Source organism: Populus nigra, chromosome 14, assembly GCF_951802175.1.
Source record: "Populus nigra chromosome 14, ddPopNigr1.1, whole genome shotgun sequence".
NCBI classification, from domain to species: domain Eukaryota; kingdom Viridiplantae; phylum Streptophyta; class Magnoliopsida; order Malpighiales; family Salicaceae; genus Populus; species Populus nigra.
In genome coordinates, this window is record NC_084865.1 from 1351449 (window position 1) to 1575369 (window position 223921).

General features: G+C 35.1%; 34 protein-coding genes and 2 long non-coding RNA genes across 50 annotated transcripts; 19 read left to right on the forward strand and 17 right to left on the reverse strand.

Moving 5' to 3' along the window:
* The first annotated feature begins 8970 nt into the window (after positions 1-8970).
* Positions 8971-11693, forward strand: LOC133672889 (uncharacterized). 3 transcript variants are annotated; one of them, XR_009834909.1, is made up of 4 exons: positions 8971-9558; positions 10182-10510; positions 10716-10776; positions 10915-11693. XR_009834909.1 is itself a non-coding variant. In XM_062093447.1 (2 exons), exons 1-2 carry the CDS (start codon positions 9036-9038, stop codon positions 10259-10261), a joined length of 603 nt encoding a protein of 200 aa, XP_061949431.1. In that variant the 5' UTR covers positions 8971-9035; the 3' UTR covers positions 10262-11693. The 3 variants fall into 3 exon arrangements, 1 of the variants encoding a protein (XP_061949431.1); XR_009834910.1 differs by having other exon boundaries at positions 10182-10776; XM_062093447.1 differs by having other exon boundaries at positions 10182-11693.
* Positions 11694-14882: 3189 nt separating this feature from the next.
* Positions 14883-17938, reverse strand: LOC133673077 (probable glutathione peroxidase 2). The gene is made up of 7 exons (XM_062093706.1): positions 17774-17938; positions 17154-17230; positions 16357-16418; positions 16131-16249; positions 15788-15955; positions 15659-15699; positions 14883-15066 (listed from the first exon to the last, which is right to left on the reverse strand). The coding sequence occupies exons 1-6, from the start codon at positions 17924-17926 to the stop codon at positions 15667-15669; spliced, it is 612 nt and encodes a 203-aa protein (XP_061949690.1). The 5' UTR covers positions 17927-17938; the 3' UTR covers positions 14883-15066; positions 15659-15666.
* Positions 17939-20961: 3023 nt separating this feature from the next.
* Positions 20962-34247, forward strand: LOC133673076 (isoleucine--tRNA ligase, cytoplasmic-like). Of its 2 annotated transcripts, XM_062093704.1 has the most exons (27): positions 20977-21699; positions 22172-22237; positions 22319-22462; positions 22995-23203; positions 23462-23627; positions 23785-23895; positions 24205-24302; positions 24929-25007; positions 26158-26316; positions 26654-26743; positions 27360-27493; positions 27894-28053; positions 28230-28313; positions 28453-28665; positions 28906-29031; positions 29990-30127; positions 30528-30631; positions 30755-30818; positions 31024-31112; positions 31185-31326; positions 31694-31757; positions 31837-31904; positions 32243-32365; positions 32793-32858; positions 33420-33531; positions 33651-33742; positions 33850-34247. In XM_062093704.1, exons 1-27 carry the CDS (start codon positions 21166-21168, stop codon positions 33952-33954), a joined length of 3540 nt encoding a protein of 1179 aa, XP_061949688.1. In that variant the 5' UTR covers positions 20977-21165; the 3' UTR covers positions 33955-34247. The 2 variants fall into 2 exon arrangements, with proteins under 2 accessions (XP_061949689.1, XP_061949688.1); XM_062093705.1 differs by lacking the exons at positions 31694-31757; positions 31837-31904; positions 32243-32365; ... (2 more) ...; positions 33651-33742; positions 33850-34247 and adding an exon at positions 31480-31687 and having other exon boundaries at positions 20962-21699.
* Positions 34248-35228: 981 nt separating this feature from the next.
* LOC133672589 (biotin synthase, mitochondrial-like) lies at positions 35229-39333 on the reverse strand. The gene is made up of 6 exons (XM_062093036.1): positions 38921-39333; positions 38656-38835; positions 37932-38038; positions 37417-37622; positions 36832-36971; positions 35229-35809 (listed from the first exon to the last, which is right to left on the reverse strand). The coding sequence occupies exons 1-6, from the start codon at positions 39116-39118 to the stop codon at positions 35492-35494; spliced, it is 1149 nt and encodes a 382-aa protein (XP_061949020.1). The 5' UTR covers positions 39119-39333; the 3' UTR covers positions 35229-35491.
* Positions 39334-41206: 1873 nt separating this feature from the next.
* LOC133673559 (uncharacterized) lies at positions 41207-44472 on the reverse strand. Its single transcript, XM_062094430.1, has 3 exons — positions 43756-44472; positions 41840-42173; positions 41207-41641 (listed from the first exon to the last, which is right to left on the reverse strand). The coding sequence occupies exons 1-2, from the start codon at positions 44364-44366 to the stop codon at positions 41954-41956; spliced, it is 831 nt and encodes a 276-aa protein (XP_061950414.1). The 5' UTR covers positions 44367-44472; the 3' UTR covers positions 41207-41641; positions 41840-41953.
* Positions 44473-44835: 363 nt separating this feature from the next.
* Positions 44836-47454, reverse strand: LOC133673558 (rust resistance kinase Lr10-like). The gene is made up of 3 exons (XM_062094429.1): positions 46482-47454; positions 46280-46306; positions 44836-46192 (listed from the first exon to the last, which is right to left on the reverse strand). The coding sequence occupies exons 1-3, from the start codon at positions 47134-47136 to the stop codon at positions 45078-45080; spliced, it is 1797 nt and encodes a 598-aa protein (XP_061950413.1). The 5' UTR covers positions 47137-47454; the 3' UTR covers positions 44836-45077.
* Positions 47455-47943: 489 nt separating this feature from the next.
* Positions 47944-50929, forward strand: LOC133673556 (rust resistance kinase Lr10-like). 2 transcript variants are annotated; one of them, XM_062094425.1, is made up of 4 exons: positions 47944-48820; positions 49259-49288; positions 49366-49395; positions 49588-50929. In XM_062094425.1, the coding sequence occupies exons 1-4, from the start codon at positions 47998-48000 to the stop codon at positions 50700-50702; spliced, it is 1998 nt and encodes a 665-aa protein (XP_061950409.1). In that variant the 5' UTR covers positions 47944-47997; the 3' UTR covers positions 50703-50929. The 2 variants fall into 2 exon arrangements, with proteins under 2 accessions (XP_061950409.1, XP_061950410.1); XM_062094426.1 differs by lacking the exon at positions 49259-49288.
* A 6107-nt stretch (positions 50930-57036) lies between these two features.
* LOC133673557 (rust resistance kinase Lr10-like) lies at positions 57037-59564 on the reverse strand. Of its 2 annotated transcripts, XM_062094427.1 has the most exons (3): positions 58714-59556; positions 58512-58538; positions 57037-58424 (listed from the first exon to the last, which is right to left on the reverse strand). In XM_062094427.1, the coding sequence occupies exons 1-3, from the start codon at positions 59366-59368 to the stop codon at positions 57310-57312; spliced, it is 1797 nt and encodes a 598-aa protein (XP_061950411.1). In that variant the 5' UTR covers positions 59369-59556; the 3' UTR covers positions 57037-57309. The 2 variants fall into 2 exon arrangements, with proteins under 2 accessions (XP_061950411.1, XP_061950412.1); XM_062094428.1 differs by lacking the exon at positions 58512-58538 and having other exon boundaries at positions 58714-59564.
* A 2204-nt stretch (positions 59565-61768) lies between these two features.
* LOC133673560 (putative RING-H2 finger protein ATL21A) lies at positions 61769-64820 on the reverse strand. The gene is made up of 2 exons (XM_062094432.1): positions 63894-64820; positions 61769-62763 (listed from the first exon to the last, which is right to left on the reverse strand). Exons 1-2 carry the CDS (start codon positions 64546-64548, stop codon positions 62687-62689), a joined length of 732 nt encoding a protein of 243 aa, XP_061950416.1. The 5' UTR covers positions 64549-64820; the 3' UTR covers positions 61769-62686.
* LOC133673561 (uncharacterized) lies at positions 62230-63499 on the forward strand. Of its 2 annotated transcripts, none has more exons than XM_062094433.1 (3): positions 62230-62632; positions 63075-63123; positions 63218-63499. In XM_062094433.1, exons 1-3 carry the CDS (start codon positions 62230-62232, stop codon positions 63249-63251), a joined length of 486 nt encoding a protein of 161 aa, XP_061950417.1. In that variant the 3' UTR covers positions 63252-63499. The 2 variants fall into 2 exon arrangements, with proteins under 2 accessions (XP_061950417.1, XP_061950418.1); XM_062094434.1 differs by having other exon boundaries at positions 63094-63123.
* A 301-nt stretch (positions 64821-65121) lies between the features above and the next one.
* On the forward strand, positions 65122-67993 carry LOC133673555 (LEAF RUST 10 DISEASE-RESISTANCE LOCUS RECEPTOR-LIKE PROTEIN KINASE-like 2.1). The gene is made up of 3 exons (XM_062094424.1): positions 65122-66157; positions 66320-66349; positions 66693-67993. Exons 1-3 carry the CDS (start codon positions 65326-65328, stop codon positions 67826-67828), a joined length of 1998 nt encoding a protein of 665 aa, XP_061950408.1. The 5' UTR covers positions 65122-65325; the 3' UTR covers positions 67829-67993.
* Positions 67994-69830: 1837 nt separating this feature from the next.
* LOC133673035 (rust resistance kinase Lr10-like) lies at positions 69831-72925 on the forward strand. Its single transcript, XM_062093635.1, has 2 exons — positions 69831-70567; positions 71786-72925. The coding sequence occupies exons 1-2, from the start codon at positions 70560-70562 to the stop codon at positions 72615-72617; spliced, it is 840 nt and encodes a 279-aa protein (XP_061949619.1). The 5' UTR covers positions 69831-70559; the 3' UTR covers positions 72618-72925.
* A 5695-nt stretch (positions 72926-78620) lies between these two features.
* LOC133673211 (rust resistance kinase Lr10-like) lies at positions 78621-81708 on the forward strand. 3 transcript variants are annotated; one of them, XM_062093926.1, is made up of 5 exons: positions 78621-78993; positions 79099-79470; positions 79909-79938; positions 80034-80063; positions 80422-81707. In XM_062093926.1, the coding sequence occupies exons 1-5, from the start codon at positions 78654-78656 to the stop codon at positions 81519-81521; spliced, it is 1872 nt and encodes a 623-aa protein (XP_061949910.1). In that variant the 5' UTR covers positions 78621-78653; the 3' UTR covers positions 81522-81707. The 3 variants fall into 3 exon arrangements, with proteins under 3 accessions (XP_061949910.1, XP_061949909.1, XP_061949912.1); XM_062093928.1 differs by having other exon boundaries at positions 78853-78993; positions 79095-79470; positions 80422-81708; XM_062093925.1 differs by having other exon boundaries at positions 78621-79470; positions 80422-81708.
* A 1336-nt stretch (positions 81709-83044) lies between these two features.
* On the forward strand, positions 83045-84606 carry LOC133673212 (uncharacterized). Of its 2 annotated transcripts, none has more exons than XR_009834961.1 (3): positions 83045-83363; positions 83590-83881; positions 84432-84606. It is a non-coding gene; the product is annotated as an uncharacterized LOC133673212 (long non-coding RNA). The 2 variants fall into 2 exon arrangements; XR_009834962.1 differs by having other exon boundaries at positions 83047-83363; positions 83830-83881.
* A 1296-nt stretch (positions 84607-85902) lies between these two features.
* Positions 85903-88213, reverse strand: LOC133673264 (rust resistance kinase Lr10-like). Its single transcript, XM_062094007.1, has 3 exons — positions 87559-88213; positions 87263-87313; positions 85903-87177 (listed from the first exon to the last, which is right to left on the reverse strand). Exons 1-3 carry the CDS (start codon positions 88211-88213, stop codon positions 86102-86104), a joined length of 1782 nt encoding a protein of 593 aa, XP_061949991.1. The 3' UTR covers positions 85903-86101.
* A 905-nt stretch (positions 88214-89118) lies between these two features.
* On the forward strand, positions 89119-90956 carry LOC133673268 (rust resistance kinase Lr10-like). The gene is made up of 3 exons (XM_062094012.1): positions 89119-89446; positions 89863-89892; positions 90208-90956. The coding sequence occupies exons 1-3, from the start codon at positions 89119-89121 to the stop codon at positions 90954-90956; spliced, it is 1107 nt and encodes a 368-aa protein (XP_061949996.1).
* Positions 90957-98142: 7186 nt separating this feature from the next.
* Positions 98143-100041, reverse strand: LOC133673213 (uncharacterized). The gene is made up of 3 exons (XR_009834963.1): positions 99780-100041; positions 98981-99051; positions 98143-98355 (listed from the first exon to the last, which is right to left on the reverse strand). It is a non-coding gene; the product is annotated as an uncharacterized LOC133673213 (long non-coding RNA).
* Positions 100042-100056: 15 nt separating this feature from the next.
* LOC133673269 (LEAF RUST 10 DISEASE-RESISTANCE LOCUS RECEPTOR-LIKE PROTEIN KINASE-like 2.3) lies at positions 100057-100512 on the forward strand. The gene has a single exon (XM_062094013.1). The coding sequence runs from the start codon at positions 100057-100059 to the stop codon at positions 100510-100512; it is 456 nt and encodes a 151-aa protein (XP_061949997.1).
* An 857-nt stretch (positions 100513-101369) lies between these two features.
* LOC133673270 (protein GAMETE EXPRESSED 2) lies at positions 101370-108265 on the forward strand. Its single transcript, XM_062094014.1, has 18 exons — positions 101370-101448; positions 101539-101862; positions 102104-102442; positions 102611-102937; positions 103212-103412; positions 103497-103603; positions 103678-103819; positions 104064-104372; positions 104592-104716; positions 105009-105226; positions 105346-105573; positions 105680-105909; positions 106066-106304; positions 106494-106650; positions 106778-106941; positions 107054-107148; positions 107262-107387; positions 108007-108265. The coding sequence occupies exons 1-18, from the start codon at positions 101370-101372 to the stop codon at positions 108263-108265; spliced, it is 3669 nt and encodes a 1222-aa protein (XP_061949998.1).
* Positions 108266-109278: 1013 nt separating this feature from the next.
* LOC133672817 (uncharacterized) lies at positions 109279-111978 on the reverse strand. The gene has a single exon (XM_062093350.1). It carries the CDS (start codon positions 111493-111495, stop codon positions 109576-109578), a length of 1920 nt encoding a protein of 639 aa, XP_061949334.1. The 5' UTR covers positions 111496-111978; the 3' UTR covers positions 109279-109575.
* Positions 111979-113582: 1604 nt separating this feature from the next.
* On the forward strand, positions 113583-117275 carry LOC133672313 (uncharacterized). The gene is made up of 7 exons (XM_062092696.1): positions 113583-114521; positions 114718-114773; positions 115507-115616; positions 115722-115881; positions 116133-116225; positions 116799-116930; positions 117109-117275. The coding sequence occupies exons 1-7, from the start codon at positions 113762-113764 to the stop codon at positions 117139-117141; spliced, it is 1344 nt and encodes a 447-aa protein (XP_061948680.1). The 5' UTR covers positions 113583-113761; the 3' UTR covers positions 117142-117275.
* Positions 117276-119556: 2281 nt separating this feature from the next.
* LOC133672424 (vesicle transport protein GOT1-like) lies at positions 119557-122231 on the forward strand. Its single transcript, XM_062092830.1, has 8 exons — positions 119557-119709; positions 119916-119984; positions 120121-120194; positions 120951-121042; positions 121145-121225; positions 121321-121418; positions 121502-121583; positions 121884-122231. The coding sequence occupies exons 3-8, from the start codon at positions 120164-120166 to the stop codon at positions 121920-121922; spliced, it is 423 nt and encodes a 140-aa protein (XP_061948814.1). The 5' UTR covers positions 119557-119709; positions 119916-119984; positions 120121-120163; the 3' UTR covers positions 121923-122231.
* A 563-nt stretch (positions 122232-122794) lies between these two features.
* LOC133672423 (protein EMBRYO DEFECTIVE 1674-like) lies at positions 122795-124835 on the reverse strand. Its single transcript, XM_062092829.1, has 4 exons — positions 124574-124835; positions 124351-124424; positions 123979-124123; positions 122795-123742 (listed from the first exon to the last, which is right to left on the reverse strand). Exons 1-4 carry the CDS (start codon positions 124715-124717, stop codon positions 123044-123046), a joined length of 1062 nt encoding a protein of 353 aa, XP_061948813.1. The 5' UTR covers positions 124718-124835; the 3' UTR covers positions 122795-123043.
* Positions 124836-125340: 505 nt separating this feature from the next.
* Positions 125341-129690, reverse strand: LOC133672630 (uncharacterized). Of its 2 annotated transcripts, XM_062093098.1 has the most exons (3): positions 128284-129690; positions 126492-126582; positions 125341-126213 (listed from the first exon to the last, which is right to left on the reverse strand). In XM_062093098.1, the coding sequence occupies exons 1-3, from the start codon at positions 129509-129511 to the stop codon at positions 125958-125960; spliced, it is 1575 nt and encodes a 524-aa protein (XP_061949082.1). In that variant the 5' UTR covers positions 129512-129690; the 3' UTR covers positions 125341-125957. The 2 variants fall into 2 exon arrangements, with proteins under 2 accessions (XP_061949082.1, XP_061949083.1); XM_062093099.1 differs by lacking the exons at positions 125341-126213; positions 126492-126582 and adding an exon at positions 126710-127036.
* A 2715-nt stretch (positions 129691-132405) lies between these two features.
* On the forward strand, positions 132406-136421 carry LOC133673426 (PTI1-like tyrosine-protein kinase 1). Of its 2 annotated transcripts, none has more exons than XM_062094223.1 (8): positions 132406-132557; positions 133164-133344; positions 133936-134189; positions 134334-134460; positions 134567-134840; positions 135495-135627; positions 135746-135832; positions 135971-136421. In XM_062094223.1, the coding sequence occupies exons 2-8, from the start codon at positions 133251-133253 to the stop codon at positions 136100-136102; spliced, it is 1101 nt and encodes a 366-aa protein (XP_061950207.1). In that variant the 5' UTR covers positions 132406-132557; positions 133164-133250; the 3' UTR covers positions 136103-136421. The 2 variants fall into 2 exon arrangements, with proteins under 2 accessions (XP_061950207.1, XP_061950206.1); XM_062094222.1 differs by lacking the exon at positions 132406-132557 and adding an exon at positions 132649-132802.
* Positions 136422-138928: 2507 nt separating this feature from the next.
* On the forward strand, positions 138929-146046 carry LOC133673208 (pentatricopeptide repeat-containing protein At3g18110, chloroplastic-like). The gene is made up of 7 exons (XM_062093919.1): positions 138929-142611; positions 142722-142922; positions 143066-143156; positions 143574-144414; positions 145090-145207; positions 145365-145451; positions 145636-146046. The coding sequence occupies exons 1-4, from the start codon at positions 138998-139000 to the stop codon at positions 144117-144119; spliced, it is 4452 nt and encodes a 1483-aa protein (XP_061949903.1). The 5' UTR covers positions 138929-138997; the 3' UTR covers positions 144120-144414; positions 145090-145207; positions 145365-145451; positions 145636-146046.
* An 824-nt stretch (positions 146047-146870) lies between these two features.
* Positions 146871-151072, forward strand: LOC133673403 (plant UBX domain-containing protein 11-like). Of its 3 annotated transcripts, none has more exons than XM_062094182.1 (10): positions 146871-146975; positions 147069-147198; positions 147640-147692; positions 147788-147869; positions 148009-148074; positions 148179-148246; positions 148578-148796; positions 148885-149404; positions 149666-149935; positions 150633-151072. In XM_062094182.1, exons 2-10 carry the CDS (start codon positions 147099-147101, stop codon positions 150875-150877), a joined length of 1623 nt encoding a protein of 540 aa, XP_061950166.1. In that variant the 5' UTR covers positions 146871-146975; positions 147069-147098; the 3' UTR covers positions 150878-151072. The 3 variants fall into 3 exon arrangements, 2 of the variants coding, with proteins under 2 accessions (XP_061950166.1, XP_061950167.1); XR_009834978.1 differs by adding an exon at positions 150428-150521 and having other exon boundaries at positions 146902-147198; positions 150633-150772; XM_062094183.1 differs by adding an exon at positions 150428-150482 and having other exon boundaries at positions 146902-147198; positions 150633-150772.
* Positions 151073-151676: 604 nt separating this feature from the next.
* On the reverse strand, positions 151677-155080 carry LOC133672502 (isoeugenol synthase 1-like). The gene is made up of 5 exons (XM_062092940.1): positions 154857-155080; positions 154490-154624; positions 154166-154394; positions 152450-152653; positions 151677-152052 (listed from the first exon to the last, which is right to left on the reverse strand). The coding sequence occupies exons 1-5, from the start codon at positions 155043-155045 to the stop codon at positions 151853-151855; spliced, it is 957 nt and encodes a 318-aa protein (XP_061948924.1). The 5' UTR covers positions 155046-155080; the 3' UTR covers positions 151677-151852.
* A 5233-nt stretch (positions 155081-160313) lies between these two features.
* LOC133672767 (pentatricopeptide repeat-containing protein At1g06710, mitochondrial) lies at positions 160314-165307 on the reverse strand. Its single transcript, XM_062093288.1, has 4 exons — positions 162148-165307; positions 161091-161130; positions 160703-161007; positions 160314-160620 (listed from the first exon to the last, which is right to left on the reverse strand). The coding sequence occupies exons 1-3, from the start codon at positions 165148-165150 to the stop codon at positions 161003-161005; spliced, it is 3048 nt and encodes a 1015-aa protein (XP_061949272.1). The 5' UTR covers positions 165151-165307; the 3' UTR covers positions 160314-160620; positions 160703-161002.
* Positions 165308-165966: 659 nt separating this feature from the next.
* Positions 165967-170134, reverse strand: LOC133672860 (probable methyltransferase PMT19). The gene is made up of 6 exons (XM_062093405.1): positions 169382-170134; positions 168823-169033; positions 168178-168475; positions 167346-167726; positions 166820-166897; positions 165967-166268 (listed from the first exon to the last, which is right to left on the reverse strand). Exons 1-6 carry the CDS (start codon positions 170015-170017, stop codon positions 166070-166072), a joined length of 1803 nt encoding a protein of 600 aa, XP_061949389.1. The 5' UTR covers positions 170018-170134; the 3' UTR covers positions 165967-166069.
* Positions 170135-178228: 8094 nt separating this feature from the next.
* LOC133672431 (probable galactinol--sucrose galactosyltransferase 5) lies at positions 178229-182324 on the forward strand. Its single transcript, XM_062092844.1, has 4 exons — positions 178229-179729; positions 180827-181004; positions 181146-181513; positions 181619-182324. Exons 1-4 carry the CDS (start codon positions 178500-178502, stop codon positions 182183-182185), a joined length of 2343 nt encoding a protein of 780 aa, XP_061948828.1. The 5' UTR covers positions 178229-178499; the 3' UTR covers positions 182186-182324.
* Positions 182325-183623: 1299 nt separating this feature from the next.
* LOC133673110 (polyubiquitin) lies at positions 183624-185579 on the reverse strand. The gene is made up of 2 exons (XM_062093763.1): positions 185482-185579; positions 183624-184939 (listed from the first exon to the last, which is right to left on the reverse strand). The coding sequence occupies exon 2, from the start codon at positions 184937-184939 to the stop codon at positions 183794-183796; it is 1146 nt and encodes a 381-aa protein (XP_061949747.1). The 5' UTR covers positions 185482-185579; the 3' UTR covers positions 183624-183793.
* Positions 185580-187099: 1520 nt separating this feature from the next.
* On the reverse strand, positions 187100-190247 carry LOC133672738 (disease resistance protein RPM1-like). Its single transcript, XM_062093254.1, has 2 exons — positions 187414-190247; positions 187100-187280 (listed from the first exon to the last, which is right to left on the reverse strand). The coding sequence occupies exons 1-2, from the start codon at positions 190129-190131 to the stop codon at positions 187275-187277; spliced, it is 2724 nt and encodes a 907-aa protein (XP_061949238.1). The 5' UTR covers positions 190132-190247; the 3' UTR covers positions 187100-187274.
* A 414-nt stretch (positions 190248-190661) lies between these two features.
* Positions 190662-193689, forward strand: LOC133672632 (uncharacterized). 2 transcript variants are annotated; one of them, XM_062093102.1, is made up of 3 exons: positions 190662-191009; positions 191110-193067; positions 193167-193689. In XM_062093102.1, exons 2-3 carry the CDS (start codon positions 191202-191204, stop codon positions 193365-193367), a joined length of 2067 nt encoding a protein of 688 aa, XP_061949086.1. In that variant the 5' UTR covers positions 190662-191009; positions 191110-191201; the 3' UTR covers positions 193368-193689. The 2 variants fall into 2 exon arrangements, with proteins under 2 accessions (XP_061949086.1, XP_061949085.1); XM_062093101.1 differs by having other exon boundaries at positions 190662-193067.
* Positions 193690-207050: 13361 nt separating this feature from the next.
* Positions 207051-212488, forward strand: LOC133673579 (syntaxin-132-like). The gene is made up of 13 exons (XM_062094453.1): positions 207051-207217; positions 207990-208103; positions 208295-208351; positions 209140-209188; positions 209526-209614; positions 209715-209788; positions 209913-209955; positions 210029-210089; positions 210217-210242; positions 210329-210406; positions 210957-211037; positions 211120-211185; positions 212058-212488. The coding sequence occupies exons 1-13, from the start codon at positions 207200-207202 to the stop codon at positions 212220-212222; spliced, it is 921 nt and encodes a 306-aa protein (XP_061950437.1). The 5' UTR covers positions 207051-207199; the 3' UTR covers positions 212223-212488.
* A 262-nt stretch (positions 212489-212750) lies between these two features.
* LOC133672429 (isocitrate lyase) lies at positions 212751-215173 on the reverse strand. Its single transcript, XM_062092838.1, has 3 exons — positions 215059-215173; positions 213184-214786; positions 212751-213096 (listed from the first exon to the last, which is right to left on the reverse strand). The coding sequence occupies exons 1-3, from the start codon at positions 215086-215088 to the stop codon at positions 212999-213001; spliced, it is 1731 nt and encodes a 576-aa protein (XP_061948822.1). The 5' UTR covers positions 215089-215173; the 3' UTR covers positions 212751-212998.
* Between the last annotated feature and the right edge of the window lie 8748 nt (positions 215174-223921).

The following is a 223921-nucleotide window of genomic DNA, read 5'->3' on the forward strand; positions in this document are numbered from 1 at the left end:
ATTTTTTATATCAGAGAGCCCATCATCATTGCATGGATCAATAAGATATGTATCAAGTTGGTCATCAAATACCATAAGGTATATTATAGGTAATTCACTAGGATAAAAATAAGCAACGTAGATAAACTTTTATTTATTGAAAATAGAGAAAGAATCACTTAGGTTTAAACATGTCACCCAAAAAAATAACCATGTACTCACCTTAGTTAAACAATCATCTTAATTTATTAAGTTGCATATCAATGATACTATTACACATTTAATACAACTAAACAATAATTTGTTGTTAAACAAAAACCAATTAAATTACACAATAATCATTAAAACATTATATGGATTGATTTAACTATTAAACAATCTCACCTATATTTAATTATACTGTAACAAACACTTATTACACACACACATAACTATGTTGGCCTTATATATTTACCAAAGTACAACTTGTTTTATTTGATAATTAATATTTTACTACAATATTTTTACACTAGATTTCCTATTCAATAGTATTTTTTTATATAAAAAATTAGTAGAATTGGAGGCTAAAATATGTAACTAATTTTTTAGATCATTAACTATGTTTTTGAGGTTATATTTTGAAATTAGTTGCTTTCTTTTATAAATAATTGATAGAGATAATATGTAAAAAGTAGAAATTAATAAAAAATAATTTGGATCCAAGTTATTGAATTCTATTTATAAACTTGACAATTACCTTTTCAATCACTAATTAATGAATAATAAAATAACAAGTGATTAAATAATCTTTAAATTAATTGCTAACATAACATGTTGAAGTACTCTGCATCTGCATTTCAAAAATAACAATTCATCCATACAACTTTTATTTAGTACATTACTTAGTCTTGTAGTTCAAAAATATAAGCTCTAAAAACTTGATTTTTGTTAGTTACCCATTAAAACTTAGATCCAAAATTCTGAATCTTTCTTGAAAGAAAAAAACGTAAAATAACCTAGCTAAATTTGTTATTTAAAGAATTGAAAAAGAAATTGATACTAAAATTCAAGAATTATAACAATATTGAAATTCTAAAAAATTGGTATGACATATATCCCCTCGATACAAATAAATCAAGAAAAAAAAAGACAAAAGAGAGAGAGACCAACCTACATGAGATAGAAATTGTTGAGATATAAACTCACAAGTTGTGGTCTTTCTCTAACCACATCATTTTCTACTTTCTTTTCTTTTTTCTTTTTTCTTTTTCTTTTTTTGCAAGATACGTGTTGTTATATTAAAAAGTAATGCTTAATACCAAACACTATCTTGATTAGAACTTAAAGTAATGCTTAATTGTTGTTTTAGAATAGAAGAGATAAAAACAATGATGATAAACACTTATTTAATTGAAAAAAGAAAAATAAAAACATAAAATAAATAACTTTTTATGATAATTTTAAAGTATATTTTTATATTTCTAAAATAAAAAATACATGAAAACACATTTGTTTTATCTCCATCACTTATGTTTTTCCATCTCCAAATATTAACAAAACTCTACCTAAATATGAATCAAAAACCGATTTGAAAGTAAAACCAATGGCATCTCTAAGTAAAATATTCCCAAGAAATGTAAATTAACAATTAAATAATTGCTAGCCTGTGAGATTTATATGACTGATCTACACGATATCTGCATACAAGGTTGGATTATATATATATATATACATTGTTTGTTGGACCACATTTATGTTTCTTTGCAATGAAATGACTTCTTTGATTTCCCCACTGTGCTCGCTGTCTTCTCCCCACAAGAAATATCTGTGTCAATAATTGCAGAAGACTGCTAATTAAGGTCGGTGTTGCCTTTAATTTGGCTAAACACTATACAGAACCCACATTGGAGATGTAACATGCTTATACGATCATCTTTATGATTAATTACACATGCAAGAATGTGTTTAAATCATAGTTCGCAAACCCGGCTTGGCCATGACCGGTTGACTCATGGAGCCTGAAGCTTGACTAGTTCCGAGTTTCTAATAGAATCAAATGATTGAAGACATCCTTGAAGTCTTGTCTTGTTTAATATCATTAGCTCGCTCTTCATATCGAAGCACTTTATGCATAATGCACACCATCACAATCATGCGATGTTTCTATTGTTCTAGCTAGCTACTAACCATGCCAAAATCACAGTAAAAAAAGAAGAAGCAATGCTTATAGAGATCCACCCTGTCGTCTATCTCTTCAAAGGGTTTGGATCCAAGCACGATACCAAAATCTTTTATTAACGCAACTCTCCACCCTGTAGCTTCATCCTAGTTAAATAACCTGCGCGATGTTCTAGGTCAATTTTTTTGTATAAAAAATATCAAAAAACAAATTAAAATCTAAAAATATTAGATCTTTCTGCAAAGTTATATCTAAAAATCTTGAGTTTGATTATAACATCTGATCCAAAAATAATATTTATAATAATAATAATAATAATATTAAACTTGCATGATCCAGTAGGTCTAGGTCTAGCTCTAATACCAGACCCAATAGCCTTGGATATGGATCTGGCTGCAAGGTCATGTTATAAAAATATGATAATTAAATAAATTAATTAAAAAGAAAAAAACCAACAGAAAGAAAAAAACTAATGAAAAAAAAAATCTGAATTAACTGGGTTAACTCGTCAAACCTTGGATTCATGTCGTGAAAGTTTGATAACTAAATAGAAAAAAAAATTGACGGGTTAACCCAGAATTAATTGGGCTCCCGTCAAACCAGCTTACCTGTCAAACCTGGGATCCGTGTCATGAAAGTCTGATAACTAAATAGAAAAAAAATCGAACATTAACAACCTAAACTAAACAAAAAAAATTAATTAAAAATAATAAAAAACAAAAACAAACAAAAGACATAAGACATAAGCCTGTTACTAATGAGGAAAAAGAAAAAAAATCTGAATCAACTGAGTTAACCCATCAAACTTGGGATTCACGTCATGAAAGTTTGATAACTAAATAGAAAAAAAAAATCGATGGGTCAGACGAAAAAAAATTAACAAATTAAACTAGACGAAAAAAATGATTAAAAAGGAAAAAAAACAAAAAATAATAATCAGGTTAACCCGTCAAACCCAGATCCGTGTCATGAAAGTATGATAACTAAATAAATTTCTTTTTTCACATTAACAAACTAAATTAAACAAAAACAATTCATTAAAAGAAATAGAAAAAAAAGTGAACATTAACAACCTAAAATAAACGAAAAAAATTAATTAAAAATACAAAAACAAACAAAAGACATAAGTATATTACCAATGAGGAAAAAGAAAAAAAAATCTGAATCAACTGAGTTGGCCCGTTAAATCAGGTTAACTCGTCAAACCTGGAATTCGCGTCATGAAAGTTTGATAACTAAATAGAAAAAAAAATCGATGGGTCAAACAAAAAAAATTGATTAAAAAAAAAAAATTCAGGTTAACTCGTCAAACCTGAGATCCGTGTAATAAAAATATGATAACTAAATAAAAAAAATTTTCACATTAACAAACTAAATTAAACAAAAAAAATTCATTAAAGGCAAAAAAAACACAAAGAGAAAAGCAAAATAAAAAACCCATAGGCGAAACAAAAAAAAAAAGAAAAGAAAAAGAAAAAGAAAAAAGTCAACTGTTTCACTGTGTGTAAAGTGATACATTATATATAAAAAACAGAAAAAATAAAAAAAAAAATAAATAAAACTGCTGCTATAATGAAAAACTCACGTGTTTTTAGAGTATTCTATAATGAAGTCGCTATAGCTACAATGATTATATTGATAAATTCAGCTAACAAATATAATATATATTTGGTAAGGCAGCCGATCGATCTTTAGACCGAATCCACTCGTATCATATGAAGTCGCTAATAAACTCCATGCACATCAAACAAACCAATAGAAGGAGATTCATCTATCACCATGCATCAAGGCTGGCTCACCAAATATAACAACAGCAAAATTGAGTTGGTGGCTTGATTGATTCTTGACAAGATTTTGAAGCAAGTGGGAAGGGATCAATATAAATAAAAGATAGTGATTGATTTCGTTGACAAAAATACACTAATAATTTGCCACGATATATGTATAATTAATATATGGAATATAATTATTAAAAAAGAAATGTATATTATTCAAGCCATGACTGGTTGATCATGGCGTCTTTGAACAGGTTGTGCTTCGAGGGAATTATTCCCAAAGATACCGGATCAAAAGTTGCTTCACCTAGAAGCTTACAAAACGGTAAGCCAGGATTTTGGCATGCCAAGGATTCCAAATCTATGGTCTGCGTACCAGTGTGATAAAGGGTCTGAATGATATCATATGGTATGATGTAAATGATAAGGAGGCAGGATATATTTTAAATCATAAATACTAGCCACCACCTCAAGCCTTGATCAGCACGCAAGATGTTTGCCGCATCAATCCATGGCTTCCCATAGAAATATTTTTTCTTGAAATGGAAGAAGAAGAATATGATGGGATTCCAATGGTGTTTCGCTGAAGAAATCTCTATATTGAATACATAATTAGTAGATTAAGTTTGCTTGTATTTGATTTTAAATGGACTAGGAAACTGCATTTTCTTTTGAATATATAGGGTGTTTGGGATTGCGGTTAAATTGTGTTTTTAAAAAATTTTAAATTTTTTTAGTTTTGAATTAATTTTTGTGTGTGATTTTTTGATCGTTTTGATGTATTGATATTAAAAATAAATTTTAAAATATATAAAAATATATATTATTTTAATATATTTTCAAGCGAAAAATATTTTGAAAAACAATCTCGACCATGCTTCCAAACAAATACTAGTCTTAATATGTATGATTTGATTTTAACAAAACCAGGAAGAATAGAATATGTGTTTGATATTGTGGTGTAAGGTGTTTTTTAAAAGTTTTTTTTCGCTTAAAAATATATCAAAATAATTATTTTTTCATATTTGTTTTATTTTTTACATCAACACATTAAAACCATAAAAAAACTAAAAAAATTATCAATTTAATATTTTTTCAAGTAAAACACACTTTTAAAATATATTCAAAAATAAAAATTATCATACTTCCAAACATTAATAATAAGGCTCACACTAGCTAAATCAAAAAATAGAAATTAATTACCAGCAACCTGCATGGAAAAAAAATAATATGTATTATTCTGTAATCATAAACTTAAAGTTGTGTCTAGGTAGTAACAATAAAAATAAAAAAGACAAAAATATTTTTGGTTAAAAAAAAATAAAAAAATAAAAAAATATTTAAAACAAATTTAAAATGAATTTCTATACTTAAAAATCTATATCGAAACATCAACCAAAATCTAAATTATTTTTTTATAGAATAGTTAAATGAATTAATCAATGTGATCATCACATAGCAACATGCATGCACCGGAGAATACCAGTATAGTAAGTTTCTAGCAACCCAATGAGGCAGATGATATGGTCGGTCTCTTCTGACATGCATCAAGTATATATAATTTAAATTCACAATAAATCACTTTTTTTTCTGTAGATAAGGATGAGAATTACCATGGGATATGCAAATCCAATTTTATACTCTTGGGTCCAGTATATTTCGTTTTTTATTAGTTTCTTGTACATTGATTTTGTCTATCTTCATGTGCTGAAGAAAAATAAAATTAATATTTACAGGATAATTGATGAGTACAAGAAAATCCCACTTTGAATTTGGACCAAAGTTGATGTTGAAGAGTGGAAACTGCGGCAGAGGTCAAGTTTCAGAGCTTTGCCCATGTTTAGTGGGGCATTTTTGATTTGCAGATCATGGTGGTGGTCTGTGTGTTATCAGAAACATCCATGTCTTCACAGAGCAATATTGCATGATGGATTGGTGGTTTAGCATGGATGAAAATGACAGTACTGGGAATTAAGGATGGCATGATCCAAAAACATTGACGATGAATTATGGTTAAAGTGTCAGATCGAATTGTTTGAGGTTGTAATAAAATGGAAATCAAATTGCATTCTAAACACCAGAATTTAAAAAAAGAAGATCATAGCCACATAATTTTCTTAAAGCATTACGTTGGTTTCATGTGAATCTAGTTTAATACATAATTACAGCCACAAAACCATTCTAAATCTGTCTATTTTAATCCAAAAAAGCTGTGGTTTATGAACTCCCTAGCTAGCAGCGACAAATTTAGGGTTTTCATATATTTCCATGTCGATCCCTTACCAATCAGCCTGCATGGTATTTGATGCCTGAGTTGTCTCCTTTCATCCTTGGAGTGTTAGAACTCTGTTTCACCACTGGTCCTTATCCTTTACCAGACAACATGATCCTTATTCTCAATTTTGTAGTCATCCAGAAGTTTTTGTTCTCCCCTTCTCCATTGCAGAAAAAGATAGTTTTAGCCATCATTCCCTTGAGCAACCCATCAGTTTCTACATCTATAATTTTTTTTATGAAAATAGAAATGGTAAAAAAATTTGATAATTAAACTAGCAAATTAGGTCCATTGAATATTTTAGAAAATAGTGTATGTTCATGTAATGTTGGGAGAATACGATGTTCCCAACTGTCCAATCCATTATATTTTTAAAATATTTTTTTCACTGTACTGTTGGAAAAAAACATTATTCATGCTATTTTAAAAAAAAACTCCTATGTTCATATATACTGGGTTTTTTTATATGGCTTTAAAATTTGTTTGGAAATGCAATTCAAATTGTGTTTTTTAAAATTTTGATATTTTTTTATTTTTTTATATTTAGATTATTTTGATGTGCTGATATTAAAAATAATTTTTTTAAAAAATATATATATTATTTAATGTATTTTTGAATGAAAAGTACTTTAAACCGCAACACTACTGTAATTTCAAAAATACCATTGGTTACACCAGTAGGTCTTGATTGCTATGTTCCTTTAGGGTTTTTTTTTCTTTTTTCAAGGTTCAATTAACAAGTTTGATGATAGAAGTTGGACAAATTAAATGAAAAGAGGGCATAGAATTAGACAACAAAGCTAAGAGGGAAAAAAAATCCACACATGGAGTGAGCAGAGAATTTTCAGTGATCATATTTATGTTCATCGACAGATTTCAAGTTCTCAGTAGACTTGAATACAAGCTGTAATTTGTGTATAGGCTCGCAGCCTTGGAGGCTCTGATGAATACTATATATTCATATGTGCATGTTCTTCTTTGATAACATACAATTTTTTTTTAAAACCCGACTCTTTCTCGATCTTGTTCAAAGCCTGAATAACAAGGTTTGGAAGAATCATCGGTTCAACTCGTGATCCAAATCTTACATCGAGTTATAGACCTGGATTGAGTTCTAGATCATTTCATGTAACAACCAATGTATTGCTCAAAGAAAATGGTGTCCAAAATCCAACCTCATACAGTTGGAGGAAGCTGGACAAGTTATCCATTGAGATTAGGTTTATGCCAGCAAACGTTAGGTATATTGTCTCTCAAACATGACTCCCTGAAGTGATTGTGATCATGTCGAGAGGAGTAAACTGGGTAGTTGTTGCTAAGATAAAATAAAATAAAAATTATTAAAGAATAATATAAAATAAAAATTTATATAATAGTTTAAATTATTGGAATGAATTAATTTTTTTATATGGTATTAATTTTTGGCTTCCACATGCTAGCTAGCTAGCTACTATGCTACATTAATGCTTATCAAATCGGCGGTAGAGATGCCAGGTTAGATATATCGAGTAGCGTACCATTATTATTTCGATATATAAAAGAAAAAAATAATAAAAAAATATGTGAGATATCTCCTCATAATTCATGTATTAAAAATATAAAAATATTTTTGAAAATTTTCTGTGCATGCAGTGTCAAAATTAGATGTAAAAATTCACCAAAAAAAAGGAAGAAGCCAAGCCGAAAAGCAGAGGACAGCTTTTTGTAAAGCTCGGCTTTTCAAGGCACGGGAAAGCAATTCTGCAGTGTCCAAAAAGCTGCTTCCTTTCCCTGACGAACACGATCTCTTGCTTTCACATTTTCCACGTACAAACAAAAAACCCAACCGCACCATCATCACCAAGCTGCACAATGCACGTGGTAGACCCCACCTTTCTCGGCGGACCCCGCTCCCACCTCTTTCCAGTCACCACGTGTCCTCTTCTGCTGCCTGTCATCGTCACCCACCATCACCTTTCACAAGCTGTCTTAATCGCCACCTGCACACCACCATGCATACATATGCATGTACATACATACATAGCGATTGATCGTCATGACATCATACCAAAATCTAGTGACCCATCAATATTAGATCTCTTGCATGATTAATAGCATATTACATCGCTTTATTTTATATTATGATCCCACTAGTATTTTTTATTATCAAATCCATCCCTACAATCCGCAATTCTTATTATATATACATGCAATATTTGATAAGCACTCCACGTTAACAATTAACACAGGATCAGCAAATTCCAGCCTAATATTGAGTCTTTAGTTAAATAATAACTAAAATTTCATCTGGATCAACCCGATGATGATCATAAATTAAGGTTTAATTTGAATCAATTTGAAAATTTATTATTTTAGAAGGAAACTTGAAACAACATTATTTTGGTAAAAACAACCTGGTTTTTCACTAAATTTATCTAGGCTAGATCTCGAATCGACTTCTTATTAAATTAATCTATCAAATTAGGTTGGATTTTATAACTATGTTTTCATTATAATTGAATGGTACTGAATAAAATTTGATTTAATGTGTTTTTCATTTTTCTTAATTATTAACTTGTCATTGTTATTTTTTCACTGGTATATGATATATTTTTTAACAAAAGAAATAATAAAAAAAATGACATGATTATTAGTGGAAGAAGTTTTTAACCAATGAAAGAGAGTTAAATTAATAAAACAATAGTGAAGGGACCATAATAAATTTGTTGAGTAATTTAAGGATGAAATAATATGATTAACCTATCTCTCGTTAGAGGCGACAGCTTTATAAGCAGCAGCTCTCTCCCACCCTGTCAAACACCTTTGAGAGAGCGTGAGGGAGAAAGAAAGAAACGCATTTTACAAAAACATGGGAGCCATCTCTTGTGAACGAGAATCTTGGGTTTCTTCAAGAAACCTAGTAGAAGTTAAAGAAAATCAACAAAATGATCAAACCCACAACGTAGATTTACCTGCTGATGATGTTCTGTGTCAAGAGACTGAACAAGTGTGGCAATCCATGCACCAAAATAACACCTTTACCAAAAGCATCAACAAGGGTTCTCTTCAAAAGATCCAGAGAAAGAAGAGTCAAGTGTTGTTAGAAGGGTATGTGGAAGGAAGTTGTAGCAGTAGTGAAGATGAGTTGAAGAGGACAAAGAGCTTGACAGATGATGATCTTGATGAGTTAAAAGGGTGCTTGGATCTTGGGTTTGGTTTCAGTTATGATGAGATCCCTGAACTTTGCAATACTTTGCCAGCTCTTGAGCTTTGTTACTCAATGAGTCAGAAATTTCTTGATGAGCATCAGAAGTCTCCTGAGAGAAGTTCTCCTGCCGTGGCTGAGGCTGCAAATTCTAGTCCTATTGCTAATTGGAAGATCTCTAGTCCTGGTGAGATGATTTTTTCTTTTGTTTTTGGTGCTTGGTTTGTTCAAATATAGATTTTTCTTGCTTGATCTGGTTTTTGGATGTTTGGAAGTTCAAATTTTTTATAGTTCAAGTGCTTAATTTGAATTTAAACTTTTGAGCTTTTTGGCATTATGTTTGAATTTCAAATTACTGAATGTTTTAGTTCTGCAGTTCATGTATGAAATGATGAATCGGGCTCTTTGAGATTTGATCTAGGGAGTTTTTTCCTGGATCGCAGTGGTTCATGAATCTGTTTTTGATGTTTCGTGATCTTCAATTCATAAGAAAGTTTTAGTTTTGAGGTTTGATGTGAACTTTTTGATTTTTTTGTTTTGAACATTTGGTCTATCTTGATGCACATTTGAAAATTTATAATCTGCTTGGCAATCGCCTGATATAAGAAACCAATACTTGTGGTACATTTAGCTTTTGCCTTCTCTTAACACAAGTACAAAACATAGTATATGCACTCTACTATAAGAATTATATGATGTTTTCAGGGCCAGAAATTATATACAACGCTCCGATTTGTTGTCTGTCTGAACTTGATTCTATTGATCAATTATTTGATTTTAACTCTCTGCTTCTTTATTTTACCCATACAGGTGACCACCCTGAAGATGTTAAAGCAAGACTCAAATATTGGGCACAGGCTGTGGCATGTACTGTTAGGCTATGCAGCTGAAGGCCGTTTTGAATTCAAAAGGTTCATCTTCTTAAGAAAATTCGATGCGCATTTTCCTTGGCAATGGGCAATCAATATAGCCTGGACCTATATCCAGGGCTTGCACCACAGATCCTTTCCAGTGCAACTACATGCAGGAAGTTAAGCTCTTGCATTTTGTTTAGCTGGAATGGACCGGCCAGAGCATATGCAATGATGGGCCGGCTTTAAAGTAGTTGAAGAAGAAGAGGAGGAAGAGAAATGTTTCAGGTTTGAGATTAACTGCATTCTCAAATGAGTCTTACTTAATTCGAAGGCGACTAAGATATATTTCTGCGATTATTGTATTGAGAATATTGAAAATAATTTGTGATACGAATAAAGTTATCTCTCCTCCATATGGTCATATTTCTAGTAGCTTGTGTTTGATGTGGTTATAATTAGATTCGAACCTGAGGAGTTGGTTTTTATGCAGTGGTGAGAGCCTCTCCATTAGAGCCTTCACCAAATACTTTCAGACCTCTGTGATTGCTGAGGTAACTAATCTAACTGAGTTGAGTCTTTGATTAATCTTGTTTTGACTTTTGCTGATCCGGAAATGGTTGTTACGGTGTGCTACTGCTAACAACACTTGCTACTGACAACTAACTTCTGTTTATCCATCCCATGGATAGATTAACTACGCCATTTTGGCTGGTGTGGTGGAGGAGGCAAGAATGAGGTGGGGGGATAAAGAAGTGAAGAAGAACAAGCTCGCGCATGTGCTGAACTCATTTGTATTTGCTAACACAGTTTTCTTATGATTAACTCAATTGCGCTCAAACATGTGGATGAATTTACTTGTTCTTCCATTTGTTGTAAAAATGAGCATGGACTCAGAAACTGAAGGTTGAGGTTTCATTATACGTTATAGAATGCTATGATTCTTATCCATTTGGTGCCTCACTTTCAACGCCCTTGCAGTTATACCAAAACGGTGTCTTTGGTGTATGATTGATGCTTTAGGGTGTGGATCTTCACTTGTTCTGAGAAGATAACGAACTAACTATAGCACAAAGCGCTTGCGACTGCATATTTTTTTTGCCTTCTACAAGCCGTGGTTAAAACTGCCTTACGAAGGTTAGTGGCGGTTGTACTGGCGGCAGTATATCAACTGCAGCACACAAATCGCCTCATAGTGTCTCCAATGTCACTGTCTCTGCACAAAGCAGCCAGCGGTATTGATACCTGCTGGATTAGAGCTCTCTACAGCTGGAAATTTTATCCAAAAGGAATGGCTGGAAAGATTGCTATTCGATGTCAATTCGGATAAGAAGCAGAATGAAAGCACAAGAACGCAAGAGGTTCTCAACTTTGCAAGGTCCTCGAGAATCTTCTGTAATTTATTAGTGCAATCTGAATACATGTACTCGTCCTTGACAATTAGTTACGTGTAAAGAAATCATTCTTCTTACATGATGGATGCAACGAATGGGTTTTCTAGGATAAGATCGGTTACTGTTTCGGAATAGAAAACACAGGACAATGAAGACAGCCTAGACGCAATCTAGTTACAGAGCCTAAACGCAATCTAGTTTTCTGATTATTTTGCTCAACTTTGATGCTGAGGGAATCATCTGCCTCTATCAACAACAGTTTGTCATTAACAAATTTTCCACATGAATACCTCTTCTGAGAGTGGATACACCTGTCAAGAAACTTAAGCTTGTGAATTGATAAGTAGCTCCAAAGATCAGGAAAAACCCTACTCCTTAGACCCCCATATGCAACAGAGAGAACCTGGGATTTTTTGCATGGATCCCCTCTCAGGACAAAAAGGGATAACCCACAAGACAAATGAAGCCATTGTAGAATTCAATTCTGCTGTCCCCTTGCTACAAAGGTTCCTCGTTTTGGAAGCAAGCAGCAGCCTAATTTGAATCACCTCACAAGTGGTATTCCATATTCATGAAATCCAGTCATAATTTTCTTTGAATCAAGACACGCATTTATTTCTCCACTTGTTCGTGCTCTTATCATCAATTTTAATAGACTTTTCAAAGATAAACGAGCAATTAGTTTCCTCTAAATTTGATTGTTTACGCGTTTAGGTTTCTGACAAGGAAGCAAGTTGACCCTTCAACTCAACCATGAAGATAAGCACCTCGAGACTTATCAAAAACAGAGAGAACACAATAATGAGGTTGGAGATGATTGGTGCCCAATAATTGTAAATGATTAAAGAATATTTTAGATGCTTAAACAAATCTCAAAGATGTTTAGTGGTTTACGACATCATTAACTGATTGATTAACTTAGGGTTAAAAAAAGAATTTGTCATATCCACTTGTAAGAATTTTAATCATTTTTTTTTTTTGCATGGATAACATTAAAAGACAGGAAGACAGCATGCATGAACTCAATTTTTGTGTCATGTGTCATGGTTTAGACAATTATAGGCAGCAAAGAATAATGTCTTGAAATAGGGTGAGACACATTTGGCTAGCAAAGACTAGTATATTATTATATACCAAAGTAAAATTTTGGCAGCATCCATCTTTTATTATTCCTATGAAAACAAAATACAATATACAGCCTGATTTAGGAAATTCTATAATTTCCCACCTTTTAAAAAAAAATAAAAAAAATTAATGAGTTAAGGACTGAGTTTTGATCAAGTTTTATCTTAGATCGATTGAGTCATTTCTATTTTTTCCTTCAACCTAGAACAGTTTAGAACTCAGGTTGGCTAGTTACTGAGTTAATTTGTGAAGATTTTTATTTGGACTGAATTGAAAGATTAAAAAGCTATTTGGAACCGCATTCTAAACAATATTTCATTAAATTTTATTTTTTTTATTTTAATTTTTGTTTTAATATTTTTAGATCGTTTTAATATGTTGATATAAAAAATAATTTTTTTTAAAAAATAAAAATAAATTATTTTAAAGAATTTTCAAATAAAACATACTTTTGAAAAGCAATTATTCTCAAACACTACCCATTTCAAGTGCTTTATTAGATTAACGTAACCTCATGATTGGCAGTTCAAGCATAGGGATTAATATCTGAAGACTAACCAGCCATGGATCATGTCATCAGCAAATAACATGGAACAATCTTTGCTTACAATCAAATCATCCGATGTTTTGTTCTTGAACTAGACAACATGGAGTCATTAGGGTGTTTCGGATGATGAGAAAAGATGCATTCCCGATAGTGTAACATATACTGCATTGGTTCATGCTTATGGCGAGGCCAGGAATTGGGAAGTTGCTCATGTCTTATTGATAGAAATGTTAGGGTGAGGTTGGATTCCACATTTTCATGCATATACTTCGTTGGATAAACTGATGAGAGAACATGAGTGAATGGATTTGTCTAATAAATTGAAAAGAAAGTTGGAATCACAGATATTGCTTAAGCATTGTAAAGCAGGGCAGAGTCTGCTGATGAAAAACTGAGATCAAAGCTTGAAAAAGGTTTCTACCCACCGATGTACGCAAGGGATGCTTTTGAGCACGCATTGCAAAAGTATGGCAAATTCGAAATAGCTCGTTAATTGCTACAGAAGATGGACAGAGATCGCGAGCCTTCTAAGACAGAAATTAGTTCTTGATGAGCTTTGATCAACCAGTTACGTTTACTCCCCTGGTTTTTTATCAGCTATGATAAAGTATAAGCAGTAACTATGCATTCGCTTTGGATGAACTTTCCAGTCCTGTGCCAGACCAAGAATCTCTACAAGAGTCATGGTGTTCGTCTTGGTTGCACACAGAGGACTTGACACTACTTTCAAGGCTTTCTGAATGAACCAGGTGATGATGATGCTATCTGGTCAATGTAATGGCAGAGTTACCTCCTGAGAAGTCCCGCACGAACAGAAAGCTATTGCCAAGATAATGGTTGGTCCACAGGAGAGAAGACACCAGAATTTGGGATGGCAAGGAACCCATCACTTGTAAAACATATTGATACTCGAGCTACTTGTAAAGTTGTGCAGCATTGATCTCCATATTTTCGTCCCAGCATGATCTTTGCCTTAGTAATTTTCTGTATGCTGCATAAGCTATAACTTAGTTGATTTGCTCGCTTCAAAGTGTTCGTATCTCCTGGATTAGTTAATGATGGTAAAAAAATTAACTGGGGAAGGCAGAAGAGTGAAATAAGGACAGTTTAGACCCTGAGCTAACTCTGTATTAGTGCCTTCATGTACTGACAACCATTGCTGTATTGAGATGTTATTTTTCCAGTCCTCACAAGTGATTTTCTTTTCATGCTCATGATCCTCAAAACCATTAAAGCGATATCCACTAGTATTTCTCATAGTTGTTAAACCCGGCTCGGTTTAACAGGTTGACTCTAGAAACTTGTAACCCAATACCTGATCCAAACCAGGTTTCAAGTTGAACTAGAAAGGTCAGTGACTCGGTTAGGTAGTTGCATGGCCAAACCTGGTTGGTCGACTTAAAGGAATTTTTTTAAGGAGTGAAACGATGTTGTTTTGAAGAAAATGATCGACTCATGTTTACCTAATGACCCGCGAGTTAACCAAGTGACCTAGGCTCTTTGTCTGACAACATGATACTGTTTCCCACTTAGTTTCCATACAAGCACATCTTCATGAATATCAGTCAATGCCTGTCCGGCGCACGAGCACATATGAGAGAACTAAAATCATCTTTATTTTTCCAGGCAATCATCCAAGTACAAGGTCCATCTTATCCATTATGAAAATAAATATTTCAAATGCTGATCAATAATACAAATTCATAAATCAAGTCCACAAGCACATAACATTCCACATTTCATGTACTTCAACAATATTCCCAGTATATGCCAATTTCCTGCAAAATGAAGGTGAAGAAGATACAATCATATGACAGAATTTCATTAAAAAGATCAATACTTGGAACCAAAAGTAAATGAAATTCAGCCTAGGTAGCAGACTTTTCCTTAAAATATGTTTGAAAAGATGATTTCACCATGTTATCGTACATCCTAGAACTAAAATATTTCCTGTCTTAAGTGGATTTTTTCCAACTTTTACACACTGACTGACAGCATGTATTGCCCACTTTCAACTGCTAATTCAAAGGATATTAAGTGGATTTCTTCTCGAATGAGTTTTGCTACGTGAAAGAAAAGAGATCCTACAAAGGAAGTAACCTTTTTATTTCGTATCGAAAATGAAATGAAAAGAAAACAAAGAAACAGAAAATTTATCTTAAGAGGACCTGGGTTGGACTAGATTGCCATACTGCCAAAACCTACCTATTTGTGATACCTGATTCGCTAATTTAATTAACAACTCCTACATGAATCGAATTTTCATAGCATATAGGGAGCGAATTTATCGTGGATTGAAATAAGAAAAGAGAAAATCCATGTTTGTGGGCAGCTGGAACACAAGTTGACTCTCAAGTTTAACCATCAAACCTTGGTCCTTAGGAAGATCCCAGCAGATTCTGAATGTCTTTCTGCAAAATGGAATAAAGAAATGTCAGATGAAGTTCGCAGAAGTCCTTGGACCCGAAAGTTGTAATAGGGGGAAAAAAGAGATCCGACCTCAATCTTAAGAGGTGATGTAGTAGGAGCATATCTCTCAACAACCTTTCCTTCTTTGTTTACCAAAAATTTGGTAAAGTTCCACTTGATGGCATCTCCAAAATATCCTCCTTTCTCTGATTTTAAGAACTTGTAGACAGGTGCTGTGTTCTTCCCATTCACATCAATCTATAACCAGATAGAGCATATTCAAAACATCTCCATATTCTATAAAATTGAGGAACTAATAAAACCTGGGTCCCTTTATTAGGAATATTTGCATCAGGGTGGAAGTTTACAGTTGAGAAAACAGTGGCAATAATTTATCCTACTTTTTTCAAATCTTTCTTTCATTAAGCATTACCTTATCGAAGATTGGGAATTCAGCTTTGAAAATTGTGCATACAGTGTCCTGAATCTCTTCATTGCTTCCAGGTTCTTGTCCAGCAAACTGGTTGCAAGGAAATGCCAAGATCTCGAACCCTGCCATAACCGTGCCAGCCGAGAAGTGAAAAACTTGAATCTATAGAGATATTGTAAGCAAACGACTCAAAAATAGGGATGTTGCTCTATGAGAATGAGTGATCAACCTTGGTTTTTGTACTTTTCATACAAAACATTCAATTCCTTGTAGTTTGAATGTGTGAGGCCACTGCAGAATCAAAAATAAGATTCAATAACAGTCAGAAGGCTCATTTGAACAATTTAAATTCATCTGCAAAAGTAAATTTAATTCATACAAGTAATATGACTAACAAAAAGTACAAGAAGAACAGTTTTCAGTTAAAATATTGACGATCATGAAGAATTTCAAAGTTTTGACCGCAATAGGCATGCAACTTACCAATGATAAAAAGAGGCTTCAGCCTAAAAGAAAAGGCTATGCTATATGAAGACCCCAATCAGGTATACTTCAAATGTTGAAGTGAGAGTCATTTTCCAAATATTGGTCAGCAACAGCCCTCGATGCTGCAGAGCTGGGAATTTCTGAACAAGCATTTTCCCCTCATACATTTATGATAAGTTCCTATATATCTATATAATCCTAGATCATCTGCCCTTGAGACTACATACTGCTGATTATAATCATAGATGATTAGATTCTTTGCATTCAGAAAATGTTCTATCACAGATAAAAATACGATCACGATTCTAAGACCTTCAACAAGTGGAAAAATTTTACACATGCTATGAAGACAACAGGTATTTTGGTGCCAACCTTGCTGTCAGAGAAAGAATATTAGGTATCCCAACAGACATTTACATGTCAATGGTTGTTGACAAACTGGACTAGTTTGCCCAAAACTGGGGGAGATGCAGATAGAGAACTAATTCAGGAAACCAGAAAACCAGAATGCCAGACACGAAAGAGATCATGATAGATTACCATTTGGAAGCAACATTCACAATAAGGAGCACCTTCCCACTGTATTCACTTAGACTCGTATCGTTTCCATGGATATCCTGCAACACAGCAAGAAACGTTATATAAATCTCGGATTCCTCAACTTCAAGAAACATAATTGATGTTGCCATCTTAACAACCTCTAATCTGCAAATCACAATTCCACATTACCCTAACTACACCATGGCTCAGTTATCTAAAAAGAAGGAGCAATAATTAAAATAAAATACACAGAGGACTTGGAATTAGAGTATCACTATCCATTTGAATATGGTATCATCAGCCTTGCTCATAGATTAATTTTCTCCAAGAAACTCGTAGCCTGGACTGGAAATAATTCAAGTCAAATGTCCATATCTGAATCCTGGACTACAAAACTCCATTGGAAGGGCCCCATACCAATGATGTTCAGCAAGATTAAGAACCAACAAATATTCAATAAAAGTCAAAAGCTCAAGCAATGAATTAACACACAGAACATCAACAAATCCATAACAAAACAATAAGAGTTTAAAGCTTTGCCCTCTGTTCTCTACTTTTTCCCGTTTCCTCACCAACCACACAGCAAACAATGAAAAAGAAGGAAGAAAATCGAACATCACCTTGACAGTGAAGTCATAGATGGACTTGGGACTTTCTTCAGCCATTTTTCTTGAAGGAAGAAGAGAGGGGTAGCTGTAAAGGGCCAAGATTGCAAAACCAAGAAAAACAAGAGAGATGGAGTTGGTGAAATGCATCGTATAGAATGCCAACATATATATATAAAAAATAAATCCTTTTCTTGAAAGACTTGATGGTGAAATCTTGAACTGTTAAGCGTAACGTTGACATATCTTTGAAGTATTAGAGTGTGAACTGAATCTTTTTGATTTGTAGTATTTAAGAAGGATGGTGGGCATGCAGATACATAGGACTGTGGCTAGGTGGGACTATGCGACTATATTAATGTTCTAGTCGTACAGATACATGGGGCTCGATTTAGTGCTTCAACTTAATATTATAATTATAAATAAAGCTAAAATACGTGGAGTTTTTGTTGTTTACAAAAAATACCGTTCACCCTTTCATAATAATTTATTGTAAATTATAATAGTGTAATTTTAAAAAAAAATTAGTTTGATCATTGAATTTTATTTTTGTATAATTGAGTTTTTTTTAGACCAAGTTCAATTGTATATTATTTTGTTAGGGCATTTTGAATTGAAAAAGAGAGAGCCTCAAGTGCAAAAAGTCGAATAATATAGATAGTGAATTGAAGATTTTTATCAAAAATTTATTTGAGTACCCTATATTTTTGATCTACTAGGAGAACAGTTCCTTAAACTTTATAAAATTTAATTTTGACAGGTCATTGGATTTCTTTTTAAAGAAAAAAAGTGTTTGTTGGTGAATCCGGCCACTAAAATGGTTTGTATCAAATAGTTTATGTGATGATAAGAGTTATTAAATTTGTTTTTTTTTAATATTGTTTTTTTATAATACTTTTCATATGTGTAGCCTTGTATTTTTTTTATTCAATAAATTTTATGTGTGTTGATTTCTATTACAAATTTATGTGTTTTATTTTATCGTGTAGTAAAATAAAAAATGGTTTTGAAAAAAAATTATAATCCTAGTGGAGTTCATAACCTGGTTCACAAGTTTGACGTATTAGCTCAAGTTACTTGGTTCATGGATTTAACGAGTTCACTCACTAACTGAATATATTTTTTTGGTTTTTGGTATATTAGTTGTTTTTAATAGTTTTTTCTTAATTTTTTTCTTCAATGTTGAATTGATTAAGAAATAAATTGCATGATATGTTTATTTTTACTTTCTTTAGGGTTATAACTCTCTTAAATAAGTTTTATTTTTAAGTTGGTGTTCAATTTTGTGACCATATATTTTTATCATATAATTGAAAAAAATATTTTATAATTTGTTTTTATTAAACTGAATGAAGTCCATGACACAATTTACTTGAGATTTAGGACCGATCTAATCTGTCATTGTCTTAGTAGTTTTTGTGAAAAAAATTGTCATTTTAAAGTTTTGTTAAAAGTTAAGTCATTCTTTTACCGGTTATTAAGATTGCATTTTGATTCATAAAATCAATCAATTTAATTCGGGCTAGCTCCAGCGCGATATAATTTTAAACTTGAATTATATTTTGAAAAATTTATCTACCTGTGATAGAGTGCTGGCCAATAGATTGGTACTTATCCAAATTGGATCCCAAACCGAGGAATTTCATCGATTTGGTTTTAAATGTCTCGGAAAATTTTCGATTGGGTTCTAATGTTAATGTTCATGAGCTTTTTTGCCCAGATCTTTTCAAAATGATGCTGTGTTTGTTGCATGAAATATGCACACTAAACAGGAAACATCACAGGTAGATAAACTTTATATGCTTGGGACGTAGCTGAAAATGGGTATATAAGTTAGGGGTTAAATTGAGTTTTTTCCACAAAAACATTACATCATTGCATATAGGAGTTGAGAGGGGACTTTTAAGTAGGAAATAAAAATACAGTTGAAATCATATTTTTTAAAATTTTATTTTTTATTTTTTTAATATATTAATATTAAAAATAATTTTTTAAATATTTTTAACAAAAAAACACTTTAAAAAATAATTAATACTCCATTTCAAACACTTTTTTGGATGATTTCTTGTGCTTTCATGTGTTTTTGGTTATACTAATGTTAAATTTATTTAGTTTTAGGGATATGTACTTTAAAAAATAATTAATCTTTGTAATGAATTTATTTCATTTTAAATTATAAAAAACAAGAAGAAACGGAGTTTATATAGCAACTATTTTAATCTATTATGTCATTAAACATTACCTTTAAAAAATGGTTAAATTCTACAATTTGCCATGGAAGTTTCTTTTTTTCCTACTATTGTCCCTCGAAAAGGGAGTCATTAGCAGGCAGGACCTCGGGGTTGAAAATTGGATTTGATAGGTAACAAATTGAAAATGATGGATAACAAATTTGCTACCTAATGTTTTTTTACAATGTTTTTTATTTTAAAAAATATTACAATATTTTTTTATAATATTATTATATAAAAAACTTTTGAAAAACACAAAAAAATATTAATTTAATAATTTTTGTATAAAAGAATATTTTTAAAATACACCTACAAACAAATTCAAAATCAAAATCATTTTTAAACACACCACAGTTGTTTTATTGGTGGTGAGGTAAGACTACAAAGAGTATTGAAAAACAATTTTCACCGTTCTCAGTTTTCTAAATTGTACTATTTTCTAGATTAAAAATAATTTAAAAAAACATTTTAAAAAATAAATTTAACATAACAAAAAAAAAGTGTAAATAAAATCTAACTCTTGAGGTCACGCTTGTCTAACTGGCCCCTAACCTAAAATAATTAATAAGATCCTCACCATAAGCATTTATAAAGTTAGGTTTAGAATCGATTTCCCTTTAAGATATGAATGCACGTAGTAAATAGATTTATCTCTTGCTTCACCATCTTGAAGAGTTCTTTGGGAGAAATTTTTCACGAATGTAAACATATGCGATAGATAAACTTGAGAATCGAGGTGTAATTTAATTAATTAAATTTTAAATTTATTTTTTAAAAATTATCGGTTCAAATATTAAAAATTTCAAAATTAATGAAGATTTATATCATCGTTAAATTTAAAACCTGTAAAATTAGTTGAAATACATGCAAACTAGCCCGAACATCTATGTTAAAAAGAAGAAGAAGAAGAAGAAGAAGTTGGCCGGATCCCTGGCGATGAAAGTTGGGTCGAGGAACCATGGAAGAAGTTTAGGGATGAATCTGTAGTCTACATCAGACTCTGGGCACTAACTTATAGTTTCCAAAAATTCTTTATTCTCAGCATTCATTTGGCTCATGCAGAACCTAAGGTAGCTTAACAGAACTTCTGGCGTTGCTCGTGAGCCAGAGGACAAAACCCTTCTCCGCCACCATCTCCTCCTCCCTCAAAAACCCCTAATATTCTTCAATTCCGCCATGGAAGAAGTCTGTGAAGGAAAAGACTTTTCCTTTCCATCACAAGAAGAAAAGATAATATCTTTCTGGTCAGAAATCAAAGCCTTTGAAACCCAATTGGAACGCACCAAAGACCTCCCTGAATATATTTTCTATGACGGTCCACCTTTCGCCACCGGCTTACCTCACTATGGCCACATTTTAGCTGGTACAATCAAAGATATTGTGACCAGATATCAGACGATGACTGGGCATCATGTGACACGTCGTTTCGGATGGGATTGTCACGGATTACCAGTTGAAAATGAGATTGATAAGAAATTAGGGATTAAGAGAAGAGATGAGGTTTTGAAATTGGGGATTGATAAATATAATGAGGAGTGTAGAGGAATTGTTACTAGGTATGTGGAGGAATGGGAGAAAGTTGTTGTTAGAGTTGGGAGATGGATTGATTTTAAGAATGATTATAAGACTATGGACTTGAAGTTTATGGAGAGTGTTTGGTGGGTTTTTGGTAAGTTGTTTGAGAAAGGGCTTGTTTACCAGGGTTTTAAGGTGGGTTTTTGTTGCTCTGTGTTTTTGCTTTCATTTGATGGTTTCTTGCTGTGTTTTTTGGTTATTTGCTCGGTCTATATAGAGGTTTTGATGTTGGTTTTGTTTGATTATAAGATTTACTGTGGATTTTTTTATGTGGATATTGGAGATTTTGCAAATGCAGTTATCATTTGTTTATAAAGTTTTGGTTTTACGAAATTGAAAGTAGTACCAACATAGCATCATTGTGTTATAATATAATATATGTATTGGATTTTGAGATTTTTCAAATTTATTTGTTGAAATAGGATCTCTGTCAAATAGGGTTTCTTTGGTTGTGGACAGAAAAATGTGTAATTTTATCACTTGTCAAGGTTTATTAGTTTTTGGTTATGTTGGGTGAGTCCATTCCTTAACTGGGGCGTGAATGTTTTCGGTTCACTTTAGTGGTATATATTAATTACCATATGCTGTTATTATTGTTTCTTTGCAGGTCATGCCGTACAGTACAGGTTGCAAAACTGTGCTGTCAAATTTTGAAGTTCAGCAGAATTATAAGGTTCGTGATTTCTAATTTTGTGTATTGCTTTGTGAATCAACCTACTTATGTAACTGATCTGACACTCCTGGTGTGATACAGGATGTACCTGATCCTGAGATAATGGTGTCATTTCCAATTGTTGATGATCTGCACAACGCATCCTTTGTTGCTTGGACAACTACACCATGGACTCTTCCCAGTAATCTTGCCCTTTGTGTTAATGGGAATTTTGACTATATTAAGGTTGGTATCTTGAACTTCTTCTTGATGTCGATTATTGTGAAAAAAATAACAATGAACGACACTTAAAATATGCAGCGTGCCGTACAATTGAACATTGTTTTAGTCTGCAAATTAATTATTGTGCCTCGTATTCCTGTAATTCTAGATCCTTGGTTATATACTTTCTACTTAGTGGTTCATTTCTTTTCTCAATGCTCATTAACATGGTGAACCATTTAATCATGTTCTGTCATGGAAAGCTAGCTCACAAGTTCAAGAACAAGGCTTGTGAAAATGTGCTTAAGGTTCTTTCACATGCTCATGAAAATGTACTTTTATCTATTAGTTTTAAAGTGATGGCTGAAGTAGTAATTATCTTGATTGGGGCGTGCTTAAAGATTCTTAGATCTTTGTTTTGGCACTTGGGCGAAAACATCAGATGTTGCATTTGGCATCATGTTTTTTGCTGATTTCATTTATGTTGCTTTTCTGAATTGTTTGATGAACATGCTTGTACTTGATTTTCTGATATGCAATGCGAAACAAAATCCAGGTTCGTAACAAGTACACTGGAAAAGTGTATGTTGTTGCTGAATGTAGGTTGTCTGCACTTCCTATTGAGAAGCCAAAATCAACTGCATCTGGATCTGCTGGTGATTCAAAGACGTCAAATTCTAAAATTAAGTGCGGGAAGGCTGAAAACTTAATGGATTCTTATGAATTACTGGAGAAAGTCAAGGGCAATGAGTTGGTGAACAAGAAGTGAGCCATGCTTTCATATTATGTCTTATCTTTCATCCATTTTACATGTGCTTCTAGCAGTTGACACATCACTTTAAGATGGTTGCTCCTGATTTTTTTTTCTTTAATCCTGTATACGTGAAGAACTTTTCTTGGTAAATTTTTAGTGATGGGATATGGTTCTTGTCATCACTTTTGTTGTTGGAATAATGTTATACATTCTACTGGATGGTAGGTATCAGTCAGTGTTGAGATTCTGAGAGAGATTATACTTTGCAGGTATGAGCCACTATTCAATTACTTCAGGGAGTTCTTGGACACGGCATTCAGAGTTGTTGCAGATGATTATGTGACTGATGACAGTGGTACTGGTATTGTTCACTGTGCTCCTGCATTTGGTGAAGAGGATTATCGTGTTTGCATTGAAAATAAAATACTCAGTAAGGTTGTTGTCATGTGCGAAACTGATGGTTTCAGTTATCTGGTTTTGAACATCCAATAAGTTCAGCTTGCTTTGATTTTTTTTTTATGTTAAGCTGTCTAGTGCACTTATATATTTTTCTTATGCTCTCATATCATATCATTTTATTCCCATCTTGCAGGAGAATTTGATTGTAGCTGTTGATGATGATGGTTGCTTTATTGGAAAAATTACTGATTTCAGTGGGCGCTATGTCAAGGATGCGGACAAGGATATCATTGAAGCAGTGAAGGTGAGGCTTGTGTGTTTTCCCATGGATAATGATAAGGCAACTCATTTATTCTGAAAGTGATTTAATGATGTAGATGAACACGCCATACCTCTGAATGAGATTATTTGTAAAGCTACTTTGCAGTTGCTTCAATATTTTGCTAGATATTATTCAAAATGTGGTGAATTTTGTGAAATAAGTATTGTTTTTCTGATATCAAGTCAAATGCTATGACTTAGTGGTTTTTGTTTGCTGGTCCTTCCATATTCCTATTATTTATGTGCTTCTGGTTGAATTGTTTTTCTTTACCAAAATTCGTTGTTTGATCAGGCAAAAGGCAGGCTTGTTAAATCTGGGAGCTTTATGCATTCGTATCCCTTCTGTTGGAGATCTGATACGCCTCTCATTTATAGAGCTGTTCCAAGCTGGTGAGATTATTTTTACTATAATTTCATTTCATCCCAGAGCACACTGCCACTTGGTTTTTCTGTTAATTATTTGTTTTTCCAAACAATACTTGTTGATTTGTTTTGAAGTGTTAATATGTTTTTCTTCTTCCTTTTCTTTGGAAATTCTAATCTGTGCTGATGTGTATTGGACATTAGCACTCAATGGAATTTTATGAATGTTTTTGCCTGCCATCAGAAGAAGGTTGTCCATACAAATAGACAAAAAGAAACTGTAGTTAGCTGAATGTTTGCTTGTTTCATGCTGCTTCACATTTTCTCTCCCTTAATGTATTTTCCTTATTGCGCAATATTTGGTAGCATTTGCATTCTAAGATCATTGGTTATATCTTAATGCTGCTTTGGGTTTTTTAAATCTCAGTTTTCTCACCTTACTTTTTTTTTTTATTTTCTTTTGTTGCATTTTATAATCCTTTTAGTTTTGCTTCTTTTCCATATTTCACTTTGTGCTGCATTATTTCATCACTTTTGTTATGGATCTTGTGCGTAGGCAATATCCTGCTCTTGTTATTATTTTATGTGGTTTATTATCTTCCTAATTTGTGCATTTATTCTAACAGAGCTGTGCTATTGAATTTTCGGTGTAGGTTTATTAGAGTGGAAGAATTAAAAGAGCAATTATTAGAAAACAACAAGCAAACATACTGGGTTCCTGATTACGTAAAGGTTAGAACTGTATGCCTGTACCTCTTCCTGTTTTGTTGGCTGTGTTCATCTTTTCATTATGAGATTAAATTGGAAGCTGAGATGGTTTGTCTGGTCAGATGATTTATATCTAGTGTAGAATGTTTCTACTCCTTAATTATTCTGTTTTTTTCCCTTCTCATTGGAATCTAAATTCTGAGTGATGCTATATTTCTTTATATAAGCAATATTGGCCAGTACAAGTTCAAAAGAATGAAGATTAATGGACTTAAAGTTGCCAACAAAAAGGAAAAAGAGATACACTACGTAGCTGAACCTCAATCATGAGTACACATATGCTGAGTTTTAATTAGGTTGGTCTGTGTCAAGGTTGACTCATGTAACAAATTAAGCGATTGATGCATGTTCTCATTCTGGTGGGAGGACTGAAATCCCTCGAGAAGTAAAAGCAAGTGCCATGCAACCAGGGTAACAGAGATCTAATTTTGTAATATGGGTCTTGGGCACATTAAAAAAAGAGAGCTTGTAATATCCGCTGTGAGTGCAACATCTCCTGGCTGAGCCCTCATCCCAAATTCTCAGTTTTACTTGCTAAGAAGTGAACTTGAGCAAGTGAAAAGATTCTGTATACTTGAGCCTTGTAGTGGTTGAGATGTATCCTTTGTAATTGTGATCCGAGGTTTTGCATACCAATACTGGTGCGCTTTTACTTGCTCCCAACATGTGATAGTGCAATATTTGAATCTTGAAAATTGATGATTCAATTGGAAGCTCATTGCTGTATATGGTCAAAGAAGGCATGGGATGAAGGAACACAGGGAAGGAAGAGTAAGAAGGAAAAGTTAACTATCATTATTAATTTGTCTGATGTGCTTCAATGAAATCAAATTGACTTATAATGTTGAAAAAAAATGCATTTCTCTGGGAATCATTTTCTTCTTCTATGTAATGATATTCACAAATGAAACTCCAAATTGATCGACCATGAGTGTTTTCATTTCCTAATATTAATGGCTGTAACAGCATCCTACTTTGAATAAATGGTTCATGATAAGTTCTGAAATTGTCAGTCGTTAAGTTATTGTGCTCAATATATCATAATAAACTGTGGTTTCATGCAATGTTGAAGTTTTGGCTTTTTTTCTTTTATTTTTCTGGACAAATTTAACAGGAGAAACGGTTTCACAATTGGCTTGAAAATGCTAGAGACTGGGCTGTTAGCAGAAGTCGATTTTGGGGCACTCCCCTACCTGTATGGATAAGTGATGATGGTGAAGAAGTAATAGTCATGGATTCTATCTCTAAACTTGAAAAGCTTTCTGGTGTTAAGGTATGATCTCTCTCTCTCTCTCTCTCCTGTTGATGCAAGCTACTTCTTTTATTTATTTATTTATTTATTCTCCTTGGATATCTTGTGCAGTGACTTATGGTTACACGTATAAGCACACAAGACACATTCTTTTTGGTGCTAACTTATGGCTACATTTTGATCACGCAGTTAGCATGATTCCATAACCGTATTAATAGTTTTCTATCACCTAGTGGTGATCATATGGCAAACATTCCTCCCACCTGTTATCTAAACATTCATGCACGCACTGGTTCTTCTATGTCTGTTGAGCTTGTGGTTGTGCTTATCCATGCTATACATTTTTGTCATCTTGCAGGTGTTTGATCTGCATCGTCACAATATTGATCACATCACGATCCCATCCAGTCGTGGTCCTGAATTTGGTGTGCTTCGACGTGTAGAGGATGTAAGCTACTGGATCTGGGTTTTTAATGGAATGTCCTATCCCCACCCCACCCCACCCCCCCACCCCTCTTGTTTTTCTGTGTGACACCAGTTTGTGTTCTCAAATGAGGAACTCACCTTAACAACATTGCACCTTTAATGAAAGTACTTCCTTTGCTGTTTTCTACCCCATTGAATATGGCTTCATTTTAACTTCTATTCTTGGTTTCATAATTTCACTTTTTATATTCATTTGTCTTGTCTAAATAGGATTGCCTGCATACTTCACATATTTTTTTGTTCTCAAGGAAGCAAGGGGCAGGACTTGGGTTAATTCAGAATTGATTTTGAATATACTATACATGGCTTGCTTATAACTTCTATCATTTCCTTGAGAATTTTAGTCAGATTGTTCACTTGTGTCCCCTAGAAATTGGTGCATGCATGCTTGCCACACTTTTTGGTTCTTAATGAAGCAGGGCTGGACTGGAACCTTAGTCTTAACTGCTACATCCTCCAATGTTCTACTGAAGAGTTTTTCATTTGACTATACTACCAGGATGTTATTTTATGTGCAATATCAAGTTTATTTTATGCATTGTTTCAGATAATTTGATGCAATGTTTTAATTTTTGCAGGTATTTGATTGTTGGTTTGAGAGTGGGTCGATGCCTTATGCTTATATCCATTACCCGTTTGAGAATGTCGAACTTTTTGAGAAAAATTTTCCTGGGCATTTCGTGGCTGAAGGGCTAGACCAAACTCGTGGATGGTTGGTTCCATAGTTTTAAATACTTCATTGTACCTCCCATAAATGAGTCTATATTGCTGTTTTTTCAAGAAAATACATTGAGTCTGTACTGAGTACAATAGAATTGAAGTATGTAAGGAGATGCAATCTCTTCTAATTGGTGGCAATATTTCATTTATGTCAAAGAAAAGAATTTAACATGATGTTCTTTGGGTTCTTTTCTCTCCAAAGAAGAAAAAAACATCTTTGCAATGATTCCGGAACAATATTTTTCTTGAATGTTTCATTTATGTATTTATTTCCCTTCCCTAGATTGTATCCATTGGGATTGAGGTTTATGTTTCCCTGTTAGTTACTGTGCAACAGCGATTATTCAAAGAACTAAGCAAGTCTAATCATGGGTATTTGTTTTGGATTGCAGGTTCTATACTCTCATGGTGTTGTCTACAGCATTATTTGGGAAACCTGCATTTAGGAATCTCATTTGCAATGGACTTGTCCTGGCTGAGGATGGAAAGAAGATGAGTAAAAGTTTGAAAAATTATCCATCTCCAATGGATGTTATTAATGACTATGGAGCTGTAAGTTCTTTTTATAACATGTTAATCATCTTTCTCTTAAAATAAAATTGCACTACATTTGGTTATTGTTCTAGGTGTTTTCTTTTTGACCAACAAGTTGCTTGTTCATGTTTTCTGTGGTTTTTATTAGAACTTTGTTTCTTTCATATCAAGGTTTATGTATGACTTCTGTACAGGATGCATTACGATTATACCTTATAAACTCTCCAGTTGTGCGTGCAGAGACCCTGCGTTTCAAAAAGGAAGGTGTTTTTAATGTCGTGAGTATCTCCATGAACTGTTTTTGGATTTAGGAAATTTCTTCATTCTCTTATCTTACACAGGCTCAAATATTTTATTTTGTCTGTCATTTGTGCTAACTTGACTCTTTTCCTAATCTATCATTTTAATTCAATCCAGGTCAAAGACGTGTTCCTTCCTTGGTACAATGCTTATCGGTTCCTTGTACAGAATGCAAAGAGGCTCGAGGTTGAAGGGCTTGCACCATTTACTCCTATTGATTCAGCAACTCTTCAAGATTCATCCAATGTGCTTGATCAGTGGATCAACTCAGCTACTCAGAGTCTTGTTCATTTTGTTCGTCAGGAAATGAATGCATACCGCCTTTACACGGTTAGCTGTTTTTAAACCATTACTTTGCTGTTAGTATATGGAGTTTTGCTGAGTGTATATAGAAATGGAACTTGAAGATAAAGAATTAACTCATCTTATGGAATATACTATAAATCTTGAATGTACATGGATATGGAATATGCTACAAAATTGAAAAGGCTCATATGGAACGTGGAGAAAAAAAAAATTAACTCGTGTCATGAGCATTTATAAATATCTCTCCAAACATGTCTTTTGTAGGTGGTACCATATCTTTTGAAGTTTCTTGACAACCTTACAAATATTTATGTGCGATTCAACCGCAAAAGATTAAAGGGTCGTACTGGTGAAGAAGACTGCCGGACTGCTCTTTCAACTTTGTATAATGTATGATTTCACTTGACACTAATTTCTATAACGTGTTAGAATAGTGCTCTTAGATTATGTGCTATTACTTGTATCTTCAGTATCATGTTCTGATTATGGAAACCAAAATTGTTTGCATTCTTGTCTTGGTTAGCATAGGTGGTAGAGGTTTTAGTTGTTTCATTACCTGGTTGTGGTAGTGCCAGATTTGTGAGTGATGCTCTGCATGCGCAGAACAATTTTACATTTAAGCTAATTGTTGGTTGAAATTCTTTGGATCTAGATGTTCATCTGATTTGAAGTAGGTTTCCTCTTCTCGAGTGCACTCCATCCCTTCTCGAAGTTGCAGTTTCCTTTTCTACCAATATCCTCAAAGGTCATATACTTGTCTTTTCAAAGTCCACAACCTTGTTCCTGGGTACTTGGTCCATTAACTATTCTTCAATCTTGGAAACTTAAGTAGTACTCTCACTAATACTTCATGGTGAACCCTATGATAAGCTTAAAATTTTTAAACATGCTTTGTCACCATTCATACCAAGAATAAAACTCAAATAAGTATTATCATTTCTGCTTTAAAAAGTTATCAGGTGCTCTGTCTTTCCCTATCAAGGATATAATCCCTTTTTTCAAGGATTACTACTGCTTTGAAGAGGTGATTAAGCATGCTTGTCTTGTTTTTACTTTGTTTTTGCTGATGCCAAGTCATAACCATAGCTTGTTCTAAAATAAGAACATCTCCCTCATTCTCGTTTATTTTTGGATTAACTTTTTTGTCCTTGCAATAGTCCGCATAAAAATTTGAAACCCTTGTGTACTCGTCACATATGGACATCAACTCCTGGTGCTGCTTTAAAAGCATTTCTTTGGCTAATCTTTTAGCTATTACTGCTATTTACTGGTTATTGTGCTGCTTGATTGTCTTGATAAGAGGCCTTTGCTGAAAGTCTCATTTGCATTGAATGCTATTGGTTTTCAGGTGCTTTTAATATCATGTAAGGTAATGGCACCGTTCACACCTTTCTTTTCAGAAGGTCTGTATCAAAATTTGCGGAGAGTGTGTACTGGATCAGAGGAAAGTATTCACTACTGCAGTTTTCCTCATGTAGAGGGAGAGGTATTTTTAATCTCTGTTGTAGGAAGCTCATTTTGTTTAATAGATTAACATTTTTAAACTTATTTATGGTTTCTAGGCTGCCAATCTTGGGTCAGTTTGAATGTCCAGACACCATCTTACCCAAATTGTGAAATTTTGTATGAATTGGACGATCCAAGATTTATGAATTTTTAGAGAAAAAAACTCTGCCATATGATCTCACAAATATTTATTTCTGGATTTTTTTAAAAAAATTGCCACGAAACTTTGGTTAGCTTTTAAGCAGAAAGTTTGGTATATATTGACATTTAGACAATGTTCACCTTTTTTATTTATTAATTCATTGTAATCTTTCTTTTGCCTTCTATCTGCCAAATTATCATCTTTTGAAATAAGTTACATTGCATCTCTTTCATTGTAGAGGGATGAACGGATTGAACAGAGTGTTGCAAGAATGATGACCATTATTGATCTTGCACGCAATATCCGTGAACGGCACAACAAGCCTCTTAAATCACCACTAAGGTGCTCCTATAAGCTCATCCCGCACTCATTGGTCCTTTCAATTATATACTTCTTCATTTACTTTTGGTTGCCTCTTCATTCTTTACCACCTTAGTTTCGCTTTACTCTTCTTACAAACCGCAGGGAGATGATTGTTGTTCATCCTGATGTGGACTTTCTTGATGACATAGCTGGAAAACTGAAAGAGGTTTGTACTCCATTCCTAGTCATGGAAGTGAAACTTTTAATATCTCTTTATCATTACATTATATAGCTGATAAAATAAATGTTTTTCTTTAAACTTGTATTCTCCCTGCAATCCTCAATTTCTTTGATCAAGTTTACTCTCATGGTATTTGCTGTTATTTATATGCCCACTGCTTTATGAGTTGTGTATTCTGCTTGCGTGGTAGTATGTGCTAGAGGAACTCAATGTAAGATCTCTTGTTCCGTGTAACGATACTCTGAAATATGCTTCTTTGCGCGCGGAGCCTGAGTTTAGGTATGCAAATTGTTATTTCATTATTTTATACCATTCTGTGCATATGATTGATGTTTGGTTATTCTTTTCCAGCTTGTTAGGTAAGCGACTTGGAAAATCTATGGGAGTTGTTGCCAAAGAAGTTAAAGCAATGTCTCAGAAAGATATTTTGGAATTTGAGAAAGCTGGAGAAGTTACCGTTGCTACACATTGTCTGAAACTGTCTGATATTAAGGTGATTCATTTCTTATTGGATTAATTTGTATTTCTATTTTATTTTGCACCCTTTTCTTTGGCAAAGGAGTTATTGCCATGCAAATGAAATGGTAGTTGCTTTTGTGCTATGTGATTCTTTGATGGAAATAATCTGAGTGTGTTTCTGGGAAAGGCCATCGTGATGCGGAACAGTTTGTCATTCAACGTACTCCAACAATTTTTATGAGATGGAGTGGTTTTTAGTTTGGTCTTGAAATTCATCACAGCTAAGCTTCAGTCCCCAGCTGGTTGGAGTTTTTAGTTTTGACTTGGTTGATTTATTTTCTTCAGAAGGATTGTTATACTAATTTACTGATTTGCACATTCTTGTGATTATGATTTTTTAGGTGGTTCGGGAATTCAAACGTCCTGATGGCTTGTCAGATAGGGAGGTTGATGCTGCTGGAGATGGTAGGAATCAGGAATGCCATTCTTTTTAATTTCTATGGAATAGGTGTGTGGCTGAAGTTTTTGGTGTTCATTGTTTCAGGTGATGTTTTGGTAATATTAGATTTGCGCCTGGATGAGTCGTTGTATGAGGCTGGCGTTGCTCGTGAGGTATATTTCAAATTGCTCGGATTGACGTTCAATTATGTGATTACACATTTTAACCATTGTCAAGAACAGAATTGTAGAAGTTCCACATCATCTTGTATTACCACATGAAATTTATTTCATTTGGAAAGGCTACAAAATTGCTTGTTTAAGTTATTTCATCACATATACCATTTTGTATCAGTGGAATTCTTTTCCTTTTCATCATATTCTGATTTTGAAATGGAGACCCTTAAACCTCTTTATGAATCCACCTATTAAATTAAAGGAAGTTTTTCTATGGACTGATATTGGTGAAGGGATGTGTGATGCTTCATGACTTGATTGTCTGTCAATTGCAGGTTGTCAATAGAATTCAGAAATTAAGGAAAAAAGTTGGACTTGAACCTACAGATGCTGTTGAGGTTTATTTTGAATCTTTAGATGAAGATAAATCAATCTCCCAGCAGGTCTTGAATTCACAGGTAATGCTTACATATAACTTTTCTTCCTAGTTTGTTTTTCTTTTTCATATTGGCTGGAAGAATATTGTTCAATAGTTATCATTGTGTTTTGAAATTTTATTGTTTAGGGGCCCAGAATTTTTAAGCTTCTTAATATTCTCGTCCTTTTATTACTCTCAAATGGCCAGATAATAAATTGGTGATCAGATTATGAATCTCACTGAATTTTAATCGCTATGTTGATTTTCTTTGAGTGAGTGTCAAGTTCATTATGTATCCAACATATGAAAAACTAAATCCTACTAGTGGTCTTTTTATGGTAACTGATGAAAAACTATATCCTCCTGGTAGTTTATATACAAACTGAGCACTCTGTTGCATCTGTGTGATGCTCAAGTGTTTCCAATTTCAAGTTCTTCATGACTGAAGTTGCGTATTTTATGTGCAGGAACTCTATATCAGGGATGCAATTGGTTCTCCATTGCTGTTTTCTACCTTGATGCCACCACATGCAGTAAGTTCAATGGATAACAAAAATTCTTACTTTTTGTAGTTGATTTTTTTTGCCCATACTTCTAATTTGAACTTGAAATAACTTTGGAAAACATCATTACTTTGAACGTGCATTACTCCATTGTGAAATTCCATCATGGACATATGGCTTCCAAGGTTCAAAGTTCTTTCATAAACAAGTCCGAATTAAAATGGATTTTAACTGCCATAGCATGGACATATGGCTTCCAAGGTTAGCCGAGGCTGTTGACTTGGCTGTTACTTGCCTTGTTCCAGTATTTTGTTTAGTCTTGGGATTTAACATATGGTGGGTTGTTTCCCCTGACTTGTTTATTGAACAACCTGAAACCCTTTGCTTGCCGGACTTGGAGCTTCTTCAAAGAGCCATGTTTGCAAGTTACATCAAGTCTCTAAGTATGCTCGTGGAGGAGCAATAACCTAATTGTATTTTAAGAATGAAGAGTTTTCTCTCTTTTAAACAGAAAGGAATTTCAAGAGATTGCATGTTGGTGTTTGTTCAGAGTAGTTTCTCTCAGCCATGATTTGATGAATTAAATTGCAGGTAATACTTGGTGAGGAGAGTTTCCATGATATTTCGAAGTTGTCCTTCGCCATATATTTGGCAAGACCAGCCCTAGTGCTCAAATCTGATGCCATTCTTTCATTATACGGAGGTCTGTCTCTTCCTACCTCTCTGCTAGGCATCTTTTGTCCTCTTGTTCACTTCCTCTCCGTAAGCATTTATTCTCTGCTTATCCACTCCCCCATTCTTACTATTGATCAATGGTTTCAGGAAACTCAAAATCTGCCCATGGTCTAGAAACATACTTGCTATCAAGGGATCATTCTAATTTGAAATCAGAATTTCAACTTGGAGATGGAAAGGTTTGCCTCTTTAACAAGACAATTTCCCATTTCCACGAATCATGGTAAAAAAGCATAAAGACTTTAGTTAGCTCCTGTTTAATGAACTTGCACATCTTTTTCCACAGATAACTGTTGATTTCATTGAAGGCCTACCTTCTGTGAACGTGGTATTGGAAGAACATGTATTCCTAACTGTTGGTGACTCCATTTTGAGAGCAAAAAGTGGGTGATATGATTCCTTTTGATAGTTTCATGTGGGATACACAATTCTTTTTGACCGATAACAGAAATTTCAGCCCCTGGTTGTTTTAATGGGGAAATTTTTTTCATATTTCTCCGTCCTGCCAAAAGTTAGAGAGATCTGGCTAGTTAGAACTTAGACAGTCACTCATTTTTGTTGAATGTAGGATCAAAACCAACATTAGTTGGTATATTTAAACTGAATTGTAAAAATTATTTAAGATAACCTCAGACCTCAGTGAACATTTGCTTGCAATAAATTGGATATTAATGTCTGCAAAAAGTAACCAGGACTTGATTTTAGTTCCTTGCACCATATTAATCCTACTAATAATTTTTACGAGTAATTTTCTTGCACCATATTATATTTGAAAGCAGTCATTGTCTCCACATGTTGTTAGTTAGTGGGTTTTATCATTCAGCTTTTAATATTATTTCATTCCTTCATATATTTTTTGAAATCAAAATCATCAAAACTATACTTTAAGCATTTCTTTGGAAAATCCAAAACTCTTCTTTTGATTCTATGGATCTTTCAAGACAATTTATTATAACCCATGAAGATTATCGACTGATTTTTATCACATTTTTTTTTGTGTTACATACTAGTCTAAGAAAAAATCTTCGTTTTTTTCTACTGTACTTGACATTCAAAAAATTATTTCTATAATCACTTTTAGGAGATACTTGTTGCTGCATGACTTGCTGCCCTCAATTTTTTTTTTCATTAAAAAAAACTAGGCCATGGAAAACTGTTTTGGTGGCTAATGAGTGGATATCAAAACCTCTTGATCTGGTTTTTTTTTGGAATTGGAATGAAACCTTCATTCCATACATTTAACTTCCATAGCAACCGGACTATACCTTTTCTTTCTAATGTTGTGTCACACTTTTTATGTGTAAATTTAAAAGATGGTAGTTGGCATAATTAAAATGCGATGTTCATGCCGCCTTCACAGAATTTTCTTGAACAGTTTTTTTTTTCCAGAAAAGAAAATAGTAGGGCTAAAACTTGAAAAAGAAGTATTTAATTTGATGCATTCATCTCACAATTTTTTTTTTTGCATGAAACTCCCGATTCACGTGTAATCACATAAGATCAACTATTCTAAACTCTTTGCAGTGTGTGTGTGTGTGTGTGTGTGTGTCACTGAGCTTTGTACTGTTGTCCACTCCTTTTCTTCTCAACAGATTGGCAATTTTCCACTTCAATGAAAGATGTAGACACTTGAAGTTGGAAAACAAAAAAAGAAGCAAAATCGGATACTCACAACAGATCATTCTAGTCTAGATATAAACACAGCATGGCAATAATACTGCAACGAAGTAAAAAGTTGCAGCACCTTGCTATGCATTCTTGATGTTACCATAATAGATTGCTGCAAAATACTAATACCTGCACTTTTGCAAGGTTCTTTGAACCCAACTAGTGCAGTTCAAATTTGTCACACGCCATAGGCAATTTTCATTGAAGGTAAAAAGAACCTAGATGAAATTTAGATATAAACTCTGTTCGAACAAGTGATTTCAACCTGAACTACTTGAAACTGCTTCCTGACAATGCTCTGCTTCACAAGCACAAGCCTTCTCTTCCTCGGCAGAGAAGCTGGGTGCTTTTGGAATCAAACCGAGAACCTTGAACATAAGTTGATCTGCATCATAATCATTGTTGGGGGTTGTCAGTAGCTTCTCGCCAGTGAAGATGGAATTTGCACCAGCAAGAAAGCACAGAGCCTGCTCGGCCATTGAGAAACGCACTCTCCCAGCTGATAATCTGACCATTGCTTTTGGCATAACTATACGTGCAGAGCCAATCATTCGAATCATCTCCCATATTTCAACTGGCTGAATGAGGAGGTAGAAACATGAAATCTGTTAAGCTTCAAAGCAACTGATACTAAATTTGGAAGGAAAAATCTCATGATGCAAATGCGACAAGCAACTAATTTATAGCGCAATACTTGTAACATAAGTGTCATAAACAAAGAATAAGTCAGCGATGCCTCTTTATTAATATCTGGCTAAATAAATGGTAATATAATTGTCCTGTCTTCCAGTAAAATGAATTTCAGATATACTGTATTTAACAAGACACATCCCATGGCCATTACTATTTGACAGCATTTTTGGTTGAAATGCATGACATTCCCATAAACCATATGCATGGCCAAACAATCTTCCACAAAAGATTTGGCTCACTCACCATCCTTCTCTTTCCCGCAATCCAGCCACTCAAATGGCCCCACTAAACCCCGTCTTTATCCGTTATTGTAAATATGCACCTTCACTTAAAAAGTCACAGCTATGTGGGGCTACAATCACTTCTAGTGATACCATCTAGATATTTCAGGCCATAATATAAACTAAATGAATAAATAGAATATGATCAAGTAATCAGATATTAATCCATGACTCTTGTTAATACTCTATGGATATAAAAAGTGGTTGTAGGACAAGGAGAATATTGTGAGACCAAGAATTAAATCATGGCCAGCTTGAGAATGATTGGTAAAATATACCAAAATGTGTTTCAATAAGCAAAGGAGCTACAACAAAGTAAAAGAGTCTATGCTATGGCATGGTTATGAAAGCTGATGCACTATCATTATCACACTTTGCTGAATAGAGAAGACAACAGAGCAAGTGTGATTCTTACTAGAGTTTCTCAATAAGTTAAGTTAATATTATTGGTTTCACATTTTACAACTAAAGCAGCAATCAGTTCAAAACGTAACAACAGTTTTAATAGTTAACTTCATATAAGAAAAATGTTTCTACTCAGGCACAGCCACCACCACCACCACCACCATTCATCATCACCACAAAAGCAACCATACTCAACTTGTATCAGACACGAATAGAATTACCTTTTGTTCTTGTAGAGGGGTGCCTTTCACTGCAACTAATGCATTGATTGGAACACTCTCTGGGTGTGTAGGGAGGGTTGCCAATGTATGCAATAAACCAACTCGGTCTTCCTCTGCTTCTCCAAGCCCTATTATGCCCCCTATTATCAGAAAAATAGCCAGTTTCCATGATAAGAATTCAACTTTGCCATGACAAAAGAAATTAATGCTGAAATTTAAACAGAATGTGTGGCGGTTGCAATTATTGCCCAGCTCCATTGTTTAATGCAAGGATTCACTCTGAAGTCAAGAAGTTATAAAATTTCCATAAAAAAGCATCCTAAATTGGACCAAATTCCCAATTTTCCTCTAACTATATATCAAGTTAAGCTTGTATTGAGATACAGCTGAAAGACATAAGATGGCACAAATGAAGAGCAAAAAAGACCAACTAAACTATGTGCTTTATGCTCAAATTGCAATTATTGCATTATCTCCATTGTTAACTCCAAGGAAATCAATCAATTTAAAATATTCCCATTTCTTTTTCTTTGCAGTGGACTTTGTTTTTCAAAATCTACTTAAGAAGGATGCAAGAAAGTTGACCTGAGCAGACACTAATTCCTGCTTCACGGACATGTTCAAGGGTTTCCAAGCGTTTGTCATAGGATCTTGTAGTGATGATGTTTGGGTAATATTCTCTTGAGGTATCAAGATTATGGTTATAAGCTGTAAGACCAGCCTTCTTCAGTTCTACAGCCTGCTGCTTCTCTAGCATGCCCAAGGTACAGCAAACCTCCATGCCCATACCCCTGATAGGTACCAGACATTTCAATCACAGACTAAGCATTAGAGAAAAAAAAGGAGCTAATGCAGCATTTTGCATGACATGGCTACTTTAAATGCATGAGCTAGCATATAAGCCTTCATTTTAAAAAGCTCAAGGTGTAGAAATTTCTCCAGTTCTCTCTCTTGGCAGCTCACTTCAGTAGAAACACAGCTAGGGAATAACCTTTCTGCACTGTAATAGTGTGTGCAGTGTGAAAATCTGTTTTCTAACTTAAGAAAAATGCTTGTTTTCATATATATTTCTTCCGTAAAGTAAATGATGCGCTCATTACCTGATTTCTTTCACATAATCTAAAATCTGGTTAAAGTTGGTCTTCCTTCCTATCGTATCTCTCCAAGCAGCACCCATGCAAAAACGTGTGCTACCAGCCTCTTTTGCCTGCAAAAGCATACAGAAGGTTCCAAATCATACAGAAGAAGAAAAGGACACCATGCTACACTAAACATGAAACTGATCAGATAAAACTTCATTACCACCTGATACAGGCACCAAACAAGAAGTTGTACCAAGAACATGAGAATTCATTCTTGAGGTGTAATCTTCCTTTTTCAGCTACTTTGCTAAGTGAAGTTCTGGGATATTCATGAAACTTTTGCTAAACCCTAAAGCTAACTGAATAACCAACAAATTTGCTATCGAGCTATAAATGTTCCAAAGATCTAGTACATATACGTTACTGACAATTTTTCAATTCCTGTACCCAAATTAACAAAAACAAAACAATATACATGATCTAAAAACAATGTTAATCAGGATATATGCAAGTTAAATCAATCAATTAAGACATCACATTAAGAAAGCCATCTAAATGAGTGCAGATTTTCTTTGACAAAATTGGCAAGGTAACCGAACCACATGATAATTAAAATCAGAAACAAAGCATATACTTTTTTTAGCACAGATTCCATCAGCACAGAAAGTGTCTGATTGCTTAAGATTCTTGTGAACCAAAATCCCATAAATCAAAAGACTTAAAGAAGATAAAAAAGACATACCCTTTTAGCAGCCTCGATAACAGTTTCTTTAGTCATGAGCCTCTGAGCCTTGAGTCCAGTATTATACCTTGAAGATTGAGGACAATAAGAACAATCCTCACTACACCCACCAGTCTTTATAGAAAGCAAAGTACATTGCTGAACTTCTCTAAAATTATGAGCATATCTATGAACTTGAGCCTAACAAAACAAAACAACAAAAAACATTAACCCCGGCATAAAAAAACCACCCTTTTCCCTGCATTACTAAGTAAAAAGAACTAACCCCATGAAAGAGGAGATCAAGAAGAGGAGAGTCATAAACTTCCTTGATTTCTTGACGCGTCCAATCATTCCTGGGACCATCTTTGATAGTTTTTTCCGCTTGAATTGCTGCAGCTGATGACGATGAATAACATAACGAGGAGAGAGTGACAGAACTCAGTCTTAGTTGTGATCTAAAGGTTGATCTAATTGACAGCATTGTCTTTCGTTTTGTGTTATTAGGGGTTGTTTTTCCTTTCGTTAAAAACGAGGAGAAAACTGGAGTGAAGAGAAAGAGGTTTTACTTTTAGATGTTAGGAAGGAATGGACAACAGCAGTAGAAGCAGCCAGCAAGAAGAGTTAGATGGAGAGAAGGCAAACCACCTAACCCCCAACCGCTCTAGTTTGGTTTTACTTCTTCGAAGGGGACCTGTTTTGCATATGACAGCAACCAGCTTTTATATATATATATATATATATATATATATATATATATATATATATATATATATATATATATATATATAACTTATTTCCAGTTTATTTTTGCATTTAAAAATATTTTATTTTTTAAAAAATATTTTATATTTTAATATTAAAAATAAAAAATATTATTTTAATATATTTTCAAGTAAAAAATAATTTAAAAACAATATTATTATAATAAATGTTCTTTTAAGTGATAAAAATTCAATTGAAAGTTTTTTATTTTTATTTTTATTTAAATTTAAATTTAAATTCAAACTAGCATATATTTGAATAAAATTACATTATGAGACACTACTTCCGCTACAGGAAATTGACATCTAGTTCTTGCAAGTAATTTGATTGCTACATTTCATGCTAACCTAATTTATACAATCTTTTTATATAAACAATGTAATCTCATTAATAATAATGATAAACAATTTTTATATTTAAACAAAGATAAAAAAAATAAATATAATAAATATAATTCAATAAAAGTATAACTAAAATATTAAGCTATTATGTTTTTTGAGTTATATTATATTTTTTTATTGAAGATATTTTTTAATAAATTCCTTAGCATTTGATTATTGTTTCAAAATACAAAAATAAAATAAAATAGTAAGAACAAAAATAACATATCTCCCTCTACTTTCTGTTTTAAAATATGTAAATTCAACTACAAAACTATTTTAAAAACAAATTTTTTATGTCCTCGTTTTTTTATTTTCATCAAACATATAATTAAAAAAAAGAATTTATCAACTTCTAACTTTCAGCAAGTCTACTAATTCAAACCCAAGAAAAAACAAATCCAAAGCAAATTACAAACTAATGAAAAGATTGAACCACCACAAGTGCCAAACTAATACAAGTGTCCAAACAAAAGAAAATTCAATCAACTGAATTGAACCCAAGAAAAAAAAAAAAAAAAAGATGTCCACTGCAGGTTACAAACTTGAAGACCCAAGATGCAGTTGACCCCAGGTTGTGGTGAAGCCACCTTATGAACGCATTTCATCACCTTCAAATATTAAATTGAAGAAAAAATCAGCATCAATAGCAGCTAAAAAAAACCCAAATCATTAATGATATACTTGAGCATATGTTAACAGTAAATTCTGGATAGTCAGGTGTGAATTTACTATAATTAGATGAGGATCTGCTTCAGATAAATTATATGAATGATCTAATATTTATGAACTAATAAAACAAGTTTAAGTTCAAGAGAAGATCTGATTGTATTAAACTAAAATAACAACTCAAAATGACCATAATTTTTGATTCAATCATTGAATTATACTCAAACTTTTACAAGAGTTTTTAAAGTATGTTTTTTTAGAGTAGCTACGAAATCGCAACCATCAAATCTTTAGATTTTTAAAATCTCACTCCCGAGCCCCGATTTTAATAATTTTTATGACTTTCATTATTATTTTTGGATTCATACTTCTTTTCTTTATAATTTTAAATTTTTATTTTTTTAAATTAAAACATGATTTTTAATCTATTTAAAGCTTTATAAACCTCCTAAAGAATTATTAGATAAAATAAAACATATAAACTTGAGGTTTATATTTACAATTCTTATCGCTTATTAAAATACATGTGTTTTTTTTATGTTTATATTTCTGTCTTTAACTTCCTCTTACACCAATTAATTAACATTCTAAAATTCCAAGTTCCTACAAATTATTAATTAATTTTAACCTAAAAGGCCTGTAAATCACAAAATTTAAATCATCAATCAAATAAAATTTTTAAAAAACATACCAAGTATAGCAAGAGATCAAAGATGAGAAGATAGAAAGAGAGAGGAGAGAGGAGAGGTCACTGCTCATTTGGGTCCCACCGGAAACTCTCCAAAGCCCAACAGTGGTCTTCCTTGCATTATTTAGACTAGTTTCAGCAGCTGAATTTAAAATGCATGGTCATGCTTTACAGACACAGACCAATGTTTTACAATCACACTATAAAAGAAGAAGCATTCAGCCCACTGGCTGACCTTAAAATGCCCAATTCTGCCATACAATCTTCATCGTTGAAGAAAAACAAAAGGAGCACAGGTTCATGATCATATACAGGCACATACAGTCCCATCATCCACCAATTCAAGTTGAATGGCTATACAAGCTTTTATAAATAAAATAAAGGTTCAGCGCATCAGAGTTGTTACAATCGTCTAGCATCAGTACACATTTGTGTTTACCAGAGTAACTGGAACGTCCAACACCTAGTGCTGCCGCCGGAAGATAAACATCCGGAAAAAGCATATCTGTAAACAACAATTAATGGTAAGTGGTGCATTTTATTTCTTACGATGCACTGTCAATTCAGAAATTAAATGCAAATAATTCTGTCTCTAAAAAGATAAAAAATAAAATAAAGCACAACAAATTGTGTGCTTGACACTTTTAGAATACTATGATCCAAACTATGATCACCTCTCCCTTCTTCTAATCAAGAAACTTACCATGGGTTATTCTAACAATGTACACTGTCACTCATGCTTCACAAGTCATCTCTGCAATGGACAAACAGATCAGCTAGCAGTCACTTCGTTATCCATGACTTTATGCTGATTTCCTCATTTTGCAGCCTTCCGTTTGGCTTGAATTTGACGCACATATTCTGTCACGATGACGTGGAACTTAGGAGCAAGCTTACTTGATGAGGAGACATTAAGGCCTGCTTTCCTCAGAGCCTGAGTCACATGTTTCTGAGCCTTTTGGAAGTGGACAGTGCAGAGTGCAGGAGCAGTTGATCTCAGTATTGGCTTTCCACATGTTATTGGTCCTGCCTGAGCACTTGAGTACATAGCCAACCAAAAGAATCTTATGATAAGTGGAAAATCAACGGATTAGAATCAATCAGAATGCACTATTTTAAAATTCATCATACGATACAGGAGCCAATAAAATATTTCACTCAGATTCGACAACCAAATCCAACCAACTGCCCAATCAAAATAGTTTTGATTTGGTATCATGGGAAGCAAACTGGCGGCAGAAATGCTAGCTATCTTAGTTGTAAAGCAAGAAAAAAAGGTTTAAAAGCAAGCAACCTAGAACTTGGATATGAAGTTTAGTTTTAAAATTTCAGTCTTTCAGCACTTCAGCAAGAACTTAAAAGTTGTTCAGGGTTCATGCATATATCCATCAATGAATGTTTGTTTTCATTTTGGATGTTAACTAATGCCATCAATCTATCACAAGCTGCAGCTACGATGTCAATGCCCAATGGACCTTATGGCAAGACAGCTCTATATTGATTAGATATCACGCACAACAGTAATCACAAAGAACAAGAAAATGAACTTCAAAAAGGATGGGCAAAAGCTACAACAATTTAACCTAAGACACAATGCACACTAACATTTCAGTCAAATCATTTGGTATAATATCCAAGTAACATGATTTCTTGGTGAAAGTATAAACATGTTACCCATGCAATAATCCGAATTACTTCTACAACACCATTAGAGTTCTTCGTAACCATGCATGACTATCAAATAAAATCGAGCAACTAGTTAGACCATCAAATGTTGTCTCACAATTTGTTCAAGAATAGTGAGAATTCTCTCAAACATTTCTCTCCTCATTTTCTTCTTTCGTTTAGCTTATTGTCTACAGTATTGCTCTGTATTGTTATACACCATGATATGCATCTGAAGACCATTTTCACCTTGTTGGATGTTGCATAATGGATACATGAAACAAAGTTCTAATCTTTTAAGCGAGGTCTCATTACCAGAACTAGCGCAAGAGGAGATAAAAATCTAGTATGAAAAAACACAAGTTTCTAGTACTTCAAATTGTTCCATAATCGTCGCTAGAAGCTACAAGGCGAGCAAATACTTCATTTCATTTCTGCATATATCAACATTCCCAGGTCCAATTCACAAAACCTTTTCATAATTATGGATTAAACTCCCAGCTTAACATCAAAACAACATTGTTTCATTTTGAACCCTGAAATATCACGGTGACAAGAAATTCTCAGGTAATTAATTGTCATCGAATTTACAAATCCTTCATGATTCATCAGACTTCTTTCCAGATCCCTAACACTATGCATATATAAACCAATTCCTACACAATCTTAATCAAGCTCATTCAATTTACCTATCCCAAACTTCCTCAACTGGCCCTGGGAAAACTAATCTTGCACAAACATGCAACTATTAAATAAAACTGGCAACGCCAACCATTCAAGCATAAAAAACATACCAAAACCTAGCTAAAAAGAGAGTTTAACACCACCAACACAATCTTACAGCAACCAAACAATCGAACCCCCCCCCCCCCCCCCCCCTCCAAAAAAAAAACCTATAAAAGAAATAAGCTTTATGAACCAGAAATCAAAGACAAAAGTAAAGCAACATCAAACCTTTTGATAACATAACCACAAGGCTTGTAAAGCTTCTGCTTTGCATCAGAAAGTATATGAAGATGACAAAAACTTGTCAAAGCCATAGCCTTTAGCTTACACCCAACAAACAAACACCTATGATTGCTCTTCAAATCACTAACATTATTATTATTTTCACCAATAACTTCAATATTAGCCTCCCCCTCCCCATTCTCTCTCTCTAAAACACCAAACCCACCACCCTGCTTATGCTGCTCTACTTTTTGAAGGGTGTTTTGGTGGTCTTCTTTGAATGGGCTAACACCATACTTCCAATAGTACTCTCTGTACAGAACTTTGAGTTCTTCCATTAATGCCCAGTAATAATCTTTGAAGCATTTTGAGAGCTGTTTCAGCTTGTGGGATCTTCTTTTGAGTAGTTCTTGGCGCGTTATGTGGGTGGCGCGTGACAACACCTGGTCTTTGAGGGAGGGAGATAATGGTGATGGATTAGCTGCGGGGTTAGGGTTAGTAGCGGGGTTAGAGTTTTGAGTGGTGTTAGTTTGTGAGGTGGTTGCTTTGGGGGTCGAGTGGTGATTCTTGGGTGGTTTAGAGGAGGAGGGGTGGTGGTTTTTGGTGGCTGCAGTCATGGCTTGCTAGAGAGAGAAAGTTCAGAGAGAGAGTGGGATTTGTTTTGTTGTTTTTCACTGACTGGTTAGTCACGGAATGTCTGAAAAGAGAATTCGCAATCTCAGACGACATGTAGTTTGCAATATGGACGACGGTTTGCGTTGAAGAAGACGACAAGTTATTCAAGTCCCCTGAAAAGCCAGGTGCTGGTTAATTCTAGGGAAACCTCAAATTAACCCCTGAAGTATTACTAAATGCCTATTTTGTCACAAAATGTAAACGTTTAACAATTGAGTCCCTAATATTCCAAATATATCTTGATTCAATAATTTCTATCCAATTTCGTTATTATTTGATATAATTTTTTTTTTCATACCAAGCTAAAATTAATGATCTCTCACAAGACAGCTTATTGACATCTAGTGATTAACGAACAGATACACATAATAAATGCCTCCAAAATTAAATAAAATTACTAACAACTTTCACTGACTCCTTAATTATTGGTGATTTTATTTTTTGTAGTCAAAGGTTTGAGCAAGCTCAATCCTCAGATTTTGCAATCATAGACAATTGTTTACAAAGTGTAGAATTTGAGAGACTATCTCAAAATACTAATGTTGTTCTATAAGAGCTTAAGAGCCCTTAAAAAGCCACGAATTACTCGGAATCCACTGCAAGCAGCTCATAGATCACATCCTTGAATGCAATGACGACCTCAAAATACATGATTACTCTGTTTCTGAGATGGCTGCCAATTCTTGATGTAGACGTCGCCCTGCTATACTTGCAGTCTTTCTCTTTGGAGCTGTGGAGCTAAGAGGATTAGGAGGTGTACTTAACCTGTCTCCTTCACCTTCCAGCATCTGGACAACAATTTTCATGGAAGGACGGTCCACTGGGTTCCACTGGATGCACCACAGTCCCACAATGGCTAGCTTCTTCGCAATTTCAGCATCCCCTTCTTCCTCGATGTGGAACCGCAGGTCTTCTCCTTCTTCTAAGAGATTATAAATCCATTCTGGGAAGTATACTTGGTCACCATTTTCTGCTGTATCATCAACATTTTTCCTTCCACCAACCATTTCTAACACCACCATTCCGAAACTATACACATCTGACTTGTAGGAGACATTCCCGAAGTTTCTTGAGAACACTTCAGGTGCTATGTAGCCGACGGTTCCCCTAGCTGTTGTCATGGAAATAGCACTTTTATACTTGGAACACAGCTTAGCCAGACCGAAATCTGCAATCTTGGGATTGAAGTCATTGTCCAGCAGGATATTATGTGGTTTGATATCAAAGTGGAGGATTGTTTGGTCACAACCCTGGTGAAGATATTCAATCCCTTTGGCCACTCCAAGGGCAATATGATGCAGCCTTTCCCAGCCAAGGAAAACATTCTTGGCGTTTGCTGAAGATATGAACTTCTGCAGCGAATCGTTTGGCAAGTACTCGTAAACTAGAGCTCGTCTAAATCCATCAGCACAGAAGCCAATCAAGCGGACTACATTGACATGGTGAATCCTAGCCATTGTTCCCATTTCGTTGACGAATTCCTCTCCTTTTTCTGATGAATTGTTTAGAACCTTAACAGCTACCGGAATCTCACTGGATAGCTTTCCTTTGAACACAGTTCCATAAGCTCCTTGCCCCAATTCATCCCTGAATTGATTTGTCATCTTTTTGAGATCAGCATGGGAGTATCTTGTGGGGTTCATAGCTCTGTAATCATCCAAAAACCTTTCAACCTTGGCCTGATATTCTTCTTCTGATTTTCTGAAGCTATATATTTGGTAGACTGCAATCACCAAAACCCCCAAAAGGATGGATCCTGTGGTTACACCTGCATATATAAATAAGCATTTTGAGTCAAGTAACTGATCTTCTTTTTTGGAAGCAAAGAGTTGGAGTAAATTTGAGAACAACTAACCTATAGTCAGATTCCTTTTCCGTGCACCTGCAGAAGATAAGAACCATTGTTACTTGTTAGGTTCTCATTTTCAGGATGTTTCTGAAGTCACTATAATGTCATGAATTTGTAGAAACAAGAACTTAATAAAGCAAAAAATCCTAGAAAATCTAGGTGCCATAAACACAGAACAGTGAAAAAGAAGACTTGAATCTAAAAATACCTTTTTTTGGTCTGGGCAAGCCATAGCATTCAGTTTCAAGCTCAGAGCTGCTATTTACCCTCAATCTACATTGTTTTCCTGTTTCTTCACAATATCCACATTTGGGATTGGACCAAGACAGGCGGATATCACGTTGAACAGGTAGGTCGTACATCTTGGTACAAGATAATAATAACTCATTGTCATCAATAGATTGTTCCGAATCAACGGCAAGAACGTCATATTGGTGAGTGCTGAGACAAGCGATCCTAGGCCGAGATATTGCATTATTTAAAGAGCAATTGAAGATGGTAAAATTGACCTTGGACATCTTAAACTGTTTGTGAAACACAGACGAATTGAAGTTTGAGTGTTGGCTTAGAAGGCAACCTTCGGGATCACTTGCATAAATAGCTTGATTTTTGTAGTCAATCTTATCTATGTTGAGTTTCACTGCACCTGGCAGCTCAAGCACTATGTCGCCCATCTCATTACAAGACAGATCAAAACCATGATAGCCACACTGTTCTGGCTGCCTGTCCTTGATCTTGAATGGAAATCGGATGTCGATGCCAGGGTTCCCACAAGATCCTGTGCAATTTAGACTTACTCCAAGTTCTGCAATGAACATGAAATGGAACAAGCATATAGCCTTTTTTGTTGAACCTTTCATCATTGCCTCCTATGGTGATATTGCAGAAACAATAGTAAACTCAGATGGGAGCAGCAAGGGTAACTCTGATACCTTCTTTTTATGACAGCTTGATCAACTAAAAGTGCTCAAGGGTAACTCTGATACCTTCTTTTTACTTGCCTAGATTAAGCACTCAGAATTGACCTCTCTTGCGTTCAATGTAGTAGTAGTTCCGTGTCAGCAAGGATTATTGCACCCTCACTTTCTTTCTAGTTACGAAGGTAAAGAGGAGGGAAGCAGAGCTTGGACTTACCTGGAACACTTGTGTTGATCTTTGGCTTTTTTCACAAATTATTGCCAAGAAGGTGCTCTATATGTTGACGCTTGTGGTGTTGAGAGTTGATGGATTTGTGGTTTATATCGAAGTAATCTTTGCGCCATTACTGTGACTTTGATATTTTAAAGGATGACTTGGCATTTTAATACGCGGATGAAACTCTCACATTGAAAAAACTGGAAAGAATTTTCAAAGGTTTTAACTTCTTTTATATTTCTCTATCTCTTGTATAAAAACCAATTTCATTAAAAAAAAATTTAATATATAATTTATATTATTTTTTAATATATTTATTCAAGTAAAATATTTTAGATTTAAAACTTGTATAAATCCATAATATTTCATGCTTAATTTTTATTAAATAAATAAAAATAATAAAATTAGAATTCATCACTCATTAAATATCAAGACTTTAATATTATATCAAAATATAAACTTAATTTAAAAATTTAAATTATTAAATTAAATTTTAAAACATAATTTATATTATTTTAACGTTACTGCTCTAACTGTTGTCTTTAAAGACTTGATGGATTGTTTATGGACTACACCCTCTTTCTCCACCCATGGCTAGGCTCCTCTTTGCTGGCTACATAGCCTTACTCCTCCTCCTGCTAGTCTTCCAAACCAGCAACTGCAAGGATACCAATCTCTGTGCCCCTTCTTCATGTGGCTATCATACTATTAGCTACCCCTTTAGCATAAACAGTAGTGATCCATTAAACTGTGGAAATCCTCTCTATACCCTCCACTGCGAGAAAAATATCTCCACAGTTTTGTATTTAGACTCACGAAAATACTACGTGCAGGCAATCAACTACAACAACTTGACAATCCGAGTGGTTGATCCTGGTGTTAAAAAAAATGATTGCTCTTCGCTTCCTGATTTTTCTTTAGCATTTGATAGCCTAGGTAAATCCAGAAGGGCATATACTCTTTTTACTTTAATATTTACAGGCTTAGATTATATCGCAGATGATGATTATCCATATACATGGTTTCAATACAAAAAGACAGGGTGGGACTCGTTTCCCAAATACAAGCCTCTCCCGTTATCGCAGATGATGATTTTCATAAACTGCACAAATCCAGTGGATTCTCCTCTGTACGTAGACACTGGTACTTGCCTTAATGGAGAAAAATCTTCCAATGTTTCACTCTTGATGCGTTCTTATGTGAATGTTGGTGGGATGAAGGCTTCGGATCTGATGGAACTGTGCAGCTTAGAGAGGATGACGTTGTTGCCAGCCAAGGATTACAAGAATACATCCTTTAAGGAACTTCACAGTCAGCTGGCATATGGGTTTGAGCTTTCATGGCACAATAGCATGTGTGGAAGCTGTGCATATGGATGCTACATCTATGATTCGAACCAGACAGGCTGCGCAGGTGGGCAAAATTGAGTAACAAACTGTTCGTTTTTCTATCTTCAACTTCTCTTTGCATGATTTCCCCATTTCTGAAGCATATTGTAGTGCTGAGCATCGTACGGTCAGTTCAATCAAGCTATCATAGGCTGCAGATGGTCATATCATTTGTCATAATAATTCGTGGTTTTCTTTTATTCGACGATAAATGATATTTTTATACCAATTTTCAGAAAACTTAGTCAAACAAAACTAAGTTTCGCTTCTTTAATACATTCAGAAAAATTTAATAAAATCTTCTCGATATTAACCTCAAGATTTGAATTCAAAACGTAAAACCAGGATAATTTTGCTAAGTCATTCATTTGTTTCTTCTCAATTTCTTTCATCTTGTAATAACCTCCATTATATATTTTCTCAAATCACAAATCTAATCTTTGCAACTGATCTCTTGGTCCAGATGGACTTTCTTGGTTGGAATTAACCGTAGGTGAGGATTCTATCTCCCCACTTCTTCATGCTTAATTCTTACTATAATATCTCTAAATTTGTTTACCTTCTCTGCAGGCGTGCTGCAGACTGTAACCATTTTCATTGGTAAGAACTCCCCTTATTGATTTTTTTTTTGAAGTTATGATGTTGGATCATATTTTATTAGCAGATACAAAATGATAATTCCTAAATGTCTTCTTATGCCAAATCTAACCCATGTTGTGTGTTTATCTTATAATCAATAAGAAATAATCATGATTTCCGTCTTCGATTTCCCCTCTCAAATTTCACACATAGCACTACTTCAGGGGCCTAAATTTATCTTTGGGAGTCCGTTTGTGATTGCATTCTTAATCTATAAATGGCGACGAAGACATCTATCAGCATATGACACAGTTGAGGAATTCCTGCAGACTCATAACAATCTTATGCCAGTCGTAAGGTATTCTTATTCAGAGATTAAGAAGATGACCGGAGGTTTCAAGGAAAAGTTGGGAGAAGGAGGTTTTGGTTGCGTGTATAAAGGAAAGCTTCGCAGTGGACATTCTGCAGCGATAAAATTGCTGAGCAAATCCAAGGCTCATGGACAAGATTTCATCAATGAAGTCGCTACCATTGGAAGGATTCGGCACACCAATGTAGTGCAACTAGTTGGTTTTTGTGCTGAGGGATCAAAGCGCTCTCTTGTATATGATTTCATGCCCAATGGATCTCTCAATAATTTCATTTTTTCTCAAGAAAGATCTGTCTCTTTAAGCTGGGAAAAACTGCATGAGATTTCCGTTGGAGTGGCTCATGGCATCGAATATCTACATCGAGGTTGTGAGATGCAGATCCTACATTTTGACATCAAGCCTCACAACATTCTTCTCGATGAAAACTTCGCTCCAAAAGTTTCTGACTTTGGGCTTGCTAGGTTGTGCCCAGCAAATGAGACCGAGAAATCTCTCACTAAAGTGGGGGGGACGATAGGTTACATGGCGCCAGAACTGTTCTACAAGAACATCGGGCGCATCTCATATAAAGCTGATGTTTATAGCTTTGGAATGTTGCTGTTGGAAATGGCAGGCAGAAGGAAGAATCAGAACGTATTGACAGAGAATTCAAGCCAAATTTACTGGCCAGATTGGGTTCGTGACCAAGTCTCTCATGAGAAGGCTATAGATATTGGAGATGGTGGCACGGAAGAGGAAGAAAAGATAGTCAAGAAGATGATTATTGCAGGGTTATGGTGTATACAAATGAATCCTCTAAATCGCCCTGCAATGAATGAAGTTGTGGAGATGCTTGAAGGAGACATGGAAAGCCTGCAACTGCCTCCAAAACCTGTTCTATATCTAGATGAGAAGCCAATTAACACTTTTGGAGAGTCATCTTCCATGTCTGATTATTTTCGGAATCAATCAGCTTGATTGAAAATGCATATAATTAAGTGATCTTGTATGAAATACTCTGCTGCTCATGTGCGGAGGAAGGCTTGTCCCATGAATGATACTAGTTCTTTGATGGTTAATACCATTATGATAAACTGTAATCATCCACCTTATTTCTTGGTTGTGTAACTAGCTAAGAGAGTCCTAGTTGGCTTGTTAGGTTTGAACTGATCCGTGTTCTTATCAGATGAAATTTTTACATCAAATCTGCATTTGATGGATATTCTTCTTGATTCGTTTTACTATGATTTCAAAAAAGGTATGCTTTAATCCAAGTTTTATATAAAATGTCTGATCTCTCAAGAATTTGATTATGGACATTTGCATCATGACTCGAATCCTGGGTCCATAACCGGTAATGCGGGAGTGGTGTCAAAAAAACACTCCACTTACGCTAAGTCTCAGAACGGACATATCAAAAGAACAAGTTATTTTAAAAAAAATACGCAGCATTTCATAATCTTTAGAAATATTATATTATTCAAAATTAATGAAATCAAATGATATACATATACATACTAAGCATATTATCATGAAGTACATGTCCGATATCAGATAACACTCGAAGGTGACCATTGTGGGAGGATAAGTCGCCACAAGCTGATAGCTCTCTCACCAACTAGTTATACAGAATACTATGTACACATATTAAATATAATTTAATTCAATAGAATGTGAATGCAAATTCAAGAATAAATTAGTACTTAGAAAATAAAGCAACATATATAAATATTCAAGTGATTAACTAGTTGTACTCATCATATAATCAACATACATATTTATTTATATTATATGCATATTAAAGATTTATCTCAATCACTCGAAAAATATAGAACTACAAGGAATATTAGATGAAAGATCCAGAAATCGTATTGAGGATCGTTAGGAGAACCTACAATAAATATTCAAAATATACTAAAAAACAACCCAAAACAATACAAATAAAAGATTTCAATGCATAAAATAAAACCAGGTTTAGTCTCCTAAGTTTAGGGACTAAATCAACAATTTTCAAAAACAGAGACCAAAATGTAATTTTACTAAAATTGGAGGATCAAATTTTAAATACATAAACATACTGAAATTTCACCCATAAACCATTCTCAATTCTGTCCAGAACGAACCAGGGGTCGAATTGTAATTTTTATAAAATCCAGGGACTAAAATGTAAATTCCTAAAATTGAGGGACCAAAATGAAAATATTCCAAATCAATTATCAAACTGAGATTCATCATCCTTAATAACCTCATAATAACACTGACCAAAATCTCAAAATACATTTAGGGGTCAAATTATACTTTTTCCAAAGTTAAGGGACTAAACTGTAATTTTAATAAATCAAGGACCAAAATAAAATTTTATCATTTTCAACCTCAAGACCATTCTGTCCAGATTTTCTAGAAAAGTTGAAAAATAAATTTCTTAACCCATAAAAATCAATTTAAACAAATCAACTCACAAATTCTTATTTCTAACAACATACTCAAAATCAATCACTTAACCTTAAACCCTTAATAATCATGAATCAATATTAAAAACATAAACTTCAAATCCATATAAACCATAATTGAAAGTAACATGAGGGGGAACCACTTGCTACTTCTACATTTCTTGAACCTAAAAATTCAAGATCAAAAACTGAAATTCCTGGTTTGATGAGGGAAGAGTCACAACGACCACAAGAATTAGAAGAGAGAAAAACAATTCTCTTGCAACTTTTTCTTATATACCTAGGTTAACTTAGGTTGGATTTGGGCTGACTTGAGCTTGGATTTGGGACAAAAATTTGGGGTTCACAACACTTTCCTTGTTAAACAAAATTCGTTCTCAAATTTAAACTTTAAGAACCCAAGTCTTACCATCAAGTTCAAACAACTATGGATACTTGTTGAGCATTTCCTCCTCAAGCTTTCACATTGCTTCTTCACGTGAGTGTCCCTCCACACAACCTTAACCGATGTGATTTCTTTCTACCAAAGTTTTCTAACTTGTTGTTCCATCATTCCATTGGTTAAACTTCATATGACATTTCTTCCCTTAGCTCAATCAGTTAAACTTTCAGCACATGAGATGAATTAGACAAATACTCGTTTAACATCAAAACATGAAACACTAGATATATGGAGGATAGATTAGGAGGCAAAACAAGCCGATATGCCACTGCCCCTACTTTTTCCAAGATCTCAAAGGGCCTTATAAACTTGAGACTTAACTTTCCTTTTTTATCAAATCTAAATATTCTTTTAGTCGGTGAGACTTTTAGGAACACCTTGTCATCCACTAAAAATTATAGTAATGAGAACAGAGCTCTTTTGGTTTTGAAAGGGAGAACTCATGTTCGAGAGGGCTACCTTGTGTCGTGCTTTACCAAGGTACCTGGTAAAAATTATAGTAATGAGAACAGAGCTCTTTTTGTTGTTTTCAAAAAACAAAAAAAACACGCCTAAATTTGATAGGGTTCAACTCTTCTATTTTGATTCAGTCTACAGGAAACTCAAAAGTTCTGTCCAGTGCTTTTAATGTGATTTACACTCCTGAAAAGAGTGGAATCTATGAAATTAATGTGTTATGTGGAAATGTTTTGCTAAATGGTGGCCATTCATTCAGAAAGGAAGTGAGAACAGGTATTGTCAGTAATTTAACCTTTGATACGGACAAATTTCCTAAATTTTCCTTGTCATTTACTAGTTTATCAAGATGATAACTTGTGTAAAGATTTGTCAAGTTAATTGAGGTTGATTTAAGTGTTTTTTAATTTTATTTTTTAATATTAGATTGATTGAAAACTAAATTTATAATTTGTTTTGATTTGCTTCATATGAAGTTACCTTGATCTTATAATCCAAGTTGTGAAATTAATAAATTAACTTAAATTGACATGAATCGATCCAATATGTTCTCGTCTCAATACTTTTTAAAAAGGGTATCGTTTTAAATTTTTTTTGAAGTGAAACTATTTTGTTACCGGTTGTTCTTTAAATTAGTAAAGTTAATTGAATTATTTTGAATCAATTTCTATATTCTATATGTTTTATTTTTTTCTATTAAAAAAAAGATTGGCAACGTTGCAGCGTTTGAACATTTTTTTATGTTAAAAAAAATTAATCTAATAATGTCTAAAAAGAGAATCGACAGTCTCAAATAACACGTGAAAAGTTATTAAAGTTCGTTGAAAAGCCAGGTGTTGTTTATTTAAAGAGGAAACTCAAATTAACCTCTAAAGTATTACTAAATTCTTAATTTGTCACAAAATATAGAAGTTTAGCCTTACAATTGGGTCCCTAACATTTGAATATATCTTTTTGTCAAAGGAAAAAATATTAAAGTAATGGACATGAAAAGAAGAAGCCGATTGGGAAATATCCGAAACATCAAGGACCCAATCAATAACTTGATTTTGGAATGAGATTTTAACAATTCTTAACTTGCCATAAAATATGAAAGGTTAACAATTGAGTCCATATCATTTCAATTATATCGTGATTGAATCCTTTCTATCTCCAAGTTTGTTAGTATTTGCTACAATTTTTCTTTTAAATTTTTTTTTTTACCTTACAAGGAGAGGGTTGAACTCAAGAACAAGAGGAAGGGCACTTATGCTAGTTGAGTTTTAGCTAATTGACGAGAAAGGATTAGTTTTGTAGCATAAAATACGCCCATCAACCGAAAAATTAATAGTAATGGATATGAAGGAAGAAGCCAATTGGGAAATACATGAAACTTTAAGGCAGTGTTTGGCACTGTGATTGGAAAGTATTTTTAAAATTTTTTAAATTTTTAAATATTTTTATTTAAATTAATCTGTTTTTGATATTTTCAAATCATTTTGATGTGGAAATATCAAAAATAATTTTTAAAAAATAAAAAAATATTATTTTAATGTGTTTTAAAATGAAATGTATTTTGAAAAACAACCGCTACCACACTCTCAAACACATATTTTCAAGTACCTTAAAGGCCTGTTTTGAAGTACGTTAAGAATTATTTTTCTAATTTTTTTTTATGGTAAATGAATTAAAATAATATTTTTTTATTTTAAAAATTTATTTTTAACATTAATACATCAAATTAATATAAAAACAATAAAAAAAATTAAAAAAAATTAAATTTTTTTTAAAATATAACGACCACACCCCCGCACAAAAACGCGCACTAAGAGTCCTAAAATAGCATGATCATAAACTTTAAGAAATACAATTTAAAAACTAATCTTGCAAGCAAATACAGTTTCATCAAATGCATGCCAATCTTTTCTTTGTGTAATAAGCCGCGAATTACTCAGAATCCACTGTTGTCAGCAGCTCATAGATCACAGCCTTCAAAGCAATGATGAGCTCAAAATATATGATTACTCTGTTCTGAGCCTTTGATTTGGAAAGCAGTGATGAACTCATATGCTGATAGATGTCTTCGTCGCCATTTATAGATCAAGAATGCAATCATAAACGGACTCCCAAAGATAAATTTTGGCCCCTGAAGTAGTGCTGCGTGTGAAATTTGAGGGGGGAAATCAAAGACCGAAATCATGATTATTTCTTATTGATTATAAGACAAACACACAACATGGGTTAGGTTTGGTGTTAGAATTTTTTCGCCTAGTTGAAAAATCATGTAAAATATAGACCATCATGATTTGTAGAAAAGCATACTCTTAACCAAAACGTATGTCTCAGAACTTGGCTTTCCATGTCAAAGGCTCAAAATATAGATCACAGCAGGTATTGTCAGTAATTTAACCTTTGATTTGGATCGATTTCCAAATTTTCCTTGTAATTCATGATTATCATGGTCTAATAAGTTATAGATTTATAGAATGTTTGGGAATCGTGGTTTCTTTAAAAATTTAATTTTTTTTTGTTAATTTGTTTTTTATATTTTGGATAGTTTTAATTCTGATTAAAAAATAATTTTAAAAAAATAAAAAAAAATATTATTTTAATGCATTTCAGCAAGAAAAACACTTTGAAAAGCAACCGCAACTACATTCCCAAACATGTCTAATTAAACTTTTATCTATTATAAAAAAGATTGGCAACGTTGAATCGTTTGAACATTTTATTTATGTGAAAAAAAATAATCTAATAATATCTAAATAGAGAATCGGTAGTCTCAAATAACACACAGGATGACTGTTTGCATTGAAAAAAACAAGTTATTAAAGTTCGTTGTTTAATTACAGAGGAAACTCAAATTAACCTTTAAAGCTAGGTGACAGAACCTGGTCTTTGAGGGAGGGAGATAGTGGTGATGGATTAGCTGCGGGGTTAGGGTTAGTGGTGGGGTTAGAGTTTTGACTTTTGAGTGGTGTTACTTTGTGGGGTGGTTGCTTTGGGGGTCGAGTGGTGGTTCTTGGGTGGTTTAGAGGAGGAGGGGTGGTGGTTCTTGGTGGCTGCAGTCATGGCTTGCTAGAGAGAGAAAGTTTAGAGAGAGAGAGAGTGGGACTTGTTTTGTTGTTTTTTCACTGACTGATTAGTCACAGAATATCTGAAAAGAGAATTCGCAATCTCAGACGACATGTAGTTTACAAAATGGACGACGGTTTACATTGAAGAAGACGACAAGTTATTCAAGTCCCCTGAAAAGCCAGATGCTGTTTAATTCTAGGGAAACCTCAAATTAACCCCTAAAGTATTACTAAATGCTTATTTAGTCACAAAATGTACAATTTTAACAATTGAGTCCCTAATATTTCAAATATATCATGATTCAATAATTTCTATCCAAATTCGTTATTATTTGCTATAATTTTTTTTTGGTTACGAAAGAGAATTCGAACTCCTCTTGAAGGGAGAGAGAACACTAATAACAATTTAGCTACAACTTATTAACTAGAAAGTAGTGGTTTTGTTGCATAAAATATAAAAAGTAATAGCAATGGACATGAAGAGAAGAATCCAAATGAGGAATATCTGAAACATGAAGGACCTAATTAATAATTTGTTTTTGGAAAGAAATGGAGAATTAGATACTAGGTTAGGGAAAAATATTTGAGGTTTCAGCATAATTATAAGTTGTTTTTCCAATGAAATGCAATGTAATCCTTGACTCATTATCTAGATTTAAATTATAAATTTAAACAGATTAATTTAAATTAATTATAAATTTTAATATTATTTTGTATTTAAAAAAAATTAAATTGAGTTTTAATAAATCACGGATTCACTTGAAGACTTTTTTTTATTTTTATAATCATTCATCTATAATAAACAAGCTGGTTGGGTATTAAGTTGACCACCAAACCAAGCTAAAAATAATGATGTCTCGCACAACTTATTGACAACTAGTTATTAACTAAGGGATACACATAATAAATGCCTCCAAAATTAAATAAAATTACTAACAACTTTCACTGTATCCACTACTTAATTATTGGTGATTTTTTTTTTTTTTTTGTGGTCAAAGGTTTGAGCATGCTCAATCCTCAGACTTTGTAATCATAGACCAAGTGTAGAGTTTGAGAGACTATCTCAAAATACTAATGTTGTTCTATAAGAGCCCTTAAAAAAGCCACGAATTACTCGGAATCCACCGCAAGCAGCTCATAGATCACATCCTTGAATGCAATGACGACCTCAAAATGCATGATTACTCTGTTTCTGAGATGGCTGCCAATTCTTGATGTACACGTCGCCCTGCTATACTTGCAGTCTTTCTCTTCGGAGCTGTGGAGCTACGAGGATTAGGAGGTGTACTTAACCTGTCTCCTTCACCTTCCAGCATCTGGACAACAATTTTCATGGAAGGACGGTCCACTGGGTTCCACTGGATGCACCACAGTCCCACAATGGCTAGCTTCTTCGCAATTTTAGCATCCCCTTCTTCCTCGATTTGGAACCGCAGGTCTTCTCCTTCTTCTAAAAGATTATAAATCCATTCTGGGAAGTATACTTGATCACCATTTTCTGCTGTATCATCAACATTTTTCCTTCCACCAACCATTTCTAACACCATCATTCCGAAACTGTACACGTCTGACTTGTAGGAGACATTCCCAAAGTTTCTTGAGAACACTTCAGGTGCTATGTAGCCGACGGTTCCCCTAGCTGTTGTCATGGAAATAGCACTTTTATACTTGGAACACAGCTTAGCCAGACCGAAATCTGCAATCTTGGGATTGAAGTCATTGTCCAGCAGGATATTATGTGGTTTGATATCAAAGTGGAGGATTGTTTGGTCACAACCCTGGTGAAGATATTCAATCCCTTTGGCTACTCCAAGGGCAATATGATGCAGCCTTTCCCAGCCAAGGAAAACATTCGTGGCGTTTGCGGAAGATATGAACTTCTGCAGCGAATCGTTTGGCAAGTACTCGTAAACCAGAGCTCGTCTAAATCCATCAGCACAGAAGCCAATCAAGCGGACTACATTGACATGGTGAATCCTAGCCATTGTTCCCATTTCATTCACGAATTCCTCTCCTTTTTCTGATGAATTGTTTAGAACCTTAACAGCCACCGGAATCTCACTGGATAGCTTTCCTTTGAACACAGTTCCATAAGCTCCTTGCCCCAATTCATCCCTGAATTGATTTGTCATCTTTTTGAGATCAGCATGGGAGTATCTTGTGGGGTTCATAGCTCTGTAATCATCCAAAAACCTTTCAACCTTGGCCTGATATTCTTCTTCTGATTTTCTGAAGCTATAGATTTGGTAGACTGCAATGACCAAAACCCCGAAAAGGATGGATCCTGTGGTTACACCTGCATATATAAATAAGCCTTTTGAGTAAAGTAACTGATCTTCTTTTTTGGAAGCTAAGAGTTGGAGTAAATTTGAGAACAACTAACCTACAGTCAGATTCTTTTTCCGTGCACCTGCAGAAGATAAGAACCCTTGTTACTTGTTAGGTTCGCATTTTCAGGAAGTTTCTGAAGTCACTATAATGTCATGAATTTGTAGAAACAAGAACTTAATAAAGCAAAAAATCCTAGAAAATCAAGGAGCCATAAACACAGAACAGTGAAAAAGAAGACTTGAATCTAAAAATACCTTTTTTTGGTCTGGGCAAGCCATAGCATTCAGTTTCAAGCTCAGAGCTGCGATTTACCCTCAATCTACATTGTTTTCCAGTTTCTTCTTCACAATCTACACAATTGGGATTGGACCAAGACAGGCGGATATCACGTTGAACAGGTAGGTCGTACATCTTGGTACAAGATAATAATAACTCATTGTCATCAATAGATTGTTCCGAATCAACGGCAAGAACGTCATATTGGTGAGTGCTGAGACAAGCGATCCTAAGCGGAGATGTTGCATTATTTAAAGAGCAATTGAAGATGGTAGAATTGTCCTTGGACATCTTAAACTGTATGTGAAACCCGGACGAATAGAAGTTTGAGTGTTGGCTTCGAAGGCAACCTTGGGGATCTGTTGCATAAATAACTTGATTTTTGTAGTCAATCTTATCTATGTAGAGTTTCACTGCACCTGGCAGCTCCAGCACTATTTCGCCCAACTCATTACAAGACAGATCAAAACCAGGATAGCCACACTGTTCTGGCTGCCTATCCTTGATCAAGAATGGAAATCGGATGTCGAGGCCATGGTTCCCACAAGGTCCTGTGCAATTTAGACTTACTCCAAGTTCTGCAATGAACATGAAATAGAACAAGCATATTGCCTTTTTTGTTGAACCTCTCATCACTGCCTCCTATTGTGATAGAGTTTCGACCTAACAGTGTCTAGATATTGCAGAAACAATAGTAAATTCAGATGGGAGCAGCAAGGGTAACTCTGATACCCTCGTTTTACTTGCCTAGATTAAGCACTCAGAATTGACCTCTCTTGCGTTCATTGTAGTAGTAGTTCCACGTCAGTAAGGATTATTGCACCCTCACTTTCTTTCCACCTGGGTTGATCTTTGGCTTTTTTTCACAAATTATTGCCAAGAAGGTGCTCCAAGGATTATGTTGACGCTTGTGGTGTTGAGAGTTGATGGATTTGTGGTTCATATCAAAGTAATCTTTGACATTTCAAAGGATGACTTGTGAAGTTTAATACGTTGATGAAACTCTCGCATTGAAAAACTAGCTTTTGAGTGTGGTGAGATATCTAAATATGATTTATATTATTTTTTAATATATATATATATATATATATATATATATTCAATTAAAAGTCTTTTGTGCTTAAAACTTATACAAACTCGCACTACCTTATGCTTAATTTTTATCAAATAAATAAGAATGATGACATTCAAATTAATGCTAAGAAGGTTATCATATTGTCTATATGTTGACGCTTGTGGTGCCGAGAGTTGATGGATTTGTGGTTCATATCAAAGTAATCTTTGACATTTCAAAGGATGACTTGTGAAGTTTAATACGCTGATGAAACTCTCACATTGAAAAACTAGCTTTTAGGTGTGGTGAGATATCTAGATATGATTTATATTATTTTTTAATATATATATATATATATATATATATATATTCAATTAAAAGTCTTTTGTGCTTAAAACTTGTACAAACTCGCACTATCTTATGCTTAATTTTTATCAAATAAATAAGAATGATGACATTCAAATTAATGCTAAGAAGGTTATCATATTGTCTATATGTTGACGCTTGTGGTGTTGAGAGTTGATGGATTTGTGGTTTATATAAAAGTAATCTTTGACATTTCAAAGGATGACTTGGTAAGTTTAATATGCTGATGAAACTCTCGCATTGAAAAACTAGCTTTTCAGATGTGGTGAGATATTTAGATATGATTTATATTATTTTTTAATACATATGTTCAATTAAAAACCTTTTGTGCTTAAAACTTGTATAGACTCGCACTTTCTTATGCTTAATTTTTATCAAATAAATAAGGATGATGAGATTCAAATTATTGCTAAGAAGGTTATCATATTGTCTATATGTTGACGCTTGTGGTGTTGAGAGTTGATGGATTTGTGGTTTATATCAAAGTAATCTTTGACATTTCAAAGGATGACTTGGTAAGTTTAATATGCTGATGAAACTCTCGCATTGAAAAACTAGCTTTCAGGTGTGATGGAGTATTTAGATATGATTTATATTAGTTTTTTTAATATATATGTTCAATTAAAAGTCTTTTGTGCTTAAAACTTGTACAGACTCGCACTACTTTATGATTAATTTTTATCAAATAAATAAGGATGATGAGATTCGAATTATTGCTAAGAATGTTATCATATTGTATATGTTGTCGCTTGTGGTGTTGAGAGTTGATGGATTTGTGGTTTATATCAAAGTAATCTTTGACATTTCAAAGGATGACTTGGTAAGTTTAATACGCTGATGAAACTCTCACATTAAAAAACTGGCTTTCAGGTGTGGTGAAGTATTTAGATATGATTTATATTATTTTTTAATATATTTATTCAATTGAAAGTCTTTTGGGCTTAAAACTTGTATAGAATCGCACTTCCTTATGCTTAATTTTTATCAAATAAATAAGGATGATGAGATTCAAATTATTGCTAAGAAGGTTATCATATTGTCTATATGTTGACGCTTGTGGTGTTGAGAGTTGATGGATTTGTGGTTTATATCAAAGTAATCTTTGACATTTCAAAGGATGACTTGGTAAGTTTAATACGCTGATGAAACTCTCACATTAAAAAACTGGCTTTCAGGTGTGGTGAAGTATCTAGATATGATTTATATTATTTTTTAATATATTTGTTCAATTGAAAGTTTTTTGGGCTTAAAACTTGTATAAACTCACACTATCTTATGCTTACTTTTTATCAAATAAATAAAGATGATAAGATTCGAATTATTGCTAAGAAGGTTATCATATTTTCTATATGTTGACGCTTGTGGTGTTGAGAGTTGATGGATTTGTGGTTTTTATCAAAGTAGTATTTGCTTTATTATGGTGACTTTGACATTTCAAAGGATAACATGGTAATTTTAATATGATGATGAAACTTTCATTTTAAAAAACTAGCTTTTGGGTATGGGAAAATATTTAAATATGATTTATATTATTTTTTTAATATATATATTTAATTAAATATTTTTTGGGTTTAAAATTTATACAGATTCATATTAGTTTAATTTTTATAAAATAAATTAAGAAGGTAAGATTTATATTATTTAATATAACTGCTCTAACTGTTGTCTTTAAAGACTTGATGGATTGTTTATGGAATACACACTCTTTCCCCACCCATGGCTAGGCTCCTCTTTGCTGGCTACATAGCCTTACTCCTCCTGCTGCTAGTCTTCCAAAACAGTAACTGCTTTGATACTGATACCAATCTCTGTGCCCCTTCTTCATGTGGCAACCATACTATTAGGTACCCCTTTAGGCTAAACAGTGATCCATTAAACTGTGGAAACCTTTCCTATACCCTCCATTGCGAGAAAAAATACCTCCACAGTTTTGTTTTTAGACTCACGAAAACACTACGTCCAGGCAATCAACAACAACAACTTGACAATCCGAGTGGTTGATGCTGGTGTTAAATTAAATGATTGCTCTTCTCTTCCTAGCTTTTCTTTAACATATGGAAACCTGGATAGTTCCATGAATCCATATACATCGTTTCAATACAAAAGGACAGGGCCGAAATGGGATGCCGATTTCAAGCGTCTCTCATTATCGCAGAAGATTATTTTTATAAACTGTGCAAATCCAGTGAATTCTCCTCTGTACGTAGACACTGGTACTTGCCTTAATGGAGCGGAATCTTCCAATGCTTCCCTCTCAACGCATTCATATGTGAATATTGGTGGCATGAAGGCCTCGGATGTGATGGAACTGTGCAGCTTAGAGAGGATGACGTTTTTGCCAGCCAAGGATTACAAGAACATGTCCTTTAAGGAAATTCACAGTCAGCTGGCATATGGGTTTGAGCTTTCATGGCACAATAGCAGGTGTGGAAGCTGTGCATGCTACATCGATGATTCGAACCGTAAACACTGCATAGGTGGGCAATATATATTGAGTAACAAACTGTTCGTTTTTCTATCTTCAACTTCTCTTAGCATGATTTCCCCATTTCTGAAGCATGTTGTAGTGCTGAGTATCGTACGGTCAGTTCAATCAAGCTATCATAGGCTGCAGATGGTCATATCATTTGTCATAATAATTCTTGGTTTTCTTTTATTCGACGATAAATGATATTTTTATACCAATTTTCAGAAAACTTAGTCAAACAAAACTAAGTTTCGCTTCTTTAATACATTCAGAAAAATTTAATAAAATCTTCTCGATATTAACCTCAAGATTTGAATTCAAAAGGAAAACCAGGATAATTTTGCCAAGTCATTTAATTTGTTTCTTCTCAATTTCTTTCATCTTGTAATAACCTCCGTTATATATTTTCTCAAATCACAAATCTAATCTTTGTAACTCATCTCTTGGTCCAGATGGACTTTCTTGGTCCAGATGGACTTTCTTGGTTCTGGACAACCGTAGGTGAGGATTCTATTTCCCCACTTCATCATGCTTGATTCCGTAATTCCAACTAATTCTTACTATAATATCTCTAATTTGTTTACCTTCTCTGCAGCCGTCCTGCTGTCTGTATCCATGTTCATTGGTAAGAACTTCCCTTATTGATTATTTATATTTTCTTTAAGATAAGATATTGGATCATATTTTATTAGCAGATACAAAATGATAATTCCTAAATGTCTTCTTATGCCAAGTTCTTGGGCTTGGGGGGTTGCCTAATGTCTGAGACATATCTTTTGGTTAAGGGTATGCTTTTCTACAAACCCTAACACCAAACCTAACCCATGTTGTGTATTTAACTTATAATCAGTAAGAAATAATAATGATTTCCGTCTTCGATTTCCCCCCTCAAATTTCACACACAACACTATTTCAGGGGCTAAAATTTATCTTTGGAAGTCCATTTGTGATTGCATTCTTGATCTATAAATGACGACGAAGACATCTATTAGCATATGACACAGTTAAGGAATTCCTACAGACTCATAATAATCTTATGCCAGTCGTGAGGTATTCTTATTCGAAGATTAAGAAGATGACCAGAGGTTTCAAGGAAAAGTTGGGCGAAGATGACCTTGTTACTTGTTAGGTTCTCATTTTCAGGAAGTTTCTGAAGTCACTATAATGTCATGAATTTGTAGAAACAAGAACTTAATAAAGCAAAAAATCCTAGAAAATCAAGGAGCCATAAACACAGAACAGTGAAAAAGAAGACTTGAATCTAAAAATACCTTTTTTTGGTCTGGGCAAGCCATAGCATTCAGTTTCAAGCTCAGAGCTGCGATTTACCCTCAATCTACATTGTTTTCCAGTTTCTTCACAATCTACACAATTGGGATTGGACCAAGACAGGCGGATATCACGTTGAACAGGTAGGTCGTACATCTTGGTACAAGATAATAATAACTCATTGTCATCAATAGATTGTTCCGAATCAACGGCAAGAACGTCATATTGGTGAGTGCTGAGACAAGCGATCCTAAGCGGAGATGTTGCATTATTTAAAGAGCAATTGAAGATGGTAGAATTGTCCTTGGACATCTTAAACTGTATGTGAAACCCGGACGAATAGAAGTTTGAGTGTTGGCTTCGAAGGCAACCTTGGGGATCTGTTGCATAAATAACTTGATTTTTGTAGTCAATCTTATCTATGTAGAGTTTCACTGCACCTGGCAGCTCCAGCACTATTTCGCCCAACTCATTACAAGACAGATCAAAACCAGGATAGCCACTCTGTCCTGGCTGCCTGTCCTTGATCCATAATGGAAATCGGATGTCGAGGCCGTGGTTCCCACAAGATCCTGTGGAATTTAGACTAACTCCAAGTTCTGCAATGAACATGAAATAGAACAAGCATATAGCCTTTTTTGTTGAACCTCTCATCATTGCCTCCTATGGTGATAGAGTTTCGACTTAACAGTGTCTAGATATTGCAGAAACAATAGTAAATTCAGATGGGAGCAGCAAGGGTAACTCTGATACCCTCGTTTTACTTGCCTAGATTAAGCACTCAGAAGTGACCTCTCTTGCGTTCATTGTAGTAGTAGTTCCACGTCAGTAAGGATTATTGCACCCTCACTTTCTTTCCACCTGGGTTGATCTTTGGCTTTTTTCACAAATTATTGCCAAGAAGGTGCTCCAAGGATTATGTTGACGCTTGTGGTGTTGAGAGTTGATGGATTTGTGGTTCATATCAAAGTAATCTTTGCTTCATTATTGTGACTTTGACATCTCAAAGGATGACTTGGTAATTTTAATACGCTGATGGAACTCTCACATTAAAAAATTGTCCTTTAGTTTTTAACTTCTTCTATGTTTCTTTTTTTATAACCAATTTCATTTTAAAAAATATTCAATATATAATTTATATTATTTTTTAATATATTTATTCAATTAAAAATTTTTTAGTCTTAAAATTTATACAAATCCATATTATCTCATATTTAATTTTTATTAAATAAATAAAGATAATGAAATTAGAATTCATAAACTCTTAATCATCAAGAATTTTAATATTATATCAAAATATAAACTCAATTTAAAAATTTAAATTATTAAATTAAATCATAAAATATAATTTATATTATTTTAACGTTACTGCTCTAACTGTTGTCTTTAAAGACCTGATGGATTGTTTATGGACTACACACTATTTCTCCACCCATGGCTAGGCTCCTCTTTGGTGGCTACAGAGCCTTACTGCTCCTGCTGCTAGTCTTCCAAACCAGCAACTGCAAGGATACCAATCTCTGTGCCCCTTCATGTGGAAAACATCCTATTAGCTACCCTTTTAGCCTAGAAAGTGATCCATCTACCTGTGGAAATCTTAATATTAGCCACAACCCCTTTAACTATACCCTCCACTGCGAGAAAAATACCTCCGCAGTTTTGTATTTAGACTCACGAAAATACTACGTGCAGGCTATCAACTACAACAACTTGACAATCCGAGTGGTTGATGCTGGTGTTAAAAAAAATGATTGCTCTTCTCTTCCTGATTTTTCTTTAGCATTTGATAGCCTAGGTGAATCCAGAAGGGCATATACTATTTTTACTTCAACATTTGCAGGCTTTGATTATATGATCAGATTTCCATATACATGGTTTCAATACAGAAAGACAGGGACGAAATGGTTTCCCAAATACAAGCCTCTCCCGTTATCGCAGATGATGATTTTCATAAACTGTGCAAATCCAGTGAATTCTACTCTGTACGTAGACACTGGCACTTGCCTTAATGGAGCAAAATATTCCAATGTTTCTCGCTCGATGCGTTCTTATGTGAATGTTCGTGGCATGAAGGCCTCGGATGTGATGGAACTGTGCAGCTTAGAGAGGATGACGTTGTTGCCAGCCAAGGATTACAAGAACATGTCCTTTAAGGAAATTCACAGTCAGCTGGCATATGGGTTTGAGCTTTCATGGCACAATAGCATGTGTGGAAGCTGTGGATATGGATGCTACATCGATGATTCGTACCATACAAAATGCATAGGTGGGCAATATTGAGTAACAAACTGTTCGTTTTTCTATCTTCAACTTCTCTTTGCTAAGTCATTCATTTGTTTCTTCTCAATTTCTTTCATCTTGTAATGACCTCCGTTATATATTTTCTCAAATCACAAATCTAATCTTTGTAACTGATCTCTTGGTCCAGATCGACTTTCTTGGTTGGAATTAATCGCAGGTGAGGATTCTATCTCCCCACTTCTTCATCCATGTTCATTGGTAAGAACTTCCCTTATTGATTATTTATATTTTTTCAAGCTATGATATTGGATCATATTTTATAATTAGCAGATATAAAATGATAATTCCTAAATGTCTTCTTATGCCTAGTTCTGAGACATACCTTTTGGTTAAGAGTATGCTTTTCTACAAATCATGATGGTCTAGATTTTAGATGATTTTTCAACTAGGCCAAAAAATTCTAACACCAAACCTAACCCATGTTGTGTGTTTATCTTATAATCAATAAGAAATAATCATGATTTCGGTCTTTGATTTCCCCCCTCAAATTTCACACGCAGCACTACTTCAGGGGCCAAAATTTATCTTTGGGAGTCCGTTTGTGATTGCATTCTTGATCTATAAATGGCGACGAAGACATCTATCAGCATATGACACAGTTGAGGAATTCCTACAGACTCATAACAATCTTATGCCAGTCATAAGGTATTCTTATTCGGAGATTAAGAAGATGACTGGAGGTTTCAAGGAAGAGTTGGGCAAAGGAGGTTTTGGTTGCGTGTATAAAGGAAAGCTTCGCAGTGGACATTCTGCAGCGATAAAATTGCTGGGCAAATCCAAGGCTAATGGACAAGATTTCATCAATGAAGTCGCTACTATTGGAAGGATTCGCCACACCAATGTAGTGCAACTAGTTGGTTTTTGTGCTGAGGGATCAAAGTGTGCTCTTGTATATGATTTCATGCCCAATGGATCCCTCAATAATTTCATTTTTTCTCAAGAGAGACCTGTCTCTTTAAGCTGGGAAAAACTGCATGAGATTTCCCTTGGAGTGGCTCGTGGCATCGAATATCTACATCGAGGTTGTGAGATGCAGATCCTATATTTTGACATCAAGCCTCACAACATTCTTCTCGATGAAAACTTCGCTCCGAAAGTTTCTGACTTTGGGCTTGCTAGGTTGTGCCCAGCAAATGAGACCGAGAAATCTCTCACTGCAGCGGGGGGAACGATAGGTTACATGGCACCAGAACTGTTCTACAAGAACATCGGGCGTGTCTCATACAAAGCTGATGTTTATAGCTTTGGAATGTTGCTGTTGGAAATGGCAGGCAAAAGGAAGAATCCGAACGTATTGACAGAGAATTCAAGCCAGATTTACTGGCCAGATTGGGTTCATGACCAAGTCTCTAATGAGAAGGCTATAGAGATTGGAGATGGTGGCACGGAAGAGGAAGAAAAGATAGTCAAGAAGATGATTATTGTAGGGTTGTGGTGTATACAAATGAATCCTCTGAATCGGCCCGCAATGAACAAAGTTGTGGAGATGCTTGAAGGAGACATGAAAAGCCTGCAACTGCCTCCGAGACCTGTTCTAAATCTAGATGAGAAGCCAATGAACACTTGTGGAGAGTCATCTTCCATGTCTGATTATTCTTCGGAATCAGTCAACTTGATCGAAAATGCATATAATTAAGTGATCTGATATGAAATACTCTGCTCATGTGCAGGGGAAGGCTTGTCGCATGAATGATACTAGTTCTTTGATACTTAATACCATTATGATAAACTGTAATCATCCACCTTATTTCCTGGTTGTGTAACTAGCTAAGAGAGTCCTAGTTCGCTTGTTTGGTTTGAACTGATCCGTGTTCTTATCAGATGAAATTTTTACATCAAATCCATCAAAAGTCATAAACCGCTTTGCTAAGCCTTGTTTACACATCCCTTTTAAAAGCAGAGATATAAATTCACAAACTTTGAGTTTCTTTCTCAGTCATGGCACTCGAAATCCACTAACATGGAGTATAGTTATAGTTAATTTTTAAAGTGTTTTTTATTTAAAAATATATTAAAATAATTTTTTTTATTTTTTAAAAATTATTTTTGATATAAGCACATCAAAATATCTAAAAATATTAATAATATATTAATTTAAAATAAAAAAAATTTTAATTTTTTTCAAAAGCACTTTTAAAATAAAAAAAATAAACATTTTAGTTTCACTCTTTTGCATCATTTTCATTGCATCAATGGCTTCTTCTACACACACACACACACACACACACACACACACACACACACACACACACACACTTAAATTTTAAATACAAAGTATTAAATTAAAACCAGTGTAAATATAATAGATGAAGAAAGAAAAATATTATTTTTAAGAATTAAATCATTTATTTTTAAATTCAATATTTCTCTACAAAGTACTAGAAATTAACCTTTATAATAAAAAAAAAGAGAGAAAAGGAAGTTTGAAAACAATAAAAGAGAAGAAGGCAAAGGAACAATTGAAAGTTATGGAAAACACTCCATTTTCATTCCCTATTTATACTAGAATTTAGAATTAAAAGTGGTGCAAAATTAATTAATTCTTATCGTTTATAAACTTTAATTATCAATCATAAAAAATAATCTAAAACTTTCTAGACATAAAAATAAAACTTTCTAGACATAGAAAGATAGAAAGATAATTATTCACATAAATTACTCATAGGCTATCTCAAAAATAATTTTTATAGAACTACCAAGATTAGTCTTCACTATTTATTATTTTTAATTATTCATCATAAAAAATAATCTAATAATTTCTTGACATTAAAAATAAATCTCTTTAAATAAAGAAAGATAATTGCTCAGATAAATTGTTCATATGCTGCCTTAAAAATTATTTAAAGACATACCTTATCCCAACCCAAGTTAAGACAAATTGTTCTTTAAGAAAGCCAGTGTAAATTAAATACAAAGTTCATTTATCCTAAAACCTCCTCGGTAAAAGTTTTATAACCTATAAATATAATTTTAACTCTTAAACTTTTTATTATATAAACTATAAAAAAATCTCTTATTCTTTTTTTTATTATTAATATAAGTGTCCAAGTTAGCTTGCGTGCACCTTGACTATTCCTATGTGTCTTAAAGTTAACGACCATGTAAACTTCTAGTAGCTCTGAGAGGACTCGAACTCATAACAATTGAAAATTAAATTTAAAACCTGACCAATTGACACAAAATCTATTATTTTTTCTATGTAAGGTGAAGGATTCTCGTGTTTATAAAACATATTAACCATAATTTATTTTTTGTTAAAGAATAATTTTTAATAAAGTTTTAATCCTAAAAATTAAAATTAATGATGAACCATGTTTTTAAAATTATAAATTTATAACATATCTAACATGCTAAGTAAATTTATGGGTTGAATTGAATGGCTTGGATTATGTTTCATGAGAGACTAATAAAAGTTAAAAGATTACCCTATGATATTGGGACAGCCATTACCCTCCATGGCTGTCCAAAATACTAATTTAGAGGTAATTATTAAATCAATGTCTTACATCCTCAACACTTCAGTTTAAAATGTTTCTTGTCTAAATTTTTCAGTGCACGTAATTATTCCATGAAAAAAAAGTAAAAAATAGTATATATATATATATATATATATATATATATATATATATATATATATTGAAAGAAAAAAAAAGTTGTAATTTTAAATTCCAAACTAACCCATAATCTATTTGCTAGGCCATTAATCCATTATTATACAGGCGGTCTGTGGATCTAATCGATTTCAAGGTTAGATGAAATTGGGCTCCCAGGAAATTAAAGCCCATACACTTCCAATCATGGTAAAGTCTAATGTACGCCACGTTAGAGAACCAACTACTCATGTACGCCACGTTAGAGAACCAGGAAATTAAAGCCCATATACTTCCAATTATGGTTCAGTCTAATGCACGCCACGTATTGGGATTAAATATTTTGATTTTTTATAACAAAAATTATATATATATATACACACACACACACACACACACTTAATGTATTTTTATGATTTAAAAATTTTAACAAATTAAATAATTTATGAATATATATAATCAAATAAATTAAAAATTATGTACACTAATAAATAAATAAATTGTACAAGACGAAGAAGCGAGAAAAGAATCACAGGGAAGGTAGAAGAAAAAGAGGGTGAAGATGGTGCTATTGGCGATCGCCAGTTCTTCTCCTTCTCTTCTAAAACAAATCGATGTGAGAAAGAGGAGAGGAGGTATGAAACAGGCAGAAACAAAGGAGACATCATTGATTGTGGAAATTGAAGGTTACAAGGCGACTGCCCATCACATCCAGGCTTATGGGAATAGATTGTGGAGATTGGGTATTTAGTTTGGGGAGGTCCGAGAACATGATCAATGGCCAGGTGATTTTCTCTTTATATTTCCATCCTGATTATATTTGATTTTTTTGGTTTGTTGTTGATTTTAGGGTTTCACTAAAAGCTTTTGATCGCTTAATCAAATTCAAGATTCATATCGTTTGTATCAAGTGTTGAAATTAATGATTACAAGTATTTCCTTTCTTCTTGATCATTCATTAGTGACGATTAATTATAAGCTGTTGTGAATTATAGCTTCATTTTATATATATATATATATTAAATCTACGACAACATATAAATATGTTTCCTTCAAGTTCGTTCGAAAGCTAGGTGCTGTTTAATTACAGAGAAAACTCAAATTAACCTCTAAAGTATTACTAAATTCTTCATTTGTCACAAAAATAGAAGTTTAGCATAGCAATTGAATCCTTTCTATCTCCAAGTTTGTTAGTATTTGCTATCAATTCTTCTTTAAATTATTTTTTTTTATTACAAGGAGAGGTTGGAGCCCAAGACCTCTTCAGAAGAGGAAGGGCACTAATGCTAGTTAGAGTTTTAGCTATTTAACGATAAAGTATTAGTTTTTTAGCATAAAATATGCACTTCAACTGAAAACATAATAGTAATGGATACCAAGGAAGAAGTCCCTGGAACTTTAAGTATCTTAAATGCCTCTCATGGAGTGTTAAAAATTGTTTTTTATTAGAAAATATATTAAAATAATATTTTTTATTTTTTAAAAATTATTTTTAATATTAATATATTAAAATGAAATAAAAATACCAAAAAAATAATAGATACTAAGGAAAAAGTACCTAAACTTTAAGTATCTTAAGGCATGTTTTGGAGTTTTAAAAATTATTATTCAAAATATTTTAATATTAGAAAAAATATTAAAATAATATTTTTTATTTTTTAAAAATTATTTTTAATATTAATACATTAAAATAATCTAAAAATACTAAAAAAAAAAAACAACACAACCCCCAGACACACACTATAATAATACACTGCACCATCATAAAGTTCGAGAAATACAATTTAAGAACTCATCTTGCAAGCAAATACAGTTTCATCCCCATATTTTCAATCAAATGCATGCTATTCTTTTATTTGTGTAAAAACCCGCGAATTACTCAGAATCCACTGTAGGCAGCAGCTCCTAGATCACAGCCTTAGCATACTTGTATTCGTTCTCTTTGCAGCTGTGGAGCTAAGAGGATTAGGAGGTGTACTTAACCTGTCTCCTTTCCCTTCCAGCATCTGGACACCGGTTTTCATGGAAGGACGGTCCACTGGGTTCCACTGGATGCACCACAGTCCCACAATGGCCAGAGATCTCAAGGAAAAGTTAGGAGAAGGGGGTTTTGGTTGCGTGTATAAAGAAAAGCTTCGTAATGGGCATTCTGCAGCGATAAAATTGCTGGGCAAATCCAAGGCTAATGGACAAGATTTCATCAATGAAGTTGCTACCATTGGAAGGATTCGCCACACCAATGTAGTGCAACTAGTTGGTTTTTGTGCTGAGGGATCAAAGCGCGCTCTTATATATGATTTCATGCTCAATGGATCTCTCGATAATTTCATTTTTTCTCAAGAAAGATCTGTCTCTTTAAACTGGGGAAAACTGCATGAGATTTCCCTTGGAGTGGCTCATGGCATCGAATATCTACATCGAGGTTGTGAGATGCAGATCCTACATTTTGACATCAAGCCTCACAACATTCTTCTCGATAAAAACTTCGCTCCAAAAGTTTCTGACTTTGGGCTTGCTAGGTTGTGCCCAGCAAATGAGACCGAGAAATCTCTCACTGCAGCAGGGGGAACGATAGGTTACATGGCGCCAGAACTGTTCTACAAGAACATCGGGCGCATCTCATACAAAGCTGATGTTTATAGCTTTGGAATGTTGCTGTTGGAAATGGCAAGCAAAAGGAAGAATCTGAACGCATTGACAGAGAATTCAAGCCAAATTTACTGGCCAGATTGGGTTCATGACCAAGTCTCTAATGAGAAGGCTATAGAGATTAGAGATGGTGGCACGGAAGAGGAAGAAAAGATAGTCAAGAAGATGATTATTGCAGGGTTGTGAAGTATACAAATGAATCCTCTGAATCGCCCTGCAATGAACGAAGTTGTGGAGATGCTTGAAGGTGACATGGAAAGCCTGCAACTACCTCCGAAACCAATTCTATATCTAGATGAGAAGCCAATAAACACTTTCGGAGAGTCATCTTCCATTTCTGATTATTTTCAGAATCAGTCAGCTTGATTGATTGAAAATGCATATAATTAAGTGATCTTGTATGAAATACTCTGCTCATGTGCCAGGGAAGGCTTGTCCCATGAAATTCTTAGATCAAATCTGCATGTGATGGATATTCTTCTTGATTCGTTTTACTATGATTTCAAAAAAGGTATGCTTTAATCCAAGTTTTATATAAAATGTCTGATCTCTCAAGAATTTGATTATGGATATTTGCATCATGACTCAAATCCTGGGTCCATAACCAATAATGCAGGAGTGGTGTCAAAAAACACTCCACTTACACTAAGTCTCAGAACGGACATATCAAAAGAACAAGTTATTTAAAAAAAATATACATCATTTCTTAATCTTTAGAAATATTATATTATTCAAAATTAATGAAATCAAATGATATAGATATACATACTAAGCATATTATCATAAAGTAATGGAGTACATGTCAGATATCAGATGACACCTGAAGGTGACTATATGACACCCGAAGGTGACTATTATGGGAGGATCAATCGCCACAGGCTGATACTTCTCTCACCAGCTAGTTATACAAGAATATTATGTACATATAGGCTAACTACTCTCTATTAGCATGGAGTTACTGAAAAGTCTTATATCAAGACATAATAAATATTCACAGAATCGTCAAAGAAATGTATATCATGTTGAATACATTTTATTTCAACAGAATGTGAGTGTAAATTCAAAAATAAATTAGTAGTCAGAAAATAAAGCAATATATATAAATATTCAAGTGATTAACTAATTGTACTCATCATTTAATGAACATACATATTTATTTATATCATATGCATATTAAAGATTATTCCACTCACTTGGAAAATATAGAGCTAAAAGAAATAGATGAAAGATCCAGAAATCTTATTGAGGATCATTAGGAGAACCTACAACAAATATTCGAAATATACTAAAAAACAATACAAATAAAAGATTTCAATGCATAAATAAAACTAGGCTTAGTCTCCTAAGTTTAGGGACTAAATCAATAATTTTCCAAAATAGAGACCAAAATGTAATTTTACCAAAATTGAAGGACCAAATTGTAAATACATAACCATACTGAAATTTCACCCATAAACCATTCTCAATTTTGTCCAGAACGAATCAGGGACTGAACTGTAATTTTTATAAAATTCAGGGACTAAAATGTAAATTCCAAATATTGAGGGACCAAACTGGAAATATTCCAAATTAATTTTCAAACTGAGATTCATCATCCTTGTCACACCCGACATTAGAGCGTCCCTAAAAGTAACTAGTGAAAAAGAACAGATTTGTGTCATCCTATTCTTGGGGAAAGGTTTTGTTTAAGGAGTTGTCACCTAGTATTATGGTCACTAGGAACCCTAACTGGTTAACAGAGATTCTACAGTACGGGACTGGTTGTGGCTAGAGAAGGTATTAGCACCCCTAGCGCACCCTACCTTAGGTAAGCTGCATTGCTGGTTTTATCTTAAATTGCTAAAAATCTATTGGTTTATACGATGACGGTTTGCGTGTAATATTCCTGACTCTAGCGCCAATGAATATTCAACTACGAATACTTCCAACTCTGGTGTTAGTAAATATTATGTAGCTATAAAAACAAAATAAATTTAAATCAGTGTTTTTTATTCCTGACTCTAGCGTTAGTGAATAAACAAATAAAATAAATTTATTCTTACGCATATACATATAAATTTAAATTAGTATTTTTATTTTTGATTCTAGTGTCAGTGAATAATCCAATAAAATAAATTTATTATTTTTTATGAAAGCACATGTATGTTTTTTTTTTGGGCTGGGTCCAGCCCAGCCCATACAGGCTAGGCTGGACCCAGCCAGCCCAGCCCGGCTTGGTCACTGGCTCAAGCCAGTGACCCGGCTGGGCACTGTTGTAGATCGCATGCATGCGCTGCACAGTGAGAAGGTAATTAAAATTACCTTCGCACAGTGCCAAAACAAATGAAATGCAAGGCGGGGAGAGACGAGGAACGACTTACCTGGTGCAGCGAGGCGTAGCCGAAGACGATGGCACACTGTGTTGGACGAACGATGTTGCCTCCTCTGCTCTGTTTTTCTCTTTTGCTTTCTTTATTTCCTGTTTTGTTCTCTGGCTCTCTCTGTCCTCTCTCTCTCTCTCTCTCTCTCTCTCTCTACTGGTTTCGGTCCTCTGTTTTTTTTCTTCTTCGTCTGTGTTTGTTCGCCTGTCTTTCTTTTCTGACCTGTTCATGCCCTGTTTTCTTTTTTTCTCCCCCTGCTTCTCCCGCTCGTCTGTGAATTTGTGCCTTTTGTGTTCTGGTCTTCCGCTCGTCGTCCTTTTTTTTTCCGTCTTTCCCCTGTGTTTTTTTGTTCAGTCCCCCTCAACTGAGGCTTTTCTCCGGCTTTTATAAAGCCAGAGAAAGTCTTGTGTCCCTGCCTCCAGAAATGACGAGCATCGTGGAGGCGAGAGATCGTGGGCTTCAGAAACGGCATCGTGGTGTAATGGCCTTGATTTGCTGGAATTTCCCTGTTCCTGATCTGCCGGATTTTTCCCTGTTGAATCGGTCTTCAGCCAACAGACGATGAACAGTAGGATCCAAAACGGCGTCATTTGGCATGAAAAATGACAAATTGTAGTTTGGTCCCTGACGTTTTGAAATGTATCAATTGGGTCCCTTAATCAATAATTTTTTAATTTTGACCTTGGATTAATTTCAATTAAATCCCTTTATTATAGCGTCATTTATACAACAGTCCTGGGTTTCTGGATTATTCAATTTGATCTTTGGACTTTAATTTCCTGCATTTTCCCTTGAATCAGCTCCAAACTTTGATATTTCTTCAATTAAGCTCTTGATTTCATTAATTAAACTAATATAAAATTTATTTAAATTCCCAAACTTATTAATTCTTCAATTTATGACCAATGAACTTTCAGTTTTGATAATTTAAACCCTTAACTTTGAATTTGTGTTGTCTTAAACCCCATTCTCAATTATATTTAATTTTTATTATTTGTTCAAAAATTGGGTTATGACAATCCTTATAACACTGTCCAAAATCTCAAAATACATTTAGGGGTCAAATTATAATTTTTTCAAAGTTAAGGGATGAAACTGTAATTTATAAATCAAGGACAAAAATAAAATTTCATCATTTTCAACCTCAAGACCATTCTGTCTAGATTTTCCAGAAAAGTTGAAAAATAAATTTCTTAACCTATAAAAATCAATTTAAACAAATCAACTCACAAATTCTTATTTCTAATAACATACTCAAAATCAATACATAACCTTAAACTCCTAATAATCATGAATCAATATTAAAAACATAAACTTCAAATCCATATAAACCCTAATTGAAAGTCACATGAGATGGAACCATTTACTTGCTACCTCTACATTTCTTGAACCTAAAAACTCAAGATCAAAAACTGAAATTCTTGGTTTGATGATGAGAGGGTCACAATGACCACAAGAATTAGAAGAAAGAAAAACAATTCTCTTGCAACTTTTTCTTATATACCTAGGTTAACTTAGGTTGGGTTTGAGCTGACTTGAATTTGGATTTGGGATAAAAATTTGGTTCTTACAACACTCAAATTTAAACTTTAAGAACCCAAGTCTTACCATCAAATTCAAACAACTATGGATACTTGTTGAGCATTTCCTCCTCAAGCTTTCACATCGTTTCTTCACGTGAGTGTCCCCTCCACACAACTCTAACCGATGTGATTTCCTTTGACCGAAGTTTTTTAATTTGTTGATCCATCATTCTATCGGTTAAACTTCATATGACATTTCTTCTCTCAGCTCAATCAGTTGAACTTTCATCATACGAGATGAATTAGACAAATATTTTTTTAATATCAAAACATGAAACACTGGATGTATGAAGGATAAATTAGGCGGCAAAGCAAGCTGATATGCCACGGCCCTACTATTTCCAAGATTTCAAAGGACCTTGTAAACTTGAGACTTAACTTTTATTTCTTTCTAAATCTAAATATTCCTTTAGTCGGTGAGACTTTCAGGAACACCTTGTCATCCATTGAAAATTATAGTAATGAGAACAGAGCTCTTTTGGTTTTGAAAGGGAGAACTCATGTTGGAGTGGGCTACCTTGTGCCGTGCTTCACCAAGGTACTTGGTAAAAATTATAGTATTGCGAACAGAGCTCCTTTTTTGTTTTAAAAAAAAAACACGCCTTAATTTGATAGGGTTCAACTCTTCTATTTTGATTCAGTCTACAGGAAACTCAAAAGTTCTGGCCAGTGCTTTTAATGTGATTTACACTCCTGAAAAGAGTGGAATCTATGAAGTTTATGTGTTCTGTGGAAATGTTTCGCTGAATGGTGGCCATTCATTCAGAAAGGAAGCGAGAGCAGGTATTGTCAGTAATTTAACCTTTGATTTGGACCGATTTCCTAAATTTTCTTTGTCATTTACGAGATAATCATGTTTGATAAATAAATTTAATAGGTTACTCTGGGTTGATTTAAATTTTTATTTTTTTATTTTATTTTTTAATATTAGATTAATTAAAAATTAAATTTTATAATTTATTTTAATTAGCTTTACATGAATCTATCTTGGTCTCATGATTCAAGTTATGAAATTTACAAGTTAATATAAATTAATCTGAGTCGATCTAACATGTTTTCATCTCAGTAGTTTTAAAAAATAATATTATTTTAATTTTGTTTTGAAGTCAAACTATTTTATTACCAATTATTCGAGTTGTTTTTAAATTTATAAAATCAATTACATTATATTTAGTCAATTCCAATATGATCTAAATTTTTTTCTATTACAAAAAGGATTGGCAACGTTGCAGTGTTTGAACATTTTATTTACGTGAAAAAAATAATCTAATAATATCTAAAAAGAGAATCGATAGGCTCAAATAACACGCAGGATGACTGTTTGCAATGAAGAAAAGTTATAAAAGCTAGGTGTTGTTTAATTACAGAGGAAACTCAAATTAACCTCTAAAGTATTACTAAATTCTTAATTTGTCACAAATATAGAAGTTTAGCATTACAATTGAGTCCCTAACATTTTAAATATATCCTGACTCAATCATTTCTGTCAAGGGAAAAAATATAAAAGTAATGGACATGAAAATATGAAAGTTTAACAATTGAGTCCATGTAATTTCAAATATATCGTGATTGAATCCTTTCTATCTCCCAGTTTGTTAGTATTTCCTATCAATTCTTCTTTAATTTTTTCTACTTACTACAAAATATACAATTTAAAGTTTGACAAATACAATTTAAAAACTAATCTAGCAAGCAAATACAGTTTCATCCCTATATTTTCAAGCAAATACACTTCTGTGGGATTCTCTTTGACCTGTTCTTCTACAATTGCCGAGAAGGTGCGCTCTATATGTTGACGCTTGTGGTGTTCAGAGTTGATGCATTTGTGGTTTATATCAAAGTAATCTTTGCTTCATTACTGTGACTCTTACATTTCAAAGGATAACTTGGTCATTTTAATACGCTGATGAAACTCTCTCATTGAAAAACTGGCATTTAGATTTTAACTTCTTCTATGTTTTTCTTTCTCCGGTAAGAAAAACAATTTCATTTAAAAGAATTTTTAATATATAATTTATATTATTTTCTAATGTATTTATGCAAATAAAAATCTTTTAAACTTAAAATTGGTATAGTTAATTTTTATTAAATAAATAAAGATAATAAAATTAAAATTCATGACTTTTTAATTATAAAATTTTAATATCATATTACAATATCGATTCAACTTAAAAATTTATATTATTAGATTAATTCACAAAATATATTTATATTATTTTAACTGTTGTCTTTTAAAGACTTGATGGATTGATTATGGACTACACACTCTTTCTCCACCCATGGCTAGGCTCCTCTTTGGTGGCTACATAGCCTTACTCCTCCTGCTGCTAGTCTTCCAAACCAGCAACTGCAAGGATACCAATCTCTGTGCCCCTTCATGTGGAAATCATAATATTAGCTACCCCTTTAGGCTAGAAAGTGATCCATCTTCCTGTGGAAACCTTTCCTATACCCTCCACTGCGAGAAAAATAACTCCACAGTATTGTATTTAGACTCACGAAAATACTACGTGCAGGCAATCAACTACAACAACTTGACAATCCGAGTGGTGGATCCTGGTGTTAAAGAAAATGATTGCTCTTCTCGTCCTGATTTTTCTTTAACATATGCAAGATTAGGTAATTCCAGAAGGGCATATACTATTTTTAATTTAATATTTACAGGCTTAGATTATATCGCAGATGATGTTTATCCATATACATGGTTTCAATACAAGAAGACAGGGTGGGAGTCGTTTCCCAAATACAAGCCTCTCCCGTTATCGCAGATGATGATTTTCATAAACTGCACAAATCCAGTGGATTCTCCTCTGTACGTAGACACTAGTACTTGCCTTAACGGAGAAAAATCTTCCAATGTTTCACTCTTGATGCGTTCTTATGTGAATGTTGGTGGGATGAAGGCTTCGGATCTGATGAAACTGTGCAGCTTAGAGAGGATGACGTTGTTGCCAGCCAAGGATTACAAGAATACATCCTTCAAGGAAATTCACAGTCAGCTGGCATATGGGTTTGAGCTTTCATGGCACAATAGCATGTGTGGAAGCTGTGCATATGGATGCTACATCTATGATTCGAACCAGACAGGCTGCGCAGGTGGGCAAAATTGAATAACAAACTGTTCGTTTTTCTATCTTCAACTTCTCTTTGCATGATTTCCCCATTTCTGAAGCATATTGTAGTGCTGAGTATCGTACGGTCGGTCCAATCAAGCTATCATAGGCTGCAGATGGTCATATCATTTGTCATAATAATTCGTGGTTTTCTTTTATTCGACGATAAATGATATTTTTATACCAATTTTCAGACAACTTATTCTAACAAAAGTAAGTTTCGCTTCTTTAATACATTCAGAAAAATTTAATAGCATCTTCTCGACGTTAACCTCAAGATTTGAATTCAAAAGGTAAAACCAGGATAATTTTGCTAAGTCATTCATTTGTTTCTTCTCAATTTCTTTCATCTTGTAATAACCTCCGTTATATATTTTCTCAAATCACAAATCTAATCTTTGTAACTGATCTCTTGGTCCAGATGGACTTTCTTGGTTGGAATTAATCGCAGGTGAGGATTCTATCTCCCCACTTCTTCATGCTTGATTCCGTAATTCCAACTAGTCCTTACTATAATATCTCTAAATTTGTTTACCTTCTCTGCAGGCGTGCTGCAGACTGTATTCCTGTTCATTGGTAATAACTCCCCTTATTTTTTTTTTTTTGAAGTTGTGATACTGCATCATATTTTATTAGCATATACGAATGATAATTCCTAAATGTCTACTCATGCCAAGTTCTTCCTTAGCAGCACTCTTGGGGTTGCCTTATGTCTGAGACATACCTTTTGGTTAAGAGTATGCTCTTATGAAACTTGATTGAACCTGAGTCGTCTCATTTTGGTCTAGATTTTATATGATTTTTCAACTCGGAAAAATAATCCTAACGCCTAACCTAACCCATGCTGAGTATTTATCAATCTCTGATATATATTAATAAGAAAGAATAACAATTCCTCTCTTCATTTTTTTTTCCTCTCAAATTTCACACACAGCACTACTTCAGGGCACAAAATTTATGTTTGGGAGTCCGTTTGTGATTGCATTCTTGATCTATAAATGGCGACGAAGACATCTATCAGCATATGACACAGTTGAGGAATTCCTACACACTCATAACAATCTTATGCCAGTCGTGAGGTATTCTTATTCAGAGATTAAGAAGATGACCGAAGGTTTCAAGGAAAAATTGGGAGAAGGGGGTTTTGGTTGCGTGTATAAAGGAAAGCTTCGCAGTGGACATTATGCAGCGATAAAATTGCTGGGCAAATCCAAGGCTAATGGACAAGATTTCATCAATGAAGTCGCTACCATTGGAAGGATTCGCCACACCAATGTAGTGCAACTAGTTGGTTTTTGTGCTGAGGGATCAAAGCGCGCTCTTGTATATGATTTCATGCTCAATGGATTTCTCGATAATTTCATTTTTTCTCAAGAAAGATCTGTCTCTTTAACCTGGGAAAAACTGCATGAGATTTCCCTTGGAGTGGCTCATGGCATCGAATATCTACATCGAGGTTGTGAGATGCAGATCCTACATTTTGACATCAAGCCTCACAACATTCTTCTCGATGAAAACTTCGCTCCAAAAGTTTCTGACTTTGGGCTTGCTAGGTTGTGTTCGACAAATGAGAGTTTTAAATCTCTCAATGCAGTGAGGGGAACGATAGGTTACATGGCACCAGAACTTTTCTACAAGAATATCGGGCGCATCTCATACAAAGCTGATGTTTATAGCTTTGGAATGTTGCTGTTGGAAATGGCTGGCAGAAGGAAGAATCTGAACGCATTGACAGAGAATTCAAGCCGAATTTACTGGCCAGATTGGGTTCATGACCAAGTCTCTAATGAGAAGGCTATAGAGATTGGAGATGGTGGCACGGAAGAGGAAGAAAAAATAGTCAGGAAGATGATTATTACAGGGTTGTGGTGTATACAAATGAATCCTCTGAATCGGCCCGCAATGAGCGAAGTTGTGGAGATGCTTGAAGGAGACATGCAAAGCCTGCAACTGCCTCCGAGACCTGTTCTATATCCAGATGAGAAGCCAATGAACACTTGTGGAGAGTCATCTTCCATGTCTGATTATTCTTAGGAATCACTCAGCTTGATTGAAAATGCATATAATTAAATGATCTGATATGAAATACTCTGCTCGTGCAGGGGAAGGCTTGTCCCATGAATGATACTAGTTCTTCGAAAGTTACTATCATTATGATAAACTATAATCTTCCACCTTATTTCCTAGTTGTGTACCTAGCTAAGAGAGTCCTAGTTGGCTAGTTCGGTTTGAACTGATCTACATTCTTATCAGATGAAAATTTTACATCAAATTTATTAAAAGTCATAAACCGCTCTGCTAAGCACTATTTACACTGGCACAAACTTTGAGTTTTTTTCTTAGTCATGGCACTGGAAATCCACTTAGTTTCACTCTTTTGCCTCATTTTCATTGCATCATTGGCTTCTACTGTATATATTAAAACTTAAATTAAAAAAAAGTCAAGAAATATTGTGTATTGCGAGTGTTCTTACTATGAACTAGCGTATACAAAATAATGTAATATACTTAAAATATAAAGTATTAAATTAAAACCAGTGTAAATATAATAGAAAAGGAAAGAAAAATATTGTACAATAAAAAAAACTACCATTGAAAGTTATGGAAAACACTCCATTTTCATTCCCTATTTATACTAGAATTTAGAATTAAAAGTGGTGCAAAATTAATTAATTCTTATTGTTTATAAACTTTAATTATCAATCATAAAAAAATAATCTAATAATCTTTTTTCCATTAAAAATAAAACTTTCTAGATATAAAAACTAAACTTTCTAGACATAGAAAGGTAGAAAGATAATTGTTCAGATAAATTGCTCCCATGCTATCTTAAAAATAATTTTTATAGAACTACCAAGATTAATCTTTACTGTTTATCATTTTTAATTATCCATCATAAAAAATAGTTTTTTAACATAAAAAATAAAAATCTTTAAATAAAAAAAAAAGTAATTGTTCATATGCTACCTTAAAAAATTATTTTTATGGGATTAAAAAATTACTTTACAACATACCTTTTCTTAAGCCCAAGCTAAGTAAGCCCGTGTAATTTAAATACGAAGATCATTTAGCCTAAAACCTCTCATCTATACGAAAGTGCTTTATAGCCTATAAATATAATTTTAACTTTTAAACTTTTTATTATATAATTTATAAAAAACTTTTGTATTTTTTTTATAAGGGAAGGATTCTTGTGTTTATAAAACATATTAACCAAGATTTTTTTTTATTAATTTCTTATTTATCCATAATTTATTTTTAAAAAATTAATTAATTATATATATATATATATATATTTTTTTTTGTTTTGTTTTTGAAAAAAAAAAAAGTTGTAATCGATTTCAAGGTTAGATGCATTTGGGCTCCCAATAAATTAAAGCCCAAACACTTCGGTACAGTCTAATGTATGCCACCTAGGTTAGAGAACCGGTTAAATATTATGATTTTTTTTTTTTATAAACAATTATATATATATTAAAAAATTTATACACATATAATCGAATAAACTAAAAATTATAAACACTAATAAATAAATAAATTATATAATTTATTTACACACACACTCTCTCTCTCTCTCCAGACGATGAAGCAAGAGAAGAATCACAGGGAAGGTAGAAGAAAAGGAGGGTGAAGATGGTGCTATTGGCGATCGCCAGTTCTTCTCCTTCTCTTCTAAAACAAATCGATGTGAGAAAGAGGAGAGGAGGTATGAAACAGGCAGAAACAAAGGAGATATCGTTGATTGTGGAAATTGAAGGTTACAAGGCGACTGCCCATCACATCCAGGTTTATGGGAATAGATTGTGGAAATTGGGTATTTAGTTTGGGGAGAGGGTGGTTCAGTTGAAGAGGTCCGAGAACATGATCAATGGCCAGGTGATTTTTTTATATTTCCATCTTGATTATATTTGATTTTTTTTGGTTTGCTGTTGATTTTAGGGTTTCACTAAAAGCTTTTTATTGCTTAATCAAATTCAAGATTCATCAAGCGTTGAAATTAATGATTACAAGTTTTTCCTTTCTTCTTGATCATTCATTAGTGACGATTAATTATAAGCTGTCTTGAATTATAGCTTCATTTTTTTTTTAATCTTTGTCATAGGCGAATTCATCGTCTGGAGTGGTCACCAATGACAAGTGTAAGCTGAGGTTCCTGGAGTTTGAAGCCAGGAGGAGCCACCAATTTATCATGGAAGCTCTAATTTTCCATCTTACACGGAATATTTCTTAAGAAGAACCCTGTTTCTTCAGTTTTTTTGTTAGATGAAAAATAACAAGACGTGGGAATCCCGTTTTCTGGGTTACAAGATTTTGGTTTTAAATCTGCTGTTGCTGCTTGCAGAACTGAAGATGAAGAGGAAGATGGGTCAAGTATTTGGTTTCATCACTAATAGGTATGGGTTTTTTCTTTTAATTCTTATGCTGCTGCTAGAAAACCTTTTTCTTTTTTTAAGCAGTAAAAAAACCGTTGGATTTCGCTCCGCGAAAATGATAACTTCTTAGAATGGTGTTGTTGTGGTGATCGTTGCTCCAAAGATTGACCCTAAACTTTCAAATTATCGATTTAGTTTGAAAGCTCTTTTCGGAAAAATAGCAAATTTTAGCCTTCAATCGAAATGCTTTTGCAATTTTTATGAAGATTGAGTTCTCTGCCATCCTTGGAATATTTCATACTGCTTCTAGGAAAAGTTTTTCTTGCCATGTTATGCCGGATGTTGTTGGTTTCCTTGCTGAAAAAACTTAACGAACAGAAATTGATGCAGCTGAGCAACATAGGTTCTTATGATTAATGGTGATCAATGTACTGGATCTACATATTTGTTGTTCAGTTTTACAATGGCAGCCTCACTTTAGTGCACTTTGTTCTTACTCTGCTTTGTTAACCTAATTTTATTTCCCTTTCAAAGTCTAAGCTAATCAGTTTTCTTTTCTGGTTGAGTATAGGATGATCCAAGACAAGGCTCAAGTGGTGGTTCTTGGGTGGCTTATAGGAGGAGGGGTGGTGGTTCTTAGTGACTGAAACCATGGCCTGAGAGAGAGGGGGGTATTTTTCATGTTTTTCACTTTGAGGGATTGGTCACATTAACAAAAACAAAATAAAAAGTGGTTTGTTTCTACATTGTTATCCTGATCTCATATACGTGATACAAGTTTAGTGGGTTAACTTGTGTTTTTTTTTTTTCCTTTTTTTACTTTGTATTAAATTTGAATTTCATTCTTCAACATTATATTGATTAAGAATTAGATTCCGTGATTCTTTTTAGCTTACTTTCTATTAGGTTATCATAGTTTCACAACCTGGATCATGAATCTTGCGGGTTAATTTAGATTGACTTGAGTCATTTTATTTTGTTCTTTTTTTAGGTTGAATTTTAGAAAAAAAATTTTCAACAATGGGTTGATTAAGAATTATGCTTCATAATTTGTTTTGATTTGCTGTATATGTAGTTATTTTAGTTTCATGAGCTGTGACATGGGTTTCATAGTGTAACTCGGGTTTATTCCAGTCAATTTTTTTTGTTTGTTTTCTATAAGGTTATCTCGTTCTTATGACCTAGATTATGGATTTGACGGGTTTGCTTGAGTTTTTTTTGTTTTTTTTTAATTGATTTTTTTTAATTTTATCCTTCAACATTGAGTTGATTAAGAATGAAGCTTTATATTTTTTTTTATTTTTTTTATAAGTTTATTATGATTTGATGATTCATGTCACAGATTTGACAAATTAGCTTTTGTTGATTTAGGTTTTATTTTTATTTTTTTTTAAGTTTATTTTTCAATATTGGATTGATTGAAATCTAAACTTTATAATTTGTTTTGACTTACTTTACATGAGGTTATTTTTGTCTCATAATTTAAGTCATAAAATTGATAGGTTAATTTAAGTTGAACTGAATTAATCCAATATATTCTAATCTTAATATTTTTTTAAAAAAATATCATTTTGAATTTTTTTTAGAGTCGCATTTAGTTAAATAGGAACTCAAATTAACCTCTAATGTATTACTAAATTTTTAATTTGTCACAAATATAGAAGTTTAGCATAGCAATTGAGCCCCTAACATTACATGAAAAGAAGAAGCCGATTGAGAAATATCTGAAACATCAAGTTTGTTAGTATTTGCTATCAATTCTTCTTTAAATTTTTTTATTACAAGCTGGGGAGGTTGGAGCTAATGCTAAAATACGCACATCAACCGAATAAATAGTAGTAATGGATACCAAGGAAGAAGTAACTGAAACTTTATGTACCTGTTAAAAATTGTTTTTTAAAATATTTTAATATTAGAAAATATATTAAAACAATATTTTTTTATTTTTAAAAATTTATTTTTAAAAATTTATTTTTAACATCATTGCAGCAATCAAAATAATCTAAAAATATATTAAAAAATTAAATTTTTTAAAAAGTGTGGCAACAGAACCCCGGACACACACTAAGAGTCCTAAAAATACACTGCACCATCATAAAGTTTGAGAAATACAATTTAAGAACTCATCTTGCAAGCAAATACAGTTCCATCCCCATATTTTCAATCAAATGCATGCTATTCTTTTATTTGTGTAAAAACCCGCGAATTACTCAGAATCCACTGTAGGCAGCAGCTCATAGATCACAGCCTTAGCATACTTGTATTCGTTCTCTTTGGAGCTGTGGAGCTAAGAGGATTAGGAGGTATACTTAACCTGTCTCCTTTCCCTTCCAGCATCTGGACAGCGATTTTCATGGAAGGACGGTCCACTGGGTTCCACTGGATGCACCACAGTCCCACAATGGCTAGCTTCTTCGCAATTTCAGCATCCCCTTCTTCCTCGATGTGGAACCGCAGGTCTTCTCCTTCTTCTAAGAGATTATAAATCCATTCTGGGAAGTATACTTGATCACCATTTTCTGCTGTATCATCAACATTTTTCCTTCCACCAACCATTTCTAACACTAACATTCCGAAACTGTACACGTCTGACTTGTAGGAGACATTCCCGAAGTTTCTTGAGAACACTTCAGGTGCTATGTAGCCGACGGTTCCCCTAACTCTTGTCATGGAAATAGCACTTTTATACTTGGAACACAGCTTAGCCAGACCGAAATCTGCAATCTTGGGATTGAAGTCATTGTCCAGCAGGATATTATGTGGTTTGATATCAAAGTGGAGGATTGTTTGGTCACAACCCTGGTGAAGATATTCAATCCCTTTGGCTACTCCAAGGGCAATATGATGCAGCCTTTCCCAGCCAAGGAAAACATTCTTGGCATTTGCTGAAGATATGAACTTCTGCAGCGAATCGTTTGGCAGGTACTCGTAAACCGGAGCTCGTCTAAATCCATCGGCACAGAAGCCAATCAAGCGGACTACATTGACATGGTGAATCCTAGCCATTGTTCCCATTTCGTTGACGAATTCCTCTCCTTTTTCTGATGAATTGCTTAGAACCTTAACAGCCACCGGAATCTCACTGGTTAGCTTTCCTTTGAACACTGTTCCATAAGCTCCTCGCCCCAATTCATCCCTGAATTGATTTGTCATCTTTTTGAGATCAGCATGGGAGTATCTCGTGGGGTTCATAGCTCTGTAATCATCCAAAAACCTTTCAACCTTGGCCTGATATTCTTCTTCTGATTTTCTGAAGCTATAGATTTGGTAGACTGCAATGGCCAGAACCCCGAAAAGGATGGATCCTGTGGTTACTCCTGCATATATAAATAAGCCTTTTGAGTCAAGAGACATGTTCTTTTTTGGAAGCAATGTGTTGGAGCAAATTTGAGAACAACTAACCTATAGTCAGATTCCTTTTCCGTGCACCTGCAGAAGATAAGAACCCTTGTTAAGTTCTAATTTTCTGAAAGTTTCTAAAGCCATGATAGTATCCTCTATTTGTTGAATCAAGAACGCTAAATGCACAGGTAACCCACTTGTCAGTCAACTCACTAGAAGATAGGACTTAGGTGTTCAAGGACACTTGCAATACATTAATCAAAGTATATATGTAGACTTGGTGAAGCAAGGAATCATAGAAAATCAAGATGCCATGAACACAGAACAATGAAAAGAAGACTTAAAGCTAAAGATACCTTTCTCTGGTCTGGGCAAGCCATAGCATTCAGTTTCAAGCTCAGTGCTGCTATTTCCCCTCAATCCACATAGTTTTCCAGTTGCTTCACAAGATCCACAATTGGGATTGGACCAGGACAGAAGGATATCATGTGGAACAGGTAGGTCGTACATCTTGGTACAAGATAATAATAACTCATTGCCATGAATAGATAGTTCTGATTTAACGGCAAGAACATCATAGTGGAGAGTACTTAAACAAGGGACCCTCCAGTTCGGGGATCTTGCATTATTTAAAGAACAATTGAAGATGGTAAAATTGACCTTAGACATCTTAAACTGTATGTGAAACCCAGACGAATAGAAGTTTGAGTGGTGGCTTCGAAGGCAACCTTGGGGATCACTTGCATAAATAACTTGATTTTTGTAGTCAATCTTATCGATGTAGAGCTTCACTGCACCTTGCAGCTCGAGCACTATATCGCCCATCTCATTGCAAGACAGATCAAAACCACGATAGCCACACTGTTCTGGCTGCCTATCCTTGATCCAGAATGGAAATCGGATGTGAAGGCCACGGTTCCCACAAGATCCTGTGCAATTAAGGCTTGCTCCTAGTTCTGCAATGAACATGAAACAGAACAGGCATATAGCCTTTTTTGATGAACCTTTCATCATTGCCTCCTATGGTGATACAAGATTGGCCTAATAACACTTATATATTGCTGAAACAGTAGTAAACTCAGATGGGAGCAGCAAGGGTAAATCTGATACCTTGGTTTTATGACAGTCTGGTCACCTGAAACTTGTTGTAGAGTGTAGAAGCTTAATTAATTGGACTTGGTTTTGAGACGCTTGTGGTTTTGAGAGTTGGTGGATTTTTTGTTCTTGTTCAATTTTACAATCAACCATTAATCTTTTCTTTATTATTGTGACTTTGAACATTTCAAAGGATGACTTGGTAGTTTGCGGTAATTTTAAAATGCTGATAGCACTCTCACTTCGCAAAACTAGAAGATAATTGTTTCGCTGACTTTATCTGTTGTCTTCTCAAGACTAGAAGAATTGTTTATGCACTACATACTCCTTCTCCATCCATGTCTAGGTTCCTCTTTGCTTGCTACCTTGCCTTACTACTGCTACTACTAGTCTTTCAAACGAGCAACTGCAAGGATACCAATCTCTGTGCCCCTTCTTCATGTGGCAATCATACTATTAGCTACCCCTTTAGCCTAGAAAGTGATCCATCTAACTGTGGAAACCCTCTCTATACCCTCCATTGCGAGAAAAATACCTCCACAGTTTTGTATTTAGACTCACGAAAATACTACGTGCAGGCAATCAACTACAACAACTTGACAATCCGAGTGGTGGATCCTGGTGTTAAAGAAAATGATTGCTCTTCTGTTCCTGATTTTTCTTTAACATATGCAAGATTAGGTAATTCCAGAAGGGAATATACTATTTTTACTTCAACAAATACAAGATTCGATTATATCAGATTTCCATATACATGGTTTCAATACGAAAGGACAGGGCAGAAATGGTTTCCCAAATACAAGCCTCTCCCGTTATCGCAGATGATGATTTTCATAAACTGTGCAAATCCAGTGAATTCTACTCTGTACGTAGAAACCGGTACTTGCTTTAATGGAGAAAAATCTTCCAATGTTTCACTCTTGATGCGTTCTTATGTGAACGTTGGTGGGATGAAGGCTTCGGATCTGATGGAACTGTGCAGCTTAGAGAGGATGACGTTGTTGCCAGCCAAGCATTACAAGAACATGTCCTACAAGGAAATCCACAGTCAGCTGGCATATGGGTTTGAGCTTTCATGGCACAATAGCAAGTGTGGAAGCTGTGCAACTATTTGCTACATCGATGATTCGAACCAGACAAAATGCGCAGGTGGGCAATATAGAGTAATAACAGTTCATTTTTCTATGTTCAAATTCTTTTGGCATGAATCCCCCATTTCTGGCATCTGTGCTTTTCAGTAGCCTATTGTAGTATTGAGGAACTCACAGTCAATTAAATCTAGCTATCATAGGCTGCAGTTGGTGATATCATATAGATAATAGATGATTGCTTCCAATCTAATTTTTCTATGTCATACATCTGCTGCTTCTTAATGCTCTTCATCTTGTAATATTTGCTCAAATCACAAATCTAATTTTTGTAACTGATCACTTGGTCCATCAGGATTTTCTTGGCTTGAGATAACCGAACGTGAGGATTCTATCTCCCAATTTTTTCATGCTTGATTCCATAATTCCAAACAGTTCTTTCTAAAATATCTCTAAATTTGTTTACCTTCTCTGCAGTCGTCCTGCTGTGTGTATCCCTATTAATTGGTAAGAAGTTCCCTTATTGATTATTTATATTTTTTTTAGTTTATATATTTGATCCTATTTTATTAGCAGATAGAAAATGATATTGGTTATTAGGAGGCCTAATGCCTAGACAGACCCTTAGGTTACTCAGTATGATCTTATGAAACTTGATTGAACCTTTTCTACAAATCATGATGGTCTAGATTTTATATGATTTTTCAACTAGGCGAAAAAATTCTAACACCAAACCTAACCCATGTTGTGTATTTTTCTGATAATTAATAAGAAATAATCATGATTTCTGACTTTGATTTCCCCCTCAAATTTCACACGCAGCACTACTTCAGGGGCCAAAATTCATCTTTGGGAGTCCGTTTGTGATTGCATTCTTGATCTATAAATGGCAACGAAGACATCTATCAGCATATGACACAGTTGAAGAATTCCTACAGACTCATAACAATCTTATGACAGTAATAAGATATTCTTATTCAGAGATTAAGAAGATGACCGGAGGTTTCAAGGAAAAATTGGGTGAAGGAGGTTTTGGTTGTGTGTACAAGGGAAAGCTTCGCAGTGGGCATTCTGCAGCGATAAAATTGCTGGGCAAATCCAAGGCTAATGGACAAGATTTCATCAATGAAGTCGCTACCATTGGAAGGATTCACCACACTAATGTAGTGCAACTAGTTGGTTTTTGTGCTGAGAGATCAAAGCGCGCTCTTGTATATGATTTCATGCCCAATGGATCTCTCAATAATTTCATTTTTTCTCAAGAAAGATCTGTCTCTTTAACCTGGGAAAAACTGCATGAGATTTCCCTTGGAGTGGCTCGTGGCATCGAATATCTACATCGAGGTTGTGAGATGCAGATCCTACATTTTGACATCAAGCCTCACAACATTCTACTCGATGAACATTTCACTCCAAAAGTTTCTGACTTTGGACTTGCTAGGTTGTGTCCAACAAATGAGAGTCTTAAATCTCTCACTGCAGCGGGGGGAACGATAGTGTCACGACCCGAATCCCGGGTCCGTGACCGGCAACGCAGGAGCGGTGGCGGAAGGACACCCCTCCCGCGCTAAGCCTCAAAACGGACAGCATTTCATAATCTTCAGAAATATTAACTGATGAAACCAAAAGATATTTTAAAACTCCTCATCAGTAATTAAAACAAAACAATAATCCATAATACTTATTACATTGTCAAAAATCCAAACTTAATTAAAACAAAGTAATAGTGGAGCGCCTAAGACATCGAATCAAACAGCCTTGAAAGATAAGCAAGGCATACTGACCCAAAACTGAAGAAGCAGGAACACTCAACAAGGTTCACCTGCTATCAGAAACTAAGAACCTGAAATAATATTAAGAATGAGGGGTGAGTTCGACCAAACTCAGTGAGGGAATAATAATTAATATACATTTTAGATATTTTGATATTAATAGTTTGCAAGATGATTTATCTTGATATACATATACATATACATATACATACTGAACATATCATATACATACTAAACATATCATCATAACGTAGTGGATTACATGTCAGAGATCAGATGACACCCGAAGGTGACCAGATGACACCCGAAGGTGACCAGATGACACTCAAAAGTGACCAGATGACACCCGAAGGTGACCACTGTGGGATGATCAGTCACCACAGGCTGATGCCTCTCTCACCAGCTAGGTATACAGAATACTATGTGCACATAGGCTAACTACTCTCCGTTAGCATGGAGTTACTGACAATTCCCATATCAAGGCATATTAGATATTCACATAATCATCCAAGAAACGTATATCATATCAAATAGAATTTACTGTGACAGATTGCGAGTGCAAATTCAAGAATAAATGAGTACTCGGAAAATAAGCAACATATATAATTATTCAAGAAATTAACGAGTTGTACTCATTATATAATCAGAATACATATTTACTTATCATATATGCATATTAAAGATTATCCCACTCACCCGGAAAATATAGAATTAAAGGAATGTCAGACGAAAGACTCGAAAATCCTATTGAGGATCGTTAGGAGAACCTACAACAATATGAAAATATACTCAAAAGCAACTCAAACAAGAGATCCAAATGCATAAAATAAAACCAGGTTTAGTCTCCTAAGTTTAGGGACTAAAATGACAATTTTCCAAAACAGGGACCAAAACGTAATTTTACCAAAATTTGACCAATCTGGAAAATACATAACTATACTGAATTTTCACCCATAAACCATCCTTAATTCTGTCTAGAACGAACCAGGGACCGAATTGAAATTTTCATAAAGTTCAGGGACTAAAATGTAATTTCCCGAAATTGAGGGACCAAACTGAAAATATTCCAAATCAATTATCAAACTCAGATTCATCATCCTTAACCTCATAATAATACTGTCCAGAGTCTCAAAATACAGTTAAGGGTCAAATTATAATTTTCCCAAAATTTAGGGACCAAACTGTAATTTCACAAATTGAGGGACCAAATTGAATTTTCGTCATCTTCAACCTCAAACCCAGAATTTCACAGATTACCTACTGTCATCACCTGATTTCTAACACAATTTCACCATTCAAATAAAATCATAACTCAAAATCATCATCTTTACCTCCAATCTCTCACAATCAACTAATTAACCAATTACCCACAACAATCAACCCATAACCTTCCAATTAATTCATCAATCAAACCCAAAACACAATCTTCAAAACCCTAACATTTATCAAAACAGAAATTAAGGCTTAAAGAACACACATATATACATAATCTTACCTTTAAACTTATTTCCTCCAATCCTTTCCTTTTTCCCTTATTTTCCCCTCTTTTCTCTTCTTCTTCTTTCTCCCTTCTCTCTCACGGTTTGCTCTCTCAAATATTCAGATCTCTTTCTTTTTTTTTTTTTTTTTTTTTTTTTCTATTTATACTTATCATCTCTTTATACAAATACTACAATACCCTTCATTTAATTCTACCAACTTTTAAACCTCCAAGGGCTTTATTGCCTTTTACCTACTCATTAAATTTCAAAACATCACAATCTCCCCACCTTATAAAAGTTTCGTCCTCGAAACTTAAACTTTAAGAAATGAAGTCTTACCATCAAGTTCAAACAAGAATGGATACTTGTTGAGCATTTCCTCCTCAAGCTCCCACGTCGCTTCTTCACGTGGGTGTCCGCTCCACATAACCTTAACCGATGCGATATCTTTCGACCGAAGTTTTCTAACTTGTCGATCCACTATTTTTATTGGTTGAACTTCGTATGTCATATCTTTCCTCAGCTCAACCGGTTGAACTTCCAGCACATGAGATGGATCAGACAAATACTTCCTCAACATCGAAACATGGAACACTGGATGTATAGAGGATAGATTAGGTGGCAAGGCAAGCCGATATGCCACTACCCCTACTCTTTCTAAGATCTCAAATGGCCCTATAAACCTAGGACTCAACTTTCCTTTCTTCCCAAATCTGAATATTCCTTTAGTCGGGGAGACTTTTAGGAACACGTTGTCACCCACTGAAAATTCTAGATTACGCCTCCTCTTATCCGCATAATTCTTTTGTCTACTCTGAGCTGTTTGAAGCTTATCTCGGATCACCTTAATCTTATCTGAAGTAATCTGTATTAACTCGGGACCCATTAATCTCCTCTCACCAACCTCATACCAACATACAGGTGATCTGCACTTCCGGCCATACAAAGCCTCATATGGAGCCATATCAATACTCGCTTGATAACTATTATTATACGCAAACTCCACCAAAGACAAATACTTGCTCCATCCGATACCAAAGTCAATGACACAAGCTCTTAACATATCCTCCAAAATTTGTATAGTCCTCTCAGATTGTCCATCTGTTTGAGGATGAAAAGCAGTACTTAACTGAATGTTAGTCCCCAGAGCTTCTTGGAACTTCCCCCAAAACCGAGAAGTGAATTGTGGACCTCTGTCGGACACAATTGAGATCGGCACACCATGCAACCTTACGATCTCATTAACATAGATTTCTGCCAGTTTTGCAAACCCATATGTCACCTTTACTGGCAAGAAATGAGCTGACTTGGTCAAACGATCAACTACCACCCAAACCGAATCATAACCCTCTTGACTCCGAGGCAAACCTGACACAAAGTCCATGGTGATCCTCTCCCATTTCCATTCAGGAATTAACAATGGCTGCAAAAGCCCTGGTGGTTTCTGATGCTCACCTTTAACCCTCTGACAGGTCAAGCATCGAGATACAAATTCAGCAATGTCCCTCTTCATGCCATTCCACCAATAACACTCTTTCAAGTCTCTATACATCTTGTTAGAACCAGGATGTATAGTATAGGCAGTTTGGTGTGCTTCCGTCATCACATCTCTTTTCAAATCATCCACCTCAGGCACACATAACCTGGAACCAAATCTCAACACACCATCTTCATGGATAACAAAACCCGGAGCTCTCCCTAACTCCAACTCATCTCGAATCTTGCGAAGTCGCTCATCCTTCATTTGAGCTACTTTAATCCGGTCTACCAAGTCTGACTTAGCCTGAAAGTGAGCCAACAATGCTCCTGATTCACAAATCTCAAAACTGACCCTCTCATCTAACAATCCGTGTAACTCTTTAATCAAGGGTCTCCTCACCTCCTGAATATGAGCCAAACTACCCATAGATTTTCTGCTTAAGGCATCTGCAACAACATTTGCCTTGCCCGGGTGATATTGAATCGTGCAATCATAATCACTTAACAATTCCATCCACCTTCTCTGTCTCAAATTCAGATCCTTCTGCTGGAAGATATATTGAAGACTCTTATGATCTGAAAATATCTCACATGTCTCCCCATACAAGTAGTGTCTCCAAATCTTAAGGGCAAACACTACCGCAGCCATCTCTAAATCATGTGTGGGGTAATTTTGCTCATGATTCTTCAACTTTCTCGAGGCATAAGCAATCACATTACCATTCTGCATCAAAACACAACCCAAACCAATCCTAGATGCATCACAGTACACGGTAAAACCACCAGACCCTGAAGGTACTGTCAAAATTGGAGCAGTAATTAACCTTTCTTTCAACTCCATGAAACTCTTCTCACATTCTTCTGACCATTGAAACTTGACACTTTTCTGTGTCAACTTCGTCAACGGAGCAGCGATTCTGGAAAAATTCTCCACGAATCTTCTGTAGTATCCTGCTAAACCCAAGAAACTCCTAATCTCAGATACTGTAACTGGTCTAGGCCACTGCTTAACTGCCTCCACTTTCTGTGGATCAACTTCTATCCCATTTTTGGACACCACATGTCCCAAAAACCCAACACTCCCTAACCAGAACTCACTCTTTGAGAACTTTCCATACAACTGATGGTCTCTTAGAGTTTGAAGCACCAATCTCAAATGCCCTTCATGTTCTTCTTCACTTCTTGAATACACCAAGATGTCATCAATGAACACAATAACAAACTTATCAATAAACGGCCTAAAAACTCTGTTCATCATGTCCATAAAAGCCGCAGGTGCATTCGTCAACCCAAAAGACAACACTAGGAACTCGTAATGCCCATAACGAGTCCTAAAGGCAGTTTTAGGAATATCCTCATTCCTAATCCTCAACTGGTGATACCCTGATCGCAAATCAATTTTTGAGAAACATTGAGCTCCTTGTAATTGATCAAAAAGATCATCAATGCGAGGGAGTGGGTATCTATTCTTAACAGTGACCTTGTTCAACTGTCTATAGTCTATACACATCCTCATTGATCCATCCTTCTTCTTTACAAATAAAACAGGTGCTCCCCACGGAGACACACTCGGACGAATAAACCCCTTATCTAACAAATCTTGAATCTGCTCTTTTAACTCTTTTAATTCTACTGGCGCCATCCTGTAAGGTGCCATAGAGATTGGTTTTGTTCCTGAAACTAGATCAATACAGAATTCGATTTCCCTATTGGGAGGTAGTCCAGGTAAGTCATTGGGAAAAACATCAATGAATTCCTTAACTATCGAAACTTGTTCCATCCTCGGGACCTCCATGTTCACATCATGCACATAAGCCAAAAACCCTTGCATACCCTTTCGTACCATCCTTCTCGTGATGGCTGAGAGAATACTAGATGGAGATGATAACCCATCTCCATGAAAAGCAAACTCTGTCTCCTCATCAGGCTTGAAAACCACTGTCTTATTCCAACAATCAACTGAGGCATGATGCCTTGATAACCAATCCATACCTAGTATCACATCAAAACCTACTATTTCTAAAATTACCAAATCACCCAATAAGTTTCTACCTTGCACTTTAACCTCACAATCAACATAAACATATTCCCCAAACATAACCTCATCCGAAGGAGTAGCCACACACAAAGGACTCTCTAACAAAATGGGTTGTTTAGTAAACCTTAAAGCAAAATATGACGACACGAAAGAATGAGTTGCCCCCGTATCAAATAACACTCTAGCCTCGAAAGAACATATTAAGAGTGTACCTGAGACAACAGTATTGGATGTCTGGGCATCCTGTTGAGTAATGGCAAAAACTCGTGCCTGTCTCTGACTTGTTGGCACAAAACCTCTACCGCCTACTCCACGGCCCCGCTGGCCACGCCCACCAGCTCCACGACTACCCTGAAACACAGAATGGCTAGCTGATTGAGTCTGAGTGGAAGATGTAATCGGTACAGAAGCACCAGGCTTGGACCACCGCTTGTTCGGACAATCCCTCAATAAGTGATCAGTCTGCCCGCAACCGAAACAAGCTCCTGTCTGCCTATAACAGACTGTACCATAATGCCTAGACCCACAAGACTGACATTGAGGCCTCCCATCTGAACCTTGTGGTGTTAACTGAACAATACCTCGGCTCTGAGTCGGACCAGCTCCACTCATGCTATGTCTATTGTTTCCCCTGATAATAGACCTCGACAAGTAATTCCTTGACTGACTTACTTGGCCCTGCCGGCCCCCATGTCCCCTGTTAGGACCTGTATCAGACCGCTGCTGAAAAGAGAACTGATTTGCCACTTTGGGCCTCTTGACCGAACCCACTGATAACTCATCCTCTAACTCTCGTGCCTCAATAGCTCGGGCACGATCCACTATGGCCGAGTACGTCTTAAACTCATGAGCCCCAATAGCTTTGAATAAGTAGCTATTAAGACCCCGAACAAACCTCTTAATCTTCCTCTCCTCAGTCGGTACCAAATACCCAGCAAATCTGGACAACCGTGTGAATTCCACTTCATACTCTGCCACAGTCAAGTCACCCTGAACCAATTTTTCAAACTCATATGATCTGGCTTCCCTCACACTTTCAGGTAGAAAACGTTCCAAAAACATCTCAGAAAATTCCTTCCACTCCATCGGTGGCGAACTAACTGCCCTTTCACCCCTCTTGGACTCATACCAGTTCACAGCCACCTCTCCTTCTAGCCTGAAAGATGCTAAAGTCACTGCACGATGATCCGTGCACCCCATGGCCTCACACCTACGCCACACTGCATCTAAAAACTGTTGTGGGTCCTCAGAGCTATCAACACCCTTAAATGTAGGAGGTGCCAACTTAAGGAACTCTGACAATGGCACTTTCACCCCATGCACAGTATGGGAAGTCGAAGATGCATTCTTATCCTTCTCCTTCTCAGTTAAAAGGTCAGCCAGGGTCTGCATGGCTTGTCCAATCTTATCCAATGCACTATCAGTATAAGACACCCTATCATGGGATCCCTGCTCCTGATTCTTACCAACATCCAGACCATAGTCTCCCTCAAACTCCACCTCATCTTGAACTTCTGCTTCCATTGGTTGAGGCGAAGGGGTTCTAACCCTCTTTTTGCGCCTCTCCTTCCTAAGCTGAGCGATAGGAATGTCCTCTTGATCATTACCGACATAATCGGTATTAACTACATGTTTAGCTCTCGGCATATTTCCTAAAAAAAAATGCATTTATATATATATATCAACATAACTATAAAGGAGTTTTAAGGACGACACACAAAACACTAGATTGGAGAATTATAAGAGGAATGACATCAAGACAAGATAGATCCTAAGCTCCACATATTACGAGGGTTTTAAATAAATAAAACAGATTACGAGGTTTTAACAAAAACCGGGCTCTGATACCACCTTTGTCACGACCCGAATCCCGGGTCCGTGACCGGCAACGCAGGAGCGGTGGCGGAAGGACACCCCTCCCGCGCTAAGCCTCAAAACGGACAGCATTTCATAATCTTCAGAAATATTAACTGATGAAACCAAAAGATATTTTAAAACTCCTCATCAGTAATTAAAACAAAACAATAATCCATAATACTTATTACATTGTCAAAAATCCAAACTTAATTAAAACAAAGTAATAGTGGAGCGCCTAAGACATCGAATCAAACAGCCTTGAAAGATAAGCAAGGCATACTGACCCAAAACTGAAGAAGCAGGAACACTCAACAAGGTTCACCTGCTATCAGAAACTAAGAACCTGAAATAATATTAAGAATGAGGGGTGAGTTCGACCAAACTCAGTGAGGGAATAATAATTAATATACATTTTAGATATTTTGATATTAATAGTTTGCAAGATGATTTATCTTGATATACATATACATATACATATACATACTGAACATATCATATACATACTAAACATATCATCATAACGTAGTGGATTACATGTCAGAGATCAGATGACACCCGAAGGTGACCAGATGACACCCGAAGGTGACCAGATGACACTCAAAAGTGACCAGATGACACCCGAAGGTGACCACTGTGGGATGATCAGTCACCACAGGCTGATGCCTCTCTCACCAGCTAGGTATACAGAATACTATGTGCACATAGGCTAACTACTCTCCGTTAGCATGGAGTTACTGACAATTCCCATATCAAGGCATATTAGATATTCACATAATCATCCAAGAAACGTATATCATATCAAATAGAATTTACTGTGACAGATTGCGAGTGCAAATTCAAGAATAAATGAGTACTCGGAAAATAAGCAACATATATAATTATTCAAGAAATTAACGAGTTGTACTCATTATATAATCAGAATACATATTTACTTATCATATATGCATATTAAAGATTATCCCACTCACCCGGAAAATATAGAATTAAAGGAATGTCAGACGAAAGACTCGAAAATCCTATTGAGGATCGTTAGGAGAACCTACAACAATATGAAAATATACTCAAAAGCAACTCAAACAAGAGATCCAAATGCATAAAATAAAACCAGGTTTAGTCTCCTAAGTTTAGGGACTAAAATGACAATTTTCCAAAACAGGGACCAAAACGTAATTTTACCAAAATTTGACCAATCTGGAAAATACATAACTATACTGAATTTTCACCCATAAACCATCCTTAATTCTGTCTAGAACGAACCAGGGACCGAATTGAAATTTTCATAAAGTTCAGGGACTAAAATGTAATTTCCCGAAATTGAGGGACCAAACTGAAAATATTCCAAATCAATTATCAAACTCAGATTCATCATCCTTAACCTCATAATAATACTGTCCAGAGTCTCAAAATACAGTTAAGGGTCAAATTATAATTTTCCCAAAATTTAGGGACCAAACTGTAATTTCACAAATTGAGGGACCAAATTGAATTTTCGTCATCTTCAACCTCAAACCCAGAATTTCACAGATTACCTACTGTCATCACCTGATTTCTAACACAATTTCACCATTCAAATAAAATCATAACTCAAAATCATCATCTTTACCTCCAATCTCTCACAATCAACTAATTAACCAATTACCCACAACAATCAACCCATAACCTTCCAATTAATTCATCAATCAAACCCAAAACACAATCTTCAAAACCCTAACATTTATCAAAACAGAAATTAAGGCTTAAAGAACACACATATATACATAATCTTACCTTTAAACTTATTTCCTCCAATCCTTTCCTTTTTCCCTTATTTTCCCCTCTTTTCTCTTCTTCTTCTTTCTCCCTTCTCTCTCACGGTTTGCTCTCTCAAATATTCAGATCTCTTTCTTTTTTTTTTCTTTTTTTTTTTTTTTTTCTATTTATACTTATCATCTCTTTATACAAATACTACAATACCCTTCATTTAATTCTACCAACTTTTAAACCTCCAAGGGCTTTATTGCCTTTTACCTACTCATTAAATTTCAAAACATCACAGATAGGTTACATGGCGCCAGAACTGTTCTATAAGAACATCGGGCGCGTCTCATACAAAGCTGATGTTTATAGCTTTGGGATGTTGCTATTGGAAATGGCAGGCAGAAGGAAGAATCTGAAGGTATTGACAGAGAATTCAAGCCAAATTTACTGGCCAGATTGGGTTCATGACCAAGTCTCTAATGAGAAGGCTATAGAGATTGGAGATGGTGGCACGGAAGAGGAAGAAAAGATAGTCAAGAAGATGATTATTGCAGGGTTGTGGTGTATACAAATGAACCCTCTGAATCGCCCTGTAATGAACGAAGTTGTGGAGATGCTTGAAGGAGATATGGAAAGCCTGCAACTTCCTCCGAAACCTGTTCTACATCTAGATGATAAACCAATGAGCACTTATGGAGAGTCATCTTCCATGTCTGATTATTCTACTGAATCAATTAGCTTGATTGAAAATGCATATAATTAAGTGATCTTGTATGAAATACTCTGCTCATGTGCAGGGGAAGGCTTGTCCCATGAATGATACTAGTTCTCTGATAGTTAATACCTTATTTTCTGGTTGTGTAACTAGCTAAGAGAGTCCTAGTTGGCTCGTTTGGTTTGAACTGATCCACGTTCTTATCAGATGAAATTTTTAGATCAAATCGGCATCTCATAGATATTCTTCTTGATTCGTTTTACTATGATTTCAAAAAAGGTATGCTTCAATCCAAGTTTATATAAAATGTCTGATCTCTCAAGAATTTGATTATGGACATATGCATAGCCTACGTTGTCTTTCCCACTCCCCCCTATCCCGTAAATGCCAATACATGAGACCTCATCATTCAACAGCGACAGCATATACCTTCCCACATTTCTTCGAAACACTTGGCCCCCTTTCTTTATTGTCGGCAATGAATGTCTTCTAGTCCTTTGCCGCTTCAGCACAGGCATTCTAGAGCTTCTGCTTCCGTGATTGTGGAGAAAGTAAGATTCAGATAGAGAAGCAGATGGCAGTTGACTTCAAATAAAATCAAAATGCCTGCTCAATGACGTTCTTCAGAAAACTTCAAACAAAATCAAAATGCCTGCTCAATGACGTTCTTCAGAAGACTTCAAACAAAATTGATCGATCCAATGCACACGTTGCCCTTCCTGCTCAAAGACATGTCGTTTTCACTACAACCTGTCGTTCATGCCGTTTATGGCATCAAAAGTCACGTGTATTAGGAGAACCCAACCGTTGGTAAACCGCCATAAACCGCTCTGCTAAGCACAGTTTACACATCCCTTTTGAAAGCAGAGACATAAATTCACAAACTTTGAGTTTCTTTCTCAGTCATGGCACTCGAAATTCACTTAGTTTCACTCTTTTGCCTCATTTTCATTGCATCATTGGTTTCTACACCTGTAAATTCAGGTACCCTTTCTAAAAAAATCATCCTTTAACATCACTATAATTTGTCAAAAAGTGAGCGACAGTTTATTGATAACTTGACATTTCTTACAGAACAAGCACAAGGACCCTACTTTGCATTCAGTTGGTTAAGCGAAAACAACACATTCCAAGCAGGAGATGTTGCAACTGTAAAGATCAAAGTGCTAGGAGAGTTTGACAGGAGTAAAGGAAATGCTTTTAGTCCTAAAATAACAGTGAATGGCAAGATGGGGAATTCTTGTTTTGTGTCTGGTGTTTTACTTGATGTTGCAGGAGAGGATACGGATTCTTGGAGAATTCTTTTCACTCCAATACGGGCTGGAGTTTTTAATGTTTTTATTGAAGACGGCCCTTTTCATGTCTTTGATTCTTCTCTCCATTTTGAAGTTAAAGCAGGTTTTTTATATAGTTCTTGCAGCATTATCAGTTCAAGTTTTGGTTCATTTTTGTGTTGATTGATATTTTAATTGCTGTTATTGATTAGGGAAAAAGCTAAATTTTTTGAAGTTATAAGGGTGACTCTTTTGGATCTGTTGTGTTCAACTAATTGTTTTTTTGGTTCGTCAAGAACAGTGAGCAAATAACCTTCAAAATGTATGCTAAATTGCTAACCATAGTCGGTGTTGTTTTACTGAAGGGAAAATATATGCATCTGCCTGCATTACGTCATGGAGGGATCTCGAAAATGAGTTTGAAGCTGGGGCTAAAGCTACAGTTTTGATTGTTCCTAGAGATGCATTTGGGAATAATGTTACTTCAACGGGAGAAGAACTACGTCCTTTTAATTTTACTGTGTCCGAACTTTACGAAAACGGTAGCATTGCCAATGTGCCAGACATCACTCACATAGGCTGGAATGAATTTGGTCAGATCATTCTCGAGCTTATTGCTACAAAATCTGGAAACTTATTGTTGCAAGTGGTAGGAGGAAATCAGACCTTGAATGGCTGTCCGCTTCTGTATAAGGTGAATCCAGGTGATGTGCTGTAGCATTTATCATAAGATCATAACTTGTTTTTATATTTAACACACAGTTGTTTATTCTGATCCAAATTCTTTGTCATTTGCAGTTATTTTGGTCATTCAAGTGTTCAGCATTTATCTTTTCCTATTTTTGTTAAAATTTTGAACTGGGCTTTACCAGGACCTGTCGATGTTTCCAATTGTGTGGCCACTTGGAAGTTTGAAACAAATGTATGGCAAACATTCTCCAAGATGGAAACTTTTATACACCAGAAAGATAAATATGGGAACCCTGTTCTAGGATTCTATGAATTCGACGCCAAGGTTGTTCAAGAGGAGATGAATCTGTCTATACCTCTTGCAGATATGCGCTTCACCGAGGTGATGCCAGGAATTCAGTTATGTTCCTTCAGTCTGCTGGAACCAGGAAACTTCTTGCTCACTATATCCGATACAAAACATAATAGAAGCATCTCCAACATGCCATTTTCTTTTAATGTGTTCATAGGTGAGTGTAACATGCTGCTAAATTTGGTATTTAACAAATCATTAGGTGTAAGTGTTTATCCCTTTGCATACTCTAGCCGTCTCTTCTGGGCAGCCTTTTGCTCTTAATTTTTCCACATGTAATGAATTGTTTCCCTACCAGTTTCTTAGGTCCAAAACTAGGTTTGCTTTTTTCTTGTGGTAGAGCATAAATGACTTCTCATGCTTCAATTGCTTACGATAAAGTTATATTTTCTTTCTGAAATGGCGCTCGTTTTATGTTTTAATTTGAATAGGTTATGCTGATGGATCATCCAGCATAGTCAATGGATCTGGTTTAAATGATTCCACTGCTGGTGAAATTTCACAATTTTCAGTTTATTTGAATGACATTTTTCAATATCCATCTTTTGTCGGAGTAGAAAGCATTCGAGTGCAGATAATAAGGGAAACTGATTCCTATTCAGTAAAGCCAAGCATCAATCCAATTGTTAATGGTATATGAAATTTGTAAATCATAAAGTTTTTTCTTAATGAACAATTCAGAAAATCTGACAATGAAGCATGGATCTATGAAATAGGAAATGTATCTACTCCAAGAGCAGGCAATAGTTCTATCCGTCAAGCAGAAATTGCTCTGGCACCGTCAGAAATTGCTCCTGTATCCTCAGTTGATCTAGGAAAAATTGTAAGATGTTGATTTACATATTTCCTTTAGGCACGGTTGTACTGCATATTCTAACTTTTTCTATTTTGATTCAGTCTACAGGAAACTCAAAAGTTCTGGCCAGCGCTTTTAATGTGATTTACACTCCTGAAAAGAGTGGAATCTATGAAATTTATGTGTTCTGTGGAAATGTTTTGCTGAATGGTGGCCATTCATTCAGAAAGGAAGTGAGAGCAGGTATTGTCAGTAATTTAACCTTTGATTGGACCGATTTCCTAAATTTTCCTTGCCATTCATCAAGAAGACATGCTGTTTATGGTTCAATCATTTTTTGGTTTCTTACAAGGTCAAGGTCTGAACTTCCATTTGGTAGTCATATATGTTGTTGAGCTTTGTTCTTGTTCTGTTTTGAATTTCCTGATGATAATGGTGGTAACTGCATCAATTTCTTTTTCACAAAGAGGTTTCTACTGTGATGTAGGTGATGTTAATGTATCACTCTCGACAATTCAGAAATTTTCTTTGAGGGCGCCAAAGATGATTGAAAATGAAATGGCAGTGCAACTGGTGGATTCATTTTTTAATCCTGTCCTATCCCAGCAGTCAAGACTGACACTAGAGATAGCTTCAGTTAACAAGTCTGGTTTTTCAAGTGGAATGTTTGTGGATAACGATAATGGTACATACTGCATTCGATATGTGGCTAAGGATGTTGGAACTTATGAGATGTGTGTTTCATTTGATGGCAAACGTTTGTCACCCTGCCCCTTCGGAGTCAACGTGTATGGTGGTAAGTTATACAGCTCCCCTCCATTATAGACAATCATCAAAAGCATATAGTGGTAGTCCCTCTGGTATAGCAATCTGCACTTGAATTATTGGCATGATATCATTACGTATGAGCTTGTTTCTCCTTCCAACTATGCTTCAAGTAGTGACTTTTTTTCCTGTTTTAATTAAAATGAAGATACAATGGTTTCCTGTTCAAGTTGTTTTCTTCGTCTTTCAGTTGAATACTTTCCCAAGGCCAATGACGATAACATTTCGGTTTGGGAGGATGAGTCTATTGCTTTCGATGTCTTGGCAAATGACTACTTTGCCGGCAACAATGCAAGTATTGTTGAATTATCAAAAGTAAGTCATGAAATCCGAGTTCTTTTCATGTTCTTTGATGATCTTCTCGTGCTACATTAAAGGAAATGTTTCTCAGTCTGAATGAGAAATTACAAGGTTTTTAAACTACTGAAAGCATAAATCCATGCTTTGGTGATTCCTTGGTCCAAAATTTTAATATCAGCACTTACTCTTTTCATGTTAGATAGTATACCACTACTTGCTATTTCACATGTAAGATTATGAATAATGCTTTTTTTGGAAGAATTTGCTTGGAAAAATCACTTAACTGCTATGTATTCTACTTTGTCAGCCAGATCGTGGTTCGCTTTTACAGAATGGAAATCTCTTTAGATACACTCCTTACAAAGATTATTACGGGAATGACTCTTTTACATACACACTATCTGATGTAAATAGAAACCTTGCTTCTGCTTCTGTAATCATTTCTGTTCTCAACATCCCACCTCAGTTCATTTCCTTTCCAATCCAATTGCAAGCAACTGAAGATGTGATAGGTCCCAGATATGGGTAGGGTATTATCTACCACTGAACTTTTAATTTACTTGCACCATATTTGAAAGGTTTCTTTTGGATAATTCAATCCATGATGCTTGGTCCTTTTTATTCATCACTTCCCCTCACTGCAGTGGTTTCTCTGCGATTGTGATAAAACACTCGGATCCAACAGAGAAAATCTGTGTCACTCTCAGCGCTCGATCTGGGACTGTGTTTTTGTCTCCTGTGCTGATGCAGTTTTGGCAGCCCATTTGGGGTGAATTTTCTGCAAAGAAAGGGGATGATGCAGCTAAAGATTTAATCTTAGAAGGCGGTGTAGAAGCAATCAATCTAGCCCTTCAATCGATTCAGTATCTTGGGTAGCATCTACAGAATCAGAATCTTTTCCCCTTATAATTTCTCCTTTAAGCATTTATTCTATGAATCCTATGTTATTGATAACTTGTTTTTCCTTACTCTAATCAGAAGTGAGAATTTCTACGGGGATGATGCTATTCATGTTTCTGCCAGCAACAAGAATGGAAAGAATGATCTGGATGTTCCAGTTTCTGTTGAGCCTGTCAACGATCCTCCGGTTATTAAAATCCCTAAATTTATCATACTGAAGAGTAACGAGGACGAGTCACTGATATTTGACAAAGCGATAGACAAGTTTGAGTTCTCTGTTGGAGATCCAGACCTTCTTGGATACCCTGGTATATACATGAACATTTTGTTTAGCCATCAAAATTACTTCGGAACCAGACATTTCTGTTTGCGCAAACTCTCAAGACCTAAGAGAGTAAAATAGTAAGTATAATTGACAGAAATGTTTGCAGGGACTTGATTTTCTTTGTGTGGGTTATTTGCAGGCAATGAGTCTGGATTTATAGTCACATTTTCAGTGGAAGTAGACAAGGGATTTTTGGTAACCAGTCTAGCAGCTGAGCTTCTTAAGACAACTGAACTTAAGGTGATGAGTAGTTATCAGTGGCAACCAATACAGACATATGTTTCCATCTCAAGACATTTTATGGTCAGAGCTAATGGAGTCAGATTCCGGGGGCCGCTTAACGAATGCAACAGTGTCATGCAACAACTGTCCTACGATGTGAGTAAGCTTCTTTTATGTTGAAGGTTAAGGGAAAAAAATGTTTCGATAATGTGCTTCTGGCTGTGGGAAGTGACTTGGTTGAGATTATCAACCTAATTCACTTTACAAAAAGACTGTTTAAATGAAGCTGGCAATCATCATTGGAATTGATCTGTTTTCTAATTCTCTTTCCCTCTGTGGGTGCAGGGTCGAGAAAGCAATGCCATTTTAACTGTGAAATTAAATGATATGGGACATTATGGGTGTTCTTCAGACTGCACCGACAAGATTGCAGTGCCTTTACATGCTGAGGCTACAGTACAGCTTATCCGAAGAAGGTCAATGAGTTCATTGTTAGCTCACAGTAAGTATCAACATTTTCTTTCAGCAACTAGATGCATTTTTTTTTCCTTAATGGTACAACCAAAATGTGTGTCCGCAGAAGGATCAATAGCCAAGGAACTCACCATCTTTTTACTCCATTGATGCAGCCCTTGGATCAGCTATCTTAGTTGAGTTTCTTATGGTGTTTTCTCTAGGAGGGATTCTTCTGTTCTTTACATGCAAATGCGCAATGCATCTTGCAAATGAAAGAAGAAGAATCAGTGTCAAGAATTCTCAGCTATCTAGTGTGCAGAATTCCCAGAAAAAAAGTGTGAGTGCCTTCTTATATCTTAGCTACGAAACGAAACAGAAACGGGAACTTCTGAATACTTCATTTGGAAGCTCAAGTTTCAACCTGACATTCTTGAATCATTCATGTACAGCAGTATACAGATTTTTCGGAGGATATGACAAAATTCACATGCTGTTGCTCAAGCCCCTTCTTGCTTAGTGGCCAAACTTCCAACTTTCAACAACGGTAACTATCTAATCAATAAAGCAGGATGATTTTTTTAGTTCATTTATTCCTCTTTTCTGATTATTTTTTTTCAGCTTCAATAACATCTAACAAGCTGTTGTGCCAATTTGCAGCTCCAATCAACGGTTAAGAGTTGAAGAAACTGGCAAGAACATAAGTAGCCCTCCTGGATCTTCTAGCAGGCATCATCTACAGACTCCACCTGGTCTTACCCCACTTGTTATTGAGAAGGATCAAAAGTAAACAATTTGATCAGTTCTATGAAATTAAACCAAGTAAATGGGGATGAGACATTGTACTATTGCAGCACTTGAGAAGCACATTATATGGTTTTCTACTAATATTAACGACAGTTAGTGACAAGAAAAGCAGTATAAAAAACTAGTTGAACAGTCTATATAAGATGGATTCAGAGAAAATCCAATAATTAGTTAGATAGATTTAGAGAAAAAAATTGAATACGTGCATTATTTGGAAGTAAGGCTACAACAAGAAACAAATTGATGGATTCTATTATTTGGATCATAAAAACAAAAAATTGACTAAATTTTTGTATAGAATGTCTTTTTTTTTTCATATATGATGAATAGTGCAACCTTTTACATTAGCAACCAAAGTTTTCGTAAAATAATTGTTTCATTCTCTAAATGCTTCAATGAGATGTAGGAAGGAGGATTTCTAATGAGAAAATTCAGAGATTTATGGAAATAGATCTAGTAATGTAGTGATGGAGTTAAATTTTTGAATTATTTCACTTCCATAATTATTTATCTTTTTCAAACGATTTAAAGAGCATATTTATCTACCGTCTGGACCTGGTGTATTCAAATAAATGGAGTTTTGTGATGTTAATGCTAGAAATGGTTGGAGGAAGGAAAAAAGTTTGACTACAAGTCAGAAAATGGCGAAGAAATATACTTCCCAGAATGGATTTTTTTATCTTTTTGAAGAAGGACAAGACCTACGGTTCCATATCGAGGAAGAAGAAGAAGATGCTAAAATTGCAAAGAAACTAGCAATGGCGGGTCTGTGGTGCATTCAGTGGAACCCAGTGGACCGTCCTTCCGTGAAAATTGTTGTCCATATGCTCGGAGGGGAAGGAGACGGCTTCACGTAAACCTCCTAATCCTTTTAGCTCCACAGCTTCTAAGAAAAAGCCTGCAAGCCTGCCAGGAAGACGTCTTAACCAAGAGTTGGCAGCCATCTCAGAAACAGAGTAAACAGATGTTTCGGTTAGCTGTAGTAACAGATTAGGTAGAAATAATGGAGTAAAGGTTACGGTTTGTTAAGTAGTTTCCCGGACAACGTATGTGACTTTGCATGAACGTGGATTGGCTTTTTTTTTTCCTATCTTTGCATCATGATTATGTAGATTAGCAGCGGTTGATAAAATGATTAAACTTTTATAATGTAGATGGTTGGGCTCTGGCAGATTCAAAGTTTCTATCTTCAGCTGTAACCATCCCTGCATTAGCTACGCTGATTGTGCTATCAGATGCGTCACCCCCCCACCCCAAAAAAAAAAAAAAAAGTTCAAGAATCATTTATATGCCTAACAGCCTAACACTAATTTGCCATTTCTCCAAATAAACAGTGACTTGACTCTACAACTGATGATGATGACTCTCGGGGGGGGGGGGGGGGGGGGCACATAAACCATGGGAGTTCAAATTCTAACATTTTATGACTCAGCATATAGTTATCTGTGTAACCAATAATTAATATCAAGTAAATAGTCTGCATAAAACAGTTCGGAAGATGCACAGGCGACTAGCAGAATTTCTAGCCTTGCAAATTAGTGACAAAACAAATTAATGATAAGGAAAGATGGAATCAAGGACTCCGAAACCAATGAAGAACATCTAGCATGCAGCATACGATTTCATAACAATAGCAGGCATTGCTTGAGACCAAAGAAAGCAGTTTTCCACTGGGTCAGAATCAGCAACATGAGACAAAAATTCTTCCAAATTATTGTCAAATATACAGTTAATACTGAGCTATCTCATGTAAGACCTATCTATACGAATTAACAGAAGGGACGAGAAATTGACATTCGAAGTTAAACATAGAAATCAAGAGGGGGGAAGAAGGGAGAAGGAACAGTTGTAAAATATTTCCCAGGCTGTATGACAAAGAAGTCGTATGAGATTAGAAAATTGACTTCAAATCAAGACACAGAGGTTAGCATCCATGACAATACAAATCACCCTCCCACATTCTACTTATATACAGAAGAATTATCTAAATTCATTTACTAATAACTTTAGAACATTATCAGCTAGCATACAATGAGAGGAAAATGTAAGTCTTGCTTTATTGCATCTTTACTTTCTTCAACCTGTACATCAACGACTCTATAGATTTCTGTATCCTGGGGCCATCTGTCTGCCCAATTAATTGAGATGCCCGATGCAAACTCTTGCTTTATTGCATCTTTACTTTCTTCAACCTGTACATCAACGACTCTATAGATTTCTGTATCCTGGGGCCATCTGTCTGCCCAATTACTTGAGATGCCCGATGCAAACTCTGAACCCCACGACCCAAACTGGCGATAGAAGGAGCTGCAGGAAGAGATTCAACTGCACATTCAATCCCATCTCCATGCATGAGCAATGCTGAGCAAGTTGCGATACTGCAACCGAATGTTGCCCAAGGTAGGACACCGACAGGTTGTACCTGTCGTTTTCTCATTATTTCATAGAAAGCTGTTTTCATAGCTGAAAAACTGGTTTTCTCAGCAGAGGCTATAACACTGTGGACCACTGTCCGGATTTTCTCGGCAGAAGTGGCTGCCTTCAAGGCAGATGTTGCATTGGCTCCAGAATTGGCCAATCCAGGGGCCAGCAGTTTTGTTGGACCAAGAGTCTTGCCCATAGATATTGCCGTTATCTTTTGGGTTTGGGTCAGCAGAAGTTTAAGGGAAGCAGGTAATTTAAATGTAACGACCTTCACGAATGTAGACGCAGGAACAACTTTAGAAAGCGATGAAGCTCCAAAAACTGCTGTTGCCCCAGCTCCAACTGCCACCAAATATTTGTTAGAAAGTAGCCTTCCCTTTTCAGCATGATTTGGAACTTCTCCATCACTTTCACACTCAGTGACAAGCTGCCCAACCAAATCCCTCACTTCTGGAGGCACAGGAGTGTTCCAATGTTTCCTGATACCTCCTAAGCCACTAGCATCTACTACAGCTACTATAGTCTTGAACTTCCTAGTCTGGCTTTGAAGGGCCTGTGCAATGAGTGCATGTGACTTGTCCTGAACCTGAAGCTCTGAAAACTCAATCTTAGTCTTGTTGGGCTTCCCCAGTTCTTTAATGGGAAATCGACCGGCATTATTAAGAGAAATTCTCAGACCCTCAACAGCAACTCGGAAGGTGTACACTTCGGATATGATTCGGGTATCCACAGCTTCCCCCCTGTTTACATCATATAGCATTTTCTGTGCAAAGGCTAAAGCCCTACCGATTGACGGGAGATCAATGAATATATTATGTAGATCTTGAAGTAATGGATACACAGATTGGGCAAATGGTGGCACCTGGAAACTGTTTCCTGGATGAATTTCTTTTAATCCTGACTCTGAAACAGAACTTGAAGGACGCAACTTACGCATTGACAAATCCATATAAGAAGATGACAACTTCACCATCCGTGACTGAACATTATCATCAAGACTAAACCTCCTCGAACTTTGCAAAGAAATGGAACCTGCTTTCTGTGGCACTAAACTACTAACAAAAGCATGAACTCCGCTCCCTGTGTCAACTTCACTCCCGGTGTCAACTTCACTCGAAGAATTGTCCCCAATAACTGTATTGATAGATGAAGTTTCAAGCACCAAAAAAGATGAACCGACCTCCTCGGCCACCTTCTTGGCAGCCAAGATATGCCCGTGAAAACCCGTCCCAAATATTTCTCTCAAAACCAAGCTTCCAGCCAAATCTTCATACTTTTCCTTGTTTATCTTATTTAAAAAGCATCTTTTAATCACTCCAAATGACGAAGTGGGAACTAGATCGTCAGCAATATTTCCCAATTCACTCTCTTCGGATTGAATTTGAACCAATGGCGAATGACCCACCTGAGCCACAACAGCATCAGGTCGAATCTCTCTTATAAGGCACTCAACATCTACAGCTGACCTCTCAGATAAATTCTGAGCACAAAGTATATAAATCACAGATTGAGATTTTGGATCTCGAACTGCAAAAACGAAACTTTTCGTGTTTTCTTGTATAGAAAGCTTCCTAACTATTCTGTCAGATGCCTTCAAATCATCAGCTTTCAATATTGACAAAGGCCAAACATTTTGTAGGCTATAGATAAATTCAAGTGCCATTACATTAGCAAGAAACCCCTTTTGTTCTCTACGAAGATTCTCAATCTAAGCACCAAAATCATCGAAAACAAACAATACCTTCAACAAAATTTTCCAAAATAAGAACCCATTTCAATTTAGGCCTCTAACATCAAGAAAGTCAAATCCTTTTTCTATTATTCCTATCTTCTCCCACGTTTTCCCAGAAACCAAAACAAGGGAAAAGAGGAAGAACCTGGTTTCTTTAAGAACTAAATTTACATCACTAAACTAAAACCAAGTAGCCCAGATAAAGATATAGCAAGAATCTCAGCGATGTACCTTTTGTTTGGAGTGGAAATCCTATAAGAGAATGATGGGAATTGATTAATTTTCCCAAGAAAGTGAGAAAATCTTGGAGGAAAAACAATTAAAAGAGAGAAGTCTGGCTACAGAGTTGTAAAGCGGGGATTCTAGGCTTTCTAGCAGAGTTTAGAGTTCACAAGGAACTCACTGGTTATATGATTTTGACTAAAACGATGCCGTGCTCTTTCTTTGGTGTTGAACTCGTAGAGATATTACAGTATGTATGGAATTTAAAAATTATTTTTTCTTGTTTTAAATAAATGTAATTTTTAAATAAAATATTATTTGAAAAATAATTTCATAAGAATTATTAACTTTGTTACCTTATAAAATTATTAATATTTAACTTATGAGTATTATTAATTAAAATATATGAGAATAAATGTATCTCATATATTTTAATTATCCACTCGTCTATCATTTTAAAAAAATAAATTAAGGAGAATGGAGAAAAAAATTATCTGAATATAAGATTGCTTATATTTTATTTTATTGAAATAAATAAAAATTATCTCAAATTTAACTAAATTATCATTTCCACTCTTAAAATTTAATTAACTAAAATTATTGTTATAAATTATAATTTGATTTAATGATTTAACTCGGTAATACACTAACTTAAGATGGGTCAAATTTCATATGAAATTAAATAGAAAGTTGTTTTAATCAAAACTATTTACTTAGTGTGGTATGTCAATCAATAATCTAGTTTTTTATTTGATTTTTTTAATAAAATTATTTTAATTATTTAAAAAAATAAAAGATAATATCATTTAAAATTAACTTGAAATAATCTTACCCGCAGCACACATCCTATTAAAACGGTATCATGGACTGTACCGGATTCCGGTGAAGCACAGCACCAAAAAGCTACGTTCATTGTTGTTTGACTTCACTTCTTCACACGCAACTCTTGCCTGTGATTGGCCTGTCACCCCCATTAATGTCGTTTTCCGTCAACATGCATTTAAATGTATCATTTTGCTACAGTGTATGAAAAAATAGAATGATTTTTTTCAACGTAGTTCTTCATATTGAATTCAGTTGCCGGAGTTTCATCAGATTCTTCCTCGTATTAGCAGACGCTATTGCAGGGATTGCTCATTCTACCACCAGATGTTATGATGATGGAGAATCTTTTCATCGTTTTAGCTCACTTGGTCAGAAATCCTATGCAATGATGATAGGTGCCGTGACGCAATTGTGTTTCAAAGTTAAATTAACTTGTTTTATTTATTTATTTTATATATACAAATTTATCTTATAATAATTTTAATCATATATATATATATTTTAAATTATAATTAAAAATATTTTTTAAAACTTATTATTTTTAATTGCAATAGCAAAACTAACAAAATATCAAACCAAGTTAGAAGTTAATAAACGACTTAAAAAAAAAAGTTAAAAGCTCAAGATAATTATTACATAATCATTAGAAATGCTAACCCTTGAAAAGAAGAGAGATTTTTTTATTTATTTTTGTGTTTTAAAAATAAATTTTATTTATTATTTTACTTTAAATTAATAATTTTTAGTAATTTTAAATTATTTTAATGTGTTGATATTAAAAATAATTTTTAAAAAATTTTAAAAATATTATTTTAAAAATAATCATAATTATATTTTTAAACATGTTTTAAATTAAAAAAATAAAAACAAAAACAAGATGAAAAAAAAAATATTAATCACGTGCCCCAAAACTCTCTCTCTCAACACTACACTCCAAGTGCATTGACTCCATTATCAAAGCAACAAGACCATCTGCAGCCACATATAAAAACCTCATATCCTCCTCCTTTCTCCCTCTCCCTCTCCCTCTTCTCACAGTCACAGCACTCCTCCTTTGTCTCCACCACCAAGCAAGGAATCAAAACCAAACCACCCTCCACTAATTAAGCACTCTACCTCTCTTAATCACATGTAATTAAAACTAAACACAATGGCCTCCATAAACACCCTTCCCTACTCCTCTCCTCCACATTTCTTCCCTAAACCATCCTCCTCCCTTTACACCCCTCCTCAAAACTCCTTCTCCACTAAGCGTCGGCGTTCTCGCAAATCCAAAACCCTAACTAACAACCCCATTAAACCCTCCTCCTCAGACAGTGATTATTATATCACCCTTAACAACAATTCTCAAAATCTCAAATTAGTCCTTAATATTACCCAAATTTCAAAGTTACCCTCTTCAAGATTTCACCAGTTCCTCTCTTTAGGTCAAGAAGCAGTTGATGATTTGAAAACCCTAGTTAGTCTCGACGAGAACAATCGAGTAGTCCTCTCGTGCCAAAAGTCAACGTTGCAGTTTGCTGGTACTGTGTTGCTTTCTGGGTTTCTTTTAATTTCTTCGATTAGGGTTTTGTTTAAATTAGGGTTAGGGTTTAAGCGTAAATTTGGGGCTGGAAAAAACCCTAATTTTGTTGTTCGTAGAGATCGGAGTCTAGGTGGGAAAGAAGTGATTGTTGCAGTGGATGACCAACAAAGGGAAGAGAGTAAAAGACCCAAGAGACTCGCCAACCCGGTTGAAATTTCGGGTCTGGTTGATGGGTTGGGTTTTGAGAGGGGTGATTGGAGGAGGTATCGGGTTGGGAGCCAACAGAAGTTGCCGAAATGGTGGCCGGATTCGGGCTCATTTTCGGGTCGGGTTGTCGGGCCGGATCAAGAGGAGTATCAGAGGGAGGCTAACAGATTAATTCGAGGTTTGGGTTATTAATTTTAGTATTATTTTTCTTATTGCTACTTAATTTGATTTACTGTGTTATCAAAAAAGCTTTTGGTTTTTTTATTTATTTATTTTTTCAGGTAATGGAAAAACAATGTACATTTTGTGGATTTCAATAGATGTCATGTTGGTAATTTTCTGTGTGCATTTCGACTCATTGAATTGATTTCCAGCGATCACGGATTATAGAACGAGGGGAAAGGATGTAATGGAGCATGACATAATTCAGGTCAGTGCTTTTATAACCTTTTTAATTTTAATTTTTGTCTTGGCTATATATATCATTCTGCAAGATATCAGGTTTAAGAAGTATAATATGTCCCCATATTGAAAAAAACTCATTTTTTATATGACTTGAAAAACGAGTGCTCCAATCGACTAGAATTTGGCACATTTGAGCAAGTCTTGTATTGATAGTACTACAGACAAAGATTGTGTTCTGCAAGCTAGAAGGATGAAATTAGATGTGGACTATAGAAATGAAAATTGCACTGGATATCCTGTTTAGTTAGAGGAATGTCTTTCTCAGGTGGTTCTTCCTGAACACTACCTTGCTCATCCTCGTAGCTCCTTCATTACTAAAGTAGAGGCTTTAAGTAGTATATAAAGAGAAGTTGTAAACTTAAACAAATCATATGTGCGATGCATCATATAAAAGTACTTGGGTATACCATAATTAGGCTAAGGAGAAGTGGCATCATTTTGGTTTTAAGTTTTTTTACCTGTGGATGTGATTTATTTGATTTGTATGAGTGATATGCATGAAAGATCATTTATAAGACATAGATGCGCTCTGTGTGCTCTCGCTGGCAATTTTGATATCTGAGTATGAATCATTCTGATGATTTTTTCTGTTAAAATGTGATTGAATTACCAATGCTGATGTTTAGTTATAATATTTCGGTTGCATTAGCTGATTCTCAATATGCACTGGACTTTTCTTTTCCTGTATGGGTGAGCAGTTGCGTCGAATATGCAGGACATCTGGAGTCAGGGCCTCGTTCAGCACAACAAACACTCGAGATGCCTTCTACCGTGCATCAATTGACGTTGTTTTAAATGTTTGCAGCAGGTCTGTGTCCTCAGGCTTGCACAAAAGAAAATCCTGCTTGCCACTTCATGGATTTTATTTGTGTTTGCTTTTCTGATAGCTACAAGTTTCTTTGCAAGCTTGCAGTGCCCCGAGTTACTCTACTTCTGTTGAGATTGCTAGTGAAGATCCCCGACATTTTATTGCTGGGCTTGCTGAAAATATTGGGCTTGAGAGCATTCGTGCTGCAAGAATGGTATCTGCAGCTGTTGCTGCACGCACACGTTCATGTTTCTTGCAAGCATGGGTAATTCTTCTGCTCTAACTTAAGTAATTGAGGATGTGTGATGTATTCATGGCGTGACATTAAAGTTCAAAACAAAAGTACAAATTTTGGAACTAAAGTTCAATTTTTCTCTTCTTGTGCATCTGGAACATGTCTTTTATAGCTTCCTGAATTCCCATCCTTTTGGGAAAATAACAGACCCTTTTTTATTTTTATTTTGGAGTATTTCTTTAAGTTGATTTGTAGATGGCATCCATTGGTTGCACTTGCAGGCGTTAGAAGTTCAAGGCAAACATTCTGAAGCCGTGTACGAGCTGTCAAAGATATGCCTTGTTCTACAAACATTTCCTCCTGAAGAGTCCTCAGTAAGTTCTTTTGTGTGTTTCCTAGGTTTATTTCACTGGTTAATTTTCGTTTGACACAAATGGTAAATAAAAGCAGCATCACACCTCTTTTTCGTTTTTATCCTCAACCGGTATAGCCAATGCAGTCCTCGTGCTATAGGCATTTTAAGATAATTTTAGGTATTTCCATAGCTTGAGTGAACTTTAAGTAAATAATTAATGGCCATACACACCATGTGGGCTTCTCTTATGGTTGCTTGTTGCTATTTTTGTACATCTTCTAAACCCATGTCATTTTCTTGGTTCTCATGATGGTCTCTGTTGACCATACTGTTGAAGTAAGACAAAGATTGTCTTCTATTCCAATCCCCCTATGGGATACAAATCTATTATCCATTTTTAGATTGCTGCATTACCTGTTCTTATCAGCAGCCTTATTAGGAACTGGAGAAAAATATGCAGGGTAATTTTCCTCTCCATTTAAACCTCTAATGCTGATGTGGGGTAAAGTAGCTTCCATTCAGCCATACGATCTTATGTAATTATAACTTGTTTATGACCTGATGTGATCCACAATCGGATTTGTTTCTGCAGCCTGAAATGGAGATGGTGGCTAGGGGACTTGCGAGGAATTTGAAAGTGGAGCAGAGGGAACTGTTAATGAATATGTTTATGGGGGTCTGCAGTGAAGAAAGTCAGAGAAGTGCAGCAGATGCTCTTGGTTTGGTTTGTCCACGTCTCTCTTTTCCCGATTCATTTTTTTTTCCTTGAAAAACTTTATAATTGTGAGGGACCTTTTAGCCATTATTAACAAAAATAATTAACCAATTTTTTATTTTTATTTTTTTGGTATTTAGATGTTTCACTCACCTCTTACTAATTCTTGTCTGTTTTTCTTTTGTAGATGCCTTCCCCAGAAGGAGTTGGAGATCAATAATAGTAGCGCATTAAGGATACACGGAAAGTAGTACATTTTGTAGTTGTTACCTGTATTCTTTGCAACCCAAAACCTCTCATAGTGTACATTGGCTAATAATCAATGCTGTTTATTTTCTTAAACAACTTTTTCAATCTTCTTACCCGTTGTCTGTTTTCTCAGTTTTCTTGGGGATCGTAATGGTTAGTTTGAAGGTAATGGATTTGGTCTCCATTGCGAGGATATTGGGAGGATATTGTGTTAGTGAATATTTTTTAAAATGATTTTTGCTTTAAAAATAATATATTTTTATTAGTTTTAAAAATTTTATTTTTAATATTAAGAAGTCAAATTGATTTGAAAATAAAAAATAATAATTTAAAGTAAAAAAGAAATAATTTTTTAAAAATAATTTTGGAACATTAAAAAAAACAGATAAAGATTGCATAGCAATGGATGTATAATTTCCTAGGTATAGAGTGCATTCTATTATAATGTTCTTTAGCGCAACGATAAGGAAGGCTTGTTGATGTGAGAAATGGGATAAAAATTTGTGAAACCAGTCCAAACCTCATCCTCTATGGCATGCAAGTACTCTCACAAGTCTTGTTTCAATTGGAAGTCAAGGACTACGTTGAAACTTTTTGAAAATTATAAGATTAATTTAGAAAATCTCAAACTATGAAAGCTGAATTGGAATATTACTAAATTTATAAAGGTTTAGATATAATTTACTCGTTTTAGTTTCTACACTAGATAAATGGCATATGTGTTGATATGGACTGGTTCGTGAACAATATAAATAATATTGTAATTACAGTTAAAAGTTAGATTTGTAAATGTTTTAAAATTCAAGTTAGACTTGGCAGCTTATAAGGTCTAAATATTTTGGATCTAGTAAATATGTTAAATTCAAATTACTTGGATCTAGCAAACATGTTAGACTCAAGTTACTTATTGGCATGATTGTCAGACCTAAAAGTCTTGGGTCCGACAATCACACGCAGCCCCACGACAAATAAGTTTGACAAACATGTTAGACTCATGTGTCTGGATCTGGCAACCTAGCATGGTTTCAGATTTAGGTGCTTGGATCTGGCAACCTCACATAATATTTACAATAAAACCATATAGAAACGATGAAAATACCCCTACATGCAACTTTGTTTCTCTTGAAATCCAAGGATAATTTTGCATTTGAATTGTTTCAATTAAAAAAAAAAAGACGGAGAAGCCTCTCAACATATGCATATTTTTCACCTTCTCGGGGGCACTATTGATTTTGTTTTAAAAAAACAAAAGAAGCTCACAACCTAAAAGTTAAAATTTTGTGCCCTTCAAACCCATAGCGCTTAGGACTTATGTGGTTCTGAACACATGACGTATGGGCCTGACTTGATCGTCATATCCAAGATGCTTGGGCTTAGTGTGGTTGCCAAACCCAACGCATGAATCTAAAAACCAAGCCAAACCCGCACCTGAATCTAGCAACCTGACATGATTCCATACCCAGACACCTGGTTCTGGTAACTCTACATGATATTTATAATAAAATCATATAGAAACGACAAAAACACATTTACATGTAGCCTTATTTCTTGAGTTTGAAGAGAAATCATATGAAATAAGGCTTGAATTGCGGTTACTAAGAATATGTTTGTTTTTTAAAAATTTTAAAAAAAATGTGTAAAAATTATCCTTATTTCTCTTCAAACTAAAAGTGTAAAATTAAAAAAAAACAATTTCATATAAACTTAAAATCAAAAGCTTTTATGACTTGAATTGCGATTACTAAGAATATATTTGTTTTTTTATGTAGCTTTTATAGTTATCATTTAAAAAAAGGTAAGTTTAAAAAAATTACAGTTAATTGTTGTAAATTGGATTTAAATATGTGTTTCATAAAAATTATGGTTTAAGTTTATGTGTAGCAAAAAACATGTATAAAATGTTTGGTAGAAGTGTAGTTGTGGTTGCTTTTCAAAGTGTTTTTTATTTAGAAATGCATCAAAATAATTTTTTTTTTTAAAAAAAAATTATTTTTGATATCAGCGTATTAAAATAATCTGAAAACAGAAAAAATATATCAATTTGAAGCAAAGAAGAAAAATGAAAAAAATTCTTAATTTTTTTTAAAAATGCTTTTGAAACGCAAAAAAAAAGGATTTTATGAAACTTATTTAAAAAAACATTTAAAAAATACATTTTAAACTTAATTTTTTAATGAATCTCGTAGTATAAAATATAATTTGATTTGTTACTAAATATTTTACTGTGTTTGTTTCACCGTAAGCACAAAAATAAATGAAAAACAAACAAAGTATGAAGAAAAGAAGTAAAAAAAAGGACTAAAATCTTTTTCAAATTTCCATTGGCTAAACGACATCACTCGTTAGCAACAGAGCAGCTAACAAAACAAGAATATTCAAATTTCTTTCTACGCAATCTATTTCAGAAAGAAAATAAAAATTAATTTGCATTTGGCGTATATAATAAGGAGAGGAGTCATGCCGGACAGAAACACGCGAGCACCCCTCCTCGTCTCATTTCATTTATTGTTACTTCTGCTCCACTTCTCTCAAATCTCAGGTCTTCTCTCCCTCGCTCTCCTCCTCTCCCTGTTAATTTCTGTTTGGTCGCCGAGAAAATACAAAATCAGAAAGAAAAACTTGGGATATCTTTTTTTTTTTTTCTCAGCATCCAAACACGGCTTCTTTCTCTCACTGTTTTATCTTCTCTTAATCGATGAAATGAATAATCATTTCGATTCGATTTGATATCTCTCTCTTTTGCAGGTAGATCGTTCTAGAAGATCTCTTTCTTTTCTCTCCCGTTCTCTCGCTCGCTACCACCAGATTATCGAGGTAATGATGGGAAAATACGGTTTTGCACGTGTATCTTGTGCGATCTTAATTTGTGTACTTAAATCCCTAGTTGAAGCTTATTTTGTTTAATTTGATCTTAATTGGATCTGATTTTGGTTTTCCTGTTCTTGTGCAGTGGAAGTGATTACCACGTGAAGAATCAATCAACAGCTTTAAGAATGGTTTCCTTTGAAATGAATGACCGCAAAAGTGAGTCTAATTCTTTCTTCTTTCTTACGACTTGCTATTTGCATGAATGCGTATTTTTTAATCTTTAGAATTTTTGTTTTTAGCTAACTGTGTTTGTTTTGGCTTGAGATTTATTGAAAGTTGACTAAAAGTCTAGTAGTTTTCGCAGTCTAGGTGTTTACTTAGTTGATTGGTTTGATACCAATAATGCTAGTCGGTTTAGTATGATAAGGATACATATATGTCCAGGATTGAAAATTCGGTAAAGGTTTCGCAGTCGAGGTGTTTGCTTAGTTGAACAGGCATGTTATTGTTACTAATGAGTTTGAGAATTTATTTCCTTGTGAAAAAATGTATGAAATGGTTACTTATTGTAGAAGTTGTATTAGGCTTGTAACAACTAACTATGTTGGCTGATTTTAGAATTGCTCTAAGTAATCGTGATAATGGATTCGAACCGAGGAACCTTATATGGGAAATATATGTTAAATATATACATTTCTGTGGTTTGATGAAGATTTGACAAACTTGAACTGGTTGAGGAGTCTTAAGCAGTTTCTAAAGCTATGTGATAGTCAATGAACCTTGTGCTCCTAGCTATTGCCTTATGTTGATTCAATGTTCTCGTGAATAATGGCCTTGTCTATGTGACTCTTAGCATGAATTATAGGGGGCAGAATAATAGAAGAAGGAATGAGTTTTTTTATTATGTATATTTGGTATGCTATACGATCTTTCAAAATTCTTACACGTCTTGATTTTTGTGAAATGAATCAGAGATTGGGCTGGGCTTGACTGGATTTGGCATATTTTTCTCATTCCTGGGAATTGTCTTCTTCTTTGACAAGGGATTACTTGCTATGGGAAATGTAAGTGCCCTGCCAAGCATGTCCTCATACGTCATCTAGTCTCTTTTTCTTGTGTTATGATATCAGTTTAATGGTGCTTCTTTCTTTGTGGTACTTGATCAGATCCTTTTCATCTCTGGAGTCAGTCTCACTATTGGACCAAAATCTACCATGCAATTCTTCATGAAACGCCAAAACTTTAAGGTGGCTTATCTCTGTGTCTGTGTGCACATGTGAACTTTGCATCCGCTGCATGTATTTCATTCTCTCTCCACACTTGTGCTTTGCTGGTTATGCAGGGAACCATTTCATTTGGTGCTGGCTTCTTCTTTGTGGTCATAGGATGGCCAGTTATTGGCATGATTTTGGAAGCATATGGGTTCATCGTGCTCTTTAGGTCAGTTGGATATTTATCTAAATGGTTTATGGTTATCTGCCTTACTTCATCCGGTTGAAGATTCTGACAGGAATTTTCCACAGTGGTTTCTGGCCTACACTGGCAGTTTTTGTGCAGAGGATACCGATTTTTGGATGGGTGTTCCAACAGCCTTTTGTGAGATCGGTATGTTTACTTTGGAACTGAAAATAAAAACCCTTCTTTTTGGACTTTCATCCTTGTAGATACCTTCTTTTTTTGTTGAGAGTATCTGGACTGTTCTATGTCTGGACTTGGTTTTGACGTCACTATGCTTGCTTGCATTGGATGAGCAAAACCAATGGCAGTAAAAGCAGAATCTGGTCTCGGTGAAGCCTGATAATTTTAATACATTCTTTATTCACAAACACCTTACTGTTAATACATTCTTTATTCACGAACACCTTACTGTTAGAAGCTGGTCTAATTTTGTATTTTGATGTGCAGTTTTTTGATCGATATCGGGGCAAAAGAGTGCCTGTGTAAATGCAGTGTCAGAAGGAAGTGCAACTAAACTCCAGATAGCCCACGTTCTAGAATTTGTAAAAAAAGAAACATAGTCAGCTCCAGACATAATCTTTTTGGCACATGTAAGGATGACTGTTAACTCTGGAATCAAAGGGTATGTGCACCTAAGCTGCAAACACATTTGCAAGTCATTGTAAAATACAGGGGAATCAAGACCTTGAAGTTTTCTTTCTGTTTGGGTGACCAGCGATTCAATTTCATTTGATAATAGGTATGTCTTTTGTTGAATGAAACAGAAGAAAATAGACTCAGCTTATTCTTTTACTATTCTGTAGGTGTTTCTCCTTTCTCTGTTATTGTGTAATTAACACAATAAATGTCATGTCTAGTATCCTTCTAATGATAAATGTCATGTCAGCTGTTACTGAATCTTGGCTGCTGTTGTTTTTTCTTGGCTTAGATGATTTCCTTTTATGCATATCGAGCCAAGAGGAAAAGTTAATGAAATATTGTCTGCATGCGTGTATGTAAGCGTTTTCTATTTCTTGATTCCGGGTTGTTAAGTAATTCACATTTCCCTTTAATTGCTACTTTTCACATAGAAATGGAGAGCAGTGTTTGTATGTTTGACGTCGCGGACTATTGCCAGCAACGCTATCAAACTCCATGCGGTGAGCAGACAAAACTATAGTTACTTGGTCTTGCGGGTTGATATGATAATCTACTGATCTGGAATCTAACCTAAGCTGAGTTTTATTTTGGACATTGATTCAGCCAATTCTAAATGACATGAAGAGTTGACTCGTGACCTAGTTGATCATGTCAAAGGAGTTTTGTTTAAAATGACATTATTTTGAGATTGACCCGAATTGATTAGTGACTCATGAGTATGGTGGAAAGGGCATTTCATGCTTTTCGAAAGTCATGCTAAAATAAAATGGAAGGATAAAGAAAGTCATGCTTTTTGAGGGGTTATATGGTAAATAAGAATGTTAGTTTGTGCCTGTAATATCATACGATTGATCACTGTAACGAGGCTAGAGGAAAGGTAGCATCACTTTCTGCATGGAACATATCCATCGGACATGAACATTCCCACCACTTCTCCATTCTGTTTCAGAAGGCTTTCCATACTGGTATTACTTTTCACGATAATCCTTCCGGATATTCGGCCTCCTGCTTGATCTTCTGACTATGGGTACATCAGGGACTTCCATAATTTTCTCCGTTGATGTGGCAGCCCAACTATCTTTCCGAGCACTTGTACTCGTCATCCCACCGGAAAGGTTCTCAGTGGTCTCTGATGTTGAAAGAAATGCAGATGATTGACTTTCTTCTTGTATTTCTCCAAAATTCCTCCGCCTGGACATGCTTCTTGTGACAATTCCTCTGCTTGGTGTGATGTGTTCCCCCGTTACTATATCAACTCTACGTGGAATTATACCTCCATCTTTGTACTTCCGGTCAGCTCTCCTCTTGTTTTTCCTTGGAGTTTCATCCAGCACAGCATTTGCCACAGTGACTGGATTCTTTGAGCCTGGACTGGTTGCCAATGAAGAGAGTTTGGCATCATTGCTGCAGAAATGATCTAGGATATCAGCGAGTGCACAATCTTTGGAATCTCCAAGAGGGTGCGTTGCAATATCGCGGATCCTTGTCACCGGGAGATCATCAAAAGAAACGGAGGCGGCGCTTGCGCTGGTACCAGAAGACATTTTGGGCTCATCAAAACCCGATTTTCCGGGAGGACTGCCTCTGTTAGCAGACTCTTCACCACCCAATCGGGTGGCAAGCTCTAACCAAGAATATGGAAATCCCAGCTGGAAATGCTCACAAATCTGCTCAAAGCAACAGTTCCGTTTTCGTGTTCATTAGAAAATCAACAGTTGAACTTAAATACAACTAGAGCATAGTCATCTCTCTATCTAAAAACCTGCATCCAATTTGATTTTCCTTCTTTACAGTGCACAAATTGTTCACTCAAATATGAACAACAATAAACAAATAGCACAGAACACCATATGATTTGAAACACAAAATCAGAGTATAAGCCTGAACGAAAATGAGGGCACACCTGGAATGAAAACCCATTTTCACGAGTCCGATCTCTATTTATGAATCCACTAATTGTAACAGTGATGCCATCCTTTGTCTCAAGAATGGTGGCGTAATGTCTTCTGACAATCGCTGCCGAGCAAAACAATCTTGCTCCTACTCCTCTATGGCCATCAAATCCAATGCAAAAACCAGACAAACACGGCATTAATTCCTTGCTTACTGATCATCAAAAGAAAAATGGAGCTAGGTTTATAGAATAATTTATGCCCAAATACAAACCTAGAAAAAAAAAGAAAAACATTGTAATTGTAATTAAATTATATAATCAAAGAAATAATACTAAAAAGTAAACTAACAACAACAAAAACTAAATAATCTGTTCACTTACTCTCTAAAAGTAAACCCAGAAACAGCTAAGCCATCCCCTTCTGCCTTAGCCAGCCACCAATCATACAACCAAACCTGCAAAACACAACCAGATAACCATAGATTTGTCCCAAAAAGAAAACCCATTAACCAAAAACGTCATTTATGTATTTATCCCTATATATATATAAAAAAAAAAGAGCCCGCGATTGAAAGAAAGGAAGAAGAGGGAAAGGTTACCGTACGGATTTAAGAGATAAAGAAGAGACAGGGGTGCTATTGTTCGGCGTTCTTGACTTAAGATGCGACAGAGAACGATGCAAGATTTTGGTTAGTGAAGCTGGGGTAGTGGCACTGCTAGATCCTTTCCTTTTCGGGTCAGTCGGCATTTTTCCGGGTCGGGTATTCTCTCTTTTGGCCCTCTAACGGCGTTGGTGTGAGGATGCGAGCGGCCAAAATTGGCGGGAGTTTTTGCCTCGAATAATAACGCGCCAAAATAATCCACTTCATCATCATTATATACTAGTCGTGGTACCGTACTATTTTTTTGGTAGAATATTTAGATATTTAAGCTGATTTTATTTAAATTATATATATATAAATATAAACAGTAACTTGAAAAAAAAATCCAAGCTTAATTTTTAAAATAAAACATAGAAAGATAAAATAAAATAAAACAAAATAAATAAATAAACAATTGATTTGAATCAACAAAAATTTATATAACAAATATGTCATCTAGACATTAAATATTAGTCAATCCACGCCACGTTAATTTGTCAAACTTGCATCCAAAATCATGAAATCGGGGTAATGTGATAAAAAAAGAAATTTATGAAACTGACTTATTTCTATAAGAATGAAATCATTAATTTAAATTTGGATTTGTTGAACATGATAAATCATGTCTTAAAATATATAACTAAAAATATAAGATTTGTTGCATGAACCAATTAATGTGTCTTGTCTATATAAATCAAATTTATATCGAAAATATTAATGACAATTGAACTGACAAAATTAATTTATAGAAAAATTGTTTTTAGAACTTGTGGCAGTCCTTTTAAAAGTTTCAGGGCTAATATTTTACAAAATTTGAGCATAACTCTGATAGAGAATTAGATAATAAAAAAAATATAAAGAGCAAGCTTGCACCAGGCTGGAGTTAACCGGGTCAGCCATTTGACCCAATTCAAACACAGCAAAAGAGAAGGCAAACACACACACACACACACACTCTTCCCAATACATGGAAATCATTTCCATATGCTCCTTCAAATTGACATGGTTTAGTTGAACTGAGAAGCTTCAGCTTTCAGACTGACCGAAATACCTGCCTGAAATTGTGGCAAGAATATTCAGCATGATAACCTCATCATCAAGTTCAGATTTGCCAGCTCGCAAGCTAGCGCATTTCCGGAGGAGACCACGAAGAGCAGCACACGTGCCAGCATCTAATGGAGCATCAACTGCTGCACATAACGCAAACAGCCACACACAATCATTCTTGGACAATGCGTCTGTAGTTTCTGCCAATTTTATGCACCGCCTCAGCATGGAAACTCGAGCAACACTATCCATAGCTAAAATGACCGGTAAGGTAGGGTAGTTGCATAAAGCATCACTCGACTAAGCTTCAGGAGTTTGATGCTGCGAAGGCGTTAAGCTTCTACGATCTTCACGAATCTCCATGCATAGCTGATCAATGATGCTCTCAGAGCTGGAAGTGTCGGGCTGTTTATAGGATTGGACTTCATCAGTTCTAAGGTTATTGAATTTTTCGACAATAACGCTTTCAGAAAGCTGAGGGGAACAACTCCCATGAACAATAGCTGCTGGTTGCATCTTATGGTTTAGTGCTGGGACCGTCATTTTGAGAGAAAAACTGAAATTCAGTGAAAGAAAAACGAAGTCAGTTCTCTAAATTAGCGCTATGCATTTTCTATTATTCTTGTTATATGTTTATGACCTAGCAAGCAAGCCTTAAAGACCTTACATGTCACCTTCAGCCTCAAAAATTTCACGCTAACCTCATGTTTTTTCCACCTACATGCAAAAATGAATACTATACAGTTTTCCTTCTCTAAAGTCAAAAATCCTCCCTCGAATAAAACAAGCACTTTTCATTTTTGAAGGCATGATTTCTGGTAAAAAGGATTTTACCTGCAAGCAGGATTCAATAGATCCACATTTTGCACCCCATCTCCTTCCATGTTTTTTAATCCATCATCCACATTTTCAGATGATTCTTCCCCTGAGATTAATCTCAAAATTTAGAATCCCTCGCACATTTTAAAAAAAAAAGTAATCTTGAACTCAAAATAAATATATAAATAAATAAACAGCACAAAGATATTTCAGCCAGAGAGATGAGAAAATGGTGAGGAAATAACTGTAACAGGTACAGCATTCTGTGCATTCACCAAAAAGTAGCGGGTTGCGTCTCTTTATTAGTTTTTAATCACAAAAGAATGTAATTGAAAATGCTGTACAATGACACAAGGGTCCCAAGAGGTCTAGGCTGGCCGACAGAAAGAATTTCTATGTACAATGACTATATCCAAGTAGCATACACACAGCAATCATTAGCCTAACAGTTCAACAGATATGTGCGGATATGAATAAGGACTTTAGCCAGATTCCCTTGGGCTACTCTTCAAAGTGCAAATACATTCAATGGTTCCATCTTCCCCTCGCTGCAACCACACCTGCCCAAACAGAAAGTGAACTAATCAAATAGACAAAATAAGAGCTGAAATCAGAAGGGAATGGATGCAGAATCTGATTTTGACATCGTTATTACGATTTTACCTGTTTTATTTTCAAAAGAAGGGGGCTAAAAACCAGGAGGTAGAAAAGGAAGGGAAGGAAACAAAAACAACAACAAAGCCTCAATCCCAAACCAGTTGAGTAAAGGAGAGTGAAAATTAGAGAATAAAAATACATTAGAATTTTATGAAAAAAATGGGAGAACAAAATGGGAGGAAGAGAAAACAAAAGAATTGTAAATCAGATCTGCTGAACCCAAAGAAAACAACAAAAGAAATTTCCATTGAATAGATGAAAAACAAACACAAGCACCAAGAATTGTGGTGATAAGAACAATGAGAAGCAAAGGAACCAACATGATCATCAAGAATAGATTTCTTGAGAAGCAAAGGAACCAACATGATTGCTTTAAAACAATCAAGGGCCAACAGCAACTAAAGGACAAACCGTGTTTTAGTAACAGAAGCCGCACAAAAGGCAGCTGTTTAAAACTCAGATTTTCAGGCATATCATTAAAGCATCATCTGCATAACCAAATAGCCAGGATATCTGTTCTTCAAATCAACTGCTTGGCATTTCATCTGCACTAAATAAAAGCTCCATTGTTTGCAAGACCTGCTAGAGTTGACTCAAACCAACTATGCAGATATGATGATGATAACATTCACCATCTTATATCCTAGAATGTCAATGGAGACCTATTCTGGGCCAAGCGTGCAATGGTTGAAAATCTTACAACCTTTTCTTCTTAACTATAATTTTCTTTTCTTTTCTTTCCCCACTCTCTCCCATCCAAAAAATGAATAATCTTAGGTTTGGGCAGACACTAGACATCATCACTCTTCATAGACTCTATTGAAAATGAACCAGTGAAGTTTAAACTGTGATACAGAAAGAATCAACGCACTTAACAGAGTTCGTAATAACAAGAGTGCATCAAGTCATTCCTATTTCATCCAAATAGCACGCCATAACACGATACATGTCAGTAAGCCTTTTACATTGTGATCTTAAAATTAAGTTATATAGTGAGATGCTAAGGCCTCTTCTAAATAAAAACATCACATGAAGCAAGAATTGAACATGTTAGCAAATCACAAGCGCCATGCAAGATGCAGAAATAATTCAAACATTGTGGTATTAAAACAGTAAGAAAATGCAGGCGGGGAACAAGAATACCACTTACCAAGAATGCCAGGTTCCTTCCTTCCAAAAGGCTCCAGGGGATTGAAGTTCAAGCAAACGTTCTTCTGATGCTTTGAACTTGCCAAGTCTTTATACCCCTCCACGACATCATATCCAAGTCCAGTGTATACATCTCTCCACAATTTTCTCTGTTCTACAATATTTGCAAACCTCAGGGCCTCCATTTCCAACCTCGAGTACTTCCTCTTCATCTGATCCCCATCTGTTGCACATCTATATCGAATTTCACCAACATGGATTGTTCCATTTTGAGCTTCACCAACTTGGGTCACTTTCTTTTGCCCTTCACTCGTCTCCAAACCCCTTGTTGCAACCTTTCCCCTTCTCCGTGGCCTTTTCTCCTTCTTTCCATCAGTTCCCTGTTTCCCATTCTTCTTTCCATTCCGCTCAGCAACATTAGCACCACCATTAGCAGTTTCGGTCTCTGAAACTGGTTCAATCAACACTGTATCATCAATCAATTCAAACTTCAAAGAACGTCTAACAGATTCACCAAATCCTTGGAGACTTCCCGAGACTCCCACGTTAGTATCAAAATCATCAACATTGTTATCCACACTGGTTTTGTTCTTAAAGATTGAACCAACTTCAAGTTCTTCCAGTAACTGCTTCTTCTTTGCTTCCAATAAACTTTCTCCTCCACTTTCTTTCACCTTCACAGACTCTTTATTATCATCAGTACCCAAGCCCATCTCAGCCTCAAAACATTCACTTCCCACAAAATCTTTCCCCTTCTCTTTCACTTCTTTCGCATCATCAACACTCCATTCAATTTCTCCTTTCTTTAATCCACCATCCACAGAATTCTCAGTTTCTTTCACTTTCGCACCAGAACTCTCAATCTTTTCATCCAACTCTCCACTTTCAGAAGACCCAGGAACCAGTCCACAAAAAGCAACATTCTTTTCATTCAAAAAATCAAACTTTACTTCATTTTCTTCAAAACCCACTCCTTGTTTCTCTCGGAAACTAGTATCAGATTCAGTTAAACAAGAGCTCTTTGCCTTCTTGAAAGACGTTGGGCTTGGATTGTCTTGATGATTGGCTTCTTCTTGGACTGCTTTTGTAGGTGAAAGAATTGAGTCTCCTTGAGGAGAGAATGTAGAGAAAAAAGAACAAGAGTGGTCTTTTTGTTGTTGTTGAAGGAGAGATTCTTCTTCAATCTCTGTGATTCTTCTTTTGGAACCAACTGATGTATCATCAGCCATCTTGAATTCTGTTTTCTCCAAGCCAGAAAAGGCACATAAATCTTGTTTATCGGAATTCTAGAGAGAGAAAGAGAGGGTTCAGAAGCTTTGGTTTTTTGGATTTTAGAGAGTTTTCTGTGTTTGAAAGATTGAGACTCGAGGGAGCGAGGGGGAGGGAGAGGGGGGGTTTGCAGAGATGATTTTCGAGGGTTTAAATGGTTTAGAATGTCAAACCTTTTCTCAATGGGCTTTTGAGTTCAATGGCTTGGGCTTTTCGATGGTCATGAATCAATCTCCACGTCTGAATTTAATGCAGTTAAACTCTTTTTAGAAAATATTTTTAATTTTAAAAGATATTAAATTAATTGTTTAATGATTTTTTTTTATGATTTTAATATATTAATATAAAAACAAAATTAAAAATATCTTAATATATTTTAAATTAAAAATATTTTTATAAAAATATTATATATCACATTACTAAACACATACTAAATATTTTGATTATCAAAATCATTAAAGAAAAAGGTTTTATATAAGTCACGATAACTTTATAAAATATTATATTTTTTGACCGTAAAAATATAAATAATAGATATAAATTTGTTTGGAAGTGTGGTTATAGTTGCTTTTTAAAGTGGTTTTCGTATCGAAATGCATCAAAATGATTTTTTTTAATTTTTTAAAAATTATTTTTAAGATCAGCACATGAAAACGATCTAAAATATACAAAACAATTAATTTTTAATAAAAAAATTAAAACTTTTAAGGAACACGGATCCCACCACATTCTCAAACAAAATAAAGACATAATAACTTTCTAAAGATAAATCAAGAGTATGTTTATTTTTAAGGTTGCCCATGTCATAAATAAACAATCCTAAATACATTAAACATGTAATTATAGATTTAACATAATAATTTTTTTATGCGTGATTTATCTTTGAAAACATAAAAATCAACGACTTCTTTTAAAAGTTTTTGAATGACAGGTAAAAAGATTTTCAAAAACTGTGAAATTGATGATTGATTTTGCTCTGTTTGGTCTTGCCATGCTTATAAGTCAAGCAACTGTTTGAAAAACTTTTTTGCTATTTAAATTAGATTAAACTAGTTTAGTTTCTATTAGTTTTGATTTTTTAAGATTAAAATCGAACCAGATCGAATAATTTCTTAGTTTTTTAAATTGGTGCCTTTTGGTTTATGTACACAGATCACTAGTTTTGCTGAAATAGGAAGAACCAAACTTTCAGACTCAAACAGTAAAGATTTTACTCTTTCTTCCCCTATAAGATAGATATTAAATTGGTTTATTTAGTCGGTTAACTTGAGAGATATATGATTTAAAACCTTACTTAATCAGATTTTAATTTGAATAAAAAAGATATTGATTCAATCAAATACAATTAATCTAATGGTATGACTCTGTTGATCTAGTTAAGCCTGTAAATTTTTATTTAAAAAAATAATATTTTTTTAATAATAAAATGATTAATGAATCCACTCAAGACTCTAATAAATAATTCAAACACTTTCTCCAAGCTTTACCTAGATTGATCGTGTTTTACAAGTAAATTTAGGCGAATATAGTTCAAACAATATTTCTTAAATTTTTAAATATTTTTATTTAAAATTAATTTTTTATATATATTTTTAAATTATTTTGATATTTTGGTATAAAAAATAAAAAAAATAAAAAAAAATTAATATATTTTTAAATAAAAATATTTTAAATTCTTTATCACTATCCTATTTCTAAACAACCTTTCGTGGGCAGCAGAGGCCTCGGGGCAATCCACGCTGGGATTATACTTTACTTACTTTATAAAAAAGTGAAGTCGGCCAAGTTTCCGTACTGGTTGACACTCGGACCTCCAAAATGGGGGCTGCGGAACTTGTATGGAAGCGCAGATGCCTCGTAAGAGCATATAATTTTCTTTTTCGATTCGGCAATAAATTAGTGAATGGCTGGTGATACAGCTCACTACAATGGCGTCACCAGGAAGGAACACTAAAAATAAAGCCATCTTTCTAGCCAGTTGACGTGAGACCATTGGACCGCAGGGGTCAGTCAACTGCTGAAGATGGGTAGGTCAATGGAGGCGGAGCACTCCATTCTACGCTTGGGACAGCATCGAGGAAACCTGTTGAAGAAGAAGAAGAAGAAGATGAAGAATCTGTCTCCCTTTGCTTCTATCGAAAGAAACCAGAAGAAAACAGGAAAATGAAAAGCTTTTAGTAATCGGGTGTTTGAGATTGGATATTTTTGTAGTAATGATTTTTTTTTAAGATATTTTTTATTTAAATAAATAATATTTTTATTTTTAAAAATTATTTTTAATATCATTAAATTAAAATAATAAAAAATTAATTTAAAAAATAAAAAATAAACTTTTAAAATAAAAAAACAAATGGGAAGTATATTATTTTCATAATCCATCGTCCATCAACACTCTTTCTCTCTCTCCTCCCTGTCCACCGCCCCACCTTGGCTCTATCCTCCTCATAATTCATCGTCCATCAACACTCTCTCTCCTCCATGCCCACCGTCCCCACCTTTTTCTTTAGAAATTTCAAAAGTTAATAGCATTCTCTATGCTAATAAAATCGAACAACAGCGGTGTCCTTGTTTACTAATTTTAGAAAGAGAAGAGTTCTTTAACTTAGTCCTTGTAGTTTAATATAATCAAACTTTTAATCCTCGTTGTCTCAAAAATAGTATATTTAATCCATATACTCTTAAATCCTTTGACAACCTAGTCCCTTAATATTTAAATTTAATAACTACCGGCTAAATTGAGGATGGTCAACAAATGGTGTAAGGGATATATAATTTTTCTTAATAATATAAGGACTAATCGATTAAGATTTGAAAACTATAGGGATTAAATTTACATTAATTTGATCGTCTTCATAGAGAAGAAAACTGAAAGAAGAACAGAACAGAAAATAATTATTTGCTTTATTCTTTCTTTCCGCGTTGCCTATCTGTCTTTCTCTCTCCCCCAAATATAAACCCAAGAAGAAATTTCCAAACCCTAAAAAAAACACACACGCATACAGACAGGTATGTAAATGTTTATTTTGATTTTTTCTAAATTTGTTTGTTCTTCCTTTAATTTCGATTACGATCTGTGCTTATCTCTCTTAATTTATTTTTTCTTAGTTAATATTTAGGTGTTTTTTCCTCTTCATTTCCTTTCCAACTTCTTCTCTCCTTCTCTCTCTTTTTTTTTAAAACCAAATTTTAGGGTTTCTTTCTTTGATTTTCTGTTGTTGATGGATAAGGAGAGTGAGGATCTTAATTGTGGGGTAAGCTCTGATTAATTAATGGGTTTTTGTTTAACTAAATGGTAGTAAATATTTAATTAGAGTCGTTAAAGTTGGTTTAATTGTGTTTCTCAGTTTTTTGTTGAAGTAATGGCAGAATTAATATTCTAGTTTTTGAATTTTTGTGTCAAAAATGTGCTGATTATGGTAAATTGTTGTCAGTATGTGAAAAAAGAACGAGGAAATGCTTAATTTTGAGGGATTTTTTTAAAAATTCCTGGTTCTTTTTTGGAATTTATGTTAATTCGAAGTATAATTTCTTTGAATACTTTTTATGTTATATTTGTTTCTTAGATTGTGGTTTTGAATGCTGAATTAAATTTTTTTTTGGTGGAATGTATAGGCACATGCAACATCTCCTGGGTACTTTGCACGATTTGAGAGAACAGTTGGTGGCGAAGAGGAATTATTTCTGAAGAAAAGAGGCAAGATGCGTCGGTGGCTCTGCTGTACCTGTCAGGTAGAGGAGTCTTACCAAGAACATGAGAATGAGCGCATCAGAAGCACGGGGAACTTTGGTGATGGTACATTACTCTGAACCTTAACTTATCTTCTTGTTCACAAACTGCCGGTAATAAGGGAAAGGAAGGGAAGGGATAAAAGAATTTGCATCCATGTTGATTATAGGATTCTGAAGTCTACGGTTTGGTCAGTTAGCTTTTGTGGTGCTTGTTGTTTGTAAGTGCGGTGTTTTAATTAGCATTATGGAATGGTTAAGTTCATTGATATGGAGGGAAACTGTTTTACAGTGTTTGCCAAACTGATCTTTGCAGTTGTGTGCGGGCTATGTGCTTGGATCTTTTTGAACAGCATATAAATCTTAGAATTGAGAGATCTGAGGATGGTGGTTTTGATACTACAACTTAGGTTCTGTCTCTATTAGCACATGATTTGGTTATGATCTCTCTAGATAGCAGCTTCTTCTATTATGTTACTTGGGCTCCTAGCAACTTTCATTAGATTTAGTGAATTTGGTGCCCATTACATATACACATGCATCTACATTCATTGCGTCCGTTTCAAAGTCCTGCTCTGTCATTTCTGGGGTTTAGTTGATTTAGCGTGGTTTCTTGTTTTGAACTTTCTATTTTGCCTTTCCATTTGCGGCATCTCAGGGTATCCTAAAGGCTCAAAAGTATCAGCTCCTGCCAAAGCAGAGGTACAGAAGGAAGCACCACCTGTTGAAGTGCCTGTGTTGTCTTTGGAAGAACTGAAAGAAAAGACAGATAATTTCGGGTCGAAGGCATTGATTGGTGAAGGTTCCTATGGAAGAGTTTATTATGCAAACTTAGAAAATGGAAAAGCTGTGGCCATAAAGAAACTTGATGTTGCAAGCGAGCCAGAGACAAATGTTGAATTTTTGACCCAGGTGTGTTTTCATTTTAATGGGAAAAGGATGGCTTGTATCTGATTCAGGATGACTTGTATCTGATTCGTCTCTTGTATGATACTATTCTGTTCTCTGCAATTTTTCCCATTTGGTCTCTTAAGATATCTGAAATTATTTACCCAGGTTTCCATGGTGTCAAGACTGAAACATGAAAATTTTGTGGAGTTACTCGGTTACTGTGTAGAAGGAAATCTTCGAGTGCTTGCATATGAGTTCGCAACAATGGGATCCCTCCATGACATATTACATGGTATGAGCTCATCTTTTCTGCTCTTCGCATACATTCTACATTCACTAAAGAAATCCTCTAGAAAATAAATACAGTTGATTAACTTTTTATATTCTTGCAACGACAGGTAGAAAGGGAGTTCAAGGTGCACAGCCAGGACCAGTTCTTGATTGGATGCAGCGAGTGAGAATTGCTGTCGATGCAGCAAGGGGAATGGAATACTTGCATGAGAAGGTGCAACCTGCTGTAATACACAGAGATGTCAGATCAAGCAATGTGCTTCTGTTTGAAGACTTCAAAGCCAAGATCGCAGATTTTAACCTTTCAAATCAGGCTCCTGACATGGCTGCTCGCCTTCATTCAACTCGAGTTTTAGGAACCTTTGGTTATCATGCTCCTGAGTAAGGCTTCTGTAACTCCTTTTCTTTTCTGTTGCCATGGTTACTGTACTTTACTGCAAACTGCTACAAATAAGTGTTATCATAAAATGCAGTTTACAAGTATAATTTGATTTTGATTGATTCCAATATGTTCCCAGCCAAATCAATCCATACCTGGGCAAATTTTAACTATATGGATAAGGTTTATCTATAGCATCATGCTCCTGAGATAAGTTTTGTTGTTAAAACACCTGAAATTCTAGATAGGGCATGGATCAATATGTGTATATGTGAATGCATGGTAAAGATTTATATTATTTGAGCTTTCAGATTTAACTGTAATTACATTGGTTTCTTGACACTTTAAACTTTCATTCAACTGTTAGAGATGGGTGCACTTTTCGTTCTCAATCGTTCCAATTTTCCAGTAGATGGATCACACAAAGAAATGATCTATCACTTGTTTTCCTGCTTATCTTTTTCTTTTCTTTTCGGGGGCGTAACATCATTATTTGTCATTGGAAACTATTTATTGGATGTTTAAACCTTTTCTCTCAAATATGCATCCACTTGTTCTGAAATTTCCATTTCATTGTGTCTTCATCTCTTCATGGTATAATCTCTAAATAACTGTTATTTGTTATCGAATGCAACTGATTTTTGGCTATTCTGCAGGTATGCAATGACTGGACAATTGACACAGAAGAGTGATGTTTACAGTTTTGGAGTAGTTCTCCTAGAGCTTCTTACTGGGAGGAAACCTGTTGATCATACCATGCCACGCGGACAGCAGAGTCTTGTTACATGGGTGAGTTTCCTGTCTCGTTCATAGTAGTATTATATTTTCCTTTTCATTTAGCATATTTCTTTTGTAATCTTTTCTTCAGCATTCAAGAAGTTTGACATCAACTATGTTTTTTTGTTAGGCTACACCAAGACTGAGTGAAGACAAAGTTAAACAATGTGTAGATCCAAAGCTGAAAGGAGAATATCCCCCTAAAGGAGTTGCCAAGGTATCATTTCTCTCATGAATATTGTCAACGATTGAATACGTGCACTATGTTAAGCACAGTTGACAATGTTTCTGCTCGTGCATGGTTGTGTTTGTGTTTTGTTAGCTTCTAATGCTATGGTTGTTTTCCCGTTTGCAGCTGGCAGCTGTGGCAGCGTTATGTGTGCAGTATGAAGCTGAGTTCCGGCCAAATATGAGCATTGTTGTCAAGGCGCTCCAACCACTTCTGAAGGCTCCCGCTGTCGCTCCTGCTCCTGCTCCAGAGACCTAAACCAAAGAAATCAGTTTCTTGTGTTGGAATTTCTGCAACTTGCACAGTCTGGTTTCATGCGGATTTCTGCTGACAACTCTATATGTTTTTAAAATTTTTAATATATGAGATCGGATGTGTAGGTTTGGGGTGTGCTGTTTAGTGCTACTGGTAAGAATTCTGTCTGTTGCTTGCTGGTATCGCTCCGGGCTGCTGATAAAAAAAAAATGTTGATTACTGTTTGCTTTCAAACGATTCTTTTGTGCTCATCAACAAATGTTGTTCATAATTTACTGAAACCTTACGGCAATGCCCTTCTGCTGGGCTGCAGCCCTCTTCATTCCTTTCTCTTCTCCTAGCCTGGGCTGTACTGTACATGTTCTATTGGAGGCGAGGCTTCTTGACTTGAGCCGAAGTTGTTTTTTTTATTCATTCCTCCATTGATGACTTTTTTGAATTATGGAATGGTTTTCTTGCTTCCAGAATAACAAAAATTCAAACCATGAGAGAGACCACTAAGAATATTGGCAAAAATGTAGGCTGTTCTTAAGGGCCCTTGGTTAGCTTTAGATTTGGATAGCAAACTGGTACATGGTGCTATTACAGTTCATTTTTTTCAAAATGTTTTTTATATAGAAATATATTAAAATAATATTTTTTTTATTTTTTAAAAATTATTTTTAATATTAGTATATTAAAATAATATAAAAAATTAAAAAAATTATTAATTTAAAATAAAGAAACAAATATTAAAATTTGAAATTTTTTTTAAAATATTTTTGAAATGTAAAAATAAACAGCCCATCACTACTGTACTCTACTGAAAAAATATTTTTTTTTTTTAATTCACCCCTTTAAAAAAAAAATTTCATGAAAAAGAACTTCACAGAAACTTTTAAAAACCCAAAAATTCTCTACCAAAAGAATTAAAGTAGTGGTCTTTCTATTAATTGCCACGAGTTCTTTTACAACAGAAGAAAAAGGGCCATACTGGAACTTTCTAATATATCTAAGGTTAGCATTAACATATTTTAAACTATATAGTATTCGAAAATGAACATTTGAGAATCTAGAATATTTTATTTTCAAATAAAAAAATTGTATATACAAATTTTTTCAACATGTTTTTTGTAGTTAAAAAAGTTTCAAGGAAGAATCAAAATGTTTATGCATACATATAATCAAATAAAATGAGAACTATGTCTGTTAATAAATAAAAAAAAAACCATAAACGAGCACTTAAAAGAAAAATTAAAAAATTAAAAAAAAAATGTAAATCAAAATATTTCATCTTGCAAGCCATGATATTTACCCCATTATGTTTGCTAAATTTGTTTATTATAATAGTTTTTTTATTCAAGTAAATGATAATAGAAATAGAGACACAAATTAAATTGATTGAATAAAATAAAAGGGGAAAAAATATTATACAATGCTGCACATATTAAAAATATTATTTTAAAATTAAAAAAAATAAAAAATAAAATTTATCTATACATAAAAAATAAAAAAAATTATAGATAAATCGGATAAAATCTTCAAAATTTAAATGTATAATAATAAAAATCATCATTTAAAAGAGGCTCTCTAAACAAAATGAAAAAGAAAAAGGGTATTGATCTAGATATAAATAAAAAAAATTAAGAATATAAAAAGCATTAATTTTAAAAAAAATAGAAAAAAGAAGAAGAAAAAATTAAATGTCAGACTATTGGGTTGTCATTGAAGACCTATAAAATACCTTAGTAATCGTGATAAACCTATTTATAACCTCAAAAAACCGTCTAAAAAACCAAAATTAACCCGAGCCCAAATCTATTTTTTTTCACAAACTTTAAAAGTAAAAGAACACCTAATATTAACTCTCCTCGTCAAACGAAACCATTTGAATCAAACATCGACTATTTGATGGTCTAAATCGGTGTCAATAATATTTTTTTTTTACCATTAGAATCTGATGACCTCTATCTCTCCTCTATCAACCAGGGACTAAAAAATAAAAAAATAAAATTTGGTATCAAAATTGATTTTGAAAAAAAAATTGAGGCATTGAAATTGTATAATTTGTGTTGTTTTTAAAGTTAGATGATCAAAATATATTTTTTCCCAAACTTTTGGCATGCCATTCATGTATGACGCCTTTTTAATTTTGATTCTTATTTTTCCAAACCCACCCTTGCCTTAGAAATCAAAATCAATTAACCTTCAATTAAGATTAAATCGTTAAAAAACACATTCGAGGATCAAAATAATTTTTTTAAAAATAAACATGGCCAACCATAGTGTTTTTTAAGGGGTTGAATGGCGTCAGTTGCACAATACTCACCTCCACACATTTTAGTTTTTAAGTAATTTGTAATTGTCCAAAATAAATAGATTTTTTGAATTTGTTAACTCTTCTCAACTTAGTTATAAAATCCAGAGTAATTAACTTTTAGGTTAAAGAAATATTGAAGTGATTTATATTGAATGTTTTTGTATGATTGATTTTTTTTTAATTTTATTATTTAATATTTAATTTATTAAAAATTAGACTTTATAATTTTTTTATATTAGATACTTCAAATTTAATAATTTAGATCATAAATTTAAAAAAATTAACATATTTTTTAAAAAAATTTATAATTTTTTTATCAGATTATTCTAGTTCTATAATCTACGTTATAAATTTAATAAAATATTTGGTATTGACTTAGCCTTTATTTACATTGTTATATATTTATCATAACCAATTTTTAATATTATTTTTTCTACTTTATTAATATTATTTTTTATAAAAGAAATAGTCAAAGCTATAGCTTTCCAAAACTTATATTACTTTTTTTTTTTCTCAAGAAGACAAAACGGTCCAAAACCCAAACCCTTTACCCTCCATTCCCTATCCCCTCCTTAAAACACAAAATATCGGAGACTGTAATGAATGGAAGCATGGAGTGCAGTGGAGTGCTGGCTTTTCTACCATCAACACCTTCAAAGGTATGCAAAAGCACCTCTCTTTCTTGCTCTTTGCATCAATCTGCACCCTCTACTGCCACTACTGAACTTAAAAACAACAGTACTGATTGTAGTGATAATGCTCCACAAAAATTTAGTTATAGCAGAGCTTCACCGTCAGTCAGATGGCCTCAACTTAAACTGAATGAAACCTATCATTCTTCTCCACAAACCCAATTCACTGAAATGTCTAAAGATGGAATCTTGAATCATTCATCACTTACCCAATTGACTGAAATGTCTAAAGATGAAATCTTGGATGTTGGCTCTTTCGAACTGAGTGATGATGATGATGATGATGATGATGGGAGTCAAGAAGAAAAGTTGAGGTGGAGGAAAAGCAGGACTAGAGTTAAGAAAATGAATAAATTAGCACTTAAGAGGGCTAAAGACTGGAGGGAGAGGGTGAAATATTTGACTGATAGGATTTTAGGATTGACACAAGACCAGTTTGTGGCTGATGTTCTTGATGATAGGAAAGTGCAGATGACACCAACTGATCTTTGTTTTGTGGTTAAGTCTGTTGGCCAAGAAAGCTGGCACCGGGCGTTGGAGGTCTATGAGTGGTTGAATTTGCGCCATTGGTATTCCCCCAATGCGCGGATGCTATCCACAATTTTGTCTGTTCTGGGAAAGGCCAATCAAGAGGCATTGGCTGTGGAAGTATTTATGAGGGCTGAACCTTCAGCTGGGAATACTGTGCAAGTTTATAATGCTATGATGGGTGTATATGCGCGGCATGGTAGGTTTAATAAGGTCCAAGAACTACTTGATTTGATGCGTGAAAGAGGGTGCAAGCCAGACCTTGTAAGTTTCAATACATTGATAAATGCTCGATTGAAAGCTGGTGCAATGATGCCTAATTTGGCTATTGAGCTCTTAAATGAAGTGAGAAGATCTGGGCTTAGACCAGATACAATTACTTATAATACTCTTATCAGCGCTTGTTCACGGGCATCGAATTTGGAGGAGGCTGCTAAGGTTTTTGATGATATGGAGGCACATCATTGCCAACCTGATCTTTGGACTTACAATGCCATGATTTCAGTTTATGGAAGATGTGGACTGTCTGGCAAAGCGGAGCAGCTTTTTAATGACTTGGAGTCAAGAGGGTTTTTTCCAGATGCTGTGAGTTATAACTCATTGTTGTATGCTTTTGCAAGAGAAGGGAATGTGGAGAAAGTGAAAGAGATTTGGGAGGAAATGGTGAAAATAGGGTTTGGCAAAGATGAGATGACGTATAACACTATGATCCACATGTATGGGAAGCAAGGTCAGAACGAACTAGCACTACAACTTTACAGGGACATGCAGTCATCAGGCAGGAATCCTGATGCAGTTACATATACTGTTTTAATTGATTCACTGGGGAAGACAAACAAAATAGCGGAGGCTGCAGGTGTGATGTCAGAGATGCTGAACACTGGAGTTAAACCTACCTTGAAGACATACAGTGCTTTGATTTGTGGGTATGCCAAGGCTGGGAAACCAGTGGAGGCTGAAGAGACTTTCGATTGCATGCTCAGGTCTGGAATTAGACCTGACCATCTAGCATACTCGGTTATGCTGGACATCCATCTAAGATTTAATGAGCCAAAGAGGGCAATGACCTTGTACAAGGAAATGCTTCATGATGGTATCACACTGGATCATTCCCTTTATGAGTTGATGCTACGAACTCTTAGGAAGGTAAACAAAGTGGAAGATATTGGAAGAGTTATCAGAGATATGGAAGAAATATGTGGCATGAACCCACAAACTATTTCTTCTATTCTCGTCAAGGGTGAATGCTATGATGAAGCTGCAAAAATGCTGAGACGGGCAATCAGTGATCACTTTGAAATAGACCGTGAGAATTTGTTGTCTATTTTGAGTTCATATAGTTCATCTGGGAGGCACGCTGAGGCACTTGACTTGCTTGAATTCTTGAAAGAACATTCTCCCAGTTCCAGTCAAATGATTACTGAAGCTTTGGTTGTTATGCTTTGCAAGGCTCAGCAGTTGGATGCTGCTTTAAAGGAATACAGTAATAATAGAGAACTTGGTTTTACTGGGAGTTTTACCATGTTTGAATCCTTGATTCAATGCTGTTTAGAAAATGAACTCATTACTGAAGCTTCTCAGGTTTTTTCTGACATGAGGTTCTGTGGCATCAAAGCATCTGAATGTCTCTATGAAAGCATGGTGCTTTTGTATTGTAAAATGGGGTTCCCTGAAACAGCCCATCATCTAATTGATTTTGCGGAATCAGATGGCATATTATTGAATAATATATCCCTTTATGTCAATGTGATTGAGGCATATGGAAGATTGAAGCTATGGCAGAAAGCAGAGAGTGTAGCAGGGAATTTGAGACAAAGGTGCATCACTGTGGACCGGAAAGTCTGGAATGCTTTAATTGAAGCTTATGCTGCAAGTGGCTGTTATGAGCGAGCCAGGGCTATTTTTAATACGATGATGAGAGATGGCCCTTCTCCAACTGTAGATTCCATTAATGGTCTCTTGCAGGCTCTGATTGTTGATGGAAGATTGGATGAGCTTTACGTGGTAGTTCAGGAGTTGCAGGATATGGGTTTTAAAATAAGCAAAAGTTCTATTCTTTTAATGCTTGATGCATTTGCAAGGGCTGGGAACATATTTGAAGTGAAGAAAATATACCATGGAATGAAGGCTGCGGGTTATTTTCCTACCATGCATCTTTACAGGGTAATGGCTCGGCTGTTAAGCAGGGGAAAACAGGTAAGGGATGTTGAAGCCATGCTTTCTGAGATGGAAGAAGCAGGATTCAAGCCTGATCTTTCTATATGGAATTCTGTGCTCAAGATGTATGTGGCAATTGAAGATTTTAGGAAGACAACTCAAGTTTACCAAAGGATCAAGGAGGATGGGCTGGAGCCAGATGAGGACACTTACAACACATTAATTGTGATGTATTGCAGAGATCATAGACCAGAGGAAGGTTTATCACTGATGCATGAAATGAGAGTGGCAGGATTGGAGCCTAAATTGGATACCTACAAAAGCTTGGTTGCATCATTTGGCAAGCAGCAGTTGGTGGAGCAAGCAGAGGAACTTTTTGAGGAGTTACAGTCAAAGGGATGTAAACTAGATCGCTCCTTTTATCATACAATGATGAAAATATATAGAAATTCTGGAAGTCATTCTAAAGCTGAAAGACTGTTTAGCATGATGAAAGATGCAGGAGTGGAACCCACTATTGCCACAATGCATTTGCTTATGGTCTCCTATGGCAGCTCTGGACAGCCTCAGGAGGCTGAAAAGGTTCTTTCTAATTTGAAAGAAACAGGTTCAAATCTCAGTACGCTACCCTATAGTTCTGTTATTGATGCTTATCTCAGAAATGGAGATTACAACATCGGAATTCAGAAATTGATACAGATGAAGAAAGAGGGTCTGGAACCAGATCACAGAATATGGACATGCTTTATTAGGGCTGCAAGTTTGTCCCGGCGCACAAGTGAGGCCATTGTCCTTCTAAATGCTCTCCGAGATGCTGGATTTGATCTTCCAATCAGGTGGTGATTAGCTACAACTGTTACTATGGCTACCATGAACAAGATATATTTTTTAGTAGCATCACACTATTTTTTCATAGTGGTATTTCTGAGTGATTTTTCTTTTGCAGGCTTCTAACAGAAAAACCTGAATCATTAGTTTCAGCACTGGACCGGTGCCTTGAGATGCTAGAAACCCTGGAAGACAATGCTGCCTTTAACTTTGTCAATGCATTAGAGGATTTGTTGTGGGCATTTGAACTTCGAGCCACTGCTTCATGGGTTTTTCAGTTGGCCATCAAGAAGAGAATATATCGTCATGATGTATTCAGGTAAAAGCTGATGACTTTTTTTTCTTATGAATTTTATTGGTTTTATCATGTCGAACTATACAGAAGGATCTCATAGTATTTTCTCTTAAAAATTATTATGCTGCACGTGGATAAATTTATATCTTGTGCTCTTTGTAACTCAGGGTAGCTGACAAGAACTGGGGAGCTGATTTTAGAAAGCTGTCAGGTGGCGCAGCTCTTGTTGGTCTTACTTTATGGCTTGACCACATGCAGGCAAGATCTCTCATGAACTTATGAATATGATCTTTTTATGTGAACATATGATTTTTATTGATCTATTTTTACCCAAGTCGAAGATGTGAATTGCCAATCTGAAATTCCTTCTCCATGCATACATGGGATAAACTTGCTATCATTGAACTTCAGACACGCTTCCCAGTACAAGCACATGCAAAATACATTAATATTTTAATGAGCACACAGGCATGTCTGTATGTGCCCCTTCAGATTTTCAGGTAAGAAGTATTTGTGCGAATCCATGTTCAGGCATGCTGATAAATCTAACAAATGGCAATCATCCATGTCTCCTATACAAATGCTTAATGTCACTATCCAGATGGGGAATAATGACAAAAAGGATCTTTTGGTTTTACATTGCTTGTCTAAAGCATAATACTTTTAATGTGGCAGGACGCATCCTTGCAGGGATGTCCAGAATCTCCAAAATCAGTTGTTCTGATAACTGGGACAGCTGAATACAACATGGTGTCCCTTGACAGCACATTGAAGGCGTGCCTTTGGGAGATGGGTTCCCCATTTCTTCCTTGTAAAAGTCGGAGTGGGCTCCTTATAGCCAAGGCCCACTCCCTCAGGATGTGGTTAAAGGACTCTCCTTTCTGCCTGGACCTCGAGTTAAAAAATGCCCCATCTCTCCCGGAATCAAACTCAATGCAGCTGATAGAAGGATGCTTCATAAGGAGCGGTCTTGTTCCTGCATTTAAGGAGATAAATGAGAAGGTTGGGTTTGTGAGACCAAAGAAATTTGCTAAGTTTGCTTTACTATCAGATGACAGAAGAGAAAAGGCCATTCAAGCATTTATAGAGGGTGGGAAAGAAAAGAAGGAAAAGATGAAGAAGAGGGGAGAGCTTGGTAAGAAAAGGAATATCAAGGTCATGCTCAGAAAGAGGAAGTTTACTCGGCAAGCCATGCCATCAAACAGGGGGAGAATAGCATAGACTATAAAAATATAAAAAATGGAGCAGAATCACCAAATGGAACGATGGCGTGGTTGTACTGGAATATAATAAGCTATGCATCTTTCCTGATTTCTGGGGCTTTCAAGTCAAGATGAACTAATACCATAGTGTCTTTAACTTAATGGATGATTCAATAAATGAAGCAAGAAAATTTGAAGGACATCCAACTCACAATATGCAGTGATACATATCCAGCATCATTCTTGGCTTATCAGTTCAGCTGTGGGTATCTCATTCCGTGCAGCTCATCACAGTTCACAGAACTACACGTGATGTAAGAATCTCTTCCCAATGACACATTATCTTACCTAAATCATTTTTGTTTGTCCTTCATTTTATTTATATATTTTTCATTTTTCTTGAGTACTGTCACCTTCTTCTCTTCATCACATGCGAAACAAATTGTAACACGTGGTGATGACATAGTCCCTTGCATTTGTAGATTTTTTGTAAGATTTTTGTTAGTATATGAAGCGTTACTTGTGGAACGTACAAGACCCCTTGGGCTTTTCTTCTAATTTAGCTTTATAGTACTTCAAGCAGTATTCTTTTACTTTCCTGATTGTGTCACTTTCTTTGTGGAAGCGAAGGACATCTTTTTATTGACCAAAGATGGAAGTTTCTAAGGCTGTTATCACAACTTAATTGCAAACAGTATGTCTCTGGGCTACTTTTGACACTTGACTTCATTTTGGCAAAGATATCCAATGAAGAGGGAATCCTTCTCTTCACAAGCTATCTCATTAAGATGTTTTGAACTCTATGAACGTACCTCTTTTTGTCTCATACTCGGTGATAATTGTTAATGTATTCGGATAAATATGCTGTAATAGAAATAATTTCTATTCCAGCTCAATGGTTTGTTTATATCTTGTTTTCTAATTCTAAACAAATATTAGTGGTTGTGGAGCAATGCATCTTATTTGCGGCTTATACACCTGTTGTGCAGGTATGCAATCACTAGATGATTGATAGAAGGGTGATGTTTACAGTTTTGTAGTGGTTCTCCTAGAGAGGAAAACTATGGATCATACCATGCAAGCAAACAGCATAGACTTGTTATATGGGTGAGTTTTCTGCCTTGGTTTTCGCAATATTATTGATTCTCTTCTGGTTAGCATTCTATATATATATATATATATATATATATATATATATATATATATTTTTTTTTTTTTCCTTTTATGTTTGAGAAGAAGATCAACATAAATTTGCTTTTGTCAGGCTACCCCAAGACTGAGTGGAGTCATAGTTGAATAATTTATATATCCAAAGCTGAAGGGAGGATATCCACCTAAAGGAGTTGACAAGGTATCATTTTCTTCACCAATATGGTCACCAATCGAACGTACACACTATATTACGCACTGAGCCAATATTTTTTTCCTTTTCTGGTTCCCAGTCTGTGCACATACACATGTCCACATACGCATGTGTATGAATTTGTTAGCTGCATGATGTCATTTTTCTTTTTTTTTCCTTTTCCATTTTGCAGTTGGCAGCTTTGCAGCATCATAAATGCAGTAAGAAGCTGAGTTTCAGTTGAATATGTGCATTGTTGCAAGGCCTATAAGGCTATAACCACTTCCGAAGGCAGCTGGTGCTCTCTTGAGACCTAAACCAAACTCAGTTTCTTGCGTGGGAGTTTCTGCAACTTGTGCGCAATTGGTTTCACTGCATGCGGATTTCCTGTTCAACTCTTTATATTTGTTACACTTTTCATATAACTTGTTGGGGTGTGGAGGCTTGAGTTTTACTGTAACTATCAGTGCCCCTGATGCTTTGTTGGCGTTGTTGCTTGCTGTTAGTTGCACCAGTGACCAGACTGCTGATTTTTCAAGTCATGATGGGATTGCTGGTGCAGATTTCCTTTCTTTTATTTTGATATCCAACCATATTTGTTAAACCTGGCATGCCTTGGTAGGTTGACTCGAAGCTTGACCTTGCCGGGTTTCAAGTTAAATTAAAAAAATATTAACTTAATGAAATTTAATTAACTCATGACTTAGTCAACAACTTACTCCGGTTCAACTTCAATGATTTAAATGATATTGTTTATAATAGAAATGATTGCTCTAGACTTGTAAGTTTGATCATCCAGTAACTCTTAATCATAATTTTAAAACCCGGCTGTCTCGGCGGGCTGACCCGGTTAAAAATCCGGTTGCAACTCGTTAACTTTTTTTTTTAATTTTTACTAAATCGATGTCATTCTGATTATTTTTATAAAGAGAATTGGCGTGGGCAATCCGGTGACCCGGTCAAAACTTGGTGACTCAAGCCTTAGACCGGACCGAGTTTAAAACTATGTTCTTAATATTGTAATATAATTATATTGAGTTAGAAAGTTGATATGAACATGAATATTCATGATTATAATGCATGAACCACTTTAGGGATTTGCTATGATATTTATGAAAAACCTAAATTAAATAGTATCATTAAAAAGTATTTCAAAGTCAACAAATCAACAATCTTATATTTCATTAAAAAAAGGTTAATTGTAACATAGCTACTCCTATCTTAAATAATTAAAATACTCCTTTAAATATTATTGACAATGCTCAATTAAGTAGGTTTTTTTTGTTACAAAAATAAATTAAATTAAAAAAACTAAACTATAAATAAATTTTAAAAATAGGGATTAAATATATAGCTTCTAAGACTATAATAATTATATAGTTTTGTTAAACTATAAGGACTGAGTTAAAATTTACTCAATTTGGTTAGTTATTTAAAATAAAAAATAAAAACCCATCGATTCGCTCTCTATCACCTCCCCGCGCTTCTCTTTTTGTCCGTACCATAACTTCCACTCTGGTTTCAAAACCCTAGGTCAAAATAATTAACTAGTTCAATCTCAATTTTTTTATTTATTACGTTATAATTTATATTCATTTTGATCATAATCTGTTGATTGTGCTTTAGGGTTTTTCTTTTTTGGTTAAAAAAGAACAGATGAAGAGTTCAATTTCTTCATTTACATATAAAGGTTCAATAGCGGAGGCAATTCTTGAATCCAAAAAACAAAAGAAACTTTTTGTTGTTTACATTTCAGGTAATTTTATTTTCTGTGTTTTTTAGCGTACTGTTTCTAAGGAATTATGCTATTTTTAGTTAAAATCTATCCCGAAGAATCTCAACCGTTGGATTTGGAGGACCAAGTGACGGCTGATTCAATGAATGAGAATTTTTTTCAAAAATTTTTAGGCTGAAGTTAGGGTTTCTCTGAAGGGAGTAATTCCGTGCATTGATTGGTGTTTAGTGTTGTAGTTTGTTAAAAGTTTGAACAGTTTTGAATTGTGAGAGATCAGATAGTTTCCCAGCTAATACTTTGAACTGGGGATTGCTAATTGCTAGTAGTGGTGTGTAATGTAATAGCTAATAGTGGTGTAATGTAACAGAGGGTGAAATTAGGGTTTCTCGGAAGTGAGTAATATTTTGAGGGTGGTTGTTAATTGTTTTGATATAAAGTGGAAGTGCTAGTGTCGATTTTCAGGTGAAAATGTGGCATCGGCTGAATTGGGAAAATCCACTTGGACTGATTCTAAAGTAAGGCTTTTTTAGTTTTTTCTAATCTGGGATTAGTTTTCTGAATGATATCTAATATACCGTGTTATGGATCTAATATTGTTGTGCTGCATTAGGTGGCAGAGTCGCTCTCGAAGTACTGCATTTTATTGCATATCCCAGAAGGAAGCACTGATGCTTTGAATTTTTCTGCAATATGTATCCTCTATATGAACCTATTACAATTTTTTGCTCGTTGTTATTATTATTATTATTATTATTATTATTATTATTTAAGTAAAGAAAGGTCATATATTTGAAAGGAAGGTTGTATCCTTGCATCAAATTGAAATTACAGACCGACAGAAATCTGCTCCTTGTATAACAGCTATTGGCTACAATGGGGTTCAACTTTGGCAAAGTGGTATGGTGTTGTACTTGAAATCGTTGGTTTTGGTGCACATTTAATGTGGTGCGTAATGGTGTTGTTGAGATTTGATTAATTTATGTTTTTGTGTGATCGCGCAGAAGGATTTGTTACTGCTGAAGTTTTGGCTTCTGGTTTAGAGGAAGCGTGGTTGACCCTTCATATCCAGGTGTGCAAGTGCCTGTTTATCTTGTTAGTTATGTGCAGAGTTTACAACACTCCTAGTCTTGTTATGCGCTTTTGTGGCAACTCTCAATACCTGTGATTCCACTTTGAGCATTCACTAATGCTCAAGGAGCTAAAGTTTGTTTGGACCATGTTCTTGCAAGTAGGAGATTGTTACTTGAGTATAAACCAGTTTAGATATCTTCATGTTTACTGGTTCAACTGTTTATTTTCTGCTCAAGCTATTTAGACATTTCATGCTCTAGGACCCTACACTCATTTCTGACTTGTGCCTATTCCCCTTTCAAATTGAAATCTCTGATGACGAAGTGCAGGAAACAACAGCAACTGTCCTGACTACAGCACTTGCTTCGAAGAAACCTGAACCACTTTCTGGGTCTTCTGATATTGGTTCCTCTGGGCAAGGAAGTTTTTCAGGTACAGTCGTGCCGGTGCCTTTGAAAGACAGGCATATCCAACCTTCAGAGGTTGGAACACAGGCTGCTGCTTCGGAGGTGATAGAAGAAAACAAAAGTCATGAACCTACTGCTGAGGTAATTAAGCAACAGCTCTCATGAAGTTCTCTAATGGGTTTAATAACGGTATTAAATGCTTCCATTGTTTTGTTACTCACATGAACAGAAAACAATAACCAATTTGGGTGACAAGACATTTTCAAAATCATTTAATGTTCAGAAGTCGCAGACTGTTGGGGATGAGCGGTCCACTTGTCCCACTGAAGAAGACAAGAAATCACCCAGTTCTTCGGTAACCAGCACAGACAATATCATAGCTGATCATACATCTTCTGCTGCTGAAGATGGACTTCTTGCCCAAGAAAAGAGTGTTAGTAATCATACAGGTGTTCCCACAAGAGGCTCGGAATTAAGTACTACTGAGATAAAAGAAGTAGAAGGAGATAAAAAGGCTGAATCCATGGATGATATGGTGCCCGGGACATTGAATAATAATAAAAAAGTTAATGTATCAAGTGATGTTCATTTAAATATCCGTCTGCCTGATGGTGTTAGCTTACAGGAGAAGTTTTCTGTGACAAGCACTTTGAGAATGGTTAAAGATTATGTGGACAGAAACCAAGCAAGTGGCATTGGTGCATATGATCTTGCCATTCCTTATCCTCGCAAGACATTCAGCGATCAAGGTATGCACATCAAATATCCTACTGTATCTCATTTTTTTTGTGGCACGATGCTTCGGTTACATAGCAATGATATTTTTCTTTTGTTGTTTTATTTCATTTTCTTGAAATTCATTTCATTAAGAAGCATTCTGAATATACTTTTTGTTATTTTTTATTGCATTTTTTTCTCAAGAAGTTTTATGTTGATACCTTCATAGAGAAGGCCTATTAAATTAAGTTCATGCCAATTATAATTTTGTTTTTCTTTTTAACCTGTTGCAGATTTGAATAAATCATTATCAGAGTTGTCTCTACTTAATAGACAAGCATTGATAGTGGTTCCTCGTCAGCGAGCCACAAGTCACCACCAAAGAGGTTCTTTGTCAGACAGAGCAACTACTACAACTAGCAGTGGTTCAGTAAATGCAAATGACTGGGGATATTTTGCATGTGTCAAAAGGCTTCTATCCTACGTTAATCCTCTCTCCTACTTTGGTGGTAGTGCAAACCCATCAAGTTCTGGACAAGCTCAATCTGCCATAGGAGAATATGGTGAGTTTCCATACCTTACTAATGATTCATTTATACTTATTTGGGCCTAACATCTGAAATGAAAATGGCCTCTTTGAAGGCTAATTTCTTATCGGGTCTCTGAAATTGCATATTTTCTGTAACTGTTAAAACATATTTCTAAAGATATGGTGGATGTGTTTGGTTTTGTGGTCTGAATTTGGTGATTTCCCCCCGGTTGACAATCTTATCAGTGGCTCTTCATTTGCTCTGCATTATTTTTCTGTAATGAATTTTTCCATATCACTTTTGAGTGTTATGAGAATGGAGAGGTGTGTGGATTGAGCGGGGTGTCAGGGGCTGATGGCTTTCTGAAAATGAAAAGGTGGAAGCTTCATCTTTCAGCTCGTTCTATTTTTGAAATAAAAGTGATAAGCTCTTCAGAATGTGCAAAGTTTGAAATAGTAGTCCATTTCTTCAATTAGCTTTTACAGATAAATTTCTTTATTCATTTCTCATGTTCATGAAATCCAGGGAAATAGTTTGTGTTAGAAACAAGCGGCAATTGCTGGAAAACTAGTGTGGCAAGGTGCTCAGCTTATAGAACATTCTGTCTTCTAACTTTACAGTTAAATACCATCTTTTTATACATCATCCATGTTTGTGAATTAGTTGAAATAACTGGTCACAAAGTGCTTTCATGGAACGTACTTCATAATCATTGGCTTCAACATCGCAGGCCCAGATTCAACATCTCAGAATAACACTCCAAGAGTGGACAGACCCTACTCCAGTTACTCCCCAAATCAAAACTCTCCATCAACTGGCAGAAATGACAGCAAGGGCAAGCAACCAACAACTTCACGCGTTGGGAGTAACATTCACACACTGAAACATGACGAAGATGATGGCCGATTCAGTGAAAGAAATTCCTTCTGGAATGGAAATTCAACTCAATATGGTGGTGATAATGATGCTAAATAGGAAGGTGATGCTCCTTGATCTTGTGAGGAGCTTCAGTTCTTTATGTTTTTTCACAGTTTTTTACTTTGGGGCAGTGATCTTTTCTGAAATAGGTGTGAGTACATTGTACCAGATAAAAGCATGATAATTTGGTATATATTCCTATTTGCTAACAATAAAACCTTCAAGGAATAAGAAGTTAACGAAGTTCCATAATTGCTCCAAAAATTTATTTATGCCTGGGCAGTTGTGAACTGTAGACTGTCAAGAGTCGACTTGATCATGATCTTTGCTGAACAACCCGCACAAATCTTGATATACTTGCATCTGACCAGGAAGTACCATAGCTCCTTGTCCATGTTGTATGATAGGAAAGGGTTACCATCTGATTCCCAGTATGGCCTCCTTTGTCATTTAAATCAGAAGCCAAAAGGGCAAAACGAAAGGAAATGGCATGCAGTTCATTGGCTATACAGATAACTTATATAGGCATCATGTTATTTTCAGTTTAATTTCCAAAAAATATTCTCAGTTTCCGGTCTCTGGGTGATTCATCACCGCATCAATTTCTCTCCAACAATCCCTCTCAAGACTTCAAGATTTGATTTACAAGCATTCACTAGTTAATATATAAGATGCTGCAATTTCCTACTCTTCAGAAATATCAATTTTCTTTATTTTATACTCATGATCTTTTCAGGAAGTTTTTAGTAGGATTTTATACAACCACTGTAAACACAAATTGAAGAGTAATCTTACTTTAATATAATTAGACAACTCCTAATGAGCTAACTAACAAAAATTTGGAACTGCAATGAAGTTGTATTCTAATCCAACTCCTTAACAAAAAGACAGTAATTTCATGGACATTTACCTGCATAGACTAATGAAGAAGTTTCTTGTAATAATCAAATGGCCTTGTATAAATACAAGTTAAGCCACCAAGCTAGCTCTTTATTAATTTGGTGCACACATTACAAAAGCACAATAATTAATTTACGAGAATGCTGCTAATTTGGGCTTAGGGGGATTCACCAAGCAGATGTCGAGGAGAGTATCAACTGAAGTGTACTTGTAGTCAGGATATAACTCGGAAGCCTCCAAATCATCTGCTGTGAGTTCAAAGCTCATCTGCTCACCTTTGATAAATATGTTGTGCAGGATCGACGGCGGGACGTTTTCAGGGAAGGGCAAGGCTGCGTTGTCCACAATGGAGATTTTTATCAAACACCATAACATATAACATATAATAATTTAATGTAACAAAATGTGTCAATATCGAGACATTTTAGATAAATTTAGTTATCGTTTCAAGATAAAAATAATGGAGAGAGATAAAAACAATAGAGACAAAAAAACATATTTTTCTATATTTCTCTTGTTTTAAAAAAATAAAAATTCATTTTAAAACTGCTATAAAAACATATTTCTTTAATGTTTTTATCGTGAAACACTAACCCAGACGTAATGTACTATTTGAATTTGATAACATCCTTTAAGAAAAGCTTAAGCCATGCATGCATTTAGTTGTTGTTTTATCAACGTGGGCTCAAAGCATATATATAAAAAGTAATTTCAGATGAGACGACTTACACTCAGAGAGCTTCACGATTTCTTCCTCAGGGACATGGATTTTCTTGAGAGTTCGTCCAGTCTTTTTCTCCCAAGAAGATATTAAACCTAGCTGGGAAACAATGTTTCCAGGGGGCCTGTAGATAATGACACGATTGGCAACCCTTGGATCTGTTGCTGCTTTCACCGTATAGGCTGCCACATCCTCTTCGTAATTCAACACAGCTTCAAGTGACAAAAGAAAAGAAAAAATAAATAAATTAGGCAAATGCTTTTCAAATTAAGGGAGTGGGCAAATGCTATGATAATAATATAATTCCCATCATGTTAATCTTATTGATTTTCAAAGAAAATTATCCTTAACGTACAATTTAAATATATATTTATTATTTTTTAATTATAGTTTTTCTTATATAATTTTATCAAATTAATTATTCCTTTATTTTTTCATACAACCACATAAAAGTTAATATACAACCACATAAAAGTAATTGAAACGTATTTTTTTCTTTAATCTAAACATGTTTTTCATACCGGAATAAGTTTTTATCATTAATAAAAGAGATAATTTTTATAAAAACAAAAAAGAAATGCATAAATAGAAATAGAGGATTTTAACTAAAGAAAATCTTGACAAAAATTCATAAAAGTCACAAGAAAAAACTGTCTGCACGACACAATAATATAATTAATGTCTCAACCATTATAGATCTTAATTTTCTGATCAAAAGAAGCGTTGTTTTACATGTATTTTTCAATGTATTTATAGATCGCAGCTTAACACGTAATTTTCCAAATCTTCTACCACATAATGTACGAATGATTAATGGCATGCATGGACCAAGACATTGAGCTTTCTTTATCTTTTTTTTAAGATTAATTTGGGTATCCGGGTTAATTTATACATACTTCAACTAATCTCACGGATCCTGAAGTTAATAACCATGTAAGCAGGGACGGAACCAAAAAATAAAATTAAAGGAGGTCAAAATGTTAGTTGTTTTACTATTTAGGTTAAAAATATAAATATTATTAAGGGAAGGGTTGGAAAAAAATAATTATAGGGATCGGGGCTCCTGCCAGCCTTCCTGTCTCCATCCCTGCATGTAAGCCTCTAGTAATCTTGAATTTTATAAAATTTAAATTCATGATTTTTAAAAAACAAATCTGGTAGTTAAACACTTTTTTTTTCTTTATCTTTTTCACCACATAAGAAGATGGCCTAAACAGTATTATGTATGACCTTTGGTTTACAAGGAACACGCCATTATTGCCTTTGGTTTTGGTACACTCATTTAAATGTCCAAATTATATATCGAAAGATTTTTCCTTTAGAACACTCTTATATCAATATGTACAAGAACTTTTCCATGTTTGTCTTGGAGGGCTTTAGAACATGATTAAACTCAGTTTAATAAGTTAATATGTATCTTATCTACTTAATTTGATTAATTTAGCAAGTTAACTTTTCATTTTATTGATCCAGTCAAAACCTATTAATTTTGTAATTATTTTTTTTTAAATAATATTATTTTGATTTTATTTAAAAAAAAAATTTATAATTAACCTGGATATATCAACCCATCAGGTTTCATGCGAGATTGACCCTTAAATCGGGTTTAATATAGAATATGATCTAGGTTAAATTAAATGTCTTGAAAAATAATGCCAAAAAAGAAAGAAAAAAGGTAAAACACTAGTATATGTGGGTGGGTGGGTCCATTGCAATTAACTCACCTTTGGCTTCACCGCTTCCATAAACAAGAACTTCTTCTCGTTTCTCATGGGGATGGAGCAAGAAATCCACGAAATATGCAGCAAATGAGTTTGCAGAGACGTAGGTGTAAGAAAGTCCAGCAGCTTCTGATGCTCTCCTGATCTTCCTTTTGTTAGCAAGCAGTGTTTCAAAAGGTGGCAGCCCACTAACTCTATCGACCTCATTTCCAAATTCTGATGGAACAAACCTCTAATTAACAGAACACGCACAAAAGATCATGATAAGCCTGTGCTAGTTAGCCAGCATTACATTTCTCCAAGAAGGGATACGGTATTATAACTTACTTTGATGTTGCCAGCTTCTTTCATAGCACTGATTATTTTGAGCTGGTCTAGATGCTGAGGAACAGCAAGAGTAGAAATCACTACATCCACTTGTTTTACTGCTGAAACAAGCTTCTCATGCTCTTCCAATTCTCCCTGTCAAATTATACACACCGCATCAATATATATTTAAGATTGGATTACACCAAGGACATTCTTGGCACCACATATGTATATCCCTGTAGGCTATAATTAAGGTAACGCAGCAAATGAGCACGTAGCTGTAGAAAGAACTTCTGTATACGTACGCACATGCATGCTAATGAATCGAAATTAGTAAGTAAAGATAAAGTTTATGGATGTTTAATGGAAGAAGCCAGGTGTTTACTTGGAATACAGTGACTCCCATGGATTCGAATTCCTTGAGGAGGTCTAGCTTGGAAGGATTGGTGTATGGTTTGACAGGGCGAACATAAGCGTAGGTTGGATGGCCCATCGAGAGGCTTGCCTTGACCATGTGTAAGCCAAGATACCCAGTCCCTCCAAATATTAGTATCCTGCTCTTCTCACAAGCCATGGCTCTCCCTTCTTCTTAATTTGTTCTTAATTATTTATTTCTCAAGTGCTAATTATAGCTAGGAAATACTTCACTTGAAGCTTGGAACGTTGGTCTTTATATAGGAAAAATATCCCTTGACTATTCCCTGGTAGACTATAGCAGTAGTGCCTTCACAAACTATTTTTCACTTTTTTCCCAAGATTTTTTTAAAAAAAAGAGAAAAAAATTAAATGGTTTGGTTGCATGCATGTTCTTATACTTGAGATGTTACTTTTTCTTTCGCCTTGTTTGAATTTTATTTTTTTTTTAATTATTTTGTCATGCATTGCAATATTGGTAACCATTCCATCCATTATATTATTACTGCCATGAAGGAAATTCAATTAGAAGAAAAGCCCTCCGTTTCTCCTTTTTGACAAATCATAGGTTATCCTCCGCACAAGCCAAGAGAGGAAGAATAGTCATGGCACAGGCTGCCATGATCTTTCGTAATCTAAAATATAAAAAAAATTTAATTAATTTTTTTTCTTCAAAAACACAGTTAATCAACAAAAACAAAAACAACCTGAGTCTTTGATAACTATCTGCAAGAAAGAAAGAAAAAATTCCTTTGACTTTTAAAATAATTAATAACAGTTTGAAGCTTGGAACGTACGTTGATCTTTATTCAGGAGAATATATATTGTATTATTATACATATACTAAAAGAATTAAACCCCTTTATGGCAATTTAGAAATTATTATATGGACGATTAGTCTTTTACTATAAAAATGTCTTATTTTGTGAAATTTTGAGGTTTGTTAACTCACCTATTCTCTTCTTTTCCCCTCTAGAAGCATCCACTTACTTTTAGTTTTTTGATTTATAATTAAAATAAAAAAAACATATTTAAAATGCTTATATAGTTATTTATTTTAATAAAAAAATTATCTAGCTTGCAGTAAAACTCAAGTCAAGTAATAATTTGTATCTTGACTATTCCTAATAGGATATCAGTACATTCAAAAACCATTTTTCACAATATTCGTGTTTTTCACATTCTTTTATTATAATTGTGACATGATAAAAATCATGGTCAACATGTGATTTAATTAACATAATCAAAACTTAATTTATTTTTTTATTTAAAAAAAATTATTAAAGTAACATCTTTCTATATTGATCAAATTCACTGTCAAAGAACCATTTTAATTCAATAGCTTAAGTTGTTAAATAAAGTCTCAATATATAATTTATATTATTCTCTAATGCATTCCTTCAAGTGAAATTTTTTTAGATTTGAAACTTGTACAGACCTACATTACCTTGTACTTAATTTTTATTAAATAAATGAGGATAGTGAGATTCGAACTCATGACTGCTTGATCATCAAAACTTTGATATCATGTTAAAAAATTAATTCAACTTAATAGCTTAAGCTGCTAGATAAGATTTCAAGATATAATTTATATTTTGATATTATATGGTGATAGTTTCAACAATTTCAAAGAGACGCAGTTGGTGCTGTGCTATCCTTTCCAACTCGGTGGTCACCTGCAGATCAGAGTACAGAGACAGGCAAAACAAAATTGAACTATGCTTATGTGAGAATATGTCATGTGTATATATATATTATTTGATTGGATATGGTTTAAGACTAATTTGACATAAATGCATGAAAAAAATAACCTTGATATGAAGATATCTTTAATTTAAAAAAAATGAAAAAAATTTAAATGGTTTGGTTGCAAGCATATATAATAATAATAATATTATTATTATTTTGGTATGCATTGAGATGTTAACTGTTGCATTCAAAATTTTATTAGTGACTTGCCTGGTATTACATTTCAAAGGAGATGGGGAAAAATTTAAAATTTATTTTTATTTAAAATGATTTTTTTTATATTTTTGAATCGTTTTAATATGCTGATATAAAAAAAATTTTAAAAAATTAAATAAAAATAATTTTTTAATAAATATCTAAATTAAAAATACTTGAAAAAACCATGATTTTTCTTGACGGCAAAACCATAGATCACACTCCCAGCTAACCTTGGATAAATTCAATTAGAAGACAACTCCCATGTTTTTTCTTGACGGCAAAACCATAGACAGATACTCTCCCATGAAAGAAAGATCAAGTTTACCATATTTACCTGTTCCAGGTTAGATATGGCGGGAGCAAGAGGAGGCAGCTTTAGGCCCATGAATCTCGTCTCCCTCCCCTCATCTTGGCATCATTTTCACGCAGAAATCACGCTTTCCAACAACACCCCTCCCTGTCCTTCTCACTCATGTCTTCTTCCTTTCTAGAGTCTAGGCTAGCTCTGGGTCATCAATGGCCGCCCCGCTTTGTCCTTCTCTTTTCGAGGCTTGTACTGACCATTTTTTTTAACAAGCAATACGCGACCTCAGAATTGACAAGTCACCACATCAACCACTTTGGTCAGCTCACGTATGAATGGCCGGTGTTGTCTTGTTTTGCCATGTGTATCACGAAATATTGTGCAGACGAGTAAGGACGAAGAGCCTTCAAAATGAAAATTGGAAGTTTCACTTTGGACCATGAATTCCAACCAGGCAGACAGGGTGGAGCCATGGTAAGATTTTTGTGTTGATGGATTGAGGTTTATTTTTTTAGTTTAACGAGGTGTCTGGACTAGCTTACACGTACCTCAACTAATTTTACGGGTCCTGAAGTTAACGATCATATAAGCCTCCAGTGGCCATTATATGAGCAACTATAGGGTTTGAACCTGAAAACACAGAGAAAACAAATCTCTTTATCCCAAGTTTTTATTAATAAACATCTATGCCACATAGATGGTTTGGATTGAGGTTTATTGTTTTCTTTGTTTGTGGGGGACTGTATTTCAGAAGTATGACCAGAGAGAAGATTATTACTCACACATTTTTCAACTCCTCTGACCCAGGCAATGCTATTTTTAACTCTAAAAGAATCTCAAGCTCTCTGATAATGGACCGTAGATCACAAATATTTTTATTCTAATAAATTATAAATATTTTTATCAAGATAAGATATGAATATATTATTTTAATTCGTAAGAGATTTCTACCATGACAAAGATATTTTACTGATACGTAAATCTTTTCTTCTAGAACGAAGGGAGGGACCTTAGAGGCTATAAAAAAAAAAGATAACTGTTAGAGGATGGGGTTTTATCTCTTTTTATTTTACAATGATAGATTTATTTTAAAAAGATATTATTTTTCTAGAAATATAATCCATTTCCTTCTGAACTGACACTAATTTAATTGTAAGAAAATCTTTAAATATATAAAAGAGAATTTTTGCATATAATAAGCATGGTTTATCAGCCGGAGTGGAATAATGAAGCAGATTGACAGAATTAAAAAATTAACAATTTTATCTCCAACCTCAGCTTGGCTTTCAAGCCCATTTAATAGAAAAAGATTAAATGGCTTCTCCCACACATTCCCCTTTCCTTATGGAATATCATGCTTGTCAGTTAAGAGTATCATCATGTATGTATGGTTATAAAATCAAAATAGTTTGGTTGACCGAAGATCTAGATCAAATTAAATTAAAAAATAAAAAAAAAACCTGATTGATTCAGTTAAAAATCTAAATTGACCCACTAACTTAATCAATTCGAGTTTGACCTAGTTAAAACTCGATTCTCAACCTATTAATTAAAAAAATTAATCAAAATAATATCGTTTTAATTTAAAAAAAAAAACAAAAAATAAACCAATTTACATTGACCTGTAATAACCCTCTCTTGATCCATATGACCCGTCTTGTCTTGAATTGACCTTTAGATAGGGTGTAACAACTATGCCAACATGGCAAAGCAAGTTTCTCTTAAATCCTTTTTTATTCTTGCTTTTTCCCATCCTTCCATATTATATTTTAATATATTCAATGTTGAAAAATAAATCTTTCATCCCTGTAAATATATAAATATTAATCTTATTTATTTTCTAGAACGCCACTATGATTTTAATCATAGATAATAGTTTATTTTTGGAATTATATTGACAAATATTCTTTATTATTATTGAACATAATTTTAACCAAGATTAATTAATTTTCCTACAAACTAATTGAACATAATTAACACTTACACTAACAAGATTCTAAAACATCAATATCTCAATCGGACTTTTTTTTTCTTTTTCTTTTTAAATCATCTCCTTTTCTTATAATTTTATTTAAATTACCGAGTGTTCAGTTCAACTAAAATCACTTCTAAATTAAAATTATTTTAATAATTTTTTTATATAAAATAAAACATTGTTTCTACATAAAATATATATGTAAAAAATATTGTTTTGGATATTTTTTTTTAAGAAAAAGATGCATTAGCTATTTATATTTTTACTGACCCAACCAAATTAATTAGATTTAATTGAATTAGTATTTAAAATCATTTTAAAAAAAACTTAACACGAGCTAAAGCCAAGATCAACAAGTCTCCCCCAAGCCAAGCCAAATTTAATAATTATGCTTTTGATTTTTCATCGTATTTCTTTCAACGAGCGTGAAAGAGAAAATAGGAATCAATATTTATCATGTGACCAACAAGTCTATTCCACTGGCTAACTTGTCATCTCTTTGACTAAGATAATGATGGCTATTATTGACATTTTCTTTAAAAAAAAAAGGAAAAAAAATTAAATATGTGGAGCTTGAATTTGGTGATTTTAACTTCTAACTGTCACTTGACTATTTCTTGTTTTATATTTTATATATAATAAAAATATACATATATTATAGTACTATGATCTCACTATCCCATCAATAACTCAAGTTCAATAATAATAAAGAATTTCGGGTTGAAAAGTATAAAAAATTAGCCTTTTTAAAGAATCTTAGTTCTCCCTGTTTTACTATTAGACCACAGATTTCCTCCCATGAAACAAAGGAAAGTTCTGCAGATCTTGGACGACGTCGGAAGCCTGTGACACGTGGCCAATGGACCCTTTCATAACTGACAAGTCATCTCACCAACCCATTATTCACAGGGATGAGTTCATCGAAGAAAAAGATTAATGGCTTTTCCCACACGTTCCCGGTTCCCCTTTCCTCGAGGAATATTCAAGCTTGAAAGCTAAAAAAGAGAACCATCCAGTGGGTAAGCCTAGAATCCACTCACTGGATAAATAGTTTTTGAATATCAATATGGTTTGATTTGGACAATTTGATAATAATTTTTTAAAAAAGATCAATTTAATTTTCGGTTTCAAATTTTCGGTTTCAAATTATTCACAAGGATGAGTGGGGGGTGACGATTTTAGAACTGTCAGAGCTAAACCAATTTTGTTGCTGGACCATAATTAGAATTATGAATTATAGAGGAACAAAATGAGAGATTAAAAATCCCATCTTTAACACAACAAATGGGATACACAACGGGGTAAACCTCCCCTCCCTCTGTTCATCCTTCCTATATATTCTATATTTGCACGAGATTCAATCTCTCTAATCTCTTAGGACAATGCCAATTACCTAAACTAACTAGGCCCCACAAAAGTTAACATTTTAATGTAGTAAACTAACCCTCAAGGTTACAGATTAATCGTCTGAGGAGCACTGCCACGGGGAAACAGTTTAGAGGCACTGACCTGCAATAAACACTTGATTAGCAACGTATATCATGCAAAATGTCAGAGGGTGTGAAACAGAAAAATGTAAGAAATGGAATACCGGCTCCATTAGATTGTGTGATTGAAGAGCAAAATTCCTCCTTGTTCTGCAGCGATGCCAACGTCTTTCATTTGACTCATTGCAGCTTAACAACCCACAAACCAATTATTGAGAATGTTAAGTTTCCAACTGTTGACCATCCATTCAGCCTTTTGCACTTGTGCATTATCATCAGCTGAGCAGGTCTCTGAGCCAAACTTAGTGGTGCACCATTGAGTCCTAGGATTGGTAGAAATTCCATTTCAATCTCCCGGCAAAACACTTGATGATGCAGTGGTTGTCAGATTGATGAAAACTGTCTCAGTCTACGAGCAAAGTGATTGTACTGAATTTTTGAACTGTCAGGTTAATCGAACTCAAGAAAGTAACGATTGCAGCAAAGACTAACTTGTACGAGCAGTTTCTTGTTCTTGGACCCAATGGATATCCTGCTCAAAAGAAGAAATTGCAAGCATAACCATCCATTGGAAATCTAAAAATTACACAACTAACTTGACATTGAAGATAATTTAACATGGAAAATGATGGACATGGCTTGTAACTTAAATATTTAGAACTGCCAACTCTTAACAGCTTCTGATACTCGACATAAAACAAACACTATCTATTCTATCACTAGTATTGATATGTCCTCGGACACTTTTGAAATCTTGGATATCCAGAAAATATGACAAAGGTTTGATTCATAAAGAAGTTGGTTAAAAAAGTAGACCTAATTCAACCACAAAGGCCAAACTGACAGGTTTAGTAAAAGTTTAGTAGCTCTTGGTTTTTAAAAAAACTCAACCACCTAATTCAAACAGCTATGCTGAATAGAACTCTTCTCTAATATTCAGTTCCACAATCTAGTTCGTCTGGTATAAACTTGGCAAGAGGACATAAGTATCAGATATTTAAAAGGTCCTGCAAATAAACTGGAACCCTTAAAGAAAAGTTTTGAATAAGGATTGCAGCACAAATATAAGTTATTACAGCCCACAAAAAACTTGTTACTGCTCTGGATAGATGGAGATGGAGATCACATGGCCTAAGTTTATGTCCTATTATAGGTCTAGAGTAAATAACTATCATTCAGATGTGGGATCAAGATGACTCCAAAAAATGAAAGAAGTGTTTGGTAAATTTTTCAAACATTTTGAAACATTTAAATGACGCAAAAGAAAGATTTAAGACTGGTCTCTTAGGCAAAAACTTTCATTTCCTTTTTGGGCAAAGGGAGTAACTAATACCTTGGTTTCTAAGAGCACAGATATATTCAAAGATGGTAACTAATAGTTTGTTTACCAACTGAGAACACTGCCATGACATGCTTACTGATAGGTATTCAACTGACTTTATAATAACAATAGATAGGAAGCACATAATGACATGATTAATAAAGGAACAAATGTGTTCGAAAGAGAAAATAAAATTAGCAGGAACGAAGAAGAAAAAGAGAAACAAACCATTTGACATATGCTATCTAACAATTGCAAGGCTTCTTCCCATCTGTTGACTCTGAGTAGACCTTTAATAAGGTGAACTAAAATGCTTAGCTCTGGAATACTGCCCCTACTGATCATGTCCGCATACAACTCAAAAGCCTTATCAGCTTTATGTGCAAGTGACAGATTCTCAATCAAAGTAATGTGTATATTCTGATTGGCAGCGGAAAATGGTGAAAATGATGAGAGCTCTTCATTCAGCTCAAGAGCAATCTCTAGTCTTCCAGCCTTGATAAAATTATCAATCAGGACTCTATAAACTGGAGCAACTGGCACTGAATCATTCTCACTTATCTCAAATGAAAGATCAAGAGAAGCTATAAATTCACGATTGAAACCTTCAATGACTTTACGATAACCTGCTACATGTCTTGGCCAGTATGTCTGTTTCATCTCTTCTAAAAGTTTGTGAGCCTCATCTAAAAGGCCAGTAGAACAGCAGTGGTTTATCAAAACCCTATAGGTCACAAAATTTGGAGCACAGCCCTTGGAACTCATTTGTTGCAACAGCTCAAGGCATTTTTCAACTCTCCCTGCTTTTCCAAAGCCATCAATCATTGCAGTATAAGTTATGACATTTGGATTACATCCTTTTTCTTCCATCATAACCATAAGCTTGTAAGCTTCATCTGTCTTTCCAACTTTGCAGAGGCCGTCAATCATCTCGGTGTAAATAACAACATTAGGAGCACATGAATTTTCTAGCATTTTGGACAGGACTTTCAAGGCAAGATCTAACCGTTTATCCTTAAACAACCTATCAATCAAAGAGCTGTAAGTATATACATTTGGGTCATACCCACACTCCAACATCTTAGTAAACACTTCTTGTGCTTCGTCCAGCTTGCCAGCCTTGCAACATCCATCTATAAGGGCATCATAGATGACATGGTTTGGCTCACAACCTTCCACTGACATAGATTTTAGCAAATCCCGTGCCTCTTTGACCTGATAGGCTTTGCACAAACCATCAACCAGAGCTCCATATGTAAAGACATTTGGTTCATTCGAAGCACCATCAACAACCCTGAAATACATATCAACATCTGGGATCTCCACATTTTCCTTTTTCATTATTTTGTAAATCTGGCTAGCTTTTTCAATCTTCCCTGCTTTACATAGACCATCGATTAAAGCTGTATACGTGACAATATTAGGAGTACAACCTTTGGACAGCATCATCTCATAAACTTCATTTGCCTTAGACACCTTCCTAGATTTAAGGTAAGCATGTATAAGAGCAGTATAAGTCACAACATTTGGAACACAACCATCTCTTTCCATTTCATCAAACCAGTTGCGAGCCTGTTCTATTAGACCAGCTTTACAAAAACTATCAATTAGTGTAGTATATACATACACGTCTGGAGCAATACCATTCCTTTTCATTTCTTGAAACAATTGAAAAGCCTTCTCTACTTTGGATGCATTGCACAAATAACCAATCACTTTTGAATAAGTACTGGTATCAGGTATAAAACCCTTACTCATCATTTCACGGATAACATTATATGCCTTCTCAAATTTTCCAATCCCACAAAGACATCGAGAAAAATTGCTGACGTTGACCTTATTTAGTACAACCCCTGCTTCAAGCATTTCACCATAGGCTTTCTCAGCCAAGTCTAACACGTCCTTGCTTGGCTCCTCGCTACTACAAATACCGCCAATCAATATATTGTAAACCACATAACCTGGCTGGCACCCACATTGCACCATTTTCTTTAGCAACTTATAGGCATAGGCATAATCTCCAGATCTGCAATAAGCATGAACAAGAGAATTAAATATCCTAGGACTGGGATAACAGCCCTCTGTGATCATCATACTAAGAATTCTCTTACATCTACCAAGTTTTTCCTTATTCAAACATCCACAAAGCAAAATCCTATATGTCAAAACATTTGGAAGGCAAGAACTAGCCCGCATCCTGGTCAAAAAATCCATAGCTTCTTCAAAAAGCGAAGCTTCACATAACCCTGATATCATCTTCGTGTAAAGCACTGTATCAGGCACAAATTCTTCCTTCTCTAGTAACGACAAGGCTTCTCTCCACTTTCCTGATTTACAAAGGGAATGCGTAAAACAGCCCAAAGTAAACTCATCCATTCTATACCCCATAGTTGACATCTCCCTATGAACCAAATATGCAGAATCTATTCTCTCAGCTCTTAAAAACACCTGAACCAAAGCATTATAAGTCAACCTTGATGGCTTATACCCAAAATCCTTTAGCCTACCTAACTCCTCCAACGCAGCATTCCACAACCCATTTTGACAACATTTACGAATCAATACATTGAGCAACTTCCCTAACACTTGCTTGTCATCATCCATAATGTCACGCAAAAATTTCTCTGGTACTCTATCAATACTATTATTACTACTACTTTCTAATATCTCTAACAAAGCATTGTACACGGGCAAAGTGTGATAATACCCAATTTGCCTACCAGCCCAAATAAAAAAATTAACACACAATTCAGGGATTTTAACTATATTCAAAACCTCAACAACCAAATTTGGATTCAATTTCTCCCTCTGCTCTCTTAACAATTTCAGGGTCTGGTTCCCAAACCCATCATTATTATTCAAAATCACATTTGCAATCAAAGTAGCTTCATTTGAACACTTACCAAGATCAAATCTTTGCCTATCTTCACTAGGACTTAACAAAGAATCGCGTAAAATTGCGAATTCTTCGCTAGAAAAGGCCTCGACCCGCGATTCCACTTGCAAAAAAGGGTCATTTGGATCAACCAGTCCTTCAAGATTGTCACTTGGAGAGGTGGAGGTGAATCTGTTAGTTATAAAGGTTGAGTTTTGGCGTTGAATTTTGCGATTTTGGCTGGAAAGTTTGTAACTTTGAGAGTGAAAAGATGAAAGGGAAAGGGGTTTTGTTTTACGAGAGGAAAGATAAGGATTTAAGTGAGAAAGGAGTTTGGTTAAGACCCTCCTTTTCATTTGATTTTTGGGTGTGATTTTGGAGAATTTGAAAGAGAAAATGATTTTTTAGATTGTTTGTTTGTCTGTTCAGTTGAGGAAGTAGGGTTTAAGGAGGGTTTTTCTTTTGCAGGTGGATGGATTCTTGGGTCTCCTGTGCTGGTTGAATGATGGGTCGTTTTCCTCTAAGGTTCGGAAATTATGTCAATTTTCCCATTATGTACAAATATTTTTCAAATACCTCCATTATTTCAATTTCACTTACATTTTGGGCCTTCTATAAATTTGAAGAAGGTTATAATTTGTTGAATCATGACCTTAATGTAGGAAGTAGAGGGACGACATTGAAAACAAAATTACAATCCTTGGACGATAATAAAACAATTGTGGTTTAGAGGAGACATTGAACAAACTCTTAAGCCTCAGGGAGCATTGTAAACACAAGACGCTATGTTTTGTTGAACAGCAGGTCGTTTGAGGCCTCCCTTCCCCTCGATGAATTCTGTCGGAAGTATCTTATTACATGGAATAATAATAATAATAATAATATTAATTAATTTGATTGTAGCTTATCAATACGAGCTTACATAAAATATTATTAAACTCAGTTTAGCTACATAGATACTTCAAACTCAGTCAACCTTGCTTGACTCAAATGAAAAAAAATAAAATTGATTAACTTGTTAATCTACTTTAAGATTATTTAATTAAAAATATTGAAAATAACAGTTTCAACCTTAAATTTTTTTTTATTGAAGAGCCTGAGCCCGAGCCGAGCCTTGTATCATGTTAATTCTCGAATCGGTTTTAATAACTATAAGTTGTATGTGAAAAATATTATGCATAATAATGATCTTTTCACTTAATGTACTAGTGAACAATGATCTTCAATATGGTTCTGTAATTCTTTGCTTCATCTCCTTGATAAAGAATATAAGACCTAACAACAAGTGTCAATCAATAGTATTTTCTCTGGGTGGAAAGCTCCATTCTCACTGTGTAAAATCCTGCCATTCCATTTCATCTTTTCTGCAATACCTTTCACTTCAACAATGATGTCAACGTGATCTCTTATTATAACAGCTCCTTCTGGACGAAGAATCCGGTGCATCTCCAGAAGGATATCGATAATGCTGCACCTGCATGAGACATGAACAATGCAAATAAGAAATAAGCATTTTTATCACATTCTTCTGTGGGTAGAGAGTATGGAGACTCATTTATGAAACCACGCCGGCGACCAGAGAAGATTACTGCAAAACTGAGTGATCAGAGCTAAACTCTAGTTTTCGGCAAATTTTGGCATGGATATCTGCATGTATGGTTGTGGATAGAACAACAACATTGGAGAAGAAAATACTATTGATTGTGGCCAATACTATTGACAACATCAGAGCTAAACTGACTCATTTAATTTTTTCTTACAATCACAGGGATTCAAAATCTGAAAGGCCAATAGAAAACTTATATTAATTATGGACAATAAGAGTTATCTGGAGCTATCTATCATCACTGATGCTTTCAACAGTGACACTCTTGAGTCTTTTTCGAATCAATTCATTGAGCCTCTCTCTCCTTCTCTCTCCTTTTGTCTTTGAAAAAAACTTATCATGAGTTTTTTGTTGCAGGATACTGACTTGAAGAGAATTATACTGTCATTCAATAGGAAAATTTTGAGTAAACTGCTTACTTGTCCATATACATGCTGAATACACCATGAGCATGTATCAAGTCGTATGTCCGAGGGTATGTTGAGAAGGCTTCACACCTGCAATCTACCTTCTATTACTTCACATCTGAATAAATGAAAAGGAGTTGCATATTTCTTCTCGAATGCATCTTAGTTTATCAGTTGTTTTTTTTTTAAAAAAAGAAGAAAATGATTTTCCAAAGAAATATATGTCGAGTTACGCCAGTATAAGCCCTTGTCAAGGAATAGTCAGTTATACAAGGAAATGATTTCATAAATACTGGTGAGACAGCGTTGGGGTTCGAAGAGTTGAGTAAACCAGGAAGGGATACAGGAAGAAAATTGAAAATCAGACTTCACTTTCAAAGATTCAACTTAAGTGTAATGCACAAAGCAAAGACTGCAGAAAATTACAGAGATCAATGATCTCCGCAATGTATATTACCATCGCAATGTATATTACCATCATCGAAAAAATAGAAAATTATGCTAACATGAAAATTCAACGAACTAATTTCATTCTTACCAATTCATGTATGTTCCAACGAGGCCACGATCGTACACAATGCTAAGGTTGTTCTGTTTAGCATCATAAGGTACTACATTCATTACCCAAACTGGATATTGAATCAGTGCTGCAGCAAAACCTCCTATGCCAGCATTCATATCCATTATGTTTCTGTATCTGCCTCTGGAGAGAGATTTGAGTATGATCCCATAGTGTCTAACTCTTCTTTTCCATAACTGATTATCTCCTTCGAAGGCCGCACCTGAAATTCCTTCACTTTTAGTCCTAGGAGAAGCAATATTCAACCTTTTGGACCATTTTTCAAGAGAACCCCCTGAGATGTCGTGGATATCTGTTACATTTAGAAGAGGAGTAATACATGGTTCCATCTTTTTATACCTGTGAAAGCATCAAGAGAAATGAAAAAAATTTATCATGGATTATCGGTACATTCAGAAATAATGAGGTTCCCACAATGTTTTACAAGATTTCATATTCACAAAAATTATCATGGGCTTCATGTCTTGAAATAAGTTTAGCTTGCAATGTGGCTTTGGTGATGTTTTTTAGCATCCTACTGCAGCATCACTCTAGTTACAACATACACCAAGAGGGAAGAGTATCAGACACATTCTGACATGATAAAAAAAGTAACCTATTTCCTTTTGACGTTGCCGATGTCAAACAAATTGACAGGAGTGAGCGCACCACAACCCAGAAGGCAAGAGTCCCTTTGCAAGATTGCTTTACCAGAACTCTTGCATATTAGTCTGATCCAATTGCAGTGTCATGACTCGTGATTCATGGAAATTACAATGGCTAAAAGTGAAAATACAATGAACAAACTCACCAACCAGCATCAGGATCGCTGTTGCTACAAAACCGGGGAGATTTCCAAATCCTCGACTTTATGATGCAGTGAATGTGGTTATTTGGTTTTCTCCACACAGCAATTGCTCCCTTCTCTGCAACTTTCTTCCAGCACAGTCGCACAGCAAGATCTTCCAACCTTGCTTGCTCTTGCTCCAACTCCTGAGCTCCCACCTCTGACCCCTTGTAATTAGCCTTCCAATTTATAGGTGGTCCAGAAAATATCCAGTAACCACCAGGACGCAACACACGGTCAATTTCCATGAGGTAAAGTCCATCTAGCCATTTGCATTGTGAAAAGAGAGGAAAAGAAATAAGACATCGGGATCCCATTGAACTTCCGCAAGGGGACAAGATCATGAATGAAATGGTTGTATGGGGCGTAAAAACCAAGAAAAACATAGATGCAAAATGAATCAAGTTTTTTTTTCTTTCTGAAATTGATATGATTCTAATTTGACTCTTGGAGCAGTGTAAAAATTAATTCCAGTATAAATGTTCTTTTATCAATCTCAAATGCACCAACACCTTCAAAAGCCATGGAACGAAAAACGAAGATACTTCGTTTGTCACTTAACATTATAATGATAAACACACAGCAATGAATAGAACCTATTGTGAGTACCATATTTGGTCCATGGAACCAAGCATCTGGCACAGTGAGCCATATCAAACGATCTTGAAGGGAATGGCAACCGATGGATGCTAAGTATACCAAGCATGGCTGGAACTCCTCTTTCCAGTGCAAACTGTAATTGAGCTTCATGTTTATCACTTGGCGCTATTGACATTGTGAGGATGTTATAATCCATTAAATGTGCTCCAAAGCTTGCAACCTGGAAAGAATCAATCAATGGCCAAAATTTTAGCAAGCAGAGTCCAAGTATCAAATTTATAAGAACAGTTGTGATTTGCAATAAGTTCATATGTGATCAACTTCTAGGATTTTAGCCTCTCTAAGCCCCCGCTTTCAAAATTGAAGATACAATACCAACAAGCAGCAGTAAAATCAGGTTAAATCCATTAAAAATTAACACTCTTTACCTCTTCTCCTTCGTTGGGCTGTGAATCATCACAAACCCAAAAATGTAAGATCACAATTTAAAACATACCTAAAATGCAAGCACAGACAAGTTCCACCAAGTACCTAAACAAGAAGCAATTCATAACTTTCCATAACTTACCCCACATCCAACATCAAGAACGGTCCTTATGCTCCCAGATTTCAAGGGCACAAAACGTTTAATCTCATCAACATAACCCTTAACTCCTTTTCGAAATGAAGTCCCACCACCTGGAAAAACCAGCAAATCACCTTCCAATCTAACCCAATTCTGTGTTTTCTTGACCTCACTCAGCTCCTTAAAAGGCAGGTTCTTGAACCAAGCGTAGTCCCTACTCTTTGGCCATGAAAACGGTCTCTTGTACCCAGCAGGCCTTGGAACCAAACACATTGGTTTTTCATAAGGTTCAGGGCAATGTCTCTCTCTACTAAAGAATCTTTCAGCAGTAAAATCCGTTTCTCTTGATGGATCATGGCAAGGACAGTAGCTGGTGAAGTTTGGAGGGCAGAAGTTGAAGAATTGTAGGTTTCTGAGAGGTTCTTGAGGGAGGGAGAGTGTGTGGTGTGATTCAAAGTCAAGAACAGACAATGAGAAGTTATGTTGGTGACAGTTAAGTGGCTGTTTCTGCTCTTGAAGAGGGGGGCTAGTAGAATTGTTGGAGCTGGTGTAGATACCAAGAATATAGGAGAGAGAGACAAGGAGAATGGAGATGAAGTATTTTAAAAGGGGATGCTTGAGAGGGTTTGGTTTTGCCATTACTGCGTCTCTGCTGCTGGGACTTGCAAAAGTCCACAAATGGTGGGATGGAAAGAATTATTTTTGGAGTTCTTTTTGGTATTATAAGAGCTCTGGCCATACGTCGAAAAGGAAACGATGTTCTGATAAATTTAAATTTAAATTTAAAGGCTCTAAAACCCCTCATAAAACTCAAACTTTATTGAACTCAATCAAGGGGAGGACTCATCTTCTCCAGACATATTTACATACTCTCCTATGCTCATTAAATGTATAAAAATCTTTCAAAAAACTATCATGGTTCATCAATATTAATATTGTGTTAGAGATAGTATGTGAAAGTTCTTTAAGAATCCACTGTATATTTATCCACATTAATATATATATATTAGGGATATTTCCAATCAATATTATATATGTTAAAAATATTTTTCCTCATTAATACATATGTCAAAGATATTTCTCATCAAATATTAATATATATATTAGGGATATTTTTCATCTTTAATACTATCAGGGTAATATTACATTTTAGCCCCTCCTCTTCAATATAGACTCATGAACTATAAATAGACCATGAATTTTTTAAACAAAGGGTTTGGAATCTCCATTATTTACTGCATATTTATTTCAAAAGTATTTTTTTATAATATTATTGTGTTTTCTCTCAAAAAGTCACTGACATAATCATTAGAGAGTCTCTAAATTCACTAAAGGAGACCTTTTACAAGTATCAGACACCCGTCTCTAGCCATCTTATCTAGAGAGAATGAATTAGAACGTCAAAATTAAGAAATTAACTAATTATTCAAGATATAAGTTTTGCCCTTAATCAACTTGGATATTTTAAGACATCATCATATTCATTGGTTTTAGTACTTGCATTATGGTTTGCTAAGATAATGGTTCAAAGTGAGAGAGACAACTTTTTGATGGAGTCTATAGAATTGTCTAATCCAACATTTGATGCTAGTTATTAATGGACTGAAGATAGATCTCATACTTATTAATTAAACCCGGTTTAGTATGGTGGATTGACTCAAAAAACTTGGGACTGAGATCCTGACCTAGGTTGGGTTTCTAATTGAACTAAATAAAACATCAACATATTCAAATATGATTGACCCGACTAAGTTTTAAGTAACTCTGTTGACTTGACTAAATTAGCTCGCGTTGATTATTTTGTTAAAAAAAGAATAAAAAAATTGATGTGTAAATAAAAATGATTAACTTAGATTGATTTGGTAACCCATAAGTTAATCTAACAATCTAGATATATTTCCGAGTTAATCCTGAATCGAGTTTAATTTCTATAATCATTAATGTTAAGAGTTGCCTACAATTATAAAGAAGGAAATCATGGTGCAGATATGTTGGCTTTGCAAAATTTCTTTGGCATGTGTTAGACTTGGAAATCCAATATTGTTTTACTCCAAGTGAGTTTTATCCATCCTACTTCTACAACAGGATGTCTTAAAGGATGTTTTGCCTCATCCTTTTAACATGCATGCATGTAATATATTTTCTAAGACCTTGGCTCTCTCCCTTTTAGTACCCAAAAATCCCAAAGCTAGAGTGTGAAAGGAAAATATAATATATGGTTATTGAATTTAGGTTGAAATGGGGCATAAAAGAATATCATACGAATGAGCTATAAATGAGTGGGTGGGTGAAGGTGGGATTGAATTCAAAATTAATTATGATATTTGAAATATAGCCAAGTTAACTAAGTCATGTTAAAGCAACTCTTACATGATTTAATTTTAAACCTAGACTAGAAAAGGAATTGGATAAAAATATTTTAATGTTGATCTGCTGTAATAAAATTGATGAATAATCATCTATAACTTAGAAATTTTTTGTTAGTTTTAAAAAAAGTTGATCTGATATGTAGCATAGTGCATACATGAAAACTAATTAAAACTTAAAAAAATAGATTTCTTAAAATTTAAAAGGTCTTTTTTAGAACGAGTTCAATTTGAAGTACATAGTAAAAAATAAAGAGAGATAGTAGTTTAAATTTAATTAAGCTTATTTGTTTATATAGTATATCGCACAATGCACCACATAAACAAACAAACTCTAAGGATGGAGGGAAAACAGAAAAGACAAGTACAACAAGTAAAACTATGGAATTGTGAAAGGATACAAGAGCAAGTTCGAATATATTAATAAAATAGACACTGAGTTCATGTATATAAACTAGGAAATCCAATTTTAAGTAAAGCTATGTTTGTTTGCTAAAAAGTAACATTCATTGAAAAATAAATTTTTAAAAAGTAAATTATTTTTTGATATTTAACAGTATCATAAAAAATAAATTGAAAAACATTTTTCAGTGTTTGACTATACCTTGAAAAATAAGATAAAAAATAACTTATAATATTTTAATATTTTAATTTTATTAAAAGAATAGGGGCCAAGTTTGATAAATGAAAAATTGAAAGATGATGAAATTGAAAAATAAAATCAATTTCATAAATTATTCCAAATAAAAAAAATAACAATCAAAAGAATAAGGACAAAATCTATCAAATAAAAAAGTTAAAAGAAAATAAAATTGAAAAAAAATCAAATTTCATAAATTATTTCAAATAAAATAAATAGAAATTAAAAGAATGATGACCAAATATTATAGATAAAAAAATAATTAAGAAAAGAATAAGAAAAAAAATAACAATTAAAAAAAGGATTAAATTTGATAAAAAAATCAAGTTATAAATGGAAAATTAAAAAAAAAATAATAAGAAAATTCAAAAAAATATATATAACAATTAAAATTTTGAGGATTAAATTTGATATAATCAATAAATAATATGATTTTTTTTTAATTTTTTACAACTTCTAAAAAATATATTCCATCTAAAAAAAAAAATATTCCTATAAACTAAAAAAAATTATATTAACTAATTTTTGTTTTAATGATAAACAAACATATAAAAAAACTAAAATAATTTATAAACAAGCACTTGCCATGGATAAGCTGCGTAGCATCAGTAAAGCAATCATAAGTTCCCTAATGGGCCTCTTGCCCAATGAGCTCCCCTCTTTGTCGTGTCGGCAAGTAGTGCGACTCCAATTGTTTTAGATAATTAATATCATGTTTGGAAACACGGTTTAATTTGTATTTTTAAAAAATTTAAATTTTTTTTTGTTAAAATTTAATATAATTTGTATGTTTTGAAACGTTTTGATGTGCTGATATTAAAAGTAATTTAAAAAAAAATAAAAAAATATCATTGATATGCATTTTGACACAAAAAATTATTTGAAAAGCATCCTCAACCACACTATCAAGCTCTAATTTCCAAATCCCAGTCAGCTAGAAACAGGGAAAGAGTTAAAAGAGTCCAGACCCCAAGTCATTTCCTCCTAGAGAAACTCCAATAATTTAAATGAGTTAAATTATTACTATAGTTTTTTTAAATAGTATAAATAAAATTTTTATTTTTATTTATTTAATATTAACACTTTTAATATATTTAAGAAAAATATTGAAAAAAACTATGAAGATTAAAGGAGTGATCTTTAAATAATTTATTTTAATACTTTTAGCTTTTTTAATTAATATATCGGAAGAACTTTTCTGTTATAGAATAGTTATTTTGGCTATTTATTTGACTATTTCTTTGAAGCTGTAAAATCTAAAAATCTATTTATTTGATTTTTCTCTTGATTTTTTAATCAAAAAGAAAAATCAAAATCATTACACCTACCCTGAATTGATCCCAAAAATTCATGATAAAACGACTTTATTGGAGGCATGTTTTAAATTGAATTTAAAAATATATTGACAAAATAAAATTTAATTCATTTAATTAAGTTTTTAATGATTTAGATAATCGGTCAAGCCCAATGAAATCAAATTCGAAGACTTTTTTAAAGAACAAGAAAAACATTATTTTAATAAAATAATTAATTCAATAATTCATGGGAGAAATATATTCTTTTTTGAATCAATATTTAAATTAGATCTCAATAATATAAGCTAGTGAATAATTAGCTCGTTAGTGTGTGTGTGTTTGTCTTATAGACAACTGTCTTTTAAACTACAATTGGCTTCTCAAGAAACATAAAAATAAATGATTTTTTACTGTTTGAAACACGGTTTCCCGCATAGACAACCCCTCAATTGTGTGCTTGGAAAATGCTCATGTCAAATTTGTTTTTTTAAAAAAAAGAATTTTGTTTTTTTTTTAAAATTTTTTTTTTAATGTGTTGATGGTAAAATAATTTAAAAATAAAAAATATTATTTTGATGTATTTTTAAATAAAAGCAGCATTAAAAGTGTATTTGATCCTGAGTGATTTTTAAAAGTATGTTTGATATAAAAAATATTAAATTAATATTTTTTAATTTTTTTAATATTTTAATGTATTTATATAAAAAATCAGAAAAAAATTCATTTCAATACATTTTTAACTGAAAAGTTATTTTGTAAATCACTTTGCACCATAATTTCAAATATATACTAATATAATGTTTTTAGATTATTTTGATATGTCGATGTTAAAAATAAATAAATAAAATAATATTATTTTAATGTATTTTTAAATGAAAAACATCTTAAAAAATAATATTTATCATAATCTCAACACACGCATTTCCAAGTAAAACGGATTTTTGCATGATTTCGAGGGTGTTTGTGATAGTAATAAAAGTTGCTTTTTAAATTATTTTTTATTTGAAAATATATCAAAATAATATATTTTTTAAAATTTATTTTTTATATAGCATATCAAGATAATTTAAAAATATAAAAAAATTAATTAAATTTCTTTTAAAAAAAATCCTGTTACTTCCTCGGGAACAAACAAAGAATGGTAGTTGAACAAGTGTTTGGTAGTTAAAACCGTTCAATGCCTAGTGTAAGAAGTATTAGCGTGGCAGATCCATATTTGTCCACGCATCACCTTATCTAATGTTTTTTGTTTGATTGAAAAAGGCATGTGGTCTTCGAGGGTCGGTGGATGGTGGCCTGAGAGTTCTACGCCTGGCAATGGTCGGCACGCCACCTCTAGGCGACGAGGGCCCAAGCTCCAAGATCCATTTTGGGAAACAACTTTCAAGAACAATTCTTATTTTCTTAGCCAAAAAAGTGCTTGTGGGCATGCTGTGAGAGGCTGGAGTTGAAGAGAGACCCGTAATTTTGTTAAAGGTCCACACGGTTTTAATAACAATATTATCCTTTTCCTAGACTTTTTTTTTAATTAGTGTACTTAATTAAAAATATTAAAGGAATAATAAAATAATTGATAAAGTAATACAATTTATATATTAAACATAAATTTTATAGATTGTTACATTAAAAATAGAGATATCATTTAAAAAACTATTAAATGAGAAAAAAAAATTATAAACACACCAAAACTTCAAATACGATATCACCGGTATTATAAAAAAATCCCAATTAAAAAAAATTACCAACATTAACCTAGTGAATCACACTCGTTGTCTAAAACAAGCGTGTTATTTTTCATCTTCATATAACAAGGATTAAAAAACTGTGATGATTTTTAAATAAATTTATATAATTTTAAAATAAAAAATAAAAAAAATAGAATAACAAAATACTACCTAAAACTTTACTGGGTATTTACTTAATTATATCATTGATCAAACCGAGGCACCGAATGCAAGTTGTTCGTCCAATTTATCCACAAACGTTACCAGAAGTAGAGGCACACTACTTTTATTACTTTTCTTTTCTTTTCTTTTCTTTTCTTTCACTTTCCCTTTATTTTAACAAGTTTGACTTGATTCTTAAAAAAGAAAAAAAAAAAGGGCAAGGTGTTTCCTTAATTCAGGGACGAATTTGAGTTCCTGATGATGAAAGACACCGTCACCAAATCCTTTAAAGGATTTGCGTTTCCTAGACACATTGGTATATTCAGAACCCAACCTAATTAACCTTTTTTTTTTGTTTTTGAATTAAAGATTAATGGAACATACTTGAGTTAGTTTGAAAGTATACATGTGGTCGTATTTTAAAGTGTTTTTTACTTGAAAATATATTAAAATAATATATATTTTTTATTTTTTAAAAAATTATTTTTAACACCAGCACATAAAAATGATCTGAAAACACCAAAACAATATTAATTTAAAGCAAAGAAAAAAATTTAAAATTTTTTTAAAAGCGTTTTTTAAACGCAAAAACAAATAGAACAAGATTAAACTTTTTTTTTTGAATTAAAGATTAATGCAACATGCAATATAATTATTAAAATTGGTATATTAAAAAAAATCATGTAATTTTTGTTGAAAGAGCATGAAGTGGCTTGATATGATATATTTTATTGATATTTTTTTTTTATCTTTCTTCATTAATCTTAACTAACCATGTTTTTTTTTTCTTGCTTGCCTAAGTTGATCAATTTAAACTTTTTTTTTTCTTGTGGTGTAAAGTCTTACAATTGAAGCAATTATTTATCTTGGCTACGAATATACCAATTAATGTTCAAATTAAGGCTCTGGATAATAGCTTGTAGGAGAAAAAAGAAGAAGAAAGACCATAGGTGTCCCACTTGAAAGCAACCACGCAAGAACTCGCTAGAAGGTTCATGGTGCTGAAGAATATTATAATATTTATATTGATTATCTATTTAATTATTAAATATATTTGATAATTTAATTATTATAATTAATTATATTATCTTCTTGGAAATAAATTATATGTTTATGATGATCACACATTTTTTAAGATGATTTTGACGATCAATGAAAAAAATTATCATTTTGTCTTTGTTAAAAAAATTAATATTCATTATAAACTAAAATAAAAAAAATAATTTTTATTTATTATTTTAAACATTGCAAATTAAAATATTTTTGCAATTTTTTTTTTATGTCTTATCATTCATTAATAAAATAAAATAAAATAAAGAGGTATTCACTTTATCTTCTGTACCAGACACAACTCCTTCTCTATCTTCTATTTTGTTTTGTTCCTTTTATTATTTTAACAGTCAATGTCTTGTTTAAATCAAGAAAATAACAAACATTAATTTAAGAATTGTTTTTATAAAAATCTTAACTTTAAGAACATTACTCACTATTCATACTTGTTCAGTATTGTGATAAGTTTTGTTTTTTAAATTATTTTTTATCTAAAAAATATTAAATTAATATTTTCTAAATGATTTTTAATAGTTTTAATATACTAATATAAAAAATAATAAAATATAAAAAAATTATTTTAATATATTTTTAATTAAAAAGTATTATTAGAAAACAAAGCATGAAACTATCGTGCATGGTTTGATGGATAATCCACGTGTAATTTTTTGAAAAAAAACTCGAGGGAATTTGTTAACAATAATGTCCAGAAAGGCAGTTTTTTGTTTTGTTTCATATAATTAGTTTATTTGTGTAAGGTTTTAGCCGGTTTGTTTTTTCTCTTATAAAAATATTTTTGAAAAAAATTAATTTTTTTTAATTATTTTAGATTATTTTAATATATTGATGTCAACAATATTTTTTAAAAATAAAAAAATATTATTTTAATATATTTTTAAATAAAAAATACTTTAAAAAACAAATACAGTTATTATTCTATTTTTATTGGTTAAGTTGTTAAATTAAATTCGTGTATCGGTTCGGGGACACTCACTTCAGCCGCCGGAGCCCGACCACAGGATCCGCTGCAACTAGAAGTCGCTTTGGAGTGGGATCGAAGGTGCCAAAGTAGCCTAGAAGGATGTGTTGTCCCAGGGAAGAAGGAGGTCTTTCAATGGAAGCTGCAGCTTTTAGGGAAAATTAAAGCAGTCAACGGTGGCCGACACCGGTTTATGACTCACTAGATCACCTGTAAGTAATCAGTTCGACTCACAAAAATATATTATCTTATTTTTAGTATTAATCCGGATGGAGTTAGTTAAGTCAATTGGGATCTTAAAGACTTAATTGAGATTAATATCTTATACAATTCAATTAAATATTCAATCCGAATTAGTTTTATATTTTTTAAATTAATTTATTAAATCGGGTTTAATAAACATGCTTAAAAATAATATATTTATTCTGCAAAATGGAAGTGTGAGCTGGACAGAAGAAAAATTATACACCGTCTATTTTTCAAAGATAACTATTGGATAACCTTAAATAAAGTATATTATTATTATGAGTACTATTATTGGTCCAATTAATTAATTAATTAATTAATTAATAGGAAACCACCGCTTCATCTTCCACAAATCAGAATTTGTGTCTCAGAGCTAATCCTATAAATAAGGCAATCACCATTTGTGTTCATCATAACAGCAAACAAGTTCAAGGTATCCATCAAAACCACCCACAAATCTACAACTTCCTTTAAAGATCATACAGAACCATCTCCTTTTACAATAGTTTCCATTTAGCTTTTCAGTCTCACAGTCTTCTACATATAACCACACTTCATCAGCTCTTTGCTTCTGATCACCATAGTTAAACACTACTCTACTTTCTACTCTCTGTATTGCCAGCTCTCTTTCTTTGAAGGCTGTACGCTCTTGTTCAACAATGGGATCGAGCCTAAGCAAATCTAGTTCTGGTGCTTCAGGGCTGGTTGATGGCAATAGCAAGTCTTTGATATCTCTCGAGGGATCAAACTTTGCTGCCAATGGCCGCATCTTTCTCTCTGATGTCCCAGATAACATTACCCTCTCTCCCTCCCTTTGTACTGAAAAATCAATATCCTCTGGTGCCGGATCCTTTGTGGGGTTTGACTCGAAAGAATCCAAAGACAGGCACGTTGTCCCTATTGGGAAACTGAGGAACATAAAGTTCGCGAGCATATTCAGGTTCAAGGTTTGGTGGACAACCCACTGGGTTGGCTCCAATGGAAGAGATCTTGAACATGAGACTCAAATGGTCATGCTTGACAAGTCTGATGATTCAGGCCGACCCTACGTTCTCCTTCTTCCTCTTCTTGAAGGGCCTTTCCGAGCTTCTCTCCAGCCGGGCGACGACGACAACGTTGATGTTTGTGTGGAAAGTGGGTCCACAAAAGTTTGTGGAGCCGGATTCCGGAGTGTTGTTTACATGCATGCAGGTGATGATCCATACAATCTGGTGAAGGAGGCCATGAAGGTGGTGAGGATGCATCTGGGTACTTTCAAGCTTCTGGAGGAGAAAACTCCTCCCGGTATAGTGGATAAGTTTGGTTGGTGCACATGGGATGCATTCTATCTTACCGTGCACCCTCAAGGTATCTGGGAAGGTGTCAAGGGTCTTGTCGAAGGTGGGTGCCCACCTGGTCTTGTGTTGATTGATGATGGCTGGCAATCCATTAGTCATGATGAAGACCCCATCACAAAAGAAGGCATGAATGCTACTGTTGCAGGTGAACAGATGCCTTGCCGACTATTGAAGTTCGAAGAGAATTACAAATTCAGGGACTATGCCAGTCCTAAGAGTTTGGCAAATGGTGCCACCGAGAAAGGCATGGGGGCTTTTATCAAGGATTTGAAGGAAGAATTTAACAGTGTGGACTATGTTTATGTGTGGCATGCCTTCTGTGGCTACTGGGGTGGGCTAAGGCCTAATGTCCCTGGTTTGCCTCCAGCACAAGTTGTTCAGCCAAAGTTGTCGCCGGGATTGGAGATGACGATGAAGGATCTGGCTGTCGATAAGATTCTGAGCACCGGCGTCGGGCTGGTGCCGCCGGAGATTGTAGATCAGATGTACGAAGGACTTCATTCACACTTGGAGAAGGTTGGGATTGACGGTGTCAAGGTGGACGTTATTCATGTAAGTTTCTAATAACCCAGCCACCGCATCCATACATCCTTTTTTTTAGATTAAATGGGAGGACAACTTGGTTACCTTGCAGGTTATTTATTCATTTACTTTTATTAAAATAACATTATATTGTTTTTTCTAGAAAAATAAAATTTTATAAAAATAACTATTCTGTAATTTTTTTTTAATCTATAAAATCCAGTCAAAAAATAGAAATCTCCAAGAACAGAGATTTTGGATTCGAGCCAAAATACTTGATAATTTAACTCCTGATTTTTGGGTAACGTCGTAATAAAGTTCGTTTTGTGTCACATCGAAAGCGCTAGCTAGTTGTGTTAGAAGACTTATCTCTTTCTAATCGTGGGACCAAATCTCATCTGTGTGTTGTCTTTTTTCTAATTATTTTCTCCGGAAAATTACTATTGAAAATCAAGTACTATGGGAAATCTTTAGTTGTTTGAGATTTACATGTCATTAATTTTAAGATTTATAAAATTAATTAAGATAAATATATATATAAAAAAACCTATTGGCTTCGGCTGCTTTGACTTCTTTTGTCGGCACCTTAGTGCAATAATTCTGTTGGTGTTTGTTACTGTATTGGCAGTAATTAAAAATGTTTTTTTTTTATCTATTAAAATAATATATTTTTTTATTTTTTTAAAAATATATTTTTATATTAGTATATGAAAATAATTAAAAAAATATTCTAATAAAAATTAATTAAAAAAACACGGTACAGTTGTGAAAAACAAATAGGGTATTATTGTACCATGTTAGTGTTTTTATTTTTTTCAAAAATACCCAGGTGTTTTTCTCAACAAGACAAGAAAGTGACTGTGCAGCCCTAGAACTTTCCAGAAATATCATGTCCATTCATGATTTATTTAACATGTTTTTGATAAGATAATGATGTGTTAAAGTAGTGTTTGTCAACGTGGTTAAGATACTATCAGTTGAAAATTAATTTTTATTTTTATTTTTATTTTTATATTATTTGGATGTATTAATATTAAAAATGAAAAGAATATTATTTTAATATATTTTCTACCCCACGCGGCCATAATGATTTTTAATTAATATTCTGCTATGCATGCGCGCTGCAGTTGATGGAAATGGTGTGTGAAAACTATGGTGGCAGAGTAGACCTGGCAAAGGCATATTTCAAGGCATTGACAGCATCGGTGAGGAAGCATTTCAAAGGAAATGGTGTCATAGCTAGCATGCAACACTGCAACGATTTCATGTTCCTTGGAACAGAGGCCATCTCTCTTGGTCGTGTTGGTATGTTACTTAAAACTTCCTATGATTATGGAAATGTTAGATAAATTACAGTAATTAAGCCCATGGATCATATTACGATATTTGATTTGGACCCAATTAACGTTCATATTATATAGTAACATTCCTGTGTTGTTTCAACAGGTGATGATTTCTGGTGTACAGATCCATCTGGTGATCCTAATGGCACATTTTGGCTTCAAGGATGCCATATGGTGCACTGTGCTTATAACAGCCTATGGATGGGCAACTTCATCCATCCAGATTGGGATATGTTCCAGTCTACTCATCCCTGTGCTGAATTCCACGCCGCTTCTAGGGCGATTTCTGGAGGTCCAATTTATGTCAGTGATGCTGTAGGGAAGCACAACTTTCCGTTGCTCAAGAGGCTGGTGTTGCCCGACGGTTCAATTCTCCGGTGTGAGTACCATGCACTTCCAACCAGGGATTGCCTCTTTGAGGATCCTCTGCATGATGGCAATACCATGCTCAAGATTTGGAACCTCAACAAGGTAAGCAGTTTCAGGCCATGTCAAAGAACTACCAGCACATTAGCACTTGCTAGTTCTAGGCTGAGCTAAACGTCTAATGCTTTTCCTGTGCTTTAATCACCACAGTTTACTGGAGTTGTCGGAGCATTTAACTGCCAAGGAGGAGGATGGTGCCGCGAGACAAGACGCAACCAATGTGCATCCCAATTTTCTCACCTGGTGACTGCTAAGACCAACCCTCGAGACATTGAATGGAGCAGTGGCAAGAACCCAGTTTCCATCGAAGGAGTACAGATGTTTGCACTGTACCTGTCCCAGTCCAAGAAGTTGGTTCTCTCCAAGCCGGACGAGAACATTGAAATAGCACTGGAACCGTTCAATTTCGAGCTTATTACAGTGTCCCCAGTTACCATCCTAGCTGGAAAATCAGTCCATTTTGCTCCTATAGGTTTGGTGAACATGCTCAACACTGGCGGTGCTATCCAGTCACTGGCTTATACTGATGATGCCAAGAGCACAGTCCAAATTGGCGTCAAGGGAAGCGGAGAAATGAGGGTCTTCGCTTCAGAGAAACCAAGAGCTTGCAAAATTGATGGAAGAGAGGTTGCCTTTGAGTATGAAGAACACATGGTTACCACTCAAGTGCCATGGTCTTCTCTATCTGGCCTATCTATTGTTGAATATTTATTTTAGACTTAAAAGTGTTTTTTTTTTAATTTGGAGGGACATATTATTATCAATACCCTCTAAATTAACTAGGAAAATGTAGAGAATTATCAACTTTTGTTATCAATAGCTAATTATTACAATAAACAATGTTACTGTTATTTTCTCTCCTGTGTATACGCCCATAAATATTAAAAAAATAATATATTTAATTTTGTTGATAATCCATCAATATAATAGTGTTCTTTGATATATTGTGGTAGTAATTATTTTTTATTCTAAAATGTATTAAAATAATATTTTTTTTTATTATTTTTTTAAAATTTATTTTTAATATTAATATATCAAAACAATAAAAAAAACTAATTTTAAACAAAATTTTTGCCTAACCGCGTTCCAAACATGTTCTGAAACGTTACTTTACAACATTCTATAGTCTTTGTGACCTTTATGTGTCTTTGTGAGATTCCAAGTCTTGATTGCCTTGGTGAAAGAGACGGCGGGATTGAAGATTCAGATGACCAGTTCATCCACCTAATTAATTTATCACCGACATGATTTCCCATTAGTTGTAAGCGCCTGTGGTAGTTGTTAGTAAATACAATTTTAAGGCACCAGCTGCAGAACCAATCTGCTAACAAATGCTTGTATGTGTCAGGTTATGTCTATCATATACATGACTTCTTTGCTCATTGTGTTATTTGAAAGGTGTATGCTTTCAATTTGTCAAGAAACTCATGTTTTACTTCTGCTAAAATGGCAAGTAACAACTTTTTCCAATCATCAATATTCAAGCCTCTAAGCTCCCAAAAGTGACCTGTGATGAGGAGATAAAGAAAGCCTGGGGTGAGAAGGATAATAGGCAATAGATAAGTGCTAAACCTGGTGAGATTGATGGAATCAACCTTTTAGGCTGGGGTTTGATTCCTGAGAAGTAAATTTAAGTTGTGGCAAGGAAAGAGGTGATACAGATGGTGCTGGAAGGGGAAACCTGGGTTTAGCAGGGGGAGTTTAATTTGATTAGGTAGATGGTTGCAAGGTCCTATGAATATTGTGGGTTTGGAAACTTACAGTTAAAGCTACCTTTTGGAATGTTTCTGAAAGAGATAGATTTTGGCGTGGCAATCGGGCTCAACCTGTCTATTTTCCTGTCATGTACTATGCATGCTACTGTCGTTGTAGCTGATTCTAAAATGGGGCATTGCTGTAACGTGTACAGTCCTGGTAAAACTGATGCTGCTGATTCTAAGATAGGTACGTGTTGTGGCGATCCCCAAGCGGGGCTGCTATTGTTAAGCTGTTGGGTCTTCCATCGCCGGATGGTTTTCATGGAGAACCGTGTAGAAGGCAAATGCAAGAGAAGGTTCACCGGTGAACAGTAATCAAAAAGATCCTGACGATCCTGCCAGTACTAATTACTACTAACATGGTATTTTAAGGTGAATTTCACAGGCCATCAGGAATATGTATTCAAAAAAGGAAATTTATTTCAGTAAATCAAAGACGAGTTTCTGACTTGAACCAGACAGAAAACCATAACCAAACAGCTTAAAATAGTTCCGAGTACATTATAGATTCCATTTAACAATTGCCAGTTACCACCAACAGAACCACAAATACTAGCATCATCACAGTTTAGAAACCACCACGGAGGCGAAGCACAAGGTGCAGAGTAGACTCCTTCTGGATATTGTAATCTGCCAAGGTCCTTCCATCTTCAAGCTGCTTCCCGGCAAAGATCAACCTCTGCTGGTCTGGTGGAATCCCCTCCTTGTCCTGGATTTTGGCTTTGACATTGTCAATTGTGTCCGAGCTCTCAACTTCCAAGGTTATGGTCTTCCCAGTGAGGGTCTTCACAAAGATCTGCATACCACCACGGAGGCGAAGAACCAAGTGGAGGGTGGACTCCTTCTGAATGTTGTAATCAGCTAGAGTGCGCCCATCCTCAAGTTGCTTCCCAGCAAAGATGAGTCTCTGTTGGTCTGGAGGGATGCCCTCCTTATCTTGGATTTTAGCCTTAACATTATCAATGGTGTCAGAGCTCTCCACCTCCAAGGTGATGGTCTTCCCGGTGAGTGTCTTGACAAAGATCTGCATACCTCCACGCAAGCGCAGCACCAAGTGAAGAGTAGACTCCTTCTGGATGTTGTAGTCAGCCAGAGTGCGCCCATCCTCTAGCTGCTTGCCAGCAAAGATAAGCCTCTGTTGATCTGGGGGGATGCCCTCTTTGTCCTGGATTTTTGCCTTGACATTATCTATGGTGTCAGAGCTCTCTACCTCCAAGGTAATGGTCTTCCCAGTCAAAGTCTTCACGAAAATCTGCATGCCACCTCGAAGACGGAGCACCAAATGGAGGGTGGACTCCTTCTGGATGTTATAATCAGCAAGGGTGCGGCCATCCTCGAGCTGCTTTCCGGCAAAGATCAACCTTTGCTGGTCCGGAGGGATACCTTCCTTGTCCTGGATCTTGGCCTTGACATTGTCAATTGTGTCTGAGCTCTCAACTTCCAAGGTGATTGTCTTGCCAGTGAGTGTCTTAACAAAAATCTGCATACCACCTCTCAAACGTAGAACCAAGTGGAGAGTGGATTCCTTTTGGATGTTATAATCAGCAAGGGTTCGTCCATCCTCAAGCTGTTTGCCAGCAAAGATCAACCTCTGCTGATCTGGGGGGATCCCTTCCTTATCCTGGATCTTGGCTTTCACATTATCAATAGTATCCGAGCTTTCCACCTCAAGGGTGATGGTCTTGCCAGTGAGAGTTTTCACAAAAATTTGCATCTGATCACATAACAAAACACGGACAAAATCAGCCAATTTCAAAAATAGGAAAAAGCTTCTTCATCACACCCCACAAATGCATCACTTATCGATCAATCTCATAATCATCACAAAATAAAAATACCCATCAAGCATATTTTCAAAATCTTACACACAGATTTAATCTTTCAAAATACTTGTTATTTTAGGACTATTAACAAAACCTTTCACAAATCAATTAAGTAACCCTCAAAGATCACAACTTTTTAATCAATACAAGAAATAAATAAAAAAATAATGATTGTAAATAACAGAGAAGGAAAACCGATAACTAATAAATCATAAAAGATCATATTTTTTCAATAAAAGAAGAATAAATAAGTAACAAAATCTATACGCTTAGAGAAACGAAGACAGATCCTTTAATCTCACTAAATTTAGAGATCCAAAAAAAAACAACTCATGAAATCGAAAACATCAATCAACAAACAGATCACGAAATAATGAATCAATTAATGATTATACAAAGAGTATTAAAACAGAGAATGAGGATCAGATCATACCTTGAGAGATTGAGATTTGAGAGAATTTTTGGGATTGTTTTGATTGAAATTGTGAGAGAATTGGGGCTCCAGGTTATTGATTTATACTAGAAATTATATAGCGAATTGACGATAATGACCTGGAGACAAAGAAGGAATGAGTCACGCTTCTCTGGGTTGATTATGCACACGCGCTCCTCTTATTGGACCGACACTATAATGCCGGTAGATATTTTCTTTTTTTCCCTTTTCATAATTTTTTTCTTAAAAAAATGGTTAGGTAGAAGTAGTTTTCTGATATCACCTTTACATCACAGTTGTCTGACCTGTTATGAGTAAATTAGACCAATAAACACATAACACGTAGATAAAATATAATATCTCGGTTTATAGTGTAAGCATTTCATAAAGTTTTATTCATGTATTTTATATTTTTTTTCATCCAAATATAGCAAATTAAATTTACATGAAGATTTATATAATTATTAATTTAAAAATTTATAAAATTAATTAAAATATATGTAAATTAACCCAAATATTCAATATTAATTAAAAAAATTGCCCAATAATCTCTCAACTTTTTAGTATTTTATTGTTAATTTTAAACCCCGTTTGTTTTTGTATTTCAAAAGTGTTTTTGGAAAAATTTAAATTTTTTTTATTTTAAATTAATATTTTTTTAAATTATTTTTATTCGCTAATATTAAAAATAATTTTAAAAAATAAAAAAATATTATTTTAATATATTTTTAAATAAAAAATATTTTAAAAAATAATTTTAAGTGCACTAGTAATTGGTGAGCAACTGAGTTCCTTTAGAACATGTTAACAACTCACAAGACATTTATTGATTAGTGCTTTGTAGCATCACAGGTGACAGGGAGAAGGATATATGATGGGCAAGACAGTCGTCTTCCTGGTCACTGTACAGAATTATCATCGATTAATGGTTTTTTTTTTAATTATTTAGCTTGTGTTGAATACTGTAGTGTAATTTATTTTTTATTTAAAAATTTATTAAAATATTTTTTATATTTTATATCAACACAATATCACCATTAATATAATTATTTTTCAAGGGCAGCATTGCACAGAATTAGAACAAAATTCTTGTGGTTTTCAAGCAAGGAGTTTTTCTTTTTGGGTGTAGAATAATTGTTATCCCATCCTCCAAGCTTGACCCTTCAAAGAAAAAGCTAAGAACGGCTCTTCTTTTTATGGGAAAGGGCTCCCAACGTCTTTTACTTCCATCTGCCAAGCTTGACCCGTCAAAGAAAAGTCCAAGAAAACTCTCAACGTTTTTTTCTTCCCGGGAAGGTTCTGTGGGCGATGGTTATAAGATTTGATTCTTGAACTGACTCGGTCAAGGATTAGGTTTACAAATACAGTAAATTAACTTGGGTTAATCCAAATTTTTTGAAGAATTGTGCAAATTGACCTTGTTCTTGCAGTCCCTAATTCTTTTTGAACATTTTGAATAAAATCTTGTCATAGGAATTCTATGCCTGACATGCTGTCTTATGCCTTTGCTTTAGTGTTGTCCGGTCAATTCGCTTAACTCGTAACTTGGATCTTGGACCGGTTTATAGCTAGCCCAGCCGGTTTAATAACATTCCTCCTATCTCATTGACTATTGCAGTAAACAATAGAAAGAAATAATGCCATACTTTTCATCATCTGCCATACATAGCAACAGAGAGTTCAAATTGATGTAAAGATGTAACAAATAGTTATAACAAGGAGGCTATTTCCAATTGCAAACACAAAACAAAACATCTTGCCTCTGAGACTGTATGTTGCTTGCAAGAGTAACTTTAGGCCTGCATTGAAAATAGAATGTAAGACACTGTGAATTTCACTTGGATAGCACCAAAGTTGTGCAGCACGCAAAACAAATATAAGAGAAGAAAGGAAATGTATGGGAATAGATGAAGGCGAAGGAAAAAAACTCACCAGGAAAGGATAAGATTTCCATTCATTTTCTTTGACAAACACATCTGTGCCCATGTTTTCTTTAACTTCTTTTGCAAATTGTGATGGCATGTTGGTCAGTATCAATTCCTTCAATGTGATCAGCTTGCTTAATCCCTCAAGCTTCTCTAGTCTTTTGCAGGCTCTAATCTCTACTTGTTTAAGGCAAGGCATGGCTCCTTCCTTCACAGTCAACTCCCTTAGCTCCACCAGCTTCCAGAGTTTCAGGACGTGGAGTTGAGGAAATCCTCCTTGGTAACATGCAAGTTCTTCCCCCATGTAGGAATCAGCAAGAAGCCTAAGGATGTTGAGGTAAGGTAGCTGTCCTAGCGTCCGCATCGGGTCTTTTCTAAGTTGTGACATTGATAAAGTGAGGATTTTAAGGTTTGGAGGAAGTAGTTTGATGTTAATTGGCCTTGGTAACACTCCAAGCAAATACAAGTCCAGGAGTTTTTGATGGTCTGACAAGGCACTCAATTTGATGGATCCACGCTCGCCGGTGTTTTTAATTGATCTCAACCGTAGAGATTGAAGGGTGGTGAGTTGTGAAATCCAGTTATTTATTGGCTCTTGTGATGTTGAACTGAATCTCAAGGCCAACTTTCTAAGACATGTTATCTTGAATAATGAACTTAAAATGGGACTGTGTTGACTTATAGATAGCCCCCACAAGGTCTGGAGCTTGGATAAAGGCTCTGAATCAGATGATACTTGAATGGAAATATCATCAAAATGAATCCAATCCATATAAAGATGTTGCAAGTTTTTCGCCGTCCAAATGGAACCAGACAATGAGGTTATCATAGTGTGCTTCACATCTAAAGTTTCCAAGCATGGCAGATCACAAACTGATTCTGGGAGTGACTCTAAAGCTGTTGACCTTAAACCTAGATGCTTCAGGTTCAGCAGTTTTTGAAATGATTTAGGCAGCCTAGGTTTGTATACACCTTCAAGGTCAAGTACAGTCAACCATCCTACGTCTCTTCTTAGGATTATCTTGTTCAGAAACTTACCTATTTCTCGAGCAGGTATACCTCCTTTATGTGTGCTGAAGGAAATGTAAGACCGGAGACTTCGAATGTACCAATCCGAAGAAGGGTAGTTCTTGATGCTCAAGTATGATGCAAGTCGCCTGACCGGGAATGATGGTTGGTCTCCAGATGAATAACGTGACTTGCAATGGATGTAAAACAATCCTATTTCTGCTGCTGCTTTTGGAGAGAAAACATCATATATGGCACCTGGCATTCTACATGTTTTGGGGATACCATCAGACCTCCAACTTGCAACTTCAATCATGTTCCTGTAAATTAGCTCTTCCAAAAACACTTCTGCCAGTTCTCCAGGGCCTAATTCCCCTGAACGTGAGGGTGTCACCAGTCTCTCAGCAATCCATAGCTGAAACAATCTCCTCACAGGAACCTCAAACCCTTTCGGGAACATCCCCATGTAAAGAAAACAAGGCTTCATTCGATATGGAAGTTCTTTATAGCTTAAAGCAAGTATATCTCCATGAAGATTATCTGCATCCTCAATCACTCTTGACCATTCACTATTGATCAACTCCACCATAGATAAGATACCTCCCATCAAGCTAATTGGCAAAGGTAAGCCATCACATAGTTTCAAGATTTTCTCCTTGAATGTGATCAAACTCAAATCCAGACTTTTACTTAAAGTATCTTCAGCTGAACATACCTTCTTTAAGAACAGCTCCCAGCTCTCCTCATTGCTCAATCTGTCCATCTGTAGAGTTGTAGAAGCAAATGCTGCTACATCCCTACTGCGAGTAGTAACAACTATCCTGCTACCATTTTCTGAGTTTGGGATCACATTTTGTAACCTTTCCCACACTCCAGGTGCCCCAACATCATCAACAACAACAAGATACCTGTCCTTCCTCAAAACTTCACCCAGTTTAGACACCAATTCTTGCTCAAAAACGGACTCTTCTGCTTCAGCTAATACCTCATCAACTTGTTTCAGCATGTCAAGCACAACATCTCTACCTTTGACCAAATAATTACTAATATTAACCCAGATACAGTACTTAAAATGCTTTTTAATCCTTACCTTTTCATACACCATCCTGACAAGAGTTGTCTTGCCTGAACCTCTCTCACCCGCCACTGAAATGAGTTCATGAGTAGCAGCTTGAATGTTTTCATTCGTGCAAATTAGGTGCTCTTCCAACTCCTTCGCTTGATCACCAAGACCAACAACATCTTTTCCCACTTCTAAATAAGAACTTGCTCTTCTTGTTCCCCGATGCCTGGGATTCAGAATATTTCCATCTTGTAAGCTTGGCCCAGAAATGTTGTTATTGCAACCAGCATGATCTATCAGAGACATGAATTTCTTGATTTGAACAGTAAACAAAAATTGGATCCAGAAGTCTTTAAAGCTTCTAACAGGTTGACATATAGTCTCATTGTAACCCCTCAGTTTCTGCCTTTGCAAGAGTAGTGTTCTTGCAAGGAAGGTATCAGCGGCATCTTCGGCAGAGTAAAATGCATGTAGAAGCCTCTCTGTCTGCTCTACATTTCTTGAAACTCTTATAGATTGGTGAAGTAAATTGAGCTTATTGGTTGCTTCCTGTACTTGATTTCTCAAGCTGGGATTGGTAATAGTTGCTTCTCCATCTAGAAGAAGAGCTTGGAATTTCTGTATCAAAAGCAAAGCTACCCATTCAGCATCCATGGACTGATCTCTAAGAGAAAGTGAAAATAAGTTGGTACTACAAAATAATCATAGGGATATGGATTTCACGAGGATATGATAAACCTAATGTCCTTGTAGCATAGTTTTCAAACCGGTCTGGGGGGTTGATTTAGATCCAATTAATTCAAGGCTTGAATTGAGTAAACTAAAAAAATAAAATAAAAAAAATTTAGTGTGATTTGACAACTCAATTAACTCAATAAAATTTAATTGCAACTTATTATTTTTTTATTAAAATAATATTTTTTTATTTAAAAATAAAAAAAAATATAACTTGAGCAATCTAATAATTTTAAAACCTGAATTTTGAACTTTCCGGCTATCGAAACAAGTTTAAAAACTAGGATTTGGAGACATCATAGTTGTTAATGATTTAATTGAGATACTTGAAAATTATTTCAGACATTTATATTAATTAAAGAAAATAATAAATTAATTTCAACTCTCTCTTTTTCTTTAATGAAACCATTTTTTTTATGGTCCAAAAGTTAATAAATTTAACTGATGCAGCTTGAAGGCTAATACAATGCCAAAGGGACCCCATCATCACTTTAATGGAGGTTTGACCTTTTCTTTTAGATACTGTATCATCTCCTCAAACCTCCCTTTTCATCTCCTTGGCATCTGCGACAGCAAGATCAATAGGGTTTAGCTCACCATCTTCTTGACCAAACTCTTTTAGATTTCTTCACTAAGCCTCCCTGAGGACATTGTCTTGCTGGGTTCCAAAATTTTACTATCTTCTGCTTCTGCCTTCCATATACGTTAGCAGGATCTCTTTACTTTTGAGTTAAACTTGAGATGCAGTGTTAGGCAATTGGAGAAGAAACAAGGCTAGCTGTAGCAGCATATTTCAAGTTAGTATTAATGCTCTCTTTCTTGTTCAATGGTAAGTAAGCTGTCGTTTAAAAGCTTGTTTTGCAAAGACTAATTGTTTATTCACCACCGGCTTTGTAGCTATAGTTAAACATGCGAGAGATTAGCTGTTCAAAGTACGTAGTTAGAGCATCTCTTCTTTGTCAAATGATTCTGTTTTTGTGAGCAATTTAATGCTATTGATCATGACGAGGAGAAAGGCACTCCAGGTAATTCCTCCAAGTATGAGGGAATTGTGGAGCAAATGGCAACTAAGAGTAGTGGTTCTGACTAGTCTCATCCTTCAAATAGTGCTAATAATTTTTGGCAATCGTAGAAAATACATTTCCAGAAGTTGGATTAGATTTGCTGTTTGGTCTGCCTACCTAGCAGCAGATACTGTTGCTACCATGGCTCTTGGTGTAATCTCAAGTAACTTGGGAGAAATCTATGATGATGATGGTTCTATAGACCCAAATGTTGAGCTGAATGCGTTTTGGACACCATTTCTGCTGCTACACTTGGGTGGCCCTGACACCATTACTGCATATTCCTTAGAAGACAACGAGTTATGGTCTAGGCATCTCCTTGGACTAGTTATGCAAGCAATTGGCACCATTTACATTATTCTGATGGCCTGGACTGGCTCTCGTCTTTCTGTACTATTCATTCTGATGACTATTGCTGGCCTTATCAAGTTCGGAGAGAGGACATGGGTCCTCCGATCTGCTAGCAATGACCAGCTTAGAGACTCCATGAGGATTACTCGTTCTGATCAAGGTCCTGGAAACTCCAATCTAGTTGAGGAATCCAAGTTGAAGGATGCTGAAGGATACAATGTGATACCCAGCAAAGTGATTGAGGTTCAGCTTCCTGTAGATTCTGCTGTTTTTGAAGGAAATTCCATCTCCAATGACCATGAATTATTGCTTGTAGCGTATGGTTTATTTCACACATTTAAGGGTCTTTTTGCCGACGTCATACTTGGATCTCGAGATCGAGATACCAGCCAGACTATTTTCAAGAGCATTTCTTATGAGAATGCTTATAAACTAATTGAAATGGAATGTGGATTCATGTATGATTTGCTTTACACCAAGGCAATGTTGGTCTACAATCCATGGGGTCTTGGCCTGCGCTTTATCAGCTTCTTACTGACATGCTTTGTTTTGGTACTCTTCTCTTTGACTTCTGAGAAGCAAGACTACTCAAAGGTTGATCTTTCTTTAACTTTCATTCTACTAGCTGTAGCAATTTTTCTAGAAATATACGCAATACTAGTACTGCTTTCCTCAGACTGGACAATTGTTTGGCTGAGTACAAATAATAAAACATCTGCCTTGAAAGCAATCACTTCTCTCTCGCTGTTGCAAAATCCACGGTGGTCGAATTCCATGGCCCAGTACAGCCTGCTAAGCTTTACCCTTAAAGAAAAACCTGTGGGTTGTATTGGAATCTTAAGGCGCTTCAGCATTGTCGAACAGCTAGAACAGCAAAGATATTTAACTAATGTGGAAGTCACTGGTAGTTTAAAAGAATGGATCTTTAATCATTTCAAGAAGAAGCTTAACAAAATTCAACTGGAAACAGGGTTGGGTTCATATAATCTTGGAGCCTTGAACACTGCAAGAGGAAACCTTGTATTACAAAAGTATAGTCATAGTGGATTGAATTGGAGCATTGAGGTAGAGTTTGACAAAAGCATTCTCATATGGCATATTGCTACGGAAATATGCTGCAAATTAGAAGATTCTACAGATGATATCATTCTATCAAAGCATCATATCAGCAAACTCTTGTCAGAGTATATGCTTTATCTTCTAGTCATGAATCCTTCAATGTTTCCAGTAGGGATGGGTCAGTTTGTCTTTGAAGACACTTGTGCAGAAGCTGTGAGATTTTTTAGCACAGCAGGTAAACTTGATGTTCATAGGAACTTGCTTCAGCAATACAACACTGGAGTCCAACAGCCTGGAGAAAGGTACAGATCAAAGAAATCAGTTCTATCCGATGCATGCAGGCTTGCGCGACAATTGGTAGATATTTCAGATAAGGAACAGGTGACTTTCCTTATAATTCAACCTTATTTATTCATTTTACAAATAAATTTCTTGTTAATTAAGATCCTTACCACCATGGTATAATAAATGATATGACAGAAATGGAGCCTTGTTGCTGATGTTTGGGTGGAAATGCTAGCTTATGTTGCATATCAGAGTAATGGAAGACAGCATGCTGATCAACTAAGTGGAGGGGGAGAGTTTCTAACCCATGTATGGCTTTTAATGGCACATTTTGGCTTAACAGAACACTTCCAGATACCGCAGCGCCGTGAAGTAGCAAGACTGATTGTCAGATAGTCAGTCTACCCCAAGTCAACAGAATCACTCTCTCAGCCTCTCTATCACTCGCTGTTCTCTTCCATCCATCAGTTATAAAACTTCTTCTACGTGTGATATATATGTGTTAAGTTATCCTAATTGACTTCGATTTTTAGTGTAATAGTTAGGGTATATAAGCATGCGACTCTCCAGGACTTGGTGAATATCCTGCTTCTTGTTAGAACTATAGTTCAGCTGGATTCAGGATTGGGGCTGTACTCAAAGGGATCGTCATTTTCTTCTTTCTGTACTGAATCCTAGCCTCCTAGCTTGTTTTTTAATTGATTTGACTGGTGTAAAATTTCCTTGTCCATCTAAAAACAAAAAAGATACAAGAAATGTAGAGGCTAGAGTCCATTGAATCCTGCAAAGTTTTAAGAACTACATGGAAGAAACGGATCATTTACGCAAATCTCAGAACATGTGGTTGATCTTATTAGGCCCAAGTCCATGGGCAAAAACAAATGAGAACCCTCTAAAGTAGACACAGTGGTCTGCTCAGAAACCTCAAACCTCAATCACCAACTTGTAACGTGTTAGGTGGCCTTTGCATGCAGCAAGTAAATCATGAAACATTGACTGGCCAACTAACAGCATACCTTGCATAATTCATCTTCTTCTTTTGCTTTCTGTTTCCTCCTGAAGACATTATATTTTTCAACCAAATTCTCCTCCTTCCAGGTAAGTTTTGGATTGTTTTTTTGGTGTTTGTTTCCTTCAGTTTCTGTTCTTTGTGTGTGTGTGTGAGTGAGAGAGTGTGAGTGTGGTCGGCATTGATGATTCTATTGAAGTGAGTTCTTAGCCCATGTTTTTCCTTAAACTTTGACTTTTTGTTGGTCGTTTGAATTTGAATTTATATATATATGAGAGCACTTTTGCCTGAAGGATTTACAAGTTGCAATTTGAGTGTTCATTCAAAGCTGATTGCAGCAGGGTTGTACTTTTTTGGTAATTTTTTTTATTTGATAAATTCTAAATATCAAAAAGTCTTAAAAGTTTTCGATAATAGCTTGCAAAAACTGTTTAAAAAGTAAACTAATTAAAACCAGAATTAAATAAAATTATAACCTGAGTAGGAAAGGAATCTAAAATAACAAGAAAAAAAAAAGGTTCCAAAACAATCATTTCTAGGCGTAATTGGGTATAATCCCTACCTCGGTTAACGTCTGTTAGCCAATCTCATACAGATAAGGGTTTGTAAAATGTTTTGGCTAAATTTCAGCTCAATTCAATTGTTGAATGAAAATTTATGCCTTTTTTCATCAAAAACACTTGTCTAGACTTCTTCTTAGACTTAAAACTATTAATCTGATCTATAAAAGCAAGAAGTTCAACATTTAGCATCTTAAAGATAAAGATAAATTATATAATTTACAAGTGTAATTTTGGTATGGGAATGGAAGCTTTTGACGAGGAGGTATGTGACACTCTAGCTAATTTTAAAGAGAGAATCGAGAGGAGAGAAATAAAGGAGAAAAAGAAAGAGAAAAGAACTCGAGAAACAAAGTTATTGAGGTAAGATTTATGATTTAATATGTATAATTGTGGTTATTAGCTTTGATTTTTGGTTTGTTGAGGTTTAGGGTTGGAATTTGTATTTTTAGAGATTAATTGATGAATTGATTATATAATGAATGAGTTGATTATAGTGTGATGAGTTGATTTGTTATAGGTTAATTATGTTGGGTTTTTGAGGTTTTTAGGTTAAAGTTGAGATATGTTGTTTTTTTAGAAAAATTGGTTTGGAATTCCCGACCAACCGGTAGACCGGTTGACTACTAGATTTCAATCGACTGGTTGGGTTAAGCTAGTAGACGGTTAGTGTGTTAGATTAGGTCGACTGGTTGGGTTGAATTGGTAAACTGGTTGACTTGACAGTGAGGGAAGAATGATTCTTTTAGGTTCGGTCAGTTTAAATTATGTTTGGGATCGATCAGGTGAATTATTTTCAGTTTATAATTAGGTTTTGATTTTGTAAAATATATAGGATTATGGATTAGACCATAAATTAAGTATATTAAATGGATTGTACGTTCTTTTGGAAATTTTTTTTAATATTTCTTCTTTTTTATTCAAATACTCTTGACACTCTACCTGCTAGGCATCAATAAGATTTTTTTAGACATCTGCTTTTGAGTTCTTTTTGTTTTTGAGTCTAGGAAGTGAATAATTTTTCATATACTAGAGGAATAGTATGAATTCTTGAATTGTTGATATGATACTCTGATCATGCTTTTTAGTAATTCTTATATTGCTAGCTATCTATTGATTATGCTTAAGCATGACCACTCCTTAAAACTAAGTCTTTGATATGAGCTATTATGCATTTCCGAGTTGATAGCTTCTCGTTTGATTGATATCATGAGTTGAGTTTTGAGATATGAATCTGTTTATTTGATTATGATATGACCCTTTGGCATACCAGTCAGAATATCCATGCTAACAAGGTAGTGTTAGTCTTTGATAAAAATCGTATCTAAACCCTAGTTGGCGAAGGGAGTCACCAACCTGTGATGATTAATCATTCCGCAATACGGAGCGTCATGCTCATTGCATTTTGATTTTTTGACGAACCTTATCTTATAATATTCTTGTTATGGTTTGCTTGTGAAACTTTCTTGTAAAAGCCTAAAGCCAAATTCATATATGTTTTTCTTTGTCTTATTACCTTATATGTGTATATTTAACGTTATCTACTCACTGATTTGTTGAACTCATCTTCTCGTTATTTATTTTTTCAGACTTATAACTTTGTTAGCATGTTGTTTTTGTTGGATGTTCAAAACCTATTCTTTTATGCCTAGTTAGCGCTCTATAATTGTAATGTTTTGAATATAAATAGATAGGAAAAGGCTATAGAGCCCTTGGTGGTTTAGAAGTGGGTATAATTAAATGAAGGGTATTGTAGTAATTGTATAAATACATAATATATATAAATAGAAAAAAAAAAAAAAAACAAGAGATCAGAAAATTTAGAGTAAAAACTGACGGGAGAGAGAAGGGAGAAAGAGGAAGAAGAAGAAGAAGAGAAAAGAGGGGAAAATAAGGGAAAAAGAAAAGGAGTTGGAGGAAATAAGTTTAAAGGTAAGATTTAAGTTGTTAAATATATAAATTTGTATTATTGAGCTTTTAATTTTGGTTTTGATAAATGTTAGGGTTTTGAAAATTTGTGTTTTGGGTTAATTGATGAATTAAGTTGAATGTTATAGAGTTAATTGTTGTGGGTATTTGATTATTTGGTTGATTTTGAGAGATTGAATTGAAAGATGATGATTTTGAGTTATGAATTGTGTAAATGGTGAATGTTGAGTTAGAAATTTGGCAAGAACAGTAGGTAACCTGTGAGAATTCTGAGTTGGAGGTTGAAGATGATGAAAATTCAATTTGGTCCCTCAATTTTGGAAAATTACAGTTTAGTCCCCAAACTTTGGAAAATTTGCAGAATGGTCCCTGGAGCCTATTCCGAGATTCTGAACAGAATAACATATGAATTATGGACAGAATTACTGTATAGATAAGAGAATTTAACACTTTCAATTTGGTCCTCCAATTTGACAAAAATTACAATTTGATCCTAAAAATTTGGTAAAATTCCAGAATGGTCCCTGGAGTATAATGAGATGATCTGGACAGAAATGAGGATGAATTATGGACATAATTTCAGTATATTCATGGATTTATGATAAATTTTAGTTTGGTCCTCCAATTTGACAAAAGTTGCAATTTAACCCTTAAGAATATGATAAATTACAGATTAGTCCCTAGCTGTAATATTACTTTTTTCAGATTATTTTGATGAATAATTGAGGGTTATTTAGTGAATTATTACCAATTTTATTAATTGTTTTATTATGGATTAGATTTCGGGAAAACCGTTAAATGTTGGGTTTTTAGGAAAGATAACTAGTTAGTTCAAAAATATATAGGGTTATGGAATACACCCTTAGATAAGTGTATTAAATAGGTTATATATATTCTTTTGAGTCATTCTTAAATATGTCTCCTTTATATTCAGATAATCCTGATATTCTACCGGCGGGACGTCAGTAGGATTTTCTTCGATATCAGCTTTGAGTTTTGTTGCTTTTGAGTCAGGTGAGTGGATAATTTTCCATATGCATGAGAAATATTATAAATATTTGATTTGCTAATATGAATTGGATCATGCTTCTTGATAATATATATGTTAATTATTATCCTTGTTTTGATAAAGCATGATCAATTATTGAATCTGAATTCTTGATATGAACCAACATATATTTTGAATTGACTTCTGAATTGATAGCTCCTCATTTGATTGATGTCATGAGTTGAGTTTTGAGATATGAATATGTTTGTTAGATTATGATTATGAACCTATGGTATGTCAGTCAGAATACCCATGCTAACAGGGTAGTGTTAGTCTTTGTGCACATCGTATCTGAACCCTAGTTGGTCGGGGGAGTCACCAACCTGTGTGGACTGATCATCCCACAGTACGGAGCCTCATGCTCATTGCATTTTGATTTTCTGACGAGTTTTACCATATGATCTTCTTGTTATGGCCAATTTGAGAACACTTCCATAAGAACCTAAATCCATACTTGTATGTATATTTCTCATTGCTGTATTACCTCGTGTGTGTATATTGAACGTTATCTACTCACTGAGTTGTTGAACTCACCATCTCATTATTTATCCTTTTCAGGCTTATAGCTTGATAGCAGGTCATTTTGTTGGACCTTCAGAACCTGCTCTTTTGGTAGTAATTTGTACCTTTCCTTTATGTCTAGTTAGTGCTCCAAAACTCTGAACTTTTATAAACTTTTGTATTAAGACAATTCAATTATATTATGAAGTTGATTTTGTTATTAATGCTGCGTTGAACTCTGATTGAGTTAGGATAAGTTGTGTGTAAGTTTGGGTTCGCATAGGTATGGAACCTTGGAGGGGAACCTTGCCTATGTGCCGGTCATGGATCCGGGACTCGGGTCGTGACAAACGTGGTATCAGAGCTTTAGGTTAAAGAAACAATAATATAATTAAATTCATAATGAGTGGAGCATTAGGATCCGTATTGTCTTGTTTGTTGCCTTTGAAATTTTAAACTCTTATCAAGCATGTCTTCTTCTTTGTGATAGATATGCTTTCCTATAATTTTGTGATAATTATCATGCTATTGTTCTAGCATGACTGGAGTGCTCTCATTTTTTTTTATTTTAGGAAATGCCGAGGAATAGACGAATAGCTGATACTGTTAGAGTAGAGGATGATCAGGATGATGTCCCTATTGTGCGGTTGAGAACTGCAAGGCAAAGAAGGAGGCGCGGTGCACCCGTGCCTCAACATGTTGAGGAGGTACCTCCACCAGTGGAGGAAGAGCCTCAGGAGATAGAAGAGGAAGATATGGTTGATGAAACAGATGTGGGGGTAGCTGACCCTGAACCTGTTACAGAGTTTCAGCAACTTAGCCAGGTTGTGCGGACCTGGATAGAGTTTTCTATGGAGAGAGATAGAAGGAGGGATAGAGATGTACCCTCGACATCCCACACTGTTCAGGGAGTTAATGTGCCGTTGAATGACTTCATGAAGTTGGCACCTCCTATTTTTACTGGGATGGACAGTTCAGAGGATCCTCAGAGGTTCCTAGATGATATTTGGCGACGGTGTGAAGCTTTGGGATGTACAGACCACCGAGCTGTGAGTTTGGCATCGTTCAGGTTGGAAGGAGATGTGGCAATCTCTTGGTTTGAGTCTAGAAAAAGAGCAAGACCAGTAGAGGCTCAGTGGACATGGAAGGAGTTTAGCTCCATGTTCTTAGACAGGTTTCTCCCTCAGAGCGTCAGGGATGCTCGACTTTATGAGTTTGAGAGGCTATCTCAGGGGAGCATGACAGTGGATGAGTATGATCTGAAGTTTACTCAGCTGTCTAGGTATGCAGAGCATCTTCTACCCACTGAGGAGTGGAGGGTGAAGAGGTTTATTAGAGGACTCAAATCCTCTATGTATTTGGTGATGGTGTCACAGGTGTTTCCATCATACTCCTCAGCTGTTGACAGCGCCAGATTGATAGAGGCGCGAGAATTAGAGGACATGATTGCAGGCCAGTCTAAGAGGCCTAGAGAAGAGGGTCAGTCTTTTAGGCAACAGGGATTAAGTGCAGGTCCGTCTAGGGGACGAAGTGGCCGTCAGGGCTCATGGGTTCAGAGGAGGTTTAGATAGAGACCGTCAGTTAGTGGCTCAGGCGGTCAGAGTGGCAGTAGTGGTACTCAGAGTTTAGTTCAGACTGCACCTCGTAGTTCATTTGTTTCACCTAGTGATAGTTCTTCATGTCAGCATTGTGGAGGAAGTCATACTAGTGCAGAGTGCTACAGAAGGACTGGGGCTTGTTTTAGTTGTGGCCAGATAGGTCATAAGATCAGAGAGTGCCCGAGGAGACAGTTGTCAGCTTCGGGGTTATCTGCTTCAGTCCAGCATTCTATTCAGGCACCATCGACGAGCCAGTCTGTGGCTCATGGGGGTAGAGGTTTTGGTGGCCGTGGTCAGAGAGGTCGGGGTGCAGGTGATAGAGGTCAGATACAGCAGGGTCAGGGGCATGCCAGAGTTTTTGCCTTGACTCAGCAGGATGCTCAGGCATCCAACACAGTTGTTTCAGGTATTCTTCCTGTTCGCTCTTTTGAAGCAAAAGTTTTGTTTGATACGGGTGCAACCCATTCATTTGTGTCTCCATATTTTGCCATGAGGTTAGATAAACAACCAACCTTGTTAAAATCCCCGATTACAGTCTCCACTCCCTTAGATGAATTAATATTAGTGAAGTATGTGTATCTGGATTGTGAAATAGAGATTGGAGATAAGATCTTTATGGGAGACTTAAATGTCTTAGATATGGTTGATTTTGATGTGATTTTGGGAATGGATTGGTTGGCAAAGCATAGGGCTTCAGTAAATTGTTGGGGTAAGAAAATAATATTTGATCTAGATGAAGAAGTTGGGTTGGTATTTCAAGGAGATAAGATTGGGTCTCCATCAATTATGTTGTCAGCTATCTCGAGGAAAATGGCTAGAAAAGGGATACAGTGCTACCTAGCATATATAGTGGATGTAGAGAAAGAAGTTCCCCAATTAGACCAAGTCCCTATAGTTAGGGAGTTTATTGATGTCTTTCCCGATGACTTACCTGGATTGCCTCTGTATAGGGAAATTGAGTTTTGTATTGATTTGGTTCCGGGTACTGAACCGATATCAATGGCACCATATAGAATGGCACCAGCAGAATTGAAGGAGCTAAAGGAGCAACTGCAGGATTTGTTGGATAAAAAGTTTATCCGACCAAGTGTGTCCCCTTGGGGAGCCCCGGTGTTGTTTGTGAAGAAGAAAGATGGGTCATTGAGGTTGTGTGTAGATTATAGGCAACTGAATCGGGTGACAGTTCGAAATAGATACCCACTCCCTCGCATAGATGATTTGTTTGACCAATTGCAGGGAGCTCAATTCTTTTCTAAGATCGATCTTCGATCTGGGTATCATCAGTTGAGGATAAGAGATGAGGACATTTCAAAAACAGCTTTCAGAACTCGGTATGGTCATTATGAGTTCTTAGTGATGTCTTTTGGGTTGACGAATGCACCAGCAGCTTTTATGGATTTGATGAATAGAGTGTTTGGCCAGTTTATTGATCGATTTGTGATAGTTTTTATTGATGATATTTTGGTGTATTCAAGGTCTAGGGAGGAGCATGAGCAGCACTTGAGAATGGTGCTTCAAACTTTGCGAGATCATCAGTTGTATGGCAAGTTCTCAAAGAGTGAGTTTTGGTTGGAGAGTGTAGCATTTCTTGGGCATGTAGTGTCAAGGAATGGGATTGAGGTTGATCCTCAAAAGATTGAGGCAGTTAAGCAGTGGCTTAGGCCTACTTCGGCGACAGAGATAAGAAGTTTTTTAGGGTTGGCCGGCTATTATCGGAGGTTTGTGGAGAACTTTTCTCGGATTTCTGCACCATTGACTAAGTTAACGCAGAAAAATGTTAAGTTTCAGTGGTCTGAAGCTTGTGAGAAAAGTTTCTTAGAGTTGAAAGAGAGATTGACTACAGCGCCTATTCTGGCAGTACCATCAGGTTCTGGTGGTTACACAGTGTATTGTGATGCTTCGAGAGTGGGGTTAGGATGTGTTCTAATGCAGCATGGCAAGGTTATTGCCTATGCTTCACGGCAGCTGAAGAAGCATGAACAGAACTATCCTACACATGATTTAGAGATGGCGGCTGTAATTTTTGCCTTGAAGATTTGGAGGCACTACTTGTATGGTGAAACTTGTGAGATCTTCACAGATCACAAGAGTTTGAAATATATCTTTCAGCAGAGAGATCTAAACCTGAGGCAGAGGAGATGGATGGAACTGCTGAAGGATTATGATTGTACCATACATTACCACCCAGGTAAGGCAAATGTAGTTGCCGATGCTTTGAGTAGAAAATCATCAGGGAGCTTAGCTCATATTCAGGAGGTACGAAGACCTCTGATTAGGGAGCTGCATGAGTTGGTGGATGAAGGAGTCAGATTTGATCTTAGTGAAGCTGGAGCAATGATTGCTCATTTTCAGGTTAAGTCAGATTTGTTTGATAAGATAAAAGCAGCTCAGAAGAAAGATGATTCACTACTTAGGATTAGAAATGAAGTTGAGCAGGGTAAAGCTGCAGGTTTTGTGATAGGTGATGATGATGTGCTGAGATATAGGGATAGACTTTGTGTACCTGATGTAGATGATCTGAGGAGAGAATTGATGGTAGAGGCACATCAGACAGTTTACACAATGCATCCAGGTTCCACCAAGATGTATAAAGACCTTAAGGTGTGTTATTGGTGGAATAGGATGAAGGCTGATGTAGCAGATTTTGTTTCTAGGTGTTTGACCTGTCAGAGGGTAAAGGGTGAACACCAGAAACCTCTTGGATTGTTGCAACCATTGTTGATTCCAGAATGGAAGTGGGAAAGGATCACAATGGACTTTGTGACAGGATTGCCTAGGAGTCAGGAGGGTTATGATTCAATATGGGTGATTGTTGACAGGTTGACAAAATCAGCCCATTTTCTGCCAGTTAAGATTACTTATGGATATGCAAAGTTGGCGGAATTGTTTATTAGTGAGATTGTACGGTTGCATGGAGTGCCAATCTCAATAGTGTCTGATAGAGGTCCACAATTTACATCGCGATTTTGGGTGAAATTCCAAGAAGCTATGGGTACTAAAGTGCAGTTGAGTACAGCTTTTCACCCTCAGACAGATGGTCAATCTGAGAGGACTATTCAGATCTTGGAGGATATGCTGAGGGCTTGTGTCATGGATTTTGGAGTTGGTTGGAGTAAGTTCCTACCATTAGTGGAATTTGCTTACAACAATAGTTATCAGGCTAGCATAGAGATGGCACCTTATGAGGCTTTGTATGGTCGGAAGTGTAGATCACCGGTTTGTTGGTTTGAGGTTGGTGAGAAAAGGCTAATGGGACCGGAGTTGATTCAGATTACCTCAGAGAAGATAGAGGTAATTAGAAAGAAGCTTCAAACAGCTCAGAGTAGACAGAAAAGTTACGCGGATAGAAGAAGGCGTGACTTAGAGTTTTCAGTGGGTGATTGTGTGTTCTTAAAAGTATCACCGACAAAAGGAGTATTCAGGTTTGGGAAGAAAGGCAAGTTGAGTCCTCGATTCATTGGACCGTATGAGATTCTGGAGAGAGTTGGGGCGGTTGCTTATAGGTTAGCATTACCACCAAACTTGTCTGCTATTCATCCGGTATTTCATGTTTCAATGCTAAGGAAGTATATGTCAGATCCATCACATGTGTTAGAGGTTCATCCCATTGAATTGAGGGATGATATGGTTTATGAGGTGCAACCAGAAGCTATAGTCGACCGACAAGTGAGGAAGCTTAGGTCGAAGGATATAGCTTCAGTGAAAGTGAAATGGAAAGGTCATTCACGTGAGGAAGCGACCTGGGAGCTCGAGGATAAGATGCGTGAGGAGTATCCTCATCTTTTCGATAATCTCGGTAAGTATTCAATTTTTTTTTATTAAGTTTCGAGGACGAAACTTTTATAAGGTGGGGAGATTGTAATGTTTTGAATATAAATAGATAGGAAAAGGCTATAGAGCCCTTGGTGGTTTAGAAGTGGGTATAATTAAATGAAGGGTATTGTAGTAATTGTATAAATACATAATATATATAAATAGAAAAAAAAAAAACAAGAGATCAGAAAATTTAGAGTAAAAACTGACGGGAGAGAGAAGGGAGAAAGAGGAAGAAGAAGAAGAAGAGAAAAGAGGGGAAAATAAGGGAAAAAGAAAAGGAGTTGGAGGAAATAAGTTTAAAGGTAAGATTTAAGTTGTTAAATATATAAATTTGTATTATTGAGCTTTTAATTTTGGTTTTGATAAATGTTAGGGTTTTGAAAATTTGTGTTTTGGGTTAATTGATGAATTAAGTTGAATGTTATAGAGTTAATTGTTGTGGGTATTTGATTATTTGGTTGATTTTGAGAGATTGAATTGAAAGATGATGATTTTGAGTTATGAATTGTGTAAATGGTGAATGTTGAGTTAGAAATTTGGCAAGAACAGTAGGTAACCTGTGAGAATTCTGAGTTGGAGGTTGAAGATGATGAAAATTCAATTTGGTCCCTCAATTTTGGAAAATTACAGTTTAGTCCCCAAACTTTGGAAAATTTGCAGAATGGTCCCTGGAGCCTATTCCGAGATTCTGAACAGAATAACATATGAATTATGGACAGAATTACTGTATAGATAAGAGAATTTAACACTTTCAATTTGGTCCTCCAATTTGACAAAAATTACAATTTGATCCTAAAAATTTGGTAAAATTCCAGAATGGTCCCTGGAGTATAATGAGATGATCTGGACAGAAATGAGGATGAATTATGGACATAATTTCAGTATATTCATGGATTTATGATAAATTTTAGTTTGGTCCTCCAATTTGACAAAAGTTGCAATTTAACCCTTAAGAATATGATAAATTACAGATTAGTCCCTAGCTGTAATATTACTTTTTTCAGATTATTTTGATGAATAATTGAGGGTTATTTAGTGAATTATTACCAATTTTATTAATTGTTTTATTATGGATTAGATTTCGGGAAAACCGTTAAATGTTGGGTTTTTAGGAAAGATAACTAGTTAGTTCAAAAATATATAGGGTTATGGAATACACCCTTAGATAAGTGTATTAAATAGGTTATATATATTCTTTTGAGTCATTCTTAAATATGTCTCCTTTATATTCAGATAATCCTGATATTCTACCGGCGGGACGTCAGTAGGATTTTCTTCGATATCAGCTTTGAGTTTTGTTGCTTTTGAGTCAGGTGAGTGGATAATTTTCCATATGCATGAGAAATATTATAAATATTTGATTTGCTAATATGAATTGGATCATGCTTCTTGATAATATATATGTTAATTATTATCCTTGTTTTGATAAAGCATGATCAATTATTGAATCTGAATTCTTGATATGAACCAACATATATTTTGAATTGACTTCTGAATTGATAGCTCCTCATTTGATTGATGTCATGAGTTGAGTTTTGAGATATGAATATGTTTGTTAGATTATGATTATGAACCTATGGTATGTCAGTCAGAATACCCATGCTAACAGGGTAGTGTTAGTCTTTGTGCACATCGTATCTGAACCCTAGTTGGTCGGGGGAGTCACCAACCTGTGTGGACTGATCATCCCACAGTACGGAGCCTCATGCTCATTGCATTTTGATTTTCTGACGAGTTTTACCATATGATCTTCTTGTTATGGCCAATTTGAGAACACTTCCATAAGAACCTAAATCCATACTTGTATGTATATTTCTCATTGCTGTATTACCTCGTGTGTGTATATTGAACGTTATCTACTCACTGAGTTGTTGAACTCACCATCTCATTATTTATCCTTTTCAGGCTTATAGCTTGATAGCAGGTCATTTTGTTGGACCTTCAGAACCTGCTCTTTTGGTAGTAATTTGTACCTTTCCTTTATGTCTAGTTAGTGCTCCAAAACTCTGAACTTTTATAAACTTTTGTATTAAGACAATTCAATTATATTATGAAGTTGATTTTGTTATTAATGCTGCGTTGAACTCTGATTGAGTTAGGATAAGTTGTGTGTAAGTTTGGGTTCGCATAGGTATGGAACCTTGGAGGGGAACCTTGCCTATGTGCCGGTCATGGATCCGGGACTCGGGTCGTGACAATAATTATAGAATTTTGTATTCAGTTTTTGTATTAAAATAATCAATTTATAATACGAAGTTACTTATATTATCATGTTACGTAAAAATCTATTTTGTTTATATAAAGAAAGAGTTTGTATATAAATTAGTATAAAACTTTGAAGGAGGATTCAAAAATTGGTAGTGACAAAACAGTTTCAGTGTTCAAATTATGAAATCCTTGGAAAAAGAAATGAATCAAAATATAATTGCTACGACCTAGTGGATAAATTAGGAATACCAATACAAAAACCATAATTGAAGCAGAGAATGCAATTGCATTATAAGGTCGTAATTGAGCGGTCAAATTCGCGTAACATAAAGCCTACAAGTACAAAATCTTCATGCAAAGCAACAAAAGTCCACAGGTCTCCTAATTAACATCAATGAGTAAAATCTCCTTGTGTTTCAGGCCCATAGTAATTCAAAGAACGGGCTAAACTATTAGCAGGGGAAGAAATTGTGGCAGATAAGAAGTTGCAAACTTCCAAATAGGAACTGGCCAATCCATGGGTAGACCATCTTTCACCTTGCAGTAAATAGTATTGGTATTCTTCTTGTTGGTTTTCAGAAGCAAAGTTACTCAAAGATTGATCTTCCCATAAATTCCCTCCTGCTAGCTGTAGTCTGTAGATATATTTTCAGAGAACTACACGATTCACTATTCCTACTTTCCTCTGACAGGACAATAGCTGGGTTGTGTAGACTTCAATCTGCTTTCAAAGCAACTAGTTCTCTCCCACCACTTCAAAATTCCCAGTGGCTGAATTCGATGGCTCAGTCTTGCGGTCTGCTAAACTTCACTGTTGAAGAAAAACCTGTTTTATCACCATAGAATTTTGAAGTGCCTTGGCATCGTTGAACAACTATCGCAGAAAAGCTTAAGAAAAATCAATAGGAAGGCTTTAAACACCACAAGAGGAAACTTTTTTTTTTTGGCAAATAAAACAGTGGTTATAGCAGATTGAATTAGAGCACCGAGGTTGAATCTGACAAAAGAATTCTCATCGCCGCAGAAATCTGCTTTATTTTAGATGATTCTGCAGATAGCTTTCAATCAAAGCATGACACGAACAAATTCTACTCACAGTATGTTCTAGTCATGAACCCTTCACTGTTACCATCTGGGGTGGGTCATTCTGTCTTTGCAGATATTTCTTGCCAACGCTATGAAATATTTTGGTAAAGAAGACACTTTAGTGTAGACTTGCACAGGATTTGACCAATATTTTAGTTAAGAGTTTCTTCTTATTTTATTTTATAAATCGAGAACAAGAGAAGCATTGGATTTTATAATAGTAGAAGATTACTGCAAGGTGGCAATAATAAGTTTTTGTTTGTAACGTCTTAGGTGGTCTCGATGTGTGCATGTGTAATAACAAAGACATTCTTGCCGGCCAACAAACGTTACACACTCGAAAAACATTAAAAATCAATACCATAACATTGTTTCCACATTCTTCTGCCGTTTTTCCTTTTCTTTTCAACAAGACATCACCTTTTCAACAACATTTGGTCTCTTGGTCCTTCTCTTCTTGTGATTTGATCAAGATGAATGACTTACTCACGGTAAACTTTGTTTCTTTATATATATAACTTTTGTGTTTTGTTCCTCTGTAATTTAATTTTTGTGGTCCGTGTATATGGGATTGGAGATGGTAGTGAATTGAGATCTTTAGCAACGTTTTACTTGATTTTGATGTGTTTTTTGAGGTTTGAATCTATCTGGGTTTGTAGTGATGGATTGGCTAGGAGCAGGTTTAGCGTTGCTTTTAGTGTGAAGTTGGCTTTGTTAATGATCATAGACTGAGACATGGTCATGAATAGCACTTAAAGTTTGATTCTTTTTCTTTTAGTGGATTTTATTTGAATTTGGACCTTTCCAGGGATACCCGTGAATGATTTCTGTGGTTTTTGTTTCTAAATTCAGTGATCCAGATGATCTCAAGAAACGAATTTGATCTTCTCATAGTTTGGCTGTGAGAAAACAGAGGAAAAAGAAACTGAATTAAAGTTTTGATTTTGATCTTGTCAATAGAAAATTCAGTGGAAATTTTCTTAACTCTATAAAAGCTGTCATCTTTTTGTTCCCTTTCATCACAAAACTGAACCTTTGTTAACCCAGTTATGAAATTTTTGGGTTGGACTTTCCAATTCTTCAGTACCAAAACTTTCTTAAGCACTTTTTACCCTGCAATAATATACCTATGAGTAACGTTGGACTTCTGTTGAATTTTTCCACTATGAATTGATTGTTCATTGAAAGCTGATACCAGTGTGTTGTTCTTCCACCTCCTATTGAAATGAGAAATATTTTGTGTTGCCTGTATTTTATTTCCAGAGTTCGTTTATTGGTGATTCCAAAGGCCACCATCCTATCGATGGTGATATTGAAATGGGGATACGGGGTTCAAGGAGCAACCCTGATATGGGAATGGAAGCTTTCAATAAGAAGGTATTTGACACCATTGTTTATTGTCCTTTGAGGTTCCAAATCCCATGGAAACAAGTCATGTAGGAATTGTGCATTTCTTTATACACGTTGCATTGTTCATCTTCTTGTTCTTGTTCTATTTTTGTTTTTAAAATTTTGCTTTTAGTTTACATTTTCCTAATTGCTTCCTGGACTCATTCTTTTGCTCTTAGATACAAGAGGTTGGGAAGCAGCTTGATAAGATTAATGGGCTGCTAAAGAATCTGAAGGTAGGAAACCATACTTCCTTTATAATATGAAGTCAGGTTTTTTTGAGAAATTTCCTGGAATGTTAGATGATTAATCATATTGGCAAGCGGCAGGTAGATTTATGTGCTGTGGTTCTACTGTAGTAAAATGGCATAGTCAGATAATTTTATGGTGTCTCCTATCTCTATTTTTGTGTAGAAGATGGGGTATTAGCTTCTTCTTTTTCATGATTTATGAGTGGATTCCACAATGAGTATGATTTCACCATTATATTTGAGTTGAAACAATAATCAGAAAAAAGGGGGACTCGACTCATGTGCATTTCAATTCAACTTGGCATTGCAGCTGTATGGATGGCAATTTTCAGTTATGTGTTTATCTAGATTAGAAGAATCCCAAGAATACTTTTTTCTTCTTCTCTTAGATACACGTGAATTCTGGTGGACTGTGCTCCCATCTGGCTGCACTTTGTTCGGAAAAGTTTGTCTCGTGTCCAACCTGCAGAAAGGATCAGTTTGGTTAAGGGTTCAAAATCTAGAAGGTATCAACATTGGTGCAATCAATGACACCGATGTGCTTCTACTCTGTCATTGCTGTTCTAGAGAAATGTCTTCTAGCATATTTGAGAAAAATAAAGTAATCTGTTCCCACTGTTGAGGGACAACGATAATAACCACTGAGATTTTTCTTGGGCACAGTTTAGCTGATCTTCTAGTCATGATTTCAATTGCCAGAGTCAGAGAACGAAGACAAATTGATAATAGTTGCATTCCTCTTATGCAGCATTCTAATGTCAACTTTTGTGCAGGAAGCTAATGAAGATTCAAAATCTGTAACAAAAGCATCTGCAATGAAAGGTGACTCTTTGTCTAGATGCTTTAGTTGTGTTAGAACACTTGAACTTTGAATTTCAACATTCCAAGTCCATGACATGTAGACGGCTAGTCTATCACTTGGCTGTTTGTGATCAGTGAAGAAACTTGGTGTTAGCTCATTGCTGGCCGTGTGACTAGATTGAAATTAGATTTAGTTGGCTGCTTAATTTGAGTACAAATTTAGGTAACTTAATGAAACATGGTGCAGGAACTTTTATAGCTGTTTCTTCATTGTTTTGTCACCTTAGGCTATTGACTAAGTTTCCGAGATTTCCCCTTTTGCTTGTAGCATTCTAAGAATGTTGTTAAACCTTTGCAGCTATCAAGAAGCGGATGGAAAAAGATGTTGATGAAGTGGGTAAAATTGCACGTAATGTCAAAGAAAGAATAGTAGCAATAAACAAAGATGTAATCCTTCACTTTTCCTTGACTAAATCCCTCTTCATTCCTGTTAAGAATAGCTAGACATTTTTCTAGGCTGATTTCCTCTCTTTCCTGTCTGTTTTAGAACTTAGACAGTCGACAGAAACCTGGATGTGAAAAGGGAACTGGTGTTGACAGAGCAAGGATGAATGTTACAAAGTGTGTTTCCAACGAAGGGCTAGACTTTCTTGATTTAGAATGAAATCATATATATGTATTCCTCATGTCTATATGTGCACAAGGTATTTACCTTTAATTATTTTCCCATCTTAATTTATTCCAGTGCCATAACCAAGAGGTTCAGGGATCTAATGACAGAGTTCCAGGTAGATCTACATCTCGAGCAGGTTACTTTATAGTTGTTTATGTACAGTTTCTCATTTTTGTATTTTTCTGCAGACCCTAAGACAAAAGATTCAAGATGAATATCGTGAGCTTGTGGAGAGAAGGGTTATTACAGGTTTGTATACGACAAAAACACTGAAGTGACAATAAGGATATAGAGTGTATAATGATGATCTAATACTTTAAGTATGTTGTCCATTTTAAAACGGTGGATTCATCTTTTGTTGTCTATGATTGAGCAGTCACGGGAACCAGACCAGACGAAAAGGTGAGCCTGAGTTTTAAAACTAGAAATTATGGTATAAGGCGATATGGAGGTTTTTATAATTTTTCAACTCTGATTGATCATGTTAGACAATTGACCACCTGATCGAAACTGGAAACAGTGAGCAAATCTTTCAGAAGGCAATTCAAGAACAGGGCCGAGGGGAGGTATGACTTTCCTGACATCCAACACCACTCTGCGTAAAATACCGCAAGTTTTTTCAGTTTTAGAAAATTCACATACAAGAGCATAAATTTTGCTACATTTGAATAGTTTTGGATTTGATATTTGTTGGATAAACAGATTCTTTGGATTTCTTAGGAGTCTATATTTTGGTACATGGGAGGATTATGCTGTTCTCATATTGAATTTGAGTATCTTTAAGTTCACTATTGAGTTGATGTTAGGTAGATCCTCTTGAAGCTTTTGTGATTAGAAAAGAATTCATACAGCTTCAACAATGGTGCCATAACACTGAACTCGTTTATTTGACAACAGGAGAAAAGATCACACAGTTCCCTACTGAGACAACAGAAACTATAGGAATATCATGTCATTTTTCACCGGTTCTAGATACCGGTTCTTTCAATTTTAGTTTTGGAAGTTACTATTCGTCAGCTCAAGAATGGAAGAGTTTCTTCTTCTAATTGATTGTTTTAAAGCCACTGTTTGATGGGACCGTTCTGTAAAGTTTGTAATTTTGAGACATGGCTGCAGGTGCTAAACACCTTGGAAGAAATCCAGGAGAGACACGATGCGGTAAAAGAAATTGAGAAAAAGCTTCTAGAGCTGAAAGAGGTATATCTGCTGCTAGACCTGGATACAGTACCCATGCTAGCTGTTGAAAGCAAGCTTGCTAATATGATTATAATTTTGTCAGATTTTTGGTGATTTGGCTGTTCTAGTCGATGCTCAAGGAGAGATCCTAGATAACATCGAAAGTCAGGTTTGTTCCTGCTCAGAGATCACATCCTTTTTCAACTTATCATGTGTATGTGGGAGTTGCTAGCTTTATGGCAAGGTCGTGTGTTTCTTGGCATTGCATTAATGAAAATGTTGCTCAGGTTGCAAATGCAGTCACTCATGTCCCAGTCAGCGACAACTGCATTTCAAACTGCAAAGAAACTTCAGAAGAATTCTCGAAAATGGATGTGCATTGGCATTATAATACTTTTACTTGTAGTAGCCATTATAGTTGACTAACTGTTGTTTTAGAAGTTAGTCTTTTTGGTTCTAGCTTCATTCCCCATGTCTACCTGACCTGACTACCCTAATCTGCCTTTTTGCAACAACACTTAATTTATAATGAATCTGGCCCGTGAGAGTGGAAATTGGATCAAATCAATGGCCTAAAGTACTTTTGACACTTGGGTCAATTCAATTTCATCCAAACTTTTTGGTGTTGGTTGTGGTTCTGATCAAGAACCCAAAATTTATTTCAGATTTGTTCTTGTTAGATGTCATCTAAACAAATCTAACCCATTTCGTTCTTCTAATTAGGGTTTCTGGAGTAATACAATCTGCCATCACTTTGCATATGCATTCCTCATTTCATTATTGAAATGCACCACTGTTTTTGTTGGTAATTGTACGTGCAATTAACATTTCGATTGTCCATGCAACATAAGCATAAAGTTTTATATGTTACTGTATAATGACTTAGGATCGAGAGAAACTCAATTTCACTATTTTTGAACAACTTTTGGTGGGATTCCTGTTTCATGTGTCACAAAAATTAGACCTGCCATCTCCAACAACTACAATCTTACAGTTAACATTGCTCATCAATATGTTTTGCCTTCAATATTTTGGTTACAGGTGACAAATGCAGTGGACCATGTTCATAATGGTACAGATGCTCTTAGAACTGCAAAGAACTTGCAAAAGAAGTCAAGGAAATGCATGATGATTGCCATTATTTTGGTCTTGATCATTGCAATTATCATAGTCCTTTCTATTTTGAAACCTTGGAAGAAGAATTAATCCACACAGGGAAAGTACGTTGACTGATCTTTTACAGTGTGCATGCGGTAGCTTTGTTTATATATTGTTCTAGTTCTCCCTTGACTTATTTATCAGATATAGCACAGAAAATCTGTCACACGGCCAGATCAGTGCATTCTGATTTTGGAATAAAGAATAATTAATCCAAGATTCCATGTTGTACAACTTGGCAAACTTGGAATGGTGATGTTTTTCGATTCAAATGATAGCATTGGTTTCAGGAAAACTTGTGCAACAATAGCGAATGCTGAAGTTTGATGTTTACTGCTCCTCTCCAGATAAGTTTGCTAAGAAACCAACTAATGCATGATATAACAATTAGTTCAAATGTTTCCTGAGTGCCTTTAGGACCCAAAAAAAACCCTCTTTCTATGTTTCCTGCGGAGATTTTTAGCTTTTTGATTAGTAACAGTCAAGTAATTATGCGTTAAATGCTAGTAAGTTTCAGGAACTAGCCTGAGTGTGATTTAACAATGGCGTACAGAAAAGCAGAAACATGATATAATATTGCAAACATACGAAGAAACTGAATTGCAGTAAACATTGGCGAGTTACAATTTTGACGAAGGCTTTTTAGAGAGAGCTAGAACAAGTACTAACAAGCACAATGTGGCTGGGGAAAAAAAAAGTAGCCAAGAATGGCCTAATAGCATATGGAAATTATTTCCGCAAATTATTCACTTCCAGTTCCAGAATATAGGAACTGGTTAATGTTCCAAATGACCCTTTAACCATACTCAAAAGCAGCTCTTCTGTTACATCCTTGACTTAGCAACCACCTCAGTTCCTGCACCCCCCATGTCCATGGCTCCTGGCCTAGTCCATGTCTCTTTGAATTGCTCCTCGGTCACTCCTGTAAAACAGTATTAGAATTCAAGAATTTCAAGTTGTTTTCACTTAAACTCTTCTTTAATGTACAAAAAATATGTGTATCCCTTACCTTTGCCCATGGCAGCAGTGGAGGAAATGCCTCCCTGGACAGTCTTCAGATACCGATCGTAGTAATTTGCACCGGACCATTTCTGATGTGCAAGGGTGTCAACTCCATTTTTCCTCTCCTCCCTCTGGATCCTCTCTACATAGGCCAACATTCCCCTCTTAGCATAATCTCTTGCAAAAGTATCGGTGACTAGTGCATCAGCATGGAAACCTGCCAGTGTAATGAACTGCCAGCAGTAACCCAACTTAGCAATCCTAGGAATGAAATCTCTCATTTGTTCATCGGTCATACCAGATGCATCCCAGTTGAAAGATGGGGAAAGATTATAGGCCAACATGATCTCAGGGTGCATTGACTTCAATCCTTCTGCAAACTTGGTGCACTCAGCCAAATCTGGGCTCGCAGACTCCATCCAAATAAGATCAGCATGTGGAGCAAAAGCCCTGCCACGAACAACAGCCGCATCCACAGACCCTCTAAACCTATAGAACCCTTCTCTGGTCCTAGGCAAGTCCCAGTCCCAGAAAAGATTGTTAAGACCCAATCTTTCAGCAATCTCTCGGCCTTGTTCATGGGACAGGCACTTGTCATAGCTAGAATGGTTCATCCATTCATTCAATCTCCTCTCCTTCTCATACTCTCCAATATTCATACTCTTGATTGCGTCTGTAACGCACTCAGAGAATGTCTTGAGTTGTGCCATTGCAAGCCAATTGTCCTCAAGGGCTTGAAGTTCAGCTCCAGTTTTACCAGCAGCCATTGCTTCTGACAGAAGATTGGCCAAATTTTTCCCTCTAAGATTTGGATTAGTGGCACCCAAAATGAACTGGTGATCTCTAGCGTCCACATTGGTTTGGATCAAATTAGCTGCTTCTGCATCAGTCCTAGCTACCAACACTGTCTCCACCCCCATAACATCAAATTGCAGCCTTGCAGCGACAAGCCTGTTAATGTGCTCACTAATAGCAACAAGCACCTTACCAGCCATATGACCACATTTTTTGGTCACAGAGGACTGATCCTCAATATGAACACCAGCTGCACCACGCTCCACAAAGAGCTTGCAGAGCTTAACAGTTGCTGTAGTGCCTCCAAAACCTGTATCCCCATCAGCTATTATTGGCTTCAAGTAATCAACGTATGGGATCCTAGCCCTCTCCTCACGGCTCATGTTCATTCTTGCTTCTCTTTGCTTCCTGTCATGATATTGTTGTGCAAAGAACAGATGTTCTACTTTGTTAGGGACTGTGTCATAGGGGTAATCAGCAAGGTCAGGACCTGGTTCATTGGTACTGGTGTGTGTAGAGGAGCACTGCCAACCAGAAACATAAATGCTGTCCAAGTGCCTAGCCATCATGGCCACTTGGACAGGGTCAAGGGAACCAAAAGTCCTAGAGGCAGTGCCATTGGCTTGGTGAGTCTTGAGAGTTCTCCATAGCTTCTTGGCCATATCATTCGAGCCATAGCTTTGCTTTAGGTTGCCTCTTAAAGCCACAACATCTCTTGCTGAGTATGGTCTGCGGGTTAGTTTGAACCTCTCCGAGTTCCACCATGCTTGCACCTCTGCAACTTCGGCTTCAAACCTCCCTTCTTCCTCCATTATCTGCTTACAAATTGCAATATAATCACGCGTTGTAAAGATTTTCTTATCTTTTAATTACTAAAAAAAAAACACCCAAAACATTTTCTCTATTTATCCTAATAATTTTGTGAAGGAAAATTGGTGCACATAGTTCATACTATGATGGATTTGAGCTTCTCTAAAGCATTTTTTAGCATGTCGAGCAAGAAAGAGAAATACTGTCTTGAATATCATCTACAGAGTACTTGAATACTTGCACCAAAAAAAGAAAAAGGTGTTGTTAAGGCTCTCACCATTGAAGGCACCGAGTAAGATGCAGCCATTGCTAGAACTCTTTTTTCTAGAAAAGAATACTCCTTTTCCTTGTACTGAGTGTAAAAACAACTAAGAGAAGTTCATGCAAAAGGCTTCTCCAACCTCCTCTATTTATAACAAAAGGGTGTTCACATACTTATGATTATCTTTGCTGAAGAAAATATATTTAATTAAAGAAATAGATATATGAAATAATTATTTCTAGAATATTTTTTCGAATGAATTTTTATATTTTCAATATAGAATATATATAAAAAACTGTCTTTATCTTTTCTATCTCCCTACAGTAATCAAATTCTATCTAAATTTATAAGAAAAAAAAACTTTGCCTAAAGGGAGAAAACAAATTAATTTATTATTTTTCATTGCATTAATTCCAACCATTTAATCTTTGTGTCTCTTTTGCATTATGAGTGTAACTTGTCCCTTGGATCAGCTGCATCTGAATGCAAGGGCACGTATGGTGATGGCATTTCTAAGACAATAAATCTTACTTTTAACACCATGTAATAATTTAAAATAAAATAAATTATTGTTTTTCAATTAAACTCTTTATTGAATAAGTTATGAAATCATATATTCCAACTTTGTAATATTTTTTAGATTGAGAATGTAGAATATATTATGTGCGTTTATCCTACATTTAATCTGTGATTTTGGATTAAAATGATGTTAATCCTTGTACGTAAGTGAGGTTTAGCTAAATATTAGTGGATATAATAGTTAATTATGTAGTTAATTACACGATAACGTACAAATATGAATGGCTCGTGGATTCATTATTTTTATATTCAATATATTGTTTTAATATGTTAATGTTATATATATAGTAGTAGTGGCAAGTGGAAGAGGGCGGGCACGGGCTCCTAGGAGAGCGAGATCGGGTGGTGACTGTCTTTACAATTCTGTGTCTTCCTGCTCTGCAAGATGACAACCATGTAAGCATTTTAAAATTGTATATAAAGAAGATGACAACCACGAGAATATTTCATTGCTGTGCTAACCCTAACCCCTATGATTAATACTGGAGCGAGTACGCAGTCCATAACTATCCATTTGCATTTGATATGTGATGGAGGATTGGGACAAGACGTCACATAAACATGGGGAGATGGAGGAAATCGCCCATTTGCACGCCGCACATGGATTGATTGAGGAAGAGGGTGAGGAAATTGTCCAATGGGCAATGGGCAATGGTGGGTTTTGGGGATGGGGGATTTTATGAGTTTGTTTTGGAGTCTGTGACATTGAAAATGTTCTGATAGATTGTACAGAGGTGGGGACTTAGGGTTTACTGGTCCTGAATTGATTCTAGCAGGGTATGGAGTTTTTAGCACTTCGAGAAAGAAAAAGGAAGCTTCTTATCTCACATTTCTTTGGAGGTGGTTCTGTCCTTCAATGAGATTCCATGATCATAGCTGTTAGAGACCAATTTAGATCACTATAAGAAGTTGATGGTAGATTGCACCCCCTCAGAAAAAGAGTGTTTTATGCAGCCGAATCTCCTTCATAAGAATAACAAAATTCATAGTTATCAAATGCAACCTACCTGATGTATCCATATAAAATAGAGAAAAAAAAAAACTCAAATAGGTTCAAAAAACCTTTATGGGCTCGGTCACGTGACCCGAACTTAACACCCATGAGGGGATTTTTTTGAAATTCCATACGGATCTCTTAATATTTTATACAGATCTAATATGTATTATTTTATGTAGAATACAATTCAAAATATCACAAAAGTAAAATTACAGTACTTTAGCCATTTTTCTCCATAAAATAACAAGATTCATAGATTATAAATTCACCATGAATCCTTCAAGCCAAATATTCACAATCTCTTCATTCTTAATATTTTTAACATGCATATTTTTAGGGTCTATCTTTCTAAAATATCATTGCACTTTCTCTCTCTACATAGTTAGAGATTTTACAGTTGGAAAGTCTTTGCGTCTATTAAAAAAGATCATTTGTAGATACCAACTATAAATCATCTAGTTTACCAGACACCACCTGCTACTACCATGATTATCGGTTATCTGATTTACTTGGCACCACTTGGTACTACCATAGTTATTGATCAACTAGCTTACCAGACATCACTTACTATTAGTTACTAACTCTTTAAATTTTTCATATTAAGTCATCAAATACCTTGACTATAAAAAATTAATCAGACTGTTTGAACTAAAAATCAGTCAATTATCAAGCACATTAAATCAGGTTTATTTTCAAATTGGTTTGAAAGTTAACCTAGTCAAATTATTCAAATTTTGCTGGGATTTTTTTCTTTTTCTTTTCTTTTTTGATTGAATGTCATTTAATTAAGAAAAAAATTATATACGATACCTTGAGGACACTAATATAAACAAACTTCCAACTTTTGAGACTAGCCCTGATAGCCAAATCCATATCCTCCAGTACCGTTGTTCGATTCTTCCACCCTCCGCTTCATTCTCTGCTGAAATTGTCCAGACGCCGGCGGTACCTGCACCGATTACATATCCAATTTCGCATTAAGATTCATTGGACATTAGGATTTGATGGCTTTGTTAACAATGTTGAAGAAAGGACGTATAAGTTGCAGACCCCATTTCTTGCTCCACAGTGAAATGGTAATCCAATGGCATCTCATGCATTATTCTTGTCATCAAGCATTCATTGGAATTGACTGCAAAAAACCAGCCACGCCCCAGAAAAGTAATTTGATCAACTTAATTATATACTAGACCTCATTGATTAGCTTAATTAAGGATGTCAAAATTAGTTATAGTAATCAAGATTACAGAATTTCCAACGAGAGCTTGAACAAGAGCGATTTCGGGGTTGTGAGCTAGAAATGGTATGGTGAGCCAAAGAAAGTCAGGTTCAGGCTGAAAATCAGGACCAAATATGGCCACATAATCACGTTGTTTAACATAGCTGTGTTTCATGGCATCTTTAAGAGCTCCTGCCTTGTATCCATTCCTGATGTCCCTACTCTCATGCTTTATTTCAAGGCCTTCGCTTGCCTATCTCTAACATTCTTGCTCCACCAAGCTCTGTACATGTGTTTATTTTTACTATCTTGATGTGTCCTTTACTTTGGACACAAACATATATATTTTCAAGTCCTTTCAGCAAGGCAAATTACACTGGAATTCTAAGAGATCATGATGGAATGGTGTTGGCTTTATTCTCTATACCTGTTGGAGTCAGATTCTAATGAAGCTGAATTGCTTGCTGTTGTTAAAGCACTTGAATTATCTTCTTCAAGAGAAGACATGTTTGGAAGAAACATTATTGTAGAATCTGACTCTGCTAATGTGGTTAATTGGATGCTTAAACCATGTAATAGACCGTGGTACTATCATGAACTCTTCATTTTGGCTTCTCAATTCTTTTTTTTTTGGAAAAGATTAATTGTATAAATAGAATAAAAAGGACATAATACGAGAGGCATACCCCCGGGATACAAGAAAAAGGAAACGAAAACAGCAAAGGAAAAGGAATTAAAAAAGAAAGATTAAGGGAGCTACACTAAGAGGGCTGACTGCTTGAGAAAAGCCAACCCTTTAGTTTAAATTACAGGGGGAAGAAGTGGCGGGAAGCTAAGGCTCTTGGAGGTCCCAGGAGTCTCGGATAGAAGCTGGGATGGTACACTTGTGATCAAAGTTCATCAGGTGAGTTCGGATCAGTTGGAAGATGTCCTCACTTAGGTACTGAGGAGGTTGGTAGTGCTGGCAGAAGATGCGGTTGTATCCACAAAGAATGCATGTTGTGTTTGTTATGCTCCCTGTAATGTGCAGTCTATCCATAGTGCGAAGGTGTTAAGTGTGGACACAAACTGGTGATGGTGGCAGCCATGTCAAGCATGACTGCTGTCAAACATGGCTGCAAAGTTAGGCATGGTAGGTTGCCTACCATTGAAAATGGTAGCTACCATATTTGACTAAAGAAGAATGTCTTGATTATAAATAGAGGGTGCTATTGAGAGCTGAGATGTGAGACATAGCAGAGAGAACAAGATTGAGAACAAGAGAGAAACACAGAGAGAGAGCTAGGGAGAGTTGAGTTGAGTAGAGAAGAATTTTCTCCTCCTCCTTGTTTTGTTGTTTGTATTGTTTCAAAGCTTGATTAATACAAACCAGTAGCTCCGTGGAGTAGGCAAGTTGCCGAACCACGTAAATTTGTGTGTGTTTGATTGCTTAAATGTCCCAACAACTAGTATCAGAGCTTGTTCTTGAAAAAGAGGGTGTTTGATCCAAACTCAAAAATCAAAGTTCTCAAAACGTGTTTTTGAACATACCATCGTGTAGAGCAAGAGGAGACGAATTCACTGGTGAAAACCCGGCGAAGAACCGACGTCCTGCATGCCCGCACGCGCCGTCACGCGCCGATGAAGCCACTGCCTACGCGCGCCCACGCGCAGCACGCTCTCCACGCGTCGTCTCTACCCGGATACCTGCATCTGAACCGGGTTGACCCGCCACGTCATCCACCACGCAAGCAAAACCGTACAGTCTCCTGCCATGTCACCTGCCACCTCAGCAAGTCATCTGCCACGTCATCAGACCAGTCAGCAGCCACGTCAGACAATGCCACGTCAGCACGAAACGCGCGTGCAGTTGCCACGTCAGCAAAGGTGGGTCCCGGTGTACCTACGTGGAAGCCACGTCATCTTGCCACGTCATCAAAGTGGGTTTTGATCCAGTGCTTCGCAGACGCTATTCTGGACTGACACGCGGCTTCATCTGCACCGTCCGTTGATCCAAAACTTTGACTGTTAAGATCTGAGCCATCCGAAGTCCGATTGAGGTGATCTCAGTGTCGTTTCCAATATTTTTGGCCGTTCCGGACACATCTGTAAGGTCAGATTTGACAAATTCAAATCGGAGATACAGTAAAAATGGCAGATGAAATAAAGGCTGCGGGAATTGAAAAATTTGATGGATCAGATTTTGGATATTGGAAAACGCAAATTGAAGACTATTTATATGGGAAGAAACTTCATCTTCCTCTGTTGGGGAGCAAACCAGAAAATATGCCAGAAGAAGATTGGTTGCTTCTTGATAGACAAGTTTTGGGTATTATCCGGCTATCCTTATCAAGAAGAGTTGCGCACAATGTTACAAAAGAAAGATCCACTGCAAGACTAATGGAAGCTTTGTCTGGGATGTATGAGAAGCCCTCGGCAAACAATAAAGTGCACTTGATGAAGAAGTTGTTCAACCTGAAAATGACAGAAGGCACCTCCGTCACACAACATCTCAACAACTTTAATACCATCACAAATCAATTGTCATCTGTAGAGATTGAGTTTGATGATGAGATTCGTGCACTCATTTTGCTAGCTTCACTTCCAAGCAGTTGGGAAGGTATGAGGACAGCCGTGAGCAACTCAGCTGGAAAATCCAAACTGAAATATGATGACATCCGAGACTTGATTTTAGCTGAAGAAGTGCGAAGGAAAGACTCAGGTGAAAGTTCAAGTTCAGGATCAGCTCTCAACATTAACACTCGAGGGAGGAGACAGGATAGAGGCTTATCCAGAGGCAGATCCAAATCAAGATACAGAAGTAAAAGCAAGTCCGGACCCAGAAAGCAGGTTGAATGTTGGAATTGTGGCAAACCTGGTCATTTCATGAGGAATTGCACAAAACCGAAAAAACCTGAAGCTGACTCTGCAAACGCTACCACAGATGAGGTGCAAGACGCTTTGATTCTTGCTGTACAAAGTCCAATTGATGATTGGATTCTTGATTCTGGTGCTTCATTCCACTGTACACCACACCATGAGATGATGCAAAATTATGTTGCTGGAGATCACGGTGTAGTCTATCTGGCCGATGGACAACCAATGAAGATTGTGGGTATAGGAGAAGTGCAGATTAAGACAATGAATGGATCTACGTGGAACTTGCAAAATGTAAGGCATGTTCCTGGACTAAAAAAGAAGTTGATCTCAGTCGGACAACTTGATGAGAGTGGTCATTCAATCCTTTTTTCTGGAGGTATGTTGAAGGTATCAAAAGGAGCAATGGTTTTGGCTCGTGGAAAGAAAACCGGCACCCTGTATATGACCACAAGATGTGCAGACATTATTGCCTCTACTGAAGCAGAAGATCAAGCACAACTATGGCACTGTAGACTCGGCCATATGAGTCAAAAGGGGATGAAGATACTTCAGTCGAAGGGAAAACTGCCAGAGCTTAAAAATGTCGATCTAGACATTTGTGAAAGCTGTGTTCTTGGAAAACAGAAGAAGCTCAGTTTCTTAAAGGTTGGCAGGGCCTTAAGACCAAGAAAGCTAGAACTGGTGCACACAGATTTATGGGGACCTTCTCCAGTGGCATCTCTTGGAGGTTCTCGGTATTACATAACTTTCATTGATGATTTCAGCAGAAAGGTATGGGTCTACTTTCTGAAACATAAATCTGATGTGTTCGAAACATTCAAGAAGTGGAAGGCTATGGTTGAGAATGAATCAGGTTTGAAGTTGAAATGCTTAAGATCTGATAATGGAGGAGAATACATTGATGGAGGTTTCAAGGAGTATTGTGCTGTTAATGGTATCAGAATGGAAAAGACCATTCCAGGCACACCACAACAGAATGGCATTGCTGAAAGAATGAACCGGACCATCAATGAACGAGCTAGAAGCATGAGGTTGCATTCAGGGCTACCTCAAACATTCTGGGCTGACGCAGTTCATACTGCAGTTTACTTGATCAACCGTGGACCATCAGTTCCTTTGGAGTTCAGATTGCCCGAGGAAGTATGGAGAGGAAAAGAGGTACAACTCTCTCATTTAAAGGTCTTTGGGTGTGTTTCCTATGTGCATATAGATTCTGATGCTCGCAACAAGCTAGATGCCAAATCCAAGAAATGTTTCTTCATTGGCTATGGAGATGAAGAATTTGGATTTCGGTTCTGGGATGATCAGAACAGAAAGATTATCAGAAGCAGGAATGTGATCTTCAATGAGAAAGTTTTGTACAAAGACAGATCAAGTGCAGAAACAGATATGACTGATTCAGATACAAGTCCACAAAAATCTGAATTCATAAGGTTAGAAGGCCTTCCCGATGTTACCGAGCAAAACAAAACTCAAGAGTCTTTACAAGAAGATTCAAGCACATCTGTACCCACCACTACACAAGACGATGCAGAGCCAAGTGAACCAATTGTTTATGTTCGCAGGTCTTCAAGGACTATAAAGCCCCCACAACGGTTCACACTTCTACTGAATTATATTTTACTGACAGATGGTGGTGAGCCGCTAAGTTATGAAGAATCCTTACAAGATGGAAACTCAAGCAAGTGGGAGTTAGCCATGAAGGATGAGATGAGTTCGTTGCTGAAGAACAAGACCTGGGAGCTGACCACACTACCTGAAGGAAAGAAGGCTTTGCAAAACAAGTGGGTCTACAGAGTAAAGACTGAGCATGATGGAAGCAAACGGTTCAAGGCAAGACTTGTTGTAAAAGGGTTTCAACAAAAGAAAGGGATTGACTACTCTGAGATATTTTCTCCAGTTGTGAAGCTCACAACAATCAGAGTTGTTCTGGGGATAGTAGCAGCAGAAAATTTACATCTTGAACAATTAGATGTAAAAACAGCTTTTCTTCATGGAGAATTGGAGGAAGACATTTACATGCAACAACCAGAGGGGTTTGAAATACCAGGAATGGAGAACCAAGTCTGCAAGCTAAAGAAAAGCCTATACGGTTTGAAGCAAGCTCCAAGACAGTGGTACAAGAAGTTTGACAACTTCATGTGTAGTTCGGGATACACAAGATGCCAGGCTGATCACTGTTGCTATGTCAAACATTTTGACAACTCCTACATCATTCTACTATTATATGTGGATGATATGTTGATTGCAGGATCCAACATTGAGGAGATTGACAAGCTGAAACAACAATTGTCAAAGCAGTTTGAAATGAAGGATCTGGGAGCTGCTAAACAAATACTTGGCATGAGAATCATCAGAGATCAAGACAAAGGCATACTAAAGCTTTCACAAACAGAGTATGTCAAGAAGGTTCTCAGCAGGTTTAGTATGAATAATGCTAAACCAGTAAGTACACCTCTGGGGAATCATTTCAAGCTCAGCAAAGACCAGTCACCAAAAACTGAGCTAGAAAGTGGATACATGGATAAGATTCCATACGCCTCAGCTATCGGCTCTTTGATGTATGCTATGGTCTGTACTAGACCAGACATTGCCCATGCAGTGGGAGTTGTAAGCCGATATATGAGCAATCCTGGAAAGCAACATTGGGAGGCGGTGAAATGGATCATGAGATACTTAAAAGGTTCATCAGAGACATGTCTTACCTTCACAGCTGGTGGTTTGAAACTTGAAGGTTTTGTAGACGCTGATCTAGCAGGAGATGTTGATAGTAGAAAGAGCACTATAGGATATGTATATACTCTAGGAGGGACTGCTGTTTCCTGGAGTTCGACCTTACAAAAGATCGTCGCTCTTTCAACAACCGAAGCTGAATATGTTGCAGTTTCAGAATCTGCAAAAGAGATAGTATGGCTACAGAGTTTCCTGAAAGAATTGGGCAAGATGAATGAAAAGGGTACTTTGTACAGCGACAGTCAGAGTGCAATCTTCCTTGCCAAGAATCCAGCATTTCACTCCAGGACGAAGCATATTCAGATCAAATATCACTTCATCCGACAATTGCTAGACGAGGAGCAACTAATGCTAGAAAAGATCTGCGGAAGCAAGAATCCAGCTGACATGTTAACCAAAGGAGTTACTCTTGATAAACTAAAGCTGTGTAAAGCTTCAGTTGGTCTCAGAGATTAAAAGACAGATCTAGCACCATTTGTGTCCAAGTGGGA

Excerpts from the sequence above, each read along its gene's own strand:
- LOC133672889 (XM_062093447.1), top strand. The coding sequence starts at position 9,036 with ATGGGAGCCATCTCTTGTGAACGAGAATCTTGGGTTTCTTCAAGAAAC. Across the intron at positions 9,559-10,181 it reads TTGGAAGATCTCTAGTCCTG|GTGACCACCCTGAAGATGTT; the intron begins GTGAGATGATTT and ends TTACCCATACAG.
- LOC133673077 (XM_062093706.1), bottom strand. The coding sequence starts at position 17,926 with ATGTTGGCATTCTATACGATGCATTTCACCAACTCCATCTCTCTTGTT. Across the intron at positions 17,231-17,773 it reads TCTATGACTTCACTGTCAAG|GATATCCATGGAAACGATAC; the intron begins GTGATGTTCGAT and ends GCTGTGTTGCAG. Across the intron at positions 15,956-16,130 it reads AATTCCCAATCTTCGATAAG|ATTGATGTGAATGGGAAGAA; the intron begins GTAATGCTTAAT and ends ATCTGGTTATAG.
- LOC133673076 (XM_062093704.1), top strand. The coding sequence starts at position 21,166 with ATGGAAGAAGTCTGTGAAGGAAAAGACTTTTCCTTTCCATCACAAGAA. Across the intron at positions 22,463-22,994 it reads GGAATTTTGACTATATTAAG|GTTCGTAACAAGTACACTGG; the intron begins GTTGGTATCTTG and ends AACAAAATCCAG. Across the intron at positions 25,008-26,157 it reads GGGTTCCTGATTACGTAAAG|GAGAAACGGTTTCACAATTG; the intron begins GTTAGAACTGTA and ends CAAATTTAACAG.
- LOC133672589 (XM_062093036.1), bottom strand. The coding sequence starts at position 39,118 with ATGCTGTCAATTAGATCAACCTTTAGATCACAACTAAGACTGAGTTCT. Across the intron at positions 38,836-38,920 it reads TTGATCTCCTCTTTCATGGG|GCTCAAGTTCATAGATATGC; the intron begins GTTAGTTCTTTT and ends TTGTTTTGTTAG. Across the intron at positions 36,972-37,416 it reads AGGAATTAGTGTCTGCTCAG|GGGGCATAATAGGGCTTGGA; the intron begins GTCAACTTTCTT and ends TTCTGATAATAG.
- LOC133673559 (XM_062094430.1), bottom strand. The coding sequence starts at position 44,366 with ATGACTGCAGCCACCAAAAACCACCACCCCTCCTCCTCTAAACCACCC. Across the intron at positions 42,174-43,755 it reads TGTGGTTATGTTATCAAAAG|TGCTCAGGCAGGACCAATAA; the intron begins GTTTGATGTTGC and ends TATGTACTCAAG.
- LOC133673558 (XM_062094429.1), bottom strand. The coding sequence starts at position 47,136 with ATGATGAAAGGTTCAACAAAAAAGGCTATATGCTTGTTCCATTTCATG. Across the intron at positions 46,307-46,481 it reads CTTGCCCAGACCAAAAAAAG|GTGCACGGAAAAGGAATCTG; the intron begins GTATTTTTAGAT and ends TATCTTCTGCAG. Across the intron at positions 46,193-46,279 it reads GAAAAGGAATCTGACTATAG|GTGTAACCACAGGATCCATC; the intron begins GTTAGTTGTTCT and ends TTATATATGCAG.
- LOC133673556 (XM_062094425.1), top strand. The coding sequence starts at position 47,998 with ATGGCTAGGCTCCTCTTTGCTGGCTACATAGCCTTACTCCTCCTCCTG. Across the intron at positions 49,289-49,365 it reads TTGGTTGGAATTAACCGTAG|GCGTGCTGCAGACTGTAACC; the intron begins GTGAGGATTCTA and ends CCTTCTCTGCAG. Across the intron at positions 49,396-49,587 it reads GACTGTAACCATTTTCATTG|CACTACTTCAGGGGCCTAAA; the intron begins GTAAGAACTCCC and ends TTTCACACATAG.
- LOC133673557 (XM_062094427.1), bottom strand. The coding sequence starts at position 59,368 with ATGAGAGGTTCAACAAAAAAGGCAATATGCTTGTTCTATTTCATGTTC. Across the intron at positions 58,539-58,713 it reads CTTGCCCAGACCAAAAAAAG|GTGCACGGAAAAAGAATCTG; the intron begins GTATTTTTAGAT and ends TATCTTCTGCAG. Across the intron at positions 58,425-58,511 it reads GAAAAAGAATCTGACTGTAG|GTGTAACCACAGGATCCATC; the intron begins GTTAGTTGTTCT and ends TTATATATGCAG.
- LOC133673561 (XM_062094433.1), top strand. The coding sequence starts at position 62,230 with ATGAATCCATATACATCGTTTCAATACAAAAGGACAGGGCCGAAATGG. Across the intron at positions 62,633-63,074 it reads GAACCGTAAACACTGCATAG|ATGGACTTTCTTGGTCCAGA; the intron begins GTGGGCAATATA and ends CTCTTGGTCCAG. Across the intron at positions 63,124-63,217 it reads TTGGTTCTGGACAACCGTAG|CCGTCCTGCTGTCTGTATCC; the intron begins GTGAGGATTCTA and ends CCTTCTCTGCAG.
- LOC133673560 (XM_062094432.1), bottom strand. The coding sequence starts at position 64,548 with ATGATGAGAGGTTCAACAAAAAAGGCTATATGCTTGTTCTATTTCATG. Across the intron at positions 62,764-63,893 it reads CTTGCCCAGACCAAAAAAAG|CCTATGATAGCTTGATTGAA; the intron begins GTATTTTTAGAT and ends GACCATCTGCAG.
- LOC133673555 (XM_062094424.1), top strand. The coding sequence starts at position 65,326 with ATGGCTAGGCTCCTCTTTGGTGGCTACAGAGCCTTACTGCTCCTGCTG. Across the intron at positions 66,158-66,319 it reads GTACCATACAAAATGCATAG|ATCGACTTTCTTGGTTGGAA; the intron begins GTGGGCAATATT and ends CTCTTGGTCCAG. Across the intron at positions 66,350-66,692 it reads TTGGTTGGAATTAATCGCAG|CACTACTTCAGGGGCCAAAA; the intron begins GTGAGGATTCTA and ends TTTCACACGCAG.
- LOC133673211 (XM_062093925.1), top strand. The coding sequence starts at position 78,654 with ATGGCTAGGCTCCTCTTTGGTGGCTACATAGCCTTACTCCTCCTGCTG. Across the intron at positions 79,471-79,908 it reads GAACCAGACAGGCTGCGCAG|ATGGACTTTCTTGGTTGGAA; the intron begins GTGGGCAAAATT and ends CTCTTGGTCCAG. Across the intron at positions 80,064-80,421 it reads GACTGTATTCCTGTTCATTG|CACTACTTCAGGGCACAAAA; the intron begins GTAATAACTCCC and ends TTTCACACACAG.
- LOC133673264 (XM_062094007.1), bottom strand. The coding sequence starts at position 88,213 with ATGAAAGGTTCATCAAAAAAGGCTATATGCCTGTTCTGTTTCATGTTC. Across the intron at positions 87,314-87,558 it reads CTTGCCCAGACCAGAGAAAG|AACAAGGGTTCTTATCTTCT; the intron begins GTATCTTTAGCT and ends AAATTAGAACTT. Across the intron at positions 87,178-87,262 it reads GAAAAGGAATCTGACTATAG|GAGTAACCACAGGATCCATC; the intron begins GTTAGTTGTTCT and ends TTATATATGCAG.
- LOC133673268 (XM_062094012.1), top strand. The coding sequence starts at position 89,119 with ATGATGATTTTCATAAACTGTGCAAATCCAGTGAATTCTACTCTGTAC. Across the intron at positions 89,447-89,862 it reads GAACCAGACAAAATGCGCAG|TCGTCCTGCTGTGTGTATCC; the intron begins GTGGGCAATATA and ends CCTTCTCTGCAG. Across the intron at positions 89,893-90,207 it reads GTGTGTATCCCTATTAATTG|CACTACTTCAGGGGCCAAAA; the intron begins GTAAGAAGTTCC and ends TTTCACACGCAG.
- LOC133673269 (XM_062094013.1), top strand. The coding sequence starts at position 100,057 with ATGGCGCCAGAACTGTTCTATAAGAACATCGGGCGCGTCTCATACAAA.
- LOC133673270 (XM_062094014.1), top strand. The coding sequence starts at position 101,370 with ATGGCACTCGAAATTCACTTAGTTTCACTCTTTTGCCTCATTTTCATT. Across the intron at positions 103,413-103,496 it reads CATCAATCCAATTGTTAATG|GAAATGTATCTACTCCAAGA; the intron begins GTATATGAAATT and ends TCTATGAAATAG. Across the intron at positions 105,574-105,679 it reads CAATCGATTCAGTATCTTGG|AAGTGAGAATTTCTACGGGG; the intron begins GTAGCATCTACA and ends TACTCTAATCAG.
- LOC133672817 (XM_062093350.1), bottom strand. The coding sequence starts at position 111,495 with ATGGCACTTGAATTTATCTATAGCCTACAAAATGTTTGGCCTTTGTCA.
- LOC133672313 (XM_062092696.1), top strand. The coding sequence starts at position 113,762 with ATGGCCTCCATAAACACCCTTCCCTACTCCTCTCCTCCACATTTCTTC. Across the intron at positions 115,617-115,721 it reads GTTTTAAATGTTTGCAGCAG|TGCCCCGAGTTACTCTACTT; the intron begins GTCTGTGTCCTC and ends GCAAGCTTGCAG. Across the intron at positions 116,226-116,798 it reads TTCCTCCTGAAGAGTCCTCA|CCTGAAATGGAGATGGTGGC; the intron begins GTAAGTTCTTTT and ends TTGTTTCTGCAG.
- LOC133672424 (XM_062092830.1), top strand. The coding sequence starts at position 120,164 with ATGGTTTCCTTTGAAATGAATGACCGCAAAA. Across the intron at positions 121,419-121,501 it reads GGGTTCATCGTGCTCTTTAG|TGGTTTCTGGCCTACACTGG; the intron begins GTCAGTTGGATA and ends AATTTTCCACAG. Across the intron at positions 121,584-121,883 it reads AACAGCCTTTTGTGAGATCG|TTTTTTGATCGATATCGGGG; the intron begins GTATGTTTACTT and ends TTTGATGTGCAG.
- LOC133672423 (XM_062092829.1), bottom strand. The coding sequence starts at position 124,717 with ATGCCGACTGACCCGAAAAGGAAAGGATCTAGCAGTGCCACTACCCCA. Across the intron at positions 124,124-124,350 it reads TCTGGGTTTACTTTTAGAGA|AGGAGTAGGAGCAAGATTGT; the intron begins GTAAGTGAACAG and ends TGATGGCCATAG. Across the intron at positions 123,743-123,978 it reads AAAATGGGTTTTCATTCCAG|ATTTGTGAGCATTTCCAGCT; the intron begins GTGTGCCCTCAT and ends TGCTTTGAGCAG.
- LOC133672630 (XM_062093098.1), bottom strand. The coding sequence starts at position 129,511 with ATGGCTGATGATACATCAGTTGGTTCCAAAAGAAGAATCACAGAGATT. Across the intron at positions 126,583-128,283 it reads GAAGGAACCTGGCATTCTTG|GGGAAGAATCATCTGAAAAT; the intron begins GTAAGTGGTATT and ends GATTAATCTCAG. Across the intron at positions 126,214-126,491 it reads CTATTGAATCCTGCTTGCAG|TTTTTCTCTCAAAATGACGG; the intron begins GTAAAATCCTTT and ends ACTGAATTTCAG.
- LOC133673426 (XM_062094222.1), top strand. The coding sequence starts at position 132,770 with ATGGATAAGGAGAGTGAGGATCTTAATTGTGGG. Across the intron at positions 133,345-133,935 it reads CACGGGGAACTTTGGTGATG|GGTATCCTAAAGGCTCAAAA; the intron begins GTACATTACTCT and ends GCGGCATCTCAG. Across the intron at positions 134,461-134,566 it reads CCTCCATGACATATTACATG|GTAGAAAGGGAGTTCAAGGT; the intron begins GTATGAGCTCAT and ends TTGCAACGACAG.
- LOC133673208 (XM_062093919.1), top strand. The coding sequence starts at position 138,998 with ATGAATGGAAGCATGGAGTGCAGTGGAGTGCTGGCTTTTCTACCATCA. Across the intron at positions 142,612-142,721 it reads GGATTTGATCTTCCAATCAG|GCTTCTAACAGAAAAACCTG; the intron begins GTGGTGATTAGC and ends TTTCTTTTGCAG. Across the intron at positions 143,157-143,573 it reads TATGGCTTGACCACATGCAG|GACGCATCCTTGCAGGGATG; the intron begins GCAAGATCTCTC and ends TTAATGTGGCAG.
- LOC133673403 (XM_062094182.1), top strand. The coding sequence starts at position 147,099 with ATGAAGAGTTCAATTTCTTCATTTACATATAAAGGTTCAATAGCGGAG. Across the intron at positions 147,870-148,008 it reads TTTGAATTTTTCTGCAATAT|ACCGACAGAAATCTGCTCCT; the intron begins GTATCCTCTATA and ends TTGAAATTACAG. Across the intron at positions 148,247-148,577 it reads GGTTGACCCTTCATATCCAG|GAAACAACAGCAACTGTCCT; the intron begins GTGTGCAAGTGC and ends GACGAAGTGCAG.
- LOC133672502 (XM_062092940.1), bottom strand. The coding sequence starts at position 155,045 with ATGGCTTGTGAGAAGAGCAGGATACTAATATTTGGAGGGACTGGGTAT. Across the intron at positions 154,625-154,856 it reads TGGGAGTCACTGTATTCCAA|GGAGAATTGGAAGAGCATGA; the intron begins GTAAACACCTGG and ends ATAATTTGACAG. Across the intron at positions 154,395-154,489 it reads AAGAAGCTGGCAACATCAAA|AGGTTTGTTCCATCAGAATT; the intron begins GTAAGTTATAAT and ends TCTGTTAATTAG.
- LOC133672767 (XM_062093288.1), bottom strand. The coding sequence starts at position 165,150 with ATGAAAAGGAGGGTCTTAACCAAACTCCTTTCTCACTTAAATCCTTAT. Across the intron at positions 161,131-162,147 it reads TAGATAGCATATGTCAAATG|GATATCCATTGGGTCCAAGA; the intron begins GTTTGTTTCTCT and ends TCTTTTGAGCAG.
- LOC133672860 (XM_062093405.1), bottom strand. The coding sequence starts at position 170,017 with ATGGCAAAACCAAACCCTCTCAAGCATCCCCTTTTAAAATACTTCATC. Across the intron at positions 168,476-168,822 it reads GGTTCCATGGACCAAATATG|ATGGACTTTACCTCATGGAA; the intron begins GTACTCACAATA and ends GCAAATGGCTAG. Across the intron at positions 166,898-167,345 it reads GTTGGAACATACATGAATTG|GTGTGAAGCCTTCTCAACAT; the intron begins GTAAGAATGAAA and ends GGTAGATTGCAG.
- LOC133672431 (XM_062092844.1), top strand. The coding sequence starts at position 178,500 with ATGGGATCGAGCCTAAGCAAATCTAGTTCTGGTGCTTCAGGGCTGGTT. Across the intron at positions 181,005-181,145 it reads CATCTCTCTTGGTCGTGTTG|GTGATGATTTCTGGTGTACA; the intron begins GTATGTTACTTA and ends TTGTTTCAACAG. Across the intron at positions 181,514-181,618 it reads AGATTTGGAACCTCAACAAG|TTTACTGGAGTTGTCGGAGC; the intron begins GTAAGCAGTTTC and ends TAATCACCACAG.
- LOC133673110 (XM_062093763.1), bottom strand. The coding sequence starts at position 184,939 with ATGCAAATTTTTGTGAAAACTCTCACTGGCAAGACCATCACCCTTGAG.
- LOC133672738 (XM_062093254.1), bottom strand. The coding sequence starts at position 190,131 with ATGGATGCTGAATGGGTAGCTTTGCTTTTGATACAGAAATTCCAAGCT.
- LOC133672632 (XM_062093101.1), top strand. The coding sequence starts at position 191,202 with ATGCTATTGATCATGACGAGGAGAAAGGCACTCCAGGTAATTCCTCCA. Across the intron at positions 193,068-193,166 it reads ATATTTCAGATAAGGAACAG|AAATGGAGCCTTGTTGCTGA; the intron begins GTGACTTTCCTT and ends ATGATATGACAG.
- LOC133673579 (XM_062094453.1), top strand. Across the intron at positions 208,104-208,294 it reads TGGAAGCTTTCAATAAGAAG|ATACAAGAGGTTGGGAAGCA; the intron begins GTATTTGACACC and ends TTTTGCTCTTAG. Across the intron at positions 210,090-210,216 it reads GGAGAGAAGGGTTATTACAG|TCACGGGAACCAGACCAGAC; the intron begins GTTTGTATACGA and ends ATGATTGAGCAG.
- LOC133672429 (XM_062092838.1), bottom strand. The coding sequence starts at position 215,088 with ATGGCTGCATCTTACTCGGTGCCTTCAATG. Across the intron at positions 214,787-215,058 it reads CTTACTCGGTGCCTTCAATG|ATAATGGAGGAAGAAGGGAG; the intron begins GTGAGAGCCTTA and ends ATTTGTAAGCAG. Across the intron at positions 213,097-213,183 it reads CACTGCTGCCATGGGCAAAG|GAGTGACCGAGGAGCAATTC; the intron begins GTAAGGGATACA and ends ACTGTTTTACAG.